The sequence below is a fragment of the Crotalus tigris genome, unplaced genomic scaffold (genome assembly GCF_016545835.1).
Source record: "Crotalus tigris isolate CLP2741 ecotype Arizona unplaced genomic scaffold, ASM1654583v1 scf7180000024430.1745191, whole genome shotgun sequence".
Lineage (NCBI taxonomy): Eukaryota > Metazoa > Chordata > Lepidosauria > Squamata > Viperidae > Crotalus > Crotalus tigris.
In genome coordinates, this window is record NW_024100597.1 from 1,390,569 (window position 1) to 1,678,926 (window position 288,358).

The following is a 288,358-nucleotide window of genomic DNA, read 5'->3' on the forward strand; positions in this document are numbered from 1 at the left end:
CTCTTCCAGAAAAATAATCCTAGCATTCTTGAATGAAATGAAGACTTTAAAATTTTCCTTGGATTGACCATGAAGTAGGGATATAATATTTGTTTTATGCTTATGAAACAGAAAAATAATAGGGACTATAATCCAGTTTTGGTATCACCAATGTATATATGATTTTATATATTCATTCTTCCAGATTAGTGGTTTTCTTTTTTCCTAAGGTTGCATCAAGCATTTTCAGCCAAACTTAATAATTTAATCTTTAATTCATAGTTTTTTCTAGTCATTTAATTGGTCCTGATGTTTTTAAAAGCGCTATCCTTTTTAGTTTTGCTATTTAAATGTAATGATTGTTATGGTGAAAAAATACCCAAATTTTCCTACTCTTAAATGAAATAGAAGCCTTTCAGCATTCTCTTTTACATCCAGAAGATGTCAGCATTCCATCATAAGAAAGATCAGTAAGGTCTTCTGAACCTATAAAAATACTGCAAATGATTTAGGCACTTCTGAGTAAACGATAATTATGATGTATAAAACATGTATCATTTAAAAGCTTCATCCTATATACAAGTATTATATAATATATGGATTTGATAGAACTGATCAGCATACCTGCAATTTAATTTGTAGTTTCCTATCAGTAAAGTTTCATTAGACACATTTGGGCTTGCTTCCTACTCAACATAATAGATTTGGATTGTGATAACAGGGAAATCTGTCTTAGCCTGATATGAGAATTGACTTTCAGGTTTTTTTAAATGGCGGCTCAAAGAATAGAAACATTTTCAAGAATCCTGTACAATAGGGAAGGACAGTCTAAAGCTAAGATTACACTTAGCAACGGATGGAAACTAATCAAGGAGAGAAGCAACCTAGAACTAAGGAGAAACTTCCTGACAGTTAGAACAATTAACCAGTGGAACAATCTGCCTCCAGAAGCAGTAAATGCTCCAACACTGGAAGTTTTAAAGAAGAGACTGGACAGACATTTGTCTGAAATGGTATAGAGTTTCCTGCCTGAGCAGGGGGTTGGACTAGATGACCTCCAAGGTCCCTTCCAACTTTATTACTACTACTACTACTACTACTTTTATCATTGCATGTGGAGGAGCATATGCGTTGGAGATGGTTGCATAGCTGTTGCATTTATACATCTGAATGTTAACCTTCTGGCTAGTGGGCACTCAAAGAACAAAACACAGAATTGGATCAATTGATCAGTATGCAGGATGCCCATCTCCACACAGCACATAATTCAGATTTGGGAAGTGTGCACATTGGCCTGTCCGCAGCCATACTCATCAACTCCTTCGCAGCATAGGTATGCATTAGTGCCTATGCGCAGGTGTAGCTATGTCTAAATCAAGCTTAAGGCTACATGGGAATGAGAAGTGTCATATTACCAATCCCTAATCTATGGGATTCTTGAAGGTCTCTTCCAACTTAGTTATTCTGTGTGGCCATGCTTCTTTTTAAAAAATAATTAATTATTTTTTAAAAAGAGAGAATCTTGGATGTAAACATGTATCTTTAAAAAAAATTGATTACGTGCCATCATGTTGTGGTTAACTCTTAGCAACCACATACATAGATTTTCTCCATAATCTTTTCTTAACCTGATCTTTCAGGTCTTCCAACTTGACTATTTTGGATTATTCCTCCCTCTTTGCCTTCTCCTTGAGAATGTTAATGTTTGATGGGCACTTGCCCATCAAAATTGTCCTAATTTACTAAGTATGTTTTCTGGTACTTTTTTTCGCTGTAATATAGGTTGCAGATGCGAAGAAAATTAAGCAGTTAATGTGTTCTCCTTTCACCTTATTTGTCTCCCATTCCAACTGTCCATGTCCTCCATTGCCTGTTCAGGTATCTGGTAACCTTATTTGGGGAGAGTCCAGATTACTTTGTTCATCTCTGATGTATTATATTTGGATACATGATAGGAATAAATTATAGCACATGCTACTATGGTCACTGGCTACTTTCCCACAATTGGTTTATGAGCAACTCTGCTGCTGGACCCAGACTATCCATCATGCTATCCTGATCCTATCTTAAGTTAGTGTTTAAGAAACATTCCTTTGTTACTAACTAGAACAGTAGAAGCAGGATGTTTACACATAGTTTTATTCTCACTGCTAGTAATTATTATATGGCATAAATATTTAAATCAAGGTTGTCAAGTACTGCAATACTTAGCTCACAAGGACATGGTTTAGCAAGGCCAAGAATTCATGTTACAGGCTGTAATGCCTGCAAATGATTTAAGATGTCATAGAATGGAAATGGAATAGGATAGGAATAGAAAGTATGCAGAAAACCCCCTCCTCTTGCTGTGCATTTGTTTTCTTTTTCCTAAAAGAAGAAGTTGCATTGTTCTTGTTAATTATCAGTTTATTTTTAGTTGATTTCACTAAAGTTTTGATTATTTTATTCTGAGATATTAACTACCCCTCTCAGTGTTGTGCAAACTGTAGATCTGATAAACATTCTTTCTATTTTTTCATCCTTGTGATAAGTAAGAATGAAAATATCAAGGCCAGCACCAATCCATTGGCACCCGATTTAATTCCTTAATTTATTAGCACTTTTTGTACAGGGCATTGAAATCCAGCCAGACTATTTGATACATGAAGCAGAAAATCTACAAGTTCTTTTCACATTGTGGCAATAAAAATAAATGGTTAAAATACTAAATAATTGCTAATTTGCTAGCATTTAATGGTACTCAAAACCTCTCATGTAAACAAATTGCCTCATTGGCTAGTGGTTGACTTGCATCTATATCTGTACAGTGCCTACAAATTTTGCAGTGAGTGGAAGCCATGGACAACAGCTAGAATGCAAATGAGGAAAACTCACACTGAATCTGATCGAATTTTAATAAGCATTTATTAATCAATTTGCTTTATAGTGATGATGAAGGTAGAAAAAAGCAGGCGGATCCTTAATGGATCCAGAAGGTTGACATCCTTTTCCAGGACAAGGTGCTTGCGTTTGTGATCTAGGAACTCATGGATGAAAGTTGTATTCTACATTCATTTATTTCAGGGTTCAGATCTGATTTTGGCTATGCCTTGCTCACCCAGCTAGGAGAGAGACAATGGGAATGCAGTGCTTTGATTCTCTTGCATCTCTCACTACCATTCCTTCTGGTGAAGTTGTCTAAGTTAAGGTGATTTAAGCAGTTCCATTTAGACCTGGATCACTGTCTCCAGAAAATAGTGCTAGGGGATTTCTGTTCAACTCCAGGACACTTATATGGAATATTCAAGGAATTCTTGTTTTTAATGGACATGTTGAGCATCTGCCCAGCCCACCTATTAGGAGAATGTCCCAGTTCCCATGACAACATTAGCATCAGGTAAGCAATATGAGAAACAGCAGAAGGTTAACAAGAGCATCAGTACAGGAAACAATTTTTCTTGTTTGCTGTTCATTGCAACTGGTACAGTTAGTTTAACACTCCAGGTAGGCCTCCCATAACTGGAGTGTTAACACTGAATCACAGCATAGTGCTGAACTGGTTCCTTTGAATACTAGCTCCATTGTACCATGCTATGACATCAGCGGTTCAGGAGGATTTAAGGGAGATAGATAGTATCTGGACAATTTTTCTCTGAAGTTACTATTGTGCTGATGGTGAGGCGGATGAGAACCCTGGCTTCAGCAGTGGTGTTAATTCATTGCAATTAAAGAGTATATCATGCTGTCCATCTACACAGGCACAGTAGAACCCCAGTGTCAAACTCCAGCTCTTCCACAATATATATCTAGCCATGAATTGAGGCTACATAAATCTGGCAATTAATACATGGCAACCCTGTAGATACCAAAAAATGGCAGGTAGATTGATTGACAGGTTGGACTCTAGACAGGTTTATTCTGGAAAAGATATGTGGATTTAGTGGAGTACCCCAAAACTTAACCTATCTTTCTCATACATCAAATCCTAAGAACAAAATCAATGCTTGATACTATTATAATCAAAAGAGACAATCTCTTCTGCCCTCTAGTGATCATTAGGTCAATAACTCAGTCTGGGGTAGCGAGTAGGGAACATGTGTTGTGTGTGTGTGTGTGTGTGTGTGTGTGTGTGTGTGTGTGTTGGGGGGAGTAGATTAAGAAAAAAGAAAACTCCAAGCACAACATTGGCTCAATTTTTTTTGTAGTGCTTGATGGCAGCTTGCCTATAATTGGTTAACATTCCAATTTCAGCCAGGGGAAATCATCAGGCACTTCCTTACACTGTTGGATAGGCCAGGAGGAAGAGATAACAATAGTGAATTTGTGGTCTTCTGGCTTTTCTGTCCCTGGATTGCCATATGGCTACATGTGAGCCACCCAGACAGTCAATTAATATGACTACAGGTAGTCCTCAACTTACAACCACAATTGGGACCACAATTTCTGCTCCTAATCAAGGCAATTTTATTTATTTGATTGTTTATTTGTTTGTTACTTATATGTAAAGGTGTAGGTCTATACATACATTGTATATAGTATGTTTTAAATGTGTGTTATGTATGTGTACACTTGAGAGCAAACAACTAAATTTCATTTTTAATGTGTGCCATTGTGCCCACAGGAAAAAATGACAATAAAGGTTATCTAAATCTAAATCAATTGTTAAGTGAGTCACTCTCAGTGTTACTATCTTTTTCTGCTATGGTTGTTACGTGACTCAAATGGCTGTAAAACAGTCCAGCTTCCCCCATTAACTTTGCTTGTTGTTTAAATGTGTATTTGAGAACAACCTTAGATTACTGTAATTCAGAAAAAGGAATGATACAAAAAATGATAAGCCAGTGACAGATTCACCTTCTTTACAAACACCTACAATTCTATGTAATATGATTACTAAAAGAGATATCACCGCCTTAAAAGGGTATTTGAATACAGTAGATGCCTTTATAGGATTGTTAATCCACTTAATGTTCTTTTTTCATTATTGGTAGTAATTACTACATATACATTTATAATCAAATAATTAAAAGACAGGATTTCGTAGAAAATAGATGAATCATCTTATCCTCTTTTAGAATGTTGACTATATAGCCTTTAATAATACTCTTGTCTTTCCGAATATGAAGACCTGCAAAAATTGCTCTGTTGGGAGCCATCTCAAGATGTTACCGAAGTGATGGAAACATTATCTCAGCACATTACTAGGCTGCAAGGGACAAGATATAAAAACACTACTGTTAGAATTATGGGGCTTGTACCAATGAAAGCCAAAAGAAAATCCAGCTCATTCTATCTTTAAAAACAGGCAAATAAAACAAATTCAGTTAGGAGAAAATTTATGAACCTACGAACCTTTTCTTTGAATTGCCCAACGTTTTGCTCTTCTTGAACAAAAGAAAATTGTGCAAAAATGTTTTGATTACATAACATTATTTTTAGTGACCAGAACACATGAATCTTAAGGAATCCAAGTAGGTGGTGCAGAATAAGACCAATAAGATTCAAAACTGTGCCTTCACTCCTTCAGTAAACAAGTAATTGGTACCTTTTCATTGAAATATCAGTGAAAATTAAGAAAAATATCTTAAATTAGTTATTTGGTGAATGTTGTCACATCTCCCTTGCTAATTTTTCAATCCCCTTCACTTTGTTTCAGTATTGTCTTATTTTCTCCCTGTTTTCCCATCCTTTCTTAATAAGATTGGCCTATTTTTCTGTGACATCAAAAGGGTCCATGTTCTTTTTTAAGTTAGCATATTAATTAGTCTTTTTGTGACATTAGTGGGGAAATGCTTGTTCCAAACTTCCAAGATCCTTAACCACTTTAAACTAAACAGTGTGGTTTTAAATTTATCTCATGGAACAAGAACTAAGCAGTCCTGAGAACTTTCTGCCAGATAATACCAGGGATACAAGCTACAATGCACAAGGCAGAGAGTGATGATAAAATTAAGAAATAGAATAATTCTAGGAAACAAGTGGAGAGGAAACATAGCTAAAGGATTTCCTGAAAAGGAAATGGATAAATGAATAATGATTTCAATCAGGAATAAATTTATAAATGTATATATTTATAAAATATATATTATAAATTAAATTTATAAATAAATCTATGAAGAATGGTTGCCAGGAATTGGGTATATCTAATTAGTGAAAGAAGGATTAGGGGGAGACATGATAGCAGTGTTCCAATATTTAAGGGGATGCCATAAAGAAGAGGTGGTCAACTTATTTCGCAAAGCCTTAGAAGGCAAGACAAGAAACAATGGATGGAAACTAATCAAGGAGAGAAACAACCTAGAACTAAGGAGAAATTTCCTTACAGTGAGAACAATTAACCAGTGAAACAGCTTGCCTTCAGAAGTTGTGGGTGCCTCATTGCTGGAGGCTTTTAAGAAGAGATTGGACAGCCACTTATCTGAAATGATATAGGCTCTCCTTCTTGAGCAGGGGATTGGACTAGATGATCTCCAAGGTACCTTCCAACTTTTTTTATTCTATGTTAAATCCAAGGAAAGAATTCTTTGCCTTGATAAACTGTATTTACATTGCTGATTTCTTTAATTGAGCAAAATGATGCAATTACAGATGGTCTGGAAGTGAGGGCAGATGACTGCTTAGGGTTGTCCAAATGACAATTCAAGAGTTGCAAATGATGGGACAAGCAAAGTCAATTCTTGAGCTGAAATGGGCATTTGAAGAGAGTGGAACTGATGCTGCTTGTCAGTGCAACTTTTTCTTACTTTTCAATTCTTTCTTCTTATAGCTAATAAATAATTATCTTTAAAAACATAAAATATTCCATATTGTTCTTCCTTCTTTCATAAAATAGTGCTTATTAAAAGCCTGTGGCCTAAAGTGAGCTTATTAATATAAGTGCATTATGTTTAGGTTCCAAAAATGACTTGGGCAGAGGACTTGCCATAGTACTGCCTTTTCAAACTATATATATTTACCACAACTGAGCTGAACATTTCTATTGCTAAGTGAGACAGTGAATTTTGCCCCATTTTACAACCTTTCTTGCCACAAATGTTCTGTGAATCATGCAGTTAAATTAGTAACGTGGTTGCTCCCCATTGACTTGCTTGTCAGAAAGTTGCAAAGGTGATTATATGATCTTGAGACACTGCAACTGTCATAAATATAAGTCAGTTACCAAACGTCTTGAGTTTTGATCACATACCATTGGGATGCTGCAATGGTCATAAGTGTGAAAAACTGTCTTAAGTCAGTTTTTTAAGTGCTGTTGTAACTTTGAACAGTGACTAATTGAACTGTTGTAATTCAGAGAAGAGGAGAAATATCTGTAAAGAAGCACAGACACATTTAGGGTTTGAGTTGTTTTTTTTACCTTTTTTTGATACAATGTTACTCCAGTTCAGCATAAGTGGTGTATAAGGAGTCAGGCACAACACTTTTAAGAGAAGCTTCTTTCCTAGCATGATTAGTTCAACTTCATGGCAGAAATCCAATTCCATAAATTATGTTTGGGAGTACAGGGATATTCCCCAAGCTGATTAGTTCTATCTTTTCCCTTCCTTGATTCTATTTCTCAGTCTTCTGTCATCAGAGTTGGCAACAGCATTCAGATGAATATATGTGGATATATTGCCATGTTGATAGTTATGAACCAAAAGCATGCTTTTGAGATTTGCAAAGCACAGTTTGGAAGCACCGATAATCTTGGCAAAGTTTCATTAGAACATGTCAGGAAGCCTACATGTGAAAGCATTTGGGAGGTTAGGATAGAAATTATGTCTTCTAAACTGGGTGAGCCCTGCACTTTTGATCCAGGGAGAATTCCCGTCCATCAAGAATGTTTATTTTCACCTGTACAAAAGACCCATATGCACTGTAAATAACTCTCGTGTGTGGATGAATTATTGTCTTCGCTGATTTACAACATCCAACATATTTAGCCAAACTGGCTACACATTCTTCAGGAGAGAAATCTGAACAACTCAAGATGAAGTCACAAGAACGCATTTTTTTCATCTCTGCCCCCCCCATCTCTCATTGAAAAACTAATGGAGGTGGATTAGCAAAGCCTAAGAAAATGGAAACTTACATTTGCCTGCCTTTCATCAGTTATTGCCAATTCATATAGCTTGGGCTATTTATTAAGCAAATTTATATGGCTGCTCAGGAGACTTGGGGCAGTGTAGTGGCTCAGCAGTTAAGATGCTGGGCTTGTTTGCTGGAAAACTGGCAGCCCAGGTTGCAGACCCAAGTGCCACATGATGGGGTGAGCTCCTGTCCATGCCCCAGCTCCTGCCAACCAGCAATTCGAAAGCATGCATATGCGAGTAGATAAATAGGTACCATTTTGGTGGTAAAGTAACAGTACTCTGTGATGTCATACTGGCCACCTGATTGCGGAAATGTCTTTGGACACTGCTGGCTCAATGGCCTCAAAATGGAGATGAGCATCGCTAGTCGGCAACAACTAGCTTAGTAAAATCTGCAGGGAGTCCTTTTTTTAAATCAGGAGGTTTAAAGAAATAAAACCCCAATAAAACCCCACCCCTCAGGCAACAACAATCTAACAAGCCCACTTGATGGGCCCTGTATCATCCTGAGGGCCCAGGCCCACTACCAAACCATGTCTTCAGAGCCCATTGAAAGAGTATCGAGGTAGAGAATATTTTAGTATTAAAACTGAAAACAATAAGTATCATAGAATACTTCAATAATTAAAAAGCTATATATTCTGCAGGATAAGTGATCAGATTTATTCAGCCTGGTTTGAACATTTTTCAGCCATGGCTAAGGAATGTAGCATTTAAACCTCCCATAATGTTCCAGTATGTGCCACCAAAGCATTAAACTAGGGCACTGGGGGAAATTTAAATGTTAACTTTCTGCTCTGGTCAAGAAAAGCCAGTTTTTATGGGGGGGGGAAACCTAGAATAGGCAAAACACACAAACCATCATTTTGAAAAGAATGGATTTATCCCTATTTTCCACCCATATTCATGTATACTTTGTTTGGTAACACATAAGTATGATTGCTATGCTAACTTACAATAACTGAGTTAAGCTGTATTGCAACTGTTGGGTTTTAAGACACATTTTAACAGCAGAAGTGATACTAAAAGTACAGCATATTTGCATATACTTTATTACTAGAATAAATGTACAAAGTTCTGGTTCTTGTCAGGACTAGTGCACTTGGAGAAATCCTTTAGTTTAATCCTTCTCAGGTCTCTTTTTATTTTCTTTTTCAAAAAATTTATCTCTACCCTTTTCTCCCCTCTACATTTTAATCCATTAGTGCCCCTGAGGTCTTAAAGAATAAATCCAAGCACGTTCAGATAATTAATTTCTTTCTGCATAATAGATCTGGAAGGGAGAATTAAATTTCCTACCTTTCATATAGTGTTCTTAATCTGAGCCATTCTATGCTTACTGTACTGTAATAGGGTTGGATAGCCAATGGCCCCTGGATGATATGTGAACTTAAACAATTTTTTTGTGGCCCTTAGGGCCACTGCAGAAGACTTATCGTTCAATTTCCTACAATAAGGAAACTTTGACTTTGATATAATCCATAAAAATAAGCTTACCATAGTTTAAAAAGCAAAAAACCCTCATGCTCCCTAAAACGAAAAGCAACTTTTCCCAAATCCCAGTGCCGTTGAGATGCATGACAGTATGATGCCTATTTTGAACCATCTTCAGAGAGAGAGAGAGAGAGAGAGAGAGAGAGAGAGAGAGAGAGAGAGATGATTGAATATTATTTATTGAATATTATTTTAATATATCCTCCATTTTTCTTTGTTCAATTTCAAATGAAAGATGAAAATGTATAGTCATTTCTCTCTCTCTTTCAAATGCAGAAATTTAGCCAGTCTACTGTTGTATAAATAACACATTAGCCTCAACTGTAATAAAAGTGCCTTCTTGGTGGCAGCTCCTTCCTTATGGAATGTCATTCCCCTGGAAGTGCAATTGGTCCTCATCTTGTTACTTTTCTGAAAGACCCTCCCTGAAGACATGGTTTTGTCAGCTGGCTTGGAGACCCCTAAGGGAGATGGAGTTATCAGTGGTTGGTTTGATTGTATTGCTCCTGCCACAGGGGTAGAGATTATAGATTTTAGGTCATGGATTTAATGTTGTAAACCGCCCAGAATTACCTATGTGTGAGTTGGGCATCCATATAAATTTAATAATAATAAAAAAACCCTAAACCATAGATGCATGGTGTGATTTTGATTTAGTTTACTGTCTTGTGAGAACTAGAAATTAAGAGGAAGAGGGAAAATTTATTTACTTTGCATTTGAATGTGAACATTCTACATGTTTAATCCAATGCACAATAAAAAATGTATCATTCACAATACATTAAATTCAACACTGCTAGTTTGCTGGCAATAAAGGAGCACATTAGGAAAAAACCAATATAATGATACAAAATCATTATATTGAGGAAATTATTTGCACATTGAACAAAATTGCAAACACGCATAGAATATGTTTGCAAAAAATGTACATTGACTGGTGTGAATGTGTGTGTGCAGTGTGTATTTTATGCACTAAACTGAAGTTTGAATACTCAACTTGACAATTTGTAAAAATGAGAAACAGAGAGAAACTGAAATTGACAGATTTGCTTAACTATATATTCTAATTCATAAAGTTTGAATTGTGATTTGTGGCTCAATCTCATAAATAATATAAGCAAAATTGACTCTAGCTTTTTCAACAAGCTATAGCAGTATTAGTATTCATCATGTTATTCTGAGGCCCATCTAACCTGAAATATTTAACACACATCATAGGGGAGTGTCCTCCTAATTATAAATAATGTACACTGTTTTGCTTTTTGCAAGAGAATTAATAGGTAAAGAAAGAGATCAGAAATATGGAAGATTTAGCAAAGTCCATTGTCATTCATAGGTATGGGGTATATGAATGCAAGCATAGTGCAAGGCTGTAAAATGTGTATGTCATCCATGATGAGAAAACGAGAGGCAATTTGGAGGATAACAACTTGAGGCACAATATCCAAATTAAACTTGTGTACTTATTTTTTATACTCCATGCAATACTATGACAACAAAGCTGCAAAAACATTTATTACTTTATGAATAATTCAGAGTATTTGAGGGAGCTGGGCAGAACACTCTGCTGGCATCCCAAGAGCTGCAAAGATTAATCGTATCAGTGGTGACCAGCCAGACAGTCTGTGAACCCTGACCTCTAAAGATTTTTTTAAACCAGTTCATTAAGGTGAAAGAGAAGGGTGACAATCCAAAGGAGTTCCAAAGATGAATAACTCTTATAACTCAGCAACTGCTGCTGAAAAAATGATAGGAAGAGCATGCAAGGGATATGAAACAACTTCACCAGAATGGCAAAACATGGAGAAGTTTTACATATGGCCAAATTTTATAGTGGAGACTGCAGATGTATGTGGCCTCAACTTGTTCATTTTGATAATAACTGTGTCCTCCATCGTAAAAACAACATAAGATTAACCAACATATTATTGCATAAGCCTCTATGGAACACAGTCCACTCTATTAGGTATCAGAAGTATTACCATGATCAAGTAGACTGATTCACAAAGGTTTGTGACAATAAGCTATTTAAGAGCTCACAAGACTGTTTTTATTGGAAAAGACACTCTGCACAATGATTCCTAAACTAGAATGAGGTTTAAACCTTGAAGGAAAGCATTCAAAACTCACTTCTGCTGTCCCTTCCATGCATTTTGGGGCAGAGAGATTATGGAGTTAGCTAATTACGTTCCCCAAATTGTTTCTTCCATGATAAATAAATTTACCAAGTACAAGTAGTCCTCAACATGCAACAGTTCACTTAGTGACTGTTCGAAGTTGCAATGGCACTGAAAAAAGTGACTTATGACAGTTTTTCACACTTGGGACTTTTGCAGCGTCCCTGTGGTTATGTGATCAAAGTTCAGTTGCTTGGCAACTGGTTCATATTTATGACGGTTGCAGTGTCCTGGGGTCATGTGATCACCTTTTGCAATCTTCTGACAAGTAAAACCAATGGGGAAGCCAGATTCACTTAACAACCATGTTACTAACTTAATAACTGCAGTGATTTATTTAAGAACTGTGGCAAGAAAGGTCATAAAGCAAAGTCAGTGGGAAAGTCAGGTTCACTTAACAACTGCTGTGATTCACTTAACAACTGTAGCAAGAAAAGTTGTAAAAAGGGGACAAAATTCACTTAAGAAATGTCTTACTTAGCAACAGAAATTTTGGGCTCAATTAAGTCGAGGACTACCTGTATATATAAAATATATAGAAAGCAGTGTGCGTGTTGCTGTTATAGATCTATTAAATCTTCTAATGAAATATCAAGTAGATAGATTTTGTTTTTAATGTTTATGGCTTAATAGTTTTTATATGGTTTTTATGTTGTATTTATTCTTGATTAGGAGCTACTCAGAGTTTGCTCTAAGATGGGGGAGGATGGCTATACAAATGTTTTAGATTGAACATTGACCATACATTGAAGATCTTTGTGGCCTATTCAACGATGCTAAGAATAGACAATGCAAGCTTGAATTCCTAGTTACAGCAAGGCAAATATGACTAAATAGCAATAAAGTAAACCTAACAGAATGACTCCCATTTTTGGAGTTAAGCAATTGAAGAATATAATTCATCAAAAAGAACAGAAGCAATAAAAGGGAATCCACATTGACTCTGGTGAATCAATATGGCAATACATTGGAGAGAATTTAGGTTAGTATTATTGGAATTAAGGCAATATTGTTGCCAGTGTTTTGAGTTGCCTGCCCAACCAAGGACTAGATGGAGATAATGTTTTTTTAAAAATAATAGATCATTGAAAGAGGCACAAAGTAGCAATAAAGAGTGATTTTAATTACTCCCAGCATCTGTTGGAATGTGGATTTTATCTAGAGTGGTTTCACCAAGATGCTTCTGACTAGCCTCGCTAAAATCCTTCTCATTCAGATACTGGAGAGTAGTACAGAAAGACCTTTGAAAGTGCTAGCCAATAAGAAACTCCTTGCTGAACCAGCAGAAGTAGCAGGAATTTTGGGAGGAAGATATAATATAATGGAGCTGTTGATTTTATAAGAAACTAAAACCATGTGTAGTTGAATATATTGAATAGGCTTCAAGAAGGGATGTTTAAATAAGCTCAGAATAATGATAAGTAGATTTCCATGTTGAGACGCTCAATGGAAGTAGAAGCTTTGGGAGTTCCCAATAAAGGAGATAGTAAAAATACTACTGTAAACAATTTCCCCCAAACAAAATTTTATAAAAAGGAAATGTGTTTATACAGAGGTCTTCATGAAAACATGAACATTTTAAAAAAAAAGAATAGAAATGGAAGTTGGAATGATACAGAGGAACAAGAAAGATATAGTAGTAGATTTATTTATATCTCAGATCAATAAAACACTAATACAAAATTGAAAATACAGAAACACTAATAAAACAGAAATATAAAATTTAAATTATGGCAAAAAAAGCATTTATACATTTACAGTAGAGCACATGCAAGAGATACCACAGAGACTACAAAATTACAGAGTTAGTAACCAAGAGACTAAAGGTAAAATAAGTTAAGGTTGGCAAAACAAAGCTAAGAATAGCCAAAAGGAAATGGTCAGTGCTGTTCTAAATAAAAAGAAGGGAAAATAATTGGATTACCAGTTGCTAAATGCAGATGGCAAAAATCTAACAGGCATTTCTTTATTTGTGTTGTTCTTGTTTATGAAACTCTCAGGATGCCTTCCAGCAGAACAATTTGGCTCCGTCTCTTTGAATAAGAAGATAGGAGTTCTACCAGGCAATTGGAAAAAATAAAATGAGGAAGCTGGACTGAAACTTAAGATGAATGGAAACACGGTAGAGGATGAATTTAAATTGATGTCTCGATCTCATTTTTATTTATTCTTGTGCAATCCCAGTTTGAGGTGGAATGCCAGATTATTCTTCTGACACTACTTATCTATGATTCTTACCAAATTGGAATAAGATGGAGAACCAGAAGGTTTGGTCTTTGGCTTATAAATCAACATTTTTATTAATTACTTGGATGAAAAGATGATGCTTATCAAATCTGCAGATGACATAACTAGCAGTTCCTAAAGTGATAATCACTGGCTTCAAAATGATAGGCGTGACCTGATTGGTCATCAAAGCACTCTCATTTCGCCTTCTGAATGGCTCACAGCCCAGTAGTGGGCTGTGGCCTGGGGGCTGGGGACCCTTGGCTAGTCAACTCCCAACTAAATATCAGTTAATGCAATCTTATCTTGCTTTATAAGATCAGCCAAGATTTTCTAGATGCCACATTGGGCTGGGTGTTCTTCAATTAGAACACAAAGATAAAATGTATGGAAATGAATGGGGAAATCCTTGCCTTGTAACAGCATTTGCTGAAAAGGTCTTGGAATAGTAGTTTATTATGAACTAGAGATGTTTTTGTCTGCAGAAGAAGAAGAAGACAAGGAAGAAGAAAGAAGAAGAAGAGGAAGAAGAAGAGGAAGAAGAAGAAGGAGGAGGAGGAGGAGGAGGAGAAGGAGGAGAAGGAGAAGAAGAAGAAGAAGAAGAAGAAGCAGAAGAAGCAGAAGAAGCAGAAGCAGAAGAAGAAGCAGAAGCAGAAGCAGAAGCAGAAGAAGAAGAAGAAGAAGAAGAAGAAGAAGAAGAAGAAGAAGAAGAAGAAGAAGAAGAAGAGTTAACATGGTTTTAGGCTGCATCAGCAAAAGTGTAATTTTCAAATACCGAAACATAGTGCTTGTATAGTCTGCATTGCTTTGGACACCTTGAGCTGTGTATCTTAATAATAATAATAATAACAATAATAGTAATAGTAATAATAATAATAAGAAGAATGGACCTTGGAGGTCATAGAGTCCAACCCTGTACTCAGGCAGGAAACCCTACACCATTTCGGACAAATGGCTGTCCAGTCTCTTCTTAAAAACTTCCAGTGTTGGAGCATTCACCGCTTCTGGAGGCAGGTTGTTCCACTGGTTAATTGTTCTAAGGGTCAGGAAGTTTCTCCTTAATTCTAGGTTGCTTCTCTCCTTGATTAGTTTCCATCCGTTGCTTCTTGTCCTGCCTTCAGGTGCCTTGGAAAATAGCTTGACTCCCTCTTCTTTGTGGCAACCCCTGAGATATTGGAACACAGCTATCATGCCCCTCCTCGTCCTTCTCTTCGTTAAACTAGACATACCCAATTCCAGCAACCGTTCCTTATATGTTTTAGCCTCCAGTCTCCTAATCATCTTTGTTGCTGTTCTCTGTATTCTTTCTAGAGTCTCAGCATCTTTTTTACATCTTGTATGTATGTATATATATATCAGCTATGCAAGTAAAAATATGACTCTTGGGTATGTTCATATTAAAATCAATAAATAGTCGAACACCAAGAGAATAAAATTATACAAAAGTTAAAAATGTTAAAACTTTTATTTACTAAACCTAGCTTTCGTCAAGAGCTCTTGACATCATCAGGTTATAAACAGCAGTTGTTGGGAGGGCTTATATGCAGCCTCCAATCATTTGCGCTCGGCTCTTGGATCGTGTCATAGGTCCCAGCTGTGTGCGTTGTAATCAAGTGTGTGTCCTGCATTGGGGTGTGGTTGTTTCTCACCCTTTCTACGTATGCTGTTACGTGTGTCTTTCTCGCTAGTTCTAAAATTAGCTGGGGTATTTCCCCTTTCCTTGCAGTTAGTGCATGTTTCACTAGTTTCCCGTTTGTGATTCTGTCTGTCACGGGCGGTAGTTGCTTTTTTCTGCTTCCTTCTAGTTCCTACAACCATCCCCTCCGAGCCACGTTCCAATCCTCCTGTTCTCTCAGATCGTAGCCCCCATGTGCCATCCCGTCCTGCACCACTCTCCCTCCTATTCCTTTCCATCACTCCCTTAGATCTATCATCACTCTCCTCCCTATATTCTTGGGAGGAGTCGTTCTGGAGTGTGTGCATGTCAGTAAGGCATTGCCTAGCTCGTAACTGGTCAATCCGTTGCTCACTCCATTTGGGGCTTCTGTCCTCATCCTTCATCGGAGAATCTCTCAGGCACGCTCCGTTCGTAGTCTTCTGTCCTCCCAAGGGATCAATCACCACGGAGCTATTCCCCTCCCTCTCACAAACCAGCCCAACTAGCGTAACGAGAGTGTCTGTTTCACTCCCCGGGGGGTAAATCATTCCCCCCGGCATGTGCGATTGTAGTCCGAGCGCTCTATCGTATGCTGTATTTCCTATTCCTCCCCCCACAGTTGTTATCTCTGTTCGTATTTCTCCTATTGAACCGATTGGGGGGGGGCCTCGCTCTCTCTTTCCTGCTGCAATTCAGTTGTCAAAACACCTCCACTCACTCCGTTCATCGGGAAGTTGTTCCATAATTGACAGTCAGGTTTCTGGTGGCTGTTTGTCATTTGTGGGGGATTTTTCAAAGTTCTACAGTCTTGGTCCGAAGCCAAGGGAATGTCCATTTGGTCGTGTTGTGTGTGGGGGGATGTCCTATTCTTCTCCCACACATGTGGTCGATGCCTAGGTCTTCTCCAGCGGTTCAAGCGACGGCTCATGTGCCATGTTTGTAAGGTCCGTTGTGCCGGGACCTTACAAACATGAAAAACGCCCACACAGCATGAACAAACAAGATGATACCTCCCGCCTACCAGCCATTTGGAAACCCACCCTGATTGACAAACGACTCCCTAACACAAAAAATGACACCAGACCCACACTCACAAAAACCACACAGGATGTCACCACCACACATCCACGCAAAAAGCAAACCCAAAGCCACACCGATGATGAGGCACGACCACAAACCAGAAGCCAGACCACAGCTGCATCATTAGCCACTTTAAACCCCTCCAATCCATACATGAAGCAAACTGACACCCACCATGAAGATGAGGCACGACCACGAACGCGAAGCCAAAAATTAGCAATGCAGCTCACCATTTTAAACCCCCTGGCAACTCAGACTAACCTGAGCACAACAAAGCCCCCACCCAAACAGAACACTCCCCCAGCCAATCAGAGCACAGCCAACCCCCCAGCCAATCAGAGCACAGCCAAGCTCCTAACCAATCAGAACACACCTCCATCCAATCAGAACACAGCCAAGCTCTCATCCAATCAGTTCATACCCCCACTGGCAGTTAAAAGGAGGAAACAGCTACAACCACACATTGCTCCTAGAAGCACGAAGCCGAAAACACCAGCCTGAAGATGACGAATGAGACTTCATCGAAACGTCGCCAAGACACTTCCAATTTGACGCGGGAGAAAACCTGAATAACCAAAGACCTACATATATATCTACATATATACATTTTAGAAAAATGAGAAAAGGTTCAAATAATGTCAAAAAAGGAATTGAGATTAGAAATTAAGTCATATGAAGAAAGTTTGAAGGATCTGGAAACGCTTAGCCCAGAGAAGAAAAGATGGAGGTAGGATATGATAGTCCTCTTCAAATACTTTTGATGATGTCAGTCAGAAGAAAGCTAGATATTGTTCTGGGGTACAGACCATGGAGTAATAGATTCTCCAGTACAGGAGATGGAGAATCCACCAATGGGTTTTCTCTGTCTGCCTGCTCTTGAGACCAAGTAGCCAAACCTGACACGCCCCCTCTTGCTAGGAGATCCAGTCTTTACTTGGTCTCAAGCTCTTGAAGACATATCAGGTTTGGCTGTCTCAACAACTAGCAGGTTAGAGATCCATTGGTGAATTCTCTTTTCCCTATAGTCACCCTTAACAATTTAATTAAAGAAATTTGGAATTCTTCCCCAATTTTCCCTACAACACTGGGATCAGTGCTGACTCAAATCGCACAATTTGAGCAGTGAGGGGTGGAAGGAGGTTTCTACAGCTTTCCCTTCCTTCCATTTTCCTAGGGCTCTGGAGAAATCTTTCTGGCAGGGGCCGCCTTAGATATATCCCTCATTCTCCAGTACAGGAGATGGAGAATCCACCAATGGGTTTTCACTGTCTGCCTGCTCTTGAGACCAAGTAGCAAAACTTGACACGCCCCCTCTTGTTAGGAGATCCAGTCTTGACTTGGTCTCAAGCTCTTGAAGATGTATCAAGGTTGGCTCTCAGGTTTAGAGATCTTCAATTCAATTAGCAGGTCAGATACCATTGTTGGATTCTCCTTGCTTTTAAATTTTATATTCCCTAATTAGTGATTCTCTCTCACAAAAAGGTTAATTTCCCCCAAAATTTTCCCCAAGACGCTGGACTCAGCGCAGCCTCTAATTGACTAATTTGAGGCTTCTGGGTGTGTGTGTGTGTGGGGGGGGAAAGTACTTCTCCGCTCTTTTCCCAAGGACTCTGGGGAGGGGTAAGAAAATTTTTTTTCCAATTCCCCGTGGGCCTTTCTGCGATGCTCAGCACTGCAGCCACTATCAGCCCCAGAGCTTTCCCCCTAGTCCTCAACACCTCCGGAGGCTGTTTTAAATGGCCAAAAGTCGTGGCCGCCATTTTGGACGGCTGAGGAGCTCAGAAATCAAATTGAGGTTTTCCTTCACTTTTGCAATCAGCTTCTGCAAAGTTTTAATTGGAGCCCTGTTTTCCCTGCACAGCACTTTGTGCTGCAGTCAGCTTACCCCCACAGATTAATCTTACCTTGCCAAGCCTCTGGAGGCCGTTTCAAACGGCCCGAAAGTTGGATGGCCGACGAGCCCAAAATTCAAACAGAGGTTTCCTTGCTGCCGGCTCCAACTCATCTTACTGCCCATTCCACTCACAGTGCTGCGACCTCTGCGGCATGGGCCACTCAGGCGTCCATCGAGGAGATTTGCAGGGCTGCGACATGATCTTCACCCTCCCAGTTTGTCCGCCATTAGAGGATAGACCACTTTGCTCTGGCGGACGCCTCCTTTGGTCGGAGGGTCCTTCAGCAGGTGGTCTCTGGGGGCACTATTCCGGCCTTATCTATTTCCGACCCATTGGGACAGTGAGGCTTTAGTACGTCCCATTGGTGGATTCTCCATCTCCTGTACTGGAGAAGGGGCTTTGTCTTACCTGAACGCCTTTTCTCAGTACGGAGATGGAGAATCCACACCTACCCTTTAGGTCAGTTAGGCCAAATTTAAGGGTTTGAGAGCCAACACCTCGTCCACCTTCAGTCACTTTCGCCCTTGTCAAGACTGGATCTCCTAGCAAGAGGGGGTGTGTCAGGTTTGGCTACTTGGTCTCAAGAGCAGGCAGACAGTAAAAACCCATTGGTGGATTCTCCATCTCCGTACTGAGAATAGGCGTTCAGGTAAGACAACGCCCCTTCTCCCCCACTTTCTTCTGAGCTACCAGGCAGAATCTCGTGATGCAGGCCTGAAATTCTTTGTTGAATTCAGAGCCTCCGGATCTTCTCCGGCAGCTGGGAACACTAGCGGACACCATTTTGGTTGCCGTCAAGGCAACAAATTCAAAACTCAGCCTCGTCTTGCCTGCCATTCGGAGGCAATCTTGCGGAGCGCATTTTTGGAACATCGTTTAGCGCTGCCATCGTGATCTCCCCCAACATTAGAATTTTTGCCTTTGAGGCCTGCGGAGGCCATTCTCAGCAGAGAACAAGTTGTGACCGCCATTTTGGGGCCGCTGCCAAAGGCAAAAAGTTCCGAACGGCCTCCTTCAGTGTCCTCATCGTTCTGCCCACCATCAGCAGCTCTGTTTTGCTCAGCCCTTTAGGAAGTTGATTCCCCACTTAGGCTGCACACCTCTGAACACAAATAAACTATGGCAACTCCCGGCGGCCGCCATTTTGAACATCATGTGGGAGCTCCTTCAGGCCCAACCAGGCCTACTCACAGTAGTTGGCCTGACTCAGGCCGCATTTGAGGTGTGTGTTTCCTTAATCACTAATCACGTACACACTACAAACAACAATTGACTAGCCGCCATTTTGAACTTGATCCTTTCTTGTCAGGCCTTGTCTCAGGCCCTCTGCACCCTTCATTGGGTTTTTTTTATTTTTCTGGTGCACCTTGACTGGCCACCTAAGGCCTCTGGGTGGACCCCAGAGTGGGTCTCTAACCGTGCCTTCGGCATCTGACTCAATTGCTGTGACCAAATCCCAGATAGATTGTTTTCTGGTCAGGTGGTCAGGGGAGCAGTCTTGTTACTTGTTCCAATTTCGCTTCCGCCAACTGCTTGTCTGCCAGAGCTTCGCCTCAGTTTCCCTGAGACTGCTCAACCAGGATGGAAGATTCCACGATGCCTCAACCCATGAGCACTGCCTCCCCATCCTCCAGTTACGGCTGTCACAACTCCTCTGAACAGGAGGTGGCAGGCAAGCCCAAATCTAAAGCTAAGTCCACTCTCAAGAAGCCTTCCAAGTTGGCAGAAAAGCAAGCCAGCCGTAGGCACCAGGCTTTGGAGAAGGAGTTCTCCAGAGTGCAGAGGCAGGCTGGATTAGAGACGGATCAAATGGCAGTCCTTGAATTTGACCTTCCTTTAGGCCCTTCAGTCTCGGCTCAAGGCATGTGGTCTCTCACAGGGATGCCTTCCACACTCAGCTCCCCTTCTGCATTGGCTCAGCACACATTAACCATTTCAGGTACAGCCCCTGAGGCCACCTTCACTCGTACGGCCGCAGGACTCAGGAGACCAGACATCGGAGACCTTTTCTCCAACGGCTGCCTTGAGGCCTTGCTATCCAAGGTGGTTGACTGCGCTCTAGCAGAACGGTCCTTCCATCCACCTGGACGGGGCTTCCACATCGGCCATGCCACCTTATGTTCCTCCTACAGGGTTCTCTATACCTCAAGAACCCACATCTCCTGCACACTCCTCCATGAGCGGATACTCATCCCCTCAAGGTGAGGAGCAATCTGAATTTAATCTATCAGAGGAGGAGGAACTTCCCCCTGAACCCTCCCCATCGGGAGGCCTGTTCAATCCAGCCCTGTTTGTTCCCCTGCTTCGCAAGGCCACATCAATGGCAAACATAGGGTCTGATCAGTTCCCTCAGCCGCAGGTGACTTCGGATTCCAGTTCAAATCCGATATTTTTTGAAACAGTGGCAGCCCAACATCACGTTCTGTGTCCCTCTATTTCTCTTAAAGAGATAAAAAAACAACGGGCCTCCCCTTCCTCTTCCCTTCCGTAAGTGGGACTGACAAAAAGATTTTTAGCACCTCCATAGACCTCACTGATGCACTGGAGGTCCCCAAGGTAGATGAAGCCTGGACCCCTCTGGTATCCCAGACTGCGGTCGCTAGAGACATATCGGAGGCGCTTAAAGCGGATGACAGAAAATGGGACCAAACTTTCCGGAAGACCCATCAATCAGCAACATGGGCAATTAAAATGGCCACTTGTGCATCCTTTTTTGTCTGGACTATCCTTTTATGGCTTCATCAGCTTCAGGCCAGAGTCCCTTCTGAGGACATTCGGACTCACCAGGACCTAAGCAAAATGGTGGCGGCCACTGAGTATGCTGCGGATGCAATGCTTCAGTTGGCCAACTTTGCTTCTAGGTCTCTAGCATCCAACATTACAGCCAGAAGGATGCTTTGGCTGAAACACTGGCAGGCTGACGCCAAAGCCAAATGGTGTCTAGCAACTGCTCCCTATCTGGACAATTATCTTTTTGGGGAGGCCCTGGCCCCGTACCTTGTGGAAAACAAGGACAAGTGGAAGGTCATGGCTCACTTGAATAAACGGTCTGACAAACGTCCCGCTCCCCTATTTTCGGAGGCAGTCCTTTCGGCCGGCAGCAGGTCCAGCAGTTACTCAGCCTTCCCGCTCATACACTCCCAGACAGGATAGACCGTATGACCGTCCTTATAATAGGCCAGGCTTTCGGCCCAGGCAGCAGAGCCAATCTAAGCGGCCATTTTGAGGGGCAGGACGCCCCTACAGGAGCTCCAAGTGACTCTCACACTACACTCCCCATTGGGGAAAGGCTGGCCCACTTCTTCCATCAGTGGGAACTCACTTCCATGGACACTTGGGTCTTACAAACCGTCCAGTTCGGTCTTTCCTTGGAGTTTCTAGCCAGTCCCCCAGACTGCTTCATCTCCTGTCCCATCTCCCGGAATCCACTCAAACAGGGACTTATGCAGGAGGCCATTCAACATCTTTCAGAGATTCAGGCCATAGAACCAGTACCGCCGGATTACATGGGAGGGGGATTCTACTCCATCCTTTTTGTGGTCCCCAAGACCTCAGGGGGATGGAGAGCGATTCTAGACCTCAAAGATCTGAATTATTACATCACTTACAAGAAGTTCAAGATGCAGTCGCTCCAGTCCATCCTGGAGACTTCCTAGTGTCAATAGACCTCACAGAAACGTATCTCCACATTCCCATCCATCCAGCTCACCGGCGGTTCCTCAGGTTCTGTTACAGGGGCAGTCATTTCCAGTACAAAGTCCTTCCCTTTGGCCTCTCCTCGGCACCCAGGGTGTTCACCAAGATCCTGGCTGTCCTAGCTGCCCACTTGAGGAAGGTAGCGGTGCGCGTCCAGTGTTACCTGGACGATATCTTGATTCAAGCGTCCTCCTTCTGGGCAGCCCAGTTGGATCTGGAACTCACTATTCAGGTCCTCCAACAGCATGGTTTCTTGGTCAATTTCCAAAAAAGCCAGACGGTTCCCTCATCCAGGTTTCTGCACCTGGGAGCTGTCATAGACACCACCAACTGCATGGTCTATCTCTCCCAGGAGCAGTTGGTCAGAATCAGGGACCTGGGTTGTCGGGTGTACAGGGACCGCACCGTTCTGCTGGCCTTACTCTCCCAGCTTCTGGGAAAGATGGTCCCCTGCATAGCCATTGTTCCCTGGGCCAGACTCCATTTGCGGGACCTTCAATGGTTCCTACTATCATTCCAGTGAGTGAATGCCAGCACGTCCAACCATCAGGTCAGGCTCCCGGTCCACTTCCTCAGGTCTCTACGCTGGTGGTTCTCACAAGTGGTGACTAAGGGGTCACCCTTCAAGGAACCGGACCACATCACCATTACAACAGAGGCCAGTCTATTCGGTTGGGGAGCCCATCTACAGTCTCAGTTTGCGCAGGGCCGTTGGTCCCGCGCAGACTTGAGACACAACATCAATTGGCTGGAGCTCAGAGCCATTCATTTAGCTCTTCACAAATTCAGGCACTGGATCAAGGGCTGTAACGTATTGATCCTCACGGACAACGTGGCGTCCAAGGCACACGTCAACCGATGGGGGCACCAGGTCCAGGTCCCTGATGTCCGAGGCATGGCTACTGGGTTCCTGGACAGAATCCAACCTGGCCTCCCTCAGGGCCGAACACATCTCGGGGGTCAAGAACCAGCAGGTGGATTTTCTGAGTCACTCTACGGTGGACCCCTCGGAATGGGGGTTACATCCGGATCTGTTTTCTGAGATCTCCCACAGGTTCGGCCATCTGATCCTCAACCTGTTTGCGTCGTCAAACAATGCCCAACTCCCCAGGTACTTCTCCTGCTATTATCTTCCAGGAGCGGAAGGGACAGACGCCCTGCGGACCCCATGGCCACAAGGTTTCCTTTATGCCTTCCCTCCCCTCCCACTCATCCTGGCGACCATCTGCAAACTACTCCAGGAGCAGGCGGAAGTGATCCTCGTGACCCCGTACTGGCCACAGAAGCCCTGGTTTGCTGACCTGATGAATCTTTCCCTGTCTCCTCCATGGAAGATTCCCCCGCATCACATCTCCTTACACCAGGGGATCCTCCAACACTCGGACCCTCAATGGTTACAGTTGACCGTCTGGTGCTTGAGCGCAGCATCATGATGCAGAGTTATTTTCCCCACGGGCAGTTACCATGATTCAGGCCTCAGCACCCGGCGACCAATCACATTTATGAGTCTACTTGGAAATTTTTTTGCCATTGGTGTAGAAGGCGACAACTGGATGTCTACAAACTGACCATCCCTCAGATCGTAGATTATCTTCTGGATGGCCTGGACAGAGGCCTGGCCCCTGCGACCATTTGTAGGCAGGTAACGGCCCTGTCAACATTACTCACTTGTGCGGATTCAGTTCCCTTAGCTCATCATCCTAGAATACGCGCCTTCATCAAGGGTGCATGCAATACCAGGCTCCTGTGGTACACAGGTACCCCTCTTGGGAGTTGCCTCACATACTTTGCGCTCTAACAAAACCGCCCTTTGAGCCCATTGCCACTATTCCATTGCAGGCCTTGTCTCTTAAAGTGACATTCTTAATTGCCATCACGTCAGCCAGACGTATCTCCGAGCTGGCTGCTCTCTCGGTCAGGAATGACCTTTGCATCTTCCACCGAGACCGAGTGGTCCTTCGGTTGGATCCCACTTTCATGCCCAAGGTCAACTCGCTCTTCCATAGGGCACAGGAAGTCATTTTACCAAATTTCTGTCCCAATCCTTCCCATGACTTCGGGCGGCAGTGGCACACACTGGACGTCCGCAGGACCCTGCGACGTTACATCAAATGCACAGAGCCTTTTTGTAGATCTGAGGCCCTCTTTATTTCTTTCCATCCAGCTTCTCTGGGACAGAAGGTGTCCGCTGGCACCATAGGCAGGTGGATCAGGACCTGTATTGCAGAGGTGTACCAGTCTTCTTCTCTGCCGGCTCCAAGTCATCTCACAGCCCATTCCACTCGCAGCACTGCGACATCTATGGCATGGGCCATTCAGGCGTCCATCGAGGAGATTTGCAGGGCTGCGACATGGTCCTCACTCTCCCCATTTGTATGCCATTACAGGATAGACCGCTTCCGCAGACGCCTCCTTTGGTCGGAGGTTCCTTCAGCAGGTGGTCTTTGGGGACAGCCTAATTCTGTTTCCCACCCGTCAGGACACTGAGGTTTTGATATGTCCCATTGGTGGATTATCCATCTCCTGTATTGGAGAAGGGGCGTTGTCTTACCTGAACGCCTTTTCTCAGTACGGAGATGGAGAATCCACACCCACCCTAAGGTCAGTTAGGCTGTTATTAGGGAATTGAGAGCCAACACCTCGTCCACCTGCAGTCACTTTCGCCCTTGTCAAGATTGGATCTCCTAGCAAGAGAGGGCGTGTCAGGTTTGGCTACTTGGTCTCAAGAGCAAGCAGACAGAGAAAACCCATTGGTGGATTCTCCATCTCCATACTGAGAAAAGGCATTCAGGTAAGACAACGCCCCTTCACACTACAGAAAGGATGATTTTTAACTTCCTAACAGTAAAAACAGTTTGATAATGGAACCCTTTGCCCAGAGAGGTACTTTCCTATTCTCTGAATGTCTTCAAGCAGAGGCTGGACAACCATTGGTTAGGAATGTGTTAATTTAGGTTCCTGCCCTAAGTAGTGATACAGAAACAGGGATAAGAGTGGTTTCCTACAGCTGTATAATTCTATGATTCTATGTCTTGTTTGTGGTCTTTCCAGAAGCGTCTGGTTGGCGCTTGTGGGAAACAAGTTGTTGGATTAAGAAAAGACTTTTGGTCTAACTCAGCAGGGTTCTTCTTGTGGTTTCATCTGATATAGTTGAAATCACTGCACTTATATAACATGTATGAGTGGACCAAACCTTTGGCTATGCAAGTTTTAAATGGTCTTTTGCAGAAGTAGGCTACATATCAGAATTCCATGTCAAACCTGAAAATATTACCATCTACACAGATTAGAGAATTCAGGTAATCGTAGTTCTTTTTGATTCTAAAACTGGAGAAGCCTGACATTAATAACTGTCATGGATTATTTAAAAACATTCTCCAAGCTCTGTGATCTGAGCAGAACATCATTCTCTAATTAGGCAACTGGGAGATTTATGATGTAATAGTCCATTAAACATTTTCTCTAATTTAACATCCAATTCATCAAAGCCTGCTGCCTCCATAGGTGTAATTTAAATGCTTTTTTAAAACTGATGTACAGCATTTTCTTATTAGCAGTACATTTACTATATATCCATCACAACCTACCCTTTGTAAGTTATACAGTAAAATATGTTTGTGATAAATTCTAATAATGTTCCAATCGAATAAAAGTGATTTGGATTTTTTTTAAAAAAGTATTTGTTTTTCCTGGATAGCACCCCCCCCTTCACATAAGTAATAGTTGTTTAAAGTACAGGGACAATTACTTAACCAAACTTATTTAAGCTAAGATTAGACAATGCTTTAGTTGTTGGTGTCCATACCATACCATGGGGATGCCAAGAGCCACAATGTGTGATTGTGGTTTAATTCTGGTACAAAATGAGGTGATTGTAATTTACGTATGGAGAAAACAAAGATTTTCAGGATAAGTGTTCCTATATTTTTTGAAGGAATGGGAGATTTTCCTTGATCATTTTAAAGGAAGTTAAGCTTTTTATAAGATTACAATACTGTTTTCATATATAGGTAATCCTTGACTTACAACCATTTGTTTAACAACTATGTGAATCCACTGAATTTCACACCTTTTGCTCCGTTTCCTTAACATACATATGGAATGGGGAAAATAACACGCCTTTTCGGCAACTGACACAATTCAGTGGTGGGATTCAAATATGTGAACAACCAGTTCTCTATGTGGATGTTGCTTCTGGAAGTCCATTCTGGGCCTGGGTAACATAAAATTAGCTACTGGTCCTGCCAAAGTGGTGCGAACTGGCTGAATCCCACCACTGACTTAATTCCCTTTCCATTGAAACCAGTGGGAGGGGAAAATCTAGAAATAACATAGAACTAAAAAGGAAACATGAAGTCTTGTTTCAATTCTGGCTTTGTAGGCAGCTTTGGATTTGTCAGGACGTTTTGTATACATTCTCCCCCATCTTTTTTTGATCCTTGAGAACAATGCATACTACAGTATCTATACATATGGTTTTCAGGAGTACATTTCAATTTAGAAAAAAGGCAACTCATTACTAGATTACATGATGCTGATGTCATGCTGTCTGCATATCTTCCATGTCTTCATGTGCTCATCCATATCTATAGAGTTTGTTTGTTTAAATTTCTAGGCTACCCAATTCCAAATGATTCTGGATGGCTTCACAAAGTTAAAAGAAGCACAATCCCACAAAATCAACAAACATCCATACAATGACTGTTCAAGGGAACATCCCCTGCAGTTCAGACAGGCCTGTCCATCCATTTAATTACAAACCTGAGGGAAAAGCCAGATTTTTAAGGAAGACAGGCAAGATGTAGCCTGTATGGCTCTCTGGGGGAAGAGAGAGTCATCTTGAAAGAGCAGATATAGCAACAGAGAAGATCTACCAAAGAACATTGGTTACTTGATAGGACTCAAACTCTGTTGATGCACACAAGATGGAGAGACAATGTAGGAGAGAGGTGGTCCCTCAGATTGCTAGGCCCTATACCATACATGGCTATTTATATATGCATTTTTAATCCTACCTTTTATTAATTTTACAAATAACTCAAGGTGGCAAATATATCCAACACAACTTCTTCCTCCTATTTTTCCTTCAACAACCACCCTGTGAGTGTGGGGGTTGTGCTGAGAAAGAATGACTGGCCCCAGGTCAGCCAGCTGGCTGTCAAGGCTAAGGCGAGACTTGAGTTCACAATCTCCCACATTCTGGAATGGTGCATTAACTACTACACCAAATTAGCTATCTCTATTTTAGGTAATAATCAATACCTTGAATTGTACCTGGAACCCAACAGTTAATCAGTGCAGATCATATAGCAGGAGTGTTATTTCCATAAGATAAGATAAGATAAGATAAGATAAGATAACCTTTATTGTCATTTTTTTACTGTGGGCACAATGGCACACATCAAAAATGAAATTTAGTTGCCTGCTCTCAAAGTAAAACACATACATGATGCACACCTAAACATACTATGAACAACATATATATAGACCCACATCCCTACATATACGTAGCAAATAAATATTAAATACTGTCCATCTTGAATATATAACGGAAGGAGGAAGCTTGAGAATTCGCAAGGTTAATGCTGTATGTATGGAATGAAAACTATGGCTGAATGTGGATGTTCTGCTATGGATACCACGAAGCCTCCTCCCTGAAGGTAACAAGGAAAACAGGTCGTGAAGAGGATGTGTAGTATCCCAGATAATCTTACGGACCCTGCTCAAGCAGCGCTTCTGTGCTATGTCCTGGATGGGAAGGAGGGGATTGCCAATGATCTTTTCGGCTATTCTCACCACTCTCTGCACCGCCTTCCTGTCTGAAGCAGTGATGCTTCCAAACCAGACTGTGATGCTGTATGATAGGTTGCTCTTGATCGTCCCCCTGTAGAAAGTGGTCAGGACAGGGAAAGGAAGATGTGCTTTTTTCATGCAATGCAGAAAATGCAGGCGCTGCTGTGCCCGCTTCACCAGTTTCTCACTGTTGAGCGACCAAGTCAGTCTACTCGTTAGCTGCACACCCAGGAATTTGACGCTGGTAACCAACTCCACAGGTGAATTTTTAATGCACAGAGAAGTGTGGCTGTGCCTGCCTTTTCTGAAATCAACAATGATCTCTTTGGTTTTTCCGGTATTTAAAACTAGGCTGTTTTCCTTACACCAGTTCACCAACCCCTCAACCTCCTTGAGGTAAGCTTCCACCTTGTCATCCTGAATAAGGCCCACTACTGTTGTATCATCTGCGAACTTCACAATATGGTTGGTGGCAAGCCTGGCTCAACAGTCATGAGTCAACAGGGTGAACAACAGCGGACCTAAGACGCAGCCCTGAGGAGAACCTGTGCTCAAGAAAATGGTATTAGAGGTATTTGTTCCAACTCGCACATATTGGGGCCTATTGGTAAGAAAATCAAGAATCCAGTTGCACAAAGGAGTGTTTAAGCCTAAAAGACCAAGTTTGTCTACTAGATGCTGGGGAATGATTGTGTTAAATGTCGAACTGAAGTCGACAAACAGCAAACGCAGATGAGTATTTCTTTCCTCTAAGTGCTTCAGGCTCAGATGGAGAACGGAAGAAATAACATCCTCCGTAGAGCGATTTGGTCGGTAGGCAAACTGAAGCGGGTCAAATGGTGGCAGGAGGCTAGATACAATAGTGTCCTTTATCAGCTTCTCAAAGCATTTCATGATGGTGGATGTCAGTGCAACCAAACGGTAATCATTGAGGCCTGTAATTGTGGACTTTTTTTGGCACTGGCAAGGTGATGGTCATCTTAAAACACGATGGGACCACTGCCTGCTACAATGAGAGGTTGAAAATATCTGTGAGAACACTAGCCAGTTCCTCTGTGCATTCCCTGAGGACACGTCCAGGGATGTTATCTGGGTCTGCTGCTTTCTGAATGTTAACTGTCTGCAGTGTTTTCCGGACAGAGGTGACATCAAAGCTTGGCACTTGTTCATCAGGATGGGGCACACCTGGCAGGAGTGCTATTTGATGCCTCAAATCTACCAAAAAATGCATTCAGTTTGTTTAGGAAGTCTGTAACCATAAGCTTGGTTCTGAGGCATTGGTTACAGGGTTTCTAAAAAAGATCAGACAAATCAATTAAGTCAAGTCTAGGAATAACCACTAAAACGTGGCTGCAACACTTAAATGCAACCTTTTAGCTTTGAAACAACATGGATGAATACAGATACCAGTACTCCAGATATTTGGAGTTATAAGTCTCATCACTTTTAGCCAGCATTACTAATGGTCAGGAATGAAGAAAATATCTGCCCAGCATCAGATCAGAGATATATCAGAAAACTGGGTTCATCAAGTGTGCACAGTGAGTTTCCAGAGTGGTTATTTCTGAACTACTTGGAACAAAATGCCTCGCTGGAGAGACTGTGACTTAATCCACAAAGTTCTTATTTTCATGTGTTCGATGCAAAAGCAAAGATGGCTGACTACCAGAGCTACCTTGACCGTGTAAATTTAAAATCTCAAGTGAGAAGGAAGACATTCCCACCCATTCTTTCTCTCAGCACACAGTGTTGGATTACATGACCCTTCCACTACCTTTAAATGCCTGTCAGATGCATCAAAACCTGCTAGGATGATATGACTTCCTTCCCACTTCCTGGCTATTTTATTTTCCCTCCAAACATAACATGTTTGGAAATAAGTCTAATAACTGTTAATTTGCTGGCTTAATTCTATTGACTAATTAATACACATATTTAGTTCTTTCCTCCCCATGTCTGAATTAAATGTCTTGTATGAAAGGGGTTACTAAATGTTCCCCAAAGGAGTGATGCAGTAGACAGCAAAAATACCTGAGTCACAAGGTCATTTATGAGTGTTCTGTTTCAATGTTTCCTGGAACTTCTGCCTGGCAATGTGTCCGTTGCAATATTTTGATTCCTGCTGTGCGATTTCTTCTCTCTTCAAACTAGCCTATTTCTGCCATAGTTATGGGGGATTTGTGACCTAGAGGCATCTCATGGGATAATGTTCCATCCATGCTGTAGTCCATTTGCCAAGGTAAGGGAGGAATCTAAATTGCTGAGTGAGCCAGTGCAAGTCCTGCCAGACCTCTCATATGTTTCCATTTTGTTCTCATTGCAACAAGTTAGCTTGGCCAGATGGGATTGTCACTCCCATTTATCACTTGAGAGAGGAAGAAGGATCAGTAAAACATGTGCTTTGGTAGAAGAAAGAAAAATGCTGATGGCACCTTAGTGGGATTTGATTTTCACATTCTCTACAGACAGGAACATGAGTTGTTTAAAGCATTTGAGTGCAAACAACACTCAGGAATTTCTGGATGATCTATTTTTTGAGAGGAAAGAGGGATGAAGTGGAATAAGCCTATTGTAATTGGATGGGCTTTTATTTGCCTAGTCTGTGACCCACAACTCCTCTTAGCACAGTTGAAATATTCAGTTTTGAATGCAAATCTAAGAAGCCAATTCTTCAGACAATGTTGTTTTCTGTTCTAAGTTTCCTGTAACCCGTGTTTTTGGAAGGTTGACCAAACAGATGAGAAAAAGAACTAGCTAATGGTGAGGGTATTGAGTTAGAACTAAGAAACCTAGATGCACTTTGGATGATTGTGGATCAGGCAAAAGTCTACATCCCAGTATACATTACAGAAAATTTGTGGGAATGAAATTAGGAAGAGATAGGCTGACCTGCCTTGGGCTCCTTATTTGTTTGTTTATTATGGACATTTATATGGTCTCCCATCTTAATCAAATAACTCTGGGTAGCTATCAAGCATAAAATCAGGAACATATTTATGAAAACAATAGAAAAACTCAGCAAAAGATACTGGGTAAAAACATGTCCTCATCAACCAAAGTAAAAAAAAAAAAAAACCACAAAACATTAACATTATGCCTTCTGAAAGGACATCAGGATATCCAAAATTAAGGGGAGAGGCAGACATGCCATGACAAAGAAGGCATGCCTGCTAAGTTTCATAAGATGGCAGTTTCATCCAAGGGATTTGGAGCATGTTCATCCTGCTGGATCTGATAGGATGGGTGGAAATCATTAGAGACAAGTAGTCTCTCATATAGCCTAGGCCAGGGATAGGCAACCTTGGCTCTTTTATGACTCATGGACTTCAATTCCCAGAATTCCTAAGCCAGCTATGCTACCCCTGGCCTACCTCTGGCCTAGGCTGTATGCTACGTGAGGTTTTATAGGTGATAACCAGCACCTTGAATTGCATCCACAACTGCTGCACAAAATGAATCTATGCAAAGACACTCTTGATCATGGCTGCTACCTGCTCCTTGAGCAGGAGTTCAGAAGGACTTCCAGATTGCATACCAGATCTCCAGATCCAGGAAGCTCTAAAACACACAGCTATTCTGTCTTGCTAAGATTGAGTCAGTTTATTCTTTAACATCCAAATCTTCCCAGTCTTCAGACATTGTGAAAGAGCGTTGATAGCACCATTTGGCAGCTCAAAGTAAGATATATAACTGAGTATTATCAGCATGCCAACTGATGACATTGCCTGTTAAATAGGAATGAGGAAAGGGCTGTACCTTGAAGCACCCCAACAATCATATACAACCCTACTAATGCTGATTTGAAGGAGAGCCACTAAAAATGTGGTCCCCAAGTTCCAACCCCTAGAGCTGATATAGAAGGCTATCTTTGTTGACGATATTGAAAGCCACTGAGAAATCAAGGGAAAGGGTGGTGTCCTTTTGACAATCTTCGCATATAGTATCAGGTCTTGAATGGACAGCTTTAAGGCCTTGGTGCATATTGATGGATTCAGTCAGTTCTGTTTCTTCGAGGGCCATAAGAAATAAGATTGTGTTCAGTGTATTTGTTTGAAGATCAAATGCTTCAGAAGTCTGACAGAAAAGTTAATAGCCTTGATTTTTTGACTTACCACAGATTTTGTTCTGGGAAACCTGTAGACATTTTATAGATGTCTGCAAATTCATTTTTTGTTGTGAGGGAAGGGGGACAGTTGATAGAGGGGTTGCTGCCACAAACTGATGCTTTTTTTAAAAAAAAATATTTTACACTTTAAATGAACAACAATCCTCAATTTCATTTTACATTAAAATAATTACATATGTAATTTTGGTGAAAGTTAAGTTGCATTCTTTTCAATTGTAAATTGTGCAAGCTAGCTGAGGAATGCTTTCCTGGAATAGAAGAACATTGCTTTTATATAGCCAAGAAAACAGGGGGTCCGATCCCAGACTACGAAGTAGTTGCTAGCATCAGTGTGAGTTAGGAGGGGACCAATAATGGAGGAAGAAAAAAGAAATGTCAACATATAACATAAGTCTTCATAAAAACCGTTCCAGTCCAGTGAACTTGGAGGCTGTACTTTCTCACAGCCTTGTCCGTTTACATATCCAGGAACTGGTCTTCTGCTTGGGAGGTGAACACAATAAATTTAAAATGTGGAACATTTAATGTGCATTCCTCCTCCTCACAATTTGCCAGTGTGACCTTTATTTTAATCATTCTTTTTCTCCAAATAATTCTTACAAAAAGATATTGCGCTTCCAGCAAGGCTAATCAAGGGATTAATGGCTAAGGGATTAATGGCTATTCCTTCTCTGGCAGTAAAGAAAGGCCATTCTTCCTAGCTACTTACAAAAGGTCTAGTTCTATGACCCTCATACTGTGAGGTCAAACCTGGAATGTTTATGGCAGTGCTGTAGCCTAGGTTGACACCATGAATCTGAAAATGATTACAGAGTGGCAGATGTTAGGACCACAGAAATGAAGAATGTGAATTCCTAGACTGAACTGGCCATGCTAGAATCCAGTTCAATTAATTATCTTTTCTTATTTAAAAGCATACACACAATTACACTTATTACTTTTATTTTGAAACACATCTCTCTTTTGTATGATAAATTATCTTTATTTCTATATAGTATATAACCCAGTTTAAATAGATTAGCCTCTGCCCATTATCCAAAAGGTTAATTAAGTCCAAGGCTCTAAAATGATAAAGCTGTCAATAAAGGAGAATATTTATAGTCCAGGGTTGAAATGAGGGATCCTTGGTACTCTCTGAGCTTGATTGTTTTCTTGCAGACATTTCATCACTCAAACGAGATAACATCATCAGTGCTAATAAGGAGTCAGATTTGTTCTCAGTTTATATTCTAATGGCTCACCCTGTCAATATTGTTGGGATAACTTTAGGGGCTCTTTGATTGTGCTGTTTACCTTTGGCCTTTTTTTTTTTTGGCAGTTCCTTGATAGAGTTATTGTTTATTTGATTGTTGGTCTGATGTTAATCTTGGCATTAATCTACACTCAGTGTGCTGATTGCTGGTGGGGATGTGTTTTGGTCTTTTTGTTCCCTGTTTGACGTTGATTGTCTCTTTTGCAGTTTGTAGATGTTGTTTATGTCTATATGTCTATTGATGGCTGATTTGTCAGAGTGCCAGGCTTCTAGAAATTCCCTAGCTGCATTTTTGGAGTTGGTTTGGTCTAGGTCGGTTACAGTTTCCCAGTTGAAACTATGGTTAAATCTGTCCACATGGTGTGAAATTAAAGCGTTTTCATCATGTCTTCTGACTATTAATTGGTGTTCATGGATGTGTTCTGCCAGTCTTTTGCCTGTTTGTTCCACATAGTGGCTGTTGCAGTCATTGCACTTATGTTATAAATGATTCCTGTTTTTTTCTGGGACTGCTGGGACTTTTGGTTTAGTTAGAATATTTTGAAGGGCTTTAGTTCACTTGTGTGCTATAATGATTCCATGTTGTAGTAGTCTGTTGATTTCTGAGATGTTCTTAATGTATGGCAGTGTTACTCTTTTTTAGGGTTTGTGCTGGTTGTGCTGTATTGGGTTGAGTGGCCAGACACTTTTTGATAAAATTGCGTGGATATCCATTTTGTTGGAAGATGTTGTATAGATGCCCTGTTTCTTTTTTCTGCTGTCCATGGTTGCTGTAGTGTGTTTGTGCTTGTCTAAGAAATGTTCTTAGGCAGTTTCTTTTGTGAGACATTGGTTGTTGCTACACCAAAGCAACGTCCACTACATCATCCACACTATATTACTATATTCACCACCAAAGCAGGAAGAAAGAAGTACTCAATAATACAGCAGGATACAGCAGGAAGATTAAGAAGGCTAAAGCTCAGATGAACAAAGGCTTCTAGGAATGCAAACAATAAGGACAAAAGGGTTGTTTGGATATGTCTGGAACTAGAGGAAAGTCAAGGAAATGGTTGGTCCATTAGTTGGAAAATATGGAAAGATTGTAAAGACGAACTACTTAATTTCTATCTTGCAGCTGCTGTTTCTCAAAAAGAAAAAGTATTTGGACAGATCAGAAGCAAAACTGTGAGGAACAGAAAAAAATGCAGATCAAAATAGTAAGGAATTGGTAAAAGAAACCTTGGTTGTCTGAAAGGATTTAATCTTCTGGGCCAAATGGTAACATTCCAGGATTTTAAAAGAAATGGTGAATGTCTTCTTAGAGCCAGTGGTTGAAAGGTTTAAGAAATCCTGGAGTACAGCAGAATGCCAAAGAGAGTCAACATTGTTTTAATATTTTAAAATGAGGAGATCTATCAGATAGGCATTAATACCTGGGAAAATCCTAGAAAAATAACCAAGAAGTGAGTTTGCAAGCATTTGTAAAGAAATTGGGTGATTACCACAAGCTAGCATGGTTTGTTGAATACAGATCATGGCAGACAAATCTACTGCTTTCTTTGACAAAGTAGCTAGATCAGTAGACAAAGGAAACATAGATGTAGCAAACTGATTTCAGAAAGGCATTTGATAAAAATTGACCACAGCATCCTTCCTGATAAATTAGGACAATATGTGATTGAGGGTCCCATCCTAGAGAGATTCCCAGTTAGCTAAATGATATTAGTCAACACATGGGTCTCTTCCACCCCAGTGATTCTGATTCAAGAAGTAGTAAAGTTAATTCCTTTTCTTTGGAAGCAATAACAGGAGAGAGGGGGAAAAAAACCATAGCAAGCCCTTAGTTGATAGAAGCCACCAATTTTCAAAAAATGCCATTAGCTCCACTATGGGCTTGTATCATTTACCAGTACTATCTCCAGAACTTTCTATGTAATTATAGGGCAATGTATTTTCAGATTTTAATATTATGTTATGAATTTGTTTTATACCAGATCAGATCTCTGTCTGATCTATTTAAGTTCTGCTTAGTGTCAATAACTCTTAGTCAGAAGTCTCCCATTATCTGCTTTACATTCCAGTGGTTGAAGAAATTGAGCACTGAACCTGGGTGCGTGTATGCAACCATACATGTTGCCAAGGAATTATAGTGGTAAGTAGATTCAGGTTAACCCCATCTAACATCCTTTTGGGCAAATGTTTAGAAGTGAACTGGGCCCTCTAATGCTCTCCTGCTGAATAAAATAAGTGGTTGGCAGTATATAAGCCTTTTTGACTGAATAGCACAACGGACATACAATTTAACCACAATTGTGTTCATTAGAGCAAAAAAAAAAAAAAAGGAATGCAGTGGGTTGGCAATATCATTCAGATCTTTGGTAAAAAAGAATGAAGGTTTTATTCCAGGCTAAACACTTATGGAAGCAACCAAAGTAAGCAAATACATCCTGCATTACAACAACCATATGAGCTCCACAGCTTTTAGCTAAATGCAGACATTACTCTGAGTGTCACAGTGAAAAACAAAACCTATAGTTTATTTGGCAGCTGAAGAAAAAGAAAACCTGCAGTGGTGGGATATAGATATTTTTGACTCCTTCCCCTGCTTTCTGATTGATGGCTTTTGCTTTGCTTAAGTTTTTCTAGAAGGGCAACTAGAAAGCCTGATGGTAGTGAGGTTCCTTTTATAGTATTCCAAAGTATAATCATCTACAGGGGGACCAAACTTAGGCTGATTTTATACAATTATGTTTGGCTCCAACTCAGAGGTGTCTTCAGTTTCACAGTATGTATTCCACATTGTTTCAATAGTCCTTAAAGTGAAAGGGTGGATCTAAGATGACTGGTGATAATTTAAGTAAAATAATGTCTTAAGCTATATGATTTCAGACACATTCTAGTGAAGCAAAAGAAAACAATGATTGTATTACACAGGTCAAAATATTGCCATATAGGAAATAAAATGGTGTCTTTATGTAAGCATTGATATCCTTGTCTTGCAATACTGTTGAGGTAATCCTCGGTTCTTAGACTACTACAAAGGATCCTTTTCTTCATATGGAAGAATTCATGCCTGCCTCAACTCTATAATATGCAGATGAACTTGAATTTAAAGTGCTCAATTTATGTGATAATTCTCTCTTATCATTTAGAGAGAAGAATTAATCTGAATTGGAAACCCACAATATCAGAGAAGGTCAGTGGTATGTAGCTTCAGATGTGAAGACATTTATATATTTAAGAGAAAGTGTGCCACTTACTGTTGATGCAAACTAAACTTAACAGACTTAGAATTAATAATGTACTGTAGATCTTTCCTTACATTCATTAAAAGCAGGAGCCTATTTTTTCTTTCTAGATTCTTTTTGTTTTGCCATACTATCATATAGGTCTAGGGTGCTCAAGACTGTGTTTAAGGTTATAGGGCATTTTAAAATACTTCCCTAAATTAAGGAATGCCACTAATAAAGTATAAGCTACCCTATAATTCTAGGCTCTTTAGGTTCTTCTTTAATAGTTTATTTCTATTCAGATCCTGGTCTAATTTTCTCCCAACCATATCTCCAAATGAATATTAGCAATGATAAAAATATAATGAGCATTTGTAATCACAGATGTGTCTAGATCAGGCATGACAAATTACCGGTCCCCGGGCCGGATGTGTCACATCAAAACCATGCCCACCCCAGTGCCGGCAATGGGGAAAAAGTCGTGATATGTCGTGCGATGTCACGTGACATTGCAAGTTTGACATGCCTGGTCTAGATTGTCATCATAAGATTATCTATCTCTCTTATCTATCAATCATCATCAACCTGTCTGGGATGTTTTTCCTGGTGGGTTTTAGTAGGCCTTTGCTGGCCTAGTTATGTAACTCCTGTTAGATAGCAATGGACAATTACTCTAAATACAGTTTGTGTCAGTAAGGCAAGCATTCAAATATTAATCCATTCTGTCTGAATTTTTTTCATAAAAACTAAAGTTTTTCTTAGTTTTCATTTTGACAATGGTTAAATGTCCATATAGTTTTGTTTGGCAACCTGGAAGTGATTACTTTTCTAGAATAATTGTAAACATTGCAATCAAACATTGCAACAAACACAAAGACACACACACACACACACACACACACACACACACACACACACTTCTTTTATGGAACTATGTACAAAAATATTTGATTTAAACCTTACCACGTATACAACTTTTTAGCCAGGTAGCTGAAAACTTTAGCAGATATTTCATGAAGGACATGACAATCAACAATGAATTAAATTTTGTCTGGTCACAGCATTTCACTTTGGCATGTTTTATTGTTTTATCTCAGTCTTTAAAAATTGAAACTGTTCATTGGGGAACTGGATTATAGGGTGTCTGGTTGTACCCCTCCTCCAAGGTTAACTTTTACTACTCGCTTTACTCTGAAATGAAGGCTTTGTAAAAGCAAATAGAACAGTCTCAGTGATATATTATAAATGCTCAAGTATTTCGAATTTGTGGATTGATTATACAGGCCATGCTATACAATGCTGTTGTATATTGTTTTTTTCTTTTATGGCAATAGAAAATTCAGAAGTTTTTCAAATTCTCAACAGTGACTTTAGGGGCATTTCAAATTAGCAATCATGACCATAACAATAATTTAACATATCTTTTTTTTCTTTTTCCTATGGCTCAAAAATGTAAGGTGCTAGGCAAAGGACTATTTTTGTCACTAGAATTGCAGTTAATGTTAAATTCTATCTACTGAGGCCAACTGTAACCAAAGGATATGATGAAGAGACTTCACTTCATCTAAGAAAATTTCAGATTTATTTCTAGGCATCCAGAGCTGCTGAGATAACCTGGGTCTTGTTGGAGTTGCTGTGGTTATTTGTCATATTTTGTCCCCCCACCTTAGGGTCCATCATTTTGCCATTGTTAGCATATTTCTTTTGTTGTCTGACAGCTCTCCCCAAATCTCAGATTATGTGGGAGCACTTCAGAAGGAGTTTTGTTCTAAGTCACACACCATGTGACATGATTTAGCATGGCTTCCTGTTCCAATTATGTTGTAAAGACAGGGAATAAGATATACTATTTATCTGAGGTAGATCCTACCTTGGCTTGAAAGTGGAAGCCAAGTCTATAATTTGAGATACTTTAAAGATGTGTTTATATTTTATGTTTGGGTCTTAGTCACAAGAATTGTGTCAAAAGAAACATTCATAGGTTCTGCAATAGATAGGCTATGGTCTTTATAATTCCTGAGGAGATATGTCAAAGCACAGAGAGTATGAAAATCTTCAGCAAAATAAATGTTGAATAAAAAGAGACTTCAATCCCACTGGCCTGGGTGAAGAGTCCTTCAAAACACCAGTAGAGTGGAGGCCATTCAAATCTAATGGAATTCAGCTCATGGATAAAAATGTAAAGATTTCATTTCAGTTTTGATTTCCAAAAGCTATTGCTCTGGAATTGTTAATATTGCAGTGTTAAAAGGATCAACAATAACCTCTGAATACTATATTAATTTTCATTTGCATGCATGATCACTCACCTGATTTTGAAATTATTTTTTTTAAAGGGGAGTAAAACTTTTTTTTTTAAAAAAGCACATTGAGTTACAAAGGCATGATTAAGTCTGTTTTATGTTCCCATCTAGATAAATGATGGTAAAGAAGCTATAGAGATAAAGAAGGACATCTCAAAAGTTCGAGCAATGTAATTTGTTAGATCATACATTTTAATAAATACATCTTAAGGGGATTGATAATGAGCATTTATATAACATAATATGATCAGAACATTTGCTTGATTGAAATAAATGTTTCTCTGGACTGTGAAGAGTTTCTCCAGATAAGGCCATCTGTGTATGAGACTATATTATCAATGCTTTTTCTTCCACTGTTATCAACTGGTTTCCTTATCTGCTAGAGGAACTAACTCCAGACATAACATTTCTGAGATCATGCAGACTAACAAAGACCTGAATTCATAATGCATAAAGTCAAAGCTGATAAGATTTGAAAGTATGTTTAAGTATGAACATGAGGCTGTATATTCATTACTGATGGCAGCAATTTTTTCAACTCCTGCTTCCCTGCAAAAATGGTTGATTTGCAATTAGACAACTAGAATATAGCACACAGATTTATTTCTATGGGAGCAGATTCAAGAAACCATATGCTTCAGTGTCATGTATGAATTACACAGGTCCGAATGTATTCATATAATCTTTGCTAACTGGCAGGATGAATAGCATATAATAGTATAAAATAGTCAACTTTGATTTCTTTCATAATCAATTCTAAAACAAATTAAATATCTTTTTCTCTGTTCCTCATGTATTCATGACTAGCATTAAACCACTGAATTTAAAAGGCCTACTAAAACCCACCTATAATATCAGAGTGGGAAGATATTTTTAGACTTTGTCCCATCCAATGGTGGCCAGCCAAATGCCTTGATTTGGGGTACAATGCAAGTACTATACAATGGCAGGCTTGGATGCTCAAAAAATGGCAGTCAGGACAAATTAGAACAGCAGTTATATCTGCAATTCATGTGTGAGACCCCCCCCCCAAAAGTGTGGCACAGCCAAGATGAGGTGAAAGCAAATTGCTAATCAGACATAAGTTGCTTTTCAATAACTGCAATTATTTAAATACTTATGTGCGGATCCTCCTTCTCTTCAACAAGGCCCAGCCCTTGAACCGGCACTTCTGGTTGTGATGGTCTTAGCTCTATGAACACCCAGAACTGGTCTATGTGATATCCAAAGAGCATGAAGATGGAATATTGTGGAAAAAAATGTCAGTGGTATCATTTCTCACTGCAAAATACATTACAACGCCTGCGTAATATCTTTTCCAATTCAGATATCAAGATGCTCCACATATGACTGAAAAAGATCTTCGAGAAAACATAAGCGAATCTATAGTTCTTACAAATATGTGGTTGCTTCTCTGCTTTCTCTTTCTTTAGCTTGTACCACTGCCACATTAATGCACTGTAGCCATTCCTCAGCATTCTTTTCATCTTGGGCTTTGAAGACATACATTTTATTGTCCGTGAAGATTTCAAAGGCCCGAGGAAGACTGCGATCTCGGCGCTTCTTGGCTACCACTTTGACACTCTGGACTTTACTCAGTTCAATGGGACAATCATCTGGATCATCTTTCTGAAAGAGTGATGGAGAAGGAAACAGAGCTTTATATCTCTTCAGAAAAATGCACAAATAGTTATTGTTAATTCTTTTGTTCAGTCTAAATGCTTTCATCCCAGCTTCACACAGGCAACAAGCTAGTTCAATAGCCACTCAGGCTCCCAGATACCCACAGCAAAAGATTATGCTAAAATAATGACTCGTGCAGTTTTGCCATGATTGAAATTCCACCGAAGTGCACTTACTTCCTATACATTCTAGTATTTGCCTCATGACATCATGATACACAATGAATCATTTGTCCCCCCCTCTCATCCTGTCCTCACTATCTACAGACATCTATGCTCTCAAGTGAATCCAAGATGTTTATGTGAAAAAGATAAAGAATGTCAGTATTCATATTAAACATTAGTTAACATTAGTTTCTGGTAATACTATTTAAACTTCTACATGAGCAAGAACAAAGAAAGACCAATGTATTATAGTACTGAGATTGTTGTGAATATCCAGTTGAGGTCAACCTTCATCCCTGGAATTTAACTGGGCTGACTTATTCATATTCATATTAGTAAAGTTGGAAGGGATCTTGGAGGTCATCTAGTCCAACCCCCTACTCGGGCAGGAAACCCTACACCATTTCGGACAAGTGGCTGTCCAGTCTCTTCTTAAAAACTTCCAGTGTTGGAGCATTTACTGCTTCTGGAGGCAAGCTGTTCCACTGATTAATTGTTCTCACTGTCAGGAAGTTTCTCCTTAGTTCTAGGTTGCTTCTCTCCTTGATAGTTTCCACCCGTTGCTTCTTGTCCTGCCTTCAGGTGCTTTGGAAAATAGCTTAATTCCCTCTTCTTTATGGCAGCCCCTGAGATATTGGAATACTGCTATCATGTCCCCCCTTGTCCTTCTCTTCGTTAAACTAGACATACCCAATTCTAGCAACCGTTCCTTATATGTTTTAGCCTCCAGTCCCCTAATCATCTTTGTTGCTCTTCTCTGTACTCTTTCTAGAGTCTCAACATCTTTTTTACATCGTGGTGACCAAAACTGGATGCAGTATTCCAAGTGTGGCCTTACCAAGGCATTGAAGAGTGGTATTAATACTTCACGTGATCTTGATTCTATCCCTCTGTTAATGCAGCCTAGCACTGTGTTGGCCTTTTTGGCAGCTGCAGCACACTGCTGGCTCATATTTAGGTGATTGTCTACTAGGACTCCGAGGTCCCTCTCACAGTTACTACTATTGAGCATGGTGCCACCTATGCTGTACTTGTGCATTTGGTTTTTCTTGCCTAAATGTAGAACCTTGCTTTTTTCACCATTGAATTTCATTTTGTTAGTTAGTGCCCAGTGTTCAAGAGGTGGTCATTGCTTATCTCTGAAAGTAAAAATGCTATCTGTGCAGCTTTGAGTTACTAGAATAAAAAGTGCAGTTTTTGTCTAATGAATAAATACAATAATGGTACTACAGTATAGGCTCAATTTACTATGTATGGAAAAATCTCTAAAATACTTAATTTGTTTCACTGGGAACTGATTTTTTTTTTTAGAATTAGTGCTTACTAAGATATCAATATGTATGATTTTTTCCTCTTTCAGTATTAGTGCATGTTACAATAATCTTCTAAATGAAGCCAGAGATGTAGGATTTGGCCAATTTTCCCACTAGGTTTTAAGTACTTTTAATGCATGTGAAAGAAGCCCATCTGATAATCTTGAACTAAAAAGTGTTCTGTTTGTTCTCATAGTCAGTCTGGCACAGAAACATGTTTAGCTGGCTCTGATTCCAGCCACCTGTAATGGTCTGATTGTCATTTAACTCTGTTAAAATAAATAGCAATAGCAATAACAATAGTACTTAGACTTATATACCATTTCATAGTGATTTGCAGCACCGTCTAAGCAGTTTACAGAGTCAGCCTAGCACTTAACAATCTGGGTTCTCATTTTACCGACCTCGGAAGGATGGAAGGCTGAATCAACCTTGAGCCAGTCAGGATCAAACTCCAGACTCTGGGCAGAGTCAGCCTGCAATACTGCATTCTAACCACTGTGCAATCAGTGCTCCATATTCTACCAAATAAACATTGGCGATCAGAGGGAAGAACTGAGATCCTGTGTTAATTTACCAATGCCTTAATGCGCCACATAATGAATTTTATGTAAGATGGGCATGCTAGTTCTTCCTCTTCTATGGCTGCTCCTGCTATTTTACCAATAGTTCTTGTTCATAACACTAATCCAGGCAACTTTCCTTGTCAGTCATGCTTGCTAGTGCACAAACACATTAGCTGGGTCAAAAGCTGCAATTTCAGAGAAAACAGAGACATCACCCGTGTCTTTTAGCTGTGCCTGGTGTCTCATTAGCTTTTTCACTACAGCATTACTGACAAGATTTCATTACACTGGTAACTTCTCTTCCTTTAACCAGTGGTTGTATAAAAGAAAAGAAGAAGAAGAGAGAGGGAGGGAATGCAACTTGCAATGTTCTATGTTCCAATTTAGACAATATATACAGAAGTCACCCATTCTGATTTCTGTCCTTCTGCAGCCACCACCACAGGTTATCTGCTTCTCTGACCCTTGCCTATTCTTCCTCTTTTCCCAATACAGCCATAGAAGATTGAAGTCAAACTACTAGTGGGATATCTCTTTCCTCACTTGCCAGCCTCTAGCTGTAGCTTATTTTCCTTAGTCTTTTATGTCAATTCATTCAGAAGACTCCCAGCAACTTACAATAGTGTACACACCAATCAGGTTAAGCAATATAAGCCAATGAAATGTCAACTGTTCCTATTCCATCACACCAATGGCCTGTAAAAGCCTGTAAAAAAAGTCAGGTCTTCAAGGCTCTTTAAAAATTTGGAGCAATTCTTCTATCTTGGGATTTCTATTCCAGAATAGGGAACCCATCACCGAGAAGACTCAGCATCAGGGTCAATGAAGATGATATTCTTTCAGTGGTAAGACTCTATTTTGCCTTACTGATCTAACTGGATGGGCAGATTCTACCCAGTATCAGTGATATTGGAGATGTCCAGACTTTATGCCATATAGGGCCTAAAGGCACATTAAATTGCAACCAGATGCAGCCAATGGAGTTCCCAAAATAGAGGGCAAAGCTAGCCATGCCCTTAAAAACATGCGCTGTCACATGCTGAAGCAGCTGCTTTACAGAAGGTGAGAAAAAATGATAATGTAAATTTTATGAGAGAGGCTACTTAGGAATATAGCTACTGTTCATTCTACAGAAACCAATATATTAGAGGAAGTAGCTTCTGCATATAGCATCATAGCGCAGAGCTCTGTCCATTGAGGTCTATTGACTCTTTTTTTAAATAAAATGTCTGGATGCCATTACAAAAATGGCTGCTGCCGAGTGCACACATTCACAAAATGATTGCCACAGTGGACATGTCCCAGTCACTCAATGTATAGAAAAACTAAACAGGAGAGGCTGAAAGGAAAAACATTTGATCCAAAACTAAAATATAAGACCAAAGAGTGTCTTAAACTTTAAAAGACAAGCTGCTTTTTTTTGAACCCACACTTTTAAACCGCAATAGAATCATAATACATGAAAAAGCAGATTAATGAAGTCTCTTTGTTACCTGAATCAGAAACCATAGGAGCAACTGTTAAAATTATGTATTTTATAATTTATAAATAAATTAACTATAATAAATAGTACATACATATTTTTATGGCCTTAATATTCTAAACTCATAAATCCATCTTTTTGATTAGGTAATACCAACTGAATATATGTCAGCATGCTACATATACCTTTTAACTGGTGGGATGCAAGCCATCATATATTGACTTGCAAGCTAGACTCTTAAAAATCTATCTTGGCTAGAAAAAATGAGCACTGTACACTTGGCTTAAGATTGGGTTTTGCTTGTAGTATTTTGCCCTTACCATTCATGGCAGAGCTACTGCTAAGACTGGTAACCCAGATTATCCTTACTCTTTTAAAAAATAGTTCTGGAAAACAAAGCAGTGTAAAATTTTAAGTGCCAATTCGATGCATAGCCATAAAACAATACTGATGGATGGATTTCTCTTAGGAATATTCTTATCTTTTAAATTTGTAGTTCATGCTAAAGAATCATCACCATTTTTCAGAGTTGGAAAGTGCAGGAAGTTTTTAAAAAGCATTTTTTTTCCTCTTCAACTTACAGATTTTCCTTTCTGAAAGAGAAGTTGATTGCCAGCAAGTGTAAAATAGCGAGTCTTCCATCGTTTAATGAATTTCCATCGAATTTGCTTTTCTTTCAACCTGCCTTCAATCAGTGGCTGGCCATCTTGATTCATAACTGTGGATATTTAAAAATATTACTGAATGCCCTATTTCAGAAATAAGTTGTTTTCCCTCCTGTATGGCATCTTTGTAATCCACAGACTCAATTTCCCCTTAATAATAATCACAATAATCACAAAGAAATTGTTCCTGTTTCTAAAAAAAAAAGAAAGAAAAAAGTCAAGTCATGAGTATGTTTTCATCATTTTTTTTATAAAGTTTATGACAACTCTGGAGACAAGTTGTAATAAATTCCTCTTCTGTTTACATTTACTGATTGCCATTTGTCTCTCGATAAGGGAATAAAGAAATACTGGGAATTGGTTTGGACATGTAGATATGTACATTTACTTAATTTACTCTAGTATTTCTGAGTTATATTTAAAAGAAATAATTCTAAGAAGTGGGTAAAATTCCTACTTTTATTTTCTTTACTTTGGCAAACACTGATTGTTTCCAGCCAATCTTGTGCAAGAACAGATAGAGAGGGAGGTTTTGCAGCAGGACATACTGTTGAATTTAGTCAGAGAGTTGAAAAGAGATTCATTGTAATGAGGTCCAAGAGCATTTTCTTGGGTAATACTTACTATTCTTCTGAGAATGTTAGTATGTCACAAAGAACTGAGGAATCCCCAGAGTTCTATTTTTTTAAAAAAAACTTTCAGGGTGCATAGTTAGATAAATGCAAGGATGGATAGTGATGCTGTCTTCAAAAGCTAGATAAGATGCCAGAAAATATGTGGGATTAATTAAAGTAGAAAAGTTTAAAGGTCAAAAGGTACTAGTATTCTAAATATTTCTTTTTGAAGGAATTCTTATTTTCTTTGCAATTAAGCTGTCTAAACATGTAGGGTTTTGTACAGTAACCTTGTAACCTCTCTGTTGGGAAACTTCATTTCTTAAATGAAAACAGTCTTTTTTATAGGATTTCAGACACCAGGTGAAGCCTTTGGTTCAGAGCTATAAGCTATAATCTTCCTGTCTGAATATTAAAATTACTGGCACTATATGTTATTACACAGATAAAAGCAAAAAAAATATGTCCAGGTATGTTCATTTAACAAAGTAATATATTGTTGATATGGATACATAAGCTTCTGATTATACAAACCAAAGTCACATACCTTAAACACAATATTTAAAAACAAACCAACTTAACAATGTCACTCACTCTGAATTGTCATGACAGTGAGCCCTAACAAGGCATCAAGACATTTTAACTATGTCAGAATGTATTATTTATTTGGTGGCCAGGGCAATTTCTGTCACTTGAAAACTTACATACAATAATGTCAAATAAGTGCATACTTATAGCTATATAGACATATCCTTATCAAATTGCAATTGAATTTAGAAACTAATATCAGATAAACAAAAAAAAAATCTTGACTCACACTTCACTCTGGAACATCATCCTGTAATTTTCTTGGCAAACGAAAATTGTACTTGGCACAAATAGAGTAGTAGTTTACTACTTCCAATAGTTTACTGGGATTTTTTTAAATTTCCCAGCCTAACACACAGTTCTAAGGTTTCCTAGTAGTGTCTTATCCAAATAATAAACAGAATTAATTCTGTTTAGCTTCTAAGTACAGAGAAGGCTGGCCAGGTTACATCCAGAAGTGCTGTTGTCAATGCTTGCTTTGGGATGTTTTTCAACTTCCTGATCTAGTTTAGAGTACATTGATGTTCTGATGGCCTCCATCCAGGTGCAGCACGACTTAGCTGGATCAAGAACAGCCAGGCTTCCTACCCATTGTTTGCTCAAGCAAGAAGGAGTCTTCAGTTAATGTAGATTCTGGAGCAGCAGTCTTTACAAGTGCCAACATCTGATCTTGGAGATGACTTGGGCATGCTCTGTCATAAAATTTGGCCAATTTGTTCGTTTTTTAAAATTTAATTTTGGAGATTCCATCTACCAGTGCTGTAACCAATGTAATGCCTATACTTATTGTGTTGCCAACCCTGGAATAATTTCTGGTTATATTTATTTCATACCAGTGGAAGATTTCCTTCTAGGCCAGTTACAATTTGGAGGATATTTTAATTGAAACTTAAACTTAAACAGGGGTGTCCACAAGCTGCATGTGATCAAAAAAGTCAATATGTGATAGTAATTGTGCAATTGATGTTCCATTTCCAAGATGCCCATAAGAAAGGAGTGGGGCATCAACTCTTCAGTCACAGCTGCCATGTTGATCTTTTAAAAATTCCTTTCTCTTCTTGGATATCCTTGAGCAGAAAGGAAGAATTAACCACACTTATGAACTGGAATTCTCATTTTTAGCAGCCGTTATTTAGGAAAATGTACAAGTAATCCAGTTCATTTGGTAACCGTTTGAAATTTCAACGGCACTAAAAAGGTGACATGACCATTTTCACACTTACAACGATTGCGGCATCCCCGTGGTCATGTGATCAAAATTCAGATGCTTGGCAACTGACTCATATTTATGACGGTTGCAGTGTCCCAGGATCACCTTTTGCAACCTTATGACAAGCAAAATCAGTGAGGAAGCCAGATTCACTTAACAACCACGTTACTAACTTAACAACTGCAGTAATTCACTTCACAATCATGGCAAGAAAGGTCATAAAATGGGTCAAAACTCACTTAACAAATGTCTCACTTAGCAACATTAAATTTTGGGCTCAAAATTGTGGTTGTAAGTTGAGGACTATCTGTATTGAAAATGTTAAATCCAATTACAAATTAAGGTCATGCCTCATTATTATTAAACAGTTTGAAATCAGAAACTCTTGATACTCTACAACAGGGGTCCTCAACCTTGGCAACTTTAAGACTTGTGGACTTCAATTCCCAGAATTCTGGGAGTTGATCCACAAGTCTTAAAGTTGCCAAGGTTGAGGACCCCTGCTCTACAACAAGTCCCCAAGAGGTCCAGATTTACTTTTGCTCTATCATCACTTCAATTGGTTTTCAAAGTGCTTGGTGCCTTTTCTGTATGAACACAAACTGACTATATATATATAAATGTTCCCTAAACTCATGTTTATGTGGAAAGGATAAAGAGAGTAAATGTTTAAATATTTGTCTAACTTGAGAGTAAACATTTCCCCTCATATATTACTTTTGGGGGAATCCTTGTGTAATATCAGAAATGTCAACAAAAAATGAAATAAATATAGTGACTTTTCATGTACCACACCCTTGCCAAAGGTCCTTCATTCATCAAGATTTGGATATATATATTTGGATATATAAAGCACAGAAAATTAAGAATCTTGTGAGGAAAAACTGACATAGTAGAATGTACTATATTATTTCAGACTGCAAATGAATGCACATTTGAGAAATTTTAAATGATCTTCAACTAAAATCTACACAAACTGAAACAAGCATACGAGGAAAGAAATTTCCAGCTCTTCAACATTTCTATTTGCAAGGATTTTTAAAATTATAAAAAGCTTTCATAAATTACATCTGTAATCTTAGAAGGTGTCCTGATCAGTCACACCAACCTAAAGTCTCCACAATAATATAATGGTGTCTTTTAAACTCTCAGCAATCGTGGAGAAATCTGCCTTAAAGGTCAACAAAATTGGATTTAACCACATACATACAAATGGGTATAAATTTAGCCTAAAGTTGACTTGCTCTCCCCAAACACAGATCTAAAACAATAGAGAGAAGATAATGCATTATCTTCTAGTTTTAGTGGTTACTCTAGTCCAGCCTAAGAATTATTTAATAATAATTAAATAATAAGAATTATTTAATAATAATAAACATAAATGTGTATAACAGGACTATTGTTTTCCAAGCTAGTGTTTAAAAAAATATGACACAAATTGCCGGAGATATTGAAACATTCAGAACTTTTTCAAAGTATTTATACTTTTAAAGGGGTAGAGTAGAAGTGAGATTCTCCTATAGGACTGATTCCCAGATATGATGAGCTGCAAGAACCATTGTTATCAGACCTACTAAAACAAAGTCCAGATGATCAGAGTTGTTGACAATTTTAATTCTTTTCTTCATTTAGTGGCTATCTGGACTTTTGTAGTTGAGATCTGATAGCCCTAATTTGTACAGGAAGAAAATTATAGAGAATGGGGAATATCTTTCTGACCATCTTAAAATACCTTTTCTATCTTCTCCAAAATGCAGGAGACATTGAGCAAGGAGCCCAGCATCTCAAAAGGTGCCTAAAGAAATGATCAAGGAAACAGAATGTCCTGAAACATTTTTTAACCAACTCTGTAATTCTTGACACCATTCCCATAAAGCCTCCAGCTTCACAATTTCACTGAACCAATTCTTTCCCTTTAAACTTTTGTAAATTAGATAGAATAGCATCAGTGGATTTATTGGAAGGCGGAACTAGCATTAATGAAAGCAATATCAGTTCTTGGCTGCCTGTGCTTTGATCCCATGACAGATATAACCATAAGGCTATTTCAGAAAATAGACTTGCAGGAAACTCTATCATGACTCATGCATTGCTGTCTACACAACAAATGGATGAAAGATAGAAAAGAAATCCATTATCCTTGCAAATACGTTCTGCAGTTATTATAGCAATTGTTGACTCTGCTCTCTTGGACCCATCATTCCTTTCTTCAGGCCTAATAGTAAGATAAAGATAAAATCTCCTTTAAGTTCATCCTGGCTCTTGTACTGTAGCTATGTCCATGTAGTTTTCTTGGCAACAATATAAAAAGAGCTTCCTTTTGTTGCCTTCTGGTGTGTTTTTTTATTAGTAGTATTCCCCAGAGCAAGTTATAGCCATAACATTTCTGTATGGTCTTCCATCCAAACACTCACTCCGTCCAACTTTCCTTTGCTTCTTGAAATTAATCAATGTTGTCACATCATAGCATGTGCTTGATTTGAACTTACTGCAAATTAAAGCATTTTGCACGATGAGATTGTGGAATCCTTGGTGCTCTCTGAGCATGGTGATTTGTTTGCTGATGTTTCCTTACCTGACTAACTTAGAGAGCACTAAAGATTCTACAGTTCAACACTGAGCTACATACAGTATATTCTCTTCTAATGATAAGATTACCCGGGAAGGGATTTAAGGAAAAGTACTGGATTAAAAAGTTGCTGTTTAAAATATTATAAATCATGGTTGGGCAGCCTACTGTTCAAAGCTTCTTGTAGTCCTGAAAACCATATTTTATAGTAAAAAAAATAGTAAATTTTTCTTTGAATAAGTCTTAGCTCTTGCTTAGTATCCAAACATATCCATGCAGGGTTCTTAACAAAAATATGGAAGCACTTTGCCATGACCTTCATCCAGGATCTGTTTCACTTCTCAATCTAATGCATGACCTTGATGTTTCTGGTGGATTCCCTTCTTGGTCAAAATCTGCTTAGACTTTTTTAGAGGTCTTTCCTGTTGCCCCCTAATCCAAGTTTGGATTGAAGTATATAATTAATTTAGGTCACTATTTTTTTTACCTATTTACAGTATGTTTACTAAGCCATTATATATTGAGGGGTCCTTGGTGGTCCCTGAGCTTGGTTGCTTTCTTGTAGATGTTTCATTACCCAAATTAGGCAACATCATCATTGCTAGTCTAACACTGATGACGTTACCTAGTTTGGGTAATGAAACGTCTGCAAGAAAACAACAAAGCTCAGATAATACCAAGGACCCCTCATTTCAACCCTGAGCTACAAATATTCTCCTTCATTAATACCACTATATTATATGTGTAAGTAAAGAAAATGCTGAAATGTAAATTGTTGCAAGCTTCAGACAGAAATTACATTAGCATGCTCTCTAAGAGTATTCCATGATCAACCATAGAGTCTTTTCCCAGTGTTCATTAGAAAGCCCTAATTAATTCTTTAAGTAGTTATAGGGATGAGGGAAAACGTAGGAATGGGAGGAAAATCAGAGAAGACACAGCGATCATCATTTGGTTAATTCTTATAAACAATAGGAAATCTGTTTTTCTGTTTGAGGAGAAGGATGTGAAAAGAATATGAATGGAATGTGCATATAGTGCATAAATGAGTAAGTATGGTGTGAATGAGTCTATATGGTATGAATGGAATTGTATATGTAAATGGCATTTGTGTATGTCCAAATTTTGTTTTCAGGGTATCTCACAATTAAACTGATGAAATAGGATGTCAGATTCTAATGGTGTGTGTGTGTGTGTGTGTGTGTGTTTTAAAAAAGTTTTCTTTAAATAGATATCAAAAGAAACTGTCACCAAAAATGGAATCTCACATTCTCCCCTTCCCATCCCCACTCTAATGTCCATAGCAAAAGATACATAACTAAATAGATAAGCTATTTTTAAACAGATATTATACAGCATTTTTGTACTCATGAGAATGAGCTATATCATATAAACAAATAAAAGATATGCTGGTGGTGTAAGTTGAATAATAAACTATTAGCTGAAGATCAAAGTCCTATCAGGCCCTTCCAGATGTCCTGGCTAAGAATAATGGGAGCTATAGTACAACATATAAAGAAAGAGCCACGCTGACAAATATACATGGTCTCTAAAATATATTTTAAGAGTGAGGATTGTAGTGGTCTGAAAAATAATATGCTCTCTATATGGCCGATGACTGTTTAGAAAATTAATCTATTTTATTTTTGGCTATGACAGCAGGAAATGAGCAAAGAAAGCCCCTGATATGGTCTGTTTTTTTATGTCAAACATTTGATTCAGTATGTTCTACATTAGAGTGTTTGGTGCTCTCTCTATCTCTCTTTGGTTACTTTTAAATAACAGAGAGAATCAGGAATTGATAAAACTATACATTCAGATCTCTTAAATGCCTTTTAAGCTGAACTTTGTTCCTAAGGACTATCAAAAGCAGCCAACACATGCCCTTTAGGAAATTCATGATGTTGACATTCTAGTAAGATATTGAGAATCCTGATCTGCAAAGACAATATTCAGACTTTTATATACAATCAATATATTAAGATATTTAAACTGCAGAAAAAAGAATATGTTGCTTATCAGTGACCATCCTTCTCCATTCATTTGTGCTTGCCTCCACGTGGGCATTCCTGTACCTTCACAATCACCGTCAGACTATCTAGGTCTGAATAGTGTTGGGAAAGACAGGGGGAAGCACTTTTTTATGGGCATGCATTCATGAAACCAAAATATCCCAAGAATAATTACCTGCACATGGATTATTTTTTGATTACATTTGAAGAACCACAGTGACGGATAAACAGCTGATCAGTTACCAACAGAAGAGAACATTTGTAGCTCAGGATTAAACTGTGGGGTCTTTGGTGCTCTCTGATTTTGATGGGTTTTTTGCAGATGTTTCGTTACCAAACTAGATAACGTCATCAGTGCTAAAAGGGAGTGGGATTTGCTTTTATTTTTATAAACTAGTGGCTTGCCCTGTCACTGTTGGTGGATGTATTTTTGGAAGTTCCTTGATTCCAAACACACTCCCTTCTAGCACTGTTGATGCTATTGGTTATGAAATGTCGACAAGAAAAGATTAGATAGCACCAAAGCCCTTATAGTTAATATTTCCTATGAGCATGTACAAAGCATAAGAAATTGCTTCCATGGGCTGGCAAAAGCAATGAGCTATAGAACATTTCAAAAATGCCGGTGCAATTGAATGGAAACCTACATTTGTAATGCAGAGAAGCATAAAGGAACATAAATAAAATTGGTATTGCTATGAATATTGCAGACAGTTATGTCAACAAGCATTTCACTGATCAATGAGGCAGAACTTAATTAAGCATGTAGGACTAATAAATACAAGCCTTCCACTGCTCTCTATATGTATTTCTAGCTATTACTTCTACTCTGGGTAAAATAACAGCAGCAGAATAAAATATAAAGGAATAAAAACAAAATCTGGAAGATACATAAATTTAGAATTGGGATATACCATGTAGAATTGTGGGGCTGAGGGAAGAGAAATAGAAAGAAACAGACTGAAAGGGAAGTTGATTGTGCAAACTCTGAAGAGCTTTTAGTATACATCTTGGAGAAAGGGTATTAGGATCAAGATATATCATAATATTAAAATTACTGAACTTGTATTATATAAGGAAGTTCCAGAATAAAATAACATCACTACTTTTACTTTAAATACATCTTATTAATATCAATAACATATTCTTCTGGTTGCTGTGGTTATGATTTCAGTTTTAATTTACTTTGCTTAGCCATTGCAAAAAACACATTTTAACCAAATAATAATTCAGTCTAGATCTTATCCTCGAACAGATGTGCTACTGAGGAAAATGAATACATTTCCCTTTGAAAATGTCATAGAATTAATTCTGAAGCAAGAATGAGCCAGTTGAAATACAATAAAAAGCTGCATGATGTTAATGGATTTTTAAAAAAGTTTTCATCTCTGCATAATAGTCAACAGTCAGCATTATAAAGTTGTCCAAACTCCTTGACTGCCAGTTCTTTCTATCCTGCTGAATAATTTCAATGGTTTCACATCTTCAGATGGCAAATCATTTTAACTGGCATCTGTTTTACTTCTCATAACTCTATCTCCCCATAACAGTGAAATGTTTCCAGTACAAACATATTGGCCCCAAAGAATAATTAGTACAATTCCATTTTGCTGAGGTCTATTCAGAAGAAAAAGAAATTGACAAGGAAATAGAGCCCATTATCCACCAAAAAAGCTACAGAACAAAAAGAATTATTCCTGCTTTGCTCTGCAAAATCTTATTAAGTTTATATAAACAATATGCCAAAGCAACTATCAATGTTTAAAAAGTAAAATAACAGCATGAAGAATGTTAAAATAAATACATCTTACCTTTTTATTTAAAGGGCAGTATCATGGGCATTTATTGAATTTTCTCCAGCATGGTGGAATTGCCTCAGCCATTAAATTTGTCAAATATGGAATCTCAAATTTTAGATTTGATGTTTGGATGTGGCCAATATATCTCACACTATTTCAATCCTGAAATCTTATGTTAATATTCAATACACAATTCTGTTATACTGAACTTCTCTCTATTTATTGTAATAATATTCTCCATTCTAATCTATTCTTAAGAAATCTTCTGAAGGTGGTTTTGAATGTGTTGAAAAGGCTATGGGAGGATACGAAAGACAGCTGCCCTCTCTGATTCTGCTTATAGAAGCTCTTCTGTCATTAAGAAAAGTGAAGAGAACTAATAATAATTATAATATAATAATAATAATAATAATAATAATAGTTGGAAGGGACCTTGGAGGTCATCTAGTCCAACTCCCTGCTCAGGCAGGAAACCTATACCATTTCAGACAAATGGCTGTCCAGTCTCTTCTTAAAGACTTCCAGTGTTGGAGCATTCATCGCTTCTGGAGGCAGGTTGTTCCACTGGTTAATTGTTCTAACTGTCAGGAAGTTTCTCCTTAGTTCTAGGTTGCTTCTCTCTTTGATTAGTTTCCATCCGTTGCTTCTTGTCCTGCCTTCAGGTGCTTTGGAGAATAGCTTGACTCCCTCTTCTTTGTAGCAACCCCTGAGATATTGGAACATTGCTATCATGTCCCCTCTCATCCTTCTCTTCATTAAACTAGACATACCCAAGTGAATTGGATAGAATCCCAAATAACCAACCATCTCTAATTATATTCAATCAGCAGTGCTGAAACATCCTAATTTATATGTTTCATTTACTCAACTAAATAACATACGATTTCTTGAGCTTTAAAATAACAAAACTCATCAACAAATTGAATTCTGCCCTATGGGAATGGCTACATTTCACTATGGAAATCACAGATAAAAGTACAACCTCAAAAGTGATCTGGCAGAATATTAAGAGACTGTCCAAAAACATTTGATTTTAAATGTCGTTTTTACCTTAATTTGCTCCTCTTCTTTTTTTTTCTGATGATGATGATAATGATCTAATCTTTTTTAGGTAAAGTTACAGCCAAATTTTCCAAGCAAGGCAAAGGTAAACCTTAACTTCTATGCCAAGCAGGCTTTCACAGTTAATAACATGATTGCATAATTCAGATATTTTATGCAGAACACCATTTATTAGATTCTGAATCTGTATTATTTGTATCATTCAGTTCTTCTGAAGAAAAGTCTTTTACCTGTTGCCTTTTCAGGATTGTTACACATGAAACATTGCCAAGCCCTCGCTTCTTCATTGTAACTGAATAAATCAAAGAACCTCACTTCTTTCAGATGTAACTGTATGTGGTCCAGATCCTAAGCAAGTTAAAAAAGGAATATAAGGAAAGTAAGAATGGATTTGACTATCATGCAATTGATTGCCTGCAAAGTAAAGCAATAAAGTTAAATCCCTTTATAAGCATTGGAATGTGAACTAAACATTTATAAGCACTGGATTCTTCCCTTCATCATTATATGATGGTAAAACTCTTCTGGATGATGTTTTGCAAACATCTTTAGTTTTAACTAAAGAATTAAATATACAATAATAAACTTTTATATTGAGATATAAAATAATCTTTGAACTACCAGTAGCTCAGAATTTTGGCAGGTATTTTCTGCTGTTTCAGGTAAGAGTCTTTTTGTCGCAGACTCTATTTGCAATTTTTCAGGTTGTACGTATGTACCCATTTGTATGGAAGCAAGGTCCTCCCCATGAGTTAACACTCTAGGGAGGTTTGTGTCCAACGAGGCATTCTCTGGGTTTTGTGATCTTTTTTTATAATTTACCCTTTCTGTTGCATTTTCATAATGGACTTATTGGCAAGTGATATTACTATTTCAGAGGAGTGTACATGCATGACAGGGAGTAAAGGAAATATCATCCAGTATTCCAAAACACCAGAGGATGAGACAAGAAACAATGGAGGGAAACTAATCAAGGACAGAAGCAACCTGGAATTAAGGAAAAACTTCCTAACAGTGAGAACAATTAACCAGTAGAAGAGCTTGCCTTCAGAAGCTGTAGGTGCTTCATCACTGGAGGTTTTTAAGAAAAGACTGGACAGCCACTTGTATGAAATGGTATAGGATTTCCTGCTTGAGTGGGGGGGTTGGAGTAGAAGACCTCCAAGGTCCCTTCCATTCCATTCCATTCCATTCCATTCCATTCCATTCCATTCTATTCTATTCTATTCTATTCTATTCTATTCTATTCTATTCTATTCTTATTCTGTGAATGTGTAGGTAAGGTAGGAAGTTCTGTGATCAGAGACATCTGCAAAATTGAAGGCTTTCATCAAAAGGATAGAAGCAGCATCAAGCCTTTGATGTGCAAGTTCTGCCCTTTTTGTATTTGTGTGATTACAACCTGGGTGCAAAAGGGTGGAAATTCATTGTGACAGCATAATGGCTTTCCTTAGTTGCTTCCCTGGGGCCATCGTACTCTATTCCCACATATCTTCTCTTGAGTTATGACTTCCTATTTGTTTCCCATGTTCTATGCATATTTAGTGGATGTGGCATGAACATGTAACCATGCAATCTTAATAGTGGTAGGAAAATGAAAAGATATCATTGCTTCCCTTTGCTCCTAAGTAGCAAACAATATCTCCATGGTGTAGTCTTTGATAGCTAGTATCTGTTGGGCACAGCTGGGCTTCAAGATTTAGTGACTGTGGTCTAGATAACAGCTTTTCTGATATTTGCTTGCAGCTGTGGCTGGCATCCTATTTTACCCCTGAAGATGCAGACACAGTTGCTGGCAAAACATCAGGAAATCTGTCTAGAACACAATCACTAAACCCTGAAGCCCAACACTGCCCAAAGGCTTCCATACTTAAAAAAAACTTGGCAAAGAGTTATCTCTCTTTGCTAACCAATGTGATACTGAAACCATCACGAAGCTACAGAGGGATAGGCAAAATGATGGCAAGCTGTGTTAGTAAGGATTAAGGATTTGTATCCCTGTTTTAGATTCGTCACATATTCAAAGTGACATGAAATCAGAGCACTTATTTTTAAGTGATTATGGCATAAGGTACTCAGTTTAGCCAAAGTAAGTAATAATGAAAAGAAAACAAGCAGCCTTCTTCCAGCAAACCTTTCTTAGAGAGATTCTTCTTGTGCATTAGTCTAAGACAGTGATGGCGAACCTTTTAGAGACTGAGTGCCCAAACTGCAACCCAAAATCCACTTATCACCAGATGCCAGGTGGGCGTGGCCCACTGGATGGGCGTGGCTGTGGTGGTCATACCAGATTGGGTGGGTGTGGCCAAGGTGGGCGTGATCACCTCAATGTTGCTCATGGGGAGGGACACCTGTGGGGGCCAGGCAGAGTTGGGGGAGATCCAGGGGGTCTCTGGCAGGTGGGGCGGTGGGCAGGAGGCTCGTCCTGCGGAGTGAGGCAAGGCAGGACGGGGGTGCCATTGTCACAGGGCAAGGTGAGTCAGGGGCCAGGGCAGCTGCTGCCTGACACCATCGGCCCCTGCACACAGGCCAGCGAGCACATGGGTGCTGGGATGCATCCAGCCATGTGGGACCTCGGCGAATTAGCAGGCAGCTAGTTGAAGAGGGACGGTTGCCATCTCCGGGGCATGGCGCGCGTGCCCACAGAGAGGGTTCTGAGTGCCACCTCTGGCACACGTGCCATAGGTTCGCCACCACTGGTCTAAGATATTAATTACAGACAAATTCTCACAAAAGCCTAGACCAGACAAATTTGTTGCATTAATAGATTAAGAAACTGAAGAATATTATGACATCATCTCTGAATACTGTGTCTGTACTGTAGCTTTTATACATATTAACTGCTTTCTAATTCATTTCTAATTAAAGATAAAACATAAACCATCTGCAAATGGTTGAGAACTGTTGTAGACGTTTTTAAAAATGGAGATGAAAAATCATGTTCTTGTCATCATGTTGGAACTGGATTTAAATGGTTTTTAATGGTAATACCCTACTAGAGTGATCACAGTTCAGGGAGTAGATTGTGGCAATCAACACTAGAAATAAGGCTCGGTACATCCATCCATTTTTTTTTCTTTATGGTCCAACCATTATCTTGTTGGAGTAAAGGCTACTGTTTCAGTCTTCATAACAGCAATAGGAACTGTAAAGAAAGAATGACTTTCAACTATTCTAACCAGAAATCCGGGTCCCAGATCATTTATGTTGCTTTGTATCCACTGCATGGATCTACAATTCTTTCTCTATTTGCATGAAGAAGGTTCTGTCCTCTTCCAAGCAGAAAAAGCCTTGAAACTCTGCATAATTTCAACTTTAATTAGCCCTCTTTTCCATGATTCTATGAAGAAGATTTCACCCTTCCTCATCACATGTTTGCTTGTGCATATAGATATCGTCCTTCATTTGACAACATCTACAGATCCTGGAAGCAAAATAGGTGTCCAGCCCTGTTTTCTAATGAAGACATCATTCTATTTTTGTAGAAATCTCCTATTTTCTTGTTCACAGAGGATTTTTTGTTTTGCATGTATTTTTAAAATGTCTTATAATGAACTGTGGAATTGTTCTACTGAATTTTTTTCCCCCTGCTGGATGATAATTGTGAATGATAAAAGTAGCTGCCCTACTTCTCACAGTAAATAAAAGATGATTGTTTGTTATCTTTTATGGATCTCCAAAAGTACAGGAATGACGTGACAAGTGACACTATAAGCCAATACAAATTATTTTGCAATGAATTGAGAAAATGTTGCAACGTTTGTTTTAAAAGCAACATAGCTGCTGTCCTTTGAAAATATCCATGAAGCAATTGACCAGAAATCTGCAAGGATATAAATACATCTGGAAAAATTTATGCACTAGCAAATTTGCATTACACTATAAAAATATTTTCTGTGACATGTACATAACTGAAAATTAGAACACAGCCCTCTATGAAAATTTATTTGAAAACAGACATACAGACTGATTTGATTGATATACATGGATTTGGTCATAATAATTACACACTTAAATCATTGAAATAATTTATACAAATTTGCTTATGGGAAAAATATGAAATTATACCAATGGAAGGTAAACACACTGGGTTTTAGCAACAATTTTAACAATTAGTATTAATGGTTTAATATTAAAATATTAATAAAACATAATTATATGGACAATGCTAAATATGCATTTAGAAGGAAATCCCATTAAATTCAGTGGAACTTAGGAAAGCATTAACACGGATTGCAGAAAGCTCACACTTTTTTTATGACGATAACAGATTATTTCTCTCAGTGGCTCAGAAATAACAGAATAGCAGAGCTGGAAGGGATCTTGTCTTCTAGTCCAACATCCTACTCAAGGAGTTCAACCTGGATGGTTCTGCCAATTTAGTTTGCATTTCATAGCTCATCTTACAACTGAATGTTAAATTCTGATATTTGATAGAAAAGTTATCCATATTTATTCACATATTTATGTGATCTTCCTATAAATATACCCAGTGCTTTTTTTGTTAAAAAAAAAAAAGGTGCCGGAACTCACACATGTCATACAACCCGCCTTGTCTACCCTACAAGGTTCCATCCAAAAAGGTGCCGGAACTCCGTTCTGGGCATTCTATGACAAAAAAGCTCAGACTATACCTATTTTTCTAGGCAATTTTCCCAGTGTCTATAACTTTTGTAAGCTATTTTTTCTATCATCATCTATTATGTTAAAGGACAACACACCATGGCTGATTCCCACGGCCAACTCACCACTGTCAACTCACCATGGAACAACCTGCCATGGGACAATTTGAAGTTGAAGACAGGCCAGAGAGTCCCAGTGGCCCATCAGCCAAGGAATGTGCTCTGTTGGCTGTGGAGCAAGTGCAACACACTCAGATAGTTCTTACACTGTTCCAGGCTGAGGGTGTGATGCATCTGTGAGAGTAGGCCTATTGCCACAGCTGTTTCTTCCTGGTGTACCCACTGTGAGGGCTAGTTGCTCTGCTGACATTTAGATACTGGCCCTGTGCCTCCAGAGTCACCAAATGCGCAGAGCTGGAAGGGGAAGTGGTAGGTTCAAGGTTCTTCAGCGGCTTTATTTTAAAAGGGGTCTCACATTTCTCTGACACTATTTCCTCAGCCAGAAAGAACTCCTAATCAGTCCAGAGGCATTTTCCCGGCGGGTCAATGAAGGATTCCTTGGGGATTCACCGGATCAGCCCATTTGGTTGAGCTTGTTTCTTTTTTCATCTCCCCCAGTGCATCTGCTTTTTCTCTCATCAATGCTTCCCTTTTCCCCTCTCTCAGTCTCAGCTCCAAATCTTCCCTTTTCCTTTCCATGCAAGCAAACCTTAACTAAACTTAACCCACCACTTCCCTTTCCAGCCCTTTGCATTTGGTGAGGCCGGAGGTGGAGGATCGGTACCTGAGTGTCAGCAGAGAAGCTGACCCTTGCATGCCAGGAAGAAGTGGTGGCGGGCCACCTCTTGCAGATGTACCATGCCCTCAACCTGGATCTGTACAGAGACTACCTGGGCGTGCCACGCTTGGCTTGGCCGATGGAGAACACATCTTGGCTGATGGGATACTGGGACTCTATGCTTTGGTTCACCCCAACCTTGAAGACTTCTAACTGGAGAAGATTCAAACCTAAAGCAAGACAAAGCCTGCTGCAATTCACTTGTCCCTTTCTTGAGTTATCCCACACTGAACTGTGCAGCAGCGAGTTGACCCCAAATAAGTTGGTTGCAGCGAGTTCACCAGAGTGAGTTGGCTGTGGTAAGTTGTCCTATTCCACATCTATTACTAGATATTGCAAAATCCTGTTGGTATGTTTGGTTAAGCATCTACATGCTGGGTGTTTTTCACATATCTATATGGTAGATTCATCTAAAAATTGTGATGGGATCAATTTTTCTTCTGTCCCTGCCCAGAAGATATGCAAGTGGACACTTAGCATAGTAATTCACAATCTTGCAGCTTGAAGATGTGTGGCCTTCAACTCCCAAAATTCCCCAGCCAACATGCTTGCTATGAAATTTTGGGAGTTGAAATCCACATATCTTCAAGTTGCCAAGGTTGATAGACACTGTTCTAGGATATAATAGTGACTACATATAAATGCCTGACAATAATTTCTACAAAAGAGTATAATCAAATATATTCATGGTCCCCAGCAAAGACTGAGATTTATTCAGGTTGAGGAAACTATGCCAGATAGTGAAGGATAAGGTTTTCCTATTCCCTACCTCCTGAGTAATTATGACAAGTGTTTAAAAGTGCTATTTCAATCAACTAGGGGAAAAAAGAAATATTTAAAAAACTTTTTTTTAATTCCCCAGTGAAGAATTTTTAACCATACTTAGAATGCCAGGCATTTTAAAATTATTTGACTGATATAAAACATCTGGCTCTTTCTGATTAAATATAGCAGAGTGGTATAGTTGACATGCTTTATTATATTAAAATTGGCCAGCTGTAAATTAAAACAGACCCCCCCAAATCAGATTTATTTAACTTTAACTTGCTCTTTATCAATTTACCTCTTCATGTTCACTTTTGTGTTAGAAGTATTTTCTCAGGGAAAATTGTTTAAGCTAGATCTTTTACCGCAAAGGGATATTCTGGTCTTGAAACCAGTGGAGTACAAAAGATTTATGTTGCAGGGCAGTTAAACTGGCCTGCTGCCAAAGGAGGCTACATGGCCTGTTAAAATGTGTTTACATCAGCAATTGAGGCTAATATTTTTCCAGCTTTAGAAAGGAAGCAAAAATAATGTGGTATGGAATAACTTCATACTCGCAGCATTAATAGTTACATGTAGATTGAAAATGTCAAAGTAGTTCTATGCTTGTCCTCATGCTTGCAATGCATGCAGTCAAGCATGCTGGTGGAATTCATATCTGAAGGGAATGGATACGGATCTTGTTGGATATAATCCAGATGTGTTGCCATAGAGCTGAAAGTAAAATTGCAATTCTTCCTTCATCACGCTGAGACTCAGTAGGATAGTTATCATAGTTGTATGTACAAACAACAAATGCCAAATAGAATCCCTTAATTTTAGAATAAATACGTTTAAAGGCATAATCAGAAACTTACTTTCTTGGAAGTGAGTGCAAGTGAAAACAATTGATGAAAATGTTTCTAGACTGAGTTTGTAGCGTTCCTTCTAGAAACTCACCTAATGCTACCAAACTCACCTAATGCTACCGAAAAAGTTTGCGACAATTCCATCATTCTCTCATCTATTCCTTTTTCTTTCTTAGTAAGAAAATAAGAGAAGTAGCAGAAAATCAAGATTATATATAGGCAAAGATTATGTGTGGGAATCTGGAAAATTCTGTGAATCAGATGGATATGAGAACAGGAATGATATAGACCAGTGATGGCGAATCTTTTAGAGACCGAATGCCCAAACTGCAACACAAAACCCACTTATGTATCCTTGGGTGCCAGGTGGGCATGGCCCATTGGGTGGGCATGGCCCATTGGGTGGGCATGGCCCATTGGGTGGGCGTGGCTTCGGTGGTAATGACAGACTGGGTGGGACTAAAAAGTTCAATCAGTTCCAACTTTGTGAGATCTTTTTTAGTTATCAGTAAAGGAGAGTATCTGTAGCTCAGGGTTGAAATGAGGGGTCCTTTGTGCTCTCTGAACTTCATTGTTTTCTTGCAGATGTTTCATTACCCAAACTAGGTAATATAATCCATGCTAGTAAGAAATGGGGTTTGCTCTTAGTTTATATTTTAGTGGCTTGCCCTATCAGTGTTGGTGGGAGGTGATTTTAGAGGCTCTTTTATTGGGTTGCTTACTGTTGCCTTGTTTGGCAATTCCTTGATCAGGGTATTGTTTATTTAATTGTTGGTCTGATGTTAATCTTGGAGTTAATCTGTATTCATCTGGGTGTTGATTGCTAGTGAGAAGGTGTTTTAGTTTTTTTGTTCCCTTTTTGGCTTGTTAATAATCTCTTTTGCACAATATGTAAATATTATTTACGTCTATGTGTCTATTGAGGGCCAATTTATCAGAGTGCCAGGCTTCCAGAAATTCTCTAGTACTTTTGCAAGATGAGTGGCAAACAAATCTGATAAATAAATAAAACCAAGGAGCCTTTAAAAATTATTTGATGATTTGCTGTGGGTTATCTTTGGTAATCAAAGCAGGAAATGATAACATTCCTTGCTGAAGAGTCATCTTTTGAGGTTTTCTATGTGACTGAAGTAGCATTTTTCTTGTCTAACAGTTTTCTAGATTTTTTTTAAAGCAAGGCATCATTGAAGGATTGAGAAAGAATTTCTCATTGCTTGGTTTCAATTATGCAATTTGAAGTTAGGGTTGCGAATATATTTTTCTTGTTATAAAAAAGAAAATTGTAGTCAGTCAAGGCTTACCTCAAATATGTTTTTGTTTTAAACAGATTCCATGCCGGAGATTCAATTGAACCCAATTAAAGATTAATAGATTTGACCAGAAATTCTTTGCTGACTTTGAAACAGTATTATTTACAATCTTTGAAAATGCAATTGCTTTGAAACAGTAATCTTTTCAAAGGGCAAAGGTTGACACGACAGAGCCTGCGCAAATAATTACTCTTCTGGAGTCCCTGCCATAACCCACAACTATGTGACTTTGCAAAAGGGAACTAAACAATTCATTATGATAGTTTCTCTGCTATTTGAAATGAGTTTCCCCCTTTCTCTTTGTAAATAAGAAAAAAGCTTATTTGCATTTTCCGTTCATATATCAACAGCATGTGGAAAAGATTACTGAGAAAACTCAGACATTTCTACAAACAGATGGCATAAATGGAAACATTGCAAAGATCAGAACTGAATTCCTGTGTATTGCTTTGCCGCTGTCCTCTAGTCATGAAAGACAATGAATGTTACCTATGACAGATTGGTAGAATTTTCATAGTATATTTCTGAATAACAATAACAGACAGTATATTGCCAAAAATCTACAATGGGAGAAGGAAATTAGCATTTCCTGAAGGTATCTGGCAGATGGCTGCTGAATAAGGAAGATGGTCCCCAATTTCATTAAACAGACTATATGAAGAATTATAGGTCTAGGTCACTTTGCTTTAGCTTCGGATCCAACCTAGAATTAAGCAGAAATTTCCTGACAGTGAGAATTAATCAGTGGAATGGCTTTCCTCCAGAAGCTGTGAGTGCTCCATCACTGGAGAAGAGATTGGACAGCCATTTGTCTGGAATGGCGTAGGGAGTGTTTCTCAACCTTGACAATTTTAAGGCATGTGGACTTCAACTGCCAGAATTCCACAGCCAGCAATGCTGGCTGTGGAATTCTGGGAGTTGAAGTCCACATGCCTTAAAATTGTCAAGGTTGAGAAACACTGGCGTAGGGTCTCCTGCTCAAGAAGACCTCCATAATCCCTTCCAACCTTGTTATTCTACATTCTATGATCACATAACTTAGTGCTATCATATAGCAACTACGTGAAGAAAGGCTGCATCATGGAAAAATATTAAAGGATACTGTTCTTTTATTCCTGATCTTCAGAGACAAAATATGCTTATTTTATTAATACAGTGAAATTTCTAATCCATCTCAGCAGGTAGAAATTGACTGTCCTTGTGTGGGCTGGACTACTAAGCAGTATTGTTCCTGGCTAGGATTTGGGTAGGTGACCACAAGGGATTTTTTTTAGGGCTGTAGGCTAAACTGCGCAATAGAATAAAAGGCAACAAAAAGCAGTCCAGACTGTAACCAAGAAACAGTATGATTATTGTCAGGATAACAACAGGAATTGAGCTTGACTAGAAGAAGACTTCATTTTTCTTACTGGTTGAACACAGATGAGATACAATAAATTAAAACAATGCATGTAAAAAGAAGGGATTAAAAAGATGTTGAATATCACAAGAAGCTTAAAACTCTGGAGGCCAGAGCAATCAAAACCTTACTAGCAAACCAGGAGGTACAATATTATAAATTATTCATAAATTTACGCAGCCATGTATGACTATCATAGATCAGTGATGGAGAACCTTTTAGAGACCAAGTGCCCAAAAACTGGCCTCGCCCCGCTCCATCCTCTGCCCCGCCCCCACCCTGCCTGCTCGCAGGGCCACTCACCACCTCCAGGGCTCGCTGTAGATCGCCCAGGCAGCCCAGCAGTGCCATGGTGGCCATGTCCTCTGCCCGTGCCCCGCAGCATCAACTATGCACGATGGGGCAGGAGGGCAGAATCTTGTCTATGCTGCCTGGCTTCCATGTCTTTGGCTGCACTGTTCTGCGTGGGCCACACTTGGGAGCGACTCTCCTCCATGGGGGCTGCTGGTGAGGGGGTCGCGGGGAGGCAAGGTTTGGGCAATGGCACATGTGCCCACAGAGAGGACTCCAAGTACCGCCTCTGGCATGGTGCCACAGGTTCACCACTACTGTCATAGATATAACAAAGATGAATCGGATGGAGATAATCCTCTGTAACCATTTTCCATCATTTTTCGTTTGAAAGCTTCACATATCAAGCAATAAACATCAACTTCAAAATTCCAACTTTGAGAATTTAACTGCCTTCACCATACACATTCAGAGATATGGTCCTGGTCTTTCTTTCAGTAAATAAAGACAAAATATACCCACCCCTTGAAGGTTTATAAGAAAAGAAATACCTTCTTATGTGGAAACGTAGATTGCACTATTGCAGTTTCAAAACTATGTGTTCCTTTAAGCTGAGTTTTTTCCCACAGGGTCTTCAGAACTTGCAAATAATTATTCTGCATGGACAATGGTTCTGGAAACAAGCCCTAATAGACAAAAAGAAAAACAATACTGACTGAAGAGAATATTTGTAGCTCAGGATACAACTGTGGGGTCCTTGGTGCTCTCTGAGCTTGGTGGTTTTCTTGCAGATATTTCATTACTGAACTAGGTAACAAAGTGCAAGAAAACCACCAAGTACAAAACCAGTACTTTTCAGGTATTATTTTTCCATTTGCAAGAATCTTGCACACTGTATCAGGTTAAATACCTTTGCATCTCTGGATGAAATAGGACATTAGCAAAAAACATTTTTTGCAATTAATAATTAAATCAGTGTTCTAAAAATATGATCCTATTGGGCAAACTTAAGAAACATGTCATAGATTAATATTAGGTAGAGTAGTCATGAATGCCTTGAAAATGATATTAAAATGTTGTGACCATGCACATCAGAATTGTGCAAGGTCTGGAATTTCCTGTGATGCTCTATAGAAGTGAAAGTTGGGCTTTGAAAAAGCAGGACAGGAAATGTATTTATGTTTTTGAATTTTTATGTTGGAGCGGACACCTGAGAAGACCTCCAAGGTCCCTTTCAACTCTGTTATTCTGTTATACACCATGGCCATCCAAGAAAACTAACAAAGGTATCATCAAACAAATCAACTCAAGAGTTGTCACTCAAGGCACAAATGACTAGGCTAAAAGTTTGGACTTAAGGTCAGGAGAAGTTGGGAAGGTGTCTAATGTTGGGAAAGTGGAAGGAGAGAAAAAGTGGATGGCCATGGTGGATGGAGTCAGTTACTGCATTGATGAGTGCTCCTCTTTAAGATTTGAAAGGCCAGATTAGGGATAGATCATCATGGAGAAAATCTATCTACAGTAAATGGTCACTAAGAGTCAACAACCACTTGATGGCACATAATCAATAACTACTGGACAAACAATGATTTGGGCCTGATATTTTTAAACTATATTTTTTTAACTATAGGAGATATTGATGACAGTATCTATGTGTAGAGTACTGAGGACAATATTTGGAGCAAATGTGGGAGAAAATATTCAGACAGCTGTTCTCAAATGAAGTTGGTAACGTTTTGCTTCAATGGCGGCATAGCTTCTTTGGGAGCTTATGTAGTTATTAACATAAACTTAATTAACATAAAGATATTTGGATGAATGGCTTACATTAAAACAAAAATTTCAACATACTTTTGATTTTAAATGAATTTAAAGATTTTCATGATTCTGACAAATCAATCTTTAAGCATTAGTGCAAGATAATGCAAATCATAGTGTAATTGTGGTCATGCAATTGCATAGACTGTGTTTATAAAAGATCTTACCAATGCTATAAGCAGCTTTTCAGCAAAACACAACCCAAACATCTATCATAGCAGAACACATTGACTCATCTATAAATTAAAATCTAATTCTCGGAGCCACAACCAAATTGATTCAACACAATCTTCTCTTTCCTATTTTTGTCAAACTCAAACTTATGGTTAAGTAGTATTTACAAATATCTCCATAGAATCTCCATAGACAGTATTTACAAAGATTTTAAACTATTAAAATGAACAAAGAGAAAAATTTGAGACTGACTCCCTTCTTTCAAATTACAGCAGTCTCAGAGAGAAAAAATATTCATTTGTATCCAGCTGAAATATTATGCTTGACATTAGAAAACAATTTTATTTTAGTTTTCTTGATTTGCTTCCAATTATGTATTTTCAAATTAAATGAATCAACAATATAAGCTGATACATGTTTGTTACTAGGTAAAGTTAATTGTATTCAGAGATGTCCACTCCTAGGTAAGCACGTACAGTTCAACTATATGAAAATTACCTGCATTTTAACTTAATTGCCAGTCCATAATAAAATGGTCTATGTTTATGTGTGTGTAACTACTGTAATTATAGTATAATGAATATAATGAACACTTCTATCATAAAACTTAATTGGTTTGCCCAGACTCTAGGATTGTATAGAATGATCAGCAAGAGAAAGCATAACAGTAATCAAAGCAAAGAATCATTTGATGCATGTACAGAGGCTTCCTCATGAACTAAGGAGAGAAGGAGAATTACCTTTTTAAAAATGAAAATTATTATAGCATTCTCCAGTTCCCAGAATTTCTAGCTAGCTCCATCAGCAGAAGGGGAAGCTCATTAAAAGGGAACCATTATGGATTAGAGTAACTCCTTGTGGCTGAATGCAAATAAATATTCTCTTTACATCTAATTAAGTTTAATTTACTACCATAAACATTATTACCAATGGAGACCAAAAAATAATCAGGCTAACACACCAGTAAATCTGGAACACACTGTGGGTATACTGAAAATGCAGAGGGGCAGTGGGGCAATAAGATTGACCTAAACAGTGTGATTATAATATCAAACCATTTTCAGCAATATTGGAATTCATCAAAGGAAAGTGACTCTCTCATACTGTGAATGGGACCTGAAGTTACTATCAAAACCTGTAGCTGCTATTCTCTGCCAGAAGTTCATATTAAAAGGCTGCTACATAGGATACTCATAACTTGTTTCCATTTCCTCATTCAAAAAGTTGTTTGGTAATTGGCAGAACCCTCAATTCAACTGAAACACAATTTGCAGTATGTATGTATATCCTTATTTTAAAGAGCAGAATATTCAACTTTATTTAGCATCATTATGAGGGGTGGTAGGAAAGTTGTATGAGGCAAGGGCCATAACTGACCAAAGATTGAAGATCTACCAGTAAGCAGCATTATCACTTAATGGCCAAGGAGGGACAAGATGGATGAGATGGCAGTACTAATTAAAAAGATCTCTCTCCAGATAGTGGTTATGACAATGGGGTTATCATGCTGCATGGTTATAGGGATAGCAGCCTCACTATACCTACCCTTAGTATTACAGAGCATTCATTTGCCTAGGACTAGGTGCTGGTTTGGGCACCAATGGAATGGGAACTGGTTAGTGGTCTTGTGTGACATCTAGCCAAGTTATTGAGGCTGTCATGGGAGCATACTTAGTGGGGCAATAGCCATCTTGTTCATTACATATTTCAGCAAGACTTGGAGGACTTGGGAAGCCAGATCCTGGACTGTTTTTTCTATTGCTTTTTTTTTGGCAGTAGTTCCATAATATGAATCTACTTTTAGCATCACAAATATATTTTATCCACACCTATATTGTAACAAAGGGAATGATCGATAATAAGTAATTCATAAAATTATTATCAACATGAATTCATAATTAGCTTCACCAATTAATTGAACTCAACATTGATTAGGTCTTCTAGACCTCATTCCTCAAACTACAGTATATGTTGATATAGATGAGCATATGAATTGTGGATCAAAGTCTGTGAACCCATTAGTTCCAATTTATCTATGTTTCAAGGAAGTAGGATCCTAAATTAATCTGGCCCTATTATTTTCTAAGGCAAAGGAAAGTTTTCCAGTTCTCAGAAAAAATAGCATAACTATCCAGATTTTTAACAACTTTATATTAATAATAGGAAGTATTAAGCTCTGCTATCACCTTAGTTAAATGATCTGAAGAATTTATTGCAGTGTTGCTTGGTAGGTGACCATTTCCCTTTCCTCTATGAAATGAATATATAACACTTAATTTCAATATCACAATCCTGATCCTTTGTGACTTACGGTTTTGACAATAGAAAGAATGTTATAAAAAGAAGGGAAATACGATGAAATCTTGAAGGGATAGATCTGATCAGTATTGTATGTATTACTGCCAAAAGGAAAATTGGAAGATGTCTGTTTGTCTGTCTGTCTATCTATCTCCATCCATCCACCCTGCTTCACATTTTTTTGTTCTTTTATTTTCTTCTTTTTTTCTTTTTTCTCTGTTTTTCTTTTCTTTTTTCGTTTCCACATTTACCGCACTATATTTTTTCACTTTATTTGAATGTATTTTTAATTACCTATGTAAAATCTTTTAATAAAAACTGTTTTTTTTAAAAAAACAAATCAATATAATAAATGGCAATATTACATCCCTGTTCAGTGCAAACCAGATCTAAAAATGACCCAAAGAAAACAATTTTTTTAAAGACCCTTAATCCCTTTTATAGGCATGGAGTTAAAGCAACTGAATGGAGCTGAGCGTTTACTGACTGGATGCCCTTCCTGATGGCTATGCAGAGCTCACAGCAGATATTTTCTCTGCATCCTGATAGACAAAACATCTTTCAGCTGCCTAGGATTGAACTCTCAACCTTCCGAGTGGGAGGTGAGTAGCTTCAGAACAACATTAATTTACATCAATATATCTCAAGGGATTACAGTTAACACTGGTTTTAATTGACATCCACTTTAACAATTATTATGTTTATATTCACATTGCACACACCTGCTGAAAGAGAAACATGATATGGATCCAAAGTTGAGGCTGGTGACTGATGAGAGCAAAACCGGATTTACTGTACAGGCAGTAGTGACCTTTCAGGGGACAGCTGAAAGACAACTTTGCTACACAACTTTTAACTGTATCTAGGAACAAAAACACACATTATTAATATCAACTATAAATACGGATGTACTATAAGTCTGACTAAACATTTACTATTTTAGATTTACAGCTGACTACTTTTATATTTTACTGTAATATAACTTATATTAGAAAGGAACCAAAGTAAAATTGATCTAATCATAAATCAGTGGGTGATTTGTAGTATTTCTGGATCTCTTGTTTTAAACTATAGTTATGGTCTAAATCAGGGGTAGGCAACCTTGGTTCTTTTATGACTCGTGGACTTCAACTCCCAGAATTCCTGAGCCAGCCATGCTGGCTGGCTCAGGAATTCTGGGAGTTGAAGTCCACGAGTCATAAAAGAGCCAAGGTTGCCTACCCCTGGTCTAAATTATGAAGAGCACTTCAGATAAACAGGAAATGATTGTTGGATGAAATAACAATGAGGGTCATTCAGTTTTAATATTCAAAACAAATTCCTGACCTCAGAATGGTTTTAATTCTAACGAAGTAGCATGACTCAAGGTTCGGATGAAAAGGATAATTCCTTACAAGCCAATATAAGCCAACAAAGGCAGAAGAATATGGCATTATCCGATGTTGGATCCATCTTATTGCTTATAGAATGGCTGGAGTCTCCCAGCAATCAGACAGTGATATTGCCAGGCGCTCTTCATTGCCCTCTTCTTTCTACTAGGTGTTTTGCAAATGGAAAATTTCACTTGCAATAAAAATGAATAGCAACTTTTTTTCCCCTCCTGTTTTGCTCCATTGGGTTATATGAGGCATCTGACTTGTCCTGTCTTTCAAAGTGCAAAAGTAATCCTTGTCTTAAAACAGTTTGTTACAGCGGCACTGGAAAAAAGTGACTTTTGACCATGTTTCACACTTCTGACTGTTACAGCATCTCTATGGTCACATGATCAAAATTTAGACGCTTGGCAACTGACTCATATTTATGACAGTTGCAGCATCCAGGGCCATGGGATCATCTTTTGCAAGCCTCTGACAAGCAGAGTCAATAGGGAAGTCAGATTTGCTTAACAACTGTGTTACTAATTTGACAACCACAGTGATTCACTTAACAACCATGGCAAGGAAGGTTGTGTTGTTGTTGTTAATTGCAAAGTCGTGTCCGACCCATCATGACCCCATGGACAATGTTCCTCCAGGCCTTCCTGTCCTCTACCATCTTCTGGAGTCCATTTAAGCTCACCCCTACTGCTTCAGTGACTCCATCCAGCCACCTCATTCTCTGTCGTCCCCTTCTTCTATTGCCCTCAATCTTTCCCAACATTAGGCTCTTCTCCAGTGAGTCCTTCCTTCTCATTAGGTGGCCAAAGTACTTGAGTTTCAACTTCAGGATCTGGCCTTCTAAAGAGCAGCCGGGGTTGATCTCTTCTAGGACTGACCGGTTTGAACGCCTTGCAGTCCAAGGGACTCGCAGGAATCTTCTCCAGCACCATAGTTCAAAGGCCTCAATTCTTTGTCGAGGAAGGTTATAAAATGGGGCAAAATTCACTTAAGAAACGTCTCGCTTAGCAACAGAAATTTTGGGCTCAATTGTGGTTGAGCGTGAGGACTACCTGTAGTTTCTAAACAATGGTCGATCAGCAGAATTAGGTAAATGGAGCAAAATGCAGTACAATAATGCTAGGAATTTGCTACCATAGTGAAAAAATGAGATGTTTTCCATTTCCTTTCTTTTTCTTTTTGGGGTGGGAAGAATTTATTTATTCAACTATTCTCCCATCACAGTAGCTGTTCTATGCTGAATGCCGGATAATAAGTCTGTGGTTGATGGAACACAGCGTGCTTTTTAAATTGCCACTATGCCAAAGAATACAACATCCTACATTAACTATATTTTAAAACTAGAGTTGTATGTGGAGATAAGGTCCGCTCACCATATTGCACTAAATTATAGATCTTACATTTCAATGACTAGTGTGAGTAAAAACCATCTTTATTCTTAGGAAATTTTGAGTGACTCATCTCTTTTTTGACTAAATAAATTATGTCATGAAAAGCTTAGCTTTTATTGCAATCTTATCTAAACTAGGTTACTTTCAGATATATGATTTTAACTCCTAGAATTCTAAGCTGTAGCCATAGCAATTGAGGAATTCTGGGCAATGAAATCTGTATTTCTGGAAGGCTAGAAGAATGCTGCTTTTAAAGTTTTCCATCTGTTGCTTGTTAATTATGTTCAGTTTATTTTCACATTTTTATTAAGGCTATATTACTGCTTATTACTGGTTGTAATTAACTGGTGGATTCTGTGAGTAAAATGCTTTCTAAATTATGCTAATTGAATGGATTTTTAAGGTGTAAAAATATACTATTCAGTTCAAACATAATATGCAGCCATTATTAGGAACTGAAGTTTTATTTGTGCATTTAGTAACGGTTGAATGAACCATTACTCACTGATAGGAAAAAATCTATTTAGAATATACAGGATAAACAAAAGTGTAGTGAGATGCTCATTAAATGAAAGTGTATTGAGACACAAAAGATAGGAATAATCATGTTTTTATGGCACTGAGCCTCACACAGTATTAATCATAGGGAAAAAATCTAATTGACCACATAAGAAGACTTAGAACCTATGAACCAGAATCCCTCACACTTAAACTTTAGAGAAGAATCTCAGTATTATTATTTCAGTAACAAACACAGCAAAAAAATGTCATTTGTGTTTGTAGTGATGTGTCCAGTACCAGCTGGAAGTACTACGAACTTTATCACAGAATATTTTTGGATTAATGGAAGCCACATCTATTTGTTTAATAATAAGTGGAACATAATAAATAATAAAAGCCATATGGCTAGTGATGAGTCCTTATGATAAACCGTACATTAAGCAGTAGGAAACATACACGTAATAAAAAAACCCATCATGTTCAGAAATGTGGGGAATTTCTTTAAATCAGTAACATATGGTAGGCTTATTTAATATCACTTTGAAGTGTTTTTCAACCTCTATAGCAGGTTGCAGGGATATTATTTGGTCACTGTAGACACTTTTGAACACTGAAAAAACATTCATTGTTAGAAATAACATTCTATGGAAAAAAGTGAGAAGTATAGGGATTATGCAGGGGAATATAATTTAAAATGATGACATATCTCTTTTTAATGTACTGCCAGTACTTTTATGCCGCTGCTACCATTGCTGACATATGCACTTATTTATTTCTCATGTGTTAAATTCTTCCTTTATTTTTCTTCTTTGGGGCTTGACAAGAATCTCTATTCTAAATTTATCCAGACTACATTTAATATTTACTTTATAGTTAATACAAAACCACAATATTTTATCCTTATATAGAGAACCAAGAGTCAGGATTTTGTTTTTTGTTTTTAAAAGGTTGAAGAATATACCATTCACATAAAAAAACAGCACCACGTTTACACATATACAGTAATTGATTTGATGTTGCTCGACTCCAAACCACTCTAGACAGTTCACAATACACAAAAACAATATAAAAACCATAGAACAGAAAGAAACAAACAATAAAACCAAACTCAGGCAAAAAAAAGGCAAAACTGCTGAAGCCAGAAAAACCCGAAACATTCCATCAACAACTGACAACCAGCTACTCTAGCCCACAGGTCGGCAACCTGCGGCTCCGGAGCCGCATGCGGCTCTTTGAGCCTTCCCCTGCGGCTCCCAGCCTCCTCTGCCTTTGCAGAGAGAGACAGAGACAGAGAGAGGAATTGCGCTTCCCTGCTTCTCTCTCTCTCTCTCTCTCTCTCTCTCTCTCTGTGTATGTGTGTTTTTTTTTGTGTGTGTGTGTGTGTGTATGTATAAAAAAAGAGAGTGCACTCACAGTGTTCTCCGAGGAGCTGAAAAGCTTACTGGGCGGAGCTCCTCCCTTTGCTGCGTCTCTGCAGGAAGCAGGAAGCAGGAAAGGCAGGAGAGAGCTAGCTAGCCCAGCTAGGCTGACTCAGGAATTCTGGGAGTTGAAGTCCATGAGTCATAAAAGAGACGAGGTTGCCTACCCCTGAGATTGTTGGAGAACAACTTGAAGGTTGCCAGGTGAGCAGCAGATAGGAGGGGGGGGAGAAAGAGAGAGAGAGAGAAAGAGAGAGAGGGGGGGGAGGGGGAGAGAGAGAGAGGAAAGAGAGAGAAAGAAAGAGAGTGGGGGAAGAGGAGTGGCAGACCAAGGGCAGAGAGGGAGGGAGGGAGAGAGACAGACAGAGAGAGACTCTTTTGACATCTAAACTGAAGATAACACTGCATATATCCTTTTTTACCTTTGTGTGTATGTAATTTTATTCTCTTAAAGCATTCTCTTGGTGATCATTGTTTTAATAGTATGGATATTCCCAAGAGTCATATTTTTACTTTTATTTTTAATGTGTGTGTATATTTGTGTGTGTATACACACACACACACACACACAAACTCTCTCTCTCTCTCTCTCTCTCTCTCTCACACACACACACACACACACACACACAAAAACACCTATAATAAAGATAAAAAAGGATATATGCAGTGTTATCTTCATTTTAGATATCAAAAGGGTTTTGCGGCTCCCAGTGTTTTGTTTTTGGTGGGAAACGGGTTCAAGTGGCTCTTTGAGTGTTTTGGGTTGCCTACCCCTGCTCTAGCCCAAGGCTTGGGAGAACAGCCAGTTCTCTATGGTTCTTCAGAATGCCAACAAGATGAGAATTATCAGGATTTCAGGGGGAATCTCATTCCAGAGAGCAGGCACTCTGATAAGAGAAGACATACTTCCTGTGACTTGATAGACAACATTTTTATTAAAAGGATCTTCAAATTTGCCAATCTTGTCAATTTGCATTGCCTGGATAGGCACCACAGGAGATAGGCAGTCCCTCCAATTGGATCTCATACAATGAAGGGTTTTATAAGTTATAAGCAACATCTTGAATCATACCTGGAAGCAAACTGGCAACCAGTTACTGGGGCAAAGATGTCACATGATCATAGGAAAGCATGTCCATACATAGTGCTATTCATAGCATTATATTCTGGATCAATTGAAGCTTCCAAGTGATTCATGTAGAATGCTTTGCAATAGTCAAGCCATGAAGTGACAAGCACAGGAGTGACTGAGAGGTTTCCCAATATAGGAAAGGGTGCAACTGAGGCATAAGATAAAGCTGTGGCACAGCCTTCCTGGCATTACTTGCCAACTCAGTTCAGGAAGGCCTCGGATTGCACACCACCCTTGAAACGGGAAATACAACCCCATTCAAAGTTAAAGGTGAAACATTCTTGGAATCAGTGGTCCCAAAACCCACAACCATTCAGTCTGCTAGCTTTACTGTACATACTGTATAATTAACTGCTCTGAAGCTTATAATTAACAAGTTTCATTTTGGCATAAGATCCAGCTAAAAGTCAGAGCTTAAAGCTATGTTGGTGTGTGATAGGAAAGAAGAAAAGAAACTGACTTGTAAATCTTAAGACTAAACAGGGATTAATCCTATCTAAACCTGTTCTTTGAATTTGGCATATTGATACTAATGGTGGTGTCATGGATGCAGTAAGAGCTTATAGCACTTGCATAGCAACATTACTGAGAACACTCCAAATAGTGATGTCCAAGAAAGAATCTGTAAGATGATGGCACAGTAGTTGTGTTTAACTGCACTTTCAGCCATGGAACCTGACTGGATAACTCACTCTCTCCTCTTAAACGATCGAACAGGATTGATATGGGGAATAATTGGAGAAGAGAGCACTATGTATGGGATCTTATGTTCCTCAATAAGAGATGGGATTAAAATTAATAGAAGTTTTGTTCATGACAATTAAAAATAATTCATTCAACTTCTAACTAAAGCATGAATCAATTAGTATAATGTCAATGAAAAGCATCCAAAACAAAGCCCACAGAGCATATTGATAAGCCATAGTGTGTGTAAAAACATCTGAGTTAACTCAACTACCTACTAGATTAAAAATAGGCTCAAAATATAGACTGCTTGCTTTCTCAAAGAATGTTAGTAACAAATTAGAAAAGTAAAATTTCCAAGACAGAAAATGTCCTAATATCTTCCTGGGAGGCAGGATTTGCCCAACAGTTTTTATAGAGCAGAGTTTGAGTAGCCAATATAAATGAAATATAATCCTAACTTGATGCAATCAGTAATTCTGCTGTAGCATATTGGGCTAACTGAACCTTTTACATGCAATATTATAGAAGGAGGATAATTCTGATTGCTTTGAACTAGCACCTGAATCACCATCACATATACTACAGGGTTTTTTGGTTTCAAAGAAAGTTCAGAACTGACTCCCCTGCTAATACTATTTCCACGAGGTCCTATCAACAGTTACCCTTCTCCTTACCAAAACATACTTATTTGGGTAACTGCTCAATGTAATTTCTCTGAAATTAGTATTCCACTAAGGATGGGGGTCCCTAAACATGCACATTGGTGTCAGTACAGCTGATGGTGTTGAAATATTATTGGAGATGTTCTGATGTGGGGATAACTGTGCACGTATATTAACAGATTAGTCTGGCTTCCACCCCAATGTCAGTCAGGAAAGGCAGTAGGGTAAGGGTGATTATGGAACTTCTTTTTTGTTTTGTTGTGGTATGATTGGCTTTGGATTTTTTTTTGAGGGGGTATTTTGCTCTTCTAGTTGATTATATTCTTTATATGTTGGGTTTTTTAATTGTAGCCTCCGAGAATTGTTTGAGAGTCAAGCAGCCTGTAAAATAGACAAAAAGTATTTTAAGTAAATAAACAAAAATGCATTTTTTTACAAGATGACAGTATGACCAGCTTTGGTTGAAACTCCTGTTGCAGCCCTACCTGGGTGAGAGAGCTTACTACAGTAATCCATGTTCTCATCACCATCTGTGACTAGTGTAAAGATATTCTAGATAGGGTTGCTTTTAAAGACTATACAAAAGCAACAATTGGTTCCAAGTGAATGTTAGCTGTCACAACTGTGCTACAAAGCCTGCACTAGTTACCTTTTGGCTTAGGGGAACAAAGCAAAATGGTGTTTTCAACCTTTAAGGGCTTTTATGTCTTAGCACTAAGTAATCTTCAAGACCCATTTTTCTGCTAATCTTGGCCTGACCAATTTGATCTTTTCACAAGTGCTGCTTTTCACTAGGAGCACCAATCCTCTGGAATGGCCTTCCATAAGAAATTAGATGGGGTGTGTGTTGGTCCCACTTTGAGTGCTTTATGAAAAACTGCTGAAAAATAATATATTCTTCTAAAAGGCATTTGGATGTAATGCTATGTTATATATTGATGGTTACTGAACTACTGGGTTTTGTTCGAAATTTTATATTGTTTTAGGTTTTTGTGTTAATTACTGATGTTTATGTTATGGATTTCTGAGCTACTCAGTACTTTTAGTTTGCAGTGGGATTAAATATAATAATTAATGTAATTTAGACAATTTATACAGCCACCCTTCTCATCAAAGTGACTCTAGTGGCATGCAAAGGATTAAAAAAAAGCCAAGAAATAGTTATATTGTAATACTTTCTAATCATTTTCAAATGGTTTCTTAATAATTTCTCTTTTTATGCTACAGTTTTTGTAAACGTTACGTTTCATCTTTACCTCATTAAAATTGATTGTATCTAGAGTGATAAACTCCAATGGGAGGTTTGGAGGAGAACTGGAAAATTCTCATGCACACCCCATTGCCCCCCACTAAGAAGCTGTGACTCAGGGTTAAATCATTTATTCTGTTTATAAAAACTCAATCTCTTTGCTCCTGGTCTCTGAATTTAGCTATTTGGATAGCAGATCAATCTTCCTCTTAATTGTGCTGATTTTGATTCTAAAATCCTATCACAAAAGTCAACCTGCAAGTGTCAGCCTGTGATTTTCTACAATCTGGGAACAGAATTTGGGGTACGGAACTTAATATATAATACAAAGTCAAGGAGTTTTTTTTGGTTGGTGTTTTAAAACTGGCACAGTGAAAATACAACAGCTATTCAGAAATGCTGCTCTGTGTCTTTGCGAGTTTGTGGTTATATGGAACTAGTCCAATACCATCTGTCTTCAATCATGCTTTGGCTCATGCCATGCTTAAATTTATCAAAGGTTCCAGAAGCAAGCAGTGCAGGGGAACAGTGATCTTTTCCATGTATTTCATCATATGGTACTAATTATCTCACAGTACAGCACAAAACATAACACCAGACAATTGCAGCAGATCCAGGACACCATTACCTTGATTTTAAAAGGGATTTTGGTCATACGCTCAATATTTTGTTGTTTAATTTTTATCTTGTAGAAGGAAGAATGCAAGCAAAGCTTAAGACAAGCTTTAACAACCAAGGTCCTTTTCTCAATTTAATCATGACAGTGTGTATAATTATCTGTTAACACGACTCATGAAAATTTTACGGCTGATATGGAATCTGAATGTTCACATGTCTGAATGGGCTGCGTGCCTGGCTGAGGACTTCTGGGAGTTGAAGTCCACAAGTCATAAAAGGGCCATGTTTGAAGATCCCTGCTCTAAGGCAACTAATGGAAATTTGGTTTATGTTCCTCTGTTCAACTGTTTTCCAATTTTCATTTATACATTGAACTGCCCCTCACCCGTATGTGAACCAACTCAAAGAAATATCACAAAATTGCTACTATGTAAGTGAGAAGTCTCTTAGGAAAGAAACTATGATGTGTAAACCACATCTGTAGCAATAACTTTTTATTTGCTCTTGTTCATTTTTAAAGATTACTACAGGTAGTCCTTGACTTACAACAGTTCATTTAGTGACCATTCAAAGTTACAACATCATTGAAAAAAGTGACATGACCATTTTTCACATTTACAACTGTTGTAGCATCTCCATCGTCATGTGATCAAAATTCAGACACTTGGCAACGGACTCACATTTATGACGGTTGTAATGTCCTAGGATTATGTGATCACCTTTTGCAACTTTCTGACAAGCAAAGTCAATGGGTAAACTAGATTCACTTAACAATTGTATGACTAACTTAACAACTAAAATGATTCACTTAACAACTCTGTCAAGAAAAGTCGTAAAATGGGGCAAAACTCACTTAACAAATATCTTGCTTAGCAACATAAATTTGTGCTCAATTGTGTTCGTAAGTCAAGGACTAGCTGTACACTGACTGACTCCCTAGATTTCCCATATGTTTAAAGATTGGAGTGTTTTCAAGATAATCAATGTAACCAATATTTGCAGAATTATATAGTAATAATGGAAAACCAATAATGTTCAGAAAAAGAACAGACTAGAAATTTAGCTGTTCACAAAATATAGTATATGGTGCGATATAAACACTTGAAAAAGTAGAAATCACATAGTAAAAATAAAAGTATTATTTTTGAAAGGCAATATTTTTCCAGCGATGTAATTAGTGTTCATTTCCAAGGACAGAATTGAACTCCAGGCTATAGTGCCCAGTTTTAGAATGTACACATTCTGCAAAACTTTATTTTCAATTTAACATGCATGGATTTGCAAATATACATAAATAAATATCAGAATACTGAATTGTTGTGAAATTTATTTTTTCAAAATAAACAACATTTCAGAAGAAATAAACTTTAGCCTTTGCCAACATAAATAAAAACTATTTCATTTTGCTGCAAAATAATTGGAAAAATTGCTTCTTGGCCTTTCGGCTAAAATCAAGAGTAGTAAAGCTGAAAAAAATCTGTTACAGATCTTTAAAACAAGTTTGTGGCTCCTTTTCCTGACGTCATTCTAATTTTCACCATAATTTCTTTTCCCTTTCTTGCTTTTCTTTCATATCCATTTTCCCCCAAGATGAGGCTATTAGATAATTGTCTGAACCATACTCAGGAATGGTATATTTTTTTTTTTGGGGGGGGGGGGAAATGGCTCAGTGATTGAGATCTGAGCTCATGGAACAGAGTGAGCTCCCATTACTTGTGCCAACCAGCAATTCGAATATGCGAGTAGATAAATAGGTACCACTTTGGTGGGAAGATAGCAGTGCTCTGTAATGTCATGCTGGCCAAATGATTATCAATATCTTCTATATAACCTTATAGAAATAATTTCACTAGGACTGTATGACAATAACTACTCGAGTCATTGTAAGCTCATACTTGGGACATTAGTGAAAAACATTTAACCACCTCATCTGATATCAGCCTCTCATCCAATTGCCTTTAGTTTTTCCAAATATCAAGCTTTCTTCAGTTGTATCAACTCTCCTGCTTATATAAGTTTGTTTATTGGACATTTGGGATAAGAGGTTGGGAGGGGGCTACCTTCACAATGCCATATGCAGCATTCCTGCTAAAGATAAGAAGTGGAGTGGTCAGGTTCGGCACAATTTGACCAGTATGCCACGAATACACCTGCAAGGCCATTTTACCCCATGTGTGCTTACCCCATTCTTTGCAAACCAGAGTTTCTAGAGATTCTAACCAGTGATGGGATTCAGCCGGTTCGCACCAGTTCAGCAGAACCGGTAGCTAAATTTTGTTGAGTTCGGAGAACTGGCTGAATGCACATTGCTTCCGGAAGTCCGTCCTAGGCCTGGGAGGCCTGGAGGAGGCCTCCCAGGCCTAGAACGGCCCGCCGGAAGTGCAGGGATGCCCTTTCCGGAAGTCTGTTCTAGGGTTCGGAGGCTCAGGCCTGCATCCATGCAGCGAACCAGTTGTTCAGGGATTTAAATCGCATTACTGATTCTAACTCTGCAAGTTCACATAACATTGCCCACTTCTCACCAGCTTGAAGGTACATCAAGTATACTGGCCAGCACTCATTATCAAAATTCATTTTTAGGAGCAAATATAGTTCCATAATATTTAATAGTTATTGACCTGTTGCAACTTGTGTATTACAATGTAGCAATGTTATAACCAATGATGTACCAAGGGAGGAGGTGGGGGTGACCGTATGTTCTGAGTGCAATTAATAGGAAGGGTGATGCAAAAGATGTGAGGAAGCTAATGGTGGCTCTGGAGTCAGGTCACTGATGCTCGTGGGATGATCAGCTATTTGATGATGATTGTGGGAGCAGCAGCAAAGATGGAAAAATGTGTGTTTTCACATCAGTTTTGACTCCTAGTGACTGCTTTTCTGCAGCATTTGGCAAAAAGTGATAAAAGTGGCCATAAATGCAAACTGGTTGCCAAGTGCTCAAAATGTGCCCCCTTGACCACATGAGAAGAATATGTGCTTGTGTGTATATGTGTATACGTGTGTGTATCCAGTTGTTGTAACTTCAAAAACAGGTCATAAGTAGCTCTGGGGAGGTCCATTGTAACTTCAAATGGTCTCTATGCCACCAGTCGTTAAACGAAGACTCATTCAGTTCAGTGTTTTGACCTACACTGCTTCATCATGGTGGTCCTTACATTATTATTAAAGAAATTCAGCAAATGCTGTGAAATCTTTTTTTTTATTCATTCAAAAAAAGTCAAGATGCAACAATTCAATGCTCTGTCTGCTTTTTATGTGTGCCACAGCCACTATCTTGACTTTTTTTAAACCATAATCTGAAAATACCCTAGTATGCAACTGTAAAAAGCATACAATTTCTAGACTGCAAGAATCTGAACACCCAATAGATGGGAGCAAAGACATAAAAAAAACCCTAACCCTTTGATGCTATTTAGCGATTGCTTGAATTTTTCTTTATTTGTGGTAATAATTTATGAACAGTTTCTTAAAAAACATTGGAAACTGTAGTTTAATTCTCAGAACAGAAATGGAGAAATTATAGCAGATCTCCTAAATGCCAAACTTGAGATCAAATGAATTATGGAGTAGCTCTGAATATCCTTATGCAATTGACATGAGTGTTTATTTGTGAATATATAGTAAATGAGTCACATCAAGTTTTCTTACTCTGGAAACATTTTGTCTCAAGAGTCTTACTTAAGGAATTTTCAGGAAATGATGATGGTCAAATAAATTCTGCAACAAGATGCCATTAAAAAGCTATTATACTGGGAACTGTAGTTGATTTTGGCAATGAAAAGGAATGAAGGTGCCTTCATAAACTATTCATTGGATGGAAAGTGATTTTGTGGATTTGCTCATGCTTTCCAGAAGACTTACTCTTTAAGCTATACCAACATCATACATACCCACTTGCATCTATAGCTAATACTCTTCTTTGAAATAATTTACTCCATGATAAATAATACTTCTTAAAAGTGTGTTTATAATTATAATTAAGTTGCTGCTTTTCCTTAGGAACAGCAACTATGTTGTTAATTGGTAGGGAAAGCTGAAGGAAGCTGCATAGGTATATCAGAGATACAAATTATGTATACAGGATTAAGGTTAACCAGCTTTTGCTGGTGTATATAAAGATTAAACTGCACATTATTGCAAACATGCTTATTCAAGTGTGCTCAGAGCTAGTAGTTCCCCTACTTCCCTAAAAATAATAGTAATAGTAATTAGACATATACCGCTTCGTAGTGCTTTACAGCATTCTCTAAGCCAGGGTGTCAAACTTGCCGCATCACATGATGTGTCACAACGTATCGTGACTTTTTTTCTTTGCATTGCCAGAGCTGGGATGGGCATGGCCTCCATATGATGCAACCAGCCCTCAGGCTGACAAGTTGACACCCCTGCTCTAAGCAGTTTACAGAATCAGCATATTGCCCCCAACAATCTGGGTCCTTATTTTACTGACTTCAGAAGGAGGAAAGGCTGAGTCAACCTTGAGCTGGTCAGGATCAAACTCCTGGCTATGCGCAGAGTCAGCCTTAATACTGCTTTCTAACCCCTTTGCCACCATGGCTCAACAATTATAATGATCATAAAGAGGTCTGTTGCAGCAAATGGGATTTTTCGGAATAGCAATAACAGTGTACCCCAATGGCTGACTTTGAATTAATTCATTTTCAAAATATTGGTTTTCCAGATTGATAAACTGAAATAACTGTGTTGGAAAAGCACAATTCAATCTCAAGTGTCTAATGTGTTTTAGAAGATTTATTTAGTACTGGACCATTATATTTTCAGTGATCTTGAGAAGTAGGTGGGAAAAGGGAAAGAAGCACAATTAGCCTTTTGTTCCCCTTTGGGGGAATTTATAAAAAGTGAATTAAATTTGGAAATAATATCATTTTTATTTCATGTTCCAATAAACACATATCTACTGCTCTTTTCTTTTCTTTTTTCTTTTGTTGTGAGATAAAAGTAACGTTTCCAACATGCTGTGGTGCCATCTTCTCCATTTTTCAACTTGGAAGGATAATATGGAGAACCAGTTTGATCTAGTAGCTAAGCCATCAGGCTAGAAACTGGGAGACCTGAGTTCTAGTCCCTTCTTAGGCATGAAATCTAACTGGGTGACTTTGGGCCAGACCCAACTCACAGGGTTGTTGTTATGGGGAAAATAGAGAAGGAAGGAATATTAGGTATGTTTGCCACCTTTACTTATTTATAAAATATAATAAAAGGAGGCATATAACTAACTAACTAACTAAGCAAGTAAGCATTACAAGTATATAATGTTATAAGAAACATTGTTGTGAGAAAATGTGGCTGTTTCCATGGGAAACCATCCAACTTTCTAATTGTGCTCCTGGAAAAAACTAATTTTTACAAAGGCATAACATTGCCACTGTAGGACATACAGTGACATGGAACATTTATGTGAAATGTTACTTTGTTTCTGGATGGTCACAAAGGAATACAGAAAATGTAACAGCACTGTTATTAACTTGGACCAGCTTAACTCTGTTGATTTAAGAATATTTAAACTTTTTTTTGAATTTAAAAGTGAGGTTGAGTCACCTTAAAGCTTTTCTTGAAAGTTTATTTGGACATTCTGATCCATGTTTGTTAAAGATCTTGGAAGAACGTACTGAGATTCTGAAAGTAGTATCTTGTTTTTATAAAGCTGAAGGATAGATTAAGCCAGTATTAATTATTTATAACTTTTAGAATAACAAGCTTAGATGTCCTGTTCTTCCAATGCAGTGACGAAAATTGTGATCACAGCTTTCTTTTAATCTAACAATGTAACAAATGCAACAGAAAATACTGTTGTATAAATATATCGGGTAACCCAGGCACTATTTAGCAAGGGTTGTTTATGACTACCTGTGGCTGGAAATGCAATTAAGGAGCTGAAACATTAATTCACGTGGTTTGGGCTTAGTCATTTGGGCTTGTGACATTTGGAGCTGAAAGACAGGATTTTCAACATGACTGTCATTGTTACATGTCAAGGATGTATATCTTCTTGGCCCATATCTCCATTTTTCAGGATATTTTTTGCATCAAAAATTTTTACATTGGGGTATGTCAAAAAAAACCTGTATAATTCTGAAAAGAAAATATCTGAGATCCTTGGTATTCTCTGAGCTTGGTGGTTTTCTTGCAGACATTTCATTACCCAACTAGGTAACATCATCAGTGCTAAGCTCAGAGAATACCACGGATTCCAGAGTTCAACTCTGAACTATGAATATTCTCTTCTATTGGTAAGATAATATATATCTCATTTGCAGTAGTGGATTGCTGAAAATGTGGTTTTTGTCAACATTTGAGGTAGTCTTTTAATGAGGGACAAGGAAGGATGTTTTTGATTAATCCAATTACATTTTGTCCATGATGAATTTTTTTTTTTGCATTTTAATATCCTATATTGCATCACTGCTTATTCCATTGCGGCTATCAGTATTATGTATACATTGTTGTTGCTTAACAAAGCTATTAAAATATGGCTGCAAAGGCACAACCTTCCCCAAACTGACACTCTTCAAAAGTGTTGGTGCTACAATTGTTAAAATTTTCAAGTAGCTATGATTTGCAATTCCAATATATTAGGTGTGATGTTGGGGAATTTCTATGTGGTGGCAATTTTAGCCCTGGGCTAGACCAGCTTATTATATAATGCACAGGTTGATCATTTGTTCTGTGTTGCTATCCTGGATTAGCAGAGACATTTGCTGATGATGAGTTGAATCATAAGAACACAGGCAGTGCCCTGGTGTATCCAACTCTTGACCCATTTAGCCAAGCAGTCTTTTACTTATAGTTGCTTACCAGTGAATGGCCATTCTAATACTGGAGGGATGGAAAAAGCAAAATATCTGAGATTGCTACCAGATTAAGGCTAGATCCTGTAATGCAATGTATATATACCTCCATTAAAGTATACAGTTATCCCATTCACAGCCTGACCTACAAAATAATTCTGAGCACCTGGGTTCATCTTCTGATTCTTTACATCTCAGCAGGTTTCACACTCAACTGTCAGTAATAATAAAACATCATTTTGGGGTCTAGACATTCTTTTCCTTCCATTGTATTTTTTGTATTAGGATACTGCAAGGAAAATATGTATGAAATAATAAATATTTTATATGTATACATATTATACGTATTATAGTCAGTAATTAATAATCACTTTATTTCTGCTGATATACTCCCAACAAAGGATCCATTGAAAAGTCCAAAGGTGTACAGTTTTATGTATTTAAAATGTTTATATAAAGTTGTTCAGAAGCTGGAGGCAGATTGGAAAGTAGTTGCAGAGAGCCTTTCCTTCTCCTAGACTAATCCAATTCAGGATATCAAGATGGCAGATGGGCGTCGATGCGTGTTGCAGTGTTTCTAGGAATGGCTGTGGAGTTGGGAGTGGGGGCTTCCCCAGATTCACAGTGCTCTTACCTGGGGTCTTTGGGGTCTCTCAGCCTTGCCTAGTTCTTTTGGACTTGAGGAGACTTGCGGATTTGCTAACCAGTTTATGGAATGGCAATGACAGGCAGTGGTCAGAGTGACTGTGTGACTGTGGCAAGCTGTAGCCTCCTTAAAGGGCTGAACAGCAGCTGTGTGGCAAGTGAGTGGTGAGTGGACAACAGGCAAGCAGACCCTCACTGGCAACTGGAGCCTTTCAGGTAAGTTGCCAGCAGCTGAATAGCCAGAGCCCGTTTGAGTGACCAGAGCAACCAAGAGGCTGGAGCATTTGATGGCCTCCTTGAAGAGCCAAAACAGAGCCTAGTGGTTAGTGAGCAGCAAGCAGTTGTGAATGGACAAATAGGCCCACACTGGAACTGGAACCTCCCAAGCAAGCAGCAGGGGAAGGGAGCCACAGCATTCAGGCAACAAAGGGTGGGCAGTCAAGTAGACCCAAACTGGTGATTGGAACTGCCCAGAGAAGCAACTAATCAAGCCACCCAGGCAGATTCTTCCATGCAAGCTGCCTGGTTAAGTGGTTGGAATGAGCCTGGGCAAACAGCCAGACAAGTGGCAACTGGCCAGACAAACAGCTGGAGCAAGTAAATGGCCAGAGCCTCTGTGAGAGGTGGATGCAGCAGGTGAGCATAAGTGATCCTAGTTAAATTTGATCTTGTTGGACCTGAGGAAATGTACATGGTCCTTGGTACTATAAATGAAATCAACTGTGAACTAGATGCATGTTCTTCCTGGCTGGTCAAGGCCACCTGGGAGGTTACATATGGTGAGTCAACTATGGTTAATTCATCTTTCAGAGATGGGGTTCTTTTTAAAGAGTCCATGGGGTGCCCTCTCCTGAAGAAGCCATTGCTAGATCCTACCATGTTGGATAACTTTCTTCACTCTCCCATATCCCCTTCTTAGGAAAAGTTGAGAAGGTGATGGTGCTAGAGCTCCAGAATCCTGGATGAAACAGATGGGCCCCTTTCAATCAGGGTTCACATTCAGATGGAATGGAAAGAGTATTTTGTATGATCTCTGGCTGGAGCAGGATGGGATAATGCACTCATCCTTGTTCTTCTTGACCTCTCAATGACTTTTGATATTATTGATCATAGTATCCTTTTGGGTCAGCTCCAAAAGTTGGGGATGGGAGAAACAGTTTTGTACTGGTTTACCTCCTTCTTCTTGGGCTGGACCCAATCAGTGCATAACCTCTATGTGAGGCTATTCTTGGCATGTAACCCTGGTGATAGTGTCCTGAGTGCTCCTTCCATCTTTTAATCAACATTTTTATCTCTGTTCTTATTTCTTATTTTGTTTTATGTCTTTTTATATAGTTGTATGTTTTTTTCTGTAAGCCTTACTTAGATAAAAAGATGGGTAGTGTCTAAATTTGATAAATAAAATAAAAATAATAAAATAAACCTTCTCCAACCTGTTGCATACCAAGTATATTAGACCTCAAAAGGTGTAGTGATTAAGATGTAGACTAGATCTTTACTTTCCCCACTTTTATCCTATCCTCCACCATGGAAGCTCAGGCAGATTTGGGGCAATCACACTCTCAGTTCAAACTATATCCCAGGAGTTTAATATTGGGGAAGACAGTTCTTTGTAGTACACGATGGAAAAGCAGAAAAATAAGAAAGTAAATAAGTAAAATAATCTCCAGTTGGTATATTCTGTGACTACAATGGCTAGAAAATATGAAAGTTGTAGATCAGTTCACTTGGAGAGCACCCATCTTAGAAGTTTAATCTAAAGACCACTCATGATTTTGGGGTTTTTTTTTTTTTTGTCTCATATGGAGTCTCATCAAACCAGTCCTGCCGATTTTTGAATGAAGCAGAAAGCTGCCACAGAACTTTGCTGGATAAAGAGACAAAAGTGGGAAGATGCTTTTTTTAAAAAAATTGCCCAGCCCTAGTTTAATGCACAGATGTCCCCAAGATATTCAGAATACTCTGTTCGGAACATTCTAATAAACTGATGGGAGACCTCAGAAATCAGGCAAATGTAAAATATCAATTGGCCTGTAAGGCTAAGGATGCTGAAGTGTGGAAATTACTTATTATCCTGGGATCAATATGTAAAAACATGTTTCAACAAGTTTAAAATGTTGATGCTTAAAGGAGGCTGGTTAGTGGCTCAGATGAATCTCTTAAGGTACTTTTTTTTTAATGCACCATGTTTGTTTTTCTTTCTTTTTCTTCTTTTTTCAAAATTTGAGATCGCTTACCTTCTATAAGACACTCGTCTGGGAATGGAATTTTCTTCCCCATCTCCATGACATATGCTTTCACTTTACAGAGATTTTCTTTTAAATGAAAGTAAAGCTTATCTTGATACTCCATGGGATTCTTTATGGTCTTTGGGTTCTCTTCGTGGCAGTTTTCTTTAACAGGTTCTGGCAGTTTCTCTGGTTCTGAACATTTGATACTTGGGCGTGAAAATGAGGATTGTTCCAGCTGGGACTCTTCAGAACCTGCACTGGAAGGCAATTTGTCGGTTTCTTGGCTCAAATACAGATCAGTGAAAGAGATGCTGGCTGTAACATCTCCATTCTCCCCTTCTCCTTTGCTGTCTGCATGGATATTCTTCATATGACCAGCATGCACTACTAAACTTTGGGACCTGCAGTGTAAACAAAGAATGGACTAATGGTTTGGGGATGGAGGCAAAATAGCCTAGGGACTCAATTCAGATGAACTGTGGCCAAAATGGTTATTTCAGGGGAAAGAGCAGTCGCTTATTCTAAAGCCTTGCTTATCCTATATCCAGATAAGGAGTTGTATTTTTTAATACAAAGTAGACTGATTAAAATCTGACCCCTTTTCTCCTTCTACAGCTTTAGGTACAGATTCTGCTTGATATAAAAAGAATTATATTTCCACTTATGCTTTATATGCATAAGGGGCAAAGGCATGGTTTGCCCTGTTGATGATGTTATTGCCATTGCCTTGGTGAAGCTGCTCTGCCTTTTATAAAAAGAAAGGACTTTTTTTTTAACCTGTCTGAGGGTTCGCAATATAACAGGAAAAGTGAAAGCAGAGGTGAAAACACTGGCGGGATATGAAAAAAGGAGGTAGGGATCTCATGTAAAAGCTAGAGATGTCACAGTAATCAGCGGTAATTTAGTTCAATCTGCAGATTACATGGGAGCTGAACTGGGATGTCTCTTCACTTATTTTGTTTCTCCAAATGTATAACAAAGTAGGCAGAAATATGTTCTTATATACAATAATTTAAAATGCTTTTATCAAATATTCATTCCTGTCAAAACATTGCACACCATCTTTCTATCTGAATTTGCATACCCTAAAAATTTTCATTTTTTCCATCTTAAGTAATCATCTATCCAAAATACATAAATTCATTCATTTGCTCTAGTTTTATACTCCTTGTTGCAGCTCACAATCAATATAACATTTGCCCTCACTCTGCTTCTCAGCAAAATACTTTGGTATTATTGCCAAATACACATATTTTTTATGTTTCCAACCAATATACTGTTACTATATGAATTCCTTACACATTTCATCATAAATATACTAAACAGCCAAGAGGGAATTGCAATTATCCACTCCATTTTCCCTGTCAAGTATATAGTGGCTACAGTATTCCTTGACTTCCAATTGGTCACTTAGCGACCTTTCAAAATTATAACGGTCTCGGAAAGGGCGCTTTGCAGCCTGTAAAGCACTTTTGGACATCATAAAATCTTGTGCATGCCCTCCATTGGTTACATGAACAGATTTCAGGTGCTTGGTAACCAGGATGCATTTATGTCTGATTGCAGTGTTGCATGGTCTCATGATTGTGAATTGCAATGTTGGGGTTTTTTTGCCATTTTTTTTGCAGTTACTGACAAAATACACCCATATGAGTGAATGAATTTGCTCGATGACCATGTGATTAACTTAACAACCACATGATTTGGACTTATGACTCTGTCATTTGCCTAACAACTGCCATAAAATGGTGGAAAATATTAGGTCTGTTCACATAAGTGCCTCAACAAATGTAGTGACTTATGACCAAATTTCCAACCCCAGTTGTAGTCATAGGTTGAGAATTATGGTAGCGGGTCTTTGATACATTAATTTTCAGATTCAGGCTGCTGTTACATTAAACAATCTATATGTTCTCAGGTCATAATACAGTATTATCTGTATGCCAAAGTACATAAACATTCATGTCCCAGAAAACACACCATGGATGTTCCTTATATATTGATTTATAATATAGACCATTCTAGGATCAGGGGCCCCTATTATGATCATCCATGCCCTTAAGACTTTCAAATTGGACTACCACAATGCGTTCTACATAGGACTCTCCTTGAAGATCAGTCAGAAGCTTCAGCTGGTGCAGAATGTGGTGGCATGGGCAGTTAACGTCACTGATTATTCTGCTTATGTGACATTATTGCACCATGAGCTGCATTGTTTTCTGGTATGCTTCCAGGTGCAATTCAAGGCACAATTTAAGGCAAACTCAAAGCCAAGAACTACTTTAAAGTCCTTCATGGCTTGGGACCAATTTACTTATGGGACTGTCTCTGTCCAATTGTTTTTATCTGTCCAGCAGGATCGGGTGTGCTGCAGGAGAGTTGACTGACAGGCTCCAGGAGGAGATCCTTACAATTAGCCGATTCTTAATCAAGAATATTTTTCCTCCTTTCCTTCTGTTTTTCTATATTATGCATTCATATATTTACCTTAATAAAATTTCCTAGACTCATAAAGATAGATTTGGGCTGCTCAGTTCTTATCATCACTGGATATAGTCATGCTACAAGTTTGCACTTATTGGATTTTCTTTGACATGCGTGATTACATTCCCAATTTTTAGTCTTTATCAGTATATATGTGCTATTTTTTTTTAGAAAAGGAGAAGGAAAAAGAGTAATTTTCTCCTGGGGTTTTTGTTCCTTTAAAAATCTCTTTGAACATATCCACATCGAAAAAAACAATTCTTGTTATGATATTTAGAAGAAGTAATTTTTGTTTCTGAACATTCTCAAATCAAGATTTTCAGATTTTTTTGTTTCTTCAAATCCACATAGGGTTTAGTTTCCTCTCTATTTCTCTCTTTCCCACTCTCACTCTCTCTCAATACTTTGGAACGTAAAATAGGTTAAACAAATAACTCAAAGCGATCTTATCCAGATATGAGTTACTGACAAGAAGTCTGGATACAATTAAATGTCTGATGCCCACTGGTACTGTGTAACTCAGCTGTTCATTGAAATATTACTTTATACACACACATGTAGACACACAAAACCCAATCAGCATGCAACAGCGCTAATAATTATTATTAAACCAGTTATTTATTATACCTGTTAAACCTCAAGTCTTCTCTAGAAATCAAGCGACTCTACCTACATACTTGGCAATGTTTATTTTCTCTCAAAAGTTGTAATTTTAACTTGAAGTTTTTTATCCTTTTCATCCCCAATCATAATAGATTTTAATAGATTCTCCTTGTGCAGGAGATTCTGTTTCAAGCAATATCTTCTATTATTGAAGAGAGGAAAAATCTGGGGGGGATTAAGAGTTATGTTTTTGTAGGAAATAGAATTTTTTTAAAAAATGAAAATCTCTAAATCTCACGCACTTGCCAACATGTCTAAATCTCATAGACATGCACTTCATTCCAAGTGCATCTTTGGCCAAGTTCTTTCAAAGCATGATTAATTATTTGAAAACTGAAAAAAATCAATACTTTTTGCATTCTGCAATTGTTCACTATAATAAGAAATGTCCTTTATATTTAATATTTATTTCCTAAATGTTCTTATTATTTACTTTGCAAGTAGATATCTTTTTCATACTATATGATTTTCAGCAAAAAGAGTACACATTAATTAATATAAAAAGATAAATATATAATGTAATGTAGCTTGAAACAACAGCTTGTTTAGCTCCAAATCTTACTTAGGTATTTCATGGCTGAATCTCTTTAGTTTAAAACAATCAGATATGCTGCTCTGAACAGTTAACACTAAATAACATTATGAGTACAATGGTTCCAATAGGCTATGGCTTCGACACACTCCATAAATATTAATTTGTTCCTGTCTCTGGAGTGTCTAAAATGCACCTGGAATCTCTGAAAATGGCCTATGTTAATATTCCATTTTGTTGCAGCAAATTCCACAAATTAATTGTGCACCTTGTTTGAAATCTCAAAACTCTTCAGTGGCAATCTATTTTGAAAAAACCAGCATTCCACAACTCAGCACATTAGAAAGGGAAAGAAGTTGAGATATAGACATTAAATCACTCCGGTTGTTATATGTAGAAAAAAAAAAAAACTAAATGGCTGATAGACAGAAATGATTTTGAACCTTGGCAGGTGTGTTTGAAAACAGACACACAAGTGTGCGGATGTGCAGAGATATGTATGGAAATGTATAGACATATGGTGACAGTTGTAACCAGGAAGACCTTTGTGCAACTGTGGGTTATGCCAGTTGTGCCCTTTCCTGGACCCACAATTCCTGCTCACATTCACTCAAGTCCTAGTCTTCTCCTTTCTTGACTACTGCAATGTGCTGTATATGTGGCTGCCCTTGAAACATATCCAGAAACTTCAATTGGTTCAAAATGCAGTGGTCCACATGGTTTTGTGCAGGGCTAGATGTGCACATGTCTTATCTTTCCTATGGGATCTGCACTGGCTGCTGATTTGCTTTTGGATCTAACTGAAGATATGGATTGTCATCTTCAAAGACCTAACATGGCTTGGAACCAAGTTATTTGAAGGACCTTCTTTTTCCAGTCACATCTACCTGACTCACTAGAGTGGGGAGGCGGGGAATGCTATGAGTCCCTTCTCCTAAGGAGATCCACCTAGTCCAGTGATTCTCAACCTTTCTAATGCCGTGACCCCACAATACAGTTCCCCATGTTGTGGTGACCCCCAAGTGGGTGTGGCCACCAGTAAGAGGGAGTAGGACAGCTAGGGAAAAGGGAAAAAAATGGCGGACAGCATGGTTTGCTGACCCCCGTGAAATGGTCATTTGACCCCAAATGGGGTCCCGACCCACAGGTTGAGAACCACTGACCTAGTCAGATCAAGCAGAAGGGCCTTCTCCATGGTGGCTCCGTCCCTGCAGAACATCATCCCCACATAGATGAGACTGGCTTCTACTTTGATATACTTTTGCGAGGCCCTGAAGACCTGCTTTTGCTAATAGGCCTGGGGACCCCAGAGTGGGATGGTGACTATCAGGTGACTTATTTGATTGTTGTCACTGGGGGGAGAAGAATGAGGTTTTTTATTGTGTTTATATTGGGCTTTTGTAAGGTTTGACTTGAACAACCATATACATTTTTATAAATTTATATTTTTATAAATGAATAATAAAAGAATCAGACCCTGAAAAGAAAATTAACAGATGGTTGGGTTGAAATTATCAGCACATACGCTGAACAAATATTTCACACTTTGTGTACACTGATATGCATTTGTTTTTACTTAATTTGCATTTCTGCCATTAAAGTCTCTTTCATTGGCACAAATGGTTCTCCATTACTAGATCCCAGTTCTAGATTTAGTTATTGTAATGAACAAAACCCTGAATGAAATCTAATACAACTGTGCTGAGTGAAGTTCCTAAATCACCTCAGATCAGAGGAGGAAATGTTTGTCACACCTGGCTGGTTTAAAGAGAACATTCAGTTCTACATTTGACTATACATTACACTGTTCTCTATGGCTTAGCAATCAATAAAATGTGAAACTTGGCTTGTATTCTGCTATTTGGCTAACATTATGCACATGGGATTCACGGCATATATGACTCTTTATTTTCTTGCCAAAAAAAAAAAAAAATCTTATTCCTGGAGATATTCTTCAGGGGGTACAATAATATCTATGACTGGTCTATATCCATGGTGACCTTCTCAGCAACATGGGTTTCTTGGCAAGCTGTTTCCTGAAAGCATAACTGCTCCAACCTTTTCATACTTGCACAGCTGGGAGATCTGTCTCATCTACTGACTGCTCTCAAAAATGAAAAACTAATACAATTAATTACTGGTAAAAATTAAGACTGAATATATCCCATTCCAAACATTTCTGGCAAAGAGTATAATGAATGCAGTCTGCTCTGCCAAAACTCTGGCACTGTGGAATCTGGAATAGATTTCATAATCATCCCTGGGTATGCTCAGAGAGCTTCACAAACATAAATTCAGAAAGGTGGACCCGTATTTAATACTTCCATTCTGCATATGCAGGAGAGATGGTCACATAAGGATTTGCACACATTCACCTACTCCAAGGCTTAATATAATTGGGATTTATTATATTGCATTTTGTGGGTATCTGTTCTTTAATGTTCTGCCCTCCCTAGCCATTTTCATTAAAGGAAAATATGTTTTACAAAAAAAATCCATGTGCAGTGATTTTAATATTTCTGGACAAGCTTTGACTATTGAGCCAGCATGCATAGTGAATTCAGATAGGAATCTTGCTAAGAACGTAGAGGCACAATGCTCTAGTCCTGCAAAATATCTTGTATGGGATTATTTCCAAAAATACAGCATCATTGTGCATTTCCAACAATTCAAATTTTTCTTAATTACTATGCTAATTAGGGACAAAGGAAGTAAAAATAAAAGATGTAAAGACTGTAAGAGCCAAATTAAATATTCCAGATCAAGCCTCTTCTTTTTTAAAAAACAAAAAAACTTTTAACTATTAAGTAACATAAACATGGAATGATAGCAATCAACACTGCATGCCTTGTTATTCTCAAGCATCAAGATATGAATGTTTCAGTAGATCAGAATTTTCTGTTTGTTGTTAAGTTTACCATGCTTGATTTGTAAGATGAAATCATTATATCATGTTCATTTTCTTTAAAAAGTAATCTCTGCAAGCTGAATAACCTGCATCATTGAGATAAATTGTGGCCAGGGCATTTTAGTGCTGAATGGTTGTAATTATAACATGGTTTTAATTACATCAGATATATAAAATTCCTGATGTCAAAGAATTCAGATCTATATTACTGTACAAAACTTCACTTCCTGTGGTACAAAAAGTATTCCTAAAGGAATGAAATTATTCTTGAAATGCATATATTCAAAGCATATTGGTTAATATAAAACTTTGAATCTGATCAAAATCAGCCTACTTCAAATGTTACAGGAGGTTCACATGGAAGGTACTTCTTCTTTGGATCTAACAAGCTCTCCATGTCTGCTTCTGGTATGGTGAACTCTTGTCATTTCCAAACTTAGAATAATTGTCACAGATGATGGTTGAAAAGTTGTAGATTAATCCCGATGCATAATAGTGCAATAATATTACACCAGTTCCTACACCTAATGGTGCAATAACCAATACAGCAAGATGGTAGTTTCCATTTTCCATTTCTTCAGAAACCTCACTGCAATAGCTAGAGGAGATCCTGCGGTAAAGAGGCTCTTTTCCATGAAGTTAAATTTGTTTGAGAAATCCTGAACCATATGGAGCAAACTATGACCTGCCAGGAGTTGCTGTACTACAATTCCTAATTCCTCTCCATTGGTCAGATTAGTTTCTGGGACTCAAAGTTCATCAACATCCGGAAAACTATTCTATTGGAGGATCCTTGTTCAACCCTCTTCATCCACTTCCTAAGCTACTTATTTCTATTAAAGTTGTGGGCATTTTCTTAGTCTGTTTTAATTTGAACTGTTCTCTTTTTTTACTTTTTTTTTTTGCAAACTGTTGTTTTCTTTCTTTTCACTCCATACAAAATCTTTCATTCTCAATTTTTCAACAACAGTTATGTACATGTTTTCCTCATATGTAGCCTCTTTCACTTCGTTGTACCATTTTTTCAGACTTTCATTACTCAGCTTCTCACATTTCTATAGCATTCTGCAATGTAATTCTTTTCATTCTGTTTCAAGCAGCTTCCATATCCTCTTTTTCTACATTCATTTTTCATCCAATCTATTTGGAGATTAATCTACTTTCTAATACTTCTCATAGTTGCATCTTCTATTCCTGCAGTTGTTATACCTTCACTCTACTGTTTTCAGTTATTTCCTCTTTCCAAATCCATTTAACCCCAAGATCCATTCTTGACATCTTGATTAATTATTAGCACTCTACACATGCCTCAAAAATTGGTGAATGATGATTTATAGGACAGCCTCTTGTGGATTAGAGGGCCTATTTTGCACAGATTAATGCATGCCTTTATCAGCTGTGCTTGCAATTGTGGAGTACAGACTAAAATCTGTTAAATGCTATCATCATTAGCAGAAAGTGCTGCATATGGAGCAGATATGACTAAGGCTGGACATATAGTCTATATCAGTGCTTTTCAAACTTAGCAACTTTAAGATGTATGGATTTCAACTGGGGAATTCTGGATATTGACATCTATATGTCTTAAAATTGCCAAGCTTGAAAAGCACTGGTATATATTGTCCCTATATTATTATTTAAAAAAAACAGAGTTCAAGTCAAGCATTTTTTCCTAATAAAATAAAAGGAATCAAAATTCTAATTTTGACAAGATTACTTTTTACTACTATTCTCTTGTATGAACACCCTACCAGATGTAAGGAAAGTGGTTAAAACAGGTATTAGAAGTGCTCTTGAAGTTATATGCACTGAATTTGAAATATACAATACAGTTTTTAAAAGTTCAGTAAACTATAATAATTTAAAGGGTCAAATTTCTGAATATGATTTAACGTTGTTTTGAGGAGTAAGTTCACCAAAGTGTTTATGAAGTTAAGCTGCATAGAGCTAACAGAACAACTCTTTGCTTAGTAACAGCTTAATATCTTGCATTAATGATAATATACCTCAGTGTAAAGTAAAATAAAATATTTTCTAAGACTTTAAGATATTAAATATTAAACAGGGAGCCTAGAGGTTGTCGCTATACTCATATAAATTTGAATAACTTCTTCTGAGACTTACAATCCAAGTACTCTCCCTTAGCTAAAGTTTAATGGATTTAATAAAATAAATTTGAAAAACATCTGATAGTCTGATATATACTTATGTTAATAGTATTGGTAATAAGCCACTACCATTGTTACTCTTAAACACATCTTGTAACCTCAAACAATGCTTAAAAACTGAAATATTGATATATATATATATATGTTTTCTGAGGTTTTTGCAGGTGTTTGTATGTAGGTCTTTGGTTATTCGGGTTTTCTCCCGCATCAAATTGGAAGTGTCTTGGCGACGTTTTGATGTTCAATGTTCCTAGAAACACGAAGCCGAAAACACCAGCCTGAAGATGACGAATGGGACTTCGTTGAAACGTCGCCAAGACATATACACACACACACACACACATATACACACACACACACACACACACACATACATACATACATATACATATACATATACACATACACATACACACACACACATATACAGATAGATAGATAGATAGATAGATAGATAGATAGATAGATAGATAGATAGATAGATAGATATCAACATATTTTAATTGTGTACATGGCCAATAATGACCAATAATTCAGTCCAGTGAATCAGTAATTATTAAAGTGGTCTACACAATGCAAAAACATTATTTTTCTGCATATCATGAAGGAAAAGAAAATTTCTATTAAATAAATGGTTCCTTAATTTAGTTTTTAAAACTAATTTTAATTTTGATAATAAGATTGATTTCTTTATGCTGCATTATCACATGGCTTTCTGTCCTTATCTTGCTTCCTTTTATGGCAATCATTCATATCATGGACACTGAATGTTCATATCAAGATAAACATTATTGACACGAATATATTTATGGGTGAAACCTTGAATTTGGTCATTCATTAATACAGTGGTACCTTGGAACTCAGCTGCTTTGAAACTCATCAAGTATGGTACTCGATACATTCTGTAGCGAACGTTTTGCCCTGGTACTCATAATTTGTTTGGTACTCAAAGCACAAGCTAGAATAGCTGCCTCGCTTCATTATTCCTCATGGGAAAAAATTGTTTGGCATTCATTGTTTTTGGTACTCATCACACCTTCTGGAACTAATTAACAACAAGTACAAGGTACCATTCTAGTATATTAGAAAATACTTACTGCCTTTTCAGCTATCTTTGCAGGACCATAGCTGTTGAAGTTCTGCCTGTGTGAGCTCAAGAGATTTCATTATTTGCTTTATTATCATAAAAAAAACCTACTGAAATTTGCTGTGAAGCAGTAAATTTTAAAAATAAGTTCCACTTGAAATTTAAAGAACCTGTTTTATAATAGGTGTATATGTACCTATATAATTCTTACTTTTGCAACAAGATAGTTTATGTTCATTTCTGTTTTATACTTAATGCGGGTTAATTCATATAAGGAGTAATTTCTGTAAATACTCTATCTTTCACAATTAAAGCAAACCAATATAACATAATCAAAACAGAACTTTTATTTTGATTATTAATGAAGATGTAAGCTATGAAATTCTGTAGCAAATTATGAATTTGTTTTGATAAAGATTTTATTTTAAGATTCCAAATGAAAGCTACTTGCATTACAATATTTTCATCTAATGTAAAAAAAATCTGAGAAAAACTATTTAAAAATTTACTTGAAAATTTGGTAGTTTCTAGAACATGAAATCTATACATGCTCAGACATGAGTAAGTATTGTGTGATATGAAAAAATGTGCTATTTAGACAAATCGTGAAGAAGAATTATCCAAGCACCTCTTTGGGAACCATTAAAGGAGCTTTTTAGGTTCATGCAACTGCTTGAAAAGTCATTCCTGTTTGCTGCATAGTTAAGCATAAACAAAAATTCTATTGTGACAGCCAGAAAAAACACACACGCAAACACACATGCAGAGACAGTCACAAGCAGTTTCTGAAGCAAACAAATGCAGCTGCTGATCACTTCAAAGAGAATGAAGAACCCTTTCAAATGCTTTGCATAGTCCTAATCAATTCTTAACCAGTACAAAAATAATATGGATAAAGAACTGTATTTTCATCTATAAAAGGAAGTGAATGAATGTCCACTTAATATACATATACACATACATATACAGACACAGAAACATACACACATACACACAGAGAGAGAGAGAGAGAGAGAGAGAGAGAGAGAGAGAGAGAGAGAGAGAGAGAGAGAGAAATGTGTGTGTGTGGGGAGGCTTTGTAACATGACTATAGTGATGAACAGAAATTCAGGCATTTGTTGGCCTAATTTTCAAAATTCTTTGTAAGAAATAACTTTAGGTCTCCGCCACCAGATAGCTGTCCCTTTCTTGCAATTGGCTACTTGGGAGAGCTTGTTAGAAGGTTCTAGCAGGATTGTTCAGGTATCCAATATCTTTCTCTAAAGAACAGTATTCTCAACCATCTGGGATGCCGGTTTTCTACCGACTGTCCACCTTTGAGACTGGTGCACATGAAGCTATAAAGGAGGAAGGGGACACCTTCTTACCCAGTCAGATCAGCTGGATTAACTCTGGCAATTCTCACCAGTCTGATTGGCAACCAAATACTTTAGGTTGGTTTCTCTGATAGTTGGACCAATATATTAAATACAAACATGGTATCTTTTAGCTTAGCACAAATATTAAAATACTACATCACAGGTCCTCAGGATAAAAAGATGAGAAGTTTGAATTTACCTGCATTCTGACCTTGTGTTATTTTTCAGCTGTTGGATGAGATGTTTAGCTACAGCAGTGAAACTGTTACTCATTCGATAAATATCTCTGCTTTGGATACCCAAGATGTTGGAGAAGGTGTCAGTGATGTATTTGATCTTCAACAAAATGATATGATGGAAAGAATGTTCCATGTTGGCCAGCTGATTAAGCAAATAGATCAGGCAAATCCGAGCTCGTTCCTATTTAGGAAAAAAAAGGAGTTTAAAATAGATAATACTGTTAAAAAGTTGAGTTAGCATTGTTTGAGAGAAGGGAGTGGGGGGTGGAGAGAACCCAGAGCTATTTTGCTAATTGTTTTCAGTGCACTTTAAAAGCTCTATTATTATGGACTTGTGCAAAATAAACAAGTTGTACAGAGAGGGAAACTTTTATCCAAATAATAGAAACACAATACATTTAGAATTTGTTTAAAATTTTAAAGAATGCATCGTTTTTACTACATTCCCCTAATATTTTCTTTATTGTATAGGAACTAAATAGAATGAGAAAAGTTGGAAAAAGATGAACTATAAAAGGTGGATGTCAGGTTTCATGGAGAAATACAAATAATTGGAGAAAAGCAGGTCTGCAAATAACCTGGCCTTGTGCCATGAAGGGTGATGTAACAACAAGTACCTTGAATGTTACTCCTAATAGGAATCAGTACAGCTCAAGAAGTAGTGGTGTTGCATGGATCTAACAAAATCAACCCATAACTACAGGTGCTATTGCATTCTAGACTAACTGCAGCTTCCAAATGATTTTCAAGGGTAATCCCAAATAGATCATCTTGATATTTCATCATCTGCCAACAGATACTGTAGCTTTATAAGAAGTACAGCTTTGTTTCAGGAACAAAATATGAGTGTAACAGTTACACATTTTATCAATTTTCATGTACATGTCACAATAGTTAGTAGTTTGATAGCAGACTTTATGAACTTGGCTAAATATCTTATTATGGGTGTATGAAGCAAAACCTAAATGCTACTTTAAACATTCTGTAGTGAATGAATATGTTACAATGAAGATCTAGTCCTATAGAATCTGGATGTCAAATATAGCTGACAAATACAGATTTCTGCAAATATGGAACAGTATCACACATGCACATCTACAGCTGGGAGCTTATCAGTCCAAACCAAGTAAGGAGAAATTTTCTAACAGTGAGAACAATTAATCAATGAAATACTTGTCTCCTAGAATTGTGGGTCCTCCATTACTGGAGGTTTTCTCCAGCATGGCAAACTATTCCTATTCTTTTTTTTAAAGAGAGCTATACAGAATGATTGGAATGGGGCACCAATTAAAAATCTTTACGTTTAAATAATAGTTAATAAATATGAATCAAAAGTAATGATTTTATATTATCTCAACTGTATGTGGCAGATGATGTTGTCAGACAGATCAGTAAGCAAATAAAAGTGTAATGAGCATTATAAAAAAGCTATTTCCCAACAGTATTTGTAATTGATCCAAGTGGGAGGAAAAATTTCCACTAGTGATTTCCTACTTTGATCCAGTCAGCAGAAATCCATAAACATTGAAATTCTGCTGCTCGTTTTCAGTGTGTTAAAGGATAATAATTGCACTTTTATAGGATATGTAATTAATAAGCAAACTCAAATCTCCAAATTCCTCTCAACAACTTTAGAGTCTTCCTCTTTAGCATAACTAAGATTGAAAAATTCCTGGTAAAAGTGATTTTTGGCTTTTATTTAGTATTGTTATTGTAGGCTGATTTTGAGGGTTGGAAGAATATGTTTATATTCTTTATAGGAAGCAGATTTTCCATTTTCATGGTATACAGTCATATTTGTTTATTGGCAAATGAGGTTAGCATAAAAACTAATTAAAATGTCTCATTTTGTTGTACTGTATAAAAATATTAGGAAAGAACAGAAAAAAAAGAAGATGGATAATCCTAAATTCAGTCTCGAGAAATTTATTGTATTGTCATTTCACTTGAAGGATAAAACAATTTATTGTAAATATGAGTGAAATAATCAGGGTGTTATAAAGGCTGCCGATTTTTACTTTAGAGAAGTTATGAAACAATTGTGACATTGTGTTAAAATTCCAGCGCAATGATCCTGCCAAAATTAAATAAAACTGTGCTTTTACCATAAGAATAGAAATGAAGCCAAAACTACACAAAGGATCTTTTCTTTTATGCCTCTTTTTATTTGTCTTTTTAAAGGTGAGCCCAGAATTAGAATGACTGAAGAAGCAACAAATAATGTGAGTTGCCAAGGCCACATACATGTGATGAGAATTTCAAAGGATTCTGATGTGCATCTTTCCAAAATACAACAGCTGCCTGGAACAGCAAAATGTCTTGGACAGGTTCTAGGTCAGCTTACAAAAAAAGATTTAAATTGTAGTTCAGCAGATAAATTTAACTCCTTGGAGTAAATTTTAGATTAAATTAGTATTGTTTTGTTCTATTGAAGTTAATGGGACTGGAACTGTAGCTACAGAAATACATCTGCAGGGCACCAGGTTAGGGAATGTGTTTTTTTGGGGTACAATGATTTAAATGAGATGAAGTACAGTTGACTAAATTTGGATCCAATTTTACTATCAATACAATATCAAAAGTACTGGCATATTTGTATGTTCAGTGGCTGATTAGTTCAAATTAGTAATCTATTATTGCTCCATGATATGGAATAATCATTTTGCAATATCAACTATTATTGTTGTCTGGTTAGAACGCGTTAGACATTAGTCCATGATTTATTTTTATCAGGAGTATTTTCTTTCAAAAGAAGGAGAGTTAATATGAAGAACTGCATTAAAAAAATGCTAAATAAGGAGTTAGGGTTCTCAGTGTCAGTGTCCATTACCAAGAACAAAGTTTCATAACTTTCTAAAAAATATGACTGAAAATATCTGCAGTTGGTTTTGAGGGACCTTCTCAGCCTATTTCCAGGACTTAATATTTGAATTTTGGCTTCTCACTAAAAAAAGTGAACATTTTTATTTTATATTAATACTTGCTGTGGAAAGTTATAATTGTAGAGAAAAACATTTTTAATGGAATATTATTTCTTCTGCCTGAAAAATATAAAAGATAACAGCTCATATATTCAAGGAGATGTGGACAGCCAATGATGCAACAATTCATTTAATTACAATACAAAGCTATTTTAAGAACTTCATCATCTTTTAAAAGTATAACCATTTTTGAGTGGAACTCGAATTCTGAATGCTATATCCAAATGCTGACCTGTCTTAATCCCAATTACCTTTTCATATCAGCCAAGCTTGGCAATATACTAAGGCATATACTGCTTTATTTTTAATTTTTAAAGAAAAAAGAGAGAAATAGAGAGAAAGGAAAGAAAGAAAGAAGGAAGGAAGAGAAAGAAAGAGAGGGAGGGAAGGAAGGAAGGAAGGAAAGAAAGAAGGAAGGAAGGAGAAATGCAGCATTTGTGTATATGCAAACATTTTAAGGATAACACTACTTCAAAAATTTTAGTAAAGATTTTTAATGACATCTTGGGGAACGGAGAATGATCACTGCACATAATTTCTTTTTTTCCTTTTGGATTCCAGAAATTAATCAAGAGATTAGCATTCATTTTATCATGCAAGATGGTATGTGAAAAATAATCTTAGTGTCAGAAGGTTGCAAATGGTGATCATGTGACCCCAGGACACAGCAACCCTCATAAATATGAATCAGTTGTCAAGCATCAAAATGTAAATCATGTGACCCTAGGATGCTGCAACAGTCATAAGTGTGGAAAATGGTCATAAGTCACTTTTTTCAGTGCTATTGTAATTTTGAAAGGTCACTAAATAAACTGTTGTAAGTTGAGGACTACCTGTATTACTCATGATTTTTTTTCTTCCTTGGCTTTCAGAAATATTATAGTGAAATAATGTAAAATTATTTTACTATTTTAATAAATGTCCTACTCATTCATTATTTAAAAAAATAAAATTTGACAGATCAACTGTGTTTATTTCATTATCAACCAATTTCCTTATGAGTAATAAATAATATCACTAATTAGACAATTTTCTTAAAAATAAAATTGTTTGTTATTTTGCTTTCAAATGATATTTAGTCTTAAAAGGTTAAAAAATACCACTTAAACATATATAAAAGAGGTCTCGGCTAAATGTACGTATTTTTTTTTAAAGGGTGATGTAAAAAAAATAGATGAGGAATTTCCCTTAAGTCATTTTCAGAAACTATTGGAGAAATTTTAATTTGCAGTTGCTTCTTGGATTTGCATAAAATGCTCATGAACTAACTTATGCCTTAAAAAAAGCAAATTTAGACATATTATTATAGCTAAAATAAATATCTGTATCTCTCTGCAGTTTGGAAGATTGTGATTAGTTGAGTTTGCGTGCTATTGTTCATTTTGCAATTTCAAAAGTCCTGTTCTTGTTTGAATTCTGAAATTATTACATAGTCCTCAGTAGAGAGCACTATAAAATGAGGAATGTCAATCAACAGCCAAGTAGAAAGCAGTTATCTGTAAACAAAGATGTTTTGTCACCTTACTTAACATTCAATTTCAATACATAGCCCACTTGTTGTTACATTGATTAGAAGTGAAAGGCTTATAAATATTTGTTTTAATTGTTATTGGTATTGCGTGTGAGTATACTGCAAGTTGCTTTAAAAGAAATTACTTGCAGAAAGGTTTCTAAATGAAGACATAGTTTAATTAAAAAATATCCATGGAACAATATTTGCCACAAAAATGAAGATGGTCAGGCATGGCAGAGTTATTTCACTGAATGTAGACGTGGTTTGGTTTTCATGAGTTAGTGGAATGAAAATGGATTTTCATGAAAATGGTTATAATTTAAAGAGAATGCAGACCTCACTAATTGTTATAAACAAAACTTGAAAGCATTGTGGAACTGGCACTTTCTACTAGAATTTTTGGATAAATCTTTGGAAATGATGGAAGAACATTTAACCCAAATCCCATTTCTTCCTTCTAATTCTGATACCAAGCCTGGTTTCCCAAGTGAATATGGTCTAACCATTCTTGAAAAACATTTTAGTTTGTGTTAAAATTTTATATTATATTCAGTGTGATTAAACTAAAAGTATCATAATATTTTTAAAAAGCAGACTAGTCAGAATAGTTTATTGGTTGGTTTGAAGAAAGGTTGGGATTTGATTTATTGATTGTATCAAGCTGATATTGACTCTTTGAGAGCACATCTCCAGAATGATCTATCCTTTAGACATTTGCACCTATTTTTCCTGTAATTGAGTCCATCTACCTTGCTGTTAATTGTCTTCTTTTCCCTTTCCTTCCTATACCAAATGGTTGTCCAATCTCTTCTTAAAAACTTCCATTGTTGGAGCATTCACAACTTCTGGAGGCAAGTTGTTCCACTAGTTAATTGTTCTAACTGTCAGGAAATTTCTTCTTAATTCTAGGCTGCTTTTCTCCTTGATTAGTTTCCATACATTGCTTCTCGTCCTGCCTTCAGGTGCTTTGGAGAATAGCTTGACTCCCTCTTCTTTGTGGCAACCCCTGAGATATTGGAACAGTGCTATCATGTCACCCCTCGTCCTTCTTTTCATTAAACTAGACATACCTAATTCCAGTAACCGTTCTTTATGTGTTTTAGCCTCCAGTCCCCTGATCTTTGTTGCTCTTCTCTGCATTCTTTCTAGAGTCCAGAATATAATAATTTGTGCTCCATTGAGAATTCTGGGTTGATTTGTTTTAACATGCATTTGTTAATTTTCTTGGCTATTTATGGCATACTTTCCAGCATCAAAATTCAAAAACATCAATATTCTTTCTATCCTGCTTCCTCAAAGTCCAGCTTTGAAAACATTCATATAGTGTCACAGAAAAAACCATATCCTGCATGATTTTTACCTTTGTAAGTATAGACATGGCATCTGAATAATTTTTCCAAGGCCTTCATTGCTACCCTACTAAATGCTAGTATATGATTTTGCCTTTGGAAGTAACAAGAGACTGAAGCATGTTGGTGCTACTTCAAGTAAATCTTCTACTTTCAGATTTGGGAAATTTTCTCTCTGCCTTCTCCTCTCACCAATAATTATAAGCAAATGGAATTCTGAAGAACACCTGGATCAGATCTCCTTTCCTCCCATTTTCCTCTTTTTTGGAGGAGGAAAACAAGCAAGATGAACAAGGACGCTGGAAATCAGCCTACTGACTATTCCAAATAAAACTGCTGCCTAAGATTTGGGGAAAGCCAGACAGAATCTTTGGCTTGGGATCATACTGGCAAGTCATCATGATGGGAATGTAACCAAACGAAATACTGAATGTATTGGATTAGAAATAGTATCCTGCATGACGCAGACAGTTCATTAAATCCAGAACTATAGATTCTAGGCTTTAGAGACAGAATTTGCTATGGGAAATTGGAGGCACATACTGCACAGAGGGATACAAATAAATAATTAATCCAGTGGTTGATGATTTCCATTTCCTACAATGAACAGGAGCCAATCTGGAATGTTGGAAAATAATAATTTTGACTTTTTGGGGATAAATTAATCAACTGAATAGGGAACTTACTCTTCTAATTTATGGGCTTTGATCCAGAATGTCCTTTGCACAAATTTACATTCTTTCTTTCTATGCAGAGGGTGTCTCAAATTTCTACAAGTATTGTATCTAGTGCCATTCCTGGAAGGAATTAAGGGGATGTAGCAGGGGGGAGATGAAAGAAAGTCAACAGAGGTCTGATGCACTTTTCCAAGTTATAGTTGCCAGAATCAGTGCAATTAGAATCAGTAAGGGATATTTCACACCATGTCTAAAATACACAGATGAAGCCTCTGAGAATCAGGAACTTATGCACTGCAGATGCATACTAATATCTGTGAATGGCTCTGTCTGGATATTTTGTTTTATTCTTTTTTCTTTCAACTGTCCTTTGAATGTTAGACCTGATAATCATTTTAAAGCTAGTCAGTGGTAGTGATTAAGACACCAGGCTAGAAATCTTCCAAAATCTTGCCAATAAAATTGCAGGGACTTATCCAGGCAGTCACCAAGAATCCACATCCATTCAATGCACCAAAACAACAACCCCAAAGCAAAACAGAAAGTAGCAAGGGAAGAATCTGTCAGTTTTAATTTCTTATATATTCAAAATGTCAATCTTCTTTTCCATCTATACATGAGAGTACTGGACATTTTGATCAGCACCATCAAAGAAACAAGTTGTATAATCTCAGTCAACTCTACCAGAAGAAGAACAGAAGCAAAAGAAAGAATAGATAGAAACACAGAAATGGGAGAGCTATAAAGAACGTGGGAAGGACACCATCTGCAAGAAATTATTTTGTCTGTTGGTTTATTTGTCAAATTTATATGACCACCCATTTTAACCAAATAACTCAGGGCAGCTAACAGAAACATAAATGCAATATAATATAATTAAAAAATTGCAAAAGAAACCTCACCGTTTCTTTTATAAAAGACATAGTTGAGACATTATTAAAGTGTTTCTAACAGCGTAATGACAGAACATTTATACCAAGCTCTACAACACTTTGACCCCACCACCTAAGGAAGAAAGCCTTTCCAAGAAGCCAGGAGGATCTGCCGTCTTAGGCAGAAAGTTGTTCCAGAAAGCAGACACCCTCACAGAGAAGACATATCTTTTGGGTCCCATTAGTTGACAGTGTTTCACAGAAGGAACCCCTAGCATGCCCACCCTGCTACCACCTGGTAGGATGACCAGAAACCTATAGAAATAGGTGGTCTCTCAAATAACCATCCCCACATCATGTAGGCCCTTAAAGATAACAACCGGCCCTTAAAGATCACAACAATCTGACATCTGACAAGAAGAAAGGTTGGAAGAGGACCGGATGAAATGAAAATGTATGGATAAAATGGAAGGAAGGAGAAAGATTTCTTTTGGTTCTGATCTATCCCTTCTTAGCAGATTTTAAGAAGGGACAGAAAAGGAACATAGCAAGGGTGAAGCTGTCTCCCCCTCTTAGTGCTGATAAGACTCTTCTGACAGATTAAGCATAATGGAATCAAACTTTTTGTAATGGAGAAATTGCTTTGATGTCAGAAACACTTCCAGAGAATATTAATTAGCCAAGATAAATTCTAAAGCATTTGTAAATGACAGCAGTTTAAACAGGATAACTATTACATAAAAGCTTAAATAGAAGACCACACAGGATATTGCAGGAAACAGTAAAGCAGATAAAATGTTAATACTGAAATGCAATAGAGTTTTAGTTTATTTAAACTTGCAATCAGTTCAAACAATATTAATGGATTAAAGAAAAAGTTTTTCTACAACTTCTTATATAGTATATGCACACAGTCCAGTCTACAGACTACAGAAATAGCACTCTACCAACCACATCACTAAACAGGAGTTAAAACAAACAGGGGAAACAGTCTTTCTTCCAGCCCTTTAGAAAAGTTTAAAAATCGCTGAAAACAAATCCAATCCAAATTAGTACATCTAAGCCCAGTGATTAGCATGGTCTCATGCAAGATGCAGTTATTGTGTGTTCATTAAAATGTGGCCTTTTTACAGAGTGGATTTGCCCCTAAAGAAGAAGATCCATAACTGTTCATGCAGGGCTTACAGACACTGCCAGATATGCAGGTCGAAGCTGTAATCAGGGAAACATTGCCCAGCTATAGCCAGATGCAACCTTACCTGGAGCATTAGGAACCTGATTTGATAAACCATGCCCTCATCATCACTTATCTGGACACAATGCACTTTGAAGACAATTTATATAGATGGGAGTCTATATAAATGCGATAGACAGACAGACAGATGGGTAGGCAGACAGACAGATGATAGATTTATAAATCAGAGATTCACCAAATCTTTTATGGCCCTTGATATATTTAGATATTTTTTTTTTTTAAAAAAAGGAGTTACCACTTGTGGTGGACTTTGCCTACACCAGACATGTCAAACACAAGGCCCAGGGGCCGGATGTGGCCTGCAAAGTGGTTTCATGTGGCCCACGAAGCCATCCTGGAAACAGTGAGGGAACGGCCCCCACTGTCTTGGCCCTGGCCCTGGCCAGCCGGGAGCCAATGTACAATTTTGTGGTGGCCATCTATGCTGAAATGCATTCAGTCTTAGCTCCATAAGCCCCCCCCCACATGGCCTGAGAGGAACAGTGAGGCTTCTCCAGTGGACCATGCCTTAGTACTTGCCCTGGTCCCACCCCCTTCTGCCAGAGATCCTCAGATCTATCTCACTCCTGCCCAGGCCCCTACAGGCACCCTTGACGCAAACAATGTAGAGTTGGCTACGCCCACCAGTAGGCCACACCCCACTCCATCCACACCCACCCTGGCCAAACCCACCCAGCCTCCTAAGGGCAACCGCAATGCTGATGCTGCCCTCAATGAAATTGAGTTTGACACCCCTGGCCTATACAAATAGTGAATGTTGCAATGAAGACAAGAAGAACTTCACATGTTGAAAAGGATTAGGAAGAACTGCACAGTACTTTTCATACAAGCATAATACTTTTCTCCAGTTAATTAAAGCATCCACATCAATTTTCAGTGTTCTAAAAAAAGATATTGCTATTGCTAATTCAAGAGCGGCTTTAATGAGTTAATTCCTTAAAGCAGCCACATTTTTTTCCAGGCTTATGCTCATAGAGGTACTTGGATTGTATGAGATCTGAAGCATTTCTTTCTAATCATTTTCAAAGTGTGCACAGCTATCACAGCCTCTCTCAAGATATGCTTTTCCAGGAAGCAAATTGGTGAGGCTAAAAAAAACCAAATTGCATATCAAATTATATACAAGACACAATTTATACACACACACCCAAACACCCAAACTTTATCATATAAACACATCCTACAATAAATGATTAATACATGATTTTGAAGCTGAAATATAGTCTTTAGTTATACCTATTGAACAAATAGAACATTTCTCATGAACATTAATATTTAAGATGTGGCAACCGTCATTAATAAAATTCAAGGAAAAATGTTTCATGATGTGATAGATGAAGCCATTTTCTTGTTTGAATTTGCAGTATGGGAAATAACTGTAGTAAGTTGAGGCACATTTTGGGAAATGCTTGCATTTAATATATTCCACTCATTTTCTGGCTATAATCAAGTGTGGTTCCTTCCAGTTATTTAAGGAAGGACATTGTAATTCAGCTGCATGTGATTCTTAAGAGTGAAATGTCTACACAAGGGCAGTTTACAGCAACTAATATATCCAGAGGAAAATTAATATAAACCATGATAAACCTAACAGATTTAATATCTTCATAGCAAACAAAATGCACTTAAACCAAGGATGATCTATAAGTAGTATAAAGTGCTTGACATGCTATTGTACATAAAACAGCATATAAAACTCTTAAGGAGAATTCAAGAAATGAACTGATTGCATTCTGTTTTGGGTGAAAGTGATCAGGTTGCATATACACATGATTTTGTTACATGGAGATGATAATAATTCCTTGAGAATTTAAACATGAAATAATCTAACATATAATATATGAAATATTTTTCAACTGCAAAAATATTTCTATTCTGCATATTGATGCATTTTTATTGATTGTATCATAGCATTTTTATGGAAAATATGTTGATAGCATTTTTAGGTCTTTATATGACTTAACTTTGATTGCAGATGTCTTTTAAGTATTATATAATTTATCCAAGACTGGAAAAAAAGGAAGACCAGGATTCAGGTTTTGCCCAAATTGCTCCTGAAAAAAGATCTGTTGGAATGCATAAGTCCATACTTCCATGGACATAGATGCTTATTTTACTTTTTCTTACCATGTGACTTCCCTATTTTTTTTTTTTTTTTGGTTATTTGTAGAATCTACTCATTTTGTCCATGCTAAGAAGGCCCAACCATATCTTGGAGTATAGAACATGTCTATGAAGTTTCTCAGTCATCCAGGTCATGATTGTCCCAAAGGTACTTTTTCAAGAAGCAAGTGGACTTTCTTTACTTTTCCTTGAAGGCATTTTGCTTCCCATCCAAGAAACTTCTTCAGTTCTAAAATAAAGTCCAGTTGCCTCTTGAAAAAGCACCTCTGGAACGAGCAAAGAACATGCTTTCTGTGTGGAAAGGCCCACAATCTTTTCCCATCACCACCATTTAAGGATTACTGATAACAAGGCTGGAAGAATCTGAAAACCTGAAAGTGTGGACAGCTACTTTAATTCATCTTAGACAATTTTCTATATTTAATTCATCCCAACAGAAAAGAAAGCTATGTGAAGTAATGATTTCTTCTTGCTGCACTTACCAAATTCTGGATTTGACAAATGCCAAGCAATTGATGTGAGGATTGTATAATGGTAAGCTCTCTTTTCTACATTTGACCATGTTTTGGTTGAAGCAAACTACAGTTTATAACAACCAACTAAATTGGTTTTGGCATAGGACTGCCCTAAAGAGAGGGAGTGATGGGCATTTGGATGGAATGTTGCCTTTGGCATTTGGGTGGCACTTCTAAAAAATGGATGTGGGAACCTCTCAGTGGTGGGGAAGAGGTGAGGGAAGTGACAAACCAGCAGCTGCCTACTTATCCATATTAATAATCTATCTGTTCAGATATACAGTATTTTACTTTGTACAAAATCACAAGCTGTGAAAAAAAGAAAGTACGAAAGTAGACAATGCTTGTTGTTCTAATGACAACTTTCAGGTAGAGCCTAACTATACTGGAACAATTTTGGCCACTTGAGGGATGTTACTGACTTCTTCAAAGTAGATGCTATTATTATTATCATCAATAATAGTAACAGCAGTAGCAGTCATACATATTTCTCCTTTTATGAATCATGATTCTGGGCTAAGAACACAGTAAAATATAAATTCTTTTTAAATATAGAAAATAGCACATACCTCATCAACTTGTCCAACAGCTCCAAAAATCTTTGCCATTTGCCCTATCAAATTAGGAAAACTCTCTCCAGTTTCTTTCAGTATGGGCAGTAAATTGGCCAACAATTCCGGTTCATAATCTGATATTTCTATGAATATGTCTAAGATGATATCATTATAAAGAGGATCTCTTAGGTGATCAATTAGAGAAGAAATACACTGTTTGAAAACCTACAAGAAGGGTGAAACATAAATTCCAGTCTGATTTTTGTAAAGAAAAATCCATCTGCTTGTAATTCTCAAATAAGTTAATTCAAGTTCAATTATTCTCAACATATACACATAGGATACTGCTTGAAGTTATACATTCATTGATTTAACATTTCATTAAGGAAATTCTTAAAAAAATATCCTACAATATTTACAGTTTTTTCCCTTTAGACTAATATGTTTTATTGATTTTTTTTAAAAAAATCAGTTAAAGTCTCTGATAGAATATTGTGAAAGGCAACTGAAATTCCCACTTTCTACATTTGTTTAAATGTCACATTTGATGCCTAAAATGAAGAATGAATTTAAGATGCAGATTTTTAGATAATTTAAGTTAGCATTGAAGTGAACATTTAGTTAGCATAGCCTCTATATGTTGCACTGGAAAGTTACATATTTACAGTAGGATTCAGGTCACTGACATTCTGAGAAATTATAATCACATCCCTATACCATTAGGTCTATTAAATTAATTGAAATCAATCAACTCTAGATGCTTTGTTGCAATCAAGTACACAAGAAAAAGATGGTGATGTAGCCATACACGCACGGGACTGATTTATGGAACTATACTGGAAATCTACTTATGAATCCCCTATGTATTGGTTTTGCAATATCATGATTAAAAACTGAAATTATAATTTGCATGAGTCTGAAAGAATACCCCTGAACATGTAGGAAACCGAATTAATGAACATGCTTTACAAAAATCTAAATGTACAGGCTTAAATTTCTATAAGAAATAACTTAAAAAGAAATTCTTGAGTATCACAATAATAAACCTGCTTGTAATTAGGAGCAATTACGTAAGCATCACTAGTTAGTGGCATACATTTAGTCCGTGTATAGTGTGATATGCCTAAAATAAGAAATCCATGTATGCCACCCAGAATGAAACATAACATATTTAAGATAGAATTATGTTCATATATAGTATAGAAAACTGAGGAAGTAGCTCATTCAATTTTTGAACATTCTTAACTCTAACCCATTATCTGACTCTGAAGTTTATGTTTATCTTCCAATATCTCAGGGGCTGCCACAAAGAAGAGGGAGTCAAGCTATTCTCCAAGGCTCCTGAAGGCAGGACGAGAAGCAACGGATGGAAACTGATCAAGGAGAGAAGCAACCTAGAAATAAGGAGAAACTTCCTGACCATTAGAACAATTAACCAGTGGAACAACCTGCCTCCAGAAGGTTTTTCCACAATGCTCTAACACTAGAAGTTTTTAAGAAGACACTGGACAGCCATTTGTCCAAAATGGTATAGGGTTTCCTGCCTGAGCAGGGGGTTGGACTCGATGACCTCCAAGGTCCCTTCCAACTTTATTATTATTATTATTATTATTATTATTATTATTATTATTATTATTATTATTATTATTATTACCTTAATTCAGTGTTTCCCAAACTTGACAATTTTAAGGCATGAGGACTTCAACTCCCAGAATTCCACAGCCAGCAACGCTGGCTGTGGAATTCTGGGAGTTGAAGTGCACATGCCTTAAAATTGTCAAGTTTGGGAAACACTGCCTTAATTTATAGTATATCTCTACCTAAACAAGTATGGAGGATTTAAACTTATATCTTTCCCTTACAAATAAATTTAAACTTTCTCTTTTTCCTTTATGAACTTGGCTTACAGATCATAAGGAATACAAATAAATGTATCTGCATAAACTAAATTTGTAACAATGCACTCTTAGGAGGTGCTGCTTTCGTTTTGTGCTTATGATGGATTCTAAGACAAGTTAAAGAAAATTCTCTCTTTTTGAGATACTTGACAATAGTGTGCAAGATATTCATTCCAGCTGAGTTTCTCAAATATTAAAAAAATGAATCCTGCTTTGAGTCCTAGGGACTTTATGAACATATCCATGTAGTTATTTTAGTTATAATTCAGAACTTTTTGGTCGTGAATTCTTTTGAGGGATTTTTTCAACTTCCCAATCTGCCCTGGTAGTTTTCTATTCAAAAAGTAGACAATTCCAACCTTTTTTTCTTATGGTGGCTGGCCAGATACGTTGGAAATTATTTTCTATAGAAATAGGTTGAATTTTGTCTTGTGAGCAAGTAGCATTTTGAACATCATATTCAATAGGCTTCTAGCTTGGCCTGCATAATTTCTATGTTCTCACTAGTTAAAGAAAGGACTGTTGGCCTTAGTTTTTTTAATGACATTCCTAGCATTAACTAGAAATCAAATGGGTTTCCTAGATCAAACTGGTATTTGGAAGAAACTACCTCTATTCATAATGTGATAACGTCATCAATAACAAATAACTAAATCTACATATCACACTTTGAATCCATATTGTTTTTCCCTAAGTCACTGAAAGCAGTATATATTAATATTATTTATTTTTATTTATTTATTAATGTTTTATGCCATCCACTTCCCAATAAGGCAACTCTGGGCAATTTACAGATTATATTATTTGACTTCATCCTGGTAGTTGCTCTGTGTTATAAGCTATGCTGAAAGACAATGTGTTATATTAAGTCTTCACAATTAGGTTTATGGATGACCAGATGTGACTCTCTTTCTTGAAATGCCAGATTTCAATTTACAAAGTCTCAAAGACACACAAACACATACACATACACACACACAGTATCTTTAACAGAAGAATGGGAGTCATGCTGAAAGTGTAGACTAGATGGCCTATACTCTAAACCAGGAATGTCAAACTTGCAACATCATGTGACGTGTTGGGGGGTATTGCGACTTTTTTTCCATTGCTGGCAAAGGGGTGGGTGCAGTTTTGCCACGATGCATCTGGCCTGCGGGCCAGCAATTTGACACACCTGCTCTAAACAAAGGCTGAAATGGGTCCTGTCAGAGTGGAATTATGGAAAAAATTATAGTCCCTCCGTTGCTATATATTTTGTAAAAATTCCTTCAGCTGTAACTTATAAATTTCTGGAGCTTTTAAAAAAATTTTCATTTTCATTTTCATTACTGAAATGAATATATCCTATAATCTGGTACTGTTGTATTTTATAAGGTCCAATGCAGTGGTGGGATTCAAATATGTGAACAACCGGTTCTCTGTGTGGATGCCGCTTCTGGAAGTCCATTCTGGGCTTGGCAACAAAAAATTAGCTACTGGTTCTGCCAAAGTGATGCGAACTGGCTGAATCCCACCGCTGTTCCAATGTGAGATAGCACAAACATTCTGCGTAGGTAACAGAACTGGCTATACATGAAACATGAAATGTTTGTACTTTTTTCTGTTTTCTTATAAAATTACTTGCTCTTCTTTAATCATGAAAATATCTTTATCTTTGTAGAGATACATCTTGGGGGTTGTAGACAATGATGTAACTTCATTACCACAAGACTTATTTGCACCAGTCTAACTTTGGATCCAAGGGAATATCCCTTTACAGGACATGTTTCAACATAAGGGATATGTGCTAACATTGGAAGAACAATGTGCTCTAGTGATGCTTGTGAGATTACTTGCATTACTAGACTTGGAAATTCAGAGGTTAGAACAACTCTTAGCCTCATTTTGCAAGCTTTGGAGCCCTTCCCTGCTCACAGGCCTTGGAAATTCAGTGGCAAAATGTCAATTATCATCACAATAATTTGCACATATTGTACTTATTTATGCAAGAGTTATAATAGGTTTATTGAGCCAAATGCATTGGGAAACCTCTTATCTTTGTGCAGTGAATATAACTTGAGGACAGGGTACCAAAGTACCAGTGTTAAATTAAGATACTTGATTAGAGATTAATAAATGCATCAGTGAATACATTCACTAAATAATAAATGCATAGTGAATAAATTATTCAGTAGGCTAAAGTGAAGCCCAAAGAGAGGACACCCTACATCAGGGATGGGGAACTATGGCCCCTTTATGACCTGTGGACTTCAACTCCCAGAATTCCTGAGCCAGCTGGCTCAGGAATTCTGGGAGTTGAAGTCCACAGGTCATAAAGGGGCCATAGTTCCCCACCCCTGCTCTACACAAGACAGGTTCAGCCAACTGATTGAGCCTATGGTGAACTTTCCTCTTTGGGGAGCGGATGTGTAACTGGTTTTCAAACTTAGCAAATCTTAATGCAAAGTTCATGATTGGAGAGGCAATTCTTGAAAAGTTATAGGTAGGAATTTTGGATCCTGGCCTAGTGAGAAGTTTAATTGTACCGGGATGTATCAAAATTACAGGGTTCTTTGCCTCAAGAACCACATGTTTTCAGTTGACTAAATATGAAATGAAGAAAAATTACCTTAGGCTGTTTTTTCTTTGCAACAGTTAGCAAAAGCTGCAGAAGATGTTGCTGTTCAGATGGTTCCAGATGAGGCATCAGTCCTACCAATTCTCTCAGGTGATTGCTTAAAGGTTCTTGTTGCTTTTCATACAAAGAAGGCAATATACGGAGCAACGTGGAATTCCCTGTGAAGAATATGGGAACAGAATAGTAACAAAGAGCCTATTCTATTTTCCTCTGTCAACAAGGCTTTAAGTTTGAATGATCTCAAGCTGAAGAGATAAAGCAAAACAGAATCAGGATTTTATTATCCATGGTTTCTGGGAACGATGTCTGTGGGAACTGAATGCTTGCATCAAAACATATGGCAGAACAAGAGAAAAACAGAAATCAAAATATTATTTAATATGGAATGTGACTAAGTAAGGCAATATGGCTTTGTATTTAACCTGAACTATTTTTTAAAATGTTATTTAAATTGAGTATTAAACACTATGGTTATACTAACTGTTAAAAAAACCATTCTAACTTACCTATTCTCTATATCCCACTTGAATTTAAGTACCCTATGTTACACTTAAGCAAGCTATGCTAAAGAGAAATCTGGAAGCAATATTTTATAACTATGCATTTAATACAAAGATACACTGATAACAACATAGGATACAATTGCTCAGATGCTGATAAAGTATGGAGGGGAGGTGGAGAGAATAACCAAGACAAAATAGTTTTACAATTTTGGAAGAATGTTTGAAGAAGTATATGCACAAGCTGAATTGAAGCCAAATTTGCAGAGAAATCTGTAACATGAAACATCATACAAGACAGCGCTGGAATGACTGAAGTTCCATGCTGATAACATATGGAAAACATCTGCCTATCATGATATTACATGGTTTCATTCTCTAAATCTTCAAAACATACTGAATTTCTCTATGGACTTACTTTCTAGCAAAAAAACCAAAAACATGTTGGACTTCTGTACTTTTATTATTTAAAAACAAGGTCACTCATCGACTATACGATAGCAAAATTTCTGTCTTTTTAATAGAAATATCAGTTTACTGCACTTTCCCTCCTAAATTCCTGGAATGCCCCCTCCCTCCCCCTTCACACACACACACACACACACACTTTACACACATATATTTACACACACAAATATATATTTACACACACATAGTACATCAGCATCTTGTAATGAATTTAAAATCGTTAATTCTAGATGACGTAGCTTTCTAATTAGCATTCCTGTCTGAGAATCATGCAGATACAGCCATTTCTCATCAAACAGATATGAACTAACAATACTTATTCACCATGTCTTTCACATAAAATACAGCCTACTTTAATCTTGGTCTTAAAAATGACCAAGTGGCATTCATATCAGTCAGTAGATTTACTCACAATTTTTCAGTTTATTTACTAGTGGAATCCCAACATCCATTTCAGGTGAGGGATTTGTTCCCTCACTTATCTTTATCTTAAGCTGCTTTTGTAAGCTGTAGAATAAGTTTGAAGGAGGTGACCAACATTCAGAAAAATGTAATCTTTCCTTTTTCTGGTATGAAAAGAGTCCTACAGGAAAAGGAGTATGGATTCTGTGCTCTTCCATGAGGATACATCAATCAGTAATGTTTCTTTTTTAAGTTTATGTTGGTTCACAAAATACTGACAGTGCACATTTATCAAACTATGTCAGTTAAATATGACATAACTGAAGGGCAGTAGAATGATATGTACATATACAAGAATTAATATGTCTTTGAATACTGATTGCTGGCAGAGTTGTAGAATGAATAATGGATAAGGGCATTGTTCTCATGACCTCGTCATGATTTTTTTGGAAACATAGGGACAGACCCCAGTGGAAAACAGATGTTGGACTAAATGGGTCTTTGGTCTAATTCAGCAGGCTTTCCTTTATGATTATCATTCCTTATTATTGGGAATAAGATGCCTGTAACATATATTATATTGCCATGGTTTTAACACACTCTGGCGTTAAGGATAATATTTTCCTGTTTTGCATCATTTAAAAATATTTACATATTTATTTGTAAATGCTTCAGATGGCCTTCTGATTCAAAAGAGCCCTTTCAAGGCTATATATATACGATATCAATAATAATAATAATAATAATAATAATAATAATAATAATAATGTTGTGGACTGGACTCAAGCAGAACTAAAAGCAATGGATAGGAAGACCAGAAAAATAATGACAATGAATCATGCCCTTCATCTACGCAATGACATTGACAGACTTTATCTACCAAGGTGAATAGGTGGGCATGGAATGCTACAAGTACATCAGATGGTTGAAGAAGAAAAAATGGCTTTGGAAGAATATCTGAAGAACAATGATGAAGATGCACTGAAATTAATATATCAGGAAGGCTTACTGACTACTGGAGAGACCAAACTGGCCTACAAGAAAGACCAAATGAAGAACAGAATAGAGGCATGGGAAAACAAAGCACTACATGGCCAATACATTAAAAAAATAGCTGGGAAAGCAGATATTAACAAGACCTGGCAATGGCTAAGAGCAGGAAAATTGAAGAAAGAGACCGAGGGACTAATTCTGGCTGCACAAGACCAAGCCTTAAGGACAAATGCATATAAAGTCAAAATTGAGAAGACAGCAACAGACAGTAAGTGCCGCCTATGCAAAGAAGGTGAAGAAACAGTGGACCACCTGGTAAGCTGTTGCAAGAAGATTGCACAGACTGACTACAAGCAGCGGCATGACAAAGTAGCAACAATGGTGCATTGGAAGATCTGCAAAAAATATCATTTGCCTGTAAGCAAAAACTGGTGGGATCATAAAATAGAGAAAGTCATAGAAAATGATAAAATTAAACTGCTCTGGGACTTCAGAATTCAAACAGACAAGCACCTGCAACATAACACCCCAGACTTAACAATTGTCGATGAGAAAGACAAAAAAGTCTGGATAGTGGACGTGGCAGTGCCTGGAGATAGCAGAATAGAAGAGAAAGAACTGGAGAAGATAACAAAATACGAAGACCTACAAATAGAAATAGAAAGACTGTGGCAAAAGCAAGCAAGGGTAGTACCAATAGTCATAGGCTCCTTGGGTGCAATCCCAAAACAACTGGAGCATCACTTGAACACCATCGGCATTGACAAATTCGCTATTAGTCAATTGCAAAAGGCGGCCTTACTAGGAACTGCTTCCATCCTGCGACGATATCTGTAATACCATCAAACATCCACATCTGCCTATCCCAGGTCCTGGGTAAGGACTCGATAGGTAGACAAAATGCCAAATACAGTCTGAACATCTGGCTGACTGTGCAATGATCAATAATAATAATAATAATAATAATAATAATAATAATAATAATAATAATAATAATAATAATAATATTCAGTGTGATGAACAGTAACTAATAAAAGCCAGAAATAGCAAAAGTAAAATCAAATCCAAGCATTAAACCACACAAACTAAAACAATTTTCCTTAAACAATTCTATAAAAATATACATTCTAAACCCACATCCTTTTCTTCCACATGCTTCTTTGCAATGGCCTGGGATGATATCATCAAAGTATTTAGTCTAAGTATGTCTGAGTCAGCAGAAGACAAGGCTGGATTGCCTCATATGCCTAATCAAGTATTTTCTGCATCAGAACAAGTCATCTGGACTGACCTAGGCCAGATACAGGATTCTTACAATGAAGTTAAGAAGAAGCTTCCAGACAAATGGCAAAACTAAACACGTCTGTGTAGTTAAGCTCTGAATAGAAGAATTTAGTTGCCAGGCCACTAATAGATACATTCCTGCTTTAAATCTCCAGATAAGGTATCTTTAAGTGAGACTAGAAAGGAACACACCAGAGATTAAGCTTTGACATTAGCATTATTCAGCCATGTTACGAAGCCTCCAGATTGCTTTTAAATTAATGATGCTTTTCATTTCTACTTCTAATAGAAAAAGCAAAACAAAATCTGGGATATCCAATCTTACTATTTCTACAGCATGTAAGCAGATGTTCACCCCTAAAACAAGAGATGCCTTTCTATATGAAACTTGGGAAACAGTTGGGTCCTTATGAATTAAAGGGTATGAAGTAAAAGTTGGCTAATGGATTATTCCAGAGGGAAATTTTTGGGTGAAATGAGTTATGAATGAGGCACCCTCAGTCTGCTTGAAGCTGGGTAATTTCTATTGATGTTAGCACATAAAAGGTACCTTCATACAACCAAATTTTGTCGTGTTATTTACCCAGCACTCCATCAGCATTGGTTTCAAATTCACACTTTGTATATTTTGGCACAACGATGATCAATTACTGGCTGGCAGATCAATTTAAATATATTTTTGTAAAGTTATCATCTGCACAGTATTATTGACTTGTGAAAACGTAAAATTTAAAATTGGAAGGAACTTTATTTTGTAAAATAAAATATGGACTAAACCTTTTCAGAGAAGTGTTTAAACTTTTGAAATCATATTTTATCCCTTGGAATATGGTCAACTATTGGTCATGCACTGTGTGATGCTAGGTTGAGAATACAAATGAGAAGCATTTTGAATGATGACTTAAAATGAAAACAGACATTGCATTAATCATGCCAATGCATTTAACATGTGCAAATTCTCTTAGGTAACTAGTAGACATGGGCAGTCCTAAGTTACCTGGGAATAATTGGGGTAAGGAAAAGAAATTAATGCTAAGTAATTTTCCTCTCATCTACCCTAACAAAATTTGCTCCTCTGAAGCTACTATCTTCATTTCTTCTCTTTAATCCAGGATTTACATAGATAAATGTATGGCAGAACATGCTATGAGTTCAAAGGAGTTGTGAACCCATCTTTGGAATGCTAAGTTGAATGCACTCAGGTAGAAAGATGTAATTTTTTCATTCACACATTTTTCATTCGCACATTGATAATAAGTCTGGAAACATGTTTCTGGAAACGATGAAAAGTAATCATATGGCTTTATTTCACAGAGCACTGGCTATTTGTATCAGCAAGGAAGATGTTATATAATGACATATCAGCATTCTCAAGTGAAATCAAATGAATGAATGGATTCCCACTGGATCATTCTGTTACCAAAAAAGACCATTTGAGTCTTGCTTTTATTAAAACTCTGTCATATTTATTTAGCAAATTCACATAGCTGCCCATTCTCCAGGAGGCTACAGGCTAAAACATATGAAGAATGGTTGTAGGAATTGGGTATGTGTAGTGAAAAAAAATGATTAGGTAGGACAACATGATAGCAGTGTTCCAATATTTGAGGGGCTGCCACAAAGAGGGTCAACCTATTTTCCAAAGCACCTGAAGTCAAGACGAGAAGCAATGTTTGAAACCATGGAGAGAACCAACCTAGAATAAGGAGAAATTTCCTGACAATGAGAACAATAAACCAGTGGAACGGCTTGCCTTCATAAGTTGTGAGTGCTCCATCACTGGAGGCTTTTAAGAAGGGTCTCCTGCTTGACCAGGGGGTTGGGATAGAAGACCTACAAGCTCCCTTCCAACTATTTCTGTTCCGTTCTGTTCATCTCACCACTTGGGGAGATTAATAGTCCTGCAATAGGAAGGGGTATTAGTGTGTCCACCATTGACTTTGACACGATAACTCAGTCACGGAGGATGAGCATATGAAGCTCTATTTGCATATGTGAAACCATCTCCTTCCCCCCACCGCAACCGGTATCTACTGTGGTTGGGTCTGTGGTGGATCCACAGAGCCAGAAAGGTTGGGGATCGCTGTTTTAAAATATATATGAAAATCAAAACATTAAATAAGTGTAAGTAAGCATAAGCAGAACAAACTGTAGCATGCAATTCTTTAGAGATATCACAATTATCCTTAAACATTTTTAGTGGAGCAAACATTAACTTTGCATATATTTAGAAATTCTGTCTTTTAAACTCCAGTTTGACCAGGCATAGGATCAATAAATACATTTTTGGAGCTAATTATATCCAGGATATGAATTAAAAATTATTGCTCAAACAGGAGGGCATCTTTATTTGCATAGTGTATTTTCTAGAGATATTCAAGATCAATGTCTAAGAAAATGTTGTGGGAGAGAGGGAGATGCAGCCAAACAAATTTTGTAAGTTTTGTAAGTTTGTGTGTGTGTATGTGTGCCTGCGTGTATATGCTGCTTACCAAAGTTAAAAGAGTAACATATTTTTCCTATTCAAGGAAATAATTGCTATCAGATAATTGCTACTGGAGGAAAATGGGTCTCATACATCCTTTGCATCTTTTTACATCTTCTCTGTTTATCCCAATATTGTACATGCCTTGATAATGAATACAAATGGTATTCCCAAACCAAGTTGTGCAACAGTATATCCAATAACAATGAATAAATTTTACAAATGAATGCAAACAATAATTGGAGTTTATGTACTGTCCAGTTAGAACCATAGAATCTTTCTTTAAATCAGCAAATTGACATTTTATTTATTGGCCTTGTTTTTCATTAAAATTGTGGCATTTTTTTTTTTAAATCTAGCCTCCAAAGAGCTCTGCAATTTGCAAGAACAGACTTTCCATCATTTCTCTCTTTTCACTCCTTACTAATCCACCCCCATTTCAGACTTACAAGGTTCAGGATTGTGCAACCTCCATACCTCCCCCTTCCTTACAGTTCCCATCCAAAAAAATTAATAATAACCAGAAGCACTCCTCTTACAGCACCAGGACTAGAATTACTCATTCATTCAAGCTCAGGCATTCACCCAGTATTATTTAAGGGCTTTCTCTCTAGGAACCATCTCTGCTCCAGTCTTGCTAGAGATTAAGGCACCAAGAATTTTAAGGAAGCAGTTGGGGAATTCTATCCAAAAATGTTTTGTTTTATTATTCTGTTTTTTGCTCTCTGTTACTCTTCATTTACTCAGAACACAGATGAGTATGATGATCTCTTCTTCCTGAATTTTGATAATGAAATAGAAAGTGTAATTCCTGCAACTGAAGAAAGTAAGTATTTTGCATTAACAGCAGGATTAATAATCTTATTGTTGCAAAATCTGCAGTTAGCAAACTTAAACATAGCAATGTTTCAGAATGTTCATTTAGTCAAGAAAGAAGGCAGGAAAATTTCTCTGCTCTTATTTCTAGCTTATGCCCTTGCCTTCTTTTCTAGAGAAAGAAAGCATGGAAATAACCTTGGAAGATATATTTCTTTAAACAGCTTCTTTTGTGAGAATAAAGTTCAAACGTAGAATAATGTTTACTCTGTGCTCTGTTTCAGCCATTTCATGTGATTGTCAGCGAGAACACACAGAATGGGACAAGCTCTTCATTATGCTTGAGAATTCCCAGATGAAGGAAAACATGCTGCTTGAGTCTCTGGATGAAGTCCTTAAGGTGGAGCTGCAGATGCTGAGAGCAGAAATGCTGCAGTTTGTGAAAAACTTTGCTGGCACATGCACCACATATCTTGAGAAAACAACCTCTCAGTTCTGGAGCCAAATCGACCAGATGATAACAAAGGGGAGAGTTTCTGGAGGTAGGTCTGGGATGCTTCATGAGATCAAGCAAGAAAAGATTCTCCAAGACATTCTGCAGTTAAACCAAAACCTTTCCAACCGACTCAGCCAGCTTGAGCATGTCTGGCAGTGGAGAGCAGAAGAGGGTGATCAGCGGAGCCATTCATCAGAGGAAGGTAGAGTCGGCTACATAATGCATGGAAGCAATTTCATGTTGAAGTCACTGTGGCAAGAGCTGCAGGAAACAAAAGCTGAACTAAAAGAATCTCAGAAGAAGACCACGAAGCCTTCATTGCCAGCTGGTGAGTCAGACTTTTTTTCCAATTGCCTTATACATTCATTCCCAACTAACCACGTTAACCATAACTTTGTTCAACAACCTTACCTGATGCTTTGCTTATAGAGAAGGGGGCATTATTGTTATAAATTTGGAGAGAACCGGGTGGGAGCATGTCCGGCTTGTATTGTATAGCAACCAAACAATATAAACTCAAAGGATAGTATGGAAAGTCACTGTGAGTATTCACTGCTTCAGCTATGTTGCTGCAGTTTAAAATATGTTCATTGAATAATTACACTTGGCCAATAAAAGCTCTGAAAACATCTATAGATAACTTATTAGTAAAGCAATGATGAAGTTTTGCTAAGTCACTTGTAGTTATTCTCTTCCATTCTTCTTTTTATTTTGCAAAGCCAGTAACAATAATTCATTGACAGTCCCAATCAATTCAGTTTTCTGGCTCTTCCTCTGCTCTGTCTTCTAACATACCTGCTGATTCCCTCACTGCATTCCTCAGGGGCTACTTCTGAACACAATTTGACCTTGTGAGCTCACTCATTATGTCAACAGACTATTCATCAATTTAATTCTCACGCTTCAGGGCATAAACAGATCCTCCACAGGGGTTCAGGAAAATGGAATAGCTTAGACTCTGTGAAGCACAACTGCAAAGCCATATATCACAAAGATTCCCCTGAACCATTCCAGTTGCCTTTTAATACGCAATCTGAACATGCCATGATTTATGCTAAGATAAATAATGAAACTATTTATGTTAGATAGCTTTGAAACATATTCTCTCGCTCCATTTAAATCTAACTTGTTATTTTTAAGGCAGCTGTATTCTTCATACCTAGATGTTCTTTGAGGGTAATTTTAAATAACTATTGGTATAATATAGAAAGAATGACATAGTCTCATGTAATTAACCACACAAAAGAGTTTGCCAGTTACAAAAGGTTCTTGCTATTCTGTGACATTCCATAGACTGATTAGTGATCTCTGAAGCAACAACTGCCTAAGATTCTGAATCACTGCTTTTATTTTATAAAAATATAGTACTGTTGAGAAATAAGCAGTGGTTAAATAACTCATGCTGTGTGTTGTCTATTCATTTGTCCAAAAGGTTTGTAAGAATCACAGTCAATATCTAAAGGCCCTTTCAAATATAAGTGAAAAGAGGAAAGTCCTATATTGCCAAGCATCCTAATTTTGGGTAATAATTTTAAGTTCCATTAATTTACAACTGCTCCAGAAAAATATTCTTTTAATTTGAACAAGCTGAGAAGAAATACATTTGGATTAGCACGTGGTGGAAAGCATAACATAGATGATGCTCTACCGTTCACACTGATTAATTTTCTAAAAGTAAAGTCACATCAAAAATCTATGCATAAAAATACTGTTATTATTTTGCTATTTTCTAAAAGGCTCACATCTGTCTCTAAGGAATTATAGAAATTCCTGATGGATCCTGAGTGATTTAATGGAGAGGATAGGAAAATATTAACAATATACTTCTTGATCAGCCATTTGTTTTGCCAAGAATAGATATCTAGAATTAATGCATCAAATAATCTTAATAACTGTATATTATTACATATGAAAATATGTAATAACTATATATTATAACTATATATTAAAACTAATCAAGGAAAAAACAAACCTAGAACTAAGGGGAAATTTCCTGACAGTGAGAACAATTAATCAATGAAATGGCTTGCCTTAAGAAGTTGTGGGTGCTCCATCACTGGAGGTTTTTAATAAGAAACTGGACAGCCATTTGTCTGAATTGGTATAGATCTCCTGCTTGTGGAGGAGGTTGGACTAGAAGACCTCTGAGGTCCCTTCCAACTCTGCTATTATGTTATGTCATAAAGGCAAACCAATTCATTGAGCATTCATTTTGCAAAGATTTTACTAAAGTACCCAAAAAGCACTTTTAGCACTGTTTACTCTTGGATACTTCCCACAAAGTTTTGCACTATGTTTTCAAAAGTTCAAAATGGTGTTAAGAGGAAGTCCAGAGAATGTCATCTTTGAATGTCTATTTCTCCCCCATCCTATTTTTTTTATATATTTGCTTTTACCAGAAAAATCCACCAGAGAGGTAAGCATGGAATAGTTGAACAATTTCTTTTGTTTGATAATGCTAGCAGCCATCAGTCTAAAAGTTATCTTGATTTCTGTGAGAAAGTCATGCCATAAGTAACCATCTGCTCTTCCCTTCCCTTTTCAACATTTCATAATAAAAATGTGTGGTATGCTTTGTCATATTGTTGTAAGCTTCCCAACCCCATTTCACTTTGGCTACCGCCTGAGAGAGGGAATCTCACAATGGAATGATGTCACACATGTTTCCCATTACTGGTTGCTATAGAAGACAGGGAGGAGTGGGATAAAGAGATTGGTCTTTTCTAAAATTTGGAGGAAAATACATGGCACAATTGAACTAATCTATGAAGTGCTAAGTCCAACATAACTCCACCAAATTTGCAGGACCTGTTCTTAATTTGCCATGTTTTGACCAATGATATCACTCAGTTCTATTTGTTTTGACAAGGGGGAGGAAATTCATAATTTGATTAAGAACAAAAAGACTGACTTTATAAAAAATATTCCATAGATCCCTCTGGAAATCTTTTTTTTAAAAAAGAGTTTTCAGCAACTGGTTTTGATTTCTCACATATTTTGGATTTCTGCCAGGTATTCTTAAGGGGTTTTATGATCACACTATTGTTGGTGACTTATAAAGCTGGTTTTCATTTTGTCTACCCTTGATAATAAAGTTAGAAATTTTGATAATTAAAAAGCTATGTCACTACACAGAGTTCTTTGCCCTTTGAAGAAGTATTCCTGCAGATTTTCATGACCCATTGCCCCATTCTCAGTGGTCAAAGCATTTTAACATTCTTAGAACTCAAAGCATATGACACCAGCACAGCATGAGAAAATAGAAAAAGTATACTAATTATTGCAGCTGTTATTTCAATATTCATTTTACTTCAAATTCAAAGAATCTAAAATGTGATGTTGTTGATTATTCATCATGCTGTATCTCAGTTTCCTGTAATTGCTCTCTCATACATTTATTAAAATATTTTAAATTGTCAACTGAGTTCAAGTCCCATGAAAGCCAGCTAGCTGACCTTGGGCCAGTCACCCTCTTGCAGTCCAATCTATCTCACAGGATTGTTGTGGAGAATATAGGAGGAGGAAGGTATGGTGGATATATTTGCTGCCTTGAGCTGTTTGTAAAAATAATAAAGGTGGGAAATAAATAAGTAAGCACAGAAAGTATAATTATAATTCAATAAAGTTTCCGTTTCTTATTGCTTCAAGTTGTTTGTCCTATAGATATTATTATTTTTGTACAGTTGTCTTTTTGAACAAAATGGTAGATTATGACATGGAAAATTTATTCTAGACCATGAGTTTTCAATCCATGAAAATACATAACTTCTCACTTTAGAGTAGCATAAGATAATTGGTTTTTTAAAACGGGAAAATGATATAAATTATTTTTCTGATGGTTAAAATAGCCAAGGATTCAGTGTAACACTCTGCTAAACTTCAATACATATTGAGATAGATATTTTATAAAAATACTCTATAAATTATTCCACTGATAAAGATCTGCTACTTTGTTCTCCTTCCTTATTTCTACATGCTGAATTTAAATAGATATAGAGGTGCATGTAGCCCACACATAAAACAATTAGATTACTTTCATTTGTAGTTATAGACGCATTTAACTCTAATATTTTGCTAACCAATTTCTGTTTATTTTGCATTTCATTTGTCGTAATAATCATAAATTGGATTTTATAAATTTAAAAATATAGAGGTAGAAACTGTTTTCCTTGATGCAATAAAAAAGAAATCCAATGAGTGAAAATGCTAATCAGAAAAAAAAAACCTCTTATCCTCATGATAGTATATAATCAGAAAATAAATACACAAATTTTAGGAAACTCTAGTTCTTTAACGTGCTGTTTGCCAAATAGAAAGTCTAACAATGTTTATGTAATTTTTGAATTGGCCAAATATTTACATATATTCACACATCATGAGTAAAAGTGTTTCTGGGTGAAAATTAGTGACAAAGGGTTTCTCTCCCACCCCACCCCACCCCACTCCACATGGCACAGAGATGGACTTCCAAAGAAATTATGAAATTATGAAAGTAAAAGAGGAAAATCCCCTGGGGGTTTACTGAAAGAGTTAGATATCAGCATGAGATTAGTTACATGCAACAAAAAAGTATGGTATTTGAAATTATTTTCCAATTATTGCATCACAATATAAATTCTTGATGAACAGAGGATTATCTAATTCAGTATGAGATGGTCTCAAGATTCCTAGTCTTTGCTCCCTTCCCTTTTCAAAGATTGTGGAATATGTGGGCATTTTTTTTTTTTTTGTCTCTTCAAATCATTGTTGACTCATGGCAACTGCATAGAATAAGTCCCTGTAGTTTACTTGGTAAGATTCCAGAAGTGGTTTGCCATTGCCTTCTTCCTAGGGCTGAGAAAAAGTGACTGGCCTAAGATCATCCAACTGATCTTGTCCCCAAGGCAGAACTAGAACTCATAATCTCTTGTTTCTAGTTAGTGTATTAACCACTATACCAAACTCTCTCTCTTAAAAGATATTAAAAAAGTGAAAGAATTTATTTGCTTAAAATCCAAAAGAGCCATTGCTACTTAGAATACAGTTGCCTGATTAATCAACATATAATTTAACTGATATTTAGAATTATACTATATTACAATGATCCCAGATATGCATGAGCCTTGAATATAATTGATAACAATTATATTCTGTTGTTCTTACAGGTTGTGAAACAGTTATTTTATTCCCAATGCGTTCTAAAAAGATCTTCATGAGTGTTCATCCAACTGGTGAGATGGCACTCTTCTCCTTCACTGCCTGCACATGGATTAAGGTAACCGAAGCATTGGACAAAACTATTGTATTCTCATATGGAACAAAGAATAATCCCTATGAAATTCAGCTTTATCTGAACTATGACTCTGTGGTTCTTGCCATAAAAAGTAATTTCAACAAGATATCTGCCCCAAAGTTAATTTCTTCTGGAGAGTGGACTCACATCTGTAGTACTTGGGGTTCAGTCAATGGAACTGTATCTTTATGGATAAATGGAAAGGTTGCGGTCACCTCTTCAGAAATAGCTGAAGACCACATCATCCCAGATGGTGGAATTTTGCAGATTGGCCAGGAAAAGAATGGCTGCTGTGTTGGAGGTGGTTTCAATGAATCTTTAGCTTTTTCTGGAAAAATAACTGGCTTTAATATTTGGGACCAAATCCTCAGTGACAAAGAGATAATAAGACAATCTGAAGAAGATGCATGTAATAACCGGGGCAACATAGTGGGCTGGGGAGTTACAGAGATTCTGCCTCATGGAGGGGCTCAGTATGTTTTTAGCCCCTGAATTAATGTTCTTCAAAACTCTATATAAAATCAAACCAATAAACAGAACTTATAAAATCTGAATATATATACATATATTTAGAATTGGTCCATGATACAGTTTCTACAGGAAAAACAGAGGTATAAACAACACTCAGAAGCCAGTTATCTCTGCTTCACACAAGAAACTTTGAATGAGGCTTCACATGGCAAGAAGCCTTTGGATGACTGCCATGGCTACTACTATAAGCCAATATCTCTGCTCTCCAGATTCCGTAAAAAAGAACAGCGCTGTCATAAATGGGAGATAGCTCTCTACAAATGGTTATAGCTGCTTTCAGAACAAGTACTTGCTAAGCCAGTAAAATGAATTTTATCCACATGAAATCTCATTCATAAAGAAATCATGTATGTAGGACATAATTTAAATTACTACCATAATGAAAGCTAAAATATACATACAATATATCTTGTTAAAAATCAGCATGTAAACATGCTGGTCTAGACTGCTATATGGATCCAACATTCTCTAAGCACATATCTTAATCATACCCAAAACTATTTTTGAACTTACTTTGAATTACATGATTAGCATGTACCATGGTGAGAAGGTTCAATAGCTGTAAGGACGTTGAAAATGTTGCTAGCAGGAACTCCTGGGTTGGATTATTCTTGTTGATAAAATCTAAGGGGAAATATGGAGCTATAAATAAGCCATAATGAAGTTGAGGGAAGTGGGGTTCTACAGATCCCAGGAAAGTTAGAAAATGTCAAAATGGAATATTGAAGAAAACAGTACTCAATCATTTCTGGATTGTTGCCAAAAGATGGCTCAAATATGAAGATGGCTCAAATCCTTTAGGCAATTTTTGTTACTGGATAATAAAATTGGGTGGCGGGGGGGGGGGAACCTAGCTACTGGAAAGAAAGGTGAATTTTCATTAGTAAATCAATAGATAAGGATATGGCTAAACCAAAGTGACAAAGTAGTCTGGTCATTGTCAAAATCAGAACTGAAGACAAGTTTATCTTTTACAAAGACAAAACAATGTAATAAGCATGGATCAAACAAAACTTGAAACAATTAGAATGGAACTGAAGCACACTAAATTAGATATTTTCTGAATCTGTAAACATTGGTAGACTGCAATGGATCACCTTAGTTCAGATGATAATGTGTTATATTATTCAGAGCATGAATAAGAGATAGAATGACAATGACACCCCAAAAGAATATCACTAAGTTTGTACTGGCTATAAACCAATAAACATTAGGTTGATATTTATTAGAATTAGCATATATTCATTGAAAGAACATCATTGTTATATAAATGTGTGCTGCTATTTCAAACACAACAAAAGATGATATTAAGGAAATCTATAGTAATTTGCAAGAGGTGTTAAATGTAACAGCAGAAAAGACTGTAGTATCTCTGGTGCATAATTTGTTAAACACAATGATACAATAAATAGTTTAATATAGTTTTTGCAAAGATAATTCTTTGTTCATTGCCAATGCCTGCTTCAAATAACACAAGGATATCACTAGATTGACAACATCAGAATAAAATTTATTATAATATAGGAAAAAGAATTGCAATCCAGTCAGCCAGATTCTTTCCAAGTGTATATTATAGAACACACTATGTCAAATTCATTTGGTGTCAAATTGGTGTGCCAGCAAGATTGGATTTGGAGACATAACAGTCAGACTATAAAATCAAAACGGAGAACAAATCAATATGCTTAACTTATGCAAGAGAATATCTAAGATATTGTGGAATTAGAAAAGAGACACTATGAAAACTGAAGTGGAACAAACTCTCCCCCAAATTTCAAGGCAGAAAAGTTTGACTGGCTTTCAGAACAAGCTACCATGATAGCCAGGGACAGATGAATGATGAAAGCATTGGTCAAAAACAAGAATGTACTATCATTAAACACAAACTTTCAAGAAGAAAAGATAAGGGAAGGTATCACAGTCAGTAACAGAGGAAATTAACAAGGAAAAAGGAAAGACTTTTAAAAGATGATCGGAAAAATATCTCTAATAAATTACAGTTAAAGTAGAACTTTTCAAGAGATCTAACAGAAGCAAATGAGATTACAGGGAAATGAAAAGATAGAAACTAATAATAGTTTTATAGACTGGTAGTACAGAATGACATAAATATGAGTAGAATTTATTTCAAAATTAAGTCTTCTCAAAATTAGTGAGGAGAGCCAATAAGCAGGTATCAAATGAAAAAGCAAAACTAACACTGCAGAAGAAGAGACAATTGAAATGCTAAGAGCTCTGTGTCAACAATCAGCAAGAAACTACTGTAAGAACTGAGTACACTTTAAGCTTATGTTACATATTAAGACAAAGATATTGTCAATCAACAGTGAAGAAGTGAAGATGAAGGAAGCTGTACTGTCTTATGGGACCCTTTTGTTTGTAGGCTTTATTTTTTTTAATGTGAATTTTGCAACTGAACTATTTAAATATTCTGAAGCAATAACGTTTTTCTATTTTTATCACAAGTATGTACATCTTCATAAAGTTAGCATCTTGTCCAAGGAACTTTTAATACTGGAAGTCTAACTTGAGTTGAGGATGACTGCAGTTTTCTGGTTTGAAATTAATACAGCTGTATTATATTGTAAAATAAACTGATTTTGTATTGACTTTATTGAAACTATTTTTTATAAAATTGAGTTGTAAATAAAAAAATACTTTATCACATTTATATTACATATCATTTTCTTTAGGGTGTTCAGAATACAAAGCAAGCACTAACACAGAATGTAAGAGGGCCCCTTTCTGTTGAATTTCTTATCTATAAAATCATGTCTCTAAAAGCAGAACTATCTCAAAACAAATAGATGCCAGAACCAGGAACACTGAAGATTATGACGGAGTTATATTAGCATGTTAGCATTTGTTGTACCAAAAGTTGTTCTTAAAAAACAATACAATAATCTTCCCTTAAGCATGAAAGTTGGCTGTGTGTCTTTGGACCAGTCACCCTATGCTCAACCCACCACATAGGGTTGTTATTAAGGAGAAAATAGAAGTGGGAGCACTAGGTATGAACATTGCCTTAAGTTGAACCAAAAATAAATACCAGTTTAAAAAAAATCAGTCAGACATATAAAAAGAAATATACCATAGATTATTGAAAAATTACAGAGACCTCCAAACTGAATAGATAAAGCATTTTACTGAAATAGGTTATTAGTTATATGATACAGACACCTCCAACACACTGGTGCCTCCAGATGTATTTGATTTCAGTTCTCATAATCTCTCAACCAGCATGACTATGGATAACAGACTCTCCACAGTAATTTTTTTTGTTTCTTTAGGAGGAAAGTTTCAAAGTGAAATGCTGTGAGACTCCTTTGAGTTGATTACATTAGGAAAAAGACTCCCCAGGAAGACTAGAATTATATTTTATTGAGATGGACCATAATAACAAAATCTCTCAAGTCTGATTGTACTTTATCTGCCCACCCAATGAATCAGGCAGAATCCTGCCCAAGTCTCTTCTGAATATTATCTTGTTTCCTTAAGGAACTTGGCTTTCATAACTTTTTTTACTGATTCCCTTCAGGGTCATTTCCCTGATTCACTACAGATTCTATCTTTTTTTTTTTATGCTGCTACATATAGGTAGGATTCTTACTACCTGTTTGAGCATTTTAGTGTATGTATTAACAGTTGTTTACCTAGGTTAAAGTCAGAAAAATTAAGGAAAATTAGGAAGGACAAAGGCTAACTTTAGCTGTTTTGCACATTTATAGGTTTTCATATGGAATAAGTTGATGATGGTGATGATGATGCTCTGTCAGGAGGTAGTTTGAAATAATAAGTGAGATGGGCATTGTTACTAGTGAAAATTGAGTTTTACCTCAATCATCCTCATTGGGGTATAAATAAATGTTGATTGATTATTTAAATCATAGTTTAATGAAAATGTATTGCTCACTTGCGTTGTCCTTTAAATACTTCTAAGGAACATTCTAGCTGTATAGAAAGCCTTTATAACTGCACCATCTGACTGATTAGCCCCCATCCCCAAATGACATGTATAATGTTTGAAGTCACCTTCAGCTTAATTAAACAATTTTTTTAAAATATATGGAAATTCTTATGAAGTAGAAGCATACAAATCAAATACAAAATGTACTGTATAGGTATTTCTTACCTTGCAGAATGCTTTTTACAATAATTTCTGTATGTTCAGCAAGCAACTCTGCTTTGCTAATTGCAGCAAGGGAGAGATAATTGGATAAATTTCTGCACAATTCTTTGTTACTTCTCTGGAGAAACTTCACTGCAACTGGGACAGCCAAAGCTATGATGGGAGGGCGATTATAATTCTATTGGGGGGGGGAGAACAAAAACAGATTATTGCAGAATTACAGATTACAAATTGTTTGCACGCACACTCACTTCAGTGTTCTTTTTATTGCATCTGAAAATATCATACGTTTTCATCAGGTGTGTAGAAACAAGCTATTCTGAATTATCTTTACTACAATGATATATAAACATAAGGGTGTACTGTGGAATATCTATCTCTTTAATGATGAAATATAAATTTTATATTTACATAGAGTCATTCTAGATAGTGAGATGGGCAGCATATATATTTAATAAATAATAAAATAAAGTATCTGTCTTTAACTGTCAGTCAGTTGGATCAATATTATTAATCTGACAAGGAGCCTGAAAAAGGAGTTGATCACAACATAGTTTAAGGAATGAGGTTAGAAAAGAAAGATTCTTGAAGCAGCTGTCATCAGCATGTCAGAGAAGGAAATTTGGTTGTCTCTTCCTTCCTCATTCTTTAATTCCCAAATTCTTTGGGAAGATTTTTAAACAGCCCAATGAAAGACTATCTAGAAACAAATAAAGTTATAACTGGTAGCCAGCACGAGTTTGTTAAAAATAGATCATGCCAAACTAATTGTATTTCATTCTTTGTCAAAGTGACTAAATTAGTAGACCAGTGAAATGCTGTGGGCATAGTATACAGTATTTAGACTTCAGCAAGGCATTTGACAAAATAAACCACAACCTACCTCTTGGTAAGCTAGAAAAATGTGGGATTGACAGCATCACAATCAGATGGATTTGTAACTGGATGACAAACCATACTCATTAAGTAGTCCTTAATGGTACTACATTTACATGGAGGGAAGTAAGCAGTGGGGTACCACTGGGTTCTATCTTAGGTCCAGTACTCTTCAATATCTTCATAAATGACTTAGATGAGAGAATAGAAAGGATCTCGTCAAATGCGCAGATGACACCAAGCTGGCAGGAATAGCCAAAACCCCAGAGAATTTCAGAATCCAAAAAGATCTTGACAGACTTGAACAATGGGTCCTATCTAACAAAATGAATTTTAATATGGAGAAAAGCATGGTTTTACACCTGGGCAAGAAAAACCAAAGGTACAAGTACAATTTAGGTGAAACCTGGCTCAAAAACAGTAACTGTGAGAAGGACCTTGGAGTCCTAGTGAACGATCATTTAAACATGAGTCAGCAGTGTGTGGCAGCAGCCAAAAAAGCTAATACAATCCTTGGTTGTATAAACGAGCATAGAATCAAAATCATGTGAAGTATTAGTACCGCTTTATAAAGCCTTAGTAAGGCCACATTTGGAATACGGTATCCAGTTTTGGTCAAATTACAAAAAAGATGTTGAGACCTTGTAAAAAGTACAAATAAGAGCAACTAAGATGATTAAAGGCCTGGCAGGAGACTAAAATATATGAAGAATGGTTGCAAGATTTGGGAACGACCAGTCTAGAGAAAAGAAGGACTAGGGGAGACATGATAGCAGTATTCCAGTATTTGAGAGGCTGCCACAAGGAGGAGGATACTTTATTTTCCAAAGTATCAGAAGGCAAGACAAAAAACAATGTATGGAAACTAATCAAGAAGAGAAGTAACCTGAAATTAACGAGAAACTTCCTAACAGTGAAGATAGTTAACCAGTGGAACAGCTTGCCTTCAGATGTTGTGAGTGCTTCATCACTGGAGGTTTTAAAGAAGAGATTGGACAACCACTTATCTGAAATGATACAGAGACTCCTGCTTGAGCAGGGGGCTGGACTAGAAGACCTCTAAGGTCCCTTCCAGCTCTGTTCTGATTGATTGATTTTTTAAAAAAACCAATTAGACCATCAATATTAAAGGGATTTTGTCTGGATTCACACAATATTCAAATCATAAATCATGATTAACAAGCCACATTGGCTGAGTTTGTACAACATGCTAAGATTAGACTACAAAACTAAACTGCAGCCTAGCTTGATATGTGAAACCATCTTAAAGCTACTGGCTTATTTTGCTCTTTCCTGGATTTTTCATATGACTTTTTTTTTTTTTAGTATACTTCTAATTGGTCATGAGTTTTCTATGTTCTACTTTAATATACCAGAAATAACATTATAAAAATAGACAACCTAACAAAATTGGGATAAGTTTTTGATCACATATATTTTCATCAAGTATAATTGATTTGATGGTAGTTAATGTATGTTCATCAAAAGAGCCTTTAGAGTAAAATGGAGACAATGGAATCTTGTTCTACTTATTAAAGAACTACTGTTTTGAAAATCCACATCTGTTTAGGACCTAGATTTTAATATTTGTTTAAAATGTATACTTGGACCTGATCCTAGAGTTCTGAAGCTGAAATAAAAATAATTGAGTCTGGAGAAGTTTTAGCTTGCACTCCATTGATACGAACCAGGTTCTAGTTATATGTTGTTTCCTTTTGAAAAGGGATTAATATGATTTTAATATGATTAATATGAATTTAAGGTAAATAAACCTTAAATTTGACTTCTGAACTAGCCAGCAAAGCAAAAAAAACCCCAACAACAACAAAATATTACGAATACAAACTGTAGTAATGACAGGTTTAAAACTAACTATAAGTCTATTTCTTGATTTAGATGGACAACTAAATATTACTGTGGTTATAATGCCTGAAAAAAAGACTTTCTAGTTGATATTTAATAAATATGTACTATTTAATAAATAAACATGCATTTTTGATTCAGTTTCTTGTCTTATTTTGAGTTCTATTAACTAACTGCTGATATGTAGTGATATGTAGTACAATTTGGCCTTTCTTCAAATTATCTCCATTTTGAAATTTTAGAATAATCTTGAATGTATCAACTGGTGTAAAACTGTACATGACCTGATGTATAGATTTTACTTCCTTTCTTATCTGTAATAGAACTTAGAGGTTATGATTGAATAATTTGACTCCAGAAACTTATCTTAATTGTAATATAGACTACCATCAAAATAGTGCTTCTTAAAACTTCAAAATGTGCAGTAAAATTTACTCCAAGGCTAGTTGTCAAGCTATACATTTATCTTTATGAAACATACAGTACAGGGGACCATGCACAACTTAACGGTATCAGGCCATAGGTAAAAATTCTTATACATCATAGTTTGGAAGAATTGATTAGAGGGATGACATTTTAAATGACACACTTATATAGTTCTGCTTACCAATTTCTGAGTTTTCTAACACATAGCAGAAAATTATTAATCTGAAATATATTTGACCACTTAGAATACATAATATGATTTTGAACACATATTTACAAAATAGTATCCAGAATGTTTTCCAAATAGCAGGAATGTCCAGTGCTTTGGTTCTGAAGTTGAAAAGGTTCTTAGAAGCAGGCATGGATAGCAATTGGATCAGCTGAATTCTTGCTGTAGCCATACAATCTCAGAAAAATAAGTAGTTCACTTGAGGTAGCACTAATGTTTGCTCCTTAACTTAACCCACATTTTTTTCAGAAATCACATGGCTAGTCTATGAACCCAGAAAAAGTTGCAAGATCTTTAAGGAGGAACCAAAAGATACAATGTATATTTTCATATCTAAAATGCTTTTTTTTCCAGCTTCAGACTAGTGTGGAACACATTCCAAGAAAATACTTTTTGTGAAATCTGATTAAAGAAAGACTATTTTAGACATTCTTCCAAAGGAGAAGAACATTTCAGAGGATTTCTCATGGATGGAGTATCCTTCATTTTATTTTGCTATATGGTGTCCATCTTCTATGTGAAGATCTTGTCTTTTTTTTGTGATTTCCCATGCTTCCTTTCCATTTCAAGAAATATATCAAGAGGGAACTTCTCCCATCCTTCTTTTTCAGGATATTTACTATTGTAACCACAAAAGGAATCTTATCCACGAGAAGTTGTTAGACAATTTCTCTGTCCCTTGGAGGAAAAAAATTGAATAAGTCATCCACCTAACTTTTCCACTTATAAATTTGCGGGAGAATTTCTAAAGACTGTTTGTGTGCAATCCTATTACAAAAGAACTAATCAACATACTCTCAAAAGGTACATCATCGGCAAAACATTCTTACCTGCAAAATGCAGCTCATAATATCGGAGGCAATCTTTGCATGCGGTGTGTCTTCATCTTTACAAAAAGGTTTCAGATTGTGCTCTAAACACGACTCCCAGAGATCAATAAGAGCTTTTCCATGCTTCTCGATGGATTCAGTTTCCCTGATGGCTGAAGTAATTCGAGTGATACAAATCTCCACAACTGCTTGGTCATTGTCATTCATCTGGTAGTCCTGATTGAGATAAAATATGATAGCAGTTGAAGACTCTCCTGAATATCTGTCCAAAAGTCCATACCTGGAGGAAGGTGTTTATTCACACTTAGATATTGCCTAGCATTTAGACTGGCAGGGAGGCTGCATCATTGTGACTGATGGTTCACTAAAGCACTGAAGCATCTGTCTATACTAAAATCAAGATTGTAATTTGCATGCCTGGTGATTAAATGGCTGAACAACAAAACATATTAAAAACTTTAAACATTTGACCATGGTTTTCATAGATATGCCAAACCCAGCACATAATGAAAATAAGGTAATCCGAAAGGCACAAAAATCACTGACAAAACTAGAATACTTCTACTTTGCCAGGATGGCGCAATATACACAACTTTTGTTTGGTGCTCAGTTGGGACCATGTAATTTCTTTAACTGTCTGGACAGGGTTGCATCCAAACTTTTAAGAATGATATTTCAAGTGGCCCCTTGTATACTTAATATGGTTTTAAAGAGAGATGCAAAGGCATCAGCCTGTATTATTGCCCACTAATTAAAGGTGTAGGTTTTATTGCAATATTATGGATTTTCAAGAATTGGCCATTCTTATAATGGGCTATATTTGAGCAATTACTGCATTTAAGTAACCTGCTCAAATGGATCAATTTTCTCTAACAGGAAGAGCTATTTCATCCCCAACCTGTTTTTCTGCTCTTAGCCTCCTACTAAACACGGTTGGCACTGTTTAACCCTGGTCTCCAGGATCAGACTTCATCTATCAGATGTTTCTATATACAGCTAAACACTCCTCCAGTTCTTTGTTCTCTTAGTTATTTATTAGATTTTTTTTTGATTGGCCATCTTAAGCAACAGGGACCATGTACAACAACCATAAAACCATTTCAAACAATAAAACAAAAAACAAAAAACCTGTTCTGCAATTGTCCCCCTTGGAATGCTGCACAGCAAGCTCAGTGCCTTCTACCCATGCACTCACAGCATCTCATAAATAAAAACAGATCTTAATGATCTTCTAAAAGGCTAGAAAAGTGGGGGGCCTCTTGAATTGGAGCAGGAGGGTATTCCACAAGGTAGGGGCAGTATATCTACATCTGAAAAAGGCAGTGGTCTATTTATTTAATCAATCATTTATTCATATTCATTCATTCAATTTCTATAGTTGCCTGTCTCAATAAATGACTCTTATGCCTCTGCTTTTGTCTAACATTGCCTAATTCTTGGAGCGTGGCCACAAAACGCCTGAAAGATGCAATTCTTATCTTAAAAAAAAAAAAGAATGGTTACCAGTGCCTCTGCCAGCCCGGTGAGAATGTTCTCCCTAATGAAATACTGATCTTTATTTACCCTTTCGCTGTCTTAACATTAAACCCTACAGTTTCTGTATCAGAATCTTTAACAGGAAAATCTACTCTACTTCCTGGTTTTACCTTTTAAAAGATTTTTCTTCTTTCATTTGTGTTCATTTTTATTATGGCTGTGTTTGTTTTATATATATTAGAATTTATTAGAATTTCTATTCTAATAAAACTACCATGAGAATTTTCCTAAAGGTTTAACAGTTAGATAAACAAATGAATAATGTATAAAGTTTATATCATTCGGGCTTTAGAAACAAGATAAGCAGCAAGGAAATAATGAAGTGAGTATCTTTATGTAATAAGCACTTCTAGCAGTGCACATTTCAGGGATCCCTTTTAGAACAGAACATACTTATAAGTAACTGTAACATAAATCCTTCTCTCACTAAGAATTCAAGGAGGGACATTTGTTTAAAATTCTTGATTGTTGCCCTCTAGCCCCATTGGCTAAATATATAGGAAGGGGTTTGGGGGAAGTTTTTTTGTTCTTTGAATCTTTCTAGGAGCAGAACAGACTGAGTGGAAGAAAAAACCTGAAGCTCACAGATTACAAACTATAATTCTTCCTGGAATCCATATAAACATCTTAGGGGCAATAAGTAATTAGTGTTTTAGAGATCTGATTTTATTTTGGATATGTTCAGTCTTGCTTGGTTTCTGATGAAGCCATTTTCCCTAAGGCTAAATTCCTTTTGGATGGTACTATGCACAATTCCTTGGCTTACATTTACTCTGTGGATGCTGGTTGTTTTTCTTTAATCCTAACACAAAACCATTTCTGCTGTTATGTGGCTTATTAAAGTAAATGTCAGTTTGTACCTCAATGGAGAAGGCTGTAATCTAGTAATATACTTCAGAAGGCTGAAGTACCTGCAGGTTGACCACCACTTACTGTGGTTGAACAGTCTTTGTTAATTAAGAGAAAAGAATGCATTTTTATTCTTTGGCTATAATCCTAGGTATCTAGTTGAAAAGAGACAACCATTGTACCATGATTCCAAATTATGGAAATCAGTGATTGCTGCACCACCCTGAGCTATCTTGACTGTTGAGATTCTTACAATATGTAGAATGAAACTAATCCTTGGTCCTGTGATAACATGGTTATTTATTTATTTATTTATTTATTTTATTTATATGCCGTCCAATCCCAAAGGACTCAGGGCGGCGTACAAAATTAAAACAATCATCTAACAATAATACGATAAAATAATACAATCATGCCGCATGTCCGATCATATCCCGCCCCCCCCCCAGGGACATCAGCCCCAGGCCTGCCGGAACAGGAGAGTTTTAACGGCTTTCTTAAAGGCCGGCAGGGTGGGAGTAGTTCGAACCTCGGGGGGAAGTTGATTCCACCAGGTCGGAGCCACCACAGAAAAGGCCCTTCCCCAAGGGCCCGCCAGCCGACATTGTCTGGCCGACGGGACCTGAAGGAGGTCCAATCTATGGGACCTCACTGGTCTCTGGGAACTGTGCGGCAGTATGCGGTCTTGTAAGTAACCTGGCCCTATGCCATGAAGGGCTTTAAAGGTGATAACCAACACCTTGAATTGCGTCCGGAGACCCACAGGAAGCCAGTGCAGCTAGCGGAGGATAGGTGACACGTGGGCGTACCTTGGCGCGCCCACAATCACTCTCGCGGCTGCATTCTGAACCAACTGCAGCCTCCGAACGCTCTTCAAGGGTAGCCCCATATAGAGCGCGTTACAGTAATCCAGTCTTGAGGTGACAAGGGCATGAGTGACCGTGAGTAAAGCCTCCCGGTCCAAATAAGGCCACAACTGGTGCACCAGGCGAACCTGGGCAAAGGTCCCCCTGGCCACAGCCGAAAGATGTTGTTCTAAATTTAGCTGTGAGTCCAGGAGGACACCCAAGTTGCGTGCCTGCACTGAGGGAGGTAAATTTGCCCCCCCCCCAGGACTAATGATGGACCATCCAGTTGACCTTTGGGAGGCAAGACCCAGAGCCACTCAGTCTTGTCAGGGTTGAGTCTAAGCCTGTTCACCCCCATCCAGACCCTCACATCTTCCAGGCACCGGCACATCACGTCGACTGCTTCACTGAAAGGACACGGGGTGGAGATATATAATTGGGTATCATCCGCGTACTGATGATACCTCACCCCGTGTCACCAAATGATCTCACCCAGCGGTTTCATGTAGATGTTAAAAAGGAGGGGGGACAGGACCGAGCCCTGAGGCACCCCATAATCGAGGCGCCTAGGGTTTGATCTCTGTCCGCCCGCCAACACCGACTGCGACCTGTCAGAGAGGTAGGAGGAGAACCACCACAATACGGTGCCGCCCACCCCCACCTCTCCGAGACGACGCAGAAGGATACCATGGTCGATGGTATCGAAAGCCGCTGAGAGGTCAAGAAGCACCAGGATAGAGGAATGACCCCTATCCCGGGCTCGCCAGAGGTCATCGGTCAGTGCAACCAAAGCAGTCTCAGTGCTGTAGCCGGGCCTGAAACCAGATTGAAAAGGGTCCAGATAATTAGTTTTATCCAAGGATTGCAAGAGTTGGGACGCCCACCACCTTCTCTACAACCTTCCCCACAAAGGGGAGGTTGGAGACAGGACGAAAGTTCTTCAAAACAGCTGGGTCCAGGGAAGGCTTCTTGAGGAGGGGCCTTACCACCGCTTCTTTTAAAGGTTGCGGGAAAGACCCCTCCATCAAGGAGGCGTTGATTATCGCCTGGAGCCAGCCTCGTGTCACCTCCCTACTGGCAGAAACCAGCCAGGAGGGGCACAGGTCCAATAAACAGGTGGCGGCATTCATTGTCCTCACGGTCTTGTCCACTTCATCAGGGGTCACAGGCTCAAACTCGCTCCAGATAACATGACTAAGACCAGCCCCCGGCAACTCGGCTGGCACTGCCCAGTCGGAGTCCAGGTCTCTCTGAATCTGAGCGATTTTGTCCGAAAGAAACTGAACAAACTTCTCAGCTCTCCCCTGCAAGGGTTCCTCCGCCTCCTCCACTTTAAGAAGGGAGCAGGTCACCCTAAACAAGGCGGCCGGGCGAGATTCTGCGGACGCAATAAGTGCGGAAAAGTGAACATGCTTTGCCGCCCTTATCGCCACTAAGTAAGTCCTAAGATAATAGTGATCTTAATAGCGATCGGTCAGATTCAGAGTTACTGGCCCTCCAACGTCGCTCTAGACATCTCTTGTAGCGCTTCATCTCCCGGAGCTCCTCAGTAAACCAAGGCGCCCTCCGGGGACCACCACCACAGAGAGGTCGCAAAGGCGCAATTCGATCCAGGGCCCCGGACGCCGCCTCATTCCAGGCTGCAACCAGGGACCTGGACGAGTTGTGGACAAGGGAGTCAGGTATTTCCCCAAGCTCCTCCTGGAACCGATCTGGGTCCATTAGGTGCCTGGGGCGGAACCACCTAGTCGGCTCCCTGTCCCTGCGATGGGGGAGTGATGCTCTGAAGTCCAGCCTCAATAGGAAATGATCTGTCCATGACAAGGGAGAGATCGCTATTCCCCTTAATTCCAGATCATGTCTCCATTGCCCCGAGAGAAACACAAGGTCGAGTGTGTGACCACCCCTATGAGTCGGATACTGAATTACCTGGGTCAGGTCCATGGTTGCCATGGAAGCCATGAACTCTTGCGCCGCCTCTGAGCGATCGCCGAGTGATGGTAGGTTAAAGTCCCCTAGTACCATAAGTCTGGGGAACTCCACCGCCAACCCGGCTACTGACTCCAGCAACACAGGCAGGGCTGTTGCAACGCAGCAGGGAGATAGGTATGTCAGCAGCAAGCCCAACTGAACCCGTGAACCCAACTTCAATAGGAGGGACTCACACCCAACAACCTCCGGGGCAGGAATCCCATGAGGACTCAAGGACTTCCGAGCGATGACTGCCATTCCCCCACCCCTGCCCTGATGTCGAGGCTGATGAAGCACCACAAGCCCATCCGGGCACATCTCCGAGAGGGAAACATCCCCATCAGGGCCCAGCCAGGTTTCGGTTATACATGCCAGGTCTGCCCCGCTGTCCAATATTAAATCATGGACAAAGGGGGCTTTGCTGACAACGGACCTGGCATTAAGCAATAGCAGCCTACAACTAGGGCCCTGTACTCCCCTGTCACCAGTACTACAGGATGAGCCTTTTGACGGGCCGGAACAAGGAATCACTCTAATATAGCGGGTCCTTGTTCCCCAAAGATGGCCTGCCTCTCGGCTCCCGCCATATCTGCCCATCCCAGTCATAACTGGGATGCTCCGACCTTCTCCCCTCCCCGGAGTATCCCCACCCTCACCAGCCTTCTCCCTTCCTGACCGGACTAGCTTTCCACATAGACCAAGCCCAAGGGTAAGTCCTGCCCCCCCTGCTTTTGCTATTGCACTCAGCAGAGGGGGTACCAGGCTCCGCCCCGACTCCACCATTCTCATACCCCAAACACTCAATACACATTTACACTCAATTTATATACATAAAAATAAAAATATTCACATTCATACGCCCTAAATACAATAATAAAATTTATACATAACAGGGCCACCATTCATCTACATACATACACATACCCACAACAAACATTCTCTAAAAAATATTGCCCCTCTGTGTCCCAGACTGGTCCAATGTGGCCGCCTAGGTGATCATTAGGTACTTGTCTTGGGGCAGCCCATACTTGGCCTTATGCTCCTCAAAGAGCTGGGTCAACTTCTCCAAGTACCTCTCGTGCAGCTCATCAATGGCTTCTTCGGACATCCAGCAATTGTGTAAAGTCAACCCAGCCACGGCGGGACTGTAATTTGTCTTCTTCCACAGGGTGCCAGTGTAGGCCGGCTCCTCCGGCCTTTCCCCAGCGGGACCCAGCAACAGCATACAATTGAAGCTGAAGGTGCTGGCCTTGTTGTCGCGCTTCCTCTTGTTGCTGGCCATCACCGCAACGGCGGCGGGCCGGGGCAGCAGGCGAAGTCACGCTGGGAGCCCAAGTCACCAGAAAAGGCCCCACCGCGGAGCCCGAGGAAAACGAAGAGGCGGCGGCGATGATGGCAGAGAAAAAGGAAAAGGAAGCCGCGCGTGGGACAGCGAGGGTCGGCTGAGCGTCGGGCCGGATTGCCCAGGCGGGCGGCTGCAGCGAGGCCTGCCGCCGCGGGGGAGGCTGCGGCTGCTGGTGGGGCAGGCCGGCACTCTCCAGCGGCAGAAAGCCGGGTGGTGGGTCGCCGCCACACGGAACGCGGGACATGCCAGGCGGCCTCCAGGCACAATGAGATGGCTGAAGCGGCGGACGATGTAGTCGAGGAGGAGGCTGAGGAGGCCAGGGCGGCGGGCTGGGGCAGAGGCAATGGCTGCTACTGCTGCTGGCAGGCGAGCTGGCTCCGAGGCCTATCTCCTCTTCCCTCGGCCAGCTCCTCCAGCCCTTCCAGCTCAACGGTGGAAGAGATCTTCGGAGTTGCTTCGCTTCCTGGCTCAAAGGTGAGGAAAACCTCCAGCTGTCTTGGCTCTTTAGGATCCAGAGAATCTAGGAAACTTTGCAAGCCTTCTAACTCCTTTTCCTTTTCAAGAATTTGTCGTTGTTTTTGCATCTGTCCCTCTAGTTCCAGAGACTTTTCTTGTAACTGATGTAGGAGATGCATCAGTTAGACAAGACAAGAAATTTGCACTGGTGTACATTCAGGGATAAGACAGGATGGTCATCGTTTCAGTAAAAACCTAGGAGTTAGGCAACTTTCCAAAGACAGACCTATTCTGACTGTACTTCCTCTGCTGAGGATTACAATGGCTGGCATTTAGTCCAATGTTTAACAACACATCTTTTCAGAAACTCTGCTGCTAATACCGATACAATGGCTTGGTGGAATATGTAACATTTAATAATGAATATGTAGGTTTATTATGGAACCAAGCTTGGGGTTAGCTAACTCTAGAGGTTAAAGACTGATGGTCATGGACTCAATAGTATGACCTACTGACCCTTTTTCTCTAATCTGCATATTTCTTATAGAAATATTTATGAGATTATGTATATTAGTTTTCCAAAGAACAAATCATAGAAATTATACTCATAGTTATCAACTACCACAGTGGTTCTCAACCTTTTTTAATTCCGTGACTCCCAACCGGTTGTATGTCGAGGACTACCCAACCGGTCGTAAGTTGAGGACTACCCAACTGGTCGTAAGTCGAGGACTTTTCCTGCCCGGGAGCACCACGCATGCCCTCTGCGCCGGCCGAGGCATAGGTGGCAAGCGGCAGAGACGGCACAGGCCGACCACTGGCTGGGCCACCAGCTGGCCCAGCCCAAGGGAGGTAAGGCACCCGCCGGGCCCCACGTGCGCCAGCAACCCTCCCTGCGCCCACCGGCCTCCCACTTCCCACCCCTGGCCCTCTTTTACTTACATTTTTAGTAGTTGCTCAGCAGGGAGGGGTGGAAACTTCCAGACAGCTCGCTTTCACTGCAGACAACTTGCAGCACCGTTTGCAGAATAGGACTTTTGGCGGGCTCAGCAGGGCAGAGACAGCCTGGACAATTCCTATTGGCTTTTGAAAGCCAATAGAATTAGACTCTATTCAAGAGAGTCTATTTTATTGGCTTTCAAAAGCCAATAGAAGAAAAGGGAGTAGCACAGCTAAGGAAAAGGGGGAAAAAATGGCAGACTGCGTTGTTTGGTGACTTCCGTGAAATGGCTGTTTGACCCCAAATGGGGTCCCGACCCACAGGTTGAGAACCGCTGAACTACCACCAAGTGGTCTAATTTATGATGTTCTGTGGACCATTACAAAAGCTATGTTGCTGCAGAATGAAAGTGCTTTATTGAAGAGACTTAATCCAGATCCTTGGCCATTGCCGACAGTAATCCTGTACCATCTCAGCTCCAGAAACCTTTCCATCCATTATGTTACAGGAAACAGGCTCTGAAATATATCTGGTTTAAAGGTTTTATCAGAAGGTTTGACACAGGATTGTTCATGGTGTTGTGGGGGAATAAAGTGAATGCTGTTAACAGTGACAGATCCAGTGCCATTCTGAGAGTGAAAGCAGTCCAGCTGGTCCTGATAGAATTGAAGTTCCTCATGTAAATATTATATTAACCACCCTTGTCTCCACACCCTGAAGCATTAAGTGTGGAGAACATTTTCCAACTGGATGGAAAATGCTAACAGCAATATAGAAACTTGACAACTGTTTGGCTGCCATTAGCAGAAGAGTTTCCAGTTTTATTGTGACCTGACCCCACTAGCAATTGGATCTAAAATTAATTAGAAAGACTGTCTATAACAGGAAGAAAAAGTATGCATCATGACATGTTGTGTTCTCCTTCTCTAGACTAGAGATCTTTAGACAGATGTTGGATATCAAAGATATTCAAGTGGATCCTGCATGGATGAGGAGTGTGGATTAGGTTATCTCGGAGGACCCTTCCAGTTCTAAATTCTATGTTAGACAACTGAAACTGAAAATAATGAACCAAGTAAATATTTATTCCCTTGTCCTTCCTTTCTGAGCTTGTACTTTTATAATTACTTGTTTTTATAAAAAAAATGAATTCAGTTCAAATTAAAATTTTCTATTGCTGCATTCAAATATAATTTATCACATGTCATTTATGATAACCCTATCTAAATCATATTGCTAAATCAGAATGAAAGGGACAGTCCGATCCAATATTCAGTTTCCAAAAACAGCCAGATTCTTACCAAAGGGACATTATGATTACTTGTGAAAATTGTATTTATTAACCTAATTTGTGCTTAAATGACTTTTTAAAATTAAAATATCTGGATATCTAAAAAAATGAATTACAGTAGAATTAGCTGTACCCTTCTATCTGTTTCAATTTAAAGGATTCTATCCTTGGACTATCAGACAAACTAGTCCTTTATAAAGAAAAGGGCCAGGCTGCAGAAGAGGTGAGGATCTGTGAAAGAAGACAAATGAAACAAGATAGCAAAGGAAGAAGTGAGGGATAACTGAATCCCCAAAGCTACCTGAGGGGTATATAAGCAATGAGGAATGGAGAATGGTATCACAACAGTAGGCACACCTCAAAAACTAGAAGAAGCCCAGAACAATGACAGTCTCCCCAGAAATTAAATCTGGAGTGTTGGCAATCCAGAAAAATAGCAGCCTCAAGAAGTAGGCTTCTAGAAATAACATCCAGTCCAGAGCTGTATCAACAGGAAGGGATCTACTAGATTCTCCAACATCCAATCCAGCAGCAGGCCCAAGCACCAGACCACACATTCTATCTTCTGCATGGCTGCAAGTGACTTTGGGGGAGTTTAGCTGGAAAAAGCAGCATAAATTTCATACTGTGAGATATGAACCTTAGTCTAAGGCAGGGGTAGTCAACCTTGGCTCTTTTATGACTCGTGGACTTCCTAAGCTGGCTCAGGAATTCTGGGAATTGAAGTCCACGAGTCATAAAAGAGCCAAGGTTGACTACCCCTGGTCTAAGGTATAGGGGATTGCTGAAGAAATACAATAAGATCTTCAAATGAAAAAAAATGTAATTGTACAAGAGTAATTAGATTGCTGGTATGCTTTTAAAGACTTTAAAGCTTAGAAAAATTATCTAACTACAAACAAGACTGGAGCCGAGGTGGCGCAGCAGTTAGGGTGCAGTACTGCAGGCCACTTTAGCTGACTGTGTTCAGCAGGTCAGCGGTTCAAATCTCACCGGCTCAAGGTTGACTCAGCCTTCCATCCTTCCGGGGTAGGTAAAATGAGGACCCAGATTGTTGGGGGCAATGTAAATATATATATACATTGCTTACTGGTGTACACCGCTTAGAGAGTGCTTGCACTTAAAGCGGTATATAAGTCTCATAAATAAATAAATAAATAAATTTTCGTTGGACAAGTGCTGAATTTGTAAAATGTCCAGTAATAAAAAAAATGAAAGAAAGCTGCTTATTGGATTTGTTTTGCCTCTGCCCAAGTATGTCCCTATTCCCAAACCTCAGCAATAGTGCATCAATTCCTGAAAAGTGGGTCACAACTGGAAGCGTTACCTAATCAAATCATTTTTAGAACCATCTAAGTCAGCATCTTGAAGTAATGAATTGTATAATTTTGTTATAGAAAAAGATATTTCCTTTAGTTGCTTTTTGGGAGGGGAGGGAGGAAGGAATCCCCCTGTCTTTGGCTGAACATCATGTTTGATATTTATCTGCATCATAACTGATTCATCAATGAACATAACTGATCATGCCCATGAGGAAACTAAATTTGTTAAGCTGGAAATGGCATAAATCTATTCCAATTTGCTATCGGGGTATGTAGATATAATTTAAAATCTCACTACTGATTTTATCTTCTCTCTTAATAAGGTCTTTGCATAGTATTTTGGAATTTCAGGGGTGTGTATGATTTCTTTTTTTATTCATTGATTATAAACAATTAAAACTTTACAGGTAGCCCTCGCTTAGGGACTGGTCATTTTATGATTGCTCAAAGTTATGACAGTCATGTAATGGGTGCTTTATGGTCAGTAAAGCATCCCCACCTGTCGTAAGTGGTTGTGTCAATCCCTTCACGGTCATGTGACCACATGTTGGGTGGATCAGCTTTACAAACTGTCATGGCATTCCACAGTCATGTCCTTGCAATTTGTGATTTTTGTCATGTTTCCAGCATTTTTTCTGTTTCCACCAAACAAACAACCAATCACATGAACAGTTCACTCAATGATCATGTCATTTCCTTAATGGCCTCTGCATTTTCTTAATGGGGCAGCAGCATTTGCTTAACAACTGCCATGAAAAAGGCCAGAAAATTCCCAGTGAATGGGTGACTTACAACTGCAACAATTTACGACCATAATTCCAGGCTCAATTATTATAGTAAGTCAAGGAATACCTCTATTTAACTCAATATAGTAAGATTAACTAGTACAAGTTGTTTTTTGTTGGAGGAATATCAACAACACTTGCTTATTTACACTTGCTTATTTACAGTTTTACTTTTTCACAAATCCCTCTTTCCTTTCCCTCTTACTACTGACATTGCTCCTGTTCCCAAAGCTCACTCTCCAAGTTTTCCTATTTTTTCCTCACTTGTCTTAAAAGAATGTCCCAGTTGCACTCCTTCCTTCTTCCTAAACCACACATTCTTATTGGAAAGAGTGAGCCTTAATACCCATTGCTGTGTTTGTTCTATTCTATGACAGCAGTATGAATGCTATTCTTTAAAAAATGTTTCTCAGTTGTGAGATATTGAAGAATGCACAGATTTGCTATTATGTTTGCATTCTATTCTCAGTTATGGAAAATGACCTATCTTCTTCACATTCTGAACATTTAAATCATTTTTAAAAGTTCTTTTAGGTCAATTATGCATTATTGCTGCCCTCTAGTGGAAACTAATAGCAAATGTTCTCTCCACATTGTCCGATGTTCTATAATACTGAATTCAACAGTGGTATCAATGAACTATGGCAGTGACTTAGGTGGATTCATTATTCCATGCATATATTTCAAAGTTACCACAGGTTTCCTGCTGAAATTTGAAAGGGATTGTGTGTGTGTGCGTGTAGAACAAAGAGATGCTTGATAAGTAACTATTCTTGGAACATACATTCTCCTTTAAGCCTCTTGAGAAAATCAATAATGCTCATCATGGGCATCATTTTAATAGTCTTTAACACTGGCCAAGGAATATAGAATTCATTGTTTTATTCTATTCCAAATGTATTGTTTCAAGTCAGGTTGTAAGCCATCCAGTCAAAGATACAAATCGTGGGTTCAAATGATTCATATTCGATAATAAGCCGATGACCCTTTTGGCTAGACTGCCAAATTTCTCAATAATAGTAAATTCTAAGATGCATAAATTTGATGACTGGTGTAATTCATCAGATTTATGTCATCTAGCAGAAACATATACCTTTATCACAAGAAACACTAAAACATATTTAATATTTAAGTTTAAAGGTCAGATACCAAGTGTACTTTGTATGAAAAAATATTTTTTCCTAAACATTAAAATGTTTTGTATAATTCCTGATTTCTAAATTTTATTGCCACATTCTGCTATCCTTGCAATCACTCGATATTTTTTTTCTTTTCACTCATTGCCTAAAACCAGGGAATTATTATTACATTCATGTTTTTAATAAAAATGTTTTAAAGAATAATTATAGCAATGATTATAATTATTATATTTATTTATTATTTATCAAATTCATTTGCTGCTTTTCTAACGGTTGGAGGCGACTCTGATTTAAACAAACAGAAAACATTTTCAAATAATTTTGCTTCCTGCTGGCCTTGAGTTTCAGGAACTGAGGTCTTGATATGCTACCTTCCCAATCATTCTGAAGAGTAATTGTAACTGCTCCCACGTTACTGAGGGTGCAATTTGTAATCTTTTTTCTTGAGCTTCTGCAGCTAAGTTTCATTTTCTAACCCACATTCTGCTTTGCAAAGAGCACGAAAGGGTCTACTTACAGGAGATGAACTAATTAGTTTGATTTGCTCAAGAGCTTCGGATAGGCATCCTTCTATTTCACAATCGTCCAGAGAAAAGAGTTCCCCAGCACGTGACAGGTCTTTCTGCTCCAAAACAAGTCTTAGGAGATGATGCATAGCTGATTCTGCCAATGAGATTAAATCAGGTAGATGGCACTTCTTTCAATTAAGGTTAGTTGACATATAAATCTATAATGTACCAGGTATTCCTTTTCTATAAATGTTTCTTCAGATCTCCAGACCTTTTGGGCCATGAGCTGAGGAAAACAAAGGACCTCATTAAAAATACATGTTGATGTACTGACTTGTAAATGAAAGTAAAACCATTCATTTAGCAACTATTCAAAGTTACAGCAGAAAAAAGTGACTTAGGACCGCTCCTTATGACCACTTCTCACACTTATGACTGTTACAGCATCCCCATGGTCCTGTGATCAAAATATGGCACTTGGCAACCTACTTGTATTTATGACAGTAGCAGCATCCTGGGGCCATAGGATCACTATTTGTGACCTTCCCAGCTGGTTTCCAATAAGCAAATTGGAAGGGGGATGCTAGATTCACTTAATGACTATGTGATTCACTTAACTGCAATAATTCACTTAACAACCATGGTCCAAAATATCATAAAATCAGATATGGCTCATTAACAACCACTTTACTTAGCAACTTACTTAGTTAAAAATTCTGATTTCAGAAGTTGAGGACTATCTGTGCTACCTTTTTTTTTAAAAAAAGGAGTTATATGGCACAATATGCTAATCATGTATTTTACATTTTAATATTCCATTGTCAAACTCATTTGAAGACATGCTTAGCTATACAAACTATAACTTTTGAAAGGGTACTTATAGTAAAGTTTTGGAGCAAACCTATAAATAAACCACCTTCACTTTACTTCATATCTGAAATATTCACACCTGAATAAGAGAAATATCCACATCTGAATAACAGAGGTTAGCTTAGTGGCAGAGCTGATTTGCACAATAGTGAGCATAGCCCAGAAGTAGCTAAGAAGTTCCACATGTTTTGAGAGTAAATGAAGGCATGTAAACTCCAATGGCTTATATCTGTGATGTGTAGCAAAGTAACCCTCACTAACGATAACAACCTAATGCAGGGGTCTTCAAGTGTGGCCCTTTTATGACTTGTGGACTTCAACTCCCAGAATTCCTCAGCCAGCATGCCTGGCTGAGGAATCCTGGGAGTTGAAGTCCACAAGTCATAAAAGAGCCAAGTTTGAAGACCCCTGATCTAATGCATTCAGGTTTCATAGGATAACATAAAATCAGAACAATTTCAAAGTTCTTCTTGGGAAAGTAAAGAAGTCTTCTCAATTACAGCAAAAACAGTTGAAGGTTTAAATCACCTTATTATGGCCTATTTTACTGAGACTAAAAATTCACTTCATCAGAAGTATGCAATATTACCCTAAGATAGACACACACACACACACAAACACACACACAAACATTCTGTGGATGAACATAGAGATGGCTTTAGAGAAGTTACATGGAGACCTTTAAGAAAACATGGTCTTAGTCCAGGAAAACAAGAAAGCATAAGAAATAAACTTAAGTTTGCCCTGCCTTGATTCTCTCTGGTATAAGACAGCGAGAAAGGGAAACACTATTAGCTTGCAAGTTTCTGTTATTCTAGCCTTTGTCCATAAAGTAGCCTATATTGTAGTCTAAAATAACAGCAGTCCCCTCAACTGGGCTGGCATATTTTCAGTCATGGATGAGATAGCATGGATGAGATAGGAGAATGCAATGAGTTGAATGAAACATAAAACTTTAGAGGTATTCTGTGAACTGGGTTGTGGCATATGTGCCATAGGACTGAGTATTATAAAGGGATCAGCTCTCCAGTTCTACTTGTGCCCTAGAATTGCATTATCTCATATTTTACATTTGACTTGTGCCCACTTAGGAACTGAGAGATGCAATAAACTATATTGTATTATGTATTCCATTGCTAATTAACATGTTTGCCTACTCTCAAGTGGGTAAAAGCTTTGTAATTTCTGAAATGTGCTCTTACCACACCACAGTGCTACCACGGGGCAAGAATAACTATAATGACTTAGCTTCTATACTTCTTTTTCAAGCTCCTCAAGAACGTTTATCTAAGAATAAATTTAACTTTTGAAAATTCTATCCCCTCTTTGTATCTTCCTTTTTGTGTACAAAACTGATAGTGTTCATAGTCTACCATTACTTTAAGAAAAATATATGCCTATTTGGTAGACATGCTGTGTAAAAAGATTCCACCACATATTCCCCATCAATTCCATAAACTCACAGTAAGTAATCCTTGGCTTCCAGATGTCACATCAAGAACCTTTTTCTGTTGATCCCATTACAAATCTCCAAACTATATTTCACCTGAGATATCAGTTTGAAGTTTGACTGCAAAAGTGCGAAAATTAGTTTTCATTAGTTTCACTTGCTGTTGGTACAAAAATATTTTAAAACAATACTAAGCACCATGCTCCATACTAATGATTATAGTGACCAGAAATGCTTTATCAACAAGTTATCATTTACTATGCCATAATTGAGCACCTGCCATCCTTATCCCCACTTTTATACCAAATAGTCATCTACAAACGATTATACAACTAGCTTGGAACAAGCACAATTTTATAATAAACATGGCACATATTAATAGATTAGTTTAACGGTCACCAAAATCAGAAATGATAGCCGTACGATTTATGTGGTAGAAAAAATATCACATTCAAAATAGAAATGTTTTGTATATATTGCCAACCATCCTTTAGAAAATAATCTTGTGCAAATATATACAAATTGCAAGCCTCTGTTTTACCTGATTATGACTCCACAGCGTTCACATGAAGACTTTTTTGTTTTTCTTGTAGCTACAAGAGGTTTGTTTTGAGACTCGGAGTGGAGTGCAGCTTTGACTGTTGCATTAATCTTGCATTTGAGGGCACAAGTGGAAAGTTATAGAATCTATGTTTTAAGCAGTGAACCTGAAGCTCTTAATTACAGGGCCAAGTATAAAGAATTTGAGGAATGCAGACTAAAGTAGTCTAAAAGTTACCAAGAGCTTGATCAAGTGACCAGAAAGAACTAAAAGCAGAGAAGCCTTATATCTGAATGAACGCTTTTGTTCCTGAAACAAAATTTTATAAAAGGCCTCCAACTTGAGCATTTTGTTTTTATGTGGATGAAAGAGTATTCTCTGTTAGTGAAAAATTATCCTCTCCTAGGGAGACACCTCAATGAGTTTTTATTGTTCTTTTAAAGAAACTAAATGAATGGCACTGTTGTGGAGAAGACCACTTTCTCTAAAGAATAAATTTGCTAGGAATAGAAAGCATGCCTATAGTTACTCATACCTTCCCTTATAAACATTTATAAATAAGATCTTCAAATTAATGACATTAATAATAAATGTTTTGTACATTGTGAAATCATTTTATCCATTTTTAGATAAGTATACATTTCTGTATATGTATGCTTTTTGTGTTCTATCAAGTCAAAATGAATTATTGCAAACAGACCCATTATGATGGGATTATCAGTTGGATAAGAAGCAGGAACCTAAAACACAAGAGGGAGGGCATTCAAAAGCAAAACCTAGATTTTGTTTCTTTTTATAACTAGTGATGCTAGATGTGATCTATTGTGTTTTATTTTTTTTCAGGTTAATTCCCCTGTAACTATATGGCACTCACTTAGAAGAACTAGAAAAAGGAAACTGATAAAGTAAAAATGATCTGTCATGGCCATCATGATACACTTCAGGCTGTTAAAAAGAGAAAATCCTTTACATGCAAATCTACATTCTAAATTTTAATTATTTGTTTTATTTTTATTTTGTTTATCCGTCTGTTATAACTACAGAGCACAGAAAACATTATTTCATATACCAGCTTCTTTCTCCCAGAAAAGTTTTGCCAAGTAATAGGGCAGGAAAAAAATATTTTTGCCGTGTCTTATGCTGTGTCTTAGTAATTAGTGTACTAGGCAGTTTCATAGGGAGAGAAGTCAGAGGTGAACATTCCAGAATTACAATGTGTTGCCAAATGTGGTTTATTCAAACTTCTCCCAATACTTAACTTACAACTATCTTCACAACAAAAATAAGTCCTCTTATTAACTGAACAAGAATTTTATCTGCCTGTATGACATCATGAGCATTTTTTCAAAAAATGCATTTTTATCTTTTCTGGTCTGAAATTTTCTTTGCCTTAACGAGAACATATTCACTTTATTCTGTCTTAGGTCTTGAAGGAAGCTTTTGTTCTAGATATATGCATGGGGCAACTTCATGTAAAGCTGTATCAGAGAATGGAATGGTTTCCTAACCACTGTGGCAGTCAGAATTAAGGTTCCAAATCACAGTAAGGAATGATGAACTCTCCCTCATTCTTGCTATCTTATTCCTTCTTCCAGCATTCAGTATATTGCCTGGTGTTCAATATATAGCACTGCAGTCTAAGTATCCAATTTTACTTAGGCTTCCCAAATTACAGTAATTCTTGACTTCTCTCTGCTAAAATTATAATTCATGGATTGGAGAATACCTCATGTTACTCAAGACATGGATGTCAAACATACAATTTTATATATTTTCTGAGAGCATCATGTTGTCAGAATTTATGTTCTACCTAACTCATAAAAAAACACTGCCAGGCTGCTTGTAAGAAGACACTCCCTGATTGATTTCCTTATGCCCATTATGAGTGCCATTTAGAAGATAATATACTTGCTATCATGTGAAGACTAAAATGGTAACCAAGAATTCTCATGCTGGAGGCAATCATTATGTAAACATACAAATTCTTGACTTCAAGGACACAAGGCATAATATCTGGTTATTTGTAAGATAGAATCAAGAATCCCCAAGTAAAGGCAATAAAACTCATGCAACCTTCTCATTAATAGATGGCAATCAACTATCATGTAGGACTTCATTCTTGTCCACAATTTCAATAAACTTAGAGAGGGCTTGGGAAGGATTCCATGGATGAGAATCCTCAAGGGGAAAACAACTCAAGAAGCTTGGGAAATTTTGAAAAATGAGATAATAAAAGCACAGTCTAGCACAATACCAACAAAGAGGAAAAACAACAGCTCTCAAAAGAAACCAGCATGGCTGCATAAAGAACTCTCCGACAAATTGAAAGATAAAAAGGACAAGTATAGAAAGTGGAAAGAGGGGAACATAACTAAGTCAGAATATCAGCAAATAGCCCGAGCTTGCAAAGATGAAGTGAAGAAAGCCAAGGCTCAAAATGAACTAAGGCTTGCGACCAAAGTCAAAAATAACAAAAAAAGCTTCTTTCAACATGTAAAAAACAAGAAAAAAGTGAAGGAAACGATTGGTCCATTAGTGGGTGGAAGTGGCAAGAAGGTGACAAGCAACAGGGAGAAAGCAGAACTATTTAACTCGTGTTTTGCATCTGTCTTTACACAAAGGGAAAAAACAGACCAACCTATCAAAAATAGTGCCATAAAAAACAAAACAGAAACACAAGTTAAGATAGGCAAGAAAATGGTTAGGGAGCACCTGTCCAGCCTAGATGAGTTCAAATCGCCAGGACCAGATGGATTACACCCCAGAGTTCTCAAGGAACTGGCAGATGTGATATCGGAGCCACTGAACTATATTTTTCAAAGATCCTGGAACACAGGGGAACTACCAGAGGACTGGAAAAGAGCTGATGTAGTTCCCATCCTCAAAAAAGGAAAAAAAATGGATCCAGGAAATTACAGACCTATCAGCCTGACCTCAATACCTGGGAAGATCCTGGAAAAGATAATCAAACAACGAATCAACGAACACCTAGAGGCAAACAAAGTCATTACTAAAAGCCAACATGGGTTTGTCAAAAATAGATCATGCCAGACAAATCTTATTGCATTCTTTGACCAAGTGACAAAATTAGTGGATCAGAGGAATGCTGTGGACATAATTTACTTGGACTTCAGTAAGGCATTTGATAAAGTAGATCACAACCTACTACTTGACAAGATAGAAAAATGTGGGGTAGACAGAACCACCACCAGATGGATCCGTAGCTGGCTGACCGGCCGTACTCAGCGAGTGGTCCTCAATGGAACTGCATCTATATGGAGGGAAGTGTGTAGTGGGGTGCCCCAGGGCTCTGTTCTGGGCCCAGTACTCTTCAACATCTTCATCAACGATTTGGATGAAGGGATAGATGGGGAACTCATCAAATTTGCAGACGACACCAAGCTGGCAGGAATAGCCAACACTCCAGAAGACAGGCTTCAGATACAGAAGGATCTGGACAGACTTGAACACTGGGCACTAACTAACAAAATGAAATTCAATGGTGAAAAAAGCAAGGTTCTACATTTAGGCAAGAAAAACCAAATGCACAAGTACAGCATAGGTGGCACCATGCTCAATAGTAGTAACTGTGAGAGGGACCTCGGAGTCCTAGTAGACAATCACTTAAATATGAGCCAGCAGTGTGCTGCAGCTGCCAAAAAGGCCAACACAGTGCTAGGCTGCATTAACAGAGGGATAGAATCAAGATCACGTGAAGTATTAATACCACTCTTCAATGCCTTGGTAAGGCCACACTTGGAATACTGCATCCAGTTTTGGTCACCACGATGTAAAAAAGATGTTGAGACTCTAGAAAGAGTACAGAGAAGAGCAACAAAGATGATTAGGGGACTGGAGGCTAAAACATATAAGGAACGGTTGCTAGAATTGGGTATGTCTAGTTTAACGAAGAGAAGGACAAGGGGGGACATGATAGCAGTGTTCCAATATCTCAGGGGCTGCCATAAAGAAGAGGGAATTAAGCTATTTTCCAAAGCACCTGAAGGCAGGACAAGAAGCAACGGGTGGAAACTAATCAAGGAGAGAAGCAACCTAGAACTAAGGAGAAACTTCCTGACAGTGAGAACAATTAATCAGTGGAACAGCTTGCCTCCAGAAGCAGTAAATGCTCCAACACTGGAAGTTTTTAAGAAGAGACTGGACAGCCATTTGTCCGAAATGGTGTAGGGTTTCCTGCCCGAGCAGGGGGTTGGACTAGATGACCTCCAAGGTCCCTTCCAACTTTACTATTATTATTATTATTATATAGATTCTCATCTAGGACAGACATGTCTGTGAATCTTCTGTAGGTCTAGCTGAGGAGCAAACCTTGTAAAATCTTAGAAATCTGTGATTTATCACTGAATCCTAGTCGCAACCTCCCCTCTTATTTAAATGTTGGCCTAAGCTGTCTTAAAATTCTACAAAAGAATAATAAATCACCAATGAAAGATGCTTCATTGTGGATTAAAAAGAAGAGTAAAATAACAATTTAATTTATTTAAATTTAATTAATTTAATTTAATGGCAAAAAGCTGGACCAGAATTTAACGTAAGAAAGTTTTTGAATGGATTAAAGGATGAAATGTTTTTGTTAAAGTGCTTTAGAAATAAATAAGTAATGCATACCTTTGTGGAATGCAGATTGCTTGGTATTTTAGTAATTGCTAAAATGTATAAGCTTTAATGGAAATTTGAAATGAAAGAAGAACAAGTTAAAGAGCATATGATAAAATGGTCTAAGAATTTTGGTTAAAATATATAGATAGATCAATGGAGAAGTTGTGGTGATGCTGTCTATCCCATCTTATTAAGTAGTAGGTTGTGGTCTACTTTTCCAATGCCTTACTGAACTCCAAATAAATTATATCTACAGCATTTTTCTGATCCACTAAGAATGCAAAGAATGCAATAAGACTTAATGCTATTGTTGCTGATAAAACAAAAGTATGTCCTAAAAAACAAAAATATTACTACTTCTAGTTTAAATTGTCTGACTAAATCCATGGGGTCACTGAACTTGGTCCTTGCATCTTTCTTATCTACGTAAATCAGATCATTGCAGCACTTACAGCTTACCTATTAAAAGTGCCGTACTCCTGTTTTTTTTTCATGCAGTTACTCTACTTAAGACACTAACATCAAAATGTGAATCAACTTAATATCAAGTGTCTGGACTTAAATAAAAATGAAAAAATTAAAGTTCTATTGTAGTTCTTTAAGAGCAGTTTGACAACTAAATAACAAGTATACGTATGAGACAGAATAATCACAAATGTTAAATTTTGTGATACTTTTGCATGTTGCATATCATCCAATAATCATTCTTCTAATAAAAAATGGGATGTTGCACCACATGTTGCAGTCCTAACAATTTACCTTCATGCAGAGCACAGATCTTTGGGATTATATCTGGCGAACCTCATAGAGGTTAGTGATGAAATTCTTCAATCTTATGACCAGAATAATAGAATAGATATGATAATACTACCTCTTATAATTTATGTTTGCTCATTAGGAACTGAGAGGATGATCTAGATCTGTAGACAACTTTGCATTCCAGAAAAGCTTAAAAAGTGAAGATTTTGAGAATTTGACTTAAAAGAGTTCAACAGATGACTTTATCCATCGAAGTTTACTTTGAGTTCAGTTTCATAGCAGCATCTCTGTTCTTTTGTCTATAATCAGCTGGGCTTCTACTAAAGAAATTTCATTATAAGACAATACTCTTTTTGTTTTCCTAAATCAAAGTTATCCCTGTATTAAAGCTCTCATGTTTCAGTACTTTGGACAGGAAAGTGGTGAAAGATAAATATAGTACCCTGAAGCCTGGAAAGAAAATTCAGCACAATTTATCTCTACTTAAAATGAAATAGAACCTACTTCATCTTCTAATAGTGTTTCAAAAATTTACTGCTTACAGACACCACCTATAAAAACATAATAGCATCCTTGATACAGCAAGTTCACATATCCATAGCATACCCATCTTCTGAAAACTCTCAAGCCTTCATTGCTCCTGTTAGATTTTCTGCTGCCTCAGAGATCATCTTATGTGTTTTGACATGCAGCCATTTGAAGCCAACCATCTCCTGTGTCATGCACACAATTAATTATTCATTCTTTAAAAAGCTAATATAAATGCATGTTGGTTTACAGTTGTTCATTACCTCACAGAAAAGGGGGAGGGAAAGTTTAATAATTCAAGACAAAATGGTCAGCCTTTGGAGAAATTCTGATAAAATCCATTACAACTGTCAGAGATTCCGGGCCTACTTCCTTCCTCTGGTATGTGACGCTGCTGATTCCACATTCTGCCGTCAAACTAACCATACAGTCTATTCAATTATTCTGGCGTTGTCATGTGGAATCAAGCAAATAAATACCTTCTCCCACATTTCTCCCTAACCCCTCTATTTAAAAACCAGATTGCTAAACTTGTAACTGAAATGAATCAAGTAGCAAAGGTGATTTGCAAGTATGAATTAATGTGGTTACAATAGTGTAGGGATACTGTTTGGAGTTATTTTTCCCCTTCTGAAAGGAAATGAGAGGTTCTCAATTCAGTTAATGAATAAACTTTAACCATAACAAAGATCATTTAGAGGTTAATATAAGTCACAGAAGTTTGTTATTAGGAATAGCAAAACAAGTTAAAAATAGCTAATACAAATATGTGGGGTTAAAAGAAAAGAAAGCTACAGAGCCCACAAAACTAGTATTTGAAATTGTGCCAAATTTGCATTTCAAAATAAAAATAGGTCTAGAAATCTTACATACTTGATAAACATGATGAAGTCTATTGTCACAATGGCCCAGACTCCAAAATAATCTTGAGAAACTCAATAGGTCAAAGACATCCTGAGAAAATTCACATAGAATATTAGAAGCACAATAAAGTAGGGACTATTTCTTTGAAGATGCCCATATGTGCCTGACACAATCATACTCTCAAATAATTGTATGGGCTTTCTAAAATGCTGTTTTACTGCTTTATATTATCTTGGCCCACACAGTAAGTTTATATACTTACTGTGTGACCAAAGAATGCATTTCATCATAAAGTATAGCTAAATTAACCTAAACTTTATAAAATCACTGGACCACAAGCTATCATTATCAATTTAAATCTAAGTGATTTCAGGGGGACTAAATCATGACTACCCAGTTTGGGTAGTGGTTAAAGCATCAGGCTAGAAATCGAGAGACTGTGAGTTCTAGCACTGCTTTAGGCACAAAGGGTGACCTTGGGCGAATCACTTTCTCTCAGCACTAGGAAGGTAAAAGCAAACCACTTCTGAAAAAAATTGGCCAAGAAAACTTGTTCAGGCAGTCTCTGCAAATTGAGCATGATTGAATGAAAGAGGGGGAAAAAGCATGACTTATTCTTGTTCCACCCTATTGAGTATGTCAACACACTGTACAAGAACATAAAATTTAAACTTAGTATGAACATAACATTCAAACTTAAATTTACCCAGTTTTCTTTAAAAAAAAATGTTTAGTATTGGGTAAGAATGATGCATTTTTATGTATTTTTTTGGTTGGGAAGGGAAGCTAGTGACTCCAAAGACAGTGGGAACAGATTTCTTTCCAAAATTAAAATTAATTGGTTAACACATAAATTATTTTTAAAAAAATACTTGAGAGGAGAAATAATTTTTGTAAGGTGGACATATTAAAATTGTTAATTTCCCAAGGGTGATTGGTATCCATATCCTAAATGTGGAAATAATCTCTTAGCACCATTTGTTGATTATTTGCTTTTAATTTCTAGATAATAAAATACTGTGCTTCTTAGCAGGCAAATTACCAAGATTTCTATAGGCTAAGCTGTGTGTTCAACTATATATTAATTCTTAACCAGACTATCCAAGTTGGTTGAATAATGGGACAGGAAGAGCTAAAGCAGAGTATTAAAATTCACATTCTATGGATGGATGATACCGGATTCTATGACTTACATCTTTGAAAGAAGCTTGTAGAAATGCTGAGGAACATTTGCCAATTTTCTGAACGAGATAGACCAATTATTTAGTTTATTATAAAGCATCTTTACAATTTATCAATGAGATTACATGTACAATCGTATCAGCATTTGTTCTGATAGGGAAAAAGAGTTTTTCAGTATAATCTTGATTTACTTGGAAAAAAATGTTGCAGACAATTCAGTAGCAATTACTTTAAGTACATTAAAAATGCAAGCTAAAGTAAAGCTTATAAATAAGACCTTGTTGGCAGATAATGCCCATGTTAATTTTATATATTATTAATCTATAAGCCTTTAGTATTTTAAATTTAAACCTCAGGTTTTGAATAGAAGGTTTCCAGGTAAAAGTGACAAACCCAATAATAGGGCCAATATTTTCACTGATAATATTTCAGAAGGTGCTTATAATTTAAAAATAAATTTAAAAAAGGCTCCCTGGACACAGTAATCTAAGATTAGCAACATTGTTTCCCAGATTTTTAAAAAAGTGTTTATTGACTGGTTATTCCTTAGTTTCTCTCTTTACCTAACAGAACTTCAGGCAGGAAATAACATGCATTTATAATAAACCATAAATAAAATACATAACATGCCCCTATAATTGTAAAATATTGTTCCCACCTGCAATCTGAAATCAGAAGTCTATCAGATGACTCCATGGAAATTGTAGATCCAGTTCTGAATTAGCCAGGAATATGGGGCGAAACAGCATTAATTTTCAGTGTGCATGTAACATCAAATTATATTAAACAATTAAAAGTATAAGCATAGTATTACAAATGCTGCTAACACATAGACTGAAAGCATGGCTAGTCGGCTGTCTTCTGGTTGGAAGATCAAGTTACATACTGAAATTATCTACCTGCACAGAAAGCTGCCAAGAGAAACACCCTTGATCTTGCTTGTGTTACCAGTCCAGAGAGTTTTGTTAATTGAACTGCATACTTGATATTTTGAGCACTCTTGTGCTAACTGAGCCAAACTGAAATTTTGATTGCTGAATTCTTAGGTGCTGCTTAGGAGGAACTGGGCGTGAGGAGAGGCTGAACTTTTGTGTCATTTGAGATATATGCTTTAGTACCAGAATGTTTGACTAGTTCTACTGCATTCTTCACAAATGAAAATGTTGCTTCCTTTTCTTAATAGTTGTAAAAAAGACTTCAGGAATTACATTATGACTACCTGCTTCGAACAAACATTCACAAGTACTCTTAAGGTTAGTAGTGAAATTTACCTGAGTATTAAGAGAATGCTATTTCTGCTGTACAACTGATGTATTGATTTGTGGGGTAGGTTATCTAGTTCAATGGTTCTCAACCTTTTCTTCATCACCAACCCCCTTTAAATACCTTTTGTGGCCACAGACCATGGCCATGGACCACTAAGACTTAACTCAGGACTTAAATGATAACATTTCTTCAAACCTTCGTGGACCCTCTGTGATGACATTGCAGCCCCCCATGGACCACAGGCTGAGAACCACTGATTTAGATAGCTAATGAAGTCTTCAAACTCTTTTTAATGAGTTCAGTCCTCAGCATCCCCAGTTAAAGGAGCAAGCAAAAACTTTTGGAAAAAATAATACTATGCTAGACAAATAAACAGCTTGATCTGACAGACTTATTTCTTACATTTTTGTGGTTTAAAAATTGAAGTTGAGGAATACAGTGTTAAAAAAAGCATATCCTCAGATTTAATGCTTAAGACAAATATGTTAAAGGTGACATTGAAAAAAAACCCAAAGCATATGCTTTGCTAAAATGCCTAAATTGAATAACATTAACACCTTTTGGATGATATGAATTCAAATTCTAGTAGCTAATAGTGTCATCAAGAATTTGAGATTCCTTTTTAATTCAAGAAGATTGATAATAAAAAAAATCACTTAGGAAAACTGATGAATTTTACTGAATGTTGGAAAGAAAAAAAATTGCTGGAATAAATATGAATATTTTGAAATAAAATCATATTGTTGTTGTTAGTTGCGAAGTCATGTCCGACCCATCGCGACCCCATAGACAATGTTCCTCCAGGCCTTCCTGTCCTCTACCATCTTCTGGAGTCCATTTAAGATCACGCCTACTGCTTCAGTGACTCCATCCAGCCACCTCATTCTCTGTCATCCCGTTCTTCTATTGCCCTCAATCTTTCCCAGCATTAGGCTCTTCTCCAGTGAGTCCTTCCTTCTCATTAGGTGGCCAAAGTACTTGAGTTTCAACTTCAGGATCTGGCTTTCTAAAGAGCAGTCAGGGTTGATTTTCTCTAGGATTGGCCGGTTTGATCATCTTGCAGTCCACGGGACTCGCAGGAGTCTTCTCCAGCACCATAGTTCAAAGACCTCAATTCTTTTGCGCTCAACCTTTCTTATGGTCCAACTTTCACAGCCATACATTGCAACATACATTGCAACCATGGCCTTGACTATATGTACTTTCTTTGGCAGGATGATATCTCTGTTTTTTAGTATGCTGTCTAGATTTGCCATAGCTTTCCTCCCCAGGAGCAAGTGTCTTTTAATTTATTATATTATATTATATTATTATATTATATTATATATTATAATATATTATATTATTATATTTAATACACACACACATTTTCTATGCATATGCCACGTCTTCGTATGGAATTGAAATGTTCCCCACCCTGCATGCAGCTCAGAAGTAGAGAAATAAAAGGAGATACAAGAAAGAGAGGTGACTGCTAATACAGGTATGTTAATGACACTTAATATTGCCACTTCAGAATATTCTGTAGAGTTTCTACAGGGGATCTAAAATTTTGTAAGATATTGTTTGTACAATATCTCAAATGGGTAACCAACCATTAACAAGCAGTTTAGGTTGACAATCTGTAACTCGTGGATAGATTGTATTTTTTGCATGCTTATACAGGTAATCTTTGACTTGCAACAGTTTGTTTAGTGACCGTTCAAAGTTACAACAGTGCTAAAAAAAGTGAGTTATGAGTGTTTTTCACACTTACAATCATTGTAGCGTCCCTATGGTCACGTGATCAAAATCCAGACATTTGGCAATTGACTCATATTTATGACGGTTGCAGTGTCCCAGGGTCATATGATTACCTTTTGCAAAGTTAGTGGGGAAGCCAGATTCACTTTAAAACCCTGTAACTTAACAGTTGCAGTGATTCACTTAACAACTGCAGCAAGGCAGTTCATAAAATGGGGCAAAACTCACTTAACTGTCTCACTTAGCAATGGAAACTTTGGACAATATGTAGTTGGACAATGTATGTAATCCTAGTTCAAACCTTAACATCATGGTTAAAAGGTTCAGATGGCAAATGAAATACTGTCATTTGGAACACATAGTGTTAAACTAGATTGACAGACAATCTGACATTGTAGAAAGTATCTTAAAGTAATGGGTAGAGCTGTGGTGGCGAACCTATGGCATGCATGCCAGAGGCGGCACTCAGAGCTCTCTCTGTGGGCACATGCGCTATTACCCCAGCCCCGCCTCCCCCCGCAGCCCCCTCACCAGCAGCCCCCCAGAGGAGAGTTGCCCCCAGGCGCGGCCCGCACGGAGCAGCACAGCCAAGCACATGGCAGCCAGGCAGCAGGGACAAGACTCTGCCCTCATGCTCCATATGATGCTGCGGGGTGCGGGCAGAGGGCATGGCCACCATGGTGCTGCAGGGCTGCCTGGGTGATCTGCGGCAGGCCATGGAGGCAGTGGGTGGCCCTGTGGGTGGGCAGAGCAAGATGGGGCAGGGGATGGAGCAGGGGCATGCAGGGTGGGGGGGTGGCCCTGTGGGCGGGCAGTGGGTAGCCCTGTGGGCGGGCAGAGCAAGACAGGGCAGGGGATGGAGCAGGGGCAGGCAGGGCGGGGGGGCGGAGCGAGTAGAGGCAAAATGGGGGGAAGGGGCAGTTTTTGGGCACTCAGTCTCTAAAAGGTTCGCCATCACTGGGGAGAAGAAAAAACATCTGCTTAAAATCATTTACTCCTGTAGAACAAGTCTATCTAAGAAATAAGCTGCCCAATAAGCAATAGTTACTGCAGATCTTTAGATCTTAGCCATATTTATCCCTTGCTGTCTTAAAGTTGTCCCTTACCATCTTAACCCTATCTCATTACTTTCCTATTTCATAAAAACATTGTTAGTTCACTATTATTCTCTGAAGTTGCCATTATTTTAAAATGATTCAAAACTTCTTGAACAGAAATAAAGCAGTCTAAATTTCCACTATATTGTAGAGATCAATTTTTCTCATAAAATTTTAAAAAATAAACCAATAATCTCTATTACATAAACCAAAGAAATGGTTCCTCATATTCACAATATAACTTTCTAGCATTGTCCCTGAGGTTTGAATTTATCAAGTGCCCAAGTTTACACATTGCATAAAAACTGAGAAACAGAAAATTGAGCATTGGCCTTTCAGGCCCAGCTCAGTAGTAAAAGCGATTGAATTTTGCTGTCAAGTACATTAGGGAGAAAGATCACAAAACAGAGATAAATCAGATTAACACTTTAAAAGATAAATGGTATTTCAGCCAAATTTAATTTTACTTTAGAAATGTGCAAACTCATCAAAAGCTTTTACTGTACATCAAACACATGATACTGCACTCTGAAATTCATCACGGGACCTTCATAATCATTTTTCAATGACGTTAATAACGTCTCCACCCACTTCCATAGCAAACTGTGTGGACGATTAGTTCTCTTGATCTGAGAAACGGAAGTGAAAATCCAGTCCAATGGAAACCAAAGTAAAGTTCCTTCTTACTCCTTTTGTTTTCTGTTAGCTACTTCTCCCCCACTTTTACTACTTTTCACTTTTGAGATGACTTCTACTGATAATCACTTAGGGCAGGGGTGTCAAATTGCCGGCCCGCGGGAAACCTCGCCCACCCCATTGCCGGCAATTGCAAAAAACTTCTGATATGTTGCGTGACGTCACATGACATCACGAGTTTGACATGTCTCACTTAGGGTGTTTTGAGGGAGCTTAGATGATTACCTGATGGAAATGTTTATCTATTGCACTTGCTATTATGATTCTTTTGTAAACCACACTTCCAGATTCAAAAAGAATATGCTTTGGAATATTTCTTGCTAGGGCTATTTACTTTCTGCCTTATTGATGTGCTTTGCAAAGGAATCTGGTTAGCAACTGCAGTATGCTGAGTGAGCTAGACCAGAGGTCCCCAACCTTTTGGGCACCAGCGATCGGTTCCATGGAGAGAGGTTTTTCCGCAGACCGGAGAGGGTGTGGTTTTGTGTGGTGCCAGCATCCTGCAGATGGGGCTTTCCTTATTTGTGCGGACTGGTTGCTGGCATGCTGTGGCCCAATACTGGTCCACGGACCGGGAATTGGAGACCCTTGAGCTAGACTGAGCAATGGTCGAGCTGCTCTTCTGTGCACAAGATAAAATAAAATCAGATGCATTTTAAAAATAATGGTACATACAACCAAGAGAACTTTGAAACTTATTTTTTAATGAACATTTCATACATATGTGAGAAGGAATTCTTTAAAGATCTAATACAGTGAATTGAGTTTGCCTGTCCTTTTCTTCAGCATAAAAATGGTTATAGAGATAATATTGTGTCCTTACTTATTTAATATTCCAATCACAACTGCAGATAGCTTTACAGTTGTTAAAATATTTACAATATTTTTAAGAGAGGAAATAATTGCCTGTATTAGCTATATATGTACAATTCATTTTTCTTTCCAGACTCATGTGATTGTTTTATCTAACTTGGTCACTTAATTTGATTTGCACCTAACATTTAATAATAAAGTTAGTGTTCTGGGCTAACATATCAACTTTCCTCTTGATGTATCTATGTATCTCTCCATGAGAAGGCAATAATGACTCCTTATTCTATTGAAAGTCTGTTTTATCTATTTCAGAGAATAAAACAAATAAGATTTTTTTTCTTCTTACAGCAGTAATTTTTCTTGGGGCATTAAAAATATTTCCTAGAATTAATGTTAAGAACAATCTTATCAATACTAGGTGTCTTACTTTGATTAACATTAATGTGAAAAATAGCCTCCAGATATTTTGAGAAACGTGCCACACAATTCAGAGCAGATACAAGCCTTTTTGCATATCCTCTTTCTCTTTCCCACACATTTTCACTCACAAGGTGGCACTCACAATCTAGCTCTCTGCATGTACTGTATTTGTTAAAAATGCATATGAAGCTTCAGAACATGAATTTTAACCATACTCATTAAAAAGGGGCCAGATCATTGTGAAAGAATCATTTTATTCTAATAAGAAGTGCCACACTAAACAAGATTCAGACCCTTGTTTTTGTTTTTAAAAATGCCAGATATTTTTATGGTTTGTGTTGGCTGAAGCAATAGCAATAAAGTTTAGACTTATATACCACTCCACAGCATTTTCTGAGAGGTTTACAAATGTCAGCATTTTGCTCCCAACAATCTGGGTCCTCATTTTACCGACCTTGGAAGGATGGACAGCTGAATCAACCCTGAGCTGGTCAGGATCGAATTCTGCATTCTGACTGCACCACCAGTCTGACTGCTCCTTTCCCATTCTGTACCTTTCCCATTCTTCACTCCTCACTTTAGCTTGGTGCAGCTATCACTCTAATTCTAAAGACTGGTAGTGCATCTTAAAGCTGCTGACGGGAAGAGATGTGAATGTTTTTGCCACAAGAATTCCCAGGAAGCTCTGGCTATGAGTTCCTGGAATTCTAGGCCTAAGTAAAACTGAAGTTTGGTAAAGGGTTCTATTTAAGGGGGGTGGGTGGGCAGCTACTTTAGAGTTGTTCAAAGTTTATATAAAAATCATATTGAGAATGGATTATTATAAAACCCCTAAATATGGCTATAAGTGTGGTAAATATAACAAGTTGCTATTATCACAGGCATCACTAGATTGTTAGGATTTTTTTCAGCAGAAAATTTGGAAATGATGTATTGATTGAAAACCCTACATTGATCAGATTTAGACTGTTAAAAGATTAGGAGCAGATAAACACATGCTTTATTCATAAGCAAACTTCCTTAGTAAGAACTAAGGAGCAAGCTTACCGATATACACAACAGGGTCATGTTTATTTAAAAAAATGATGTACAATATGCCATTTTAAGAAAAGATGAGGCTTCTTTAAAGAAAAAACATGTGAAAGGGAAAATTCTTTAATATTTCAGAAAGAAAAAATCTTTAAGGAAGGAAGATACAGCATGTGTGCTCATGCCTACTCGGAAGCATCTTTCTGCTTTTGGACTGAAACATCCAAAGATTGGATGTTTCAAGGTTATGAGCATTTATTCATGCAGTTATGATAAATGAAACCAGATTCAATTATATATAATGATCTTGATTTTTTTTTCAAGTTTATGTGGAAAATAAAGTTTTAATGAATATCAGCAAGATTTGCTAGTTCATTCAGGATGTGAAGTATTTTCCAAATTATTTTGAAGCATGTATAGTAATAATTGCTTTATTACACCATAGAAAATACTGCTTGCAATAATCTATAAGCAGCCAAAATCTATGAAACTTTTACCATCCCTTATATTCTGTACCAATATGGAAGTGTATCTCAGCATGAATGTGTCATTTAATACCTTAACTGATTATCACTGCTAGATCCATTGTTCCATGAATTTTAAAGTCATTTTAATTATCGATCTAAGCAAGTGGTCAGTGTCACTGGTAGACCAATGGAGAACATACTACAAGTGCACACTTAACAATTAGTACCATTAGTCTTATGAAGTTACAAGTAAAAGTAACACCAGAAATTGGTTGAAAGTTCAGTTAATCAGGGAAAGAAAAATAGTAACTAAAAAGTAATAATTTATTAAAATACTAATAGTAACAATTTTTATTTATTATATGCTATCCACAGTCACCTTTGGTGAGATGGTCAACTAAATAAATTTGAGAAATAAACAAACACAAAAATAAATAAAGCAATAAACAAAGTAATAAGGTAATGGTGGTGGCCACCTCCATGTGGTTGAAGTCCTGCCATTTTTTGCTTACATCATGAGGCAGGGTTTTGATCACATGCTTGTAACTGCCATCTTGATCACTCCCTGCAGGCCTTCTTGTTTTTTCTACAATTCCACAATGTTTATTTGGTACTCTCAAAAATCCAGATATATATTTGTTTGGTCTTATTGGTGGAAGATAATTCCCAATAGAGACCTAACATTTTGGAGCAATGCCTTATTTTTTTCCATTTCATTACTTTTTTTGTGTACTGAATTTAATACACACTGAATCTCATATTATCCTGGGGGGGGGGAACCTGTATGTGCTTAGGCTACCACACAAGGTAACTGATAGGGATGCGTTATGTTCTAAAAAAACAAAACAAAGGCAAAGCAGTATCTCATTTCCTTGGTCACGAGCAGCCGTTTTATGCAACGCCTTTTATCGTGAGGAAAAGTATATGAGCAGGATGGAAACAGGCACTGAAACCATAATGAATTGCCAAGAAATTTCTTTGATTTATACCTCATCTTTTTTTATTTCTAGAATACTCAAGGGTGTGTGTAAGATCCACGTTTTAAAGCAAATTCTGGTTTAAATTGAGACGCGGGATAAAATAATAACCTGGAGACTTTTTTTCCAGGATGTCCCTACCCAACAGAGCAGCGCCGGGACGATGCAAACGTTGACTGGGATGTCTGGAACTTCCGGCCCCCAAGATACCCCCCCAACACCCCCCCCCGAAACACTCACAGACACAGATACACGAGAAACTATTCTCCCCTCCTGGAGGATCGCCTGCGAAAAGGCGCCTGGCGGGCAGCAGAGGGAGCTGCCAATCCTCAGCCTCCTTTCTCTCTTCCTCCACTGCGGCCGAAGGAAGGAAACGGCCGCTCGTACTTGGTGCCGCTGGGATGCACTTCGCCGTCCTGCTGCTTTTGTTGGCCGGGTCGAAGGAGAGAGGAGGTTTGAACCGCGGGGGGAAGCGGGCAGACGGTAAAAGAAAGCAGCCAGCGGGACCGAAGTGAAGACCGATTTGGAAAACCAGGGATAGTGGAGCCAGCCTTTAGGAGGCTTCTCCCGGGTCAGATAAGAACCATCCCTGACCTCTCCAAACACTGAGCCCAAAGCCTTGAGCCAAACATCTGCCTGGTTCTTCCTAGCGCTTCATCAGCCTACGTTGGTTTAAGGTTTTAAAGCGACCATTCTTCAACCTGGTGGCTTTCGGATATTTTGAACTTCAGTTCCCGCAGTTCCCATCCATTAAGGATGAAGGGTAGGCTAGGGTAACAGTTATGAGAATTGAAGGCCAGCATAGCTGGAAGGCACCTGGTAGAGGGGTGGGAGGAGAGAAAGAGAACGTGAAATAGAAACATGAAATTTGGCATTTTTTTATTATTGCTCTTAAGAGAATGATGGGAACCAATGGTGGGATTCAGCCAGTTCACACCAGTTCGGCAGAACCGGTAGCTAATTTTTTGTTGCCCAGACCCAGAATGGACTTCCAGAAGCAGCATCCACACAGAGAACTGGTTGTTCACATATTTGAATCCCACCACTGATGGGAACCCGACACTTCTGAAGGGCACCAAGCTGAGGAAGGAGAGGAGAATTTAGTTGTAGGTGAAAGTTCTTCCTTTGATATATTCAGAATAATTTGTCAGTGTCAGATAGCTAGTGAATATGCAGAATTTCATCTATCCAGGCATTAATCCTGTTCCTAAACTCATAGGCACAATTTCAAAGATCAAATCTTTATGTGAAGCTCCAAATTTGAGATAACAGGCATTTCCCCCCTTCCACCCATTCTTTCTTGCTTTCCATGGATATTTGAAAAAGGCTGCCCTGGAACTGAGGGGACTTACCTTTTTTTGGCAACTGTAGCATTGCTTAAGATTAATTATCTCTTTACAATGACAAGAAAATGAAGAAGTGGTGGAAGGATGCTGAAGGGCTAGTCTCTCTATTAATCTGTGATTACTGTATGATATTAGCTCCTGTTCAGTCTCCCTGTTAGCAAAGTGTGATTGTGAGGTATCTTCACACATGGCATTGCATCATAATGTGGCTTATGAGGGTTTGGCATAATGTTTTATATACATTATTCACTGTGATTTGTAAACCCAATTTATGGTGTAAAACAGTGTCTGAACCAGATCATTCTCTTTGCATATGTATATCTAGTAGGAGATGGCTAGTTCTTTTCTGCTAATTACATTGTTGGGAATTGTTTACTTTGGAGATTATTTTTGAATCTTCTTGCCTGAAATATAAACCATTGTTTTTAACAGTTAAGCTCCAAAGGTTAAGGTGTAGAACTGGGTTAAAAGCATATGCCAACCTTGGCTATGAGCATACCTGACAGGTTTTCTATGAAAATTTGCTATAGTAAGATCATTGCTTTATTTGCTATAGTAAGATTATTGTAGTAAGATCATTGCTGGTATGGACTAAACATTAACTAGCAACATACAGCAGAATAACAGGAATCTAAGGAGATATTGTAAAGGCAGAAAGCCAAAGCTCAGACCTTCAGCCTCATAAGAATTGTAGGCTTACCTATATAAATAATATTGCTTGCTTTCTCTAATACTTCTTTAGCTAAGCTTTATAGATGTCCAGTTAAGTTTAGGGTGTAAATATCGCTGAATAAATTTGGGCATCCTCCTAGAAGGGAATGAAGAAAGATATGATATCATAATTTGTTTGACTAAACCAAATTGTTTTGTTTTTATTAAAGGATACAAGACGTTAATTTTTACCAATATTCACTACCAGTTTGATGTTGTTAGAGTTTTCTCAGAGGCCTTTCAAGAACATGCAGACCCTGAGGTAATGAAGTGTATTCTACTTTAATAATACATTGCATTGATTTCCCTCCCACTGTATTACTGTTTTAGTTTTACAGCTGTTTGATTTTTTTTTCTGATTTCACATTCTTTGTCTCCATTTCAAACTGTAAAAAAATGGTGATAAAATATAGTCTTTTTTAAAAAAAATGTTAGAGTTTTTGAGATGTTAGAACTAAGACAATGAACTTAAGGAAAAGTACTAATTTTCTAACACTGTAGTCACTTCTCTAAGAGTAAGATCCCCACTAAACTCAAAAGGCCGTCTGAATTTGTATGTGAAGATTGCAGTGTAAGACAAATCAATTAAATTAATAATACGACTTTGAATAATAAAGAGACTTAGATATATTTAGTTAAATAGCAAACAATAAAATGTACAGTACATTAGTATGGCTTTCAAATTCTCTTTTTCAACATAAGGGAAAAAGTAATCTCTTTCTATTAGTATAATAAATTGCCAATAAACTGTAACATCAATGAGCAATATACAGATGTGAAATTCTCTGAGTTTCTATAGATTTTTAAAAGAAAAAAATAAATACTTTTAAAGAAAAAAGTTTTGTCTGTTATTTAAATTTCCAAAACTAAAATAAAATTTAATGTCATATCTGTATAAGCAGTATTTTGCAATATCTGTTGTAATATGGGATACAAGCTGAAGGCATTTGAAGGTGATTAATTGATTCACATCTGATAATCTTTACATTCTAGTAAAAACAAATATATTCCAAAAACAAAATCTCATCTTCAGTAAATCACATTATATTGAGGTATTGAAGGGAGATTGGGAGACCTGTGTCATGTGTGGCCTCAGCTGTATAAAGTCACTCAGTGATTTGGGGCCAGTCATTCTTTTTCAAGGCAAGTTGTCTCACAGAGGTGGTATTGTGAGGATAAAATGAAGTAACATCCTAAGTCTACTATTTAACACCTGAAAGTCCTATCTTTTATACATAACAGGTACTATCTAAAATTGCAGATGTGAAAGATTCCAGTTTTTCTGCAATCAGTCCATCTCACTGTTTCTTAAATGTACAGTACCTTATATACATATTTGGGATATCTACTTTGTTAATTAGCACTAGGCAAGTATTTAGAAGAGAGCAGATGTGTGAAAGCATAACCCTTGCCTCTGATCACCCTTAGATATGTTTGGATGAGCGCCTGGTGAGAACAGGAGAGTTGGGTAGATATGAGTGTGTGGCTAGGCCAGGAGGTCTGTTGAGTGCTGTAGGCAGAAGCCATTCTGAGTAGGTACTCCTTGATGGGGCAGGTAAGTAGGCTTTTGGGTGACTGGAAATTGGAAAGTCTCTAGCCTGGGGACGGGTATGGAAAATTAAGGGTGTACCTTCTTTGCCCGTGTTATACCTTTGCTCTGCAAGCTGCACTGGCTTCTAGTTTGTCTCCACATGTAATTCAGGGTCTTGGTTATTACCTACAAATCCCTACATGACATGGAGTCATGATATTTGAGGGACCGTCCTGCTCCTATCATTTCTACACATCCCCTTAGATTGGGGAAGAGGGTCAGGTCAAAGTTAGGTCGTTATTTTAATCTTTTCTCTGATTTCATAATACTGAATACATTGATATATTGCCTTCATATTTCGTTAATGTTTCACTTTTAGGAAGTTACATTCAGTCCTTTAATTTTCAAGAAAAATTAGTTACACAGAATGTGTATTCACATAATATGGAGAATTACTTTTAAAATCCCTTAGCTACTGTTATTTATATTTTAGGTAAAATATATGACAACAAAACAGGATATTCATATTAATCATTGTAACTATATAACCTATACCTATAATGATTCCATATTTTTAAAACACAAAATATAAACATATCTTAAAGGGTTAAAATGTTATCTTTCATTCTAATGCATATTTGTTCCTAAATATTTCTGAGTTATTTTTCCTTGAGTTAAACATTTTTCTATATCAAGAATCAGTTCTTTTGTATTAAAAAATTAAGTTATATAAATAGTATAAAGAGCTTTATAGCATCTTAAAGAAAAAAATGAGCTAAACAAAATTATTTTTAGAGTTATTTATTTATTTCAAAGTATGTTTTATATAGTAAGCTATCTATCTGGAAATTATTCCAAAACAACTTTACAAATGCCATTCTATAAATGATAATAATTAAAATATAAAATATTCCATCCAAATACAATATTTACAAAGAGTATAACTCTGTGAAAAAGATTTGAATGAAATAAACCAGGGTTGTACAAGAAAGAACATTGCATTTATGCTGGAAACTGCTTTGCTCTGTTGAGCCGTGTGCTGTTTTATATTGGAAGATCTTAGATGGAAAGAAGAATTGGAAGAAGTAAGAAGTAACAAACTCTTTCTGTCAGGAAAATAGCAGTTTCCTCTTTCCACTCCCCCCCCCCCCGCTTCCAATGCCATTAACATTTGGATAATGGTCAAAAGGATGCGACATGATACGCATACAGAACAAATAGAGTAAATTAAACTCGGGAGAACTGTGGCAAATCTCTTTAAAAAGCTCAGTTGTTCGATTCCATATATTTAAATGTTTTAGTAATAGGCATCCATTCTTATAATGTGAAAATGGCAAATTATTATAAAAAATAAATGTGATAATTGTTTTTGCTTTCTTCTGTTATGTCTATTTGCTAATATTCCTCTTTTCCAAAACAAATTCTATGCCCACCTATATGTCTTCCTCAGTCTCGGATTTCTACCTGAGGCCTAGGAGTTTGAGAGTTCTACTCAGTTATTTTGGCTGTTCCTAGCACTGCACTCTTCTGGACAGAGAGCTGTGATGTTTTTCATGGGATCTGTTGGAACCACTTTTCCAGTTTTGGTGTCACAGCTCAAATGGTCCTACCGTCATCTTCTTGGCCTTTACTTTCCACATCCTCTCTAGTTCATCCTTCAGGCCCTGGTACTTCCCCAGCTTTTCACCACTGCTGTCTTCTGGTTCTTGTTTACAACCACGAAGTCTGTTTGATTGGCTTCCATATATGTATGTATGTATGTATGTATGTATGTATGTATGTATGTATGTATAATTTTATTAATTATGAGACCACAGGTTTTTATTTTTTTCCAGATTGAATACTTAAGAGCTTTAAACTCCTTTTAAACTTTGGTGTTGGACTTAAAAATGAACAATAACTATACAAAAATGTCGAATTTCAATCTTTAAAAATGTTTAAGCGCTGTGGGTTAATGTCTACAATATTTTCCTTGCTTTGAGTTTGCCTTTCATATGTGTCCAAATAGAATAATTTGGATCTGTCTTTTTAAATTGATGTATTCATGCTGGGTGTGTTATTTTGTTTGAATTGCAGACCCATCTGTGAGGTTGGAAGCAAATTATCCCTCTCTGTGTGGGAGCTTGGACAAGGGAAAGAACATATTCAAAATTGATAAAAGGATTTGTATGGGATTGAAAGCAGAGCCAAATTTGAAGTAATATCCCTGAACCTGAATAGATGGCTCTTCAGCTTCATCCCCCTGCTTTAAATATCTCTCCAGTAGAGGCTAAGAAATTGTGTTTTAATGGAACACCCTGGATTTGGCATCTTCTTGGAGAATGTGTCAGGAATGCATGGGAGTATTGGAGCATTCTGCTGGGACTGATCTCCATTGCCTGCTTTCTGTTTGCTGCACTGCCGTGAGTTGAAATCTTTCAGTATTTTTCAGCTTTATACATGAGCAATCTTGCCTGAGGCTTTATTCAGAAATTGCCAGTTTGGTTTATTCTTTGATGGATTTTTGTTTCTTTCTACATATTATAAATAGATTAGCCAGAGCAGCATGTTTCTTCTGTTTAAGGTACTGTGATGGTTGATGAATTATTCTATTGCGGTTGTGTCTTGAAAACACCAATCTATGTTATCTGAAACTTCTTCCTACAAGAGCAGTGGACACAATGTTTCCTCCTGCTTTATTTTGGAGGAAAAATGGATACACAACTATTTTTTGAAAATCAAGAAATAACCATTCTTGGCATATGTGGGATGCATTGCTCTGTATTCACTGGGCTCTTTCTGGACTCAGTTCCACGTTATGATTATGTGTGTTTTGAGGGAAAAATCTCCACAATGGGATGAGGCCGAATAATTAATAGCTCAATATTTTCTCAGTCATGAAATCCTAATGAATAATCCCTTAACTTCCATGCTTTGCTCATAGAAAGCCATTATGGTGTAGTAGTTAAGGGGCTGAACTAAAAATGGAGAGACCCAAGTTTTAGCCCTTCCTTGGACATGGAAGCCAACTTGGAGCAAGTCACTATCTCTCAGACCTAAATAGGAGAATATATTGATACTTTTGCTGTTTGAAGGAGGTGAGTGCAGTGCAAAACAAGTGGACTTTGCCATAAAACAGGACAAGAAGAACAAATTCATTCCTTGCTTGTACACTATGAATACAGGTAGTCCTCGATACACAATCGCAGTTGGAACTGGAAGTCTGTCATTAAGCAATACAGTCATTATAGCATCTGATTCTACAACCTTTTTTGCCACAGTTATTAAGCAAATCACTGTGTTTGTTAAATCAGCTGTCAAGCACCCAAATTTTGATAATGTTGCAATGGTCAGAAGTGGAAAGAGCAGTCATATCACTTTTTTTCAATGCTCTACGTTCAAACAGTTGTTAAATGAATGGTCATAAGTCACAAATTAATTAATAACTTGCAAGAGAAGGTATTTCTTGTACTCTGAAAATAATTACTGTCAATATTATATGGTTCTATTCAGTTCTATTTCAGAGGGCTCTTTTCGTCTCTATACTACCCTTATCTTTGTTTTTATCTGAGTTGACTGACATGCATTTTATGAACTCTGAATTGCTGGACAGCTCAGTTGTTTTGTTTTTTTCCCCAGTCAGCTCTATGTAGCCTACCAGAATGGAAAAGTGGAGCAAGCACTCTCTTTGGGTTTTCTGCTGTGTTGGCTTGCAGGAGACCTCACCAATTTTATTGGGTGCTATTTGACAAATCAACTTCCAATACAGGTAAATTTAGCTGTATTACACCTGACAAGGTTAATACACATAAATATGCACTTTTGAATGTTCTTTTTATTGAATCTTCTCTAAAAAGAAAAGAACAAGACTGAGTAAAACTTTTGATATGTATATTATTATATATTCTATCAATTGATATAAGAAATTATGCTTGATTCTTTTTACTTTTTTCCAGACTGTAACTGCAATTTTTTATATTAACATGGACATAATTGTGATATCTCAGTTTTTCTACTATAAGTTAAAAAATCAGAAGATAACAAAATGTAAGTGTTTTCAATTGAGATCTTTGCAGTAGTGTGTAATTTGTTCAATATTTATATGTGACATTTCAAACTGCCCAAACTATGCAAATTTAAATGGCATGATGGAGTTACAGAGCAAGATTGTTGCATTTAGAATTCTGTAACCTTAGAATAGTGTACATGAAACATCAGCAGAAAAACATGTTGACAAGATCAAGATGAAGATAAAAGCCTGAATAACTCATCACTAGCCTGGTTGCTGAAGGATATTTTGTTGTACTTGGCAAATTACAGCATGAATTTGTCCACAGTAACAGCTGTATGTATTAGTCCACAAAAAGGAAGTATACATCACATTCCATTAGTGCCATACATTTAACATCATTTGTGATCTTACTTCATTTCAACAGCATTAGGGCAGTTCCTGTCTCCCATAAGGATATAAGAGTGAGATGTAATCCCCAAAGGTCCCTCTGTGACATATTGTTCTATGTATTAGGGGTGTATTTTTAATCCCCTCTTTTTTGAACATATACGTCAATTCAGTGGTAGACCGTTTTCATAACCCAGACTTTTAAACTATCAAGGTGCAAAATTCCTACAAGCCCTATGTAGGGTTGAAAAGAACAATGACAGCAATATTATGGTACTGCAGACAAAATCAACTGGTTGTAAATTTTGAGAAATCTAAAATTCTGGTCTTTGCAAGAGACATCCAACTATCATAAACATAGTAGAGCATATTTCGTTTAAATACTTTGCAGTGGTTTTCCATTCTAAAGGAACCTGGAATGAGCACCAGAATTAAGTAACGTAGCTAACCCTTAGATGCTTTTTCTAGATAAAGAGAGACCAATTAGTCCTGCAACATTTTTTGAGGTCAGTTCATTGGCCTAAATCTTTTACAATGCACAAGTGGTCATTTATGCAAAGGAGGATGTACTGGAATCGGTGCAAACAAAATTCTTGAAATCAGTCCTTGCTGCTCCCAGTGGAACAGCAAATACCCAGTTAAGGCTTAAGATAGGAATGCCATAATCCAGATTAAGGGGTTGAAGGAAGTGGTTGAATTAATTGCTGAAAATCCGATTCTTTCAAGCTGGGCTGACCCCCCCCTACTTTTAACTAATAATTTTCCTTCATCCTGGAAATAGGCTGTTGAGCAGAAGCTGGCATTGTACAGGTTTTACAGAGTATTCCTAATTTCTTTAAGATATGACCAAGTAAAGGATAAAGGGTATGAGGAAGCTAAAGTAATAGGTTGCCCCAATATAACAGAAATTGGATACAACAAAGAAGGAGAAGCAAAATACTTACAAAATCTTGACTTTCCCCAGGCTGAGGATAGCATTTTTCCAAGCCAAGGCATAATATTTTACCATCTGCATTGGTGCGAGGCAGATATTTCAAAACCCCATTAACCAAGCATACCTGCCTGTTTGATTACAAGGAATTCAAACCTATTTTTCATATATTGTTGCACTATAAATTCTATAAGGATTTCAGGTCTCCTTATGTTCTTCCCCTAATATTTAAATTCCAAGGAAGGTCAGATAATTTGTATGTGAATCATCTGGAAGATTCAAAATCCTTTATTACTTGGTCAGTAACCAAATGTTGAGTTGCGCAATGAAAATAAGAAATCTGGTCCCTGGAATAACCATTTTATATTATTTATCGAATAACCACTTTTATATTATTTATCACTTCAGTTTACTATGTTTTAGGTGATGTGTGTTTTTATTCTATATATTGCAGTATTTTAGATTTACATCTGCCCAGTTAATTAACATGTAATTATAATAGGTTATCTTACATCTTTTCAACCTCCTTGTTATGTTGGTATTTTTTTTCATCCCTTTGATTTTACTTTTGTGTTGTATATTTTAAAAATTTACGAGACATTGAACAAATAAACATTACTGCTGCTACATAGGGTTATTGCAAAATGTCTCCTGCAAGATCAATGATGATAAAACATTTGAGTCAATATAAAAACCCTATGCTGCTCAAGTATATTATAATACTACCATTTATATTGCAAACAGTTTTTAAAGCAATCAAATACTTTGTTTGCCCTATTTTTCATTTGTCTTTCAAGGCGGAATGAAGTATTCTTGTATAGCCTGGGTCATGATATGCTTACTACTCTGTTTACTCTTACCTACTCAGCTATTAATGAGAAATAAAGTCCAGAATACTATTTTGGGATCCAATAAGGTAAATCCTTGTTTTAAATTACTGTCAAATTTGCCATGTAGATACATTAGGCAAGCTAACTTTGACTGATCTCCCAAAACAAAAACAAAACCCTACACAGAAATGGAGCTAGTTAGTACTTGGATGGGAAATCCCATGATTGTAGGCTATAATGGAAGTTGAAAAAAAAAAACATTCTGGAAGAAGACAGCAGCAAACCCTTTCCATATTTTGCAAAGAAAACTCTGTAGACATATCACTATAGTCCTCAGAAGATGAACTGTACCTGAGGGAATACTTATCTTAATATTTATGAACTATAAAGTATTTGTTTTTTTAATATATTTTATTAATTGTTTACAATAACAATCTTTACTGCTTAGTGAACAATGTGTTTCTGGGTTCATATATTTAAAAACAATAATAATTAATTTCTATAATTGATCAATATGTTAGTTGATAATATATTTCCTTGGTCCTCTCTTCTTCCAGCAATATTTTCCTTTTGTTTACGTTAAAGAAATATAATTCCTAATACTTTCAATACATATAGAGTTGGGTATAAACATTTTTCTAGTATTTATAAATATAACAATAACATCAACATATAACATCTTTTCTAATCATTTTATGTTTCAATTGTATTTATAGAACTCATCTTATTAATTCATTATATGTCCTGTTTTCAAGATTCTTATTTAAGCTTAATTTCCCCTCAGTACTGAAACCACTCTTATCAGTCATAATTTTTTCAAAATTCATTACCTTTGAATATCCAAACTTTTCATTCAAATACACTGTCTCAATATTTTTACATTTCATATATTATAAAAATATTATACAACTTATATATTTTATCCCTCTTACTATAGGGCCCCTTTATGTCCAAGCTTTGTCTATTCTTTTGACCATGTTCAAACAAGTATTTAATCATATAATACGCCATCTAGCAATCTTACTATAGGGCCTCTTTATATCTAAACTTTATTTTTTAACCATATTCAAACAGGTGTTTAGTCATTTAGTATTCCATCTGGTAAGTTGAATCACATCTCTTAAATCTAGTTCTAATCTTCTTCTTTTGCCAGGTCACTTTCTAAATCAGTAGGTTTAGCTTGCCAAGTTATATTTTTGTAGATATTGTTGGAGATAAAAAAGACAAATTAAGTAGAATATTCGCTTTTTGTCTCCCACGTTTTAATGATTCTCCTGACAGCTCTTTAAACTTGTCCTCAAGTTTGTTTTGAAGTCCTGGAAGATAAAGCATCTTTTTTATTTCCTTTGTTGTAGCAAAATTTTGCGGATTTTCTTTTGTTTGTATTAAGTTGTAGTTCTCTTCATTTGTAGCTCATATTTAAGTCATTTTCCTCTGATTTGTATTCTATTATCTGATTTATTTGTTCATTCTTTATTGTTATTTTTTGAGTGTTGTTTAATTGTGAGTTTAGGTTAGAAATATGTTCATTTATGTTATCAAAGTTGTTTTTAATGTCATCATGATTTAAGACAATTATCATTTGAATCTATCGCAGCATTGCATATATTTTCTCTTTGAATGTATTTGCTTTGTCTTCAGTCATTATTCCTGCAGGTCTCTGATGTTCCATGCTGGGGTCTTCAGGAGGAGGTGTTAGGCGTGGTTTTCTGTCACTTTTAGATAAATATACAACCTCCATTTTTTCTCCCTCCTCTAAGTAGTCTTTCACCAGTGCCATAGTCTCTTTAATTAGCTTTATCAAACCAGCCCATCTTAGAATCCAATCAACCAATCAATCTTGTGTAGTTCTTATCTTTATATATAGTTTTTGTAATCCAATACATTTTCAGCTATCAAAGCATCACTGAAAACAGTATTTTGTAACAGTTCTTCTTTTAAGGGGTTTTATGATTATCAGCCAGCCAAGATTTCTGTCCAAAGTATTTAACCACGTGAAAGCTTTCCAGTAACTTTCCCTGTAGAAGATTAGCCAAAGGCCAAAGTTTTTCTTTCTCTGCAAACAGTTCTTAAACTTAAAAATGCATCTCAGTGTGATTATAATCCCAGAAGGTCAGCAATTTCTAAACATATATAGTTTCACTCTGTATCAAATAGCCCAATGCTTTGTTCCCAGCTGGGTTTTTTTTTTTTTTTTTTTTTTGCTATTTTTGGGCATCTTGCCAAATATTGAATCAATGTAGCTATAGTTTTCTCTAATCTTCCACTAGGTGTCAGTAGCTGTCCATTTCCCAACTTTTGAAGCAAAGAGTTATTATTATTTATATATATATAATTTCATCAATACTTTTTCAGGTATGGAGCTTTAACAGTTTTCTTACTTTTCAAATTTGTCCAGACTGTAGTATTTTTGACCTCATTTCAATATATTTTTGTTCTCCATAAGAGTTTAATTTGCCGCTTCCGTCTATGGGAGGGTGGGGGTGTAGTTCCTTCCCTTCTCACTTTGGGAGGATTTTTGCTTCTTGGGTATATTTTCCAGTAAATTAGATACAAAATAGGAGGGAGAAGATCGAATTCCTCACCCAGTTTCAAGCACGCTGTTCACTGTTATTCTGGTTGGTGCCTTTGGACTTTGGCTGCAAGTAGCTTGAGCTGGTCACTGAGGTGTGGCCAACCTTTCTCCTTTCGGGTTAGAGGGCTTCCCCTGGATCGAGCAGGATGACCACCATTGTTCCACGATGATTGGGGTGCCCCTCTTTCTTTGTCACATCTCCGGGGCAACTTTAGACCCATTTAGGGTCTCCTGGCAAGGTGAAACTAGCCATGGGGTGTGGAGCTCCACAATCCCTCGGCCATGCATTACGGCACAAAACTGGATGTCTGAACTATAAAGTATTTGTAAAGATTGTATCAAACTCAAATTATATAGAAAATATCTAATAGCCCCAAGGTTTAGAATACTCAGTTTTCAGTTTTGACAAGCATTTCCATATTCACTGTTTTAATATCTAGCATGCTATTCACAAGTTATTTTAGAATTGCCTCCTGCAAATTTTAATATTTTTCTATTTGTTAACTCTTCAGAAGTCTCATGGCATTGTTGAAACATCAGGCTTCATTTGTGGCTATTTATCGTGTGTGTTTTACTTGGGATCTAGAATTCCTCAGCTCTATAAAAATGTAAGTTTATTGGTTCTGAAGATAATGTGGCTACCTATAACATTGATAGATAAAGTGAATGATCAATTACAATCTCACTTCTAAAATCACTGTAGACCATGTCACACATATTATTTGCATATCCAAAATTACAAATCATCCATTTGCAATTTAAAGATAAAAATCTTAAAAATTATGCAAATGATCAGTAAACAGCAATTACCATGGAAATATCGGTTGAGCTATGTTTGAAATAAGCTGAATTTGCTAAATGCTTACTGGTTTTAACAGGGGAATTCCATTTCATTTAGATTTAGTTTATTGAGAGCAATGCTAGATTTCACTGATTAAAAAGAAACAGGATTGGAATAATTATAACAATTTCTTCAATATCCATCAAAAACTGATAGTTTTAATAGAGCTCATTATTTGTGCTGAGTCATTAAAAATTTCCTGAGATTAAAGATGGCAAGGCTCTAGATCTGCATTTGAGATTAATATTGAATATTTTTTTACAAATGAAGCCTTTCAAGGAAACATTATAATGTTGAGTGCTTTTCTTCAGGATTCAAGTTTCTAAGTCATCTTTTCAATACTACCCCAATTTTCCATTCTTTTAATGACCACTAATTTATTTTTGCTAAATATTGAATAATAAATAAGAATGATTCCAATTGGTGGTTTCTTTTTTTTTTTCTAATTTTGGAAGATTTAAGGAAGGACATACTAGACTCCAATTTCATGTATGTCCAATTTCACTATATTTGATTAATGTAGCTTTCTGTGTTCCTATTTTTGTGTTGAATAGGAACTGTGGACAACGTGAATTCAAAAGATTACAATGGTCATGAAACAGTTATTTCAAATACATGATAAATTACTTATAACACTGCTTTGCTATATTATCTTTTAGTTCCAAAGAAGATCGACAGATGGGACATCTTATCTTTTGTTTGCATTAGCCATGATAGGAAATGGCACATATGGCCTGAGTCTTGTCTTAAAGTTACCTGCAACACAATATCTTATAAGTCTTTATTTCTGGCATCATCTCCCTTGGTTTATTGGGAGCTTTGGAGTATTGTTACTAGATATTTTTGTATCCTTTTCTAATGAAAATTGATAATCTTATTAATTCTTAATTAAATTAATAGGACTTTGTTGACAAATGATAAAGTAATAGCTATTTATCTGAAATATTTTTAGGGTTTTACATGTGATAAGGACTGCTAGTTTTCTTCATCAGATTTTTGATCAGTTGGCATAAGTTTATTGTTATTACAGAACAGAATATATATGTAGACATTTTAGTTAAGATGAAAACGTGTTTATATATATAGCTTGAATCTGCTAATTATTTAGGACTTATCTACAAATAGTCCTGCATTTACTTGGTAGACCATATTTGAACAATTTCTGAATGAAAATTTAATAATATAGTGTGTTTCTGCAAATTAGCTTTATTCTAACATTTGTATCCTCATTTTTTAACTTTCTTATTACACAAATCTAGCATAATACAAAAAATCAATGTCTTCAGTGCTGAATCTCTGGCTTGTAATTATAATAAAATGTTTCAAATATAATTTAATATTCAAACTGTTTTTCCTTTCCCATTGTCTTAATCCTTCATAAAATAACTATCAGTGCTTACTGATAAGTTATATTTAATGTATAACTCAATACATTTTTCTTATTGTCCACACTGTAATTATTATATTCTAACAGCTGGTAGCAGGTAATTTTGTTGAGTTCAGTGTTCTTGTTGCAATAGTTTCTTTCTCATAGCAAAGCAATAAAAAGAGTCTGTTCTTTGGTTGATTTTACACACAAGCCCACTTAGCAGAAAGAAGTAATTATCTGGGTATCATACCCTTCCCTCCTCTAGGCTATTTTGAAAACTGTTGATATAGAAGTTAAGTGGCTTTATGTTTGAATTAGAAATGTCAAAAAGAGAAAAAGCTATACAGGTAGTGCTCAATTTACAACAGTTTATTTGGTGACCTTTTGAAGTTACAACGGCACTGAAAAAAGTGATTTAGGATCATTTTTCACACGACCGTTGCAGCATCCCTGCAGTCACGTGATTCCCTTTTGCGACCTTCTGCCAAGCAAAGTTAATGGGGAAACCAGAGTCTCTTAACAACTGTGTTACTAACTTAACAACTGCAGCGATTCACTTAACAGCTGTGGCAAGAAAGATCGTGAAATGGGGCAGAACTCACTTAAGAACTGTCTCACTTAGCAACAAAAATTTTGGGCCCAATTGTGGTCATAAGTCAAGGACCTGTATATTTCCCAGTGATGTATATTTCCCAATATTTTTATTTCAAAGCAGAAATGAAAATCTCTCTCCCCCCCCCATGTGTGTGTGTTTGTATGTTTCTCTCTTATCCTCGTGCAGTTACCTATTGCAGCTTTGGAAGCAAGGAACATTTTCTTGTCCAGCTCCAGAGAAGGGATAAGCAGTGAATATATGAATTTGTTTTTGTATATTTCCTTGTTTTTGTATATGAGTCGTAAGAGTAATTTTTGATTTTTCTTAAATTATGCCATTTTCATTTTCAAGTTGGTTTTTTTTCACCTCAATAACATTTCTCTTAACTTTACATCCAGATAACTGCACAATTCATTATATACAGACAACAAAACAAGAGACTTGGTTCAATGGCCTTGGAGGTGGAACCCTTGCTGATAAATGAAGATTCTTAATGTGCACATTTCTTTGGTGTCGCATTCTTTTAGAGTAACTTGGAACTCTAGTTAAGTAGATTGTTGATTTGCATAGATCAATTCTGGATCCCTGCCAGTATATTCATTCTGAAGTCTTGATAACTTTGTAAGCAGGGAATGGTGCTAATTAGGTTCTTAAGTGATTGCCATATTATTAACATTAGTCTTAAAGCTGATTTATGATTAATCTTAAATTATTGCAACAAGTAATGAAGCCAAAACTAAAAGTTCCAGGGCAACTACATTGCTTGGATTTTAAGAATTGTAACTCTTAGATATTACCCAATTTTTGGAACATTGGATACCAGTTATTGTTATTTCCCTTTTTTATTGGTGTTAATTGTTAAATAAATTTACAGTTGCATATATAGTTCTTGACAATTTATACAATGTAATGCATGCTAACCGTGGCCAATGCAATATCATTTACTAAAAAGCTTCCGGTACTGTATTTTTTTCCTTGTTTTGTTGAAGAACCAAACATAGGAAGAAGGGAAAGAAACCGTCATGATAACTCCTTTGAAGTTAGCATTTCATAATGATTTTTAGATGGATAACCACATTTCACAGTAATAGTGCACTGAAAGTCCCAGTCTCACATGAAAGTAAGAACAGTTTACTGCAGGAATAGAAAATCTTTCTGTTGAGGCTTACGGCAACATCCATCCATGGAGAATGTTTTGGAAGCAACATGCTGGCAGGCAGCAGGGCTGAAGAACTCCATGTGCTCCATCTCTGTCAGTACTTATTCCTAACATTTGTGGTTCCTCCTGCCAATATCTGAACAATGGGAATAAAGATGCTGTGCTCAGTATTTTAAAATGAGACTTGCAGCTTGAATGCATAGTTTTTGAGTGCAAATATCAATTTTAATTCCACAAGTGTTTGTTTTAAAGTCCCACTAAAAGAACTACAATGTGCTTTGGAGTTATCCCAGCATTGTGTTGAAAAACTATACTCTTTCTTTTGAGTTTTAATTTCAAAATATGCTAGCTGTTATCAGTTACCATAAAAGCTTAGCAAGTACTGAACTTAGCAAGTTTGAACTGTGGTTTTCTGCAGCTGGTTCCTTTGGATGGTTGCCTTGCTTCTAATCCTAATGAGACTCTTAGGTTTTATTATGTATTGCTGCTTAGGCTGGAATTAAGTACAGAGGGATGTTTGAGTCAACTTTTTAAAAAGAATTAAATATTGAGCAGCATGGAATGATGCGGCCAAATTTTACGTTTCTGTGTGCATTTGTGTATAAAAACATTGTTTCTTTTGACTAATATTGAATTTTAATTTAATACATTAAACTAAGCACAAATACATACTTGAAGAGTAGAGTCTGTAGGATAGCAGGGTAGAGAAAAAAAGGCTGTGAATTCCCAGGGCATCTCTGAAACCTGCTTTAGGTTTCAAATTCCTGGTAAGTTTGATTTAAATACATGTATGTCTTTGTTTAATCTTAAAGCATCTGACTTCTCCTCCTTGGTTCTTTAATAAATATAGTCAATTGGAAATGGGAGATGATTTAATTATTTGCCAAATGTGTATGACATATTGTCAAAATGGCTGAGTACATGATTATAAGGACAAGAAAGTTCCAGAAAAGGAAATACTTCACAACAGCTTGCAAAAATAGTTCCTTAAACTGCACCAAACTCTTCCTTTTCCGAAGAACCTGTTCTATACTGTCCCATCCATGTCCAAGGCTTCAGATTCTAAATGATTTCTTGGTTTACTGAAGGCTCTGGGAGGTGCAGTAGCACAAGCGATGTTTGAAGCATCACTGGAAAAAGTAAAAAATAACTCAAATCTGATGTCAGCATAGTTTCAGGCCAAGATTCAGACCTACTCCATAAAAAAACTTTCTTAAATATCAGTGGTTATTGGTCAGCAGCTGTGTTTATGGTGCCTAACTTCTCATTCCTACATGGCCACTGATCAGTTTTTTTACTAATACAATCATGCAGATTCATTTGAGTTTTGACTTCACATGAGTAAAGCCTAGGCTAATGCCTTGTTTTGTGATGTCCTCTGGGATGCATTTTGGCCTACTCTGATGGTGGAGAGGGTGCTCTCTAAGACGTCCTTTCTCATCAGTGGGCTGGATCTTCGTTCTTCCTGGGACCTTTGTGCAGCTGGGAAGATGGTTAGTTCCTGGATCTGGGAGATTGCTAATGCCTTGCTGTAGAAGGGGACATTGCCCATGGCCTTAAAGGAGATCATGGTGCATCTTAAGAGAGACTTGCTAGATCCAAAAGCATTAAGTATCCATTGCCTGGTCTCCAATCTTCCCAGTTTCTGAGAGTAAACTAATACTGATAATGAGCAAAGAATGAACATCTGACTAAGCTGAGTTCCTTACACTGGGTCCACGTGGCATCATTGGACTCCAGAAAAGTCTCTTTCTGTACATGTCATTTTCTCACTGCCTTAGCTAGCAACTGCTCTTGCATTCTTCCCTAAAAGGAAGGCAGGCAGTGGAAAGGGAAGGAGGTATGGTAGAGAAGGACAATTTGCTGTCATCTGTTTTGGGGAGGATGTATATTCTGTGTCTACTGCAGTCCAGTGGGAGTTTTCTGAAAACTTATGTAGAAGCTAGAACTATCATATACATCTTCATTCTGGAGGACCAGTAGATGGCAGCCAAGAAATGCAAAACCTGATCTAGATTCTTGTAGCCCAGAACTGCTAGCAATCATACAGAACATGGATATGTAAGTAAAGGGAGAGCTTTAGAAAAGGGAGGAGAGAAAAAGTGTTCTGAAAGTTCTCTGTGTTAAAGAAACATTTACTGGTTATTTGAATGCAAATGGTGGATTGTATCCTCTATCTCCACTAACGCAGAGGTTTAGTCTCTGATAAACGGTATTTAGATGCAGTCTCTTTATTGTGTCATTCATCCAGTACTTGCTGCAGATCATTTGGATTGACAGGAAACAAATGTGCAGATTGGTTGGGATGCATTCACATCTCAACCGAGTGATCTTTTCTGACACCACAAGGGGGCACTACATGTTCTCCAGGGATGTATTGAACCATTACGCCAAGCATTTCATTAAACTCATGTAAACTTGTACTGCTATCAGTTGCCAATCAACCTTCATACATATTTGAAATATTTCATAATTTCTCCCCTGTTCACTTACTTATATATATCTAAACCAACTTTAAATAAATGTTTGCATTCATACATTCCATTGTCATCTCATAAGACATGAATCTAAAGCTTTGCTTATGAATAAATACCTGTATGGCATTTACTCAATAAAGCTTATCATTAAATCTGGTCCACATAGAAAAATAATGTATTCTTGTCTCATTTTCTTATGAATCTGTAATTAGTAAATATACTTGCAGATTTGCAGTTGTCATATTGTATGGACAGTTGTGAGCTTCTGTTCATTTAGGAATTCACTGAAACTTTCAGTTTGTCAGGAGTGTCTATGTCAGGGGTATCAAACTTACAATGTCACGTGATGTGTTGTGATGTATCGTGATGAATCGTGACTTTTTTGCCATTGCTGGCAATGGGGTGGGTGTGGTTTCACTATGATGCATCTGGCCCGCGGGCCGGCAGTTTAACACCCCTAGCCTAAATAGTTCCATATATTTAGTAGAATTTTTGTTTTTTGGGGGTTGGGTCAGGGTAAACACATTAAACCCAGAAGACAAGATGCTAGAGAAAGCAATTGAATGCTTTGATGGCAAGGAGATAGATGAGATTAAGATTAGGATTTTTGTTGGGACAGACCAATCAAGCAGGAAAGGAAAAGAAGTATAGGTCCACTTTTTAAAATTATATGGTTATTTTTTGTTGTGTGTTTGTGTGCAGGCAATCCAGTTCAACAAAAAGCAAATTTAATGCAAGCACAATTGTTAATGAGTATAAATTGCAATGCAATTGCAAAAATGTCAGTTTCATAAAATACTGCAATATGGGCAAACAACATGACTACAGAAACACCCATACGTTTCAGCAAGGTTTCCAAGGGTTCTGTCTGCAGGTCTGAGGGTAGGGAAATAAAACCATACAATATTCCCATCTATAAACTCCTTGTAGTAAATGTAATAAATATTGGGAAAGGTGTCTATACAATAAAATAGAATTCCAGGGCAGGAGAAAATTAGTAGAGGAAAAAGAAACCAAGAGGAATGCATCCATCAATACTTCCCAATATAAGAAGCATTTTGTAGAATAACAATCCAAGGTGTGTTTATTTAGGAATAAGCCCCTAATGTGTTCAGTTGTACTTATCCTCAGGTAAATAGTGCAACAATCTTAAAATTGAATGTTTTTATAAGTTCTCGGTGAAATTGTGCTTGGGCAGCATTTCTACACAATGATACAACATGTTCTTATAACTGGAACCCTTCCCCCCTTTTTTAAGGATTCTGAAGGCTATTAGGAAGTGGCACCAGCAACATTATGACATCATTGGAGTGGCTGACTCCAAATCTGGAAACTAGTTATTGGGGGGCATTTTTAAAGGAAAGAACGGGTGCCTTACAAATGGATGCCTCTGGGCTTTTATTATTGCTTTTCAGCATCTTTTGGAAACAAACAAACAAAAATGGACTGACACTACATGCTGCATGATTTGGGGAGTGGTCCTGCGGGGTACAGACTGGTCATGGGTAAGTTCATGGGATTTATGTGGCTCACAGGTGGTAACATTCAGAATGCAGAAGTAAGGAGAAAGGATTTGCAAGGCAGAATCAGATGGTAGAAGGGCAGGGATTATTTTCCACCCTATCTGAAGACATCAGTTTATTTTTCCTTGCAAACATTTCAAACTGGATATAAACATATGATGAGATAATTCAGACTTTGGCCCTCAGCACTGTACTAGCAAGAAATAAAACAGCAAATGCACAATCAAATGCTTGAAGATTGTTGTCTGAATTTTCAGTAATTCATGAAAGACAAATAAAAACAGTTCATCCAATAATAATGGAAATAAACAAAGCCTTTCCAACCCTGGCTGCTCTTTTCAACAAATGTCAGTAAATCAATATTTTTCAAGTTCTCAACATTCCATTTGATTTCTGAAAGGCAAAAATCATCATCTAAAGTAGAAAAAATGTAAGGTTTTTTTCGTCTCATCAGCAGATCTTGGCCTCTGACATATTGAAAAGATTTCTGTGCATTGCTAAGGCAGACTTTTTGAAACTGGGGGAAGATGAACTTTTCAGAAATGGAAATGTCTGTTTTGATAATGTCTTTAAAACAGCTTGCATTACTTGACACTTTCAAGTTAGCCCAGGGAGATCTCTAGGGTAATTCTCAGACACCTTAGATGGCTCTAATCCTACTGAACTTAATTGGACTAAATCCGTGTAAGCTGTCTCCTGCTCAAAATTTCATTGTTCATTCACTTAGGAAGCTTATCAGTGTAACTGGTGAAGCTTCTTTCTCTTCAGTTCCACTCCTAGGACTGCATTTGATAAGGTAGTTACAATAACTGCACATTCATTTATTTACCAGACTTTTTAACACGAATTACACATTGGCAGATCTTTTCTACCAAAACCAATTAAGGTTGTGCGATACTTTTTTACTTAGGGTTTTCTGTCATCAAATGTATTATGCAACTTTGTGGCAGGCCACAATTTAGGTCATCAAATCCTCCCCCTTTAAAAACAAATGTGAATATTGAATGAGATGTTCTGAATTGCAACAGCGAGTTACTATATATTTGTCACAGTTATATTAAGAGACAATATGCTGGTAAATCAGCTGGATTATCACACGGATTTCACTATGTGACATGTACATTAAAATATAGCATTAAGCATTACAGATAATAAGAAATTAATATTTTATATATTTAAAGAAATGACATAAATTTCTTGTTACAGTCATATTGTCAACAGCTTTTTTGTGTTTTTAAACACTGCAGCTCCTGCTGCATAAATAGGCATTTCTTCCATTTTATATGAAAGAATTTTGTTTTGAATATAAGATACATAAGCTATTGAGTAGAATTTTTGTCTGAGAATATTTCTGGAAGATCACAAACTTTTCTTAATACCGATAAATTTTGACAACCAAAAAGTAAAATACCTTAATACATTTGTAAGAAGGAAAAAATTATTTGAAATAGCATTTGTTAATATTCTTGTTAATTCTCTCAAAGCCAGTAATATTCTTTTTCCTATTTTAGCCCTACCTAGTCTGAAGGTAGATTAGCTGGAAAGGATTGCTGCAATCTGAAATTTTCAATAGTAGACTATGTTTTTGTAAGCCGCATTCATCAAGACATTTTGTAGTCTATTCATCTGCCAGTGGTTTCTGTGGGAATAGAGAACTAAGATAAAACATCTTCCTAACTATTTCTAACCGTAGGAAGAAGCAATCCAGCTTTTGATAAACTTGAGGAATTGAGTGACACCATCTAAGCAGCTGAGATCATGAGGTCAGTCCTTTGATCTCAGTTGACTTCATTTGTCCTCCCTTGACATCATTACACAGACAAATCTGACCAACAGTCAAATGCCACAAAGTCTTTTTATTCACTGCTGGTTGGCTGAGATTACTTTGCAAAGGAGAAATAAGCACTAATTGAGGCTGAGAAAAATGAATTACAATTTTAAAGAAAGATGAAGGGAGAAATAACCATGGACCTGAGCGATAGCTTAAGCCAGGTAGAGTTGCCTCTAGGAGAAATAGACAGCATCTAAATAAATAAAATAGCTTCCTCTCCCTGATACTTTTGTTTTTGCCCTGACAATTAAAATAGATGAATATGTGATGCCGTCTTAACATTCGTCTTTCTTGGTAAAACTGATTGCTGTTTAAGAATGTCTCCTTTTTGAGGTATAGGAGAATAACTTCCAGCCCTTGTATGGAGAAGCTAGTCCTAGCTAAATCCTATGGAAACAAATTGATTACAATGAATACCAGCTGACGTTTTGCATCATTTGAGTAAAGAGATGAGTGTACTGAGCAATCCTATAAAAAGGCCATAATCTTTTAAATCATTTTTATTTTCCAATGCCATTTCAAATATGACTGGAAGAATTATTGGATCAAATTTTGGACTGATGTTTTAAGCATATTGTCCTTTTTGTGTTTCAATATTTTCCTCTCTTTCTTTAGCTGATATTTAAAACATGGCTTATTTTGCGTATGTTCCATTTACACTAATCTTATTTTATCTAGAAAATTAATCTCACTTTTAGTTTTGCACTTTGGAGATTAATCTCTGGCTTATGACACTTCCTTCTGGATAGTTATTTTTCATGTCTACCATCAATTATGAAATTACATAATACTAGATGTGTACATTCTTAGAACTAATAGATGTTGACAGAATGTTTTTCCTTTGCAACCTTGTTCCTTGGTGAACAAGATAGTGTTCTTACTACAAACATTAGGGATTTAAAAGGATTGGAGCCTAATTTCCCATCCAGAATTTGTCTCGATTGGGTGCAGGAAAAAAAGTATTTTAATTAAGAATGAAAAGAAGAGGTAAACTAAAATTAGAATCCACTTTTATAAAAATAGACTGGAAATTAGGCAGAAGCTCCTTAGAGCAGTGGTTCTCAACCTGTGGGTCGGGACCCCATTTGAGGTCGAACGACCATTTCACGGGGGTCGCCAAACAAAGCAGTCCGCCATTTTTTCCCCCTTTTCCTTAGCTGTGCTACTCCCTTTTATTCTATTGGCTTTTGAAAGCCAATAGAATAGACTCTCTTGAATAGAGTCTAATTCTTTTGGCTTTCAAAAGCCACTAGGAATTGTCCAGGCTGTCTCTGCCCTGCTGAGCCCGCCAAAAGTCCCATTCTGCAAATGGTGCTGCACCAGTTGAGTAGTCCTTGACTTACGACCGGTTGAGTAGTCCTCGACTTACGACCGGTTGGGGGTCGCGGCATTAAAAAATTGAGAACCACTGCCTTAGAGGGACATAACACTTTGTTCACACTTGAATAGTTTGGATCCTATTTGTTGTAATCTGCCATACAGGTGAATATTAACCTTCCATAATTGTATAAGTAATGTTTTAGGCTGTTTTGTGAGGTCTTAAATATAATTCCTATTGGTCAAATAAAGCAAGTGAACTAGGAAACACAAGACATTTTAATGATAATATGAAAGATGAAGGGCTAAACTATATTTTTCCTGAAGCTCTTTAAAAATGTAAAATCAACTTTGTGTTTTTTTAAACAAACAACACCTTCAGTGGTTAATGGAGAATCATTGTAAAATATTACCAAGAAACAGCAGATTGAAAGGTGGGTAAAGAAAATGGTGAACCACTAGATGGAGCACTTGTGATTCTGAAATGGCAGATCAGCCTATGAAGAGATTCAAGCTATTTAGTCATGTGAAAAGCAATTCTGCCTATAAATCCTCCACTACATTAATAAAAGAGATATATTTCTCTTGTTCTGTTGAGAAGAGTGTGTCAGCTACACCATGCCACACACATGGAAAGATGCTGACTGTTTGTCAGTTGGTCTTATTTTTGTCCAAGATGTTCAGCACATTTTTGTTAACAAAGTCTCCCAGATCCTCCTTAATGGTTAAATGAAACCAATCACATCACCATAATGAATTGTCTAGTATGCAGTGAACAGGTTATGGAAAAGATGAGCATCACCCTTGACATGACCTCCACCAAAAGCTATTGCATTGGCCTCTGTTGTATGTTCTCCACCCCTTCTCTGAAATATAATCTTTGTTGCTATTGTGGGCAAAAGGTAGCTTCAGAAAGAAAATCCATTTACATCTTAGGCAATATCCCCCCAAAAGAGATAACCACCCTATTCAACTTCTAGAGAGCACTTCATTCTCATTAGGAATTTATTTAGAAAGCATAGGAGGAGGGAGAAAAATCTAGTTTGCGTTCAAGCCTAAAGTTATTTTTGAATTCTGGCCCAAATTAGAAACCTAGTTATATTGAGAGCACAATTTTCTGAATTTTACAAAGGAGTTTTTTGTATTAAAAAAAATGAAGAAAATTATCAGCGCAAAACTCCCTGAGATCCTTGAAAAGAATATACAAATGTTCGTTGCGTTTTTAAAAATGTCAAAACCACAAATGCACTAGGCAAGAATAAGTGTTTAAGATGGACAGCCATATAAATCTTTTAAATAAATATGATAAAAATGTGTGTATTTGAATAAATGTTCACATTAATACTTTTAAATTGAACTGTAAACTTTTTGAAAATTAAAAAAAACCTTTATGTGGAAATCAGACAAATTATACTTATGAATGGTAATTTGTGCCGCGAAAGAAGCTCAAATTGACAAATTTACTTATTTTAGAAGGGTTTTTTAATGACATGGATATTGTTGCAGTTTGTTTTAAAGCTTTCAGTGATTTTTTTTCAAATTGTTTAGCCTCTTTTACACACCAAATGATGTTATTGTTTTGGTTTGTGATGCCCTCCCCCCCTGCAAAAAAAGATTAGGATCATCAATATTTAGAAAACCTGAGATCAAGTGCCTAATCCTGTGGAATGCAGCAAGTTATCAGTTACATAAGCTGCAACTCACTATGCCTATATACTTTGTGATGTCATTTTACCACATCTTCACACTCAGCCTTTCTCATTGACTGGGAAAGGGAAGAAACAACTGGATTATATCCAAGAATAAACACTGAAAACTTCTAATCCTTGGGCCAAATCTGTGAAGATTGCCAAAGTCTTAAGAAAACAGAAGAAGGTATAACCATTCAGTTGAGCTGGACAAATACCAATGAAGGATTTCCTTGTTAGAGCAGCTGTGGTTTTTGTAGGACTTCCATTGGCTGCTTCAGAAACTAGCCTTCTTTCGGAGATGACTGGGCTGAGCCTGAGGGAGGAGGCAAGGACATAATCAGTTTGGAGTCATTTCATGCCCACAAGAGATCTAAATTCAGCCCTCCTTGAATTATGTTGACTCTTATCTAGTACCAATTGCCCTTGACCAGGGGTAGGCAACCCAAAACACTCAAAGAGCCACTTGAACCCGTTTCCCACCAAAAACAAAACACCGGGAGCCGCAAAACCCTTTTGATATCTAAAATGAAGATAATACTGCATATATCCTTTTTTATCTTTATTATAGGTGTGTGTGTGTGTGTGTGTGTGTGTGTGTGTGAGAGAGAGAGAGAGAGAGAGAGTTTGTGTGTGTGTGTGTATACACACACACACACACACACATTAAAAATAAAAGTAAAAATATGACTCTTGGGAATATCCATACTAATAAAACAATGATCACCGAGAGAATGCTTTAAGAGAATAAAATTACATACACACACAGGTAAAAAAAGGATATATGCAGTGTTATCTTCATTTTAGATGTCAAAAGGGTCTCTCTCTGTCTCTCTCCCTCCCTCCCTCTCTGCCCTTGGTCTGCCACTCCTCTTCCCCCACTCTCTTTCTTTCTCTCTCTTTCCTCTCTCTCTCTCCCCCTCCCTCTCTCTCTCTCTTTCTCTCTCTCTCCCCCCCCATCTGCTGCTCACCTGGCAAGCTTCAAGTTGTTCTCCAATAATCTCAGGGGTAGGCAACCTCGTCTCTTTTATGACTCATGGACTTCAACTCCCAGAATTCCTGAGTCAGCCTAGCTGGGCTAGCTAGCTCTCTCCTGCCCTTCCTGCTTCCTGCTTCCTTCAGAGACGCAGCAAAGGGAGGAGCTCCGCCCAGAAAGCTTTTCAGCTCCTCGGAGAACAATGTGAGTGCACTCTCTTTTACACATATACACACACACACACACACAGAGAGAGAGAGAGAGAGAGAGAGAGAGAGAGAGAGAGAGAGAGAGAGAGAGAGAGAGAGAAAGCAGGGAAGCGCAATTGCCTCTCTCTGTCTCTGTCTCTCTCTGCAAAGGCAGAGGAGGCTGGGAGCCACAGGGGAAGGCTCAAAGAGCCGCATGCGGCTCCGGAGCCGCAGGTTGCTGACCTGTGCCCTTGACTGTTAGTAGTTCAGATTCTTGTTTAGAGGTAGCATGCAATAAACTCGTACTCATTTTTGACTTAGCCTTGACTCCCTATATCTTGTGCCTGACACCTTGTCTGTTTGCACACATGACTTTACATACCTACCGTGTTTCCCTGAAAATAAGGCTTACCCTGAAAATAAGCCCTAGCTTGATTTTTTGGGAGGTGGGCCTAATATAAGCCCTACCCTCAAAATAAGCCTTAGTTTGTGGGTGAGGTGCAAGCCTAAAAATCAAGCTAGGGTGGGGGTGGGGTGTATGAAGTTGCCCCATGCATCCAGCACCCACTTACCATTGCAGCCAGGACTCCATGAATTGACACCAGCCTTGCCTCGCCGGCCCACTTCTTCTGCAGCCACATTTTGCCATCAGAGGCCTTCCAGAAAGGCTTCTGCAGCTGAGAACTGAGCTACAGATTCAAAATTTGAAATGCAGACTTGGGGGCACTGTACATGTCAATCCAGAGCTCCATTCTCAGCTGCAGAAGCATTTCCTGAAGGCCTCTGACAGCAAAATGGAGGCTGGGGGCGACACGTACAAGTGGCGGTAAACAGCCACAGAAAAAGTGGGCCGGTGGGGTGGGACTGTCAGTGCTACCACTGCAAGGTGAGAATGTAGAAAAGACACCCCCTCTTTTGGAGGCAAAAAAAAAAAAGAATACCAGGTCTTATTTTTGGGGAAACACGGTACTTCACTTTGAAGGGAAAAAACCCAGCAAAATGGAAGTGTGGTCACATTCAGAAAGAGACCTCTAGGAGTAAGTTTTGAGGCTGAAAATATCTCCTTCCAGAGCATCACCTGGTTCCTGTATATTGAGAAATGCCAGCTGCCAAAGAATGCAATAATTAATTTCTATAGCAACCTTACCAAAACAACAGATGATTTGTCATAGGATGTGTAGTGCAGCAGAGCTATTTGGATTTGCCTGGAAAACATTTGTCAAATGTTTTAAACCCTAATCTTATTTTCACTCATACCTAAGTGATTGAATGTTGCTCCTAACATTTGAACATATTGTTGCGGTTTTATTTTGGGTAATAAAGATAATGTATTCAAGCAAGAAAAGTCTTCATTTGGGTCATATGGGGGAGTGGGGTTAAGTGGTTTAAAAATGGATAGTACTACTGTTGTGTTGCTGTTCTTGTTGTTTCTTGGTTACTAGAAGGAAGGAAATGGTAATTAAAATAGAAATATCTTGTCTCCACAGAAATGATGGACTGTCAGAATTTATAGACTATTCCAAATATGTGAAAAAGAGCCATAACTTCAGAACTCACCTTACCAAACAATTCAAGCACATCTCAGACCTGCGCAGAGCATTTCATTTACAATAGTAGTAATTAACCCTTATCAATTGCAGTGTAATTATTCAGTGACTGAGAATTTAATTGACACTGATGGCTTAGCTTTCAAACTATTAGTTTAAAATGAGATTGAGTTTTAGTGTGTCAATGAATAAGTCATTTGAATGGAAAGATGGCCATATAATATGCTGTTTGTATTTCTAATAACTGGGATCAAACACCAGAAAGAGTTATATGTGTTATGACATGTGATTAATGTTTGAATAATATAATTTATGGGACTAGTGGTGCCACAATTAGATTTATTTTACAGGTATTTGTAAACCTGATAAGGTAGACAGATTTGCACTATAAATATTATTTATAACAGCTTACAATGATCATCCTCAGCCTGGGATGCTTCACAGATTTTGGAAATTATCAGAATTCTGTGTTTGGAGTCGTGGCTAGGAATTCTGGGAGCTGCAGTCACAATATGCTTCCACCCTGTAAATTTTATAGATGGGCAGCATAAATATGTAATAAACAATAATAACTAGCTTCTATATTCTGCAATAACTTGAAAAAGAACTTTCACATAGAATTACATAGTGGTTAACTTTTGAAGCAAGTCTCAGTCATCCCATGTACAAAAAAAATTGAACAAGAGATTTCTGAGTTTAATTTATCTCACATAACATTCTAGTGCAAGATGTCAATTGCCCTTCCATGAATGAAAAGCTGTTAAAGCTGAATTAGGACAGTGCTTTTCAAACTTGACAACTTTAACTTGTGTAGACTTCAAACATGCTGGAGTTCACTTGTCTTGAAAGTTTTGAAAAACACTGAGCTACAGCAATTCGCAATTGGAAAAATTGGAGATTTTTAGTGAATCAAAGAGAAAAGAGATACTTCGGATAAAAAGGAGGTGGATGATTTCCAGGGATCAGAAATAATTATGGTAATTCAGTTTGATGAAAGAAAAGCTACATATTATGCACAATCAGGGTGTGTTTTCCCTAATTAAATTAAAATGTTTTGATATACCGGTAAGAACTGATGATGCAGTATATTGACTCTTGTACAATTGTGTCCAGACGTAAAATATTGCAAGTATTTGGATAGAGGAGACATAGATATATTTCTTTATTCATCTATGGATGTATGCATTCATCTTGTTACAGGTGCTTTTCTCAATGCAAGAGTTTGGTGGTGCAACTGCTCTAATATTGATACTTGCTTTTTATAGAACTGTATCAGCAGCTATAGAGAGAGAAAACATATTTCAAGTTAATTGGTGCAAAGTATTTATGCAGCAGGGAAAATAGCATGGGAGCGATAACCCAAATAACAAGAGAATTCCATTATCAATATTAATATACGGAAGGGAATAATGATCTTTCCATCCTCGCTCAATTGCACAGTTTCCAATAACCTGGAGCTCACTGGTGATACAATCAAGAATGAATTGCAATGCCACTTCATTAATGCCACTTTAGAAAAGGGAAGGACTTAGGTTGTCTTTCAGCAGATGCTGTTATTCAGAAGAGCAAAAACATACAGGTAAACTCTAAGTAGCTTTATCCATACCAGAAATATTAAATTAAATTAAATTTTGTTTAAACCCATTTGCTTTTCTTCTAGCAGTTGAAGACAATATATATATATATAGAATTGTCTTCTCCAATTTTATCACCCCAGAACCAACCAAGCAAGGAAGGTGATGTTGAAAGATGACTTGGTAAATTGGTACCCTTTATATATAAGGAATTTCAAATCCCATGAACCTTGGATGTTGACTGTGTTGACATGAGTTTATTGGAGATGAAGTCCCATATATTGGTCTAGCACTAGTTTGAGAAAGGTCCTTTTAAATTGTGTGGTTTCAAGTTACTAAGAATTGTCTGTTTCCATATCAACTTACCTTTGGTTGAAGTTCTCCCTTAGAAATTCTGTTTCATATCCTCTCACAATATAAAATATTAGGTGGGGATTAGCTAAGATGGGGTTTTATTGAACAGTAATACCAAGACTTTGGAAATCAATCAATCTCTGTCTCTGTCTCTGTCTCTCTCTCCAAGGAATTTTAGTCTGTTCCTCCCCGTTGGCTGCTCTTGGCATTTCTCCAAAAATATTTAAATCCACTCTGGAATTCCCCATCCCATCAAAAGTGAAATTAAAGTGATTTTACTTGAGGCATCTCTCTCAAGATTTATAGTTCTTGTTAATTCTGGCGAATATGAGTATTCACTCACTGTTGGAGCTCTGTATTTTACTTATTAACAATATATATTTGCATTGCATTTTCAGCAGCAAGAGATTAATTTGACCACTCCGCAGCAATTTCCTTACTCAAACCATGGCTGTTTTATTATGTTACCTTGGAAAAGAGCTGAAACTTATCAGGTAACTCTGATCCTTTAATGAGGACGAAGGGCTAGTATTTTGGGGGCAAAAAGATACACTTTCCCATTTTGATGTTGCTATGATTGACATTACCTCCTTCCTGCTGTCCTGTAAGTATCAATATTTTCTTATTTTAAGACATCAGATTTAAGGGAGGGGAAGTTGCTTTCCAAAGAGGGGAATAAATGCTTTAGCTTTCTCTCTGTGTACTGTTGGTCCCTTCCCCCAAGTCTGAAAAGAATATCCTGAAGATATAGAAATATAGAAAAACTGAGATGACCTGCCACTTTTCTGAAGTGCTGTAATGGTTATACTGTACAGAAAGTCTTGACAATGATGAATACCCTCTGAAACTTCAGAATAGCAGGCATTGTTTATTTTGCTATCTTGCTGAATTTATGTCAGTTTTTTCACTTGGGGTTACACTTATTTTTTGAAAGCCAAACTGATTCTCTTGCAACTTAACATTCTTTTTCCCTACTTCCCCCACCCTAAGTATTTTTGTCTGAGGCATAATATGCTGGCTTAAGATGATACTATTTCCAATTTGGACTGTTTATCTGCTACTTCAGAACTTGGAGAAGAATGGACAGCCCTGCCCCACTTCAGGGCTTTTCTTAGGCTAGTTTCTATGAGAAGAAAGCTACTCAACTGTTTACTGGAAATTTGGAGCACTTCTCTTCTTGTGCTGTAGATGAATATGTTCCTGTTTAATTATTATTGACATGTAAACACGAATACATACAGAGGAGACTTGGTCAGGAATTTACATATATGCCCAAGACAACTATCCACATATTCCTGGATGGCACACACAAAAATAAAGGATAGAAAGACCCCAGAAATTCAGAGAGGTTCATTGCTGCCTCATTTGTTAGAAAGAATGTCCAGTTAATACTTTACTAGAAAGATCATGGATTCTCATGAAATCTGTATAGAGAATTATTAAGTAGGCAAACTGAAGTGTGGTCCTGCCAAGTCTGCTGTCCAGGTCCTGAATATTACTACTGGGCAAGATTCTTTCTCAAGGGTTTCTATCTTTAAACTGGCCTTGAGTGATTGTCCTGTGTTAATCAAGATAATCTGGTTATCCATGGCATTAAGAAAGGAAGGAAGGAAGAAAACCAAAGAAAGGAGTGGAGCTGTGTGCTACTCCTAGTCTCACATCATCTATTACTCCTGCTGTACTGAGCCTATTAATTGTTTCTCAGCCACCCATTTGACAATTAAGCAGCTCCTCCATTCCAACTGGAAGCCAGAGACAACAAAAAACCCTTTGATGCCTAGCTGTATCCTTATAGAACTTCATTTATATTATTGCTGAATACACAATCATTAAAGATATGGCTCATGACTTTTTAGATAGAATCTATAGATGTGGATCCAGTTCTTGATAATATCTACAGTATTGGTGTTTTATGCTATAATTTCTCAGGAGTCTTCCATGAATGGAATTGCCAAAGCCCTTTTTGAAAATGTAAGCGAACTTTCAAATTGATCTTCTGAACCTTTTTTAAAAATGAAAGATGCTATCTTCGCAGAAGATCTGTTAACTTTTTAAGTAACCTTTTGTACTGTTGCATAATTTTACCCTAACATTTTCTACCAGTTTACTCAGAACAGATGTTAGTACATCAGTTTACAAATTTCTGGATCTTCTTGAATTCGTCTTTTTAAAATACAAACAAACAAACAAAGCAAAATTTGAATGTCACCCTTTCAATCCTCTGCCATATATCTAATATCTAATTAGATCGTATCTATTATTTAATATATGCCTCACAATCCATTGGTATCAACTCTCTGCCATGTTCATCAATCAGTTACAAGTTCTAATTTTACTTCTGTGCTATCCTGGTCCACAGAAATCACAAATACACAGGTAAGATAAAAACACCTTTAGCACCTAATTTAGTATCATCTTTTTCTAGTTCCTGTTGTAGCCATCGTGATTTTTTTCTGTTATTTCCTCTGAGCCTTCTGTTTATATCTTCTACATTTCTTCTTTGAATCTAAGAATTCTCTTGCCTTCTGAACAGAATTCAGTCTAAAGCTCTGCTGCTTAAAAATAATAAAAATCACACTTTCAAATTTATTCCATTGAAATGGAATCTGTTTTCATTTTTCAGCTACAAAATAATGTTCTTTTATATAAAATTTTGATCAGGTTCTCTTTCGAAACAGTTATATCTCTATTATCCATTTTTAATCTTTCATTAAATGCTGCTGCAGAGTTTGATCCCTTGTGGTTTTGCAACAAACAGTACCAAAATATCCCTTGGGACATTTCTTGTTCTTGCAAATCTAGAATTTATCATACAGACATTATCAATTTCTGTCTCCATATCTTCCAATCCAGAAAATTTGCCAACACTTTAATAAGCCTTTGTTTAATATTGTTGTTTGAAACATCTGGAACAGTTCTGAATTTCAAAATTCTTTTTCTCTCAGTATCTATAAGGTTACTTCATCTAATTCTTTTCCCAATTCTCTGTTCATAACTTCTACCTTATTCTCTAAATTTTCCACTTTCTCACTGTTGTGTTTTACGTCTCCAGATATTTGCTTAATAGAACTTTCCATCTTTTTAGTATCTTCTTTCACTCTCTCATCTTTACAAGTCTTTCATCCATTCTTTTTTCCCATTAATTTTTTCCCATTTATTTCCCATTTGTTCAAATAATTTCTGAAGCAAGTCTGTTGTAACTATTGTTTCTGCCTGTTGCTCTAGTGACGTCTTCTAGCCCTCTTGCCATTTTTTTCATACTTGCCATTGTATATTATAATCCAAACGTGAAAATAACTCAAGCTGGCAAAAGGTACAGGCAAGCATCTTTTAAAATCCTTTTTATCTTTCTGTACTCTAATACTTTCAGTTTAATAGCTCTCCTTAACTTCAAACCACAACACATGTCATGTCTCTATGGCAACAAAACATTATAGTCTAGTTCATTACTATATCTTTTTTTATGTAGAGTTTGCCAGTTAGATGCAATCTTTAACAATAAACAAAAAGTTTTCCAATGAAGGTCTGGTCCCTTTAATTGATTCAGTACAAATTATACCAAAACACTTTCATTAAAAGTAAAAATAATAGAAATAAAGAGTAAAGAAATAACTGTTTAAAACTTTCACAAATCTCTTTATTAAGCTTTTTGCTCTGTAATTCCCCAAAAATTGACTGCAAGGAATTTTATCTTTACTGCTAAAGAAATCTCTCTGAGCTCCTAGATAAAATATTTCCAAAAGTAATTAAGACATGAGGAAGGCAGATTTTAACCTTATAGGCTACACTGCAGTTGTAAGAATAGATGGAATCCTGGGACTCTGAGCTGCTCAACACCCAGGCCACCTTTCCATTTTTGCAGCTTACTAGCAAGAAACATCCAGAATGCATGTGGTTTATCTCATGATCTCCTTTTGATCTAAGGAGATTCCGCTATCCAAAATCCTTTTTCCAATAGATGTTTTTAGCTGCAATGCCTCTCCACTCCTTTGAAAAGCATCATCAATGCTTTTGCAATTCTGCACCAGAAGTGCTTTCTATTTATTATCATCCAACCTTACCATTCCCTCCTTAGTAGGGCTGTGCACCCAGGAGACTCAAGGGCAAAATTTCATTGGCACATACATAATAGAGACTGCAAACCAAGCAGACTATTTCTTGTTTTGCTTGGCAGATGCATAATAATAAGGAAAAAATCTAGGTCTTCCAATGCCCCTTTTTGCCTTAGCATCTGAAACCCTACACAGTTTAGCTGGTTTTTTTTTACTCCTAAGGCATTCAAATAATGGTGGGCTTTTGTTTTATTAATATTAATAGTCAGCTCTTCGTAGGGATTTTTTTATATATTATTATCTGCTTGCAATTATTTTGTAAAACATGTATTCAATTTTATTTCTTTTATTGGCAAGATTTCCATTCCCAAAAAAGGAAGCCTTTTTTTTCCTTGTTAATCATACTGGTGATTTAGTGGTACCTGCTTCTTTATTTATATATATTTATTGAACATTTTTCATTAAGTAAAAGACAACTCTAAAATAAAAGATAGAGAAGAAAGAAAAAATAAAATAAAAAGATATAGGGGGAAAAAACTAAAGCTAAGAAAAATAATTGCTTTTGACCTTCTCATCAACAGATATTGACAAAGCCATTGTCACCCTCCCTATTATATCTTCCAGAAATCCTTTCAATCCTTTATTAAATTCTCATGTTTTTCAATCCATAAATCCTCATTTCACTTTTTAATAGTATGTGCTTCTTTATTCTTGCATAATAGCTCTGTGACAGAAGGAAGCCTTGTCTCAGAAGCAAGACCAAATGGCGAAGGTAATGATCTCTAGTTTCTTCTCTTGTTCTCATATCATGTGGAATGTGTTCAGATTCAAACATTTGCTTGATATTAGGAATGGGCTGTAAATCATTTTTCAACTATTCAGGAACATTCATATGATTCTGAGTTAATTTCTGTCTGTTTTTCTACAGACTATGCTTGAAATTGCCCTTGCTGGCTTAAACCACCTCATTCAAAAAATGTTGATTTTGAACACAGTGGAGCCAATAGAAGTAATGGAATTACAATTGCAATAGAATAATGAAAACCAATGAGTACATTATAATGATACAGAATAATCTCTCCTTTTCAAAAATCACTCCGTATATTGGTGAAAAGTATAAATAGTCAAAGAAGATCTGCAATGTACAGTTGTAGAGGCCTACCTACGTGTTGGCCTACCATGTACAGTGGTCTTTGTGCATGCAGTAGGAACTAATTTATCAGCTGAACATAATTCCAATTTTTACTGGTTTACTTTAATTTTTTAACTAATGAAATCTTTTGATAAGTATTTCTTGTCTAGTCAATAAAAGAACACATGCTTTATGTTAGTACATATGGGAAAAATTTTGCAAGTCAAAACGTTATCTTGTAGCCTTGAGGAAAATGGTGGTTTTGGATATTCTGTGGGCTCACTATTAATGTTTCTAAAGCCTGTAATAAAGATTTATGAGGTAGCATCTTAAAAATGAAATATAGCTCCCTTTATTCTGCACTATAGTTTATATTTTCTTATATGTACTATAATGCACACACACACATACACACGCTGTAATTGGACTACATTAATATACTATTTTTATTCTTAGTTCAGTTGCATAGGAGCTTCAATCATAAACATTTGCTTTACTTCTTCAGAAAGGATAATGCACACTGAGGGCACTGATTAACCTCCTCAGTGCTTTCAGTAAATTAAAGATGGAAAAATCTTTCAATATACCTTTCATTTATTTGTAGTATTTAAATGGAACCACACTGCTTTCATTTGATATAATAAAATATCATCTGTATTAACTGCGTTCGATATAAGTGGTTTGTCTCTCAAATATATTATAGTTCATTTCATATTTAGTGAAGTAGTAATAGCTTATATTGTATGTTGAGGTCAAGAACAGATTCTTTAAAATATAAATATTACTATTAATTACACATAGTCTAGGGCAACTAAACCATATCAGAACATGCAATTTGCTCTTAGAACACAACACAGAGATTGCAATCAGCAATAAAAAGCACTTTCTAAGACAAACAAACAAACAAATAAATATAATATTCAATATTCTTATCTAGAATTAATTTTAGTTTACTTTTCACAATAGACTATCAGAAGATAAATAAATGTAAGAATTAAAAGAATAAAAAAATCTTAGAATGGGAATGTTATATGTTATCCAAGGTTTATTGGTGAATTTTTTGTTTGACTATGATCCCATCCATGTTTCTTTGCTTCTACTGTAGCAAATATAGGATGTAGTGATTAAAAAAAAAAATCCCTATTTAGCCGTTATAACTCGGTGTGGATCCATGTCATTAAATTTATGTGTGGTTTTCGAAGATTACAAAGAAATCTTGGTAAGTTGTATGAGCATAGTGTTTTTTTCTCATTTCTAAATTATCTAGTGCTCAGTTTCCCCTTAATTCACTTTCTAACTTTCTATTCCTTGTCTTTTCTCCCTTATTTTATTCACTATTGATAATTATGAAAAGATAGGCAAAGTTTGGCCATATTACAACCCTTTTTTGCCACAGTTATTAAGTGAATCACTGCAGATATTCAGTTAGTAACATAGTTGTTAAGTGAATCTGGCTTCCCATTGACTCCAAAGATGATGCTGGGATGCCGCAACCATCATAAATATGAGTCAGTTGCCAAGTGTCTGAATTTTAATCACATGATCATAGGGATGCAATGGATGTAAGTATGAAAAACTACCATAAGTCACTTTTTTCAGTGCCTTTGTAAGTCTGAACAGTCACTAAATGAACTGTTGTAAGTTGAGGACTATCTGTATGCAAAATATTGTGCTAGCCCGTTTTTAGTAATAGACGCCATATAGAGAGAAAGCAAAAGAAGCTCACCAACACTAACAATAGCTTTCAGTAGCAGTAGACACCTCTTAAAAAGAAAAATGAGTTCTGTTGTTATGCATTTTAATACATTGGTTGTATTCATTTTATTTATTTATTTGCATGTATTTATTTAGATGTATACTCCATCTTATAAGCTCACTGCATTCACTGAATTATTGTTTTAAATTGCATACTCTTCTAGAGTTTGATACTGAAAGACATGTCATAAATTCATAAAGTTTACTGGTTTTGCATACAAATCTCTGGTCTGCATCATTTATGAAGCTTGCAGTATCAAAGTAATGTTAGAGTAAGAATGCTGAAATAATTGCCTTAATTTGAGGCATGTCCTGAGTAAGTGAATATATTATATGTGTCTTTTACATGTAGTTGGTAAGATGAGAAGTTCTGAATATGGGATGAATGAGGTTTTAGTAGTTACAAATTTTGGGCTTTAGATAAAGGGACATGGTGTAAAAGGAAAATAATAAAAGAAATTAGAATGGTTGGATTAAAGTAAAAAGTTGCAAAAAAGAATGATTGGGCAGTTTGGAGATACAAAAATGAATGAGAATGGCAAATATTTGATGAATATCAGCTTAGAAAAAAAGGAATGCTTTCTAAGACTTCCTTTTGTTCTTTCTTAGATTTATATCCTGCCTTTCATTTGGGAGCTCAAAATAGCATCCATAGTGTGCCTGAGAAAGAGTGACACTGAGTGACTCAGTGAGTCTCTTTGCATAGACATGACCAAACTTTTTTTTAAAGCAAAGCTATGGAAAGAATAAATGAATGGTAGTAGATTTGAGTCTATGGGGGAAATAAGGTGGTGGTGCAGAGGCTTAATGATTCTGGATGTGCTGAGCAATTACCATCACTTTGGTGGTTCGAGTCCAGTTCTGCAGGACAGGGTGAGCTCCTGTCTCTTGTTCCTAGCTCCTGCCCACCTAGCAGTTCAAATACATTGTTTGCAAGTAGATAGATAGGTACTGCCATTTTGGTAATGGGAAACTGCTGGCTGCATTTTGCACAGACAGCTGGAACCAGTGCTGAATCTGCCCAGACACGATTGGAGGAGGAGCGTGGAGGAAAATCCCAGATGAGGTGATTTCCTCTGAGAATGCTGCAAACCAGCCAGTGTTAAGCTAGTTCTCCATCTTGTATTAGTACAACACCGGTGAACTAGTGACTATCAGCTGTCAGGATTACTACTATGTGCATAACATTGTAACTCCTCAGCCTTGAATGCCATTATGCATAAATGAATGAATGAATGAATAAATAAATAAATAAATAAATAAGACATATCCTGTATGAAACAATATTGCAGATAAATCTCCCAAAAGAGTTGAATAGAAAGTGAATAAATGGAGAGAGAAGTGGCAGGGTTAACAATAAACAGAGAAAAGACAATATTGTCTTCCGGTGGTTAAAGCGGTGGAAATGGCGGCTACTTTGTAGCCGTCCTCCTGAGATGGTGTCAGATCCGCGGAGCACAGCGTTCATCAGCTGGCCCGCGGCTCGCAATCCCCTTCCCGGGCGAAGGGAAGGGGTAGAGATCGCATGAATAGAGGTAGAACCTCTTAACCCTCCCTGGATTTTTATTTTAGGGGGGTAGAAAGAGTGCTCCCTCAGAGTTCATTGCCTTCTCCGCCTCTCAGCTGTCTTTGTTTCTTTGGAAACAAAGCGAAACGCCGCTACCATCTCCGTATTTAAAGTAACCGTGAGTAATCTTAAACCGGACAGAACTGTTTAAAGGATTTTATTTATAGTTTAGTTTTATTTTATTTTTTTTTAGTTTATTTAGTTTATTTAGCATGTGTTGATTTTTTCTTATTTTTTGAGCTTTCCCTTTTTTTTTTTTTTTCCCGGGCGGAAAAGTGAGAGTGAAAGTAAAATGGCGTTTTGAAAGTTTTTTTTTCTTTTGAAAGACGGACTGGCTGAACTGTTGTTTAATACTGCTTTCCTTTTTAAGTTTTTCTTTATCTTTTGGGAGCTTTTAAATTGATTCCATTTTATCCTATTTTACCTTATTTTTAACTTTTGGACTATTTATTTTTTATTGGTATTTTTATGAAGAAAGAAAGATAATGGCTTCAAAACGATAACCAGCTACTACAGCTCCTAAGGTAACTTCTTCTCCTGCTACCTCTACTGTGCAACAACAACTTAAAATAATACCCTCAGTGCAGCAACCTAAAACTACTCCACCCTCACCTCCCCCATCTGGCACATCAGCACAAGACATTAAAGAAATAATGGTAAGTGCTGTGTCACAGTTTAGGGAGGAAATGAAGCAACTTTTGGAACAGAATAAATCTGAAAGCAAGGAAGAAATGAAGAAAGAGATGAAGGAGCTTTTAGAACAGAATAATACTATATTGAGGGATGATATACTTCTAGCTTTATCTGGAGTGGCCTCAGTGGTTGTGAAGCTGGACTCTAGAGTGGAGGAAATTGAAGAAACAGTAGAACTTTTGGACTATAAATTCCAAGATATGGAGAAAAAAGTGGAAACTTCACAAGATGATATTCTTATGTTCCAGTATAGACAGATGGAATATGCTTTGAGAATAAGGGGCCTGAAAGAAGATAAAACTCAAGATCTGATGGAAATGGTGATTAATGACTTGGCTGTTATTTTGAATATAGACAAAGATGAGTTACGTGGGGAAGTGGAAAGAATTTATAGAGTTAATTCTTGGATTGCAAAACAGAGGAATCTGCCTAGAGATGTGGTGATATATTTTGCTAAGAAGTCCTTGCGAAATCAGATTCTGCAAACTTTTTACAATAAAAGATTCCAGATTGCTGCTCAAGATATTATTATTTTAAAGGAAATTCCACCTAAAATTTTAAGAAGCAGAAAAGATTTTGCTTTTTTAGCAAATGAACTTAAAGCAAGACAAATGCCATTTAGATGGGAGATTCCGATGGGCATTGTTTTGAGCCATGCGGGGACACGTTATAGACTTAATACAGTTGCTAAAGCTAAGGAATTTTATAAAACGGTCCTGGGTGCAGGCTCACCTTTGCCCATGATGCACAAAGTCCTGAGTGATAAAGAGATGGAACAGAAATCTGAAGATTCAGGTGCGATGACTGCTGGACAGGTGGTATGGATGTCTCAAGCAGAGGTTAAAGAACAGAGAATGACCCGTGCAGCACACAAACGTAAAGAAAAAGAACAACAGAAAAAAGAAAAAGAAATTAAAGAATCTACTCAGCAAATTGTTTCAGTGCCGGTGGGAGGAGCAAGACCCAAAAGCTCTGCAACATATTCTTCAGTAGCAGAATTTGAGGGGATCTTCTCCAGGCTTAAGGCCAAGGGAGATGGCAAAGCTCCTGACCTGGAATGTTAATGGATTAAATATTCCTCAAAAGAGAAAAAAAAATTACCATTATTTGAAACAACACAACAATGATGTTATTTGTTTGCAAGAAACTCATATCTAAAGACCAAAAATACTTAAACAATCCTCGTTTGGGATCTCATTTTGTATCTCCCGCCCCTGGGAAAAAAGGGGGTGTGGTAATTTATGTTAAACAGAACTTATCTGCTACCCTGTTAGAATCAGATCCTCATGGAAGATATGTTATGCTTGAACTTGGTTTATATGGCAAGAAAATTCTTATTGTGGGGTTGTATGCACCAAACCAGCAACAGGAGCAATTCTATAGGTTGCTACATCAGAAAATAACTTTGTTGGATTATAGATCTGTGATTTTAATGGGAGACTGGAATGGTGTCTTAGACATACAAAAGGACAAAAAAGGCTCTTCTACCTTTGTTAAACAGGCTAAACTACCTAAAGCCTTCTTTGACATGAAAGAAGATTGGGAATTGAGGGACTATTGGCGTGAACGTAATCAAGAAGAAAGGGACTTTACCTTCTTCTCAGATAGACACCAATCTCTTTCAAGAATTGATTTCTTTTTGATTACAACAGACTTATACAACAGGGTGAAGAATGTAAAAATTTTTCCTAGGACATTGTCTGACCATAGTCCAGTATGGATGGAACTGTTTGCTGAGAAAGAAGACAGGAGATCCTGGAGGGTGAATGAGAATTTATTCAAACAAGAAAAAAATGTTCATAAATTAAAGGAATGTTTAAAGGAATATTTTGCTTTAAATATGAATAAGGGAACATCAATGTCAATGGTGTGGGATGCAAGTAAAGCTTTTATGCGCGGTATTTTGATAAAAATGAATAACTTGCATAGACAGAAACAGACTCAGAAACGTAAAGATTTAGAAGAGGAGATTAAATTAAAAGAGAAACTTTTGATTTCAAATCCTTTAGACGAAAAGGTGAAAGGAGCTTTAAAACTGTTAAAAACACAATTTAACATGTTGATGGCTGATCAAGCTGCAACCAATTTATTATTTATGAAACAAAATATATTTTGTAATGCTAATAAACCAGGGAGATGGCTGGCTTATCAGTTAAGAAAGAAACAGAAACAGAGGAATATAGATAAAATAAATTATAATGGTAAATTGGTTTATCAGAAAGAATTGATTAAGAAATCCTTTTTAGAATACTATCAAAAATTATATAAGAGTGCCAATATTCAAACTACAGATATAAACAATTATTTAGGTAAAGTTAACTTTCCTAAATTAACAGAAGATCAGGAAAAAGAGATTAATGGCTTAATTACTAAAGAAGAAATTGTTACAGCTATTAAACAATTGAAATTGGGCAAAGCGCCGGGTACGGATGGGTTGACATCTATCTATTACAAAACTTTAGTAGAAGAGATGACTCAACCATTGTGTGAATTGTTTAATAACTTATTACAGGGTTTAGAGATCCCTCCATCTTGGCGTAATGCATTTATATCATTGATTCCAAAAGATAATCAAGATCTTACATTGCCTAAAAATTACAGGCCTATATCTCTTTTAAACGTGGATTATAAAATCTTTGCAAAAATTTTAGCTAATAGGTTTATGGGGATCTTGCAGCAGTTTATACATAAGGATCAATTGGGTTTTATAACTGGAAGGTATATGAAAAATAATGTTAGACAAATTATTAACTTATTAGAGTATCTAGAAAAGAATAACCAAGTCTCTGCAGGCCTGATATTTTTGGATGCTGAAAAAGCCTTTGACCAAGTGAATTGGCAGTTTATGTTATGTTTAATTAAGGAGATGAATTTTGGACAAAATATATTACAAGTATTATCTAATATATATCAAAAACAGACTGCTCAACTTATTGTAAATGGGGGTTTGTCAGAGGCTTTTGTAATAGAAAAAGGAACAAGACAGGGATGCCCGTTATCTCCGTTATTGTTTGTTTTAACATTGGAAATTTTGTTGATTAAAATTCGGGAGTCTCAAGAAATAAAAGGAATAGAAATTAATAAAAAAGAATATAAATTAAGAGCCTTTGCAGATGACTTGGTTGTTACTCTGTCTCAACCTACCTGTTCGGTGGTAAAATTATTACAATTGATTCAACAATATGGATGTGTTTCTGGTTTTAAAATTAATAATAATAAGACCAAAATATTAGCTAAAAATATGACTAATGGTGATAAACAGGTTTTAGTTAACTTAACAGATTTTGAAATTGTTGATAAGGTAAAATATTTGGGGGTCACATTATCTGCTTCTAATGCAAAACTGTATAAAAATAATTATGAAAAGCTGTGGATGGAAGTACAGAAGGATTTAAAAAACTGGAACAATCTACAGTTATCCCTTATGGGTAGAATTGCAGTTATCAAAATGAATGTCCTGCCAAAGTTTATTTTTTTGTTTCAAATGTTACCTATTTTAAAGAATGAACGTAATTTAGATGAATGGCAAAAAGGTATTAATAAATTTGTTTGGGCAGGGAAAAAACCAAGGGTGAAACTTAAAATAATGCAAGATTTTCGTGAGAGAGGAGGACTCAAGGTACCAAATATGAAATTGTATTATGATGCTGTAGTATTAACATTGATCAGCGACTGGGTGAATTTAACAAATATAGAAATACTTCATTTGGAAGGTTGGGACTTACTTTTTGGATGGCATGCCTATTTAATATTTAATAAAAAAGTGGATTGGGTTTTTAAGTCTCATATTATAAGAATCTCTTTGCTTAGAGTGTGGAGAAAGTATTATAAAAGTGACTTCAAAATACCATTATGGGCTATACCTCGGCATGCCATAGAAGGCATAAGGAAAGGGGTTAATATGGATATGGTCTCTTATGCACAGTTACTTAGATGGGATGGCCAAGATTGGCAGTTAAAATCTTTGGAAGAATTAACGCATGAAAATTTAACTTATTCATGGTTCCAATACAGACAAATAGTGGACAGATGGAAGATGGATTGTAAAATGGGCTGGCTTAGAGAAGATGAAGCTCTTTTAAAACAAGTAAGAGATCAAAGGCCAACCCATATTAAGAGAGTTTATGGGGTTTTAGTGGAATTGGACTCAGAACCTGAATTAGTTAAAGATTGTATGATTAAATGGGCACAGAATATTGGTGAAACGATTTCAATGGATACCTGGGAACTTATTTGGATAAGAAATGTTAAATTCACACAAGCGCAAAATTTAAGAGAGAATTTTTATAAGATGTTTTATAGATGGCACCTTGATCCAAAGAAAATGTCTATTATGTACCCTAATCTGCAGCCGAAATGCTGGAGATGTGGACATTTGGATGCTACTTATTATCATACTTGGTGGACGTGTAAGCATATAAAAGCTTTTTGGATTAAGATATGGTGGAATATCCAAAGAATTTTTAAACGGAGGGTAAAATTTACTCCGCAATTATTTTTACTAGGTATTGTTACTGATTGTGATGCTAAGGAGGTTATATTGATGTTAAATTTGATTACAGCCGCTAGGCTGTTAATAGGGCAATATTGGAAGAAGGAATCCTTGCCTACTTTGCAAGAGTGGTTTCACAAAGTTTCGTATCTGGCAGAAATGGGAAAGATTTCGGCTTTTTTAAAGGAGCAATCTCAAGAGAAATTTTTTGCAGTATGGGAAAAATGGATAAATTTCATACAATATAATTTGGATATGGAAAAATACCATTTAGCTTTTTTATAACTTGTAATGATTGTTTTTTCCTTCTTTCTTTTTTCCTTTTTTCTTTACGTATTATTACTTATATATATATTTTTTATATATATGTTTTATTTTTCGTCTACTTTTTTCTTTTTTCTTTCTCTCTCTCTTTTCTTTTCCCTTTTTTTTCTTTCTTTTTTAGTATATATTATTCATTTTAAAGCTTATGTTATGCATATTATTATTATATATATTATTATATATATTATTATTATGACCTTTATTATTTTTATTAATTATCTTATAAATTGTAAACGTTATTTTTTAAAATTTGTTAAATAATCCTATATTCAGTTCTGGGAAGTCGGGGGGGGGAGGGTGGGGTGGTTTGGGAGGGGGGGGATGTTTATTTGTAAAATTTTTGAAAAATTTCAATAAAAAAAAAACAGAGAAAAGACTAAAGTGCTAACAAAGAATCTAACAGAAAAACAATAAAAAAACAGCTAACAAAAAAAAACAAATCTTCAAATAGTTAAAAAAGTTAAATATTTGGGAATTTATCTAACAGCAACATGTATAATGATAAAAGAAGCTAATTATGTAAGACTGCTAAAAGAAATAAAATTGGATTTGGAAAAGTGGAAAAACTTCCAACTTTCAATGTTGGGGAGAATAGCAACAGTGAAAATGAATATCTTACCAAAAATACTCTTTTTATTTCAAACGATTCCTGTAAGGCTGGGAAAAGCCTTTTTTGATGAACTGGATACAATAATATTGAAATTTATCTGGCAGAGAAAAAAAGCTACAATTAAAGTGAAAATGCTACAAGAAGCGAAAGAAAGTGGAGGATTTGGACTGCCGGACTGGAGGTTATACTACCAAGCAACTATTTTAACATGGCTTAAATAATGCATAATGCTTAGAGATAAAAGACTATTGTACCCATAGGGGCATGACCTACAAATTGATTGGCATGCCTTTCTGTGGTATGGGAAGAATAAAATACATAGATATTTTCAAAACCATTTTATGAGGAATGCATTTCTTTTAGAATGAGAAAAAATAAAAAAGAAAAAAATTATATTAAGATACCTGAATGGCTTTCAACAATGGAAGCTTTTGCTTACCCAAATTTAATTAACTACTATAAAGTTGTGACTAATAAAGATACTTTGGTCAATGAAGGAAAATTGAAAGACAGACAAGATTTACAAGAACAAGGTATTGATCTAGCATGGTGCAAATTCAAATGAGATATGAAAAAGATGTTAAAACAATGGGATTTTATAAAGAACAGACAGAATTTGATCAGATACTGCCAAAACAGATGAAAAGTTGATTAAGAAACTCTATAGATTTCTGTTAAACTTAAAGATGAAGGAAGAACAAGTAAAAGAAACAATGATAACATGGGAAAAGAACTTTGGATATAATATAGAATTAGAAGATTGGCAAAAGTTATGGGAAAGAAATATTAAATTAACTAAAGCAGTGGCACATAAAGAAAACTTATAATAAATGTTTTACAAATGGCATATGACACCAGTGAGATTAGCAAAATGTTTAAAGATATTTCAAACAAACAACTGTTGGAAATGCAGACAAAGACCAGGTACTTATTATCAAATCTGGTGGACATGCCCTAAAGCAAAAAATTTTGGGTTAAAATATATTTATAGTTGGAGAAAATGACTAAAAAACAAATAAACTTTAAACCAGAATTATTTTTGTTAGGAATAATAGGAGCAAATTCTGAGAAAGATTGCAGATATTTAATACTACATGTACTAATAGCAGCAAGAATTGTATTTGCCCAACATTGGAAAAATGAAAACTTACCAGCTGAAGAAGTACTAATTAAGAAAATTCTAGAGTGTGCAGAAATGGATAGATTGACTTTAAAGATAAAAGAGAAAGAAGACTCAGTATATTTAGAACATGGGAAAATTTCTATCAATGGCTAGAAAAACAAGCTAGAAAGAAGGGAATTGATATGTAATTTTGAATATATATTAGCAAGAAGGAGTCTATTGATTAATTAACATATTATTTATGATAATTAATTATTATCTATTATTGTTTGTTAAACACATGAACCCAGACATTATGCTGTTTGCTAAATATTGAGAATGTTGTTTGGAAAAACCCCAACCCTAATCCTAATCCTAACCCTAACCCAAATCCCAACCCCAACCCCACCTTATTCCTAACCCTATAAAAACTAATAAAATCTATATTAAAAAAAGAATAGTCTTTCAGTACTTAAAAGCCTGTCAGAGGAAAGAGGGTATGGATTTATTAAAATAAAAACCAATATGTGGAACCATATAGAATCATTGCGTCCATTATTGCCCTCAACACAAAATGGGCTCTTTTTGAACATATACCAAATTAGATTGACCCAGACTCAAAAAAGACACACAAGCACCGGGCCCTGGACCAGGTAGTTTCTTTTATATCTCCCTATAAAGGATAAACTTTTGATTTTTTAAAACGAAGGGAACTATAAGCCATACATGCATGCATACATACATACATACATACATACATACATACATACATAATATGAGTGCTTCCTATTACCCCTATTTTAGATTTTATTACTATTTTTTTATTCTGTTACAATTATAATTATCTCTGCAATATAGTCATACTCTACAATGTTGTTGTCTACTGGTATTGCTATCTACCATAGATCACTGTTTTCTTCTTACATAGCCTGTTCTGCCTCCTCCCCCCCCCCCCGGATTTCTTCTACTTTTTCTTCTCGGTTGTCAATTTTTACAACCAGAGGGCAGAGTTCTTGTACCTTTCCAAGTTGTGTTTTTTTCTTGCTTGGCCTCTATACTTTTGTTTCCTTTGTACAGTCCACTCCCTCTGAAAGAAAAAAAATAACATACACCTTCTGTCATTTTGCTGCTGCACTGCTCTGTTATCTGGTCCCTGCAGAGCTTCAAAAACATACACCTTCTCTTCCCTCATTCCTTCTCCTCTCACACCTACGTCAAGGTTGCTGTTTTATTGGCAACTCTGTTGTGCTGACACTGAGGAAAAGTCTCAAATGAGAAGGTAAGGAAGAAGCATAGGTGCCTTCAGTTTTCCCAAACAGTCCACACACAAACACACACACACACACACACATACACAGAGAGAGAGAGAGAGAGAGAGAGATCCTGCAAATGCGTTCAGTTAATAGGGCCAGAGGAACTATCTAGACTAGAGCTAGATCGCTGGAGATATTTTAAGTAAAAAATAATAAAGTTGGCATTCTAACTCAATTTTGCACCCTCACTTCTTTACAGAATTTTAATCCCAATCTAGGTATTTGTTGAATTTCATTGCTCCTACTGTGATCCCATTTTTTCATTAAAGCTGTACTGTTACTTACAGCATACTTGTTGATATATGAAATATCTATGAGTTTTGGAGTTTTGGAACAACAATAATCCATTAATAACATACGATGTATCAAATAATTAAAATAAGATATTAATATCAAATACAATATTATCAAATAAGCATTTCCCTGTGATAAGATGGGCAGCCAATAAATTTAATGAATAAATAAATAAATTCAGTTCTATGAACTTCCTTAGGCTGGCCTGAATTCATAGTTCACATAACAGATTTAATAATATAAAAAATGAAGAAAAATAATTACTATTCTAAGAATACCATCTTCCATTAATAAGTGAAAGGCCACGTAAAGACGCTTTGGAAAGCTTATATTTTGGGCTCAAGTAGAAAATATATCATCCATATACAATCTTATCTATAATGTAAGCTTGCCTACAGAAATAGTTGGCCTGACCATAAAAATAACTTTGTGGTAGACAAAAACATTGCAAATGAGATTGTGGTATTAATGCGAAACCAAAACATCTTTTGTTGAGAAAGATCAAAATAAGAATTGACAGAGAAAGTATATTTATTTTTCTGACTCTCTCTAATGCACCAAAGGTTTATCTTCAATAACATACTACTAATTAATTGTAAATTTGAATGTTTTTTTTTCCTTACCACATGGGTAAGCAATCTCATGGAATAATATAATGGTTGTCAATTATTCTTTTATGTTCACAATCCCCTATATTGCTCCATAGGTCAGTGAGAAGTCACAGAAGGTGAAAGTTGTTCAATACTCATAGCCTAAGGTCTACAGAAATTTCCATAATATAAAAATGGATTCTACTGGGATGAATAAGCCAAGGCTACAGATTCCTCCAGGCTGCGGGGTATTAGGTTGCTATGTGTGCTGTAAACATTTCTAAGCATTGTCTTTTTTTCAAAAGAGGGTTTTCTTAAAACGGAGGAAAAATAAACACAACCTTTATTACAACACAGTCTTTATATAAAACTTCAGCTATAAAATTGGACATTTTTATCAGAGAATAGAGTTGCACGCTGGAAGACAGCTATGAAGTTTACATATAATATACTCATTAGACACACACGACAACAGACATTAGAGCATTATTTCAAGATTTAATGTGAGAAAAATCTCGGATTTTATATAGACAGAATTAAGTTCCTAATGCCTATCTTTGTCTTATGTATTTCTAGACATTATATATTATTATTCTCATGCCTGAGAACTGGGGCCAAAAACTGAATGGTTAACAATTTATTTAAAAGAATTCATTTTAACAAGGATGTATGTTAAAATCTCATAAAGCCAGCATGAATGAGATAAAAACATTTCTTGTACTGACAGTGAGTAAAAGGCTGAGAATATGAAAAGGATAGCAAAGTTAGCAATGCAAGACCTTTGTTGAAAGATTTATCTTGGTCATAACCCATCTTAACTCCAAGGGAATCATCAGAAGACACCTGGATTCAAGAAGATGCACATGGGAAAACTGGATTTCTAATAAAAGACATCAATTGTCACTATTCCTCAGGGTGGACTTTCTACAATGTAAGGTTCAGGGCAAGTCTACTCCTACCTTCCCTTTGTTGCCACTGTTATGCTAACACTGTTTAACCTACAAAGATTGTTTCTTTCAATGTTTTGGCTGCTCTAATTTATCAGAATGCTCTATTAGGACTAACATTCTACATTATTTGATATTTTTTATTATCAGGGATGAATAATTCCTCATGATGAAAAATTAATAATAGCATTTATGTATTGGTAATATTATTGGATGTCTAAATAGGAGAAATGTAATGGATATAGGAAGATGCCCTAATGGTCTTGGCAAAGTTACCAAATATCTCATTTGCAGATATGACCCAAAAGAACTACAAAATATACAGAAAATCCTTTTGAAGAGGTGGCAGCCATCTTGGAAAGAAGGTCAAAACTTTCTCTTAGCTAAGAAAATATAATCAAGTGGATAAAATGAATATATTGCTGTTATGCTAATAAATTTGCATAAAAAGAAGAGGAAGTATTTGTGTGTCAAACCTTTTGAGAATACCATATAACTTTCATCAAAACTCAAACGCTGTTAAAACAAACCAAGTTAGAATGTCTATGGAGATTCTCAGTCATCCAGGTCATAGTTATCCCAAAGATGCTTTTTCATGAGGCAACTGGACTTTCTTGTTTTTCTTTGCTACACTTTGCAGTTTTCTAATAAGCAAAATGTTTGCTATTTATTAGCTATTAGAAGAAATTGATATTCAAAGTAGTATAGGTAAGATGAAAGTGAGGAACATCTATCTTCTAACATTCTAGAAGACAAAATTATAAGTTGCTGTATGAACAGGTTAAAAATAATGCAATATAATTTAATTGATATAAATGCTAAGTTAGGCATTTAGAAAACAAAAATTAAATGCGTGGGTATAGGTTGGGGGACACTTGCTTTGGCAATTGCACTTGTAAAAATTATCTTGGAATAGTAGCTGATTGCAAACTGAAGGTGAGTCAGCAGTTTAGTGTGGCTATAAAAACACAAATCAAATTATAGGTTGCATGACAGAAATATAAATTCCAAATCACAGAACTATTAGATTGACATTAATTTTCATTGGTCAAAGCCTATGGCAGTGATGGCGAACCGTTTAGAGACTGAGTGCCCAAACTGCAACCCAAAACCCACTTATGCATTGTCTTGTGCTGGGTGGGTGTGGCCCATTGGGTGGGTGTGGCTCAAGTGGTAACGGCAGACTGGGTGGGACTAAAAAGTTCAATCAATCAATTCCAACTTTGCAAGATCTTTTTTTCCCGCAAGAAGTTGAAATTGACTGATTGAATCTTTTTTTTTCTTTTACACATGGCAGTGGAGGCCTAAAGCGAAAAGATTTTATAAAACCCAGCTGAAGGCCTAGGACTGGGGCGATGGCGCGCGTGCCCACAGAGAGGGCTCTGAGTGCTGCCTCTGGCATCTGTGCCATAGGTTCGCCACCACTGGCCTATGGTGAGCTCAGTTCTGAGTACCACAGTTAAAAAGAATTCAGAGAGGAACCACTAAGAAGTCTTTGATCAAAGCCCTAGAAATTAAGTCCCATGAAGAAAGATTGAAGATGCTGGGCATGTTTAGTCTTCTGATGAGAAGATTCAGGGGGATATCAGAGCACTCTTTAAAAACCTGAGTAAACATCACAAGTAGAAGATCAGATTCTGCTCTCTTTCATTCCTGTGTGCAGGATATAGAATAATGCCTTAAAGTTACTGAAAAGAAGATGGTGACTGAATGTTTGGAGAGAAAATCTTAAGTGAAGATGTTTTTTCAGTGTAACCAGTTACCCCAGAGGAAGTGGGATCCTCTTCATTGGGAATTGGGCTCACACACACACACATTGAATCTAGTCAGGTAAATATCTTTATTTATCTAATTTGATAAGTGCTAATTTTCATTGTCATTGTTTTATATTTTAACAGATGACAGAAACTCAAGCATGTTAGGCTAGTTTATAATTCAGTGTAATATGGATTTATTTATGTATAAACATTGCAATACATTGGGTTGCTTGTAAAATAGGAGGAAATAATGTTTCAGTGAAACTGTATATGTTTTGTTATAATACAAAGTTCTCCATAGTTTTTCACTTAAATATAATTTTTGCAATAAATTTTCAAACTGAAAGATGCATTCAGAAAAAAAAGTATATACTCAGGAATTTCTCATTTGAATTTTTTTTACCTATTGAAATGCAGATGGGAAATAGGATCTGTTCAGTACTAGTAGGATAAAGGGAACATAAAATCTCTTGATAGCTACATGGAAACAGATATCTATATCGCTACATCCACATCTATACCAAGTAAATAATATCTTCAGTATTTAGAAATTTTTTCATTCAATTGTGGGCAATGCCCAGGTTAAGAATGTTCAAATTATGGGAGCTTCCGGTACGGGGCGACGGCGATGGCGGCTACTTAGTAGCCGTCCAGCTGGGAAGGTGTCAGAATCGCGGAGCACAGCGCGTATCAGCTGGCCCGCGGTTCGAAATTCCCTTCCCGGGCAAAGGGAAGGGCTAGAGAATCCAGGAGTAGAGGTAGAACCCCTGAACCCCCTCTGGATTTATTCCTAGAGGGGGTGGAAGGAGTGTTCCCTCGGAGCTCCTGTTGATCTCCGCCTCCCAGCTGTTTTTGCTTCCTTTTGAAGCAAAAGAAACCGCCGCCTCTATCTCCGCGTCTATAGCGTCTTGGTGAGTAAACTTTGAAGCGGACAGAGTGGTTTAAAGGATTTTTCCTTATATATATTTTAGTCTTTTATTTCTTTTTATTAGCTAGTTTTGATTATCTCTCCTTTGTTCTTTCTCTTGTTGGTATGGAGAGAGGAAAAAAGATGGCGTTTTAAAAGTGCCGGAGTTTTTTTTGTTTTTTCCTTTCTCTTTTGTTCTTTTGCTTTTAAAGTTCTGGACTAAAATGACTGCATTTGATTTTTTTGCTTCTGGTTTTGGATTTTTTCTCCTTTTTTCTTTGGATTCTTAAGGATTATAGTGTTTTTGTCTTTTTTTTTTCTTTCTTTTTAAAATTCTATTTCCCTCCTCCCCTTTTTTTGGGGGCGGAAGAAGGGAAGAGAGAACTGTGTTATATAAAATGGCTTCAAAGAGACAGCCACCTTCTACAATACCTAAGGTGGTCTCCTCCCCTATAGCTTCAACTGTACAACCACAACAACAAACATGTACCACCGACCCAGCCACCACCCTCTCCTCCTTTGCCAGGCCCGTCAGTACAAGAGATTAAAGGCATAATGGGAGATGTTGTACCTCAAATCAGAGATGAAATGAAGCAACTTGCCATACAGATTAAATCTGAAATTAAGGAAGAGATAAGTGGGATGAAGGTCTCAATGGAAGATAACAATATTATTCTGCGGGAAGACATAATTGCAGCTGTATCAGGCTTGGCTACGGTGGTGGTGAAGCTGGATTCGAGAGTGGAGGAAGTGGCAGACAAAGTTGATTTTTTTGAGGAGAAATTCCAAGATATGGAAAGGAAGATGGAGACCTCACAAGATGACATCCTTATGTTCCAGTATAGGCAGATGGAGTATGCTTTGAGGATTAGAGGCCTTAAGGAAGATATGAATCAAGACTTGATGGAGGTAGTGCTTACTGATTTGGCTATTGCTTTGAATATGGATAAAGGAGAACTACGCAGAGAAGTGGAAAAAATCTATAGAGTTAACTCTTGGATTGCCAAGCAGAAGAACTTGCCTAGAGATGTGGTGATTTATTTTACAAAGAAGTCTCTGCGTAATGAAATTATACAAGGTTTTTATAATAAGAGATTCCAGATTGCTGCCCAAGATATTATCATTTTAAAGGAAATCCCATCAAAAATTTTAAGAAGCAGGAAAGATTTTGCTTTTTTAACTAATGAGCTTAAAGCTAGATTGATGTCATTTAGATGGGAGATTTCAACAGGTATTGTTCTGAGTCATGCGGGGATGCGTTATAGGTTGAATACGGTTGAAAAAGCCAAGGAGTTTTACAACACGGTCCTGGGTGCAGGCTCAGTTCCACCTGCTCAGAAACCTCTGAGTGGCAAAGAGTTGGAGCAATTTGAAGCATCAGGTTTGTTTTCTGCTGGGATGCCGCAAGCTGAGTGGCAACGTCAAATGGAGGTTAAAGATCAGAGAATGACCCGCGCAGCTTATAGAAATATGCATAAGGGGACTTCAATGTCAATGGTATGGGATGCAGGTAAAGCATTTATGCGTGGGATTTTGATAAAAATGAATAATTTTTATAAGCGAAGCCAGACTCAAAAACGTAAAGAACTAGAGGATGAAATTAAGTTAAAAGAAAAGTCTTTGATTTTAAATCCCGCTGATGAAAATATTAAAGAATCGGTAAAGTTGTTAAGAGCACAATTTAACATGCTCCTGGCGGATCAAGCTGCAACTAACTTATTGTTTATGAAACAAAACACATTTTGTAACGCCAATAAACCAGGGAGATGGTTGGCTTATCAATTAAGAAAGAAGCAGAGACAGAGGATAATAGATAAAATAAATTATAAGGGTAAAATAGTCTTCCAGAAGGAACTGATTAAGAAATCTTTTTAAGATTATTATCAAAAATTATATAAATCTACTAATGTGCAAATATTAGATATAAATAAATATTTAAGTGAGGTTAGTTTTCCCCAATTGACAGAGGATCAAAAACAGGAAATTAATGGTTTAATTACTAAAGAGGAAATTGTGATAGCAATTAAGCAACTGAAACTAGGGAAAGCACCGGGTACAGATGGTTTGACGGCGGTTTATTACAAAGTTTTAATGGAGGAGATGATCCAACCATTAGGTGATCTTTTTAATGATATTCTATAGGGCTCAGATATTCCTCCTTCATGGCGTAGTGCTTTTATTTCTTTGATTCCAAAAGAGGAGCAAGATCTCACTTTACCAAAGAATTATAGACCCATATCTCTTTTAAATGTGGATTACAAGATATTTGTAAAAATTTTAGTAAATAGGTTCATGAGGGTTGTGCATCATCTTGTGCATAAAGATCAATCTGGGTTTATAACTGGTAGATATATGAAAAATAATGTTAGACAAATTATTAATTTATTAGAATATTTAGACAAGAACAACCAAGTCCCTGCAGGGTTGATTTTTTTAGATGCTGAAAAAGCCTTTTATCAACTGAATTGGCATTTTATGTTAAGAGTAATTGAAAAGATGAACTTTGGTGAAAAGATATTACAAGCTCTCAAGGTAATTTATCAAAAACAAACGGCACAACTTATTGTTAATGGAGGTTTGTCAGAGGTATTTACAATAGAAAAAGGTACCAGGCAGGGATGTCCACTATCACCGTTGCTGTTTGTTTTAACATTGGAAATATTGTTGATCAAAATTCGAGATTCGCAGGAAATTAAAGGAGTAGAAGTTAATAAAAAAGAATACAAGTTAAGAGCCTTTGCAGATGACTTGGTGGTTACTTTGTCGCAACCTATTAGTTCTGTAGTAAAGTTATTGCAGTTAACTCATCAATATGGTTTGGTTTCGGGTTTTAGGATTAATGTCAACAAGACTAAAATCTTACCTAAAAATATGACTATTCAGGAGAAGCAGACTTTGGTTAACTTGACGGGTTTTGAAATTGTTAATAAGGTAAAATATTTGGGGGTGATGCTATCTGTCTCTAATGCAAAATTATTTAAAAATAATTATGATAGGTTGTGGGTTAGTGTACAGAAAGACTTGAAGAATTGGGAGAAGTTGCAACTATCTCTCATGGGAAGAATTGCAGTGATAAAAATGAATATTTTACCCAAGTTTCTTTTCCTGTTCCAAATGTTACCGATCTTGAAGAATGAGATTAATTTAAGTGAATGGCAGAAGGGTGTTAATAAATTTATTTGGGCAGGGAAAAAGCCAAGGGTCAAGTTTAAAATTATGCAAGATTTCCGTGAGAGAGGTGGACTCAAGGTACCGAATTTGAAATTATATTATGATGCTGAGGTTTTAACAATAATTAGTGACTGGGTAAACTTGACAAATCTCGAGATACTTTATCTAGAGGGATGGGATTTACTCTATGGGTGGCATGCCTATTTAATATTTAACAAAAAAGTGGATTGGGTTTTTAAATCTCATATTATAAGAATTTCCTTACTTAGGGTTTGGAGAAAGTACTACAAAAATGATTTTAAAGTACCATTATGGGCTATACCCTGGCATGCGATAGAGGGAATAAAAAGAGGTGTCAAAATGGACATGGTGTCTTATAGACAATTACTCAGATGGGATGGGCAAAATTGGCAATTAAAACTACGGGAGGATTTAGCACAAGAAAATATCGTTTATTCTTGGTTCCAATATAGGCAACTAGCAGATAGATGGAAGGTGGATTGTAAGGTGGGGTTTCTTAGAGAAGATGAAAATCTTATTAAGCAAGTGAAGGATCAAAGATAAGCCCATATTAAGAGAATTTATGGGGTGCTAGTCGAACTGGATTCGGAAACGGAATTAATTAAAGATTGTATGATTAAATGGGCCCAAAACTTTGGTGAACCAGTCCCATTGGACACATGGGAAATCATATGGGTAAGAAATGTCAAGTTTACGCAGGCACAGAATCTAAGGGAGAATTTTTACAAAATGTTTTATAGATGGCACCTTGACCCACAAAAAATGTCTTTCATGTACCCTGACCTACAGCCTAAATGTTGGAGATGTGACTGTTTGGATGCCACTTATTATCATATTTGGTGGTCGTGTAAAGAGATAAAAGCATTTTGGATTAAGATATGGTGGAATATCCAGAGAATTTTTAGAAGGAGGGTAAAATTCACTCCGCAGTTATTTTTGTTGGGTATAACTATTGATTGTGATACAAAGGAGACTATATTGATGTTAAATTTGATCACAGCCGCAAGGCTGTTAGTAGGACAATATTGGAAGAAGGAATCCTTGCCTACATTGCAGGAATGGTTTTCCAAAGTGTCTTATTTGGCGGAAATGGCAAAGATTTCGGCTTTTTTAAAGGATCAAACGCAAGAGAAATTTCTTGCTGTTTGGGATAAATGGATAGAATTTATACAATTTAAATTGGATACAAAAAAATACCATGTTGCCTTTTTATAATTTTTATTTATATATATATATATATATATATTTCTTAGTTTTAAACTTTTTTTTCTTTTTTACATATATATTTTCTAATTCCTTTTTAACTAAGCCTATATTCTGCTCTGGGAAGCTCAGGGGGGGAAAGGGGGGGTGTTTTGGGGGGGTGGGGTGGGGAAGGGGATGTTATGTTTAGTTTTTTGTGTATTTTGTATTTTTTGTTTTTGAATTGTTGTATTTTTTTTCTGTTTTTATGTCTTTTTGTCTTTTTTGTAAAAATTTATAAAAATGTTCAATAAAAAAAAAGAATGTTCAAATTATGAATATTTCATTCTGTCTATTGCTAAAAATGGTGGACAGCATTCTCCTTCCTCAGTAGCAACAGCAACAGCACTTAGACTTACTATATATACCACCTTATAGGACTGTACAGCACTATCTGGGTGGTTTACAATGTCAGCAAATTGCCCCCAACAGTTTGAGTCCTCATTTTAGCAATTTTGGAAGGATGGAAGGCTAAATCAACCTGGAGCCCTGTTAGGACTGAACTTCAGGTTGTGGGCAGAGTTTGTCCACAAAACTGCATTCTAACCACTATGCCACCTGGGCCAATGAAGTGCTAAAGCCACTCACTTTTTATACAGCCACTTTTTAGTGGTTTATGAAAACATTACACAGCTTCAGCAGTTCATTGATCCAAGCAAGGAGAACATTGTCCCCCATTTTTAATAATACATCCTGGTTTGTGAACACTGTGTAAAGAGAGACTTAGAAACAGAACTTATTCTTAACCTGGAAACTGTCTGTCCTTCCATATATGCTCTTTTTACATAATACTGAAACCTAACACAAGTTCCATAAAATGTACAGCTGCTAGAGCACAGATAAGATTCAAGACATCCTTTAGAAACATTGAAAAGTTAAAAAATGGCTGAAATCTTGTACAAATGGTACAAGTTAGAATGCTAAGTTAGAATGAAAATTGGACCCTGGCTAAAGGTTATCTAAAGAAATTGGAATCCAGATTCTCTAATGGATTTTCCCCAGAGCACTGTCCAGATTTCTGGACTTCAGCTTCCAGAATTCTTAGCAATGAGCACATTGCTTTCTTGTAATTTTAGTTCAACACTCTAATTACTATGCTACTTTGGCTTTGAACTTCTTCCTCCTTCATATCTTTAAGTACTGTGGCACACTAACAACTTATGCAAACTGAAATATTTTTCTCCCAGGGCAAGTGATATCTTACTAAGTCTTTTTCTTTCTCTGCTGTATTGAATAAAACAAGGATTTTTCATGTGCCCATCCCCAAAGGAAAGGTGGTTAGTGAATGCTGATCCTTCCTCTTTAGTTAAAATTAATTAAATGACACAGTTATCTATTGTATGAAATAAATGAGAATCCTTTTACATTGTACATTGTTTAGAGCTATTAGGAAGTGCAATCATTTCAAAGCAATATTGGAAAACAATGTGCTTGATATTGCTGGAACATGCTCTTTGAAACCCTCAGGAATATCTTTAACTCCTTGTTAACAGCAAAGTACTATAATTCCTTCTGTCTTGATAAGCAACACGACAACTCATAATGTGTATTAATGCACAACATTATAAACATTACTTGCATGTGATTAGGACTTCATCCAGCCACAGGTCAGAGATCAAAATTAACACATTACATTACAAAAAACTGACAGCCCTAAACCATAGCCAAGGATAACATTCATAAATGGTAATGCTAACTATATTACTGTTAATACAGTATATACAACATGGACAAATAGATGACAAATTATGATTTTTAGGTCATTAGCTGGGCTGAGCCAAATCCATTGGTTCATTGAATCACTTGGGAAAGATGGGTAGCTATACAAATAAATACAATTATTGGCAGTAACAATAAATACTTCCCCTTTCTATTATTATATATTATGTTAATATATTTAAAGAAATTCTCCTTATTTGTTTTCAGGGATATTCCCCATATCAGAAAAAGAGCAAAGAATGAGACCAAAGTAATAGTAAAGGCCATGGTTTAAATCTTTATGCAGAATGGAATCTGCGTACAGTCCCAGCTCTTTCTGCCTATAGTAATGAGGTATATGCTATTTACCAACAGAGGAAATATTTTTTCAGCAAATGGTACCATAAATAGCTACTTTAAAATATGCCCCTAAAATATATGCTTTAAATATATACAATAAGTCAAAAGATGCATGGTCTTTCCGTTTGATCGGAGGAAAGCCCTCCAAACCGACAGGGGAAAGACTGGCCATTAGCTGCTGACAACCGAAGAAGAAAAGCACTAATTAGCAGATCGTAAACAGCATGTTTGGAACTGGGTGAGAATATTGATCCTTTCTTTATTATTTTACAACTGAATTTCCTGGGAAAGGCTCCCAAGAAGCAAAAAAACCTCTGAAAGTGAACAGAAGTGGCATTTTAATTTCTTTTATGGAGGATAGAAATATATAATACTGAAGTGGAAGTAACATAAAGCTATAGTTTTGATAAATTTGAGAACTGAGATAACTATTAAGATTTTCTCTTTGGGAAAAAAAAACATTGAGGTGAAATATAAGATATCAATCCTTTGTCTTAAGAGTGGAAAATGGATTTTGAATGACATCTAGTGGTGGATTTTAGTATAGCACTACAACTAGCTTCCTGGCTGCTTGGTGACTCCTTAATGGAGAACAGTTGGTAATAAAGGAAAATATTTTGGCATGCCGCATACTTATCACCCTGACCTTCTTGGACTATAAATACTTACTGAGCTTGGACTTTTAATCTCAAGAACTATTGGGTGAGAAAGAAAAAATTGACTTTTGATTACGTCTGGCTGGGAAAGACTTTTGAGCTGTTTTCAGGGTGGTTGAACATTTTGAACATTATGGATTACAACCTTGCCTGACCGACAATTCTTGAATATCTGAGACAAAAGATCACTATAAAATATTGCTTTGAAGACTGGACCTATATTTTAGAATCTATTGGATTATAAAGGCTACACATAAAGACCAGAAAATTAGATGAAACTTTGTTCTATTCTTATTAAGATTGGTGATACTAGAGAATTTCCAGGAATGATGTCTCAAGAAAAAATAAACACCTTTCAGAAGGAAATATACCTTATGCTACAACTAATTCACCAAACAATTGTTGCACACAAAGAGGACACAAAAAGAAACCATAATGAGACTAAAAATAATTTAGATAATATAAATGAGCAAATCTCCAAATTAAGTCTACAACTAGAAAATTCCCAGACGACTGCAAAGTATGAACAAATAAACCAGAAATCAGAAGATGAACCAGAGGAAATAGACCTAGAGATGGAAGAGATAAAAGAAGGGAAATATAAACTACCATATATAAATAAAATACTGCAAGACTTAGCTATAACAACAAAAATAGAAAAGATGCTTTACCCCTTAGGTCTGCAAAATATACCTGAAGAAGATTTTAAAAAACAGAATATAGAGCTGTCAACTGTCTTCCCCATGCTAAGCAACTTTTACAAAAATAAAAAGAAAATTCCTGGGCGACTTAATTGCCTTGGCTTGGAAAGCTACTTGGTAAAGAAAGAAAGCGAAAGTTAGATTTAAAAAACAGAAGTTTTGACTGATTAGAGGGGGCATTATAAGTTTAAAAATTTGTTTGAATATAATTAAAAGAATGGAAGACCCTTAGATATAATTAGACTTTTATAATGAAAGATATGATTTAGAATTAAAATAGCATTCTTTTTTTCTTTTTTGATATGGGAAATATGAAAATAAGAGGCTGGCTGGCATGAATAAAACTTTTAGCTATATAAATGTAATTAATATTAAGAAAATTAAAACTGACAAAGATATTTCAAATATTGATGGGAAGTCAAACCTTAACAAGAGCATGAAAAACAGGATATTTATGAATTGATATTGTTTTTATTTGTATAATATTAGTAAAATATGATAAGAATGTTTATATCTAACTTTGTATACATTAATATCAGCAAGAAGTGTAACTGTGTAATGAGGGGAAAGTGGAAAAAATATGGGGAAGAAAGGAGGATCAGGGAAAAAATACTGGATTGTGCAGTACTGAACAGATTTATATTGAAGAAGTTAATGTTAAATATGTGAACCCAAACAACACATTGTTTACTAAGCACTAAAGATTATAATTCTTAAAAATCAATAAAACATTTTAAAAAATGCAGTGTTAAATAAGCATTTCAGAGACCAGTTCAAAGTCATTTTACAAAAAAAGGACAGTTCCCTTGATAAGAAATATAAAAAGAATTACATATTAACTAGTAGTAATTCAATTATGGTCTTGAATTTTATGAAGAGATTGTATCATTCTGCTATATATTAGGGGAAGAAAGCACTGCATATGCTACGAATGACAACCAACATCTGCATACATTTGATCATCAAAGTAAACCTACAAATTCTTGTATACTCCTGAAAAATGGGGGGGGGTTGTCCCGTTATTTCCCATTTCATTTGAATCCCATGCTTTTAATTGAAATGAGGAAACCTGTGTTCTCCAGGTGGTGCTAGACTACAATTCCTAGAATCTTCACCAATAGTAAGCCTGATGAATTGGGAGTATTGCTGGAAAATTACATGTTCCTAACTTAGACCTAAGTTAGTACCAAAGTACATTGGTTAAAAGAATAATCCTTATTGCTGGAAATTACTAGAAGTATTAAAGAAGAAAGAGTGTTAGGTCACTGAGTCAGTTTGAGTGTATTTTTTTATATTGTTCTGCCTAAGCTGTTCTGAACACACATATATTTACATACATATATGTTTGCATGTATAGATACTATATGTGTGTGATTGTGTGTGTGTGTATGCATATATATATATATATATATATATATATATATATATATATATTCTGAGGTTTTCGCGGGTGTTTGTATGTAGGTCTTTGGTTGTTCGGGTTTTCTCCTGCGTAAAATTGGAAGTGTCTTGGCGACGTTTCGACGAAGTCCCATTCGTCATCTTCAGGCTGGTGTTTTCAGCTTTGTGCTGCTCGAAGCACGAAGCTGAAAACACCAGCCTGAAGATGACGAATGGGACTTCGTCGAAACGTCGCCAAGACACTTCCAATTTTACGCGGGAGAAAACCCAAACAACCAAAGACCTACATACAAAACCCGCGAAAACCTCAGAAAAATATATATATATATATATATATATATATATATATATATATATATGTAGGTCTTTGGTTGTTCGGGTTTTCTCCCGCGTAAAATTGGAAGTGTCTTGGCGACGTTTCGACGAAGTCCCATTCGTCATCTTCAGGCTGGTGTTTTCAGCTTCGTGCTTCGAGCAGCAATGTGTGGTCTTAGCTGTTTCTTCCTTTTAACTGCCAGTGGGGGTATGAACTGATTGGGTGGGAGCTTGGCTGTGTTCTGATTGGGTGGAGGTGTGTTCTGATTGGTTAGGGGCGTGGCTGTGCTCTGATTGGCTGGGGGGTTGGCTGTGCTCTGATTGGCTGGGGGGTTGGCTGTGCTCTGATTGGCTGGGGGAGTGTTATGTTTGGTTGTGCTCAGGTTAGTCTGAGTTGCAGAGGGGTTTAAGATTTTGGGCTGCCTTGCTATTTTTTGGCTTCGCGTTTGTGGTCGTGCCTCATTTTCATGGAGGGTGTCAGTTTGCTTCGTGTATGGATTGGAGGGCTTTAAAGTGGCTAATGATGCAGCTCTGGTCTGGCTTCTGGTTTGTGGTCGTGCCTCATCATCGGTGTGGCTTTGGGTTTGCTTTTTGCGTGGATGTGTGGTGGTGACATCCTGTGTGGTTTTTGTGAGTGTGGGTCTGGTATCATTTTTTGTGTTAGGGAGTCGTTTGTCAATAAGGGCGGGTTTCCAAATGGCTGGTAGGCGGGAGGTATCATCTCGCTTGTTCATGCTGTGTGGGCGTTTTTCTATCTCGATGGCTTCTCTGATTATTCTGTTATTAAAATGTTCACTTTTGGCAATGGTTCTGGTATTTTTAAAGTCAATTTCATGTCCTGTGGCTTTAAGGTGTTGGACCAGGGAAGATGTTGGTTCCTCTTTTTTGACTGAGTTCTTATGTTCTTCAATGCGTGCACTTATTCTTCTGTTGGTTTGTCCGATGTATGTGGTGGGACAAGTGGTGCATGGGATTTCGTATACTCCTTGATTTTCTAATTCAATTTTATCTTTGGGGTTTCTAAGGATGGTGGATATTTTTCTGTTTGTGCAGAATGCTGTTTTGATGTTGTGTTTATGGAGGATCTTACTGATTCTGTCTGTGGTGCCTTTTATGTATGGGAGGAGGGCTTTGCCGTTTTCTTGTTCTTTCGTCTTGGATTTTAGTGGGGGTTTCTTTTTGGATTAGGTTTGTAATCTTATTTCTTTGGAATCCATTGGATGTTAGTACATTGGTGAGAGTGTGTAGTTCGGTTTTAGGTGTTGTTCGTCAGCTAAGCGTTTTGTTCTGGAGATGAGTGTCTTGGCTACAGAGTTGATCTGTGCTGGGTGGTGGTGTGAGAGAGCGTGCAGATAGCGGTTTGTGTGTGTTTTCTTCTGGTAGATGGTGTGTCCTAGGGAGCCATTGACACTTCCAATTTTACGTGGGAGAAAACCCGAACAACCAAAGACCTACATACAAACACCCGCGAAAACCTCAGAAAACATATATATATATATATATATATATATATATATATATATATATATATATACACATTATATTTATGTAAAGTATATGTATGTATACAGTATATATAGATGTGTGGTTTTGTGTGTGTGTATGTATGTATATGTATACAAAGACATTTCCATACAAATATATTTTTTATACATAGATACGTCTGTGTGCCCACATGTACATGTCTTCAGGTCAGTGTTGATTCCTAGTGGCTACCTGGACTAATCCCTGCAGTTTTCTTGGCAAGGTTTTTCACAAGTGGTTTGCCCTTGCTTCCTAGGGCACAGAGAAAATGACTGGCCCAAAGTCATGCAGCTGGTTTTCTGTCTAAGGCGAGACCGGAACTCATAGTCCCTAGGTTTCTAGCCTGATGCATTAATCAATACATCAAAGTGCCCACCCCTCTCCCGCTCGCAAATAAAATAATCTTTAATAATATCCCGACCACTTCCTAAATACCCTTCCTGAAACTCACTCAGTGGAAGAAGAGCAGGGGTCTTAAGTCCAAAAGGGTTGATGTATGACTTCATATAACAAATAAAATAACCTACTGTTAAGTTTTTGAAATTGCCAAACTGTACTACTATACTGAACCTAGGAAATAAATATTACAGAATGGTCAAAACAGAGCATATTTGATGCCTTCTTCTCCCAAAGAAGAGAAACCCTGATTGTTTTGCCCTTATTCTCACTATATGGGGAACTTACCATTTTCCTCAGCCTGGGTGTATTCTGTGTGTGTTTCCAAGTTATAGGAAATATCGGTAGAGTATTTAAATGTAAACACCACATACAGCCATCAGTGCTTATTTATTCAGTGGTATGCCCCTAGAAAGAAAACTGTATATGGTCTGCAAGTTAAATCTGTTTTCAAAAGATATGTTTGAACTAACAATAATACAAAGGATAAAAGGGATAAAATATACTTTGCATTTGGTTTCCCGCCCAGGCATAACATTGCATTTAAAATGAGCTGAAGTCCCTGCTAAAGAATTAATGTTGAACCTTGTAAGCAAATGCAGTAGATGCAGTTAAGGTAAATAGGGCTTGGGTGGCACATTTCAAATGAATATGAGTTGATGAATCCTTTCGTGATGACCTGTTCGGAAGGGCTCCGGTTGCAAATGAACGGGTGCTTCTCCAGCAGAGGTAGACAGTGGCTGCAGCCTCAGGAAAGAGGAGCCACATGAAAGGAGATCTAGATTTGCCTGGCCATGACAGCTGCATATTAATCGAAAGACTTTCTCAAAAATCAAAAAGACATTTTTTCAGCAAAATATACCCCTAGAGCCTCCATCATAAAGCAGGGGAATAAACTTGAAACAGGATTGATTTCATCTTAAAGGGGATATCTCTTTGAAACGTTACCAGCTGCAGTTGTCTTATTTGGTTTTCAATATTTTAACAAAATTGTGCCATATTGTGTCAAATAAGGAGGTAGTATAACAACTTTAAACAAATTTTCGTAATTACAGGATCAATCAAAAAAGTACTAAATAGGTTAATGTGTTTGATAAGTAATGTCGCTGAATGATGAACAGATCCAAATAGCAAGTTTTGCTCCTTTTTTTCCTACTTTTGAAAGCACGTCATTCCAAGTAAAAAGACTTTAAAATAAAAACATAGACCGACCTTAAGGGGAAATAAGGCACAAGGAAATTTTAACTACAGGAGAACTCAGTGCAATCTTTTAGTAAAAGGTCATAACAAATCTCTTTTTATTACTACAAAGAAAGGGAATGATCAAACATGAATAATCTAAACATTTTTCCGTATTATTATTTACTAAAGAACTCATGATCAGTTGAGTCCTTCTTCTTTTTACATATAATATAAACTTGTACCATTTCCCTTCCATTTATGACTCTCAGGAGAGCTGCAATGAAGCCTCCTCCTCCTCTGCTGCCCTGTGGAACTGCCTGCCACTTTATTGGGGGAGGAGAAACAAAGGGACCCCCAGACTGCAAGGAAAATTGTACGCTCACTCCCCATTTCAGTATGTCCCCAAAGGCCCCCTTTCTCCAGGAAAAAGAAGAAAGAAGGCTCAGCTGTGGATTTCTGATGCCCCCTGGCCAGCCCCACCTCACCAATAGGCATTCCAGTCATTCCCTCATCCTTCCCTCACCAGTCACCACTGTTAAGAGATTTCAAATTTCACCCTTAGTTTCAAAGCATCCAATAGCCATTCAATCACTAGGCCTTAGTACTAACCAATTGGGTGCAGTGGTCAGAGGGATGTGGGAAAGAATGCGGGGGGGGAGGGGAAGAAATGAGTGGAGATACACCCCTCCCATATTCCCTTGCATCATGCAATCTATGGGTTTCTGGGAAGTGTAATTGGAAAGTGTGGTGATACTAAAACAGCCACAGCTTCCCCAAATTTCATTCCCATAGATGTCATTGGGCCTGGCATACTATAAACTAGCCCATTTGAGTTATCTTGGTTCAATTATTGCTTCCCTATATGTTCCAATTTTGTCCAATTGAAGATGCAAACAAACAGATAAAAGAGTTTTAATCGTATACAGATTTTATCTTTGCAATGCACATCTTCATCAAGTTTATATGGCTGTTAATACAGTAGTATCTTAGCCCCATATTTATTATGTTCTGATAACATCCTCATGGTGTTAAAGGCACTGAAGTGTGAAATGTTCTGTTCGGATATATGTATTGTTCCTCTTCATGTCTCAAATACAATATTAGCATCTGAGATTATGTCATTCTAGGACACAGGAGATGCAGATTTTCTGTTTCAGATGCATTAGAAGTCTTTAGATCTTTCAGTTCTGCTAGCATGTAGAGGGCTAACATCTGGGGTGTTGCTTCATGAGATTCCCAGGTTACCCAGAGGACAATGTCTGATTTCAAGCAATCATTGTGCTTGGCAAGGTGGCTGAAGTAGAAGGGTCAGGTCAGAATGCCCTTGGAAGAGATGCAGAGATAGGTCAAGTTGGCAAAACATTTGTTGAAGTTTACCAACCAGTGGCTGTTCTTAAGATAAGATAAGATAAGATTAGATAAGATAAGATAAGATAAGATAAGATAAGATAAGATAACCTTTATTGTCATTTTTATAACTCAAGGGTTTGTAATTAATTAACTAGATAACTCACATATAGGGACAAACTGTATTGAAGGTGGTGCACAGTTGTGTTTTTAACCTATCCTGCATAGTATATTGGAGTAGCATATGTTGCATTTAATTGTATAATATGGAAATTTAGATTAAGCTACAGGTAGACCTCGACTTATGACCACAATTGAGCCCAAAGTTTCTGTTGCTAACTGCGTTTTGCCCCATTTTATGACCTTTCTTGTCACAGTTCTTAAGTGAATCACAACTGTTGTTAAGTTAGTGACTTTGCTTGTCAGAAGATTGCAAAGGGTGATCACATGACCCTGGGACTTAAATGGAGTCAGTTGCCAAGTGGCTGAATTTTGACCACCAGGATGCTGCAGCGCTCATAAGTGTGAAAAATGGTCACAAGTCACATTTTTTAATGCCATTGTAACTTTGAACTGTCACTTAATGCACTGTTCTAAGTTGAGGACTACCTAATAGTTCTAATTTAGTGCGTAAGAGAAACAATGAGTGAAAAGTCTGAAATAAACTGAAACAAGGCCAGAGTAAGGATGACAAAAACCAGAAACAGAAAGGTTAGTGGAGAATAACTCGGAGAGATAAGAAAATAATAGGAACAGTTACACAAGCTCCTGGAAATGACTGACAAGTTCATAGACAAATCAAAATTAATCCATCAAAAGCAATAAAGCCTCTATAGATACCATACTTCCTGATGACAGACCAACCTATAGGTAAGAAGCTGTGACTAAAAACAAATGCAAGCAAAGAATTGTCTCAAAAGGTAGTGAGGAAAGGCAATACAATAAAATAAAAAAATAGAAACCATAATTTCATCTGGATAATCCAAGTAAATATCCATCATGACATCCCTTGAGCAATGCAACCAAGAAGAATAAGATTTCTTGCTGAGTGTGACAATCCTCAAGAAGAAAAGAAACATTTGGGAGCAAATGAGAAGACAAAACTTTCAGGCAATTGAACAACAGCAATTTTTCCTGCTTATACCAAAGGTGCTTTTTCCAAAAGGTAACTGGACTTTTTGGGGTTTTTTTCTTTGAAAATGTTTCACTTCGCATCCAAGAAGCTTCTTCAGTTCTAATTGCAGTTAGAAGAGTTAAGTGGCAAAAGGTGGGAGTCCTAGGTAAAGAGTATGGAGGCATGGGGGAGTGTCACAGGTGGACATTGGGGAGTGTGGGTGGGTACTTTGTAAGTTGCATCTGTCTCAAGGACATCTTTGTCTAGACAGGGAGACAATTGGTACAGTAGATGAATTTGTGTAGGGATCTCATTGGCCATAGCTACCACAGAAGAAACTGGGCTTCTAGGAAGACCTCCAAAATGCACATCACTCCTAAGTGGGAAATGCACCCCATTGAAGATGGAACCAGACCCAGGTTGTCCAAAAACTCCACAGTTTCTTGCCTTATCAGGAGTGAACTTGAGCTTGCTCCTCCCCATACAGATCATCACAGACTCCAGATGCTGTGACAAAACTTCAGCAACAGTGGTCAGAATGGGATCAAGATGTACAACTAGCTATCATCCACATATTAATGATATCTAACCTGAAACTGAAGGATTACCTTTCCTGACAGCTTCAGGAGGCATGAGAGGTTGAGCCCTGATACCGCAGATGTAAGGCCATTTCTGTGTATTAGGATTTTTTTCCATTGAGTGCTACACTGATTAAAGCAGGTGTCAAACTGGCAGCCCGCAGGCCAGATACGTCATACACGGGCCACGCCCATCCCAGCTCTACAAAGGCAAAAATGTCGCAATATGTCACATGATGTGATCGAGTTTGACACCCGTGGACTAGAGCATTTCTTTTCCCAAGCTTGATACAGTCACATTAACATCTTTAAACATGTTTTGCTCGATGGCATCTTCCACCAACAAAGCTCGCCAAGATGTTCCAGAATAATTTGCCAACATGCTGGAAATGTAAAAAAGCATATGGAACATATTATCATCTATGGTGGACATGCCCAGTTGCAAAAAAATACTGGTCTACAATAAGAAAATGGATCCAAGAAATAATAGACCAACCCGTAGACTGGAAACCAGAGATCTTTTTGTTGGATATTTTAAATAGAATATATAGTAAAGAAATATGGTACTTAATTTTACATATAATAACGGCGGCAAGAATAGCATATGCACAGTGCTGGAAAAATGAGAATATACCATCAGAGGAAGAAGTGATAAGGAAAATCCTGGACTGTGCTGAGATGGACAAATTAACAAAAGAGATAAAAGAAAAGGAAGACACAGAGTATTATATAGTATGGAACAAGTTGTATGTCTGGTTGGAGACTAGAATTAATAGAGGAGAATAAATATGGAAAGGTCAAAAGTGAAAATATGTGTATAATAATGCATAATAATAATATGAATTATTCTTAGTAAGAAGTAGAACATGAAGGAAGAAAAATGTAAATAAAAAATAACGGGGCTATAAGGACAAATATTTTAAAGAAGAATAAGGGGGAAATGTAAATATTAGATTACCGTTATGTAATTGCTGTAAAAAAAGGAGGAGGATATATATATATATTGTGTGTATGTGTGTTATGTTTTGTTTTGTTCTGTTTTGTCTTGTTGGTTAAAAATAAAAAAATAAAAAAAAAATAAAAAATATGTATTGCTCTCTTCTTTAATTATCTCTAACATGTTAAGGGGATAACTGAAAAGTTCAGCTATGTTCCATCCAACCCAAAATTTCTGCTGAACTTTTAATACACTGAGAAATTCAATGACATCAACAGTTCTAAGCATCTGGGGCAGCTTTTATTCTAGTTCATCACTAATTTGTAGCCCAAGAGATTTTTTTTTTAGTCTGAATCGACCTGACATTTACTTAAATTTTATACTAAGTCAGTATTCACACATGCCATGTGCCACTTCCATTTACCAGCACTTCAGTGAAATAAAGAAAGAAAGAGAATAACTTTGTTAATGCTTCCTAGCTTGGAGACAAGTGTAATGATAGGAATCAGCTATAAGACCTAGAAAGATATTTGCAACAAGGAATCGCTCATAAGGCTGCTATTTCTTACAGAGACCTTTTAAATATCATATAAAACAAAGCATTGGAGCCCGTTCCTATTATGAAAAATGTCTGCTTTAGGGAAGGAAAAAAAAAAGAGAAAGAGGGATCATATGATATTAGTAAAGTAAAGCACGAAGATTTAGAGAGTGGCTTTTTAACAGTTGTTCCTTCTTCTTTATGTTCCTTGAAGAGTTTTTCTGTTTGGGATGTAAGTGAAGAAGTGAAAGAAATTTGATATCACACTAAACTATTGATCATCATTAGATTGTATGAATAAAATTATGGGGCATCACCTGATTAGGAAGATGAATCTCCCATTCATTTCTCCAACATAAGAGGTACATCATGTGTGGAAAAGTCCTGTTCAAATGAAAGAGTTTTTTGATAGTCAACTGTAATAACAAATCAAAGCAGTTAATATTGCTTGTAAAATTAGCTTGCTTTGCTAGAGATCAAAACAGTTCAGATAATGAAATCTATATTATCTGTACAATTTTGTAATGGCAATTTTTCAGGGCAGAATTTAGATAAATGTAGTTTTTCATTTGTGATTGTATCAACTTTAAATAATGTAAATATCTATTTCTATCTATTTTTATTGTAATTTGGGTCTTTTTATAATGGTAGGAAAGAGGATATTTTTCACTTTTTAGTCTTTGGCTAAGCCTGTACCTCTACATGTTGTACACTACACAGTGAAAACAAGATAAGTTCAAATCCTGCGAGATCTCAAGTCCAAGTATGACCAGGGATTTCTAAACATTTTTTTAGTATATGTAAACATTTTACAGTTCATTTGAAATGAAAAGCATTTCATCAGCTGATCTCCTTGCACTTAATTTTAGCTTGCTAAAAGTACCCTAAATAGGAAAGTATGACTGATTTGTAATCCTTTTGAACAAACCATTCAGTTTGGCAAGTATAGTGTAAAAAGAAAAACTCTTTTCAGTTTTGTTTTCCTTTGTTTTTTACATATGACATAGTCTGTATGAAGTTTATTAGAAAGCCTCTGGACGCCTTTCAGAACAGCTCAGTGGGAGTTAATCTGAGGTACAGAACTGATGGGAAACTGTTCAACCTGCGAAGACTTCAGGCTGTCACCAAGGTAAAGGAGACTGTGCTACGAGATCTCCTCTTTGCTGATGACTGTGCCCTTAATGCAGGATCGGAGCAGGAAATGCAAGCCAGCATGGACAAATTCACAGCCACTTGTGACAACTTTGGCCTCTTCATCAACACAAAGAAAACTGAAGTGATGTACCAGCCAGTTCCAAAAGCCCAATATCAAGAGCCTACCATCACAGTAAAGGGACAAAAGCTCCAAGCAGTGGACCAATTTATGTATCTTGGTAGTACCCTCTCCCGTGCAGTGACAATTGACATCGAGTTCAACTATAGAATTGCCAAGGCAAGTTCTGCATTTGGCAGATTGCAGACTAACATGTGGAACCGCCGTGGAATAAGTCTTGCTACCAAGCTTAAAGTTTACCAGGCAGTAGTGCTAACTACCCTGATGTATGCTAGTGAGACCTGGACAGTGTACAGAAGGCATGTTAGGCAACTGAACTACTTCCACATGACTTGCCTTCGTAGAATTCTGAGGATCCGGTGGCAGGATAAGATACCAGACATAGATGTCCTCTCCAGAGCAGGCCTATCATCAATTTACACTCTGTTAATGAAAGCCCAGATGCGCTGGGCAGGCCATGTTGTAAGGATGCCAGATCATCGCATCCCTAAACAGCTCTTCTATGGTGAGCTGTCTCAAGGAAAACGATCGCACAGGGGACAAAAGAAATGATACAAAGACACGTTGAAAGCCTCTCTCAAGTCCCTGGATATTAACACCATCTCTTGGGAACTTCTGGCACATGATCGACTGACATGGTGCACCTTGGTGTACCAGGGTTGCCAAACATATGAACACAGAAGGACAATCTTGGCACAAGAGAAGCGAGCACTCCGCAAAGCCAGAGCTGTAAATGCTGAAGTAACAGTGTCTACATTTCTTTGTTCAGTATGTGGCAGAACATTCCTTGCTAACATCGGTCTTATTAGCCACCTACGGACACATCGTTGATGGCCCATAACCCACAAGATGTCAAGGTCTTCATCGAAATCGATGGATGAACAACCAATTTAAAAATATTTTAATGAACTTCCAAAATGTTTTTATTCTGTTCATAAATACATTTCATGTGTGAGCATTGATTATGTTACCTAGCTGGGTAATGAAACATCTGCAAGAAAACCACCAAGAATTCCACAATTCAACCCTGAGCTACAAATATTCTCTTCTTTTGGTGACATTTAATGTAATTCCATATTAACAGCCATAGTTAAATACCCTATAGATGACGTCTAATTGGTACAAATTCTAAAAGAAAGAGAAAAACTTTTCAAAAACATTTGTAGTGCACACAACACTAACATGCCTGTGATGTTATATATACAGTATCTTTCAACAGAACTGTTTGCTGTAAAAATTCTCATTTTATAATTCTTGCATTCTGAAACTAATATGAAGACTTTGTAAGGTGGTCCAGGAAACTTAAATAACGTGAAGAAAGGAAGAAACCTGGATCAATACAATGGATTTGCAGTCAGATTAGGAAGACCACCTTTCTAGGAAACTCATTTGCTCGACATCAGGGATTGTAACCTGAGGTCCTAACCCAAATTCATCCACTTTTGGCCTACTTTCAAAGTCTTCTGCGAGAAGTCATTTAGACCTCTAGCAAGAGTAATTGCTTCTTTTCCCAGTAAGTTTTTATAAAGGAAGGAAGTTTGAAAAAGAGAGACACAAAATATGGCATAAAAATATGAATTATAGAAGTGTCAATGTATATATATAACCTAAGCCATCTTTGTAGCTTACTCACATAGCCAGTAGGAAAGTTAACGATTGGCTAAATACACATAAATCAAGCATGCCCATTGCTTACCCTACAGCAGGCATGTCAAACTGCCTGCCTGTAGGCCAGATGCGTCATACTGAAACCGCACCCACCCCATTGTCGGCAATGGAGAAATAGTCGCGATATGTCATGTGATGTCACGTGATGTTGCGGGTTTGACATGCCTGCCCTACAGCTTTTCTTTAAAAAAACATGTTGGAGAAGAGGGATTTTAGCAGCTTTCTCCATGTCTGAAAATAAAATTCTTCTGTGCTCATAAAGAAGAAACAAAATTCACAAGATTATGTTCTATGAGTTGGATAATGTCCACAAAGTCACTGTAACATGATAAACCTTCACTTCATTGAGTTAGAAAGCACCCAAACTTTATAGGGTTCATTTCCTAAAATTTTGCTTTCAAGATTTGGCTTGAATATAATATATTAAATATCACTTTGTATTGACGTTGGCATGCATCTATAATAGTCTGTATATTTTCTCCTGGTATCGCAGGATTACATAGCAGAAATTCTCTTTAAGTACAAGTAGTCCCTGACAGACCATCATTCATTTAGTGACCGTTTGAAGTTACAATCCCACTGAAAGTATTAAACCAGTCATTGCATTGATGACTGTTGCAGCATTTACTTGGTCATGTGATCAAAAATTTGGGTGCTTGGTAACTGGCATATAATTATGATGGTTTCAGTCTCCTGGGATCACCATTTGTGGCCTTCCCAGCCATCTTCCAACAAGTGAAGGCAATGGAGGGATTCGCTTAACAACCACTTAAGGAATGGTTGCTGGAATTGGGTATGTCTAGTTTAATGAAGAGAAGGATGAGGGGGGACATGATAGCAGTATTCCAATATCTGAGGGGTTGCCACAAAGAAGAGAGAATCAAGCTATTTTCTAAGGCACCTGAAGGCAGGACAAGAAGCAATGGGTGGAAACTAATCAAGGAGAGAAGCAACCTAGAACTAAGTAGAAACTTCCTGACAGTAAGAACAATTAACCAGTGGAACAACCTGCCTCCAGAAGTGGTGAATGCTCCAACACTGGAAGTTTTTAAGAAGAGACTGGACAGCCATTTGTCTGAAATGGTATAGGGTTTCCCGCTTGAGCAGTGGGTTGGACTAGATGACCTCCAAGGTCCCTTCCAACTTTACTATTATTATTATTATTAACTGCAGCATTTACTTAACAACCATGGCAAAAGGTTGTAAAATTGAGCACCTTGCTTAGCAACAGAAATTCTGGTCCCAATTGTAGTTGTAAGTTGAGGATTACCTGCACTAATTACCTGCTAGAGTTACACAAGCCTGAAAGAGCTAAATTTCATCTGTAGCATGTTCATTAGGTGTACAGCTGATACACATTACTCAGTATGTTCTCTCTTTTATAACAAGAACTATCTGAAAATTGAGTTGGGAATTGCTGTTTGACTGAGGGCGAGTCGGCATGTCTGTTTTAGCAAAAATTACATTGCGAACATAATTCCCAAAGCGCTTGTATATTTTGAAGATTGAACAATTTCTGTTAATGGGAATATAAATTAGGAATTTGCACTTAAATATCTCTCTTGAGTTAAACCCACACACACATATGCATACAGAGAAAGAGAGAGAGAATGTTATTTGAGAGAAAATTTAAATTATCAGCCAAGTGAAAGACTACTATAAAGTATGAATGGAATGCATTTTTGTTCATAATCTTGTCAAATATTAACTAGAAAAAGGACATGAGCATTTGGAAGAGTACTGTCATAGGTGAGTGAATTTCTCAGCTTATTATTGCTGTTGGGACTTATATGTACCAAGCACACTACTCCTGGAAAATAAAGCCCTGTGACTGGCATTGCATGAGCTCCAGCTTGTTAACCAATTAGTGTTTTGTGAATATGCCAAGAATAGCATTTGTTTTCCAAAAGCTTCCATCCATTTTGCCTTGGCTGTCACTCTTCATCATGAATGCACCTGCTTGAAGCTAGCTGAACCAAATCAACTTTAATAGGCATTTATAGAGGGCAGAGATCATATTTATTAAATCCGTATTATCCACTTGTCTATCACTTGATTGCCTTGTTGATTTATTTTACACTTCATGAAATTAGTCTGTGGCTGCTATTGGATTGTTGTTGTTGTTGTTACTGATAATCTATAATTAAATTCATAGCCTGATAGAAGCTTAATAATTCAAATTGGAACCAAGGATCTAAGATTATTAAGGCAACATCTGATATTGAGGTAGGGTCTGAGTTTTGGTTCATCACATAGTCAGCCAGATGTTCAGACTGGATTTGGCTTTTTTATCCACCTATCAAATCCTTCCCAAGGCCCTGGGTAAAGAGATGTTGATGTTTGATGGCGTTAAAGGTATTGTCACAGGATATAAAGCAGTGGTTCTCAACCTGTGGGTCGGGACCCCATTTGGGGTCGAATGACCATTTCACGGGGGTCACCAAACCATGCTGTCCGCCATTTTTTTCCCTTTTCCCTAGCTGTCCTACTCCCTCTTATTGGTGGCCACACCCACTTGGGGGTCACCACAACATGGGGAACTGTATTATGGGGTCACGGCATTAGAAAGGTTGAGAATCACTGATATAAAGTGTTCCAAGTAAAACTGCCTTTTACAATTGATTGATGGTGATTTTGTCAATGCTGATAGAATTCAAACAATGCTCTGTTGTTTGTGGATTGCACCCACGGAGACTATTATCATTGGTACTACTTTTGCTTTCTATTGCCACAATTGTTCTATTTCTATTTTGCTAGTCTTTGTATTTTGCTACTCCAGTTCTTTCTCTTCTTGCTATCTTTTTTTGCTATCTCCAGATACTGCCATGTCCATTATCCAGATTTTTTTTCTCTTCTTCTTCTTCTTCTTCTTCTTCTTCTTCTTCTTCTTCTTCTTCTTCTTCTTCTTCTTCTTCTTCTTCTTCTTCTTCTTCTTCTTCTTCTTCTTCTTCTTCTTCTTCTTCTTCTTCTTCTTCTTCTTCTTCTTATTCTTCTTATTCTTCTTCTTCTTCTTCTTCTTCTTCTTCTTCTTCTTCTTCTTCTTCTTCTTCTTCTTCTTCTTCTTCTTCTTCTTCTTCTCCTCCTCCTCCTCCTCCTCCTCCTCCTCCTCCTCCTCCTCCTCCTCCTTCTCCTTCTCCTCCTCCTCCTCCTCCTCCTCCTCATTGTTATTGTTATTGTTTGCATAGTCATCTAGATGTTTAGACTGGAGTTGGCATTTTTATTCCCTTATTGAATCCATCCATCCATCCATCTATCTATCTATCTATCTATCTATCTATCTATCTATCTATCTATCTATCTATCTATCTATCTATCTATCTATCTATCTATCTATCTACACAGAACAGGGATTTGACATTCTGTTACAATTTATTATCCACATACTGGAAAGGTGACATGGATGGCTGAAAGTATCATGCATTTTATTAATGAAAACAATAAAGGATCTGCATGAGCAATAACATACAAAATGAGTGAAGACAAGTGGGAAATACCTAGTTGATCCACTCTACCCTACTGAACACTTTCATTGGGTAAAGACTGCCATTGTCTAAGGCAAATCAACAATGGGGTATAGATGTGCATAGCTATCCTCTTCCTCCAGGGCTCAAAGAACATTTTATTTTCTTTGGACAAATCTGTACTATAAAATTTTAAATAAATTCAAGATTATTTTTCATACTGAGAATTAACATTAACCAATCCTATTGTACATTAAACTAGGCTTCTACTCATCCTAGTTTATGTTGTAATTTTTATTGTGAATTTGATTCTTCTATACCTTTGAACATGACTTGTTTGGTTTGCTTTCTATTACCAATAAACTTTAAGAGAAAATGAAGAAACCTCCAAATCCTTAAAAGGCAATAAATCATTTTGTGAATACTTTTGGGTGGTAACAAACAATCCCTACCATTTTCTGATTTCCCCCCTCCCTCACCTCCCAAAAATAATGAAAGCATCTGTCAATGATAGAAATTGAAAATCTCAGACATAATGATATTTCCTTCTGAAACAGCCAAGTATATATATTTCTTCATGTGCTCCCAAAACTATGACATTTTCAAATTATTTAATGATTAACAGATTAATAATAATAATAATAATAATAATAATAATAAAGTTGGAAGGTCTTCTAGTCCAACCTCCTGCTCAGGCAGGAAACCCTATACCATTTCAGACAAATGACTGTCCAGTTTCTTCTTAAAAACTTCCAGTGTTGGAGCATTCACAGCTTCTGGAGGCAGGTTGTTCCACTGATTAATTATTCTAACTATCAGGAAATTTCTCCTAGGTTGCGTCTCTCTTTGATTAATTTCCATCCATTGCTTCTTGTCTTGCCTTCAGGTGCTTTGGAGAATAACTTGACTCCCTCTTCTTTGTGGCAAACCCTGAGATATTGGAACACTGCTATCATGTCACCCCTCATCCTTCTCTTCATTAAACAAGACATACCCAATTCTAGCAACCATTCCTTATGTTTTAGCCTCCAGTCCCCTAATCATCTTTGTTGCTCTTCTCTGTACTCTTCTAGAGTCTCAACATCTTTTTTACATCATGGTGACCAAAATTGGATGCAGTATTCCAAGTATGGCCTTACCAAGGCATTATAAAGTGGTATTAACACTTCACAATTAATTAAATTCTAGACTTATTGACAGCAATAAACCAGGAGCTAATGGGATTTCAGATTTCTGTTCTCCACCTTGCTTCTGCTGCCTGTTAGCTTTATAAATGGCAATTATTTTTTCATGTTGATGTTATTCCATTAATAAGAAAAATGGAAATTGTGATTATTACAACAATGTAATGCTATGGTACTGAAAAAACTTTGGCAACACAATCGTTGCATTGTAGTCTTCTCCTAGCTTCTTTCTACCATCACTCATTTGTTTGTCAGATTTATTCCCAGCCTTTCTACCAGCTATGAAAAGCACTCCTAGCCTAATATGCACTTTCTTAGGACAACAGTGTCCTGTCAGTCACTATCTGTAATTAGAACATGTCCATTTGTTGTTTGAAATAACTACATTGTCTTGTGCTCTGAGAAAATGATGCTGCAATATAAAATTTCTTTGCAGGCAATGGGATGTGCCATTGCCTTGTCTTCCAACCTGGAGCTAGTCAAATGAATAGTTCTGCAACTTGTTGTATAAATAGAATGTTTGTTCTACATAATGGATTTCAGTATGATATGGTAAATATCGACTCCCAGGTGGGCTGAAATGCATAATTCATTGTACAGCGCATTCTGACCACTCTGCCTCTTGCATGATTAAATGGAAAGAATACATTTCTCTTTTGCTAGGAATGTAGGAACTAGCACAGAAACTTACAGAGATGAATGCCAAATGCTCCAATGTGTTGTAGGAAATTACTCAGCTTTTTTTGAAGCCTATTTTCCAACACCCAGCCACCTCTGCTGCTTCCAAACTTTATCATTAAGGCAATATTGTGATTGTGAGATTGAATGTGCCTGGGTCAGGCCACTATCTTATATTTATCACAGTCACACTGCATATATTTCTGTCTTTAGTATACATGAACAAGAGTAGGTAATACTTTATATCTTGTGTTTAGCAAGTAAAAATTATAGAAACTGGTACATAATAGATCATGTAAACTTCAAGTAAGAGAAGATATTTTCAAATGCACTGGTTATTTTCTTTGTTAGAGGAAAAGAGTCGCCTTGGAGATATGGGCAACATACCAGTTTGATAAATAAAATAATAAATAAAAATAAAATAAATAAAAAGAGGAAGAAGGATCCACTAAACTAGTGACATTCTGTAATGACAAGACATTGTCCAGAGCTTTGAATATATAATTCCCTAATTGAGTATAAGAGCATATATTCAGTATAAGAGCATATATTGCAAAGTTATATTGGGTTAATATTAATTTAGCTACTTTTGCTTCTCCGGTATACATTTTGGACAAAAAAAAATAGATGCAGTTTTGTGAAGGGTTTTTCACTGAATATTAAACTCGATCTTCTTCAACATTCTCTGGGGGTAAAGATTTAGCTTGCAACTGAACAAATCATTGATGTGCACTTGGAGCATTTTTTAAAAATCAATAATAATACTTAACACCCTAGGTTGCATGCAGCTGTGGATTACTAGAGTGTGGGATATAAGACCTTGCCTTTGAAAATGTCCCAGAAACTGCAAGTAGTTTGAAACTGGATGACAGGTTATTAATTGGGACTTTAATATTGCTCCTCGTAATATGACAATTCATCTGTTTCCAAATTCAGTTTAAAGTACCCATCATGAATTCTCTTTTGGGAGAAACTATGTTATGCAAAACATTGAAAAGGAGTAAGAAATAGTAAGACAATGAAATTAAAGGCAGGAGATAAGAAAAAGTAAAGGAAATAAGGGTCAATCTAGTTTATACCAACACCACTGACTATTCCTCTCCGCATCTTTGTGTCCCGGACTTATCCTGGACTTTCAACATGTAAAAAACAAGAAAAAAGTGAAGGAAATGATTGGTTCATTAGTGGGTGGAAGTGGCAAGAAGGTGACAAGCAACAGGGAGAAAACAGAACTATTTAACTCGTTTTTTGCATCTGTCTTTACACAAAGGGAAAAAACAGACCAACCTATCAAAAATAGTGCCATAAAAAACAAAATAGAAACACAAGTTAAGATAGGCAAGAAAATGGTAAGTGAACACCTGCCCAGCCTAGATGAGTTCAAATTGCCAGAACCAGATGGATTACACCCCAAGGTTCTGAAGGAACTGGCAGATGTGATAATGGAACCACTGAACTATATTTTTCAAAGATCCTGGAACACAGGGGAACTACCAGAGGACTGGAAAAGAGCTGATGTAGTTCCCATCCTCAAAAAAGGAAAAAAAATGGATCCAGAAAATTACAGACCTATCAGCCTGACCTCAATACCTGAAGATCCTGGAAAAGATAATCAAATAACGAATCAATGAACACCTAGAGGCAAACAAAGTCATTACTAAAAGCCAACATGGGTTCGTCAAAAATAGATCATGCCAGACAAATCTTATTGCATTCTTTGACCAAGTGACAAAATTAGTGGATCAGAGGAATGCTGTGGACATAATTTACTTGGACTTCAGTAAGGCATTTGATAAAGTAGATCACAACTACTTTAGGAAAATGTGGGGTAGACAGAATCACCACCAGATGGATCGGTAGCTGGCTGACTGGCCCTACTCAGCTAGTGGTCCTCAATGGAAATGCATCTATATGGAGGGAAGTGTGTAGTGGGGTGCCCCAGGGCTCTGTTCTGGGCCCAGTGCTCTTCAACATCTTCATCAACGATTTGGATGAAGGGATAGATGGGGAACTCATCAAATTTGCAGATGACACCAAGCTGGCAGGAATAGCCAACACTCCAGAAGACAGGCTTAAGATATAGAAGGATCTGGACAGACTTGAACACTGGGCACTAACTAACAAAATGAAATTCAATGGTGAAAAAAGCAAGGTTCTACATTTAGGCAAGAAAAACCAAATGCACAAGTACAATGCTGGCTGTGGAATTCTGGGAGTTGAAGTCCACATGCCTTAAAATTGTCAAGGTTGAGAAACACTGATCTAGGTCTTATTTGTGCAGTCTTCTTGAAAACCTTAACCTTGGTTGGATCTAATAGTGCTATTAAGGTAAAGGTGAAGATTTCTCCTGTCAGTTGTGTCTGACTTTAGGGGCAGTGCTCATCTTAGCTGAGTGAGTCAGCATTGTCAGAAGACATTTCCATGGTCATGTGGCCAGCATGACTATACACCAAGGTGCACGGAACACTGTTACCTTTCCACCAAAGTGGTACTTATTCATCTACTCACATTTGCATGCTTTCAAACTGCTACAGGGGCAGGAGCTGGGGGAGGTAGCAGGAGCTAAACCTGTTGCGCTGTGCTTGGGCCTTGAACCTGGCTGTCAGCTGACAAGCTCACCATCTTTAACTACTGAGCCATCACACCCTCTTTTAATAGTGTTATTACAAAAAACTACTTTGCCTACTGGATTTTGCAACTTGAATTGCTATATAAAATAACTCTTGGGCAGGAGTGGAGGGCAGCGCCCCCTTCTGTTCCATATATGCTATTGCAATACTGAAGGCCATATTTAATGTTGCAAATGAAGTTAAATTGACGAATTCCAATCAAGAGTCAGGAAATTTGTTTTTCTCAGACAGTTATTTAAAAATGTATTTGACTGAAAATATGGAACTGAGAAGAGATTCAAAATTCATTTCAACATAATATGGGGAGGAGGCAGATTTCAAAGCTAAAGAAGGAAAAACAGTGAACTGAGCAGTTGCTCCTTCTGTGGCTATATGGCTCTATATAGTTTGGTTAAACTATTTTTAGTTTTAATACAAAGCTAGATTTAAATCATGGTGTCTTCTCAGATTATTAAGAATTTGCTTCTCTGCTTTCATTTTTTCTTTTTGCTCTGCAGCTGAAATAACATAAGCATAAAAAAGTCATCTTGGTAAGTGAAAGAAGTCATATTCACAATGCAGTTTAAGCCTCGATAAATCAGTTGTTAAACACCTAAGGGGGATGGTTCCTTTTAATGTAAGCACTGTTCCTATTAACATTAATGTGGGAGCTTCAAAAGGAAACTCTGCACCTAAAATTGCAAATGATCACTTACACACTCTATTGATAAATTATGAATCCGTATCATTAAAGCTTAGCTCCACCTCCACACCTGTATCACACACACACCACCACGGCAAAAGCTGCATGGGTGTATATGCCTCATTCTGTCTGCAGCAAAGCTATACTTAAGCATCAAAATCCCAGTCCAGCTCAGTATTGGCTCATTGGGCCAATATAATAGTTATAACATCACAGATTATAAATCTAGAAAGAAGGAAACCATTAAAAATTATTCCTTTGGAGAACATTAGTTCTGATTTTGGTATAAGAAGTCTAGCATTCTCTGTGTAGTTTTCTGCTACCAACCAGATCTGTGATGATTTACACACCAATCATCCATTTATTTTTTATTGAAGACTTTCCTCATGATCTGTTGCAATTATTTCTGTATGGGGTTGCTTTAGTTGGATTCTTACTATAATAAATTTTGCAACAGATTATAGTATGACTATAATCCAGAAGGTTATTGCTGGAAGACAAGCCTGAAGGACATCAGAAGTCCACTCCTACCCCCCACAACAGATTCCATAAAAATATGTATAATAATGTTTTTTTACACTTACTAACTTTGGTAAAGATTCTTTTTATCAGTCAGGATTTTGATCAATTCTTGATATGAATGTATTAATATTTTTTTGGGATATTATATGTTTTACCTGCCTTGTTTTTAATGTTTTTCTAAAGTCCCCCAGTTGTACTGAAGCTCCAGTTCCAGAATTCACAAAGATCTAAATGGAACTCCCCCCCCCATCTAAAGTATTCAGGTAGCCTGATGAGGCATTTTCTGAACATAATAGTATTTGAGGATGACCTTGGGAGACAGGGCAAAAAGGGAACAGTCAGGAAAAAAGCAGCTTAGCCTGCAGCAGCAATGGGCCAGTAAAAAGAGACCCTCTTTACTTTCTTGGGCTGAAAAGAAGACTGGGGATGGAGATGGGGAGAAAAAATATACTTTCAGACTTGCAAGATTCTGTTTAACCCTAACCCTAACTTTACAATCAAGTAGCATTAGCTTATCTGGTCATGTTTTCTGCATGGTCTACCTCATAGAGCTGGCACTCATGTTCAACAATCTTCAATTTTCCTGAATAATAATAATAATAATAATACCAAATAGGATGAGTGTGCAATCAGAAAACTAGACTAGAATGTTTTTGTCTGCTTTTCGATAGGAGGGAAGCTTTTAACATGGGAAGGACCATTTAAATAAGTCTCCCCCACCCACCGCATGTTCACTGCCATGGTTGGGACAAAATTTCTAAATGTACCAAAATGAAATCCTTTTTAACAGTTATTTAAATGCTATGAAAATCCTTTAAGCTTAGGTACAATTTTTAATTATTGTGCAGATTAAATATAAAACCAACAACTACAAGCTTTTAAAGCCATGATGCTAAAAATATGTTAGATTACCAGAAAGCCATTAATTAAAAATTGTTGACCTAATGAGCTGTGTTCATTTGGCAGATGATAAATGCTGCTTTCAATCAGACCTTTTACAAGCTGGCAATTGTTCAACTTCAGACTGTTAATTATTCACATGTTAAAATGTTAAGATGGTTAGAATATGACACTGGATTTTATGAGTTCAGAATCACACTTACTAATTTACAATCATTTTGTATTTCTGTGCCCATTTATAATTAACTCTCTCTTTAAAAATAATAAATGACCTCTGGCTCACTATGGTCGGTCTTAATTAGCATACTGTGTTTAAAAGGGAAAGTGTGTTTTCTCTTCATTAACAGTAATACTACCTAGACAGACTATCAGTAAGTCCATGATCTAGAAACTGCTATGGATGCCAAATTGCCTTCTCTACCAGGACAAAATCAATTAACACCACAAGGGAAGTCATTATTGTCACATTATGTCACATGATATCCTCCAGGGTAAATAAATGATTTGTGGAATTTTTAATGCCATGACTCTGAAACAAAAACATGGGAAATTTGGCTAAATTATGCATGTTGCATTCTCTCTGTGGGTGTTTCCTGATGGTGATGATGTACAACAGATTCTGGGCAACCTAGCCCTGTTTTAGTCTTGAGACAATCTAATCTGTGCAAGAAATAAATATCCATGTGTTGTTCTGCCTCCAGAAAAGACCTCATCCCCCACAAAAATAATAATTTTATCAAAGCTAATGCAAGTCCTTTGAAAAAAGATATAGACCTCTTTCCAAAGCACCTCTTTTTGAAATATTAAAGCACCCCCATTTTTTTGCAGAGTTGCACAGTCTAATTTTTAAATAATATTATGGGCCTTACTTAAAACAATGCAGGGGTAGCTCACTGGATTAGACAGATAAATCAGAGCACTGCCCCTTTTAGGGATATGAACCAATAAGAGCTACTAGAATTCCAAGCCAGCATACCAAGTATATCTTGTGGGTCACAAGACAGGAAAGCTGACATTTAGCATGAATCATATGGAAGGGTACACATTCATCCATAATTGGCCTCTTTTCTTCTAATTTAAGAAAAAAAACAGTAATGGCCACAATCAAGTACTTTGGTACACGTGCTTATGTATTGCCAGTTTCAATGAGTTTTTAAAAAGTGCATAGTTAGAAACTTAAAAGAAAAAGCAGTCTTTTGTTGTAACAGATGAATGTAAAGACAAAGGACTACACTCTTCCTGAAAAAGGTTATATACACTTTTTACTTATAGTCTAAGAAGTGTGTCTTCTTAAATTCGGCTATATTATAATGAATCAGACATGTCCCTATACTTCCATGTTGAATGCCAGTGTCTAAATTACCAGAATAAAAATGGTGCACGTTTCATCTACAGCAAGTTATATTCACCAAGGAAATATACATCATTCACTTTATCTGATCCATCCATTATGTTTCTATTTTCTTGCTTGTGATAGATTTCTTGCAGTAAATGGTTGTAATATATTTAATTTTCAATAACCACAAGAGTTTTCTTTTTGTATGTATTTGTGTGGGTCTTTCTCTGTGTGTATATGTGTGTGTATTTCCCAGCTGCTTTTAATAACATGTTTCTTATTGGGGAAAAAAAGGTATACACAACTTCTATATTTTGGGCTACATCAGGGGGTATTTAATTAAGTCTATTCTGTCTAACATGATCTGATGTCATTGTACAAGGATATGTTCTTTGTTAGCAGCACTCTTAGTTTCAGACTCCTCAGTGTATTTGAAACCATGGTAACAGAACAGTAAGCTAAAGCCAATGAGATAATGAGATATTCTCATTGTAATTGTGTTTCATGAGGGCACACAATCCCATGGGTGGTATCTGACTGCCTTACAACTGCTAACAGAATTTAAGAAATTGGCATATATTAACATGGTATAGTTTTTCACAAGAGTAAACACTTATGACATGGTCCTTCTTTTTTTAGCTGTTTCAACCATGTTCAAGTCCATAAATATCATTATGTCCTAGGAAGTCATGCTATGAATGAGTATCAATATTTTAAAATCGTCAGAACTTCAAGGAACTTAAAGTCTGAAATGCATTAATGAGCCTGGGAGATGCTGTTTTGCATGATAATTATAGTCTGGGTTCTGGTGCTGGATAGGAGCTAAGGAAGCAAAAAGCAGTGGGTTGGGGAGGGTAAATGAATTTAAACAACTCAAACTCTCGAACATGAGACAATGTTTAATTCAAAATCCATCTCATAAAAGCACAACTCCACCCATTCTCTGTTTCTTTATTCCATACTTTGTATGGAATAAATTTTGAAATTGGATAAAGACTTAATTTTAGCATTTGGGGAGAGTTTCCTAATTGATTTTTTTTTAATAATTTCCCCATTGCACAGAGAACTGGAAATGATTGACTGAGGTTTGAAATAATTCAAGGTTACCCAGGATCCCTTGTCTGTTCTCTCCCCCCCTCTTTTGAAGTAAAAAAAGGGGTTGCCACATTTTACTCCCAAGTGTATCCGAGGACAGTTTAATTCCACTCACGCTACTGGCCTTCTATGATTTTTTTATCCTTTAATCAATAATTCAAATTTAATTTTATACATATATATATACATATATATATATGGCAAGAAACAATTGGATGAATTAAGCAGAACCTGAACTAATACTCTTCAACAAAAGGTTGAAATGTAGTGTCATGAGAACCCCTTACAACCTTATGCTCGCCTTTACAAAAGTAAAAGGGATTAAGACCCTGCCTCAAATATTTATGGGAATCTTACTCATCTAACCACAAGGCTATCTTCTTATGGATTCAGGGCTCATTTTCATTTGCCAGCTATTGTGCCACAACCACCCAGGGATGATAAGGAAAAGAAAACTAACATTTTGTGCCTTAAATATAATTTAAAGATGGATGGGAAATTAGTGATTAAGGAGATTGTGTGGTCCCACATAAGAGTTTCTGAGTGTGGGAGTACGTTTCCTCGATTGCCTAATTGCTGCCTCTGTTCTACTAACTAGATGGATTGCATTTTCACCTTTTTTTTCTCTTAACTCTACTTACGCTTCACCAATGCTTTATATAAGTAATGCACAATGAAGAAGCAGGATCAAGAGAGGTTGGTCACAAAATGTACAGTCACTGAGGAAAAACTGGAGAATTTCATTGGAAAAGATAAAATGGCATATAAATTTGAAAAAAAAATGATTTTCTTCTAATTAGGGACCATGTCTATATTTTTTCTCTAGTATGTACTTTGACACTTGAACTACAAATTACATCTCAGGATATTTTTTTATTAAATTTGTTTGCCTCACTCTCTAACCAATAAGTGACTCTGGGCAGACTACAATGATAAAAAAGAATAAAACAATGTAGAAACATGCCTAAAAAAATTAAAATACTATAAAAAGAAATTGTCAGCTATAATTAAAAGATGGAGAGAGAGGGAGTACGATGAGCAGGGAGGACATGGGATCTATCACTAATCTTCACCTCCAGCATGTGCTCCATATGAAAACATGTTATATTTTTAAATGTTACAAACAGTAGTAATCTCTCCTATTTGCAACTTTTGTAGTTTTGGTATATGGCTCTTTTCTTTGACCTTGCCTAGCCCAAGTAAAAGAGGACCACAGCACTACATCCACATGGAGAGAAGTAAGCAGTGGGGTACCACAAGGTTCCGTCCTAGGCCCAGTACTCTTCAATATCTTCATCAATGACTTAGATAAGGGGATTGAAGGGGAACTCATCAAATTTGCAGATGACACCAAACTGGCAGGAGTAACTAACATCCCAGAAGACAAATTCAGGATCCAAAAAGATCTTGACAAACTTGAACAATGGGCCCTATCCAATGGGCCCTATCCAAAATGAGTTTCAATGTGGAGAATAGGAAAAATCAAAGGTGCAAGTACAGATTGGGTAAGACCTGGCTTAAAGGTACCTTGGAGTCCTAGTGGATGATCACATGAGCCAGCAGTGTGCAGCAGCAGCCAAAACAGCTAATACAATCCTGGGTTGTATAAACAGGGGCATAGAATCAAGATCATGTGAGGTATTAGTACCACTTTATAAAACCCTAGTAAGACCACACCTGGAATACTGCAGCCAATTTTGGTCACAAAAAGTATGTTGAGTGTTTGGAAAAAATCCAGAGAAGAGCAACTAAGATGACCAAAGGCCTGAAGACTAAAACATACGAAAACGGCTGCAGGACTTGGGTTTGGCTAATCTAAAGAAAAGAAGAAATAGGGGAGACATGATAGCAGTATTCCAGTATTTGAGGAGCTGCCACAAAGAAGAGCAGGTCACGTTATTCACCAAAGCACCAGAGGGCCGGACAAGAAACAATGGTGGGAAACTGATCAAAGAGAGAAGCAACCTGGAATTAAGGAGAAACTTCCTGTCAGTGAGGACAATTAACTAGTGGAATAGCTTGCCCCCAGAAATTGTGGGTGCTCCTTCACTGGAGATTTTAAAAAAGAGGCTAGACAGTCATTTGTGTTGCCTCGTCTTGACTCCGCAAACAACAGACACAGATCCACCACGTCAGGAACAAAGAACATCAACTTTATTACAGCATAAAGTGATCTAAAGTCAGCACTAACAACCATTACAGTCATGGTTCTTTTATACAATTCAAAGAAACCCCGCCTAGCCCACACCCACGCTAACGCCCGTGCACCACCACCCACTTCCGAACCACCCTATTTACCCATATATGGTCACCCATCCCGATTGTGCTAGCTTCCAGCTGCTGCCTCCCGACGCTTCCCGATGCTTCGGCAGCTTCCCGACGCTTCGGCAGCTTTTAATTCTCCAGTTAGTATTGTTAGGTTCATTTCGGCATTCGCGCATGGGCGCTGGGCAGCTCTAGCCCTTCCGACCATCTGCGCATGTGCTATAGTGTCCTGCCTGTCGTCTGCGCATGTGCGAGGCCAGCTGGCTGTCGGATCGTCTTCTGCGCATGGCCGCCAGCCAGCTGCATGTCGGGCCGTCGGGGATGCGCGCCTGGAGAGCCTGAGTGCCGTCGGAGCAGGTTGGATTGTCAACATCTCTTTCTGTAGCCGGTGCAGCCTCTGCTATGGCCCGACATACTGCCCCCCCTTACCAGGGTTCCCCCTGGAGGAAAAACAAAACATGTTACTTCAGTTCACGCACGCCCACCTCCCCGACCCCCACTGTGCGAATGGTTCCTGGTTTTCTGGGGTTTTGTACATGGAATCTTTTAACTAGACGAAGGGCTTGTACATTATCAGCCCATACCCACGTAGCCTCCGATAGAGGGTAACCTTTCCATCTAATCAGATAATACAATTCACGTTGTTTAATACATGAATCAAGTATCTCCTGCACCTCATACTCGTCATTAGTAACAGGACCTGGTTCGGTTCTTTTCTGGTACACACCTACTGGTTTCAGTAAACTGCAATGAAACACCAGATGTATTTTCCCTAGCAGCCGGGGTAGTTGTAATTTCACAGTAACCGGATTAACAATTTTAACGATTTTGAACGGTCCAATGTATTTAGGTCCCAACTTTCTACATGGTACCTTCAGTCTTATATACTTAGTGGACAAATAGACTAGTTGTCCTACAACAAACAGCTTACAGGGTTGTCGTTTTTTGTCCGCCTGCTCTTTCATTTTTCGCCTATATTCTACCAATGCTGTCTTCACAGCAGCCCATGCCCCACAAATCCTTTGTGTCCATTCTTGTGGGAGACATGGCTGTGCATCAAATTGCTGGCATTCCGGTATGGGAACAAAGTCTTTTCCAGATACTACTTTAAACGGTGCATACCCTGTACTGCCGTGTACAGCATTATTATACGCAACTTCTGTGAATACAAGCAGATTTGCCCAGTTAGTTTGTTGGTACGACACATAACTTCTCAAATACCTTTCCACCGCTGCATTAGCTCGTTCAGCCGCTCCATTGGTAGCGGGATGGTACATAGTGCTAAGTCCCTGCGACAACCCGAGCAAGGTGGTGAACCCTTTCCAAAATCGTGCCGTAAATTGAACCCCCCGATCAGATATTATTTGCCGGGGAGCCCCATGGATACGGTATATGTGCGTGAGGAACATGTGAGCCAATTTCTGAGCGGTCGGCAACTTCCTGCACGGGACGAAATGGGCTTGTTTTGAAAATAGATCGATTACCGTCCATATTACTGTATGTCCCTTACTCATTGGAAGTTCCACAATGAAATCCATGGCAATATCCTGCCATGGATATTCCGGATCAGCTACTGGCTGTAAACACCCTATTGGTTTTCCCGGATGGGTTTTGCACATAGCATATATAGAACATGCTTTTACGTATCTCTCTACATCCCTCCATAATGTGGGCCACCAAAACTGGCGTCTAGTCAGGTGCAATGTTTTCACAAATCCAAAATGTCCCGCCAGTTTTACATCATGACACCTTTGAAGGACCCTAGCCCTTAAGACGAGTGGTACATACAACTTTACTCCGTACCATGCCAACCCGTTTCTTTGGGTGAACAGGTTACGATGTTCCCGGAACCAAGGGTCCTGTGGTATTGCTGCCCTCAATTCCGATTCGATATTCCGGGTATTAGGACGGGAATCTACCCTACCTATTCCCTGCGTATACGGAGGTAGTATGGCTTGTACCATTTCCTCTTTCTGGCTCTCATATTGGGGCAATCTAGATAACGCCAAGAAGTTACGACCCCCAGGGACATATTTAAGTTGAAAATTAAACCATTTAAAGTATTGCACCCATCTCACATGTTTCAGTGCTAAACATCGGGGCGACTGCAACACTGCCAGATTCTTATGATCTGTCCAAATTTCTACTTCTTGCTTAGCCCCTTCCAAGAGATGTCGCCACGTGACCAAGGCCCATTTAATGGCAAAAGCCTCCTTTTCCCATATTGCCCATCTCCTCTCTGTCTCTGTTAACTTACGCAAGGTATATGCGCAAGGCTGTAAATTACCGATGTTATTTCGCTGCAATAATACAGCTCCTACTGCCACATCACTCGCATTCGCTTGTACAATATACTGTCTATCAGGGTCTGGATGTAGTAAAATGGGCTCCTTTGCAAACAAAGACTTTAGGTGTTCAAATGCTAATTGGCTTTCCTTAGTCCACACCAACGACTGGCCAGGTCGGGGTTTTACGGGGTTCTTTCGCATCTTTAATAATTCCGTAAGTGGCAGAGCCACCTGTGCGAAATCAGGAACGAACTGCCAGTAAAAGTTCGCGAACCCCAGGAAACTCTGCAGCTGGCGTCTCGTCCTAGGTGCCTGCCACTCAATTACCGCTTTTACCTTTGACGGATCCATCTCTATACCTGAGGCCGATATTCTATATCCCAAATAATCGATATGAGTTTTATGAAACTCACATTTCGAGAGTTTTACGAATAATTGGGCCTTGAGGAGTTTGTGCAATACCTCCCTAACCATCTTTATATGCTCCCCCATGGTTCTAGAATATATCAAAATATCGTCAAGGTACACCAATACCCCACGATATAAATACTAATTTATATACAAATACAAATGCTACGGCCCGACAACTTGTCTGAGAAGGTATAGGTTCTCCTGCTTGAGCAGGGGGCTTGACTAGAAGGTCTCCAAAGTCCCTTCTAGCTCTTTTCTATTCTCCTCTTTTCAACTTTTGTAGTGTTGGCATATGGCTCTTTTCTTTGAGCTTGCCTAGCCCAAGTAGAAGAGGCGCATGCAAGATTTTCATGCAAAGCATGGATGCTCATTCTCCATCCTCAATGAGGTGCAGAGGATGGAATTCAGAAGTGAGCAGTTTCTGATTGGTCTTCTCCCTTGTGGAATATCGGGTCTCCCGAGTTGAGAGCAGCTCCCTCTCTTTCAATATTCCATAAATTAGTAATGACCAGGTTGTTTCATGCAGCCTTTGGGGACCGAAGAGAAGAGGAGAACTCCAACACTACATGTTTACTTACCCTGAGGTGAATGAGCAGTACTATGGTGTTAAGATTTTATTGTTATTATTGTTGTAAGAGTATGATGAAGAATTTGTTGAGCCAATAGCCATTTAGGTTCAACTGCTTGAACTAACATAGACATAAGTAGGATAAATAAATAAATAAATAAATAAATGTTTATTTCAGTCAATCTTATGGTGCCCATTGACAGATGTCATGAGTTGATATAGGCTCAGAGAATCCCTGCCGTCTGGTTTCCAAAAGATAAAAAAATTAGCCCTGCCCTATGCATCTGCTAGGGAGGACGAACACAGCAGGCAAATATTGAAATGTACATTATGATACTACAATTCATCTCCCCCTCCCTTTGTACCTGCATTCCAATACCTAAAGGGAAGGAATTATTGTGGCATCACAATATGTGTTCATTGTAAAAAAAATCTCAGTTTACTGCTCACACCCCTGGCTCCATTCAATTTCTCTGTTACTATACTTTCTAGCTTAATTATTATGAGCCAAATGGGTTTAGCAAATAGTAATTCTGCCCATTGCTTTTGTCACTGTTTTTTTTTTTTAAAAAAAAAAACTTGTTTTAAAGGATAATAAATATTTTACCAGTTTTCACCATCCAGACCAAAGCACCTATGGTTGGACATCTGTGCAGAGGGCAACGAGTACTTGTGTCAGACATCAAAATGTAAGTGTATCATGATGTCATTGTCCACATATTATCATTTTTGTATGGGTGTGTCTTGCTGCAAATATTGCTGATCCAAAACATATCTGAGGAAGAGAAGTCAAACCAGCATCAGTGAATTTATAAGGAGCTCATGGAACACTGCTGCTTTGGCCTTGATTCACAACTTCATCCATTTCTCCTCAGCTGCCATATTCTGATATTAACATCCAGAGTCCATCTGTCAGAAAACATATTGAATGGTTTTATCACCAATACAAAAAATATATAATTTCAGTGATATTTTAACAGACATGCTTAGTAAATCACTCATTAGATTAACAAGGAGACAGAATCACATTTTGTTTACTTTTGTGCCTGGCCTAACTGTATTCAGAAATAATTATTAAGCCAAGCATACATTAACTGGATTGTTCCCAAAGGATACTTAATTAGTTAATTTAATTTACTTAACTGTGTGCAAAAGGCTGTCAGAAAACTGTTTTTCTTCCCTGTAGCTTCCTTTTCTGAACACTGGAGGATCTCACAAATTGCAGCTCTCTCTTAGCTGTGCTTCTATATATATTAAATATGCAGTGAGCTATCTCATGACCATCCCCATAGGTTGAGTAATCTAAATATGAGATGAAGCCAAGCCATATGGTTAGCTCCCTAAAGACATCTTAGCAAATGATCTGAGATGTAGAAAAAGAACAGGAGAAATGATGGGGCTGAGAAACTAGGAAAAAGAAATTCAGAATTCAAAAATATAGCATGACAGAAACAGAAAAAATAGAGTTCATTTGGACCTTCAGATCTTTTCGTATTGTTGGACTTTAATTTCTATCAGCAACCAGCAGTGTAGCCTATGGCTAGGGATGAAGCAGTTGTCTTCCAACAAAATCTGGTGTCCCACATCTCTGTGGATATGATGTCTATGTAGCTTTGTAGTACAAAATGCTTGATCTCATCTTTAGCTCCTTGTGGACTTGCACCAACCTTTCTGCTGATATAGTCTTAAGAGTACAAAAAGCATTAGAAATGCTAGAATGTTTACCGTTACCTATTGTGAGTAACATCTTTCACACATCTTCAGAGTGTATAAGAGAGTCCATTCTTACCTATAGGAAAATCAAAGTAATATTTATTAATTCCTACAAGTGATTTCTATATCTCTGTAGAACTCAACAATGAAGATTTGCTTGTAGACTAGGGATACGAAGCAGCTGTGCAGAGAAGAGACAGTGAAGACTATTTTGTGGCTGTCAGGGTTCATGTACTAATATGCTAAACCATCCTTGTCCAGCCTGGTGTTCTATATATGTTTTGAGAATACTTCCCAGAATTGGAGTTATTTAGATGTCACAGATCAAGAAGATGCTCCAGAAAAATGATTTGTTTCTATATGAATGAATAGGTGCTTAAATTAGTGGGATTATTATAAGCAATAAAGAGAACAACTCCATAAAATTCTAGCAATATACAATTATGTCCTAAAATAGCTTCTAATTTCCTGTTTAAGATGTATCTCAACAAAAGAACTTAAATGAGGATGGAGGTTTTCATATGATGTTCCAATCAATCTTTAATTCCAGACCTTCTCTTCTTGTTCAAGCTATTTATAAATAACTAAACAGTTAACAGCATTTCAAAACAAAAGCTTGTTTTTCCTCTCATAGTCCTGGGCTAACTGTCTTGTTAAGATGTCCCCCCCTCCCTTAAGCATGTTATTATAAATGAGGATCATAGTTCAGTGCTTGTAACATAAATCTGTTACCATAGCTTGCATATAATTAGTTTTAAACCTCTGTGTGTTTTATTTTTCAATGCCAAGGATGTTCATTAGGACATGTTAAGGGCTGATTATCATTGCACTTATGAGTCTGCTTTTTCACTGAGCCCAAAAGCAGCAAATATTCAATCATTACAATCATTAAACTATGACACACTGTTTTTTTTTTTGTTTTGTTTTGTATTAGAGAAAGAAAAATACATACTCAGCATTTTGAATTGCAACCTGCAATGACGTGGATTATGTGTTAGCCATCATGTAATTCCTCTTAGTAGTACAAGATGTAGTAAAAAAAATATAGGATATACTATACTGCAAAGATGTCCTTTAAGCTAAATCTCTTTGCAGAGAGCAAAATTTTACAATAGCTGTTGCCCTAGGTCAGGGCACAAACCAAATCTATTGATTAAATCAATGCATATTGTAACCTTGGGTTTTTGCTTTGTTTTTTTGGCTTGGAGATGTCATCTGAAACAGAAAATGTGATACTTTTTTTTGGAAGACCACCAAATTACTTATATTCAGAAGTTAAAAATAATGTTATAAAAAACATTCACCAAGAAGGTTCTATGCCTATTTGCGCTATTCTGAGGGCACAGATAAGCCTCCAGGTGGCCTCAATGACTCTTTGAACGAATGCTAATGATCAGATGACTGCAAGGAATATATACTGCTCAAAAAATAAAGGGAACACAAACGTATAGGATCCTATACGTTTGTGTTCCTTTTATTTTTTTGAGCAGTATATATCCTTCCATCCTCCACCATTCAATTAGAACTGAAGAAGTTTCTTGGATGAGAAGTGAAATATCTTCAAGGAAAAACGAAGTCCAGTTGCCTTTTGAAAAAGCATCTTTGGGACAACCATGACCTGGATGACTGAGAATCTCTATAGACATTATAGAAAAAGGAAATGGCAAACCACTTCTATCGTTGTTTTGACACTTATTGGGGTAAAAAAAAATTCTAGCACAAAAAAGATTGAATTATATGAACTTTCTTACCATGCTATTTCTTAAAATGTTTAAACAGCAACCTTCCCTCAATTTTAATTTGAAGTTTTCTCTGTCACATTAAGAGTTTATTACTCAATTTGATGTCACATGGAAAATGAGTCCTATTAAAAATTTGAAGAGACAATGAAAATCCAATGATCCATCTCATGGCTGGCTGTGTGCTCAATGGCTAATTTCTGTAATAAAGTAAATTTCATTTTCCAGGGTTCAGGCTGTCAATAATTATATTTTCTCAATAACCTCAATGTTGCTAGGTTAAAAATAAGCAGCTCAGTGCGTCCATCACTTATCTGGTATTCTCAGGATTAGTTGCACCTAAAGCTGTCAATTTCTAGTTTTGAATTATAATTTAGGGAAGCTCTGGGATTTGTAATCCTAATACATTTGGAAGGTATCAGGTTAAAAAAGGAGAGCTTAGTGGCAGAAGGAACTAAATTATTTAGGCCAAGATGCTATATAGAGTGTCTTCTAAATGCCTCTTTTGCTGTATCTTTTGGTATATTGAGATCAAAGCAATACAAAATAGTAATAATATCTGTGTCCCAATATATTCAGTTAAGATTGCATTAGAATACTAGGTAATTAGCATGGCTGGGAAAATGGTATAAGCAAATAATGTCCACATTTCCTTTTAAAAATATGAAATAATAAAATAAAATGCAATTCTGATCTATTTCCAGATTTTAGCAAAACCTGATATTCTTTTAAAGACAGTATAACTTCTTGCCTGGCTCAAAAAAAAAAATTCTGGCTATTGCAGAAATATACATGTTAGTATACTTGAATATTCTTTTTGTACTATTTTAAATATCATGTAAATAAGAGAAATGCCTGCTAGTATGCACTTATCTTTAAAAAGAAAAGCATTGAGGGAGATTTAGAATTGTTTTTTAAGAAGCTCTAGAAAATAATGCTCAGTTTCTTGCTTTTCTGGGTTTTGTTTAGAAACACAGAAGAACATATTCAAAACATCTCTTGGGATATCAGCTGTCAATGAAAAAGTACAAAATGCATTTGCTTGTTAAATTTTACATTGTTCCTAGCCATTATTATTACAGATTAAAAGATGAAAGAGCCTTGAAGAGAAAATTCCATTAAGTACCTTGGATTTTATTGAAAAGTGCTTCAGGTAATGGTGTTCTGAACATTCCTCAAGGAGCTTTATACCACCATTATTCTTTGAAATTAGTTACATGCTCTTCTGGAAATGTTCAGCTTGGACCGTGTCCATTTTTGTTTATTGACATTGCACTGCTTCAATCTGGTCTGACTGCTTTAGTGGGAACTTCATAAACTGCATTTTGTGGTTGTGGATTGTCAGTGAGGTCACCCACTGATGACTCAGAGGTCCTGGCCTGCAGGTATCTATGTGATCACTGCCGTTGGCAGGAAAAGCTTCCTTCAGAACAAGGCAAACACGATATCCCTTCTCTGCATGGCTTCAGGCTCAGAAATGGGACAAGTATTCCTGACAAGTACTTCTCCTGAAGGAGAAATAAAGGAAACAAAACACATGCTATTACGATAAATCCCCACTCATCTGGTGTTAGAAAATTCAGCAGAGAGACTAATCATAAAAAGGTTCTGCTTCTGGTATCAGGGCAAAAAAGGAAAGGATCTGTACAAATACTCAGTGTCAACATTACAAACGGGAAAGAACATCTGAATGCATGTAATGTAGAAAAAGCCCATTAACTGGAGGAAATGTCAATGGATGTTTGTCTCAATGCATATTTACAACATCTGCTTTCCATGTGGTTTACATTTGGATGGCAATGCAGCAACCATTTTGCCTAAAGTTTTGGGATTCTTTTTTTTTTTAAGCCAGCTATTGCAGTTGGTCTTAATCAAATATCATTTTTTTAGATGTTTACAGATGCCATGAGAAGAAACATTATTTTAGAAATCACTCAAAAGAATGCCATCCAAAAAAAGAAATGTGAACCAAATGCTAATGTACCTCCTCCCATTCTGTTTTGTGAAAGATCATTCTGACTGCAAATGAAACAAAAACAAAAATCCACAATTTTACAGTGTCCCTACAGGAAACCAAAGTTATGCTGTGCCTTTTTCTAATTTAAACAATATACACAAATCAAGTGTATTTATTAAATCAATGCTTAGCCATTTTTTTACAAGGAAGTACAATTTCAGGAACCGACATAAAAGATTTTCATCATAATGATACACATCTCTTTGGGGAAAAGTTATTTTAGGGCTCTGTGATAATTGTTTCTCAAAGCAAACTAGAACTAATTGAAAAAAAGTTGCATTGCATAACAGGGCCATCTGATTATGGCAAAAATACCAGTTATTCATAGTAAAAACTGCTACATTAGCAGAATAATAGAATACTTTATTTGGCCAAGTGTGATTAGATATACAAGGAATTTGTCTCCAGTGCAGAAGCACTCAGTTAATGTGCAAAACAACAGAGAAACAATAATCATAATAATGATACCAATAACAGAAGGTAATAGAGAAGATGAGAAGGATAATAATAATACAGCCATACTATATGAGTAAATACACATAAGACAGTACTGTGGGAATTAGATGTTCAGCATGAGGGAAAAAGCTATCTCTGTGTCTAGTTTCTCAGTATTATATATTCTTAAATTTTCTCTATGGAAAATCTGTTCTTTATAAAAGGGCTGCAAAAGAAAATTAGAAAAACTTTATTCATTCCATATTTACATTCTTGTTAAAATCTGGAAGTGTACCAATTGCCCACAAGGACCCACTTCCAAAAAGAGACGACTGTTGTGACATTGCCCTGAGTTTGTCCTGGGAAGCTGCTTCAAGAGGTAGATTATGGACAGTGGCTAAATTAGATCTCTCTCTCTATCTCTTTCTCTCCATTTGTGCTTTTATATTGTAATCTTTAAAGGAAATTGTTTGTTACTTGCAAAACTTAGTCATTTTATACCATTTATGAAGCTATTGAATCTTTGTTCAGTGAATAGACCAAACAAACAAAGATGCTCTTTAGTGGACAGAAGATCAGTCATTAAAAATAAAATGAAGAGGCATTATTTTCATTTCATGAAATGAACTGAATATTTATCAAGGTATTGAATGAAGTGACCTGTGTCTGCTCTATAGTTATTTAATAAATAAATAAAATGAAATTTATGGTAAGTTGGATTGTTGCTGTTACTATTTCTCCATAATGGCTATTTAATTTAAGGACTATAACATGTTCCTTTTAATGTCAGTTTTTTACATTAGTCATATTGTGGGTTATTTGGAATCCTGATAATCTTGATACTTTAGACAAACTTCTGCCATTTGAACCTACCAGTCAGGTTTAGCCATTAAGGAAGATAATGCTACTTTGCAATAATCACTTGAAGTTATGAATATCCGGCTGTCTTGTTCTGGTTGCTTGGCTATGGAACTCCATATTCAGCATAGCTATTCAGCTGCTAGCCATCCTTTTTGTGTGGTGTCAAGTAAAAATGATTATTACAAGTGACTTGCCTTATGGCTACATTTCTGCTCTTCCATTATACACACACACATTCTTACATATATACAGCTAGTCCTCAACTTATAACCACAATTGACCCCAAAACGTATGTTCCTAAGCGAGACAGTTGTTAAGTAAATTTTGCCCCATTTGATATCCTTTCTTACCATGGTTGTTAAGTGAATCACTGCAGATGTTAACTTAGCAACATGGTTGTTAAATAAATTTGGCTTCCCCATTGATTTGCTTGCCAGAAGTTTGCAAAAGGTGATCACATGACATGGGACACTGTAACCGTCATAAATATGAGTCAATTGCCAAGAGTCTGAATTTTGATCACATAACTAGGGGGATGCTGCAATGGTCATAAGAGTGAAAAATGGTCATGTGTCACTTTTTTCAGTTGAACGGTCACTAAACGAACTGTTGTAAATTGAGGACAACATGTATATGATCTTCACTGTTCCATGTCTTTAATGTTTGTTTGATAAATGGCTGAGGTTTGGTATTCAGGCAGAAAGAAAATATATACATTTTTCAATAAACAGCCAAACAATGGTGGGATTCAAATATTTGAACAACTGGTTTTCTGTGTGGATGCCGCTTCCGGAAGTCCATTCTGGGCCTGGGCAACAAAAAATTAGCTACCAGTTCTACCGAACTGGTGCAAACTGGCTGAATCCCACCACTGCAGCCAAAGAACTAGTTATGCACAACGATGGTGAAAATAGTTCTGGTGCCCAGTTGATCACCAACTTATAAACCTGAATCTTACTTTGATTTGAAAACAAAAAACACTGGATTGCTACGGGTGGATTCCATCATCAATAATCATTACCTGAACAGAGAATGGTTAAGATTTTAAAATCACTTGTTGGAATAATTCTGAATTGCTCTGCACTGTTAAGAGAAATTTATTTAATCATTTGGGAAAAAGAAATAAATTGTAGTTTAGAAATGTCCGTATCTCCCAAAGCTTTTACATTGCAGGCATCCCCCAAAGACTTTGCATTAAATATAATATAGAGTGTGTAAGAGTGGGGGCTGGAGATTGAGTTAGCATCTTGTAGCAACACAGCCATTATATAGTTTCAGGTCATGGCACATGGAAAGCATGAGCAGTCTTTTGGTCATGAACAATCATATATAACTTTAGAAGAACTACAGAAGAGTGGGGCCACATCATACATGGGTAGAGTATATTTTGGTGAGATGGAGGGCTGTCATACTTATTATAAGAGTCAAGCTACAATTTTCATCTATCTCCATCTCAAAATGGCAGAAAAATATATTGTTAGTTTTCAGCAGTTATGGTTACGATTATATGAGCTGTATCTGATATGTTTTAATTGCTTTTTTGTTATATTGTTACTTAAAATTGTTTTGCCACCAGAATTGCATGGTGAATAGTTGTCATATGGAAGGAAGGAAGGAAGGAAGGAAGGAAGGAAGGAAGGAAGGAAGGAAGGAAGGAAGGAAGGAAGGGCAACAGTAGGCAACAGAGCACAACTTGGTTTACAAGCAAAACTTCTAGTGTTATCCCAATGTATAAACTCAAATAATTTGGGTTTACAGTATTCACACTATAGTATAACTGTACAAAACTAGCTACTCTTTCTCTCTTATAATTTTGTTTATAAGATATTGCAGGATGTAGCTATGTTTCTTTCCATAGCCTTTTAAAAATGAAGAAGTCCTCTTTTGATGTTCTCTTATTTCCCTGGTCTCACAGTTTGGCCCACAATAAGAAGACGAGGGGAAGTCTATTTAGGGAAAATGGTAAAACAGAACCAAACATGGATGGTGTGAAGGACAAGGAAGGAAGGTAAGCAGGAGTCTAGGAATTTGGGGGATATTATATTGCAAGCTGTAGTAAGAAAGACAGTTGTAAAAGCAGATACCTACACTTACCTGAGAGCAGAACAGAATAAGAGAACTAGAATAATCTCACTGACATTCACTTCTTTAACAAAAGATTTTAAGGGTTATGTACCATGTACTAAAAGGATGGGCTGGAGAAAGTATGAGATAATCATGCTGCTAAAAAAGTGAGCCTTGGAAGAAAGTGCAGGTATGGGGCGAGCATTGTTGAAATATAGATAATGGTAAATGGATTTGGCTGTGTTTTGTATATATTGCTTACCAATGAAAATACAACCCCATAAAATAATCTTATGCAACATAATTATGCATCCATATATTGTACTGCATCAACTGAATTCCTATTATAACAATAAGGGAAATGCATTAAGGGGGAAAATATTGCAATTCAGCAAAATTTATCTAGTGCATAAATTATGCACATCTTATTTATTTAATTATGCAACTTGGTGTGTTTTCAATTTAAGTTTATACATTTCTGAGTTATTCTTTCTTCATTTTTGTATAGGAGGTTGAAAATGCATATTGGATAAATGGCATTTTAAAATGGTTCTATTTGTTTTGTTTTGTTTTGCTTTTCATTTTTGTAATGCTGGTCAGTACATAAGAATTAAAAGACATTTTTTTGTGGTTTCAGGAAATAAACAGGCAGGACTGGATGAAGATTGTTAGTATAGTAGCAAAAGGACTCATATCAGGATTTCGGCACTGAAAGAAGATCTTGTGTGAAATTTGCTTAAACAGACAGTATTATTTCTCTTCACAGTGAAGAGATGCAGGATGGAAATCAACAATGTTAGAAATTCATGAATTTATGGCATAAAATGGGGAAGACCTGTTGAGAAATGGTGATTAGCTGGAAACTCTATGTAATCTCCACTCTTCTGGAGTAAAGAAAACTAAAACTGAACATAACCATTCTTTTTCCAATTCAGCTTCTCTGAATAAACATTCAGCATACAGACTGAATAAATAAGGAGAGAAAGTACAACCTTGCATCATTACTTTGTGTTACCTGGACCCAGACTGTTTTGCTATGTTCCCTCCAGAGGTTTCCAAACCTATATATAGGTTTCACAAGGGGACAATTTTTAGATGTTTTAGAGTTTTCCATTTTTGGAACTCTGCATTCTAAATGCGGACATGGTTGACTCAACTGAAGGCCTTTCTAATGTCAGTGAAGCATATATTGACTTCCTTCTTTGGCTTTCTTAATTATTCAGTATTCATCAGCAATAATGCCTCTTGTTCTATAATCTTTTCCAAAATCAGTTTGAACTTTTGCAATTTCCTTTAAATATATAGCTCTAACCTGCATTGGGTGATCCTAAGCATTATTTTGCAGGCATGGGAAATTAAGGATATTGTGTCATAGTTAAGTTATGTCAGTGGAGATCTTGCTATGCAGATGAATGCTTTTAAATTAATTTTAATATCCAGATTAGTTCACAACATCAATTTACTGTAGTAGATGACCTAGCTGAGCCCAAAGGACGGGTCAAACACATCATCAATCATGAGTCCCTTTGTGCCCACAAGAGAACTAAGTCCAGCCCACCTTGAATTCCAAATTGCTTTGACTATTCGTAGTTTAGATTCTTGTAAAGAGCTTAAGTTGCAATACATTTTTATACCCGTTTGAACTGCCTGGATCTTTTGATCTTTTGACGTTTACCATGATCAAAAGCATTACAAATATTACAGAAATAGTGCACTACGACCATGAGTCCCTAATAAAATATTCTTTCAGCGGAGTATTGTTGGGTGCACATAACCAGGAGTATTCATTGAGTTCACAGTACATAAAAGTTTATTATTGCTATGCTACCTATATAGAAGAATCTAGTCAACTAAATGTCAATGCTAAATTGGCACTAGATAAAGGTCAATGGAATTCACAGGGGGTGCACTTAGGTCTTGTGTAGCAATGTAATCTTTCCAAACTGATGACACATTTAACCCCACCATCCAGTTCAGCCTGTTCTTCTCCTACAAGTACAACCCTATCCAAAAATATGACATGAATGTCCAAGAAACCAGAGGATGGTAACTCCATATTGTTCAAATTCAACTGGCCATTCTGGTCCATCCTCTCCTTCACGGTCATCCGGCACTTACCACAGTTCCTACTGGGCATAGGATAGAGAAGTAAAATTGGGTATAAGGGAGGATGCTTAATGCCAAAGCAACAGAGCAGATAGTAAATAAAATGAAGGAAAAGGTTAATTATTGTTAATTCCACTTACACATAAAACCTTTTTTAACCATTAGCCATGACTAAATTATGACAACAACTGACCATATGCACAGTTTTTTCTTCATCAAGATGCAATAATGGAACATCTCTTCTAGATATTGGTAAAATCTATCCCAGCTCAGAATAGTGTCAACACAAATGTGCATTATTGGTATCTCCAGAACCAGCTTTTATTATGTTATGATATTCCACCTACAATCTTCCTGATTTTTCCTATCATTTCATTTTTTCTTTTTCCCTACTGCACAAAATTCATTAAGAAGGAAAAGAAGAAAGGAAAGACAAATAATTTTATTGGCAGCCATCCAGCTGGAGGCATTCTGAGACTATACTTGCTCAGCTTCATCAGTGTTATGCCATCTGTTACTCCAGTGCCATTTTGGGGGCTAAATGCATGGGCAGCATAGTGATAACAGCATAATAAAAACATTTGATAATGATTGTGTAAGTGTTTGTGTGTGTGCATGATGCATATAACAATTTGGTAAATTCCTCCTGACCCCAGGAAACTATAATGTAATTATGTATTTTAGATATTGCCCACAACAACGTAGCACTACTATATTTTTAAATGAAGGTGTGAGGTTATATGTGGAAGGAAATAGGCAATGAGCTCTTAACTCATTTAAGCTGTACCAGAAGGGAGACATTACAATGTCAAGATCAACACCATTTCCAGACATTGTACTTTGCTTGATCTGTGCCAGTTTTTCACGCTGACATCTCACTGTTATTATTTTGATGGAAATTAGTAGAACAATTCTGATATTTCAAGCATCACTCACTGAGCTGGCAGTGCAGCGGCTCTAATCACTTGCCTGGGAAACCTGTGTTTGGTCACTAATGCATTAGAGCATTGCTAATGACACAAAGGTATGACAAGATAAGCATGGCCTCATAATGAATGATTACACCAAAGCAAAGTGGCAAAAGTAATTATAGAATCACATAGATTGCTGGCCCAAAATTGACAGAGACATCAAATTTCATGTACCACTAAAGCAAGATTGAGATAACCTTCTGTTCTGGAAAAGCAATAGTCATAGCTCATATGTAATGCAGCTGACATTTCCTTCTGCTATTGTTAACCAATAGAGCAGCTACAAAATAACATTAATTTTCCTGTGGTTAATTAGACACATTAATTAAATGAGCCCTCGGTGCACACACTCTCTCTCTCTTTTTCTCTCTCTCTGCGTGAGTGTATTATGTTAGGACGTATACATACATACATAAATAGACATGCACATACACACTTATTTTGCCTCTGTGTGTCTAGTAAATGTGTGTGATAAGAGTCTGGGAATGGTTTAAAAAAGACTTATCAAATCCAAACTAAATTCTATTTTATAAAAGCACCAACATCGAATGCATTTAGATTGAAAGAGGCTTTTTATATCTGATAGGAGAATTACAAAAATGTATGGAATTATCATAAACTGGCAAGTGTTTATTTTAATGTTGTTGCATCAAGACACTCATTTTTTTAAAAAAAGAATGAGTCTGATAAAAATGTACTTAAGGAATGACAATCTTTATTACCATTTAATTTTATCTTTTCATAAATTTTCTAGAGGGAAAGTCCTCCTGTCTGAAAACAAATGAGATTACTTCTATCACTGAAAAAAGATATCAAACCTTGTTTTTCTTTACCTACAGGGAAAAAAGAATATTGTATTACATTTGCAATAATGGAATATTATCATTTTCATTCAATTCACTTTACATAAGCATTAGAAACATTTCTTCCTCACTACATATATATTTAATTTTAGTTCATTAGTAGACCACGATAAACTAATTCACATCACAGAACTCCAAAATGCTACATTTCTATTATCTGTATTTAATTCCTGACATTGTTAAGACATGCTGAATCGCACAAACATGAATATCATTGACTCGGTGGTTCCAATAAGTTTACAAGTCTGTCATGGGACAGAGGCAAACCAGTGGGACATCTCAAGTTCATTTCATGCCCAAAATGGTATACGACAAATCAGCATCCAGAGATACAGAATATCAGCCATTTTCTTCTTCTGGATTGAGATGGGATAAGGATTTAACAAGGCCTGAGAAAGAGAAACAAGCTTCACAAAAAGCATTAAATACCAGTTTTTGAGGTGAACAATCAATTAGACATTTTCAGTGTAACAACCATTTTAGGTATTTTAGGTTTGCATGTCTTTGTCATACTTTAGAGATCTTAACTGTTGATTCAAGGCCAAGCTATATAAAAGAGTATACGTTATAACAGCATAACTTGAAATAGTTTACTTTACAGCTACAGAAATTCACAACTGCTGTAGAAAAAAATACATAATGACATATTAACTGTATTTTTGATTCAAAAATTAAATGGAAAATGCCAACATTAAATCTGTATAAAAATCATCATAGAAATATTTATTTAACTATAGATTTCAGCACTACAGAAAGCATTCAAAAGACATGTTTTACAAAGTTCATTGGCACAAGAGAAGCACCTCTCCATAGTATTTGGAAGTTCATGTGCCTTTGTTAAAGACTATTCCCACCTGTCTGCACATAAATGTGTATGCCCAGACAATGCTTTCTCTGGAACTATGTGATATATACTTTCATGAACATACTCTCCTACAGATAATGAATTACAGAAAGCTTGGAGAAACCATGCTGAGCTACTGTGGGGGGGGGGAGTGTGGTTGCAGCACAAATCTCATGAAAAGAGGCCAGGCAAAGCATCTTTCCCAATAGATTACAAAACCCTAGTAGATCCTGTATAAAAGGTTCAAATGTTCAGTAATGTATAGCTTCCAAAAAGGTCTTCAGAAATCTATAGCTTTTCAAGAAGCTATATGTAAATGCATATTCAGTGGGATGCGTGTGAGCTGAAATATACAAAATATATTTAGAGCATGAGCGAATTGTTCTAGGAATACACATGATCCTCAACCTAATCATACAAAGTCCTTGGCAGCCAATTTTACATTTTCCCATCAATGTCAATTCAGATTGGTAATCAGTTCAGACCTGGACTGACTGGCATATCCTGTTCTGATCTGGTTGGTACCTGCCTTTGCAGATCCCTAGACTGAACCTAGCAATTATAAGAGGCTTACTTATGAAAATTTTCTGACTTCATTAGACTGCTTGTTGGAGTTTGATCTCAAATTGTCTTAGACACTATAATTGCCTGACTCTTCACTACTCAGATATTATAGTCTGATTTATGACTTCACAAGCAACCATGATGGTAAGTAGATTTGATTTATGACTAGCCTGGACCTTATTAGGCTATGAAACCTCTACCAAGGAACCCACAAGACAGTATTTTCAAGGATTTAGGACCTGGATGAGAAAGAGATTTGCCATCTCACATAAGAGGGAAAGCAGAAGATAAATTACCATGGAATGGCCATACAAGATCTGAAATGTGTAGGCATCCATTGAGAAAAAATCTGAAGGAACAGCAAAATATTTCATAAATAATTTATTTTGGGCAAATAAAGTATTCTTCCCCAAACTGGTACTTTTGTGTTGGGCCTAAATTCATAGAGTTATAAGACTATTTGGAGTAGGAAGGTAATGACTACATTTTATTTGGTTGATATTTGATGAACCTTAATGTCTGTTGAGCTATATTCCCAGAAAAATAAATATACTTTTTTGAACATTATATTTGTATAATATCATGGCAACAAAACATTTTTAAATTGCTTCAGGAACCCTAAAAGGTGTTCCTCTGAGGAAACAAACTCCATGAACTCCTAGTTGCCCTACCCTTGAGTAAAGTCTGGAATTGCAGTTCTAGAAGCATCTTCTTTGACTTTTATCATCTTGACCATCAATAGTACTAGGAGTAGTGATAACAAACAAGGCACTTCTTTGTTCCTCCCTTTGACTGTATCTGCAGTTCATGCTTACGTTGCTCCTGTCCTGTGTGTCTATACCAACTTAAGCTTAAACCGATTTTAGAAAAACCTGCCTTAACTAAAAGGATTTGCCAATAACATTAAAGGCTTCAGTCCAGACTGCTGGCAATCCCTAGAACATTGATGGACAATTTTCTTGCTTCATTTGTTGTTCATCTCTATCATTTTGTCTTCTTGACTTTCCTGTGGATGGGATTTTATTTATTTATTAAATGTATTTGCTGCCCATCTCAACCACAAAATGACTCTAGCCAGCTGAACATGTGTGGCTGACAGAACCCTTTATACATTCTGTTATTTTATTGTTGACAAGCACACACACACCAACCACAATATTGAAGAAGGCAACAGTCAAGAGGATGGCTACTCATTCTGATGTTTCGTTGGGGAAATCCTCCATTTCAATGTTAAAAAAATGAAACATTTTTAAAATAGCAATATACTATTTTACTTAGTAGAAAAAAGTTTGTGGAGTGAATATATTGAGGGTGGAAGTCCTTAATTCAGGGGCTCACTGACAAAGTTGTAAAAATAATGTTTGCCATTTTTGCTTCAGCCATTATTAGAGCCTTTAATGGACACACAGTTTATACTTTCTTTGCTAATCTCCTTGAGAAATTGCCTATAAGCTGCTTTAAAGTTAGACACCTACAAAAGAAAAATACCAGCTGAATGTCTTCAGTTCTTAATATAAGAAAATGAAGCTGTGCCCTTACCAGTTTTAAGAACTCAAAAGAGCAAAAAGTAAGACAAGGATTTTGGCTATAGAAAGTTTTAATCTGTTTAAGGGCTCAGAAAATTTGATTTTGAATATTAAGATTTTGAAACTAATTTTTAAGAATAAGTGCATTTTCAGGGAAAGAAAAAATATTTTTGATATCGGAGACATAACAAAATAAGTAACTTATAATGGCATTCAGAGATATTGTGGAGGAATGGCAATGGGACTTTGAATCAACCATATCAGTTATGTCGTGTGTTTTTATGAATATCCTGTTCCTAGAAGAAGCTGTTACACCAGAAGCTGTTGTTACAGAAAACAATTTGGAACAAAATCTGTTTGACGCGATTATGGAGAACAACAAGAATTTATCACTGGATATGCATTAAAAAATTGGATGAGGCTCTAAAACTTAAGAAGGTAATAAAATGTCAGTTCAAGAGAGTAACTGGAATAATTTCCTGCCGGACTTACAAAAGAGGTACCAGTAAAGGAGAATATATATAGCTCAGGGTTGAAATTACAAAATAGCTTTGTTAAAGTTCTGAACAAATTTGAAACAAGTGATAATGATTATTTGAATGGATTAAAGAGCAAGACTGTTTTCTGTAAAAAGAAGGAACATAAAGTTGGATTATTAGATCAGGGATAAAATGGGATATGTTGTGTTTTTTTTGGGGGGGGGTTCTTTCTAGACTTGCTGACATCTGAATTGAAAAGACACTGTGTACTGGTTTTGCTGATAGTTATGAGTCAAGATATGGAATGATGAGTTTTAAATTTCTTAATGAGTTATTTTAGAGCTCCATTTGGATTTTCTACTGATCCTAGATTGGAAAAGATGTTGTTTATTGGACTTGCCCATGATTAAGAATTGAGTTATGGAATGAAGAGGGGTTTTTATAAAATATTTGTTACTATGAAGTGGTAGTAAAAATAGTAAGAGATAGTAAAATTTTTCATACTTATCATGAGTCTAGGAAGCTATTTTCTTTTTCTCTTTCTATTTTTCATTCCGTTTTGCATTCTTGTATCTTTTATTCTCTCTTTCCATTTTTCTTTTCTTTAAATTTGAATGATCTTTTATTGGTGTAATTAAAATTTTAATTAAAATGTTATAAAAATACTGAATTCATAAGATAAAAATATTAGAATATTTAAGATATAAACCTGGTTATCAGTCATATGATCAGTCACTTTATTACAATTACAGGCCAATTTAAAATTGCATAAAACAATATAAATTCTCATAATCCTTACCTTACTTTATTTTGTGCTCTTCCTTGTATCTGTCATACTCAACATGCTCCCAAACACAATTTTGCTGCTACTGTGAAATATTAGAATCTGTGTTTGTAGGTGAATAACGTTCATGCAAATTTTGTATTGGAGACTATCAAGATTCTGTTATTGTCTTTATAAAGAAGATGGTAAAGTAGGACATGGACAGTGTTTCTAAACTCCAGCTCCATATGGGCTACATCGTTGTGTTTTCATATCTGCCCTCAAGGATTAGTGAAGGAAAGATGTTAAAAGTACAATACTTCGACGGAAAAAGCAATTCAAGATATCTGACTGCCTAGAGAAACAGACAATCAACTCCCAGCTATTATACAACACAGACTGCATCCTTGTGTTCTTAAAAGATTGTTATCTCAATAGCTCTATTCAGCATATCTCTAGGTCAGACATATCCCATTCCCCTTAGCAATCTTGGTGAAAGCCCATACTGCAGCATTTTCTGCTGCACTTTTTGTTTCCAAGCAGTAGAATTAATCTATCAAAGTTAGCAGGGCCAGACCACAGGGTGATGAATTCAGCTTGGTTCTACTCACACCTGTGTGAGAACTGGGAGCAGTATCTTGAATAAAATTGTTTCCATATGGAACCATGGTTTTAAGAGTTGGGCCTTTTGCTCAGTGGGGGAATCGATGATTATATGTCAGTATAAGATATATCGACATTTTACTTACCCAAATTCAGTTGTACAATAAATTACATGGAATATTAATTGATAATAGCTGGCAACAAGCTTGTTGTAGTTCTGTTGCAACATTAAGATGTCTGCTATCCTATATCCTCTATTTCTATATCCAATATATTTATGGGGCATTAATGAATATTTGTGAATATTAGAGATGGAAGGTAAAAGAAAGAACTGGCAAGAAGTATTTTGTTGGATGGGATTCTTTTGATCTCATTAAATGTTCAGGGCTAGATGTGAGGGATGAGCAACAGTTTTAAAAACTACTCAGTCTACATAATCTGTTTCATCTAGCTCCATTGGTAGTTCATCACCTGTATGTCTCTATTCTGGTCAGTTTAGTGGGATTTATTATGAACCAAATGTGCTGTAAAATACATAATATGAAAATAAATCCCACCCACCTCCTACTTAACTGTCACTTTCTCCTTCTATAATCACAGAGTTTACAAGAATTAGATATAAAATGTCATACAGCAACATAAATCATTTGCTTGTCCTTAGAAAACTGCCTTTTAGAATACAGCTCATAGACCGGGAAGTTCCCAGAATGCTCTGCTCAGTCATCTGCAGAATGGCTATAGCAGTTAAGCAACTATCAAGATATGAGATATGTCTGTAGAGTTATTTGTGGGAATCGAAATCAACATGCATTTGAGAAAGCCCATCACTCATATATAAAATATTTTCTTTCATGTACAAGGTTCCGGATTCAATCAGTGACCAGTGCATCCAATTGAACAATTATGTAATAGAGCTAGCAAAAACCTATATTGAGATTTATCAGTTGACAGTTATGGGAAGCAACCCATAACTGAACTAGGTGCACCAATGGTTTGTTTCAGTATAATGCAGTTTCATGTGCAATATTTGCCTCCATTAAAATATAGACATATATGGTTTAAAATAAATATGCACAAGTAGATAACTACCCTTCAATAATGTCTTTCAAGTTCATCCTCAGCCATGAAACCCCACTGCTTGATGTTGGATCATTTTTTTCCCTCCCTCTCTCTGCTGTGTAGGTCAGAGATACTTCTATGGAAGGAAATGAAAAAGTGCTACAGACAGCCCTTTGAGTTCCTGAATGAAAGACAAAAATATATTACCTGAACAAAAACAAATGTATGAAAAATACAATAACTTATCAAATAAACTAATTCAATGCTATAATTATTATAGGAATTAGTAATATTCGCAAATGGAATTATTTTGATTGAGGGTTCAGATAGTCCTCAACTTATGACCACAACTGAGCCCAAAATTTATGTTGCTAAGTGAAACATATGTTAAGTGAGTTCTGCCCCATTTTATGATCTTTCTTGCCACAGATGTTAAGTGAATCATTGTAGTTGTTAAGTTGGTAACATGGTTGTTAAGTGAATCTGGCTTGCCCTTGTCAGAAGGTGTCAAAAGTTGATCACATGACCCAGGGACCCTGCAGGTGTCATAAATATGAACCAGTTGCCAAGCATCTGAATTTTCATCATGTGACCACGGGGATGCTGTGTGAAAAACGGTCATACGTCACTTTTTTCAGTGCCATTATAACTTTGAATGGTAAGTTAACTGTTGTAAGCCAAGGACTACCTGTATTCTATTATATAGCCCAGGATGGCTGACTGAAACAGTTTAACACAGATGCACAATTGGGTTAATTAGATTAATAGATAATTACATAAATGAGGTTCCAAAGAGCAGTTGTTGTAGCAGAAAAACTCTCTTCCTACTCACATCAGATGATAATAGTTAATAGAGACATGCCCCTTCTGCTGGGCCTAATGAAATGAGACTTGCTTGAACAGAATTAGTTATTAGTTATGACCAAATAAAATATTAATAATAATTTATTAAATGTATTTGCTGTCTGACTCCCAGTGAATCTGGGTGGTTTACAATTTGTTGATGAGGCAGCGTAGCAGAATTTGGGGAGGGAAGGGTTCACATGGACTGCAGGGAAATTTATCCAAATCAGGAGAGAATTATAATTCTTAATACATGGAAGCCCTTCAGGTTACTTATTCTAGAAGAGTCTGTAGGACACATTTGTCTACAGTTTTTCAGTATTTCATTCTCTAGCACATGAGGCCACTGCTAGTCCCATTCACTGCTTTGCGACATTTATTTGGTGCTTATAAGGTTATTTTCTGAGACAGGCTTAAAAATTATTTTTCATATGGATAAAAAGACTTATTAACTTATCAGAAGAAGACTAAAATTAAGGCCATAATTCCTGAATAGGGTGCTGTCAATCACTCAGCTGAACATGCAAAACCAGCCATTAGTGGTATGAGCTGAATTGGGCCAGATTCCAAATCTTAGATGAAATGGCCCACTTGGAACAGATTCTGTAAACTCCATGAGATAAGGCAGGATTTCTATGAAATAATTAGACATGAATGACAATTGTCATGTACAATTCAGTGTTTAGAGTACTAGAAAAAAAGACAGATACCTTATCTGCCAAAACATAAGGAGGAACAAAATTCTGCTCTTTCTGTAGGAAAACCAATGAGGTATTAATGGAAAAGTTGATCTAGGATTAGACAAAGTGAGTTTCAGGTCTGTCCTTTAGTGGTAGAAATTTATTGGGTGATCAACCAAACTTCCATTCAACATTGTAGGGGGAAATAGAGAAGGATATAAAGTTGTCTCTTGTATCCGTCACTAATTCTGTAAATTTTTTTCACAATCAAATCAATCATCCTTTTAGATTTATAACTATTTCTTTTTCAGCGTAGATTTTTAGTTAAACCACATATTTAAACCAAACATATCTATTTCCTTTTGTATCACAGCTTTGAGATTCATTGCAGTAAGAAAAGAATCACAGAGAAGAATTATGTAGCACATGAAAAGAGAAAAATGCAACCTCTTTTTCTGTTATTGTTATCTTTCCATCAATATGTTTCTTTGCTTGTTTTTGGCCTATTCTGAATTTCTCTCTGGAAAAGTCAGAAACTGTCCCAGCCTTAAATGGGCTCACCTCTCAATATATGACAGCCCAGAAGAGAGAGAAAAATTGGTGCATTGCCATATTTGGATATTGGTTCATAATAATTAAAATATGATTGTATTGTATTTAATATAGTGGATTTTGCAAGTCAGTCAGAGTCATCTTGAATTGTGAGGTAGGAGAAAAATAAAATTAATAATAAATAAAGTATTCTGAGTCTCAGTAGTAGGCATTCCTCCTGAGGTTAGATTAGCCCTGATCCTGTTGGCCTTTTGGAAGTCCCTGAAGATATTTGCTGTTGTGCCTGGGGATCCAATGGCACTATGGATCCTGTAAATGGCTTCCCAGTTTGTAAGATGAATGTCATACTTCTACAAATTATGTTTTTAGGATTTTAATGATTTAAATGCCTTTTGTTGTTGTTTGATCATTTATGTAGCTTTTGATTTTTATCTGGGCAAATAATCCAGAGTCATCCATGTGATACGGGTGATTATATAAATTGATCAAATAAAAATAGAATAACAGAATTAGAAGGGACCTTGGAGGTCTTCAAGCCCAACTCCCTGTTCAAGCAGAGACCCTATACCAGAGATGTCAAACTGCTGGCCCGCGGGCCGGATGCGTCATGCCAAAACCGTGCCCATCCCATTGCCAACAATGGAGAAAAAGTTGCGATACATCGCGACACATCATGTGATGTTGCGAGTTTGACACTCCTGCTCTATACCATTTCAGACAAATGGTTGTCCGATCTCTTCTTTAAAACCTCCAGTTTTGGAGCACCCACTGATTAATTGTTCTAATTGTCAGGAAATTTCTCCTCAATTCTCGGTTGGTTATCACCTTAATTAGTTTCCATCTATGGGAAGAATCCAGAGAAAGAAATATTTTGGGGAATATTAAAAAGGCAGAATATATTTCTCCAAATGAATAATAGAAAAGATCTTTAAAAAGACAGAAACCAGCCCTAGCTGCTCTCTCCCAAGCAGAAAATTCAGCAGAGGTCAGCTTTTAGAAATGCAAATTCAATAATCCTTTCAGAAAGAATGGAGCCTTCCAGCTATAAACTGAAGAGATTAGGAAGACAAAGACCCCTAAAATCTACATACCCCACCCAAACTCTAAAAGACATGACCTTTGAGGACTTAATAGGATTAACCCACCAATATCAAAAGGGCACACTCAGACTCAGGTCAAAGTACATGACACAGGAAATACAAAGCCTCAAACAGGAACAGGAAACACCTCAAAAGCCCCAGAAGGTATAAAAACCCACCACTCCCAGCTACCTGTCATCAGCTTTTCCAGAGCCATCTTTCTGTCTGGCTCTGCTCTTCAATAAACTACTACCTTCTTTCTAAAGCAGTCTCCATTTTGTTTATTCCTAGCTTGGACTGGACCCTGATGAAGATTTTTCTTTTAACACATCCATTGCTTCTTGTTGTGCCTTTGGAGAATAGGTTAACCCCCTCTTCTTTGTGGCAGACCTTTAGATATTGGAAAATAAATATTTTCATATTTGCAACTTACCTGAATGCATTGGGTTTTTTTCCTTATTTCTTTCCTTTAAATTAGAATATTTCTTATCTAGATATGGGATAGTTTCAATTAAATGCATCCAAAAGATTAATACAAAACAAAGCTTTATGTCAAAACATTGCATCTGAGTTTCCTAAGTATATATCTGAAGGTTTGCTTGACTTTGATTTGCTTCACTTATAGAAATCCTATTATTTTTTTCCATACCCCATATATCATGCTTCAATTTTTAAGAGTTCTTTCTCTTCTAAAAAAAATCAGCTGCCTTCCTACATACAATATCAAAATATAAATATAAAAGTATTTGAAAGCTTCTGGAAGTCTCAAGGCAACCTATTAACATTCTTTCCTTCATACTCATTAAAGTAAAGACCAAAACTTTCCATCAAAACATAGCTATAGAGTTAAATATCTAGTAAATTAAATTTTGCCACACCTAATCCAGCATCATATTAATAATGCATCACTGAAGAGTCCTCCTTCTGTTAATATTCTGTCCAGCAGCCAAATATTGGTAAAACAGGCTAGAAAATATATTAGTCATGCGACACAATGACTTTGCATTTAATTTAATATTTATTCCCTTTCTCAAAAATAATTTTATAATCTAAGTTGCAAAGGATCTGTGACTGATAACATGTTAACAGGGAGGATTGGAAATGTTAAATATTCCTTAGCATTTTATTTCCTACCTGAGAAAATCCCAAATCTCATTGAAAAAAAAAAAACAGTACTTGCTTTGCATTTTTATAAATATGGTGGACAAAATAATTTTGCACACTCACTGTAATGACCTCAGCATTGTCTATTTTATTCTTCCAACTTTGTGAAGTAGCATACACTATTGGATAAACCAGGTCAATGGCCAAATATAGGCCTAATCTCAGATTTTGCCAGTCTTCTGCTCTAACCAGAACAATAATCAAAGCTCAGTAGTCAGCTGGTATAGTGAGTAATTAAAGGTGGACTGGAGGATAGAACATATGAAAAATGGTTGCAGGAATTGGGTATGTCTAGTGTAATGAATGAAGGACAATGGGTGACATGATAGTGGTGTTCCAATATTTGAGAGCCATCACAAAGAAGAGGGAGTCAACCTATTCTCCAAAGCACCTGAAGGCAGGACAACAAGCAATGACGGTCAACTAAAACCTTCTAGAATTCACATACTAGAGCAAGACAAACATTTCTACTTTATCATGTATTGTTTCTTTATGGTCAAATCATCAAATTCTTTGTTTTCTGTTTTTCTGATCATTCCCCAAAGGATGATGATATCTCCCATGTATAAACAGACCTTCTGGGATTCAATTGGCATTTTTGTTGTTTTTTGGGAGGGGGTGTTTCCACAGCACAAACACATCTTTTTCCATTTGATTAAAAAGAAAGGGAGGAAAGGAAAAGATCTGTCTATGTTTTGGGATCATGACTCTAAAAGGCCTGAACTACAACAGTCTGCAATCTTTTCCTCCCGCTGTTCTGTCAAACTGAGAATCCGTTGATCCAAAGAGAAATCCCTGCTACTTTTATTTCAAAGCTAAACAAAGCACATGGAGTGCCGGCTTTAGTAAAGTTAGTCATATGTGAAAATGCAGTGGCACACACTGAACAGCACAAATGAGTTTAGCTACAGGTTGTGTCAAGATAATTACCATAGAAGCTCTCTCAAAGCGCTCTCTGTAATGCCTTCAGTTCTATACCTAATGGAGGTACACAACTTGTTATTTTTCAAAGGAAAAACCATCCCTTTTATATCTTCTTGCCAAATATATATCTGCCATCAGGCTTTGCAATTCAGTTTGACTTTTCCTCATGTCGTTCAGTGTAGAATTGTCAACATATAGCTATGTCAGGTTCTTTTTCTCAAGAGTTGGTTTCCCTCTCCTTTGAGAGATTAAATTATTAGTTGTGTTCTAAAATATCTGTACAGCTGAATTATCTCCCTACTTCTAGATCATTCAGTTTGCTTCAAAATAACAGGGTAAAGTTATAAATAAGAGATAAGATATAATCTGAGTTGGTCAATAATATTTGTTTCCTGCAGTGGAACTTCTCATCTAGAGCATCAGCTGAGAATCAACTGAGTCTTCCAGGATGAGCATGGGGAAGCTCAGTCTGAACATTATGCTAGTCCTCAAGAACTCAGGGATGCTTTCTAAACTGTTTGTTTATTAAATTTATTTGCAGCCCATCTTGCTGTGCTGCTACTCTTGTCAACTTACAACAGTAAAATGGAAAAAATAATAAATTATGCAGCAATGTATTTCAAAAATCATTAGTAATAATTCACTAGCCTCCAAAATGAGAAATATAAAAATAATTAATCAGATTGTATCAAAAATGAAACAAGTCACAATGCCATTAAAATAAGACATAATCATCTAAAGTTGCAAATAAATGATTCTTTTTCATCATCATACTATCACAAATTCAGTATATATTCTCTAAACACTGCAGTTCAACTAAGCATAAATTGAAACCTTTGAGATACATAGCTTAGTATGACCAATATTGAAAATACCGATAAAAATATTCCAGGTAAGAATTCTCTTTGAGCAGGATAGTTCTTGATAATAAAAGATTTAAAAAATGATCCTAGTTGCTTTCTTCCAAGAACTAAAAACAAAATAAATGTACATGTCTCTTGAATGTGGATGGTGAAACATAGCTGTTTAGAAATATTTATTTGCCTTCTTTAACATTCTCTCTTTTTAATTTTGCTGATTCAGTATAAGTAGTCCTCGACTTATAACCATTTGTTTAGTGACCATTCAAAATTACAGTGGCATTGAAAACAGTGACTTATGACCATATTTCACACTTATAACCATTGCAGAATCCCCATAGTCATGTGATCAAAATTCAGGTACTTGGCAACTAGCATGTATTTATGACAGTTTCATCATCCCAGGATCATGTGATCATTATTTGTAACCTCGTCGGTTGGCTTCTAGCAACAAAGACAATGAAAGAAGCTGGATTCACTTAATGACTGCAGTGTTTCACTTAACTGTGGCAAAAGGTCATAAATTGGGGAAAAACTCACTTAACAACTGCCTTACTTAGAATGGAAATATTGGGCTCAGTTGTGGATGTAAGTTGAGGACTAGCTCTATACAACTAGATCAGGCATGTTAACTGCTAGCCCCTGGGCCATATGCATCACGCCGAAACCGTGCCCACCCCATGGTGGCAATGGGGAAAAAGTCCCGATACGTTGCGCAACGTCATGTGACATTGTGAGTTTGACATGCCTGAACTAGATGATTAAATATTTTTAAAGATTTTTCTAGTTGAGTCATAAACTGCAATCCTAAATTCATGGGTCAGTTTTCAGTTTGGAACTGGGATGATCTAAAACAATTTTAGGCCTAGAATCCTACTCCGTTAAATACCTACAAAAAATTAAGGACATGCTTTTATCCACACACCACAATTATGCACATCAAATTCTAGTACAAAAATAAAAATCAATAGAAAATATATTATTTTCCATAAGATATAACCTCATATATTACCTGCTGCCCCTGGGTAAGCTGCCTATCAAGAAAACCTATAATATGATCCCATAATATGATATAACCTCTGGTTTTACTTGTACATGTGAAGACTGATTTATCTCAGATATGCTCTGGACTTTCCTTCTCAGTCTTCCCAGATACGTCAACTTTTCCAGAAAGAAAAGAAAGAAAAAAAAGAAAAGAAAAAGAAAAAAAATTGGGGGGGGGGCTTAGGTAACAATTTTTTACCAGACCAAGCTGACCAGATCCCCATCCATATTTAAAAGTTGGTTTTTATACAGTTACGAATTGCATATCTTCTGCCAGACAGATCTGAATGACACCGATCTTCACCACAACCTTCTGAAGTAAATTTAAGTTGGGAACTAGTTAGATTTGCCCAAGACTGGAAATTTTGGGAGCTGTATTCTTCCAGAAAATCTGGAGAGTATAATGGAAAAAACCCTGAGTTATAAAATTAGAAAAACCTTTGCTTTATTTTGATTTTACAGGGATACAAATATCACAATCTTGGCTGGGAGTTCCCCACCATAGCGGCCCTTTGTTTAAGTGCTTCCTTGAAAACAAGGCTTAACAGATTTAATTTCAGAATGAATCTGCCTTTCCATGTTGATATATTTTGCTCATGCCAGGATTGGACTTTGAATAGAGCAACAAAGATGTGTGTCTAAATATGCCTGTCAGCTGAATTGAATTACTTAATATTTACTTATAGTAAATACATATCAAAAACACAAACAATACTTCCGAAGGATAAACTACCCATTTGGTCCTCATTGAGATGGATTATTGTCATATAATCATAGATCCCCCCCTGAGCAAAAGCCCCAACTCTTAAAACCATGATTCCATATGGAAACAATTTTATTCAAGTTACTGCTCCCAGTTCTGTAAGTGCAGACTGATTGCCCTCTTGGAAAAGAAGATAAAGGGGCTAGAGACAAAATTGTTTACCCTTCAGCTTATCAGGGAAGATAAAGAATTCCTGGATAGGATACAGAAAACACTTGAGGAAGGACAATGTAAGAATCAGCCCCAGAAACAGAAGAAAACCAGATTGGAGGGGACGAGAACAAGCTTGTTGAAAACAGCTCTTTTTTCTATCAACCTTCAAACAGGTTCTAGAGCAGGGCTGTCAAACTGCTGGCCCACGGGCCAGATGCATCATGCCGAAACTGTGCCCACCTCATTACCGTCAATGGAAAAAAAGTCGTATATGTCGCAACACATCCCATGACGTTGTGAGATTGACACCCCTGTTCTAGAGCTTTCCCATGAATAGTAAATCTGGATTTCTGGATAAAGAGCATCTGCAGCATGGAAAATTATTGTCCAACCCTATTAAGGAAAAGATACCTGCGTCTGACCTAAGGAAGTAGAAACAATGGCTAGTAGTGATTGGAGACTATCTTGGTCTAATAATCCATCAAGTTAAGTGTGCTGTTTTAGTGGGACTAACATTCAGGATGTGATAGTTGCTTCCTTTTGGGATTTTCATTACTTTAACATTTTCAGCTATTCCACTCTCATCCCCCCCATCCCCAACTGATTATGAACTTATCTAGGAAAATTGTTTCCTTATCTCTATTTCAGCGTTTGGGAAAATAAAGAAATTTTGAAGCACAGAAAGGAGATGGCAATCTTGCTGAAAGTGATTATAATTAGTCCTAGCTTAAAGTAATTGGGATTGGAATTTCCATCACTAAATAGTGAGGTCATAAAATGGGATGTCACATGACTGCATTGCTTAGCACAGGGATGTCAAACTGCTGGCCTGCAGGCCGGATGCATCATAGCGAAACCATGCCCACCTCATTGCCGGCAATGGCAAAAAAGTTGCGATACATCGCGACATGTCATGTGACGTTGTGAGTTTGCCACCCCTGTCTTAGCAGCATCAATCCCACTAGTCCTCATAGCTCATTGTTAAATGCAGAGTGCAGATCATTGAACAGAGGTCTCCAGTCTTCTCGTCAGTTGCCATGTTTGGAATTAGGAGAGCACATCATGATCATTCTTACAAACTTGCATCAATTGGAGGGAGAGACTTGCCATTTAACAAAATGGCTAACCAGAAGCAGTAACTACTTGAAAAGCTAATTTGTTGGAAGTGAAGCCAGTTAGAACATCTTTTCAACCTCCTCTAGTAATACTGGATGCTCCCTATTTACCCCCAGTTGTAGTTGGTCATTATTTCTAGCCAAGTGACTGTATTTTTAAGCAAAATATGGGTTACAACAACCTATCATTTGTGTTTTATGTCCATTCTTGGAAACATTTTTTAAATAAACAGTTCTGGTAAGCACCCAGATGTGAACCATCTTGGCCATTCATTACTTGCAGTTGTATAATGTAATCTATTTTGGTAGTCAAAGTGTCTCTAATGGTAGTTTATGCACGAAGCTGTTGGTAAATCTATGAAAACTCAACCCAAAGCTTAAATGTTTGAATTAAAATTTGAAGAGCTTTGATATCCACAATCAACATTTGCATACTATGGCAATTAAATAAATTCATATGTGTTTAAATATTAACTATAACTCTAAATAGTTACAGCTTCCACATGAAGGAAATGTAATGCAGATATATGCAAAATTGTTTTTTTTGTGTGTGTTTTCTGAGTAAAGGTACACTTTTTTCTGATTATAATACTAAATTACAGATCAGTCTTATATCAGTGATCCTTTGCAACCTTCACACTGAGATACTTCCATGCATCTCTTTCCATCACTAGGGCCAAGAGAAGAAAATGAGACAATTTTGTTTCCATTATTATTAAAGTAACCAGAGTTGCCTCATTATAACTAAATTAGACTGGTATAAATTGGAGAAATGCACAGATGACAAAAATAAGGCTCTGATCCCAATACAGAGATTTATAGCTGCTCGTAACAGCTTTTTTAAAGAAAATGTCCAGTTGTTTTCATAACTGGATTATAACCAATTACCTATCAATAGTAATACAGAAGTTGCACAAACTTACATGTTTGAGAGTCAGGACATTCTTATCCTGTATTCTGATTTGGACAATTGTTTGTTGAAAATGGTGCACAGAAAAGAGCTAATAAACTGCAAGATTCCAGAAGACCAGATATGGTGATTTTTGTGAAAAGAGAACCTCCAATTTTTGAACAGTTTATTTCGCCCCCCCATTCCCCCGCCCCATACACACTTTTTAGCAATTGCTGTGAAAATGATATACATGTCTGTGAAAAATTATTTGCCCCTTTTCAATTTTTGTACTGAATGGTATGGACCTTTATATGAGTCCTACTGATATATAAAGGGTAGTAGAATGAACAAAGAACATTCAGGTTGAATCATTTATTTCATAAACAAAGATGTCCAGCATATGTAAGTTTGAAATGTGAAAAGGTAACTGATTATGCCATCTTTAACTGTAAAACTACAATGGAACGTCCTACAACTGGTGATCAGTTTTTAATAGTTCTGTTGCTGTATAGTTGCCAGTTCCTCCTTCAGCTTAATAAAATTTGAGAGTCTTAATCATAAACTATTCATTTCAGCCATTGCCACATCGTTTTATTTAGGTCTGGACATTGACTTTGCTATTCCAGAACTTACATACATACATACATACACACATACATACATACATGCATTCATGCATTCATTCATGCATGCATGCATTCATTCATTCAGTTGTTTACTGTTACATTTAGACATCACCCATCTCCCTCACAGAGTGACTCAAGGCATTGTCCAAGTGAATGTTCAACAGTCATTCTGCTATGGAC

General features: G+C 36.9%; 2 protein-coding genes across 25 annotated transcripts; one reads left to right on the forward strand and one right to left on the reverse strand.

The window, feature by feature from the left end:
- Positions 1–39,020: 39,020 nt before the first annotated feature.
- Positions 39,021–161,999, reverse strand: VEPH1 (ventricular zone expressed PH domain containing 1). 16 transcript variants are annotated; one of them, XM_039330635.1, is made up of 16 exons: positions 161,850–161,999; positions 161,609–161,665; positions 152,470–152,576; positions 150,145–150,290; positions 137,146–137,361; positions 132,925–133,099; positions 129,306–129,416; positions 115,537–115,703; positions 111,046–111,255; positions 99,151–99,371; positions 87,758–88,152; positions 69,755–69,894; positions 65,294–65,428; positions 54,900–55,017; positions 44,732–44,868; positions 39,021–40,570 (listed from the first exon to the last, which is right to left on the reverse strand). In XM_039330635.1, the coding sequence occupies exons 4-16, from the start codon at positions 150,280–150,282 to the stop codon at positions 40,334–40,336; spliced, it is 2,400 nt and encodes a 799-aa protein (XP_039186569.1). In that variant the 5' UTR covers positions 150,283–150,290; positions 152,470–152,576; positions 161,609–161,665; positions 161,850–161,999; the 3' UTR covers positions 39,021–40,333. The 16 variants fall into 16 exon arrangements, with proteins under 16 accessions (XP_039186569.1, XP_039186573.1, XP_039186570.1 ...); XM_039330639.1 differs by lacking the exon at positions 161,609–161,665 and adding an exon at positions 159,778–159,858 and having other exon boundaries at positions 161,850–161,932; XM_039330636.1 differs by lacking the exon at positions 161,850–161,999 and adding an exon at positions 159,778–159,858 and having other exon boundaries at positions 161,609–161,831.
- Positions 162,000–162,117: 118 nt separating this feature from the next.
- Positions 162,118–185,531, forward strand: LOC120302382 (lysosomal amino acid transporter 1 homolog). Of its 9 annotated transcripts, XM_039330658.1 has the most exons (10): positions 162,118–162,203; positions 163,644–163,699; positions 171,686–171,777; positions 175,123–175,448; positions 176,665–176,794; positions 176,982–177,072; positions 179,153–179,271; positions 182,273–182,368; positions 183,261–183,446; positions 184,964–185,531. In XM_039330658.1, the coding sequence occupies exons 4-10, from the start codon at positions 175,267–175,269 to the stop codon at positions 185,057–185,059; spliced, it is 900 nt and encodes a 299-aa protein (XP_039186592.1). In that variant the 5' UTR covers positions 162,118–162,203; positions 163,644–163,699; positions 171,686–171,777; positions 175,123–175,266; the 3' UTR covers positions 185,060–185,531. The 9 variants fall into 9 exon arrangements, with proteins under 9 accessions (XP_039186592.1, XP_039186594.1, XP_039186589.1 ...); XM_039330660.1 differs by lacking the exon at positions 163,644–163,699 and having other exon boundaries at positions 162,155–162,203; XM_039330655.1 differs by lacking the exons at positions 162,118–162,203; positions 163,644–163,699 and adding an exon at positions 169,720–169,941.
- The last annotated feature ends 102,827 nt before the right edge of the window (positions 185,532–288,358 follow it).

Bases quoted from the DNA above. Each gene is read 5' to 3' on its own strand.
- VEPH1 (XM_039330635.1), bottom strand. From the start codon at position 150,282: ATGCATCATCTCCTAAGACTTGTTTTGGAGCAGAAAGACCTGTCACGT. The intron at 137,362-150,144 runs GTAAGTAGACCC...TATCTCAATCAG, and splicing joins AACTAATTAGTTCATCTCCT to GACTACCAGATGAATGACAA. The intron at 99,372-111,045 runs GTATGTGCTATT...TTTCCTAAATAG, and splicing joins CTGTTGGACAAGTTGATGAG to GAACGAGCTCGGATTTGCCT.
- LOC120302382 (XM_039330658.1), top strand. From the start codon at position 175,267: ATGGCTCTTCAGCTTCATCCCCCTGCTTTAAATATCTCTCCAGTAGAG. The intron at 177,073-179,152 runs GTAAGTGTTTTC...TTGTCTTTCAAG, and splicing joins AAATCAGAAGATAACAAAAT to GCGGAATGAAGTATTCTTGT. The intron at 183,447-184,963 runs GTATCCTTTTCT...CTTTACATCCAG, and splicing joins TATTGTTACTAGATATTTTT to ATAACTGCACAATTCATTAT.